The following is a 225,360-nucleotide window of genomic DNA, read 5'->3' as shown; positions in this document are numbered from 1 at the left end:
CTGTTCTCCTTTGCCCCTTGATGAACGCTCTTAAAGATTTGATGGTGAGGTCAAAAACTCAATCACCTGATCTCAACCCAATTGAGCATGCATTTTACTTGCTGAAGGCAAAACTAAAAAGGCAGAAAGACCCACAAACACTGCAGTTAGAGCCTGGCGAAGCATCAGAAAGGAGGAAACCCAGTCTTTGGTGATGTCCTTGGGTTCCAGACTTCAGAAGGTCATTGCCAGTAAAGGATTCTCAATAAAATATCAAAAATTAACATGTATGATTATATTAATTTGTTCAATTACATTTGAGCCCCTGAAAATGGGGGGGGGGGGGGGGGACTGTGTATAAAAATGGTTGCAGTTCCTAAAATTTGTACTTGATATTTATTTTCAACCCCTTGAATTAAAGCTGAAAGTCTGCACAAATAAATTTGGATTGTTTTGTTTTAATTTTATTCTGGTGGCATACAGAGCCAAAAGTATGAAAATTGGCCTGTGTCCAAATATATATGGATCCAACTGTATATGCACGACTTAAAGTTGCAGGTGCTTCAAAGTAGTTCATGTACTACTTTGGTCCGACTTTCATGCAACTTGAGGGCCATAGACTTCAATGCTAAAGCGGAGTTCCACCCGTTTAAAAGTCAGCAGCTACAAATAGTGTAGCTGCTGACTTTTAATAATCAGACACTCACCTGTCCCACGATCCAACGATGTGGGCGCACGAAGCCCCGCTCCTTTTCCTCCTCTCCACGGTGCCGGAATTGTTAATGTGGACGCTCGGCTGTGGCTTTACATCCGGGCATGCACAGGCACGCTGTGATTGGCCGGGACTTGCAACGTGTCCTAGAACATTGCAGGGAGGGAGGGGTGATCTTCCTTCTGGCGCCAGGGAGGAAGTGTGAGCTGGGCGCCTGTAAAAACAGAATACCACCCCCCCCCCCCCCAAAAAATCACATGCCAAATGTGGCATGTCAGAGGGTCAACTAAACTTAGAGGAAGTTCCATTTTTGGGTGGTTTAACCCTCAGAAGTTGCATGAAAGTTATACAATGCAACTTGTGTGCAACAGTTGTCCATTATCACTGGTCAAAGTCGTATCTAAGTTGCACCCATCCAATGTTGCGTCAAAGTTACATCAAAGTTGCACTCCAACGTCAGCTTAACTTTGGAGTTGTACAAGTGTGAATTGGAGCCTTAGCGTTGGAGGAGTAGGTGACTGCTTAACCACTTCAGCCCCGGACCATTTTGCTGCTAAAAGGACCAGGCCCCTTTTTGCGTCGCTTTGACAATTGTGCAGCTGTGCGACGTGGCTCCCAAACAAAATTGTTGTCCTTTTTTTCCCAGAAATAGAGCTTTCTTTTGGTGGTATTTGATCACCTCTGCGGTTTTTATTTTTTGCGCTATAAACAAAAATAGAGCGATTTAAAAAAAAAAATGCAACATTTTGTACTTTTTGCTATAATAAATATCCCCAAAAATATATATAAAAAAACGTTTTTTTTCGTCAGTTTGGGCTAATACATATTTTTGGTTAAAAAAATCGCAACAAGCGTTTATTGATTGGTTTGCGCAAAAGTTATAGCGTCTACAAAATAGGGGATAGTTTTACGGCATTTTTATGAATATATATTTTTTTAACTCCTAATCGCGATCAGCGATTTTTTTTTTTATCGTGACTGCGACATTATGGCGGACACATCGGTCACTCTTGACACATTTTTGGAACCATTGTCATTGATACAGCGATCAATGCTATAAAAATGCACCAATTACTGTGAAAATGATAATGGCAGTGAAGGGGTTAACCTGTAGTGGTTAGGTGTGCCCTAGTGTGTGATTCTTACTGCAGAGGGCGTGTGACATCACTGATCGTCGTTCTCTATGACAGGGAACAGACTATCACTGACAAGCCACTAGGAAGAACTGGCAAAGGTTTGTTTACACTCCCCTCTTCCCGTTCTTCAGCTCTGTGACCCAATCACGAGACACCGGCGGTGATCGGGTCCGCGGTCACGGAGCTTCGGACCGGGGCGCAAGTGCACCGCCAGCTCGCGACCCACGGCTGGCTTCTTAAACGGACGTACCTGTACGCCCTTGTGCCCAGCCGTGCCATTCTGACGACGTATATCGGCGTGCGGCGGTCCTCAAGTGGTTAAGTAGGCCTCTATGCCTAACGTTTGGTCCTGATCAGAGCTTCAAGACAAGTTCTGAAAATAAACCACAGAAGGCTTGTATTCTGCCAGTGCTAAACTAAGCTTGTGAAAATACAAGTTGCCTGGTTGTTATGCTGATATAACAATTTCCAGGAGGTTAAGAATGTTGGCCTCCATTGGCCAATATAGGTTTCCTGATGAAAAAAAAAAAAAAAGACTGCAGACATCACACATCCACCAATCAGATGTCATACTCTTGTAAATAAAAATTAAGCTGCGCTGCGCGAACAGTGGATCAAATATGGTAATCAATATGCCAACATAAGTTATATAACATACAATGCTGGTAGGTGCATGACATCCATACAAATAGTGATGATCAAAAGTTCATGTGAAAGAAAACATGAGTACAGTGACATGTGCATGCATGAACCTCAGTGCAAAAACACATTTAATGAATCCCAAAAAAAAGTTCATAAAATGTTCAATCTCCGTGCAAATTCAAATGCAAATCACAGGAAAGTGCTGAAAGTATCCCAGGAAACCGTGTCTGTTTAACAGAATAGAAGAAAGCCTCCACCTCCTATCTCTAATCTGCTTACCGACTTAAGTGGATCCCTAATAAAAGAGATCATGTACACATTTGGCTCATCAGCCCTGTTGTTTCTCAGTCAATCCAGCAAAAAGATCTCCACCTCAGTATTCACAATGTAACTCTCCAACCGGTCACCCCACGGATAATGATCCAGAAAGGGGAAAAAAAACAACATAGAGCAGTATTGCAGATAAAAGGGTGATTTATTAAAACGTCAGTTGCACTCACATTTTAGCAGAAAACAATGGGCGTTTGTTGTTAAAGTTTTTAGCCGGCCGGCTCTCTCGTACTGCTCGTCCTTCCGGATGGCAATGAAGGTACACAAATGGTGACGTCAGCACACCGCTCCTCCCTACGCCGTTTCGTCCAATAGCAGACTTCCTCCAGGGGCACGAGCGGCGTGCTGACTCGCCACTCTTTATTCTCTAGCTGCGCTCATGGTCCGCCCTGTTCTGACATCCAGGGACCAAGCGTGCGGATCCGCCATTTTTAAACAGGGATCAGTTGCCCTTAGTGTGTTATGATGCACACAAAAGAGTTAAGTGCTGTGCATAATACATTTTAAGTTAAAAAAATTGGGTAATGGATGATATGTATTAAATTTGAAGTGTCCGGTGCAGAAAGGCAGAGGTGGCATTAAATACGACCGGATCTACAAGACACCCTCCCTCAAAAAAAAAAAAAAAATTAAATTGGTAGACCTGGGTCTTAATTTGGCCAGTAATTGGGTATTGTGTACTTAAAAAATAATTCTTTTAATTTCCATGAAGGTTGTTTCGGTCTTTTAATTTTTTGATTGATATAACACCATGGATTACATCTAATCTTATGGTTGATTTTTGATGCATTAATTACACCTTGTGTGTTTGGACTGTCCTTGCAGTTTGAAGAACATAGGGTGTCTGTTTACATCCAATTATCAGCCATACACTATACTATTTGAATAATTTTTATTTAAATTTAAGTTATTTTTAATCTAGTAACTCCCTGTGTGTATACATATGCCAGTATTTTTGGGCTAGTATTTTTGGGAGAGTACACACATACTAATCTGAGAATGTGTTATCTAACAATTCTCTATTAGATTAGTTTTAAGATCACAGTTATACTGACATCTATAGGCAGAAAACAGTGTTTTTAACATCGCTGTATTTTAATATGGTTCAATAAAGTATAAAACCAATTTTTTACATATCTACATTTTTGTTTAAAAATTAAGTGCATTGTCATGTCAATGCACACACAAGAATCAGCTATGTGTGTATGTCGTGACAATATTAATAATTTAATTTACATTTTTTTTTTGAGGGAGGGTGTCTTGTAGATCCGGTCGTATGTAATGCCACCTCTGCCTTTCTGCACTGGACACTTCAAATTTAATACATAGCATCCATTACCCAATTTTTTTAACTTAAAATGTATTATGCACAGCACTTAACTCTTTTGTGTGCATCATAACACACTAAGGGCAACTGATCCCTGTTTAAAAATGGCGGATCCGCACGCTTGGTCCCTGGATGTCAGAACAGGGCAGACCATGAGCGCAGCTAGAGAATAAAGAGTGGCGAGTCAGCACGCCGCTCGTGCCCCTGGAGGAAGTCTGCTATTGGACGAAACGGCGTAGGGAGGAGCGGCGTGCTGACGTCACCATTTGTGTACCTTCACTGCCATCCGGAAGGACGAGGAGTACGAGAGAGCCGGCCGGCTAAAAACTTTAACAAACGCCCATAGTTTTTTGCTAAAATGTGAGCGCAACTGACGTTTTAATAAATCACCCTTTTATCTGCAATACTGCTCTATTTCTTTTTTTTTTTTCCCTTTCTGGATCATTATGCGTGGGGTGACCGGTTGGAGAGTTACATTGTGAATACTGAGGTGGAGACCTTTTTGCTGGATTGACTGAGAAACAACAGGGCTGATGAGCCAAATGTGTACATGATCTCTTTTATTAGGGATCCACTTAAGTCGGTAAGCAGATTAGAGATAGGAGGTGGAGGCTTTCTTCTATTCTGTTAAACAGACACGGTTTCCTGGGATACTTTCAGCACTTTCCTGTGATTTGCATTTGAATTTGCACGGAGATTGAACATTTTATGAACTTTTTTTTGGGATTCATTAAATGTGTTTTTGCACTGAGGTTCATGCATGCACATGTCACTGTACTCATGTTTTCTTTCACTATTTGTATGGATGTCAGGCACCTACCAGCATTGTATGTTATATAACTTATGTTGGTATATTGATTACCATATTTGATCCATTGTTCGCGCCGCGCAGCTTAATTTTTATTTATATTCTGTTGATGTTTTATCTGACATTTTTTTTTGCTGCAGCAGTACTCATTATATATTCTGATCTCAATAATTTGTGGCATTGATTCAACATTTACATCAATATCAATTCCACACCTTTATAGACTAGCGCAGTATCACCCCATTACACGTCATACTTTTGTGTCTTGGTGTTTTAGGATTTTTCTGTTCTCAAAGTATAATCGACAAAGTTTGTCTGGTTACAACCAGTTTTTTTTATACAGTATCTATAAAGCTGAATATAAACTTTTTTTTTTTAAAGTGTAAAAAATACATAAAAAAATAGTTTTTACAGATGTGCACAATTTTTAAATATTAACATGTTGGGTATGAATTTACTCAACATCATCTTTTATATTTCACCCCCCCCCCAAATGGGTATATTATTGTGTTTATGTGTACTAAATGCATTTAAGATTTTTTTTCCTGAAATTTTGCATTTAGTAAATAACTGCGCAAATATCGTGACATGCAACAACCTGCATTTTATTTTCTATGGTCTCGGCTTTCAAAAAAATATATATATCTTGTTTGGGCATTAAATAATTTTTTGGTGGCCTCATAGTTTATATTTAGATATTCAGGGGGTGAATTGCTGTTAAGGATGTCAAACACTTTAAGGTATACTTGTTTTAGCACAGAACGCAATGCGCTGAGAATGGACTCCCAGGGTGACAATGACAATATTGTCCATGTGTATATAGGAGCTATGAACGGGCCCCAATAAAATACATTTAAATGTCCACAAATTTGTGTAAATAAACACAGAGAATTAAAAAAAAAAATCTTTCTGCAGGAGAAAATGATCCACCATCTCCCAGTGTCACCACTTCCACCCTGGAGGGCTAGTATGCTGCGTTGCATACTAGCACATTACCGTATTTTCCAGCGTATAAGACGACCCCCTAATTTTCCAGGAAAAATTTTGATTTTGGGATATACTCACTGTATAAGACTACCCCCTTCCTACTAGTCTTTCTGGAAGCTGAGGGGTAGCCAGAACCGCTGACAGAAACAGGCTTTTTCAAATCTCACTGTGCCATTACATTCCTCACTGTGCCATTACATTACATGCCCAGACTGTGCCACTGTGCCATTACATGCCCCCCCATTGCCACTGTGCCATTACATGCCCCCACATTGCCATTGTGCCATTACATGCCCCCACATTGCCACTGTGCCATTACATGCCCCCACATTGCCACTGTGCCATTACATGCCCCCACATTGCCATTGTGCCATTACATGCCCCCACATTGCCATTGTGCCATTAAATGCCCCCACATTGCCATCACTTGCCCCTCACATTGCCATTGTGCCATTACATGCCCCCACATTGCCATCACTTGCCCCCACTGTGCCTGAACTTGTTGCCCCCCCCCCCCCCCCCAGTGCAATAACACTCACTTTTTTTCCCCAGCGCTGACAGTCTAACATGCTGCGATCGCGAGCGTGTATTGATTTCAAAGCCGCGCCTTCACTGCAGAGTGTTCTGTGATAGGAGGAACAAAAATCTTCCCAGCAGCGCCTCTGTTATGTTTTCCGCCTATCACGGACGTCTTCTCATCTCGTCCGAGGATGAGAAGGCATCTGTGATAGGAGGAACAAAGAACAGAGGCGCTGCTGGGAAGATTTTTGTTCCTCCTATCACAGAACACTCTGCAGTGAAGGCGCGGCTTTGAAATCAATACACGCTCGCGATCGCAGCATGTTAGACTGTCAGCGCTGGGGAAAAAAAGTGAGTACTGAGACTGTACCCGGCGTATAAGACGACCCCCGACTTTGGATGCATGTTTTTGCATCCAGAAAGTCGTCTTATACGCCGGAAAATACGGTATGTTAAACTTACCTGCAAACTAAGCCCTGGTCTTCCCCCACTGGAGGCCACATCCATCTTCGCCCCTCTTCCTTCCGGGTCCGCAGAATCCAGCTGTGTGACTGGCTGGAGTCACATGATGTTACTCCCGGGGTGGGGGGGGACACTGGTCACAGCACAGGTTTCGCACGGGTGGCCGTTCCTTCACAACGCATGTGCTGATTATGTAATCGGCTGCATATAGAGTAAATATTTCCTAAAATATCTCCATGTTTAGGAGACATTTATAGTACCTTTAGGTAAGCCTTATTATATTCTTACCTATAGGTACAATATATGCAGAGGACTTTACTTCCTCTTTAAGGCATTGCTAGAGAGATACCTTTATGTAGCAAAGCTGCTGTTATAAAGGAGAAGAACTACTCCACTACGGCTTTACTGTTAAAATCCATTGTTTTATTTTTTTGGTTTACAGATCAGCTTGAACAAAGTTTTTGCAGGTACAGTGGGGGAAATAATCATCTGATCCCCTGGAGATTTTGTAAGTTTGCCCACTTACAAATAAACAAAGGGTCTATAATTTATCATAGGTGTAGTTTAAATGATAGAATATCAACCAAAAATCCAGAAAAAAAAAACATATGATACAAATCATCTCTCTCCAGCGATGTCCACGAGTTCCTCGGCTGTCCAGGACCATCCTCCTGATTGGCTAAGACACAGCAGCGGTGCCATTGGCTAACTGAATTTGATAGCAGGGGGAGCCAATCAGAAGTGAGAAGGGGCGGTGCCAACCAGGGCTCCATGTCCAAATGGACACAGGGAGCCGTGACTTGGCTCGGGTGCCACCATAGGAAGCGGCTTGCTGTGGGGGCACTCAACAGGAGGGAGCGGTCAGGAGAGCCGAAGAGGGACCCGAGAAGAGGAAGATCTGGGCTGCTCTGTGCAAAACCACTGCACAGGAAAGGCAAGTATAACATTATTTTTAGAGGGGAAAAAAAAACACAATACTTTACAATCACTTTAGCTCAACTTGCAGTGTTTAAAAGGAAGAAAAATGCTGACTATGACGCTAAGAACACCATCCCTACAGTCAAGTACAGAGGTGGAAACAGAATTCTTTGGGGCTGTTTCTCTGCTAAAGGTACAGGCTGACTTTGCTGTATTGAGGGGCCAAGTATTGTAAAAACTTGGATAAGAACCTTCTTCCCTCAGCCAGAACAATGAAGATGGATGGGTCTTCCTGCATGACAATGACTCAAAACATACCGCCAAAAGAAACAAAGGAGAGGCTCAAGAAGAAGCACATTAAGATCATGGAGTGGCCTAGTCAGTCTCCAGAGATTAATCTGAAACTGAAACTTCGAGTTGCCAAGTGACAGCCAAGAAACCTTAAGGATTTAGAGAAGATCTGGAAAGAAGAGTGGACCAAAATCCCCCCTGAGATGTGTGCAAAACTACAAGAAACATCTTACCTCTGTGCTTGCCACCAAGGGTTTCTCCAGAAAGTACCAAGTCATGTTTTGCTTGGGGATAAAATACTTATTTTACCCAGTGAACTACAACTCAACTTATAACATCTGTCTCTGGATTTTCAGTTCATATTCTGTCTCTATCATTTAAAATACACTTATGATAAAAATGATAGACCCTTCATTTCTTTGTAAATGGGCAAACCTACAAAATCTGCAGGGGGTCAAGAACTATTTTCCCCACTGTATGTCATTGCAACTTCATTATTCAACATTTTACATAATTTTATGTAAAAGTGTACATACAGTCAAACATAAACCTTTTTTTTAAAGAGTAACGGAACAATTGAAAAACAAGCCTCCAATCATCATCAGGCAGCTTTGGCAGCCTTGCAAACATTATATAAATCTATAAATACAGAACCTTGGAACCAGGATTGTTGCCTTGCAAGCAATATTACATCATCACCCATATTGCTTACATTATGTATTTGTCTACGTGATCCAGAAAAGTGGGCAGAACCTGCATAGGTTAATTCATTGAGGCAAACTCCATCTATATAGCTTAAAAACTAGTGGGTATGTATAGAAGCAGCTCAGTAGGAGGATGTAAACGCTGCATACAAACCAAGCAGTGCAATGGACCTACTTAACCACTTAAGACCCGGACCAAAATGCAGCTAAAAGGACCTTGCCCCTTTTTGCGATTCGGCACTGCGTCGCTTTAACAGACAATTGCGCGGTCGTGCGACGTGGCTCCCAAACAAAATTGGCGTCCTTTTTTCCCCACAAATAGAGCTTTCTTTTGGTGGTATTTGATCACCTTTTATAATTTTTTTTGCGCTATAACCAAAAATAGAGCGACAATTTTGAAAAAAATTCAAGATTTTTAGCTTTTTGCTATAATAAATATCCCCCAAAAATATATATAAAAAAAAAAATTCCCTAGTTTAGACCAATACGTATTCTTCTACCTATTTTTGGTAAAAAAAAAAGAAATCGCAATAAGCGTTTATCTGTTGGTTTGTGCAACATTTATAGCGTTTACAAAATAGGGGATAGTTTTTTTTTGTTTTTTTTCACGTCAGACTCTGCTAACATATAGCCGAGAGGCTAGCTCACGGTTCGCCCGCCCTTAGCATCTCTCTTGCGGCTTCGCATCATTCGTGGGTTTTTTTTTTTTTTTTTTTTTTTTTTTTTTTACATTACGAATTTAACATTTTTAAGCTGTTATGTTAATATTTTCCCGCTTGACGAATCTGACTATATTCTTTGATAGCATATCATAATTAGCTTATATTAATTAATCCCTCTTTTTTTTTTTTTTTTTTTTTTTTTTCCCTCCCTTTTTTCTCCCCCCTTTTCCTTCCCCCCCCCCCGGATCTGTGTGCCATGCAATCCTCTCCGCGGTCTCTCAGCTCTCTGCTTCTAGCGTTCCCTGGACGAACTTCTCTGTGGATTTGAACACTTTCCACTTTTCCCAAACCATCCTGTTTTTGTCCTCTTCTCCTGACTCTCTGCATGCAAGATACTCCATCTCTTCTATATATTCCACCCTTTCTATCCATTCTTTAATTGATGGCCTCTTTGGGTGTAACCAGTTTTTGGGGATCAGAGCCTTAGCTGCGTTTAACAACACTGGGACCAGAGTTGTTCCATATTGTTTTTTTGTTTTTTCAGTTCCGTGAAACAAACAGGTCAGCGGGCTACATAGAATCGTCTCTCCTGTTATTTCTACGATATATTTCAAGATTTCTTTCCAAAATTCCTGTATTCTCGGGCAGTCCCACCATATATGTAGCGTTGTTCCTTTTTGTTTACAGTTTCTCCAACATAGCTCTGAATTTCTAGGGTGGATCTTATTCATTCTTGATGGGGTCATGTGCCATCGCACCATACATTTATAGTTTGCTTCTATGGTGGTGATGTCCGCAGCATGGTTATATACTGCACCTATCATTTGTGTTTTATCAATTTTTTTACCAATGTCGCTTTCCCATTTTCCCAAAAAGGGCAATGCTTCCTGGGTCTCGAGTTCTGTTAGTATCCCGTATACCTTTGATATGCCGTGTATCAGGGGCTTGTCCATGCTGCATATTTTTTCTATTGGATATAGTGTCTTATCTTCCCTAATTGGTTGTGGTAGTGTACTCACAAAGTGTTTTAACTGCATATACTCCCATTCACTCATGCTTTGTTCCCCTTCCCCTATTTTTATCTCTTGTCTAAGTTTAATTTTTCCCCGTGTAACAATGTCTTTTAATTTTTTCTCCCCTAAGTGTTTTCCAAAACGTGTTCCGTTACCTGGTGGAAAAAAATTTGTGCCTGCTAATGGGATTAATGGGGAGTTATACTCCCATTTTTCCCGTCTCAATATTATGTCCCATATCCTAAATACATTCCTTGTTATGTTGTGTGTGTTCGTGCTCATTTCCCTCATTTTCGGTGGTATCCATACGTGTCTATTTAATAGTGTCCCACTTAATGTTTCTTCCATATGTACCCATTTTTTTTGTGTATGTGCGTTTGTCCATTCTACCAGCCTGGCTAAGTTTACAGCAAAATAATATCTTTTTATATCGGGGAGCCCCAACCCCCCTCCTTTTTTTTTCATGCTCAACAATGAATAGCTTAATCTAGCCTTTTTACCTGCCCATATATATTTCAAAATTACTGTTTTAATTACTTTAAAGAAGCTTTGCGGTATTTTTATTGGGAGCATTTGAAGTTTGTATGTTATCTTTGGTAAAATCATCATTTTAAACGCATTAATCTTGCCTATCCAGGAGATATGTTTTTTTGCTAGGTTTTTCAGGTCTTGGTTAATGTCGTTAATTAAAGGGACAAAGTTGGCCGAGTAGAGTTTTTCAACTTTAGATGTAATTTTTATACCCAAGTACGTTATAGCTTCTTTTTCCCATGTAAATGGAAACTCTTTCTGTAGCTCTTCTGCTTCTTTTTTTTCTATCCCCAGATTCAAGATTACCGTTTTTATCGGGTTTATTTTAAAATTTGAAAGTTCTCCGTATCTTTTTATTTCCTTTATAACATTAGGGAGAGATACTCTAGGTTTGGTCAAATATAGGAGTATGTCATCCGCATACGCCGCCACCTTGTGTTCTTCATCTCCCACTCTCACCCCTCCTATCCCCGGGTTTTCCCGGATTTTTGCTAACAACGGTTCTAAGGCTATTACATATAGGAGAGGTGAGAGCGGGCACCCCTGTCTGGTTCCGTTTTCCATGTTAAACACAGATGACACACTCCCATTGACCTTCACCCTTGCCGTCGGGTGGCTGTACAGGTTCTTTACCCATTTCATGAACCTTGGGCCCAGGCCTATTTTTTGTAAAGTTTCCATCATAAACCCCCAGTCGACTCTGTCAAATGCTTTTTCGGCATCTAAGGACATGAGTACGACTGGGGGTTTCTTTTTTGGGTCTTGTTGTAACAGTAACAGGGTCCTTATACTATTGTCTCTTCCTTCTCTGCCTGCTACAAAGCCCGCCTGATCTGAGTTTATTAATTGCGGCATTAAACCTTTTATCCTGGTTGCTAATATTTTCGCGTATACTTTCAGGTCTGCGTTTAACAGTGCTATTGGACGATAGGAGGAACACAACGTTCCATCTTTTCCCGTTTTAGGGATAATAGAAATATTTGCCAAAAGAGATTCTTTTCTTATTTCTTCTTCCTCTCCTATTTTGTTAAAATAGTTACACATCTCTGGCACCAAGAGTTCGCTAAATGTTTTATAATATTTGATCGGCAAGCCATCTGGGCCTGGACTTTTCCCGCACGGGGTTTCCCTGAAGGCTCTATGTACCTCTTCTTGAGTTATTGGGGCCTCTAGGGATTCAATGTCGTTTTGAGAAATTTTAGGTAATTTCGCTTCTTCTAAGTATTCCCTGATTTTCTCATCTTTTCTTGCTCTTGTGTTTCCTTGGTTCTTATTGAGTATAATGAACTATAAAAAGTCCGAAAGGATTCCGCTATTTCAGACGTTTTATATTTCATAAGGCCGTCTTGATTCTTTATTTTTTCGATGTAATTTTTTTTTTTTTTTTCCCTGGATATTTTGGCTAAATGTTTTCCTGGTTTGTTCCCCCATTTATACCTCTCCTTTCTAACATTTTTAAATATGTCTCTTGTTTCAACCTTCATCAGATCTCTAAGCTGGGTCCTCTTTACAATAATTTCATGATATATTTCATTTTCTCCTCGTTCTTTATGCGTTTGCTCCAGTTCAAATAGCTCGGTTGTTAATTTTTTCATGTTTAATTTCCTTATCTTTTTTTTCCCTGCTCCTATTGAGATTAATTTCCCTCTGATGTATGCCTTATGGGCCTCCCAAACGGTAGCTACCCTTACTTCAGGTGTGTTGTTAAGGGTGAAATATTGATCCAAATCCATTCTCACTATGTTGTTTACCTCTATATCCTCTATGAGTTCTTCATTCAAGTTCCATGATCCTTTTCTTTGCTCTATTTCTTTGAATCTAATTTCCGCTATTACAGGAGCGTGATCTGAGACTGTAGATACCCCTATTGAAGTTTTAACTACCTCCTCCAATAACTCATGGTCTACCAATATATAGTCCAGTCTTGAGTATGTTCCGTGTACGGAGGAATAGTAAGTATAGTCTCTTTTATTTGGATATGTAATCCTCCAGGGATCTATTAAGCAGTAACTATGCATTTTTTTTCTTAATATTCTAAGCTGTTTAATATTTCGCCTCTGAGCCCCGGATGTACTATCCAATTGATAGTCCATTGAGAGATTGAAATCTCCTGCTAGTATTACATGTCCTAATTTAAAGTCCATTAAGGCATTCAAAATCCCCCTCAGATATTTATGTGGTTGGCTGTTTGGGCAGTAAATATTTGCTAACGTGTATTTTTTCCCTTGGAGTACTCCTTTTAGGAACAAATAACGACCTTCCGGGTCTACTTTCCTATCTTCTACTGTAAAGGAGATATTCTTTCCTATTCCTATGGCGACCCCTTTTGCTCTCTTCTTTGGGGAGTCCCCGTAGTACCAACTAGGAACTGCCCGAGAATACAATCTGACATTAGAGTCCAGCGTTATGTGTGTCTCTTGCAGGAAAACTATTTCAGCGGAATACCTTTCAATTTCTCTTAGTACCATATGCCTTTTTTCGGGGCAACTGAGACCTCTTACATTGTATGTTAAGAAATTTATGTTTGTCATATTTTTTTTTTCCCTCTGTCTTGGGTATATATGTTCTTTCCTGCTGCATGACACACAGATCTGAATCCCCTTCCCCCCCTCTCTAATCTTCCCCTCTCCCTTCCCACCCAATCTCCTCCCCCCCCTCCCTTCTCCCTCCCCCCCCTCCCTTCCATTTGTACCTTGCCCCCTTGTTCTTCTTTTGGGGCTTTCTCCTCCCTTCCCCCCCCCCCGTTCGATCCCTGACCATCTGGTCATTTTTAGAGCTTTTTCTATTTGGCGCTCCTGGCGCTCTTTTGCTCCTCAGGCTGAGGTGGAGTTCTATTTTAGCCCGGTCTCCTGTCCCCCTATACTAGGGAACTGGTGAAGAAGCACTCTCTGGGTCTCCCCTCTCCCTGGTCCCACTCCGATAGCTTACTATGATGACCCTCCCCATTTCCCCCCCACCCAGAGCCCCCCCCCTCAATTCCCCTCCTCCCCAGCCGATCAACACTAATAATTTTTTGGTATTGGGATGCCTAAACTATGACAAAATTCTGGTATTTCCTCCAAAAACCTCAGTCTTGCCGAAACACCATTTTTCCTGCCTATTAGGCACGCTGGAAATCCCCAGTTATACTGAATATCATGCTCCTGCAGAACACCTAGCAATGGTTTTAAACTTCTTCTTCGTGTTAACGTCTCTTGTGACAGATCTTGATAAAATTGAATATTTTGTTGATCGTATTCTAACGGCGACTTCCCTCTCAGTTTTCTCCATAGCTGGTTTTTCTCTTCCCAGCTTTCAAAACGCACGATAATGTCCCTTGGGTAATCCTGTGCTCTCCCCCTAGGACGTCTTATTCTGTGTGTTCGTTCTGTTCTGAGTGGGGAAGTTGTTTCTCTCTCTAATATTGGATTGCAGATCTTTCTTATTATTTCTGGAAGGTCCTCGGCTTGTGTCGTTTCTGGAACACCGCGTATTCTTATATTCTTTCTTCTATCTCTGTTCTCTTGATCTTCTAATTTATACGCCTGTTCTCGTTGGTTTATTTTTAATGCTTTTATTTCATCTTCTAGTTTTTTAAATGAGATTACATTGTGGTCAACTTTTTTCTCCACTTCTTCCACTCTTTCCAATATATGCCCCATGTTTTTCTCCATTTTTTCCATTTGCGTTTTGAGTGATCTTTCTAACGCAGCGAACATGCCTTCCATCTCCCTTTTTGTTGGCAAAAGTGTCATATCCTGCGTTTCTTCCTTATTCCTCTGTTCTAGATCTATTTCTTTGTCTGTTTCCCTATCTTGATCTGTTCTGCTCTCTAGGAGTGATTCTGAAATTGTTTCTGAGTCCGCCAGGATATTAGCTAGCCCTTTTTTCTTATCTTTTTTCTTCTCCTTTTCTGCTTGGCCTGCTCTGCCAATCGATGGTTTTTCTATGTGCTGGTTGTCGCCGTTTATCACTTGGGTCACAAATTTACACATCGGGCCTGGGCTTTGACTTAGACGGGGTACCTTTGGGGTTGCCCCGCCTTTCACTATTTTTCCCCTTGTGGTCATCCTTGCCCCTAAGTTGTGACTACGTCACTTTAGAGCGGTTCCGAGGGAAATCCGTTTGCACTTGTGATAGGTGTATACTCCCCTCTCCTCCCTGTCTCCAGCGCCCGTATATCTTGGGAATCTTCTCCTACGGGTTTTCCTGGCTCTGTAGTCAGATTACCCACAATGTGTATAATACTTTTACCGATACTTTTATCGTTATGTTATGGCCTTTGATGTTTCATTTATCGCAATTTAAGGTTATTTAGGGTTGTTGTATTATTTCTGTTCTTTATCTTTAACTTTATGTAGCGATATTCAGAGCCATTCAGAGCCACGTACATGTATACTGACCCCCCTTTTCTATCCGACTCCAGTGTCCAACTACCAAATATAGTACAAAAAATTCTGTGTAAAATTCCGTGTGTCTTGTTCACTTATTGATCCCCATAAGAAGAAAGAGAGTGTCAAGAGGGGGCCACAGGAGAAACTATGGGGTTACCGACCTCCTTATAGGAACGACCAAAAAAAAAAAGGGGAGAAAAGAGAAAAAAAAAGAAAAAGCAGTGCTGTACTCGTGGCTCTCATGTCACATTATTCCAAGCTATCGTCACAGTCTCAGACTTTTATCATTCTCCACAGAGAGCAGTGTACCATCAAGAGTATCAATAGGAAGCAACCGGGGGGACTATAAAGTTACCAACATCTTTACAGACATTTAAAATGACAATGTTGAGCTCCTGTCACTTATAACCCATTATTTCAATCTTTCATATCAGTCCCGTCCATTTATCAGTCTCCTCTGAAAGGGGTATCCCATTTGTATATATTTCTTTTTCTTAGATCATATTTTTTTAAAGGACATTTGTACTCACCACTTTGATGGGTGGATGGAGTATGCTCATAAGATGTACTCACCAGTCCAATAGTTGTATTACTAAGAATATCTTACAGGCTGCTGCAGTGGGTTCCAGATTACCTTCTGTACCTGTTTATTATGGTTTGGCTTTAGTGATGGGGCCAGTACTCCACTTCACCGAGCCGCAAACTGTAGAGCCACAGGGCTGCGTGACGCCCCCCCCCCCCCGGGCCCCCTCCCGGAGCCGCGCGGCACACCTCCGCCGCTCCTCCGCCTACCCGCCCGCTCCACTCCAGAGGACCAGGGGACCGGGCAGACCAGGCAGACCAGGGAGACCAGGGAGACGCAGCACCGCCTGCCCCAACGCAGCGCCGCCGCACCGCCAGCCAGCCAGGGGAATTAGGGGAATTAGGGAAGCCGTCCAACCCACGTGACAGCACGCTTGTCAGGTCAGTGATCTGGGGAGACCCGTGCACGTCCGCTTCGGCCGGCCGGCCGAGAGCTACAATCCGGTGGGGAGGAGGAGGGGGGGGGACTCCCCAGTCAGCGGAGGGAGCGGGGGATCCAGCTCACTTTCGTGTCAGCATCGGTTCGGACGGGGCTGGAGAGCAGGCATCCCGTCTAGCTGCTCCTCCACCCTGACCGCGCCATCTCTAGACTCCTCCCTCCTCCCTGATAGGGGATAGTTTTATTGCATTTTTTTTTTATTTTTTACTACCAATGGCGGCGATCAGGGATTTTTTACGTGACTGCGACATTATGGCGGACACTTCGGACAATTTTGACCCATTTTTGGGACCATTGTCATTTTCACAGCAAAAAATGCATTTAAAATGCATTGTTTACTGTGAAAATGACAATTGCAGTTTGGGAGTTAACCACAGGGGGCGCTGATGGGGTTATGTGTGACCTGAAGTGTGTTTACAACTGTAGGGGGGTGTGGCTGTAGGTGTGACATCATCGATTGTGTCCCCCTATAAAAAGGGATGACACGATCAATGCTGCCGCCACAGTGAAGAACGTGGAAGCCGTGTTTAAACACGGCTCTCCCCGTTCTTCAGCTCCGGGGAGCGATCGCGGGACTCCAGCGGCGATCGGGTCCGCGAGTCCCTGCGGTCACGGAGCTTCGGACCGGGTTGGGGGAGCGTGCCCACGACCCCAAGGCTGGGCTTAAAGGACAACGTACCTATACGTTTATGTGCCCAGCCGTGCTATTCTGCCGACGTATATCGGCGTGAAGGGGTCGTTAAGTGATTAAAGTGGAACAAAACCCATCAATTTAACAGTTTCACAAAACAGTTGCATTCAAGGCATGCTGTGAATGAAAAGAGTGACTGTTGCTTGTACCCTCTGAACTGAACTGTCAAGCCATCAAATGGTTGGTGTCAAAACTGGTCATATGTGCAGCACCATGGCAGCTTCCTTGGCTGTAAAGGATAGGAGGGATTACATGTGCATATTGTTTGCAAGATGTTCAAAGCTTGTCCAATATAAACTGAGAGATTCGTTTTTTCCTTTTTTAAACTGTAGTTACTCATTGATGCTTATGTAACAATTTTGCTACAATTGTTAATGTACAAATTAGGATAACAGTTTATAAATACTTTACATTATTTTTACATTTGTCCGTGTTCTACATTGTAAACAAACAAGCAATTTGCACACAGTACATTGCTACAAGTGGTACAGCAAACCATCCATACCGAGACAATGCACACTGCTCTCCACAGCTAAACTGTCTCTGAGTAAGGCCCCTTTCACACTTGTGCGACCTAAAAGATTTTGCCGCGATTTTGATGCGACCTGAAGCAATGCCTCTGAAATCTTGAGATCTATGGACCTCAAATCGCATAAAAGTCTGACCAAAGTAGGGCAGGGAGTACTTTGAAGTCGCTGCAACTTGAAGTCGCACAGATATGAATGGTACTCATTGGAAATAATGGGGCACGATTTGTCATGCGACTTTGTAGCTCCAAATTGCAGGACAAGTTACACAAGTGTGAATGGGGCCTTACAGCGTCTCCCTAGAAGGCTGCCATGTAAAAAAGGACAAGCTGGTGGGTAGTGGGAGCCAAGGCTGGCATGTTTTTGTCTCTCGGAGTTAGGATCCTGAGAGCAATCAGTACTGTGGCTCCAAATTGATTCTTGTCTGGGCAGTGAATGATGGCACTAAAACTTTATATTTTGTCATTACAAATAATACTTGTTACTAGTACCATGTGCATCATGTAACATTAACTGAACTTACACATAACAATCCTAGTTTTGGATATAGTAAGGATATGTTAGAACTATGATTAGATCTTTTATTGTTTTTTTTTATGGCCCCTATTGGGAAGTTTCTCCTTTACATTCTGTGCAGGTGAGACAATGTGAGGGGCAAGCCCAAAAGCTAATGGCAGTAATGGGAACTAGAGGGTAAGGCAAAATCTGTTAAAGGTTGGACTTTCCTTAAAGTGCTTGTAAACCCTTATATATACACCTAGTGAAGTGACTGGCCCTTTATCTTCAGTCTTCTCTTCTCTATATCCACTCAAAGTCCAGAATTCATAAAGCGTGTCCGAGTTGTCAGAAAAAAGGGGGTTGAGAGCTGAAGTGACACACTGCAGAGCCCAGTGAGGAGAGCTCTTGGAGCCAATTGGAGGGAAGGGACACACCCCCTTCACACATGAACAGAGCTGAGGTGATCCATCAACTAGAGGCCCCCTCCCATGTCACCTTTTTTCTCTTGGAGTCAGGAAAACTCGTCAGAAGTGACTCATGCTGATACAGAGGAACGAAACAGCAGACAAAAATGACACGTAGTGCTCTTAACGGAGACAAGTACACACTATAGAGGTATAGGCTTGGTTCATATTTTATGTCTGAGGTTTACAACCACTTTAACTATGGTGAGTTTTTCCTCACTTCCCTTCTGCAAGGCTGAAAGTGAGCCAAAAGCTCAACAATGGGGAAGAGGACAGCAAGAAAAACTTGATGTAACCCTTCCCAAATCTACCTATACAATAAACAAATTGACTTCCACTTTATAATAGTCATTTTCTTTAAAGAAAGTGTTTTGTTACTCCATAACACATAATTACAGTCATTGTCTATACAAGGTGCAAACACAGTTGTAGGTTTAGCTATGAAACTGGTGCAGTATATGAAAAATATCCAGTGACGTCCAGTCCACAGATTAAAGTGGTGGCTTTTGTGGACAACTTTCAATCAGATGTTAAAAAAAGGGTTATATTTCCAGATTTCTTGCAGGAGCTTCTCCGCTTGTTGTTTTTGTTGTTCAAGTTTTGCCCGAGCAGCTAGCAATTCTTGCTGGAGCTCCTGCACAATAGAAACACCATTAGAGCGATTGGCGTGTGTATAAGACTAGAAACAAAAAAAGACAATGAAATACGTGTTTATTGCTTTAAATGGGTTGTAAAGGTTTGTTTTTTATTTTCTAAATAGGTTCCTTTAAGCTAGTACATTGTTGGTTCACTTACCTTTTCCTTCAATTTCCCTTCTAAATGTTTTCTTTGTCTGAATTTCTCACTTCCTGTTCCTCCTCAGTAAACTGTTCTGGCTGACTAACCCCCATGGATGATGGGGGCAAGCTTACTGAGGAAAAACAGGAAGTGAGAAATTCAGACAATGAAAAAAAACATTTAGGCTTCATTTTCATGGATGTTTTTACAGCCACTTTGTTTAGCCTTTTTTACAGCTTAAAAACGCCTGTCCATGTTTTTTTTTATTTTATTTAAATTTTTTTGCGCCGGAGCTCAAAAACGCAGCGGTAGCGTTTTTTTGCGTTTTTGCGCGTTTGAGCGTTTTTTAACGTCTGGCGTTTTTACAGCTCTAAGGCTGGAGCTTCAGAACGCACTGGTCCTGGTTTTTTTTTTGCAGCTTAAAAACGTCATGGTGGGCATGAGGCCATAGACTAACATGGAGAGCCGTTTTTAAGCTGCAAAAAAAGCTCAGAAAAGTGGCTGTAAAAACGTCCAAAAACGTCCATGGAAATGAAGCCTTAGAAGGGAAATCGAAGGAAAAGGTTAGTGAACCAACAATGCACTAGCTTAAAGGAACCTATTTAGAAAATAAAAAACTAACCTTTACAACCCCTTTAACAAAGCACAGAAGAAATGGCAAGAATGCAATAAACTTATAGTAAGAAAGAGAAGTGAACAAGTAGAGGAGTCATTCGGCAAGTACACAATTCCTCAGTGCACAGCTCCACTATTCAGTGACTAAGGCCGCGTACACACGGTCGTTCCAAACCGATTATAATGGTCCGACGGGCCATTTCCATCGGTTCACTGCCTGATGGTCTGATGTGCGTACACACCATCGTTCCAAAAACCGATCGGGTCAGAACGCGGTAACGTCAAACACACGACGTGCTGAATAAAACGAAGTTCAATGCTTCTAAGCATGTGTCGACTTGATTCTGAGCATGCGCGGGTTTTGAACCAATGCTTTTCTGTACTAACCATCGGTTTGGACCGATCGGGCAGCGGTCCATCGGTTCGATTTGAAGCATGTTTTAAAATTTTGGACCGAAGGAAAACAGACAGATGGGCTATACACACGGTCGGTTTGGACCGATGAAACTGAACCTCGGTCCATTCTCATCGGTTTTGTCCGACCGTGTGTACGCGGCCTTAGGAGGCCATACACTTGTTTCTAATTAACAGTATGGACAAAAGTCTTTGGTGCATACATTTAAAAAAAAGGAATGCACATTACATGGTATAGCAAAGAGACTGTTCGGACTAGTTTACACTTGGGATCAGGAACTGTAAAGAATAGGCAGTTAAAGCGGAGGTTCACCCGCACAGGACACTTTTTCCCCTTAGATTAATGCTCGTTTTCTCTAGGGGAATCGGTTAGTTGTTTTAAAATATGATCCGTACTTACCGTTTACGAGATGCATCTTCTCCGCCGCTTCCGGGTATGGGCTGCGGGACTGGGCGTTCCTATTTTGATTGACAGTCTTCCGAGAGGCTTCCGACGGTCGCATCCATCGCGTCACGATTTTCCGAAAGAAGCCGAACGTCGGTGCGCAGGCGCAGTATAGAGCCGCAACGGCTTCTTTCGGCTACTAGTGACGCGATGGATGCGACCGCCGGAAGCCTCTCGGAAGACTGTCAATCAAGAAGGAACGCCCGCTCCCGAAGACCCATACATGGAAGCGGCGGAGAAGATGCATCTCGAAAACGGTAAGTACGGATCATATTTTAATACAAATAGCCGATTCCCCTAGACAAAACGAGCAGGAATCTAAGGGGAAAAGAGAAAAAAAAAAGTTAATTGGGTGAACTACCGCTTTAAGCCATGGTTTAGATTGTATTACATTTAGAATGTAAGATTGCCGCCATGTCCAGTAAAAAGAAAAAAATACAAAAGTCCATAAATCTATTTTGACTATTTTGTAGACACGACAACTTTTGTGCAAACCAATCAATATACGCCTATTGCGATTTCTTTTACCAAAAATATGTAGAAGAATACATTGCGGCTTCACTTGCTGGTTCCCTACTGTGCATGTGCGAGTCGCGCTGCGTGTCCTAACTGGTCCCCGCTGTCTTCTAGGACCTGTGTGTTTCCCAGAAGACAGTGGGGGAGGACAGTGTAGGTGCAGGAAGTGGCGTAGGTCACCGCAATGATCTATGCCAGGAAGTGGGAGCAAATACCTGTATTACACGGGTATCTGCTCCCCCTAAAAGGTGCCAAATGTGACACCGGAGGGGTGGAGAATTCCAAAAAGTGGAAGTTCCATTTTTGGGTGGAACTCCACTTTAAGTGTTCCGAAATTATAGTCATTCTGAAAAATTGTCCACCTCCATATCCTGCAGAAATGCAGCGCAAAATTTGAACCTTCTGTTATGGTTGCAGGATGCAATGCCTGCAGTAACTGCAAACTGTACGGCTTCATATGCAGATAGTTTTTAAGAACATGCCATACCGCTGTGTGGCACTGAATAGAGCTTCTAGGCTAGCTTTTAACTTTGAACCTTTCTCTATCGAGTGATGTGTGGAATGTGCTTCTGTCTCTTACAATTTGTTTGAAATAAAAATTTAAAGTCTGCTCCATCTTTTTGAATAACCCTGTATATCAGTATTAAATATATCAAAATGTACTTGCTAATACCTGTAAAGAAAAAAAGAGCCTTGGATGCAGATATTGTTTGTGTCAATCATCTTTGACTCCGCCCACACAATATTAATGCACAAAAACTGTAAAAAAAAAAGTGTTTGATATTTGTACTTTATTTTGAATTGCTCTTCTGAAAGTTTTACATTTTCTTTTTTTATTATTATTTTGTGACTGGCACAGCACAAATCAGGGCTGCAGTAATACAGGGTGGGCCATTTATATGGATACACCTTAATAAAATGGCAATGGTTGGTGATATTAACTTCCTGTTTGTGGCACATTAGTATATGTAAGGGGGGAAACTTTTCAAGATGGGTGGTGACCATGGCGGCCATTTTGAAGTCGGCCATTTTGAATCCAACTTTTGTTTTTGGTGTATCCATATAAATGGCCCACCCTGTAGATACCAAAGAAAAGAAAAGGGGAAGATCGTGTGACACACAACAGTGTTGCAGGAATAAGGTACTTTGAGGATTAAAAATAAAAAATACAGTGGCATAACATATGATTTATGTGAATTATGGCAATTAACATTTCTCTGTTTAGTATTACCAAGTTTTTTTTGGTTACAGTTCCACTTTAGAGAATTACAATATTTGTATAGGTCAATAAAGGATTCTTATTTTTATGGATTTGCCCTGTAAAACATTTACCTACTGAATGTACTGTATATATTTATGATGTGTTCCTGAACATATTAGCAAGTGCAGTGCTACTTTGCTCATCTCACCTCTATACTTTCAGGTAATGTTTCTGTGCTGTTGTTATGTACAAAAGAAGGATGTGTTGCTTGGGTAACAGGGTCTGAAGATTCTTCACCTAGAAAAAAAAGTTATAAAAAATTAAAATTGTATTTATAAAAATATAAAAAAAAATATCATTCAACTACAAACTTATTCTACGGGTTTTTATAACATATTCTGTTCTTAAATGTGGAAATGCAGTCAACGTAATTGACTTTTGGATATACTCCTAGGGCAGGGTTAAGATTATTCAATGGGTTGTGGAAACTTGCTAGGACACCAGCCTAGCCCATATCATGGCAAATACAGTTGACATTGGTGGAAGGACAGAGTCCCACAGAGCTTTGACAAGAAGAGTACACTTTGTTTTTTGAACACAAATGCAATGGCAAATTACAGATTGATGTATATGACAGTACAAGACCTATGAGCTTGCCCATTTACAGAGGAGGAATACTGACACAAAATAAATGACCCTAGAAGAAGCTTTATCCAATCTGGAAAAGCTTCATCTTCTCTGATCTGGAAAAATCTGAAGTTTCGTTATCTGTATACATATTCTGATCCAGATATTCAGAAAGTATAAAATCTACTGGGTTAGTAGAACAACCGGTTAACTAGGTTTTTCAGAAAAGTCAACAGTGAAAACCCCTGTAATTCTATTGACATGTTTCTTCAAAAGGAACTGGCATTCTGACATCCTTTTTCATACACTAGTTGACTGGCTGTCATACAGATCCACTTACTAATGCTCAGATATAACTCCAAAGCGTAAGGATACCATATCGGTCCTTATAGGTGCAGTCAGCAAATGCCCAGACTTGGACCTATCTGTATCAGTTACTGTACCAGCTTGGATACTCTTAAAAGTCCCACCCTCTGAAAACTTTTCTAGTACATCCACTTTTGCAACCTGTTTAAAATAGTGAATAGCCTATTGAAGAGGGGTTCTTGAAAAAAGTGGGCAATCCCTGCAGTGGGTCCTGGACATTACCTATCTTAACACGACTGACTGTCCCTGTAGAGCAGGGGTACTGAATTAAAAATCAGAGATCCAGTCCGTAAAATATTCTTCTGGAAAAAGTCCGAAATGCATGTTTGTGTGGTCATGCAGATCCTTTAAATCAAAGCCCGCCCTCTCTTAGGCTACAATCCCATCTCTGTGGCTGGAGAATATGCGCAAAATCAAACGTGTTTCTGACCTTAATTCTTAAGATTCCCCCACACATCGCCACCTATGGCACATTTTTGCATGCACCAAACCACAAAAGTCTGAAGCACCAAGCAGCTTGGTACAGTGAGATTATAAAAAAAAATAAAAAAATCAGAACTTCTTTCCCTGCCTTTCTCACAGTTAGAGTAGTCCTTTAAAATAAATGGGCTTCCCTACCTGCAACGTGCACAGATCTGAACTGAGCCTCATATTAAAGATCCCTCCCCTTCACATCAAAATCCTTTCTGCACATTACTATTCTCAGCCCTTCCCACATTACTGTCCTTAGCCGCCCCCCCCTCACATAACTGTCCTCAGCTCCCCTATTACGGTCTTAAGCCCCCCATTACTATCTTAAGCCCCCCCCATTACAGTGCTCAGCCACCCCTCCCTTTTTTTACTGTCTTATCTTACACAGATGGAATGGGGGGGGGGGGGTTTTAGAGCAGGGAGCACAGTGGGTCTGGACAAAGGGCGGTAGCTGCAATAGTGACCTTCCAGACCAATGGAAGGAAATCCTTCCTTCCATTGGTCTGGAAAGTTCTCATGACAGATGCCAGCCTGTGGGGCTGGCCTGGAGTCCTAGGTAGTCAGTGCAAGGGACTTGGTTGCTGGAAGTAGCTCATCTCCCAATCAATATTCTACAGCTCAGAGTGATTCAGCTGTTCCTTCAACACTGGACCATCTTGGATGCGAGGGTGGGGGGAAGGGGGTTAGGGGGGCTAAGGTTACCGGATGTGGACCTCCTGGCTTCCAAATTCAACAAAAAGTTAAGCAGGTTTTCTCCAGGTCCAAGGATCCTCTAGTCTTCACAGTGGATGCTCTGACTTTGTGAAATCAGTTCAACCTGATCGATGCCTTCTGCCTCTGAAACACTTTCCCGCTTGTTTTGAAAAAAAGGGCAAGGGCATTCCAGTGATTCTAATAGCACCAGACTGGCCCAGGCAAATGTTGTACTTGGACCTTGTCATACTCCTGGCAGATTCTTTGTTGGCCCTCCCAGATCATCTTTTGCAAGGATCGGTTTTACCAGCCTACTTTTTGGTCACTGGCTTTTATTGTTATGTCCAATACAGGTATCCCTAGGCTCTTAAATGCTAGGAAATAGACTTGTCTCAAAGTCTACCACTGCACCAAAAAAACATACAGTATTTCTCTAGGTGCTAGGCTGGAAAGTTCCATCCCAGTACTCTGCAGGACGGAACCCATCTTTCCTCCAGTCTGGTCTGGGTCCCAAGGCCTCTTATCTTTCCAAAGTGGCTTCTTCCTTTCACCTCAACCACGACATTGTTCTCTTTTCTATGTCCTGCTCCACATCATACTAAGGCGATTGTCTGGACGTAGTATACACCGTTCAAGTCTAATTCTCAGCTACTGTTCTTTTTACAGTGTCTGATATTTTGAGGTTTCGTTTCTGAAGGTCCCTGTATAGGGAACAGCTTGTTTGTCATTCCACTATCAACAGGTGGATTCAGCAGCTCATCTTTCAAGCCTATAGAGCACAGGACAAGGTGCCACCTTTCACTGTCCATGTGCACTCTACTAGATCTGTTAGTGCTTCCTGGCTCTTTCAGGCTCAGGCATTTGCTTCTAAGATTTGCAAGGCTGCCACCTGGTCTTTGGTTCACATGATCCTCAAAGTTATACCAGGTGAACATTCAGACCTCAGGTGATGTCTGCTTTGGTCTTAGGGTTGGCCCTCCCTGTTCACCTGTGCATTTTTGTAGGCCTGTTAGCTTTTTGTTTAATGTATGATTAAGAAAAACTGGATTTTATGTGCTCAGTGTAAAATCACTTTCTCTGAGTTCATTGACAGACTATGGGCCATATTCTTAAACAAGTTACGCCGGTGTATCTACTGATACACCGGTGTAATTCGAAGTTCCCGCCGGCGTATCATTGTTTGTATTCACAAAACAATACACGCCGGATTTAGGCTAGGATCCGACTAGTGTAAGACACTTACACTGTCGGATCCTAAATGTAATTCTCCGCCGGCCGCTAGGTGGCGTTTACGTTCAGGTCTCATTTGTTTATGCAAATGAGCCTGATACGCCGATTCACGAACAAAATCTAGTCGCGTAACCGTCGCTTACGTCGTTTGCGTAGGCGTAAGGTTACCCCTGCTATATGAGGGGTAACCTTACGTCAGTCCCACGTAGGCCATGTTAAGTATGGCGTCGGGTCCGCGTCGTGTTTTCCCATCGGGTACGTTGTTTTACTAAGTCGTTCTAGAATACGACTTTACGTCAATGACGCACACGTCGGCGTCATTGACGTTTTACGCCGAGAACTGGAGCATGCGCACTAGGTGGCGTTTACGTTCAGGTCTCATTTGTTTATGCAAATGAGCCTGATACGCCGATTCACGAACAAAATCTCGTCGCGTAACCGTCGCTTACGTCGTTTGCGTAGGCGTAAGGTTACCCCTGCTATATGAGGGGTAACCTTACGCCAGTCCCACGTAGGCCATGTTAAGTATGGCGTCGGGTCCGCGTCGTGTTTTCCCATCGGGTACGTTGTTTTACTAAGTCGTTCTAGAATACGACTTTACGTCAATGACGCACACGTCGGCGTCATTGACGTTTTACGCCGAGAACTGGAGCATGCGCACTTGGCTATTTTAAGCCCGGTGCATGCGCAGTTCGTTCGAATCGGGGGCGCGCTTAATTTAAATACAAGCCGCCCCCTTGGATTTACGCGGGGATACGCCGGGCCAATTACACTACGCCGCCCCAAACTACGGAGCAAGTGTTTGGGGAATACAGCACTTGCTCCTGTAGGTTGGGGCGGCGTAGTGTAAATGGCTTACGCGCCGCCCGCCTAAAATATACGAGAATATGGCCCTATGACATTCTTTAACCACTTAACCCCCGGACCATATTGCTGGTCAAAGACCAGAGCACTTTTTGCGATTCGGCACTGCGTCGCTTTAACCGACAATTGCACGGTCGTGCGACGTGGCTCCCAAACAAAATTGGTGTCCTTCTTTTCCCACAAATAGAGCTTTCTTTTGGTGGTATTTGATCACCTCTGCGGTTTTTAGTTTTTGCGCTATAAACAAAAATAGAGTGACAATTTTGAAAAAAAATTATATTTTTTACTTTTTACCATAATAAATATCCCCCAAAAATATATAAAAAAAATCATTTTTCCTCAGTTTAGGCCGATACGTATTCTTCTACATATTTTTTTTTTACCAGTAATGGCGGCGATCAGCGATTTTTTTTTTCAGGACTGCGACATTATGGCGGACACTTGACACATTTTTGGGACCATTGGCATTTTTATAGCGATCAGTGCTATAAAAATGCATTGATTACTATAAAAATGCCACTGGCAGGGAAGGGGTTAAGTATGTTCCCTGTATGTTCCCTGTTCCCTGGGTGTGTTCTAACTGTAGGGGGGGGGGGTGGACTCACTAGGGGAAATGACTGATCGCTGTTCATACATTGTTTCAGGCATTTCTCCCCTGACAGGACCGGGAGCTCCCGGTCCCTGCTCTATAACGAGCGATCGCCCGGCGGTGATCGCGACTGCCGGGCACGCGCGCGGGAGTCAGAAGCGATTGGGGGGGGGGGGGTCCGCGCGCCCCTAGTGGCCGCTTCGAGAGCCGTACTACGTGCTTTCGTGCAGGAGAGCCGACCTGCCGCCTGGTCGGCATGTAGTTAAAAACAGGATTTTATAGTGCCATCTACAGGGATAGGACACTAGGCAAAAAAGAATACAGCACTGCCTATGGGCAGCTCCTCTAACAACTTTGAACATCTCACTGAGCACCGTTCAAACCCTCAAAACGAAAAGAGTATGGCACAACTGCAAACCAAGACATGGCTGTCCACCTAAACTGACAGGCCAGACAAAGAGAGCATTAATAAGAGAAGCAGCCAAGAGGCCCATGGTAACTCTGAAGCAGCTGCAGAGATCCACAGCTCAGGTGGGAGAATCTGTCCACGGGACAATTTTTAGTCATGCATTCAACAAATCTGGCCTTTATGGAAGTGTGGCAAGAAGAAAGCCATTTTAGAAAGAAAGCCATAAGAAGCCCCATTTCCAGTTTGCGAGAAGCCATGTGGGGGACACAGTAAACATGTGGAAGAAGGTGCTCGGGGGTCCAATGAGACCAAAATGTAACCTTTTGGCCTAAAAGCAAAACGCTGTGTGATGGAAAACTAACACTGCACATCACCCTGAAGACACTATCCCCACTGTGAAACATAGTGGTGGCAGCATCATGTTGTGGGGATTCTTTAGCAGGGACAAGGAGGCTGGTCAGAGTTGATGGGAAGATGGATGGAGCCAAATACAAGGCAATCTTTAGGGTTGTCCCGATACCGATACTAGTATCGGTATCGGGACCGATTCCGAATATTTGCGGGAGTACTTGTACTCCCGCAAATACCCCCGATGCCTCATCCGATACCACCCCTCCGCCATTGCGCCGCATCCTCGCTGCCGCCGCCTGGTTAATACGGCGGGGAACATTACAGCTTTAATTTGAATAGCTGTAGTGATTCCCGCCTCGTATAGACACTCCCCCTTGCTCGGCTGAACTGTCCAATCCCGAGCAAGGGGGAGTGTCTATACGCAGCGCGGCGCGAATCACTACAGCTATTCAAATGAAAGCTGTAATGTTCCCCGCCCGTATTAACCAGGCGGCGGCGCGGCAGCATGCAGGTAAGGGGGACATGGCTGCATATGGGGGACATGGCTGCATATGGGGGGGGGACATGGCTGCATATGGGGGGGGACATGGCTGCATATGGGGGGGGACATGGCTGCATATGGGGGGGACATGGCTGCATATGGGGGGGGGACATGGCTGCATATGGGGGGGGACATGGCTGCATATGGGGGGGGACATGGCTGCATATGGGGGGGACATGGCTGCATATGGGGGGGACATGGGGGGGGACAAGGCTGCATATGGGGGGACATGGCTGCATATGGGGGGGACATGGCTGCATCTGTGGAGGGACATGGCTGCATTTGTGGGGGGACATGGCTGCATTTGGGGACACATTTAAAAAAAAGTATTGGTATTCGGTATCGGCGAGTACTTGAAAAAAAGTATCGGTACTTGTACGCAGTCCTAAAAAAGTGGTATCGGGACAACCCTAGCAATCTTAGAAGAAAACCTGTTCTGCAAAAGACTTGAGACTGGGGAGGTTCACCTCCCAGCAGGACAAACCCCAAACATACAGCCAGAGCTACAATGGAATGGTTAAGATCAATGCATATTCTTGTGTTACATTGGCTTCGTCATAAGTCCAGAACTAAATCAAATTGAGAATCTGTGCAAGACTTGAAAATTGCTGTTGGCAGACACTCTCCATCCAATCTGACAGAGCTTGAGCTATTTTGCAAAGAAGAATGAGCAAAAATCTCACACTCTAGATGTGCAAAGCTGGTAGAGACATTCCCAAAAAGACTTGCAGCTGTAATTGCAGCGAAAGGGGGTTCTACAAAGAATTGGGGCTGAATACAAATTCTCTCTGCACTTTTCACATTATTATCTTCAGTATACCCTTCCTATGACCCTTGATGGACAAAAAAAAAAAAAAGATTTAAAGCAATGAATCCCTGTCCTTTCTAGCTGTAAAGTAATTCATCTTCAAAGATCCACAAACGGAGACTCTAAAGTCAGGCTTTAACATTTCTGACAGATCAGAAACATCTGCTTTGTGTTTACATTGGCGGGCTGGTAATTTACCAGGATTCTGCTGCCCATTTAAAATACAGTTATGATTTTGGTGCCTTTGTTTGAAGAAAAATTCCTCAAAAAAAATCTATAGCTACACAGTTGAACAGGGGCATATTTTTAATTGATTTTAGGGCTTGTTCATAGGTGTGGCCAGCAGGCAGGAAACACAGGTGATTGAACTGCGGTTTACCTTCCAACAACCGCCCACCAATCAAAGACATGCAGCCGCTTAGTACAGAACAGATGCCGTGGGAAAAACTAGACCCCCTGTTGTATTTTTGATGGGAAGTACCAAATTCAATGCATGTGGCTGTTGCATGGTGGGTCTGCAGTTTTCAGGGTTAAAACAGGCAGTAAGGAGGAGATATAACACCTCCTGTCACACACATGAAAAGCAATCCACCAAGGGTTGCCGAACATCATAATGAGCTTTTCCTGCTTGTCCAGAATATGTAATTACTTTAGTGTGAATAGTCTGGGCATAGGTTCACTTTATCACTTTAACTGTATCTGTGGGGTAAGGGATTCCTATTTCTTCCTTGGATATTATTTTTTGAAATGCACTTGTAAAGCTGAGAAAAGTATCTGCTCACGAGCACACATTAAACATTTTACTAAACAGTGTTTAAATACCTGTTGCACCCATGTCTGTGTAATGCAAGCAGGTAGACCCCTCTTTTGCATGCATTAAGATAAAATCATACAGAGTTATAGTATTCAGTAGAGTCCTTACCTATGAGGCGGAAAATGCCATCATCTTTCCGCTGTACCTTGAGGTTCTTCAAAGAGAAGGCAACTGGCTCAGGAGAGATTGGAGAGGGGTAAATTCGTGGCCCATCATCCTGTTACACAATAAAAATGTTTTATCTCATTGCTTGAAAGTGCCATGCACTCTACCATACTATTGCTTACCATTTGTACAGATGTCACTTTTTAGCGCAAAGTCATTGTAAATACATCCGACTTAAAGGGGTTGTAAAGGTAAAACATTTTTTCCCTAAATAGTTTCCTTTACCTTAGTGCCGTCCTCCTTCACTTACCTCATCCTTCCATTTTGCTTTTAAATGTCCTTATTTTTTCTGAGAAATCCTCACTTCCTGTTCTTCTGTCTGTAACTGCACACAGTAATGGGAGGCTTTCTCCCCGGTGTGGAGAAAGCCTCTTGAGGGGGCGAGCAGAAGGGTCAGGACGCTCTCTACTTTGCAGATAGAGAAAGGAGCTGTGTGTTAGTGGGCGTCCTGACACTCCTGCTCGCCCCCTCCCCCCTCAAAAGGCTTTCTTCACATCAGGGAGAAAGCCTTGCATTACTGTGTGTAGTTACAGACAGAAGAACAGGAAGTGAGGATTTCTCAGAAGAAATAAGGACATTTAGCCCTGGTTCACACTGGGTACGATTTGGAACGATTTGAGATGCGATTTGACATGTCAAATCGCATCTCAAATCGGCGGCAATTGTCGGCAATGGCACTGTCCTAATCAGTGCGACGCCGCATCTTCGATTTCAAAAAGTAGTTCCTGTACTACTTTTTGCGATTTCGGGCCGCGATTTACATTAAATTGCGGCCGAAATCGCGGCAAAATCGCGGCCATGAAATCGTGGTAAAATCGTGCATTTTACCGCGATTTTGAATTCGCAGCAGTGTGAACCTAGGCTCAAAAGCAAAATCGAAGGATGAGGTAAGTGAAGGAGGACTGCGCTAAGGTAAAGGAAGCTATTTAGGGATTTTTTTTTTCCTTTAAATGAATGGTACACCAGCAAAATTAATGAGATAACTTAAAAGCAGAGTTCCACCCAGAAGTGGAATCTCCGCTTATCTGCTTCCTCCCCCCTTCAGTGCCACAATTGGCACCTTTCAGGGGGGCGGGGGTGAGTACCTGTTTTAGACAGGTACCTGTCCCCACTTCGGAAGTTTGGTTTCTACCCCCACCGCTGGGCCATTCAGAAAGCACAGTGTGCTTCGCGCATGCGCAGTAGGGAACCGGCTGTGAAGCCGCAAGGCTTCACTGCTGGTTTCCCTTACAAGCAACGACAGCGACAGCACCCAAGAGCCTATGGAAACGTCGGCTGGGGTGCTGACATTGCTAGATTCCAGGACAGGTATGTGTCCTAAATAAAAGTCAGCAGCTACAGTCCGCTTTAAGTATAGCAAGGCAATAATGATGTTCATAAAAAGCAGAAACCTAAAAGCAGCCAACCAGTTTTTGGATTGCTAAACTCAAATAATAACCAATTAATTTCTTCCTGCAATTGTACATGACAATAAGCTCAAAAAATCTAATAAAAAAAAATCAAATGACAACTACTATGTACTATCAATATGTGTCATAATACACAATGCTACATTATAATGCATACATACAGTGGGGAAAATAATCTTTTGACCCCCTGCAGATTTTGTAAGTTTGCCCACTTACAAAGAAATGAAGGGTCCATCATTTTTTATCATAGGTGTATTTTAAATGATAGAGACAGAATATCAAGCCCAAATTTTGATACAAATGTTATAAATTGAGTTGCAGTTCAGCGAGTTAAAATAAAGTATTTGATCCCCTACCGACCAACAATAATTTTGGCTCCCACAGACTGGCTACAGTATGTGCTCATGTAGTACACAGATTAGTCCTGTCAATTTAAGAAGGTGCTCCTAACAACAACTATATGCCTATATTTCCAGGACTCTCTGGAGAAGAAATGCCAAGTGCCCCCGTCATCATGTCCTTCAATCAGAGAATGCTTTACATTCATTCAAAACATGGAAAGCATTCTTTAAATGGTACCCATTATGCTGAGTGGCCCAACTCCTGTGTTCAATAAGCAGGGTTACAGTAGCTCAGCACGAGACTCAGAAGCAATCGAGAAATAGTGTTGTCTACTTCAATGATTTCCATTTTCCAGGGGCATCGAACAGATATTGTATATACAGTTACCTTGGTCCAAGCTGGACCAAGGTAACTGTATATTATAGCCATGCTTGGAATTATTCTTCAATTCTTCCACACATTCTTCACAGAGGAACTACATACAATTTTTTTGACTTCACAGAAAGGCTTACGGTTTTCCAGGAAATACATTAGGGTTAGGGAATATTACCAGCAAAGATGTAGCGGGCATAACGTATCTGATTTACGTTACGCCTCCGCAACGTAGACGGGCAAGTGCTTAGCAAAGTTTTTTGTGTGTGATTGCAATGCAAACAGTAAAAGTTGCACCGACATATTTTTTTGCTCATTGTACATACTCACATGAAGTGTGATCTTGCTGTTTTTGACCTGAATCATCATCGGAAGGATCTCAGGAATCTTCTCATCCTCTAGGAAAGGTCCTAGGTGGGTTATTGCAGAAACTGGTATCTCCGAGCAAAAATCCTGAATCCACATTTGTAGAAATCCGTTACGCTCAGCAAGTGGGGAGAAGGAGGCTGCAGCTGGGCCAATATCAAAGTGCAATGTGACACGGGGAGTGGATGGGGAAGGAGGAGTACCTGGAATACTTGTCATCGAGGCTGGTAGAGGTAAAAATAGAAGTTGTGATGATTTTATAATGGGTAGTACAGTATTACTATAACAAGATTAAACCTAAATATGCCAAAACAAGTTTTGTGATATTTTGCCATTGTATTAGCGTTTACATTCAAATGGAATTCTTAAAGCCCAATTCTGGGCTAGACCCCCCCCCCCCCCCCCCCCCCCCCCCCAATTCATGCAAAAAACAATGCTTGTTTTTCCAGGGAATGATTTAGCAAAAAGACCCATGGTCCTGCAGTCTTCCTCCTGCCCATTCTGGTAGTGATGACCGAACCACCAATGCAGCTCTTTTGACCAGTTGTGTTGCCTTGCCTCTCGTCCACATCATTATGCACAATACATTGTAATTGATGACGTCAAGGGCCAGACCACATTCCAGCACAGGAGAGAAGAGGAGGTTTGCAGAACGAACTGCTGCAAGAACATCGGTTAAGGCAAGTATTTCTCTTTTGGATCCACCCTAAGCAAATATTTTGCATATGCTGGGAGAGGGGTGGTGAGGTAAATTTTATTTTATAAAGCTTGTATTTCAACTTTAAACATCATTTCCATCATCTTTAAGACAGCCTTTTATAACATTTTGCAACATACTATTTGCTCTATACATGGTTTATGATTTGTACACCATGAACGTGGACATTTCTGGGTCAAAAAATACGGTGCATATGTGAGGGTAATGTATGGCAGGTTGTTGTATGCAGCATGTGTGCCTCCCAGGGCAACATGAATTATGCTAGGTATATAATATGTCTATAACAGCCCAATGTGCATGAACACTTAGTTGTGAAAGCTTTTTTTTTTTTCATTTTACAAGCGCCCCTCTCGATCCATATATTGATAACATCGCTAAGAATATTAGCCTATAAAATCATTAATTCTAGATGGTAAGCTCTAACAAGCAGGGCCCTCTAATCCCTCCTGCATTGAATTGTATTGCAACTGTTCTGTCTTCCATGATATTGTAAAGCGATACGCAAACTGTTGGCGCTATATAAATCCTGTATTATAATAATAATAATTAAAGCTGAACTCCCAACAGAAAAATGTTTACTACATTCCTCAATAGTTACTAACTATATAACACCATTTGTGTGTACTAAATCCTCTTGAAAACCCAGATATGACCATGATAAAGCAGTAGTGACCTCATCACAGTGTTGCACATAACCTGTGGAGATAATAGAGATGTGGGTACACCCTCAAATACAGGCCGCCTACAAAAACTTGCAGGAGGAGGATACAAGACCAGTCACTGAACAAAGAGAGAGAATCACAGCCTGGTCTTTACTACAAAAAACTTCTGCACAGAGGCAATGTTAGGCCCCGTACACACGAGAGCATTAACCGCTGGAAACGGTCCTCCGGACCGTTTCCACGGATAAATCCTCTGGCGGATTTTGATCTGATGGTTGTACTAACCATCAGATCAAAATCCACGCGGAATCCCTCCGCGGTGACGTGTCGCGCCGTCACCGCGATGATGACGCGGCGACGTTGTAATATAAGGACTTCCACGCATGCGTCGAATCATTACAACGCATGCGAGGGAGGGAATCGGACGGATTGATCCGGTGAGTCTGTACAGACCACCGGATCAATCCGCTGGACTGGATTCCAGCGGATAGATTTCTTAGCATGCTAAGAAATTTTTATCCGCTGGAAATCCATCGGCCCGAAAAATATCCGCGGATAAATATCGTACACACCAGCGGATCTATCCGCTGAAACTGATCCGCGGATAAATTCCAGCGGATAGATCCTCTCGTGTGTACGGGACCTTAAGGAGTTGTTTCATGAAAGATTGACACACAAATCAGGAAGATATATACAAGGGACTCCCAGATTAATAAACATGCTTCTTGCATTTTTATTAACTTTAAAGGGGTGGCAAGCCTTGCTTAAGATGCACCACATCCCTATAATTAGATAACAAAAAGAAAAAGAACCAAATCTTAGAATTTTCATGCTGTTCTCTCTATAAAGATAGTTTGGATCTTCACCACTAGATGGCAGAAACCTTAATGTGCAGACACTATTCCTTGTGCATCCGTGTAAGCTGCGCTAGCAGGATTTGGCAGAGATGCAATTTCTATGTACGACGTTATCAACGGCCCGCAAATGACATGCCCATCAGATGTGATGTCTCATTCTGCTGCCTCTGTGATCGGTAGTGTGTTTAATATGGGGGGGGGGGGGGGGGGGGGAGGCAGGGAGATCGTTCTCTGTATGCCTCTTGGGCATACCCATCCACCTGTGGGTTGTGGGTCTCTAGTGATAAAAGGACCCCTGCAGAATATTTTGCTGTGAGCTTTATGTTATTAGAACAATGTGCATTGCATGGCTGCCCTTCAGTTGAGCTGATTTTTGACAACAGCAGTTTTGTGTTAACAAGGTTGATTTTTTTTATACTGTATTGGCTGTTTTGGACTTAAATGCCCCAAGTTATACAAAATTGGCATAGTTATGATACAATTTATTGTAAGAACTGTTATATGGTTTTGCTGCTTGTTGTCCCGGATCATTATGCATGTTAAGGACCTTGCCCCTTTTTGCGATTCGGCACTGCGTCGCTTTAACTGACAACCGTGCAACGTGGCTCCCAAACAAAATTGACATCCTTTTTTTCCCACAAATAGAGCTTTCTCTTGGTGGCATTTATCACCTGTGCGGTTTTTATTTTTTGCGCTATAAACAAAAATAGAGCGACAATTTTGAAAAAAAAATTCAATATTTTTTACTTTTTGCTATAATAAATATCCCCCAAAAATATATAAAAAAAAAACTTTATTTTCCTCAGTTTAGGCCGATACGTATTCTTCTACCTATTTTTGGTAAAAAAAAAAAAAAGAAAAATCGCAATAAGCGTGTATCGATTGGTTTGCCCAAAATTTATAGCTCTTACAAAATAGGGGATAGTTTATTATTTTTTTTCGTGACTGCGACATTATAGCGGACACATCGGACAATTTTGACACATTTTTGGGACCATTTTTACAACAAAAAGTGCTATAAAAATGCACTGATTACTGTGAAAATGACAATTGTAGTTTAGGAGTTAACCGCTAGGGGGCACTGTAGGGGTTAAGTGTGACCTCATATGTGTTTCTAACTGTAGGGGGGCAGGGCTGGACGTGTGATGTCAGTGATTGTCTTTCCCTATATCAGGGAACAGACGATCACCGACACTGCCACAATGAAAAACGGGGAAGGTGTGTTTACACACACACCTCTCCACGTTCTTTAGCTCCGGTGACCGATCGCGGAACACCGGCGCGCTCACGACCCCACGGCTGGGCCTTAAAGAGACACATACAGGTACGTGATTGTACCCAGCCGTGCCATCCTGCCAACATATATCGTCGGTAGGGGGGTCCTTAATATTAAAACAAGTGTGTCTTACCTACAGTCAAGCATGGTGGCTGCATGGGTGCTGCTATCACTGGGGAGCTACAGTTCATTGCGGAAACCATGAATGCCAACATGTACTGTGACATACTGAAGCAGAGAATGATCCTCTCCCTTTAGGAGACTGGGCCGCAGGGCAGTTTCCAACATAACGACCCCAAACACACCTCCAAGACAACCACTAAAAAAGCTGAGGGTAAAGGTGATAGACTGGCACCTGAAAAGTCTGATACATATTTGGTTATTTTTTATTCTTTTTGGTATGCAGTTTGTATTTGGATAATAATTGTTTAGCCTGGAGTGAAGGTGAAACAAAATTCATAGACCTTCCCCAACTTCTGTTCTCAAATGTGAAATGGTGGTTATTGTACTTATCACCCAATTTAGAACTCCAAATGTAACATCCACTGAAAACTTCACTAAGGAGATATTACCATACTTACAGTGCATCCGGAAAGTATTAACAGCGCTTAATTTTTTCCACAATTCATTATTTTCCTTAATATTCTACAAACAATACCCCATAATGGCAACGTGAAAGAAGTATGTTTGAAATCTTTGCAAATGTATTAAAAATATAAAACATCATAAGCATAAGTATTCACAGCTTTTGCCATGACACTCAAAATTGAGACCAGGTGCACCCTGTTTCCACTGATCATCATTGAGAGATTTCTACAACTTAATTGGAGTCCACCTGTGGTAAATGAAGTTGATTGGACATGATTTGGAAAGGCACACACTATGTCTATATAAGGTCCCACAGTTAACAGTGCATGTCAGAGCACAAACCAAGCCATGAAGTCCAAGGAATTGTCTGTAGACTTCCGAGACAGGATTGTATAGAGGCATAGATATGGGAAGGGTACAGAAACATTTCTGCAGTATTGAAATTCCCATTGAGCACAGTGGCCTCAATGATCCGTGAATGGAAAAAGTTTGGAGCCATCAGGACTCTTCCTAGAGTGGGCCGCCCTGCCAAACTGAGCGATCAGGGAAGAAGGGCCTTAGTCAGGGAGTTGACCAAGAACTCAATGGTCACTCTGACAGAGCTCCAGCGTTTCACTGTGGAGAGAGGAGAACCTTTCAGAAGAACAGCCATCTCTGCAGCACTCCACCAATCAGGCCTGTATGGTAGAGTGACCAGACGGAAGCCACTCCTCGGTAATAGGCACATGACACCTGTCTGGATTTTGCCAAAAGGCACATGAAGGACTCTCAGACCATGAGAAGCCAAAATTCTCTGGTCTGATGAAACAAAGATTGAACTCTTTGGCCTGAATGGCAAGCGTTGTGTCTGGAGGAGACCAGGCACCACTCAATACCTGGTCAATACCATCCCTACAGCGACGCATGGTGGTGGCAGCATCATGCTGTGGTGATTTTTTTCAGTGGCAGGAACTGGGAGACTAATCAGGATCGAGGGAAAGATGAATGCAGCAATGTACAGAGACATCCTTGATGAACACCCTCTCCAGAGTGCTCTGGACCTCAGACTGGGGCAAAAGTTCATCTTCCAACAGGACAACGACTAAGCACACAGCCAAGATAACAAAGGAGTGGCTACTCTGAATGTCCTCGAGTGGCCCAACCAGAGCCCAGACTTGAACCCCATTGAACATCTCTGTAGAGATCTGAAAATGTGCACTGACGCTCCTCATCCAACCTAATGGAGCTTGGGAGGTCCTGCAAAAAAGAATGGGAGAAACTGCTTAACAATAGGTGTGTCAAGCTTGTAGCATCATACTCAAAAAGAATTGAGGCTTTAAATGGTGCCAAAGGTGCTTCAACAAAGCATTATGCAAAGTTTGTGAGTACTTATATACATGTGATTTTTTTTTGTTTTTTATTTTTAATGAATTCGCAAAGATTTCAACCAAACTTCTTTCACGTTGTCATTATGGTGTATTGTTTGTAGAATTTTGTGGAAAATAATGAATTGAATCCTTTTTGAAATTAAGGTCATAACACAAAAGTGAAGTGCTGTGAATACTTTCAGGATGCACTATATAATATCATATAAAAGTAGTGAATTTGTGTTTTTAAGGTCTGTTATCACCCTGGTATCCATCTATGCTGCGCAGAACACAATTAACTTTTCAGCAAATAGCTACAGCTGCCGTCGACCTATCATTATAGTGAACGGGGCCAGTGGCGGGGGAAACACTTCAGAATTCATGGTGCACAAGACCTATGTTATTAAACAAAGTGTGAAAACTACTATTCATGTTGCCTGTAAAAAACACATTCTGCTTTTAATTTGCACTGAAAGAAGGAAAGAAAAAAAAATATGATACATTAATAAATAGGAACCAACATTATTATTATTATGATTCATATAGAATTAGAAATGTGTAATTTTTCAGACTAAATTTTTATATGCCTCAAAATAAATGCAAGTAAGAAAAGGACCCTTATCCTTACCTTTCAAATCTTCAATCTTTTGTGCACAGCTGAGGTCCAAAGCTTGAACAATAACAGAAACCTCTTCCCCATGCACACGAGTCACAGAAGTGACATGGTTAAGGGCCAATGTCAAAATCTAAAAAATGGAATAATAATAATACAAAAATAAAAATAAAAAAAATCAGACCGGATTTGCTTGTTTTGTTATGAACATAGGCTTTCCTTTGCAATTTTTTTTTTTTTTTAATCAAAGCGTTTCTCTGTCACCAAGATTGTAAGTGCCTCACTTACCTGCTGTGGTTCAGGACCCTCTGTACTTTGAGAAGTGCTGTCTTGATCAGATGCTGTTTCTATATTAACTTCCAATTCTAAAACAAAAATTAATATATAAAAAGATTGCCAATTTAATTGTTTAGAACAACAGCATTACACATTTCTCTTTGGTTTAAATGGAACCATTATTCTTCTGTGGTTTTGCATATCTACATTTTTACAGTTGTCCCTGGAAAAGAAGTAAAGGGGAAACCTCCAAATCTGTTCTGGTGGCAACAGAGATTTGCTCTTAATTCCGGTTGTGTCTCTGGGACAGGAAGTGAGAGGAAATCTTTCTAGTGGGCACATGAACAGCAATAAAAAACAAAATTTCTAATTCTTTCCCTACTGTACCTAAAACTAAACACAAAGGGCCAGATTCAGAAAGAAATCGCCTATCTTTAGGCGGGCGTAGCGTATCTCAGATACACTACGCCGCCATAACTTAGAGCGGCAGGTCCCGTATTCAGAAAGAACTTGAGCTCTAAGTTACGGCAGCGTAGTACAAATGGGCCGGCGTAAGCCCTCCTAATTCAAACTAGGCTGGTAGTGGGCGTGTTGTATGTAAATGATTCGTGACCCCACGTAAATGACGCGCTTTACGAACGGTGCATGCGCGCGCACGCATGCTCAGTATCACGTCAAATTTTCTCCCTAAGATACGTCGGCTCAATGTTTAGTCGACGTGAACGTAACCTACGCCCATCCCCATTCACGGACGACTTACACAAACGACGTAAAATACGACGCTGTTCCGACGTTTCCAACATCCATACCTAACATGACTTACCCCTGCTTTATGAGGGGTAAAGTTACACCGGACCGACGCCTTACGTAAACGGCGTAGCTAAATCAGACGGGCGCAAATACGTTTCTGAATCGGCGTATCTACCTCATTTGCATATTCGACGCGGAAATATACGGAAGCGCCCTTGGCGGTCAGCGTAAATATGCACCCCAAGATACGATGGCATAGGAGACTTACGCCGCTCGTATCATGGCAACAGTGAGGCGTATATGATTCTTTGAATCAGGTGCCAAGATACGACGCCTCACACTCAGACTTACGACGGCGTATCTGGAGATACGCCGTCGTAAGTTGTTTCTGAATCCGGCCCAAAAGCTTTGGTGGAGTTTTACATTTAAAACCATGGCATATAATGGATGATATGGAATGAAGTGTAAAATAAACCCTTTATATGTATGTAGAGAGGCAATGGAAGTGCAGGTTCATTGGTTAAAATCAGTCCCATAGTCTCTTTTGACACTTTGTTTTAACAGCAGACCCATACTACTGTAGAGAACAAAATAAGGCAGCTGAAAAATGTGCAATATGGAGTGGAATTATACATATTTAAAGTGTAAATTGGTATCTCTACCCCTATTTGTTTCTAGCATAAAATAATGGATACAGGACATTCTGGATACCTTACATAAAATGTGCATCAACAAATCATATAAAAATATATATATATTTTTTCAGATTAAGCCTAAAAACTTGTTAACCAAAAAAAAAGAGATTTTTAATACAGCTTACCTGTAAAATCTTTTTCTTGGAGTACATCACGGGACACAGAGCGGCATTCATTACTATATGGGTTATATGGAGTACCTTCAGGTGTAGACACTGGCAATCTTCAAACAGGAAATGCCCCTCCCTATATAACCCCCTCCCATAGGAGGAGTACCTCAGTTTTGTAGCAAGCAGTATGCCTCCCAAAATGGTCCTCAAAAGAGGGGTGGGAGCTCTGTGTCCCGTGATGTACTCCAAGAAAAAGATTTTACAGGTAAGCTGTATTAAAAATCTCTTTTTCTTTATCGTTACATCACGGGACACAGAGCGGCATTCATTACTATATGGGATGTCCCAAAGCAATGCTTACAATGAGGGGAGGGAGAACATCTCCAAGACAAAAGGATTTAATTTAGAGATATACTCAAATCATAATAAATCCAACTTATTTGAGAAAAATAATCTTAAATTTTAAATTTAACTCAAAAAAAGAGGAGCCCCCGGAATCCGAGGGTCTCAAACTGCAGCCTGCAGCACTGCCTGCCCGAAGGCAGTATCAGTATTCCTTCTTACGTCCAACTTGTAGAATTTTGTAAACGTGTGGACAGAAGACCAGGTTGCCGCCTTGCAAACTTGAGCCATAGAGATCTGGTGGTGTGCTGCCCAGGAGGCGCCCATGGCTCTAGTAGAATGAGCCTTTAATGATACTGGAGGAGGCAACCCTTTCAAGCCGTAGGCCTGAGTGATTAATTGCTTAATCCACCTAGAAATGGTGGACTTTGCAGCTGCCTGCCCCTTCTTGGGCCCATCCGGTAGAATGAACAGCACATCTGTCTTCCGGATCTTCTTTGTAGCTTTAAGATAGGCCTTCATGGCCCTGACAATATCCAAGGTATGCAGCAACCCTTCCTTTCTGGAAGTAGGTTTAGGGAAGAAGGATGGTAATACCAAATCCTGGTTCAAATGAAAACTGGATATGACCTTCGGAAGGAAGGAAGGATGAGGGCGGAGAACGACCCTGTCCTTATGAAAAACAAGATATGGTTCCTTACAGGATAAGGCTGCCAGCTCCGAAACTCTTCTTGCGGAAACTATGGCAACCAAAAATACTAACTTCCTTGTCAGTAGAACCAAAGGAATATCAGCCAACGGCTCAAACGGTTGTTTCTGTAAACTTGACAGAACAAGATTTAAATCCCACGGACAAAGCGGGGATTTAACTGGAGGTCTAATACGTAAGACCCCTTGAAGGAAGGTTTTAACCAGCGAGTGGGTGGCCAGCGGCCGCTGAAACCACACTGACAGAGCAGAAATCTGTCCTTTGATTGTGCTTAATGCCAATCCTTTATCCACTCCTAGCTGGAGAAAACTTAATACTCTTATCGATGGTAAATTTGCGAGAAAGCCATCGCTTGGACTCACACCAGCCTACATAGGCCTTCCAGACCCTGTAATAAATCACCCTAGAGACCGGTTTCCTGGCTCTGATTAGGGTAGAGATTACTTTCTGAGACAGACCTCTACCCCTGAGAATCAGGGATTCAGCTTCCAGGCCGTCAAATTTAGATGCCGTAAGGCAGGGTGGAGGATCGGACCTTGCGATAGCAGGTCTGGCCGTAGAGGAAGAGTCCAAGGGTCTCCCACTACCATCCTTAAGATTAGTGAGTACCATGCCCTTCTGGGCCATGCTGGAGCTACCAGGATGACTGGTATGTGCTCCACCCGGATCCTGCGCAGCAGGCGGGGTAGTAACTGGAGCGGGGGAAACGCATAAAGAAGTTTGAACTGATGCCAAGGGCAAACCAACGCATCGGTTCCGCAGGCCATCGGATCCCTTGAGCGGGACATGAACCTGTCTAGTTTCTTGTTGAGTCTCGATGCCATGATATCCACGTCCGGCACTCCCCATCTTTGGCAGAGTGCTTGAAAGACTTGTGGATGCAGAGACCATTCCCCCGGCCATAGAGTCTGGCGGCTTAAGAAGTCCGCCTGAAAGTTGTCCACTCCGGGAATGAATATTGCCGATATGCAGGGCACATGAGCCTCTGCCCATAGGAGAATCAAGCTCACTTCTCTCTGAGTGGCCTGACTCCTGGTCCCCCCTTGGTGATTTATGTATGCCACTGCCGTGGCATTGTCTGATTGAATTCTCACCGGGAGCCCCTGCAATTTCGACGTCCAAGCCCTGAGGGCTAGTCGAACAGCTCTGAGCTCCAAGATGTTGATGGGTAAAAGCTTCTCTGGCTTTGTCCAAATACCTTGGCGAGTGGAACCATCCACAATCGCTCCCCAGCCCGTCAGGCTGGCGTCTGTGGTCACTATCTTCCAAGCCACTGGGCTGAAAGACCTCCCCTTCAGTAGATTCTGAGGGTCTAACCACCAACACAGACTTTGTCGGACTCTTGATGAGAGAGGCAACGGGATATCCAAGGCCTGTGGCCTTCTGCTCCATGCTGACAGGATGGCTGCCTGCAGGATGCGAGTGTGGCTCTGGGCGTATGGCACCGCCTCGAAAGTAGCCACCATCTTGCCTAGTAATCTCATACATAGGCGAATAGTCGGTTCTTTCTTGCTTAGAACCAGTAGGATTAATTCCTTGATGGCTTTGACCTTCCTCAGAGGTAGGAACACCCCTTGTTGTTCTGTGTCTAATCTCATGCCGAGATATTCCAACTGCCTTGTGGGCTGGAATGCTGACTTCTCTCGATTTAGGACCCAGCCGAACCTCTCGAGGTATTGGACCGTGAGGGCCACTGCTCGTTCCAAGCCGGGAGACGAGTGGTCTATGACTAGGAGGTCGTCCAGGTATGCTAGGATCGTGACCCCTTGGATCCTTAGCTTGGCTAGGATTGGAGCTAGAACCTTCGTGAACACCCGGGGGGCCGTAGCCAACCCAAAGGGAAGTGTCACGAATTGGAAATGACGCGAAGCCACCATAAAGCGTAGATATCTTTGATGTGGCTGATAAATTGGAACATGAAGGTAGGCATCCTTTATGTCTATGGACGCCATGAAGTCGTCCTTTTGGAGTGTGGCAGCTGCTGACCGCACGGATTCCATCCGAAATGAGCGGATTTTTAAGTATGCATTTACCATCTTTAGGTCCAAAATTGGCCTGACATCTCCATTGGGCTTTGGGATGATGAATAGGTTGGAGTAGAAACCCAGCCCCTGTTCCAGGACTGGTACCTCCACTATCACTTCCTGGGAAAGTAGATGATCTAGAGCCGACTTTAATGCGGCTCCTTTCTCCAGATCGTTTGGAATCCTCGACTCCTGGAAATGAGGAGGAGGAAACCTTAGGAATTCTAGCTTGTAGCCTGTGGCCACGGAAGACCGTACCCACTCGTCGGGAATGCTGGCTTCCCAAATCTCCGAAAAGAGTCGCAGCCTTCCCCCCACCTTCGTGGGTGGGGGCGCCCCTTCATGAGGTAGACTTGGGGGCTGGTTTTGCCGGCTTGCGAAACCACTGCCTCTTGCCCCTAACAGCCTGTCCTCTTGATCTGCTGTTGAAGCCGAAGTTTGTTCTTGCAGGAGGCCGTCGATACTGCTTGGCATTAGAGGGCCCCTGCCCAGGGGAGGACTGTCGTTTAAACGCAGGCCCCTGAACCCTCTTCTTAGTTGGCAAGAGAGTACTCTTGCCGTTTGAAATGGTCTGAATGTATTTATCTAAGTCCTCTCCGAAGAGCCGTCCTCCATGGAAGGGAAACCCTGCCAGGAGCTTCTTGCATGGGGGCTCAGCCTCCCAGCTTTTTAACCATAAGAGTCTTCTCATATGGATAAGGGATAATGATAAACGTGACGCTTGTTGGATAGAATCCTTGATTGCGTCTACCGTAAAACATATGGCTTTAGGGACATCCGAAAATTCTTCTGCCTGCTCGGCAGGAATAAGTTCAAGCATTTGTTTAAATTGATCCGATAAAGCTTGAGCGACTCCAATCGCAGCCACGGCTGGCTGTACTACTGCCCCTGCAGAAGTGAAGGAGTTCTTAAGTAGGGCTTCCAAGCGTCTATCAACTGGATCTTTGAAAACCTGTACGTTTTCTACAGGACATGTTAACGATTTGTTAACACATGAGATGGCTGCGTCTACTGCAGGAGAAGCCCATTTCTTGGAAAACTTTTCTTCCATAGGATATAAGACAGAAAATTTCTTAGGTGGAAAGAAAACCTTGTCTGGTTTGTTCCACTCTTGGAACAAGACTCCCTCTAAGAGAGGATGGATCGGAAACACAGCCCTGCTTTGAGGCGCCCTCAGTGAGCCCAAAGCTGAAACCGTCGATACCTGGAGATCTGGTACAGGCAGGTTGAATGCCTTATGGACCAAGTCCGTCAAGCCCTGAATCCACCAGCTCTCCCTCAGGGAGACTGCCCCAGACTCCTCTGTATCCGGATCTTCGATCCCTGAACCTACTTGGTCTCTGTCCAAGAGGTCGTCCAATTCCCCAGAGGAAAGGACCTCCTCTTCCGAGGGTCCGCGCACGGGTGACGGAGATCTATTCCGCTTACTACCCCGCATGGCTGCGGCTATCATTTCTCCCATGCTTCTCCGCATCTCATTTAAAGAGGCGAGTAACACCTCTTCCGTGACCACCTTAGGGTTGGGTTGACTCGCGTCAGCTCTAGCCCCAGACCCCGATGGCCCAACGGCTCCCTGTGGGGAAAGCAGCGGCATAGCTCTATCCGAGACCTCAGACTCTGCGGGGGAATCCCCACCTTTTGTACCCTCTGATCTTGATGCCATAGTACAATACCGAGGTACACCTGCTACTTATTGGTACCTGGGACTTATAATAGTTAAATGCCCAAACACCTGTTTGGGGAATAAAAAATGTTTCCTCTACCCTAGATGACACCTTTTTTTTTTTTTTTTTTTTTTCAAAGAAAAACTTTTTTTTTTTTTTTTTTTTTTTTTTTTTTTTTTTTTTTCAATCTAGGCAAGAAAAAACATTCTATCCCCCTGAGTAGTATTGCCAAAGAAAAGACTATGAGATGGAAAAGAAAACCAGCCTATTCCTAGGCTAAACCACAATCTTCTGAAGACTGTAGTATTCTTTCTGGCCACTGTGTGTCCTCAGCGCCCGTGCTTCCCTCCAGTCCTTCCTCCCTTAAGCCAGAGAAATGAATGAGCTGTGGCATCTAAGGAAGGGCCGCCCCTTCCTTTAAACCACTGACCCGCCCTTCCCCCCCAGCTAAAACGGCGCCAAATGCGTCTATAACACGTGCACGCGCACCGCGCGCGCGCCCGCGACGGGGGGTTGGGAGGAAGGGCCTCTCTGTTCCTGCAGCCGCAGGCCTGTGAACACACGAGGAGGTCAGCGTTTTGCCTGCCTTGCAGGCATGAGGGAGAGGACTGGATAGAGCATCGCCTGGAGGCTTGCAGGTAAGCATAGCTCTCTGACACACACATACACTTGTACATAAAAGGCCCCACTCACAGCTTTTACAACACTACCAGGGAGGTCACTTTTTATGGGGAACTATAACATATAGAGCCATCCTATCTTCATGATATGTGACTGGTTTGCCAGATGCAATGCATAACCTTTAGGCATGTCCCCTGTGACCTCCCAGAAAAAACTTGCTAAGAGCCAAGCCCCGCAGGTTTTTCCCCTTACTTACCTGCTCCATGCCGCAGGACTTTGCCAAGCAAGAGGTCCAATCTTCCCCCATCTCCGTGGGGATGTCTAGACCTTCAGGCCCTGGGAACCTTCTTCTTCCATGAAGGATCCACTGTCCTGGGCCCATACAGCACCCTGGCAAACAGAAAACATTAGGCGCCCCAAAGGTTTCTAAGTTCTGGGCCCAGGGTCCAGCTCTCTTAAAAAGAAAGCATTATGGGCTATACCCCAAGGGTTTGGGGTCCGGTTACTGACCACTTTAGCGCGCAGGCTTTTTTGGACAGAACCGGTAGCTCACCTAATCCCAAGGATGCGGAGGCAAGCTAAACCATGACTAACACCTAAGACACTGGCGTAAAAACTGAGGTACTCCTCCTATGGGAGGGGGTTATATAGGGAGGGGCATTTCCTGTTTGAAGATTGCCAGTGTCTACACCTGAAGGTACTCCATATAACCCATATAGTAATGAATGCCGCTCTGTGTCCCGTGATGTAACGATAAAGAAAGCTATAGTATAACAATTCCTACCAGGCAAGCACAAAAGTTTCTACAATTTGTCCCCTACTTAAGAACAAGTTCTGTTCCCGGGAGCACATTCGTAAGTCCAACAAAGATCAGCGCTCTTCTGGCGGGGGAAGTCTCCATCAGAAAACAAAGACACAGCGGGGGAGATCGCTGTACCAACATTGCTTGTGTTGGTATGGTGACCTGTGCGGATATTTTCGAGTGTGTATACCCAGTTTTACCTTATTGGAGATCCGAACACATGTTCGCATCTTTGAAAGTTCACAAGTTAAATGTTCATATGTAGGGGACATACTGTAGTTGATTCAACATAAATATTTATCAGTGTATTACATCACTGATGTAATAGTTGTAATATTCAAAGCCTTTGCATGTTTCAAGGAGCAGTTTCTGCTTCATCAAGAAGAGGCAACTTTCTAATGTGTTGGTATAAGCAATAGCATTCATGTAAATCCTGCCAATAGCCTTCTTACAAAGGCCATCCGCTCAAATACAAAATCCTTCTCAGAAATTAGCCAACTGTATTCCAACAGCAACCCCACAGAGAAACCATTTCTTGACTAAACACACTATCTTTGTTTATCGTAACACCCGTTGAAGATTAAAGATTTTGTGTTTAATTTACCAGCATCCATTTTAAGTAAGAAATTCTCAGTAGTTTCACTGTCCAGAGACAAAACATCCAGCCCCTCAATTGAAACTGTGTCAAGAGACTGTGTGCGAGAAAGAGGTGAGCTTGTCGGATTATGGGTAGCATCCACGTCCCTGAAATAAAAAAACAGCAAACATTATATTGTGCTAGAAAGACAAATACTTGGAAACGAAAGTAAATTTATAAACAAATGCAAAAGATGAAAAATAAAAAAAAAGGTGTGGAAATGCAGCAAAGATAATAACATGGAGATGGTACCAGGAAAAAGAGACCAATGGTCTAGGGCAGTGATGGCAAACTTGGCACCCCAGATGTTTTGGAACTACATTTCCCATGATGCTCATGCACCTTGGGGTGCCAAGGTTTGCCATCACTGGTCTAGAGTAAAAGCATAAAAAAATTGTGTACAATGTGGTAAGTTCAGGTGAAGTATCACACACTTATGTTTAGTGTCTCCCAGAAGACGCTGCATTCTTTCTTTCCCAAGGCTAAAATTCTCTTTCGTCAGACCCAGTGTGTTAAGCAAAGTGTCACGTGCAAAATCCTTTCCCAGAAACAGATCAACAGAAAGTTCCTTTGCCTGTGTAGTATCTTGAGCCACCACCTTATTTAGGCTGTCTTTTACTGGCACATCTACTTTTTCTGCCTTGACATGTTCACCAGGCTGAGCAGGTATTCCTGAGCGCACAACAGACTCCTCCTGAGGCTCCTGTGCTGGTTCCTGTCCAAGAAGCGAAACCTCATTTTTATTAACTGTGATTAACTTGTTCTTCTCCCTTTCACTTCCTGTGTCTCCATCTGTCAGTTCAAATCCAATAAGGCTGCTCCTCTCAGAGTCCTCTGGCTGCAATGGGGAGTGGGAAACAGGGAGCATAAGGGAAATAGTGACTACAGGAATCAGTAGACCAACACAGACTGCAGGAGGGCAGAAAGGAGGCATTTCTATGTGTAACGATGAATTTTTCACATTTTGCAACCCTTCCAACAAGGCCTGAACTTGCTCCTGTAAACGTAGTAAAGTGAGGTAATGGTAGTGGTTCAGCTGCAATCGTACCATTTGATCCACATTGAACATAACCTGTAGTTGTTGTTCAGATATTAAAAGGCAGGCCATGGCAGTAAATGGCATGGGGTGGAGAAGTATCTGGTGTTTGGGAACACCTCCCTCAAATCGCAATGACATACCAGGACTATGTAAACTCCATAAAGATGTTGAGGGGGGCTCAGAGGAAGGATACACATGAGACAGAAATGCAGGGTGCAAAGGTCCTGGAGGACAATGAAAAGCTTTGTGGGCAGCAAAGGAACGGAAGGTAGTCTGAAGGTGGTCAATGGTTGATCCAGGAGCTTGCCGTGTGTTCGTTAGGGTAACTGACGTAAGATGGGCACATATTGAAGAAGGGCGTTCAGGCGGGCTGTAAGAAGGAGGTGGCACAGGGAAACTTAGCTGTAAGGCAAGAAAACAAAGTCAAATGAGCGGAAAAAAAAGGACAAAAATAACAACCGACAGAGAAGTAGATGACTAACCTTAAGGTCAAATCCATCCAGACGCACATCTCTGTGCTCTCCGGCTTCATTATTCACAATAGAAGTCACAGCAGCAAACTGCTGAAGGTGATGCGATAGGTCCAACATAAAATAATTCAGCCACAGCACCGACTGGGCAGCAATGTATAACAGAAGACCATGTAGCTGTATGTACAGAGCAGGAGGAGGCACTGCAGAGAAAGAATAAATGAACAACAAGAACAGAGGGCATCCTTTATGCTAAACAAATAAAAAAGCAAAAAGTATAGTCATGAATAAATAATTACTAAAGCACCTGAAAGGCTATCTCCGGGAAAACGATAATACTCAGTATATTGAAGGTGCACAGCAGAGCAAGCACCAGGCATACGACCACATGAAATAAGTGGTGGTTTTTGTGGGCTCTGTCCCGAGGAAGATACCTTTAAAGGGTGAATGAAGAAAGCAGTTATAAACCAGTACAGGATAACAAACTAGTTCTTGTGGTTTTACAATTCCACCTTCCTACCTGATGAATGTCCATATCATCTACTCTGATCAGTACAGAACGGAAGTAAAGAGAGGAGGATGATCCTGTATTGCCTAGGGAAAAATAACCACAATTAATTATAGTGCTAAGGAAGACACAATGAATAGAAAAACGATGTGGGGAAATTAAAACACATGTAGCTTGCTCATATGTGGAAGATCTAAATTCCTTGACCATATATAGCAATAGATATCCAAGATAATTTAGGCAGAGACTAATGGAAATAGTGGCCATGCAAACAGGAATCCAGTAATGTGCAGAGATCTAGAATCATTATGCCAATCTTTGTTAATCCAATAGTTCTAAATAAAATACTATATGAAAGTGTAAGAAGACAAATAAGCTGACCTTGTGCACAGGTAATTAGTGAAAGATGGAAGTGGTAAGATTAGTAAACTACAGCAAGGTTTGAAGAGATAATTTTCAAATGTTAATGGTATTTCAACCCAAATAATGTCTCTTTTGGTCTGCTATACAATCAAAAGCATTTTTTTGTATTTACATGACAAGTGCAAAAAAATAAAAAAATCTTGTTAGTTATTATCTTTCTTTACTCTTTGCTTGTGGTGCTGACAGGATAGTTAGGTAAACATTAGGAGAAAAAAAAATGCCTAAAATAAAAAAAAATTACCGTATATACTCGAGTATTAGCCGACCCGAATATAAGCCGAGGCACATAATTTTACCACAAAAAAATGGGAAAACGTATTGACTCGAGTATAAGCCTAGGGTGTCCATCTGCATGCCTCACTCTGCCCATGCCTAGACTGACGTTTAACATGGGAGTCTATGGAAGGGGTGCCCGGTTTGAAAAATCGGGGGTTTCCCAGCCATAGGTCCCCCAGACAACAAAATTTGCACACTTAGTCCTCGTACACACGATCAGTCCATCAGTCCTTCGGACCGTTCTCATCGGTTAACCGATGAAGCTGACTGATGGCCCGTCACGCCTACACACCATCGGTTAATTAACCGATCGTGTCAGAACGCGGTGACGTAAAACACAACGACGTGCTAAAAAAAAAATGAAGTTCAATGCTTCCAAGCATGCGTCGACTTGATTCTGAGCATGCGCAGGTTTTTAACTGATGCTTTTGCATACTAACGATCGGTTTTGACCTATCGGTTAGGCGTCCCTCGATTCAATTTTTAAGCAAAGTCCTATTTTTTTGACCGAAGGTTAACTAACCGATGGCACCCACACACGATCGGTTTGAACCGATGAAAACGGTCCATCAGACCATTCTCATCGGATGGACCAATCGTGTGTACGCGGCCTTATAGGAGGAGAAATTAGGCTACGTGTGTGCCAAGTTCCGGGTCCAGCGGACCTATGACGGGCCGGTACCGGGTCCCCAAAGTCACTGGAGAAATGACCATTAAACATGGGAGTCTATGGAAAGGGTGCCCGGCTTTGAAAAATCGGTGCTCCCCGGCCATAGGTCCCCCGGACAACAAACTTTGCACACTTGTAGAGGAAGAGTGGGGCTACATGTGTGCCAAGGGGACCTACGGCCGGTCAGTAACGGGTCCCCAAAGTCTGGGAGATCAGGCGCAAAAAGGTGACTCGAGTATAAGCCGAGGGGGGCATTTTCAGCACACAAAAAAACTTGTTGAAAATCTCAGCTTATACCCCAGTATATACAGTAACTAAATGCAGACACCACATCTAAGGACTGGTAAGCTCCAATATATTATATTTTTGTCCATGAATTTGGATAAACTTTAAAAATTACCATGTTTTGGAGATGACATTTTTCCTAGCACACTGTCATTACAGTCCTCTTTTGCTTGCCTCTCTTGGGCAAGTTCCTGTCTCCACTGCTCACAGGTACCCATTGCTGTGGAAAATCGATTCCAATGTGCACAGCTATGACCTGCAAAAAGAAAAAAAAAATATTGGAAACTTTAATCTTAATATAATGAAAGAAAAAAAGGTTTGGCACTCAAGCTAAAAACTCAAACTTAAAACATCAAATCCAGTGTAAGACCACACTTCCACATAAAACATGTAAAAAATATATAGCATGTAGAAAAACTCCCACACAACCAGTGTTGAGCGAGGCTTGGCTTGTGTGAATGAAGAGGCAGCGAAGTACATCCACCATGATATTAAAATAGGTGATGGTCCTGTGTACTGTCTTATTAATGCAGGAACAGACCGATCAGCAAGAGATCAGGACAGGCTGATTTAACAAGATCAGTTGGAAAGCATAACACATGGACTTTTCGGAGATCCTGTGCTGTATTAACTACTACCCCACCGCGCCATAGCGAAAATACTGCTACAGCGCGGTGGAGTTATTCCGGGACGACGTCCCTGGGACGTCCTCCCAGAATCCTTCACTCGCGCGCCCCCTGGGGCACGCTCCCGGAATCATCCGTGAGTGCCGGATCTGGAAGACCCGGCGCATCACAGATCGCGGTAAATCGCCGGTTCCTCCCTCTCCTCTCTGTACCGATCGGTACAGTGTGAGAGGAGAGGGGGGAGAGTGGCAGCAGCAGCAGCTGCTGTGGGATGGATCTGTGACACATGCAGTCACAGATCCATCCCTCCCTCCCTGTGCAATACTCTGCAATTAACCCCTCATACTCTGCAATACCCCCATACCCCCCATACTCTGCAATTAACCCCTCATACTCTGCAATACCCCCATACCCCCCATACTCTGCAATTAACCCCTCATACTCTGCAATACCCCCATACCCCCCATACTCTGCAATTAACCCCCCCATACTCTGCAATTAACCCCCCCATACTCTGCAATTAACCCCCCCATACTCTGCAATTAACCCCCCAATACTCTGCAATTAACCCCCCAATACTCTGCAATTAACCCCCCAATACTCCGCAATTAACCCCCCAATACTCCGCAATTAACCCCCCAATACTCCGCAATACCACCCAATACTCCGCAATACCACCCAATATGACAGAAACGAGATTTTTTTTTTTTTTTTTACAGAATTTTCAGTGTTTTTTCTTTTATAGCGCAAAAAATAAAAATCGCAGAGGTGATCAAATACCACCAAAAGAAAGCTCTATTTGTGGGGAAAAAAGGACAAAAATTTCAGATGGGCACAATGTTGTATGACTGAGTAATTGTCATTCAAATTGTGAGAGCACCGAAAGCTGAAAATTGGTCTGGTGAGGAAGGGGGTTTAAGTGCCCAGTGGTCAAGAGGTTAAAACATTCCCTCTTTCACAACTGCTCCATTTTAAGGTGCTGATTAAATATTATCTGGGAGAGAATTGAGGAAAATCTACTGGAGGGAAGAACCAGTTATTTACTGTACAAGATTAGATGAAGGCTCACCCCAGGTCTACATTAAAGTGCTACATGACCTCCTTAACGAAGGGGTCACATTAATTGTGGTAATGTGCATTGGTGTGTCACACATTGTGAAGCACAGGAGTGGCTAATTAAGAAGTAAAAGGTAGAGGACTGTTACGACCCTGATTCTGAGAACACTCTGTCTCAAGTTTAGACTCCAGCTGTAGAGGCCTATCAGAATTAACCACCAGCTCACTCTCACTGAACTATAAGAGTATGGGGTCTATATCATCATATCCTCTGATTGGAGCAAAACATGTAATAATAGTTTAATACTTGTTAAACTATATAGTAACCTTTGTCTAGAGCAATGACAAGGATAAGTCTTTAGTAAGTGCTTTTTGAATATATAGGTACTGAACTTGGGTCATGTAGGAAATTAGCACTCCTGATATAATATATAGAAGCAAAACCTCAATATATTTAGAGCAAGTATCTCAATAGTTAATATGTATTTCTGAAAGAGAGAGAAGGAGGTAGTCCAGACTATGGGCAACAACACTAACTATATGGCAAAATAGTCTTTAAACACAAGCAGTTAAAGAGGTAGTGTGGACCAGGTCAGTTTGCATAGTAGTAGATGGTAATCCCAATGTGCAATAATATGCTCTATATAATTATGCAGTTTAAGAAGTAGTGTGAACCAGGTCTGTTTGCACAGGAGTAGATGGTAATCCCTTTATGCAGTAATATGCTATATATCCTTATGCAGTTTAAGAAGTAGTGTGAACCAGGTCTGTTTGCACAGGAGTAGATGGTAATCCCTTTATGCAGTAATATGCTATATATCCTTATGCAGTTTAAGAAGTAGTGTGGACCAGGTCTGTTTGCACAGGAGTAGATGGTAATCCCAATATGCAGTAATATACTCTATATACTTGCGGTTAGGAGGTAGTCCAGACTGGGAAAATAAGCACAGGTGTAACGCTGGTGGTCCTTCTATCTAGTATAGCAACTAAGATCTGGATCCAAGTATCCCAAAAGTGAAGTTCAAGGTTGGTGTGAGTTGGTGGAGGGTCTCCAGGTGGCGACAGGGTCCAACAGGAATATTCCAACAACCTGTCGCCAGTGCTGGAGGTTTAAATAGCCCGGTCTCCCATGCACGCCGAGCGCCGCACACTGGAACGCACTTCCGCGTTCCAGCGTGGAGCGCAGACGTCCGCGTACCGGAAGTGACGCGGATGTCTTTGTGAATGGAGCGCAGCTGTCATATTAGGTAAAGCTGCGCTCCTAGTACATAAATTAACGCTAATAGCGTTACATACTCCCCTCCTCAAGGGGGCCCATCCGGGGCGCCTAATAGGAGATGGTTTATCAGGATATTTGTGATGGAACTGCTTAATAAGTCTAGGGGCATGAATATCTGATGAGCATTCCCAGGAATCATCTGTGGGAGAATAGCCTTTCCAACGAATCAAGTATTGAATGGAAGAACCTCTCCTCCTAGAATCCAAAATTTTCTCTACTTGATATTCAGTCTCACCAAAAACTTGAACTGGTGGAGGAGGTTGTGGATCTCTGTTTGGAAAAGGGTTTGGTTTGAAAGGTTTAATTAATGAAACATGGAAGGATGGATGAATCTTCCAATCGGAGGGTAGAATTAATCTGACAGCATTATTGTTAATGATGTGGGAAATTGGAAAAGGTCCCGTGTACTGACGGCCAAGTTTCTTAGAAGGAATCTTGAGTCGTAAATTCCTAGTAGATAACCATACCAAATCTCCAATCTTATAAGATGGGGGTTTTGTTCTATGAGAATCGTAGTACTTCTTTTGTCTAATCTGCGCATCTTCAAGATTAGAACGGAGAGTATCTAGAGTATCCTTTATGGTTGATAAAAGATTCTGAACAGCAGGGACATTAGTTGAAGGAAAAGTAGACGGTAAATTATTAGGATGAAAACCATAATTTGCGTAAAAAGGTGAAAACTGGGAGGATGAACTGGAGGCGTTGTTGTAAGCAAATTCTGCATGTGGAAGTAAATGAAACCAGTCGTCTTGGAGGTGGGTGCAGTAACAGCGCAGATATTGTTCCAGTGTTTGATTTACCCGTTCTGTTTGCCCATTAGTTTGGGGGTGATAGGCGGTAGACATGCGATGATCTATTTGTAGCGTTTGACAGAGAGCTTTCCAGAATCTGGAAATGAATTGTGAGCCTCTATCTGAAATGATCTGAGATGGTAAGCCATGAAGTTTAAGAATATTGGATATGAAAGCCTTTGCCGTCTCTTGAGAGGTTGGTAACCTCTTCAAAGGTACAAAATGGGCCATCTTTGTTAAAACATCAACTGTGACCATGATGGTGTTTGTTCCATTTGACCTTGGGAGGTCAACTATGAAATCCATAGAAATAACGTCCCAAGGTCTATTTGGTACTGGGATAGAAGTTAATAGACCATAGGGAGGTTTTCTAGAATGTTTGTTGGTGGCACAGGTCTGACAAGAATTAACATAGTCCTGAACTGTCTTTGTGAGATTTGGCCACCAGTAATTTCTCTTGACTAGATGAAGGGTCTTAGTAATGCCAGGATGTCCTGCAAGTGGAGCATCATGAAGTTGTTTTAGTAACATAAGTTGCAATTTTGGTGGAACATATATCTTGTTGTTAAAAGTTAATAGTCCGTTAGACTCTTGTTGTAAACCCATAGGTAAATGAGATCTCTCTTTAGTGAGGGTTTGAATAAGCAACTTATTGAAGGTCATAGTAGTACCCAGAATCCTATTGGATGGAATAATTGAAAATGGTGGAAGCTCCAATGTTTGTTCTTCATGCATACGAGACAAAGAGTCTGCTTTAGTATTTTGAGTGCCAGGAAGGTAGGAAATAACAAAATTGAATCTATCGAAAAATAGACTCCATCTGACTTGACGGGCAGAGAGAGTTTTGCAAGATTTTAAGTGTTGTAAATTTCGATGATCAGTGAGGATGGTGATAGTATGTGTTGAACCCTCCAGCAAATGTCTCCAGTTAGAGAGAGCATCTCTTATTGCTAGTAATTCTTTCTCGCCAATAGGATAATTTTTTTCCGCTGAGGAGAGTGTCCTGGAAAAAAAGGCAACTGGATGTAGTGGTTCCGATAATGTAGGTTGTTGGGAGAGTACAGCGCCAAGAGCAAAATGCGAAGCATCTACTTCTAATGTAAAATGGTATGATGGATTTGGCAATTGAAGAATAGGAGCAGAAGTGTAACTATTCTTGAGTGTGTCAAAAGATTTCTGTGCTTCATCATTCCAAACAAAAGGTATCTTTGAACTGGTTAAGCTGGTTAATGGTCTCACAATAGCTGAAAAGTTCTTTATGAACTTTCTGTAGTAATTTGAAAAACCGAGAAATCTCTGAAGAGCTTTCCTAGTTTGTGGTGAAGGCCAGGACAGAATACAATCTACCTTAGATCGATCCATCTGAACTCCACTAGGAGTAATTTGGTAACCCAAGAAGGAAATAGTAGTTTGATTGAATACACACTTTTCAAGTTTTGCATACAAAGAGTGTGTCCTAAGCCTAGCCAGAACCCAGCGCACATGTTTGTGATGTTCATCCTGATTCTCAGAATAAATTAAGATGTCGTCCAAATAAATTACAACGCAAATATCAAGTAGATCATGAAAAATATCATTAATGAACCACTGAAAAGTTGCTGGAGCGTTACACAAACCAAAAGGCATTACACAATACTCAAAAAGGCCATATCGGGTTTTGAAGGCAGTTTTCCATTCGTCACCCGAACGGATTCTGATCAGATTATATGCACCTCTGAGGTCCAGTTTTGTATAGATCTTGGCGTTCTGTAGACGCTCAATGAGTTCCGGAATGAGTGGTAATGGGTATCTATTTTTTACAGTGATATTATTGAGGGAACGATAATCAATGATTGGTCGGAGTGAACCATCTTTATTTTTTACAAAAAAGAGAGCTGCACTTGCTGAAGAGGTGGAGTTCCTAATAAACCCCTTTTTTAGATTCTCATCGAGGTACTCTTTTAAATGTACAAGCTCTGGTTGAGAGAGGGGGTAGATTCGAGCAGTAGGAATAGGACTGTCGGGAATAAGGTCTATGGGACAGTCGTAAATTCTATGTGGAGGAAGTTTATCTGCATTAGTCTTACTGAATACATCAAGGAAATCATGTAAATATTCAGGTAGGTCATGTGGAATGGCGTCAGAGAAAGAGATGATGCATGGGGAATAACAGAACTGTTTACAATAATCAGACTGTAAAGAAATTGATTTGGTGGACCATAAGAAAATAGGCTGATGAAGAAGTAACCATGGGAGGCCTAGAACAATGGGAAAGACAGGTGAGGAAATAATATCAAATTTGAGGGTCTCAGAATGACCAGTGGCACATGTAACCTTTAGGGGAGATGTCTGAGATATAACAGGACCATGAGTTGAACTGGACCCATCAATAAAAGTGAGTGACACTGGATTTTGCTTAAACACACAGGGAATTTTATTTGATTCTACAATACTTGAATCTATAAAGTTGCCGCAGGCTCCGCTGTCGACCATTGCTTCAATGGAAATCTCTTCTTGATCCCACTGTAGAGTAAGAAGGATAAAGATATATCGATTGGACGTGGAAAGGGATGAGTCTAATTTATTAATGTGGGAAAATTTACCTTCAGAGTTTTTCTTAAGTAGAGGACAGGTAGACACAATGTGGTCTGGAGCTGAACAATAAAGACATAGATTATTGGCTCTACGGCGTTGCTTTTCTGCTGGAGTCAAAGGTCCTCTTATAGTTCCAAGTTCCATTGGAGACTCTTTTGAAGGCGATCTGAATCTCCTGAAGGAAGTGACTGGGTATGTATTTGCACGTTCTGCCTTTCTCTCACGCAGACGGCGATCGATAGTCACTGATAGGTGCATGAGGTCTTCTAGAGTATCAGGGAGCACGACGCGAGCAAGCTCATCCTTCATAGCCTCTGATAAACCCAAACGAAATTGATTTCTAAGAGCAATCTCTGACCATTGGGTCTCCCTGCTCCAGCATTTAAATTCTGAAATAAAGTCCTCCACAGGCCTCTTACCCTGTTTGAGGGTTCTGATTGAATTTTCAGCTGTTAGCTGTTTGTTAGGATCTTCATATAAGAGAGACATCTCATTAATGAAAGTATCAAAAGCTCCCAAAAGATCTCCATGTTCTTCTATGTATGTATCAGCCCACACTCTGGGTTCACCTCTGAGATAGGTAACTAAAGTGAGGATCTTTATTCTATCAGAGTAATAAGTGCGCGGACGTAATTCGTACATCAAACGACATGAACTAATAAATTGTTTATAATTCTTCCTTTCACCAGAAAAAAGTTCTGGTGGGCAGACCTTAGCTTCAGGTCTGTCTCTAGCTTGTGCATGATTGAGATTGCGTAAGGTATCATTCTGAACACGCAATTCATTCATGTTAGCAGTCAGGTTATCCACTCTTTGGGAGAGTGTAACTAAATGATTTGCAAGTTCAGCTGGATCCATCTTGAATGTTTCCCTTTTTTTTTTTTTTTTTTTTTTTTTTTTAAAGAGGTTGGAATATTATGTTACGACCCTGATTCTGAGAACACTCTGTCTCAAGTTTAGACTCCAGCTGTAGAGGCCTATCAGAATTAACCACCAGCTCACTCTCACTGAACTATAAGAGTATGGGGTCTATATCATCATATCCTCTGATTGGAGCAAAACATGTAATAATAGTTTAATACTTGTTAAACTATATAGTAACCTTTGTCTAGAGCAATGACAAGGATAAGTCTTTAGTAAGTGCTTTTTGAATATATAGGTACTGAACTTGGGTCATGTAGGAAATTAGCACTCCTGATATAATATATAGAAGCAAAACCTCAATATATTTAGAGCAAGTATCTCAATAGTTAATATGTATTTCTGAAAGAGAGAGAAGGAGGTAGTCCAGACTATGGGCAACAACACTAACTATATGGCAAAATAGTCTTTAAACACAAGCAGTTAAAGAGGTAGTGTGGACCAGGTCAGTTTGCATAGTAGTAGATGGTAATCCCAATGTGCAATAATATGCTCTATATAATTATGCAGTTTAAGAAGTAGTGTGAACCAGGTCTGTTTGCACAGGAGTAGATGGTAATCCCTTTATGCAGTAATATGCTATATATCCTTATGCAGTTTAAGAAGTAGTGTGAACCAGGTCTGTTTGCACAGGAGTAGATGGTAATCCCTTTATGCAGTAATATGCTATATATCCTTATGCAGTTTAAGAAGTAGTGTGGACCAGGTCTGTTTGCACAGGAGTAGATGGTAATCCCAATATGCAGTAATATACTCTATATACTTGCGGTTAGGAGGTAGTCCAGACTGGGAAAATAAGCACAGGTGTAACGCTGGTGGTCCTTCTATCTAGTATAGCAACTAAGATCTGGATCCAAGTATCCCAAAAGTGAAGTTCAAGGTTGGTGTGAGTTGGTGGAGGGTCTCCAGGTGGCGACAGGGTCCAACAGGAATATTCCAACAACCTGTCGCCAGTGCTGGAGGTTTAAATAGCCCGGTCTCCCATGCACGCCGAGCGCCGCACACTGGAACGCACTTCCGCGTTCCAGCGTGGAGCGCAGACGTCCGCGTACCGGAAGTGACGCGGATGTCTTTGTGAATGGAGCGCAGCTGTCATATTAGGTAAAGCTGCGCTCCTAGTACATAAATTAACGCTAATAGCGTTACAAGGACACAGAGCACCTTTTCACACTGGTGTTGTGGGACATTTTTTACATGCTATAGTTTTTTTTACTAAGTATGGTCTTACACTGGATTTGATGGCTTAAGTTTGAGATTTAATTGGGAGTGTCAAACTTTTTTTTTTATTCAAATTTACAGTTTAATAGCTAGATTCAGAAAGAACGCCTTAACTTTGCGGCGGCGTAGTGGGTCGTGTTTACACTACGCCGCCGTAAGTTAGCGAGGCAAGTACATGATTCACAAAGTACTTGCCTGCTAAATTACGGCGGCGTAGCCTAATTCGGGCCGGCGTAAGCGCGCCTAATGCAAATTCGGCTGAGGGGGCGTGTTTTATGTTAATGGAGGGTGACCTGACTTGATTGACGTATTTTATGAACGGCGCATGCGCCGTCCGTGTACATATCCCAGTGTGCATTGCAGCAAAGTACGCCGCACGGTCCTATTGGTTTCGACGTGGACGCAAATTATGTCCAGCCCTATTCACGGACGACTTATGCAAACGACGTAAAATTTTCAAATTTCAACGCGGGAACGACGGCCATACTTAACATTACTATTCCACCTATTTGATGGACTAACTTTAGGCCTTAAAAATGCGTTACGTAAACGGCGTATCTTTACTGCGTCGGGCAAGCGTACGTTCGTGAATCGGCGTAACTACTCATTTACATATTCTAGCCCGACCGCAATGGAAGCGCCACCTAGCGGTCAGCCTAAAAATTACACTTTAGGATACGACGGTGTAAGACACTTACGCCGCTCGTATCTGAGCCTAATTTAAGCGTATCTGCTTTCCAGAATACGCTTAAATTTGCGTTGGCGCAGATTCTGACTTAGGCCGGCGTAACTACTGATAGGCCGGCCTAAATCTTTCTGAATCTACCTATAAGTGAGGATACACTTAGGCCCCGTACACACGATAGAATCCATCCGCTGAAAAATCCCAGCAAATGGGTTTCAGCGGATAGATCCTATGGTGTGTACACTCCAGCGGATCTGTTTCCGCGGATATTTCTCCCCTGGGATGGATTCCAGCAGATCGAATATTTGCTGACATGCCAAACAAATCCATCTGCTGGAATCCATCCCAACGGATGGATCCGCTGGTCTGTATAGACTCACCGGATCCATCCGTCCGAAGGGATCCCCCGCATGCGTCGTAATGATTCGACGCATGCGTGGAATTCCTTATATGACAGCGTCGCGCACGTCGCCGCGTCATAATCGCGGCGACGGCACGACACGTCATCGCCAGAGGATTTCGGCGTGGATTTCAATGCGATGGTGAGTACACTCCATCGCATTAAAATCTGCTGAAATCCTCGAGAGGATTTATCCGCGGAAACGGTCCGCTGGACCGTATCCGCGGATAAATCCTCCCGTGTGTATGGGGCCTTAGGGGCAGCTACATTAAATGTTTATGCTACACTTTGCACATACTAAAAGGGTCATAGCACTTGGTGTATAAAAAGGCGCCTACTATTTTGATTTGAAATTTAATCTTATGGAAAAGCAATTAGGAAAAACTGCTGGATGCCTTCCAAAGTACCTCCAGGCTAGGACTACAGGTGCATCTCAAAAAATGTTAATGTCATCAAAAAGTTATTTAATTTCAGTAATTCAATTAAAAAAATTAAACTCATATAGATTCATTACACCCAGAGTAATATATTTCAAGCATTTATTTATATTCATTTTGGATGATTATGGCTTGCAGCTACCGAAAACCAAACATTCAGTATCTAAGAAAATTTGAATATTACATAAGACCAAAATAAAATAAATAAATGGATTTTTAATACAGAAATGTTGGCTTACTGAAAAGTATGTCCATGTACAGTATAGTATGCACACAATACTTGGTCAGGGCTCCTTTTGCATGAATTATTGCATCAATGCGCCGCCGCATGGAGGCGATCAGCCTGTGGCACTACTGAGGTGTTATGGAAGCCCAGGTTGTTTTGATAGCGGCCTTCAGCTCGTCTGCATTGTTGGGTCTGGTGTCTCATCTTTCTCTTGACAATACCCCACAGATTCTCTATGGGGTTTAGGTCAGGCGAGTTTGCTGACCAATCAAGCACAGTAATACCATGATCATAAAACCAGGTATTTGTACTTTTGGCAGTGTGGGCAGGTGCCAAGTCCTGCTGGAAAATGAAATCAGCATCTCCATAAAGCTGGTCAGCAGAGGGAAGCATGAAATGCTCTAGAATTTCCTGGTAGAGGACTACACTGACTTTGTATTATATAAAACACAGTGGACCGACACCAGCAGATGACATGGCTCCCCAAAGCATCACTGACTGTGGAAACTTCACAATGGAACTTGGATTCTGTGCCTCTCCACTCTTCCTCCAGACTCTGGGACCTTGATTTTCAAATGAAAAGCAACATTTACTTTCATCTGAAACAATGACTTTGGACCACTGAGCAACAGTCCAGTCCTTTTTCTCCTTAGCCCAGGTAAGTTGCTTCTGACGTTGTCGCTGGTTCAGGAGTGGCTTGACACAAGGAATGCAACAGTTGTAGACCATGGGGATTATTTACGAAAAGGCAAATCCACTTTGCACTACAAGTGCACTTGAAAGCACACTTGGAAGTGCAGTCGCTGGAAATCTGAGGGGTAGATGTGAAATGAGGGGAAGCTCTGCTGATTTTATCCTCCAATCATGTGCAAGCTAAAATGCTGTTTTTTATTTTACTTGCATGTCCCCCTTTGATCTACAGCGACTGCACTTCCAAGTGCGTTTGCAGTGCAAAGTGGATTTGCCTTTCGTAAATAACCCCCCATGTCTTGGATACATCTGTGTGTGGTGGCTCTTGAAGCACTGATAACATCCATAGACCACTCCTTGTGAATCTCCCCCAAATTATTGATTGGCCTTTGCTAAACAATCCCATCAAGGCTGCAGTTATCCCTGTTGCTTGTGCACCTTTTTTTACCAAACGTTTTCCTTCCACTCAACCTTCCATTAATATGGTTGGATACAGCACTCTGTGAACAGCCAGCTTCTTTAGCAATGACCTTTTGTGACTTACCCTCCTTATGAAGGGTGTCAATGACCGTCTTCTGGACAACTGTCAAGTCAGCAGTTTCCCCCGTGAGTCTTACCTACTGAACCAGAGACCATTTAAAGGCTCAGGTAACCTTTAAAAGGTGTTTTGAGTTAATTAGCTGGTTGGAGTGCGACATCATGAGTCTACAGTATTGAACTTTTTCACAATATTCAAATTTTCTGATACACTGAATTTTTAACTTGCTGTAAGCCATAATCATCACATTTAAAATAAACAAATGCCTGAAATATATCACTCTGTGTGTAATGAATCTACATATTATAGGAGTTTAACTTTTTTTAAATGAATTACTGAAATAAAATAAACTTTTTGATGATATTCCATTTTTTTTTAGATGCACCTACATTTACATATCAAGTTTACAGCTTAACTTCATATCACAGAGCATCATTGGGTAATTTTTTATATACCTCACAATATAGGATGCTAGCATTGCACCCCTTGGTGGGTACCATTATGTCCAAGTATTACAGATCTCTGAACATTTAATAAAAATGTGTGACCACATAGTTTAAGAAATGTAACATATTTTATGTATAACTACCATAACTATAAGTTATTGTAGGTTTATATGAATTAGTAGAAACCCCTGTGTCATAATTCTCCTAAGGGGTGCAATTAACACTGGCTGAGATACTTTACTGATCTAATCTATACAGAGATTGTACATAAAAAGACAGAACTAGAGGTAGACCGATATATCGGCCGATATTTTGCGTTTTTTAATTAATCGTCATCGGCTGATTGTGCTGGAAATAAAAGCCGATTTAAAACTTCAACGCAACTTGCAAATAGCTTCTCTAATAGAAGTCAATGCAAGTTGCCTGAGGTTTCCCGTAGGAGAGTTCTCAGTTTAACCATTTAAAGACTTGGGCCCGGATTCACAAAGCACTTGCGCCGACGTATCTCGAGATACGCGCGTAAGTGCAAATATGCGCCGTCGTATCTGTGCGCAGTGCCCACAAACTAAGATATGCCAGAAAATAGGCTTCATCCGACCGACGTAACTTGCCTACGCCGGCGTAGAGTGGGCGCATATTTACGCTGGGCGCATTTGCCGCTCCCTTTGATTTTCTAGGCACAAATGCAAATGAGGGAGATACACCGATTCACGAACGTACTTGCGCCCGGCGCATAATATACGCTGTTTGCGTAAGTCGTACGTCCGGCGTAAAGTTATTCCCCATATATGGGGCGCAACCCATGCAAAGGTATGGACCAGGGAACACAAGCCGTCGTATTTTACGTTGTTTACATTGGACGTGAATATGGCTGAGCGTAGGTTACGTTCACGCCGTAGGCAGTGATCCGTCGTATCTTAGGCAGTTGTTCCGACGTGATTCTGAGCATGCGCACTGGGATGGGTCCACGGGACGGCGCATGCGCCGTTCATTATACGTATCAGACCATCATTTGCATGGGGTCACGCCTCATTTGCATGGCTCACGCCCACTTCCGCTTACGCCTAGGAAACCTAGCGCAGATTTGGCAGCACTGGCTTTGTGAATCCAGTGCTTGCCTCTCTGCGCCGATGTATGTGAATCCGGGCCTTAATCTTTTTTGACACTTGTTGTTTACAAGTAAAAATCCTGTATTTTCTGCTAGAAAATCACGTAGAACCCCCAAACATTAAATTATTTTATTTATTTTTTTAGCAGAAACCCTAGGAAATAAAATAGCGATTGTTGCAATATTTTATGCCACACGGTATTTGCGCAGTGGTCTTTCAAACGAAAAATAAAAAATACACTTTAATGAATTAAAAAAATTAAGTAAGCAGTAAAGTTAGCCCATATTTTATTTTCGTCCAAAATTTTTGATCACCTGTTTTTGTGTATTTAATATATATATATATATATATATATATATATATATATATATATATAATCTAAATTATACATACAAGTGCTCTGATTGGAGACATTTTCTGTATCACTTAAAGCAGACTTCCACCCAAAAATGCAACTTCTGCTTTTCGGAATCCTCCCCCCCCCTCCGGTGTCACATTTGGAACCTTTCAGGGGGGAGGAGGGAGCAGATATCTTTGTAATCCAGGTATTTGCTCCCTACTCCGGGCATAGATCACAGCTGTGACTGTGGTGACCTACGCCAGAGGACTCACCACCCAGGAACCGTAATAGATGGTTTAGCTAGCAGAGCTGCTGCCTGCAGAGTGTGTGTCGATCTGTGCTCTCCAAAGCTGGGATCGAAGGCGGTTTGTGGGGCTGCGATTTTTGTCAGTCTTTCAGACTGCTCAGTCGCAGCGTGCATCTGTTCATCTGACGTTTTTAAAATGGTCTGATCCATGTTACAATGGCCGCTGATCTGACACTAGAGGCCAACAGGGCAGAAACCCATGGTGCAGCAGAGTAATGCAGCAGTCAGTACACCTCAGCAGAAATCGCCAGAAAAATGCAGCTTACAAGAAGATGGCCGCCAGTGAGAAAAGAAATACAGCATGGACACCAACCTGGGCGTCGACAGCATGGAGCAAGATACACAGGAAAGCAAAATCTCTTATGTGGCTTTATACATTGTGCAATAAATACAGCATGGACACACAGAAAAACAGAATCTCTTATGCAGCTTTCTACATTGTGTAAGTAGAAATACAGCATGGACACACCAAACATGGCCGCCGACAGCATGGAGCAAGACACACAGAAAAACAGAATCTCTTATGCAGCTTTCTACATTGTGCAAGTAGAAATACAGCATGGACACACCAAACATGGCCGCCAACAGCATGGAGCAAGACACACAGAAAAACAGAATCTCTTATGCAGCTTTCTACATTGTGCAAGTAGAAATACAGCATGGACACACCAAACATGGCCGCCGACAGCATGGAGCAAGACACACAGAAAAACAGAATCTCTTATGCAGCTTTCTACATTGTGCAAGTAGAAATACAGCATGGACACACCAAACATGGCCGCCGACAGCATGGAGCAAGACACACAGAAAAACAGAATCTCTTATGCAGCTTTCTACATTGTGCAAGTAGAAATACAGCATGGATACACCAAACATGGCCGCCGACAGCATGGAGCAGTGATTTAGTGACTTATGGTTCCCTAAGTGAAGCTCCCCAGAGGAACCCCTGCCCAGCAGCTAGCTCAGAGAGCCTAGGAGGAGGAGGAGGGGGGGGGGGGGGAGAAGGGGGGTAAGGCCCCTTGCTCACCTCTCCAAAGATGCCCAGCTCTGTCTTCTTGCTAAAGCAAGGTAGTAGCTACTTACCCTTTCTGTGGGTTTATGCTGGAAGCATCCTGGACAGTGCATCTTCCGCACGGTAACGGAGATGACTGTCGGCCAGGCTACTTCGCCTCGGCCCTGTAGACGGGTCCTTATGCAAGCCCTGGAGCATATAGCTCACCGGCCACCCGGGCATGTCGTGGACGACTCAGCGCGCAGCTATAGTCGGAACACACTCGATGGCCGAAACTGGGAAGAATACAAGGATCTGGGATCCAGCCTGTCGCCCAGTCGGCAGTTGATCGAAGCACATCTACCGCATGGTAACGGAGGTGGCTGTCGGCCAGGCTATTGCGACTCGGCCCTGTAGACTGGTCCGATGCAAGCCCTGGAGCGTATAGCTCACCGGCCACCCGTAGAGCGACGGGCATGTCATGGACGACCCAGCGCGCAACTATGGTTGGCACACGCTCGATGGCCGAAACTGGGAAGAATACAAAGATCTGGGATCCAGCCTGTCGCCCAGTCGGCAGTTGATTGAAAATCGCAGGAAAATTTTTAATAAAAATTCCAAAAAATTAATCCAAAACTTAAAAAGTCTCCAAGCCATGGGCCTGAAGAGAGCCATGTCTTCTCCTTAGACTAGGCAGAAAAAACTGAATTGCTTGGTGCAGGCTGAGGGGATATAGTCAGTGGAACCACACCCTGGGCGGGGCGGTTCTGCTTTGAAGTTAACACTTCTGCCTAGTCACTACTAAAGATAGATAGGCTATTCCCACTTTGTCAAGATAAGGCTGTGTCCATCCATGAACGAAAGAGAAATAAAACACTCCACAGGTTTTGAAAGCAATTTATCAAGCAGCCCTTTTCAGACTTCCTCTTCGTCTCCGGCTCTTCTTCCTCCTCCGCTGATGTCTTCTCCCCTCTCCAGCTCTTCTCCACTTCTTCTCCCTCTGTCTGCTGTCTTCTGCCCCTTTGCTCGCTCTTTTGCTCACTCTTGCCCGGTCTTCTCCCTCTGTTCTTCCGATGTTGACTCAATGCTCTCTTCCGCTCTAATGCCCGGTACGCCACAACTTATATTGGCATGGGGCGGGTCACCGGAGGCCCGTCCCTTAGGATGTCACTGCCCAGCATGCCCTGGGCGGTGACATAAGGGGCGAGGCCTCCGGATGACGTCACACATGACGCCGCCCCATACCAATATAAAAGTAGTGGCGCACCGGGCATTAGAGCTGAAGAGAGCGTTTTAAATTACTTTAAAAACCTGTGTGTTTTATTTTTGACACTTTTTTCAGGTGAATGAGTAGGGGTACAATGTACCCCATACTCATTCACATAGGGTGGGGGCCGGGATCTGGGGGCCCCCTTATTAAAGGGGGCTTCCAGATTCCGATAAGCCCCCCGCCCACAGACCCCGACAACCAAAGGCCAGGGATGCCGGTAAGAGACCCCTGTCCTCTTCAACATGGTGACAAGGTGCTTTGGGGTGGGCTGTACCAGGCCCCCCATGTTGAGGGCATGCGGCCTGGTACGGTTCAGGAGGGGGGCGCTTGCTATTCCCCAACCCCTTTCCTGACCTGCCGGGCAGTGTGCTCGGATAAGGGTCTGGTAAAAATTTTGGGGGAACCCCCACGCCGCTTTTTCGGTGTAGGGGTTCCACTTAAAATCCATACCAGACCGAAGGGCCTGGTATGCTCTTGGAGGGGGAACCCATGATGTTTTTCTTTTTAAAATGTAGTGTGGAGTTCCTCTTCGATCATCAGAGCACAAGTCGCATGCCAAAGTCGGATTAGGCAAGACGGCGATCCAACTTTGATCTGACTTTAGTGATATTCAATGGGCTGAAGTAGGAGCAAAGTCAGACCAAAGTAGTGCAGAGGGCATTTTCGACATTGTAGGACCAGTTAAGACGGCTCCCATAGGGAAACATTGTTTTTTTACACATCATGCAACATGAGCTCCCAATGTCGGAGCACTTGTCGTACCAGTGTGAACCCGGCCTTAAAGTGTGTGTTTAGATAAAAAAAATAAAAACATTTTTTAAAAAAAACTTTCTTTGTTGATATTTGAGGACAGTAGGGAATGATTAAAAACCCTGTTTTCTGCTGTCTCTGTCCCACTTGGGAGATTTACTTCAGGGGATGAAGCAGCAAATTTAGAGGAAATATCCCCAAAGTAAAAGAATTTACAATCTTAAAGCGGGGGTTCACCCTATCGGCGGGAAAAAATTTTTTTTTTTTCTTTTACCTTAAAATCAGGCATTGTAGCGCGAGCTACAGTATGCCTGTCCCGTTTTTTTTAGCCCCATACTCACCTTGTAGTCGTCCATCGAAGATACCGGGGAATGGGCGTGCCTATGGAGACGGAGGATGATTGACGGCCGGCTCTGGCGCGTCACGCTTCTCCGGAAATAGCCGAAATAGGCTTGGTCTTCACGACGCGTGCGCATAGCCTGTGCGCAGGCGCCGTGAAGAGCCGAGACCTACTCCGGCTGTCTTCGGAGAGAGTGACGTGCCAGGGCCGGCCGTCAATCATCCTCCCTCTCCATAGGCACGCCCATTCCCCGCGGGAGCCGAAATCTACGATGGACGACTACAAGGTGAGTACGGGGTTAAAAAAATCGGGACAGGCATACTGTAGCTCGCGCTACAATGCCTGTCTCGATGGTAAAATGTGTCGGGGGGGGGTGAACTACCGCTTTAAGCTCACCACACGTTACAATCTGACTGTACAATTCATGTCAGAGCTACCAACAAAATATGTAGGAGCATGCCTTGTTGTATACAAATTGATTGGATAGTTTAGGTTGGTGAGTGAGTGAGAAACTTATATAGCGCAAACAAATGCGAACTTAATCGCCTCAAGGCGCTGGCATCCAGAGTTGTACAGGTCTTTCAGAAGAGGTGGGTCTTCAGTTTTTTCCTAAAAACCTGATGGTTTTCTTCCAAGCGGATGGTCGTGGGTAGAGCATTCCAGAGCCATGGTCCTTGGACCGAGAATCTACGTTCTCCCTTAGATTTGTAGCGAGATTTGGGGATTTGGAGAAGTTTTTGGTTGGTTGATCGGAGCACGCGCTGGGTGACGTAGGTCCTCATATTAGATAGTTTTGGTAGATCTAAAGATGATTGTACAGAGATTGCATGGTCAGATTGCAATGTGTGTGGTGACTCTTTGTTGCCACCAGAACCATAGTCACTAGAGCAAGAGATAAGAATGATTCTTCTGATGGGGAAAACTCTACTTAATTTCCCCTAACTTTGTTTGGGTAACCAGGTCAAATAGAAGGGTGAATCCCCCCTAGCTATGTCATAGAAGGCAATAAAAACTTAACAGGGTTTAACCTTTTCACACTTTATCTAAAACTAAATAAAAAACAAAGTTTTGGTTAGAGATGCACCTTAAATTTTATGTTTAGTGGCTTAACATTCATCCTATTTTTAGAAGTTACTCATTAATACTGTATAACACTGTGACATGGTCACAGTGCCCAGTTTGACCTTGTGCAAGTTTACTTTCCTGTACACCACTGGTTTCTACTTATTTGTCTTTTCTCAGTCAATATTGTTGTTACTGGGTTGCATTGTATAGCACAACGTGAAATAATTTGAAACTGAGAATAAAGTTCATACAAATTATTCCTTTAAAAGTCCCTCTCCAGTATCAAATGTCCCCACCTATCCGCCTCTAACCAATTGCTATATTAAAAAACAAAAACAAAAAAACACAACCACCCTATCTAAAAGCCCTTTACAGTTGTGCTCATGAGGTGTGCGTTTCATCTGGCAACAAACTAATACAGCATTTCATAACAAGAACATCATTCCAAGAGTCAGACATGGTGTTGGTAGCGTGATGGCCTAGGGCTGCTTTGCAACTTTATTGATAGAACCATGAATTCTGAGCTCTACCAGAAAATCCTGAAAGAGAATGTCCGGCCTTCAGTTTGTGACCTCAAGCTCAAGTACACTTGGGTTATGCAGTAGGACAATGATCCGAAACACAACAGCAAGTCTCCCTCCAAATGGTTCAAACAAAGCAAAATTTAGGTTTTAGAGTGGCCTAGTCAAAGCCCAGACTTAAATCCAATTGAGATGCTGTATCAGGACCTTACACAGGCCGTTCATGCTGGAAAACCCTCCATTGTGGCAGAATTAAAACAATTTTGCAAAGAAGAGTGGGCCAAAATTGCTCTTTGCGCCATAAGAGAAAAAGACTGAAAATTCTGTAAAAAATAATAATTTTTCTTTGTTTCTGTTATAAAATTTGGCAAATTTAGTATTTTTTCTTCATTCTTTTGCATAAAATGTGAAAGATGAAGTTACGCCGAGTAAATAGATACCCAACATGTCACCCTTCAAAATTGCACACGCTTGTGGAATGGCGCCAAACTTTGCTACTTAAAAATCCCCATAGACGACGTTGCAGGGTATTGTGGGGTATTGTTGGGTATTGCGGAGTATTGTGGGGTATTGTGGGGTATTGCGGGGTATTGCGGAGTATTGCGGAGTATTGCGTGTATTGCGGGGTATTGCGGAGTATTGTGGGGTATTGCGGAGTATTGTGGGGTATTGCGGAGTATTGCGGGGCATTGCGGAGTATTGCGGAGTATTGCGGGGCATTGCAGAGTATTGCGGGGCATTGCAGAGTATTGCGGGGCATTGCAGAGTATTGCGGGGCATTGCAGAGTATTGCGGGGCATTGCAGAGTATTGCGGGGCATTGCAGAGTATTGCGGGGCATTGCAGAGTATTTTGGGGCATTGCAGAGTATGGGGGCATTGCAGAGTATGGGGGCATTGCAGAGTATGGGGGCATTGCAGAGTATGGGGGCATTGCAGAGTATGGGGGCATTGCAGAGTATGGGGGCATTGCAGAGTATGGGGGCATTGCAAAATATGGGGGTATTGCAGAGTATGGGGGCATTGCAGAGTATGGGGGCATTGCAGAGTATGGGGGCATTGCAGAGTATGGGGGCATTGCAGAGTATGGGGGCATTGCAGAGTATGGGGGCATTGCAGAGTATTGCACAGGGAGGGATGGATGGCTGGATCTGTGACTGCATGTGTCACAGATTTTCGGCATGAAAAAAATAGACATTTTTAAAAACGTAATTTAACCACTTCCATACCAGGCACTTACGCAGCTTCCCGCCCAAGCCAATTTTCAGCTTTCAGCACTGTCGCACTTTGAATGGCAATTGCGCGGTCATGCTACACTGTACCCAAACAAAATTGGCGTCCTTTTTTCCCCACAAATAGAGCTTTCTTTTGGTGGTATTTGATCACCTCTGCGTTTTTTTTTTTTTGCGCAACAACTAAAAAAAGGCTGAAAATTTGGAAAAAAAAAACGTTTTTATTTTTTTCTGTTAATTTTTTTGTAAATAAGTTTTCTCTTTCAATTACGGGCACTGATATGGCGGCACTAATGGGCACAGATGAGATGGCACTGATGGACATCGATGAGGTAGTACTGACGGGCACAGATGAGGTGGCACTGATTGGCGGCGCTGGTATGCGACACTGATGGGCACTCATAGGCGGCACTGATGGGCACACATAGGTGGCACTGATGGGCACACATAGGCGGCACTGATGGGCACACATAGGCGGCACTGATGGGCACACATAGGCGGCACTGATGGGCACACATAGGCGCACTGATGGGCACACATAGGCGGCACTGATGGGCACACATAGGCGGCACTGATGGGCACTCATGGGCGGCACTGATGGGCACACATAGGCGGCACTCATGGGCGGCACTGATGGATACTTATGGGTGGCACAGATGGGCACTGATAGGTGGGCACTGGGCATGGATGGGCACTGTGGGGTGGCACTGATGGACACTGTGGGGTGGCACTGATGGACACTGGGGTGGCACTGATGGACACTGTGGGGCAGCACTGATTTTGCCAGGTTGCCAGGTCGGCTTCTGAAAAACGACAAAAATTTTTTTCGAACATGCTGCATTTTTTAATGTCGTTTTTTTAAATGTCGTTTTTCGGGTTGTAAAAAATTATCGTTTTTGAGACGGGAGCGCTCGCTCCAGGTAAAACTACCATTCATAATGGAGTAAGCACATTCATCACGCTGTAACAGACAAAAAAGCACAAATCGTCTTTTACCAACACGGAATCAGCTAAAAGCAGCCCAAAGGCTAATAGAACTTCCCCTTCAGAGTGCCGTCGTACGTGTTGTACGTCACTGCTCTTTGTTCATCATTTTTCAAAAACTATGGTGGCTCTCAAAGGACATGTGGTACAGTTTACATATTGGAGGCTGCATGAAATACAGGTGATCAGGTATATTACGTAGTTTGTGCCACAGTTGATGTATTGCTGTATAAGTGAACTCTTCATCTGTAGCAACAAATGTTTTACCCAGATCACACAAATTACAGTACCTACAGGTTTTTATATTACAGGGGTAACTTCCAGGATAGGAGAGCCAGGTGGGTTGGCATTGTTTGGATGAGAATAGACTAGGTGATAGTGCACACTCAGATAAGCCCAAAACCAAGAGAGCATAAAAATATGAGTAAAATGCATCAACCTAGAAATAGGAAAAAACGGGTAAACCCATTACATTTGTAACCACATTTTCCCAAGAATATAATCAAATAGTCAGAATAATAAAAAAAGAATCTGACAATATTGCATACAGATAAAGATTTAAATGGGATTTTGCCCTTTTTCCTCTGACTTGGGCGCCCCCTCCTGCTGATCTGCCGGCTCCACTCCAGTGGGTCGACAGCTTCAAATATCTGGGCATCGTGGTTCGCAGAAACCTGTCTGAATATATCGAGACCAATGTGAACCCTGTTCTCCAGAAGTTTCTCCATAGGTGCGCGGCCTGGAGGACCCTGCCTCTCACACCTGTTGGTAGGGTTAACCTGGTTAAAATGTCCTTCCTCCCCAAGTTTCTATACGTTTTTAGACACACGCCGGTGGTTATCCCTAAGACATTCTTTGACAGATTAGATCAGGCGGTGGGTACGTTTGTTTGGCAGGCCTCGGTCCCGAGGGTGGGTAGGCCCATACTTCAGCTCCCCTTGTCGGAGGGCGGCTTAGCCCTTCCGAACTTTAGGAAATACTACTGGGCGGCTGTCTTGGTGTCTGTCAGATGGTGGTTTGCTCAGGATCATAACAACCCGTCAGTTACCCTTGAAGCAGCGATTATGGGGTCTTATGCTGGATTGAGTAATTTGGTCTACCGAGGAGTTAGGGCTAGCGCCCAGATTACTGCATCAATGAGGGCTACGGTGGTGGTGTGGAGGCAGGTCTCGAGGCTTCTGGCTGAGCCCGGATCTTTCTCCCCCCATGTCCCTCTGTGGGGCAACCCATCCTTGCCACATCTGGGGACTGTGCCGGATCCGCAGCTGTGGGCGCCATATAACATTAAAACCCTGAGAGACGTCATGCCGGAGGGTCGTTTGCTCTCTTTTGGCGTGTTAAAAACTAGGTTTGGACTTCCCCCCTGGATGTTCTTCAGATTTCTTCAGCTTCGGCATGCGATCCGAGCGCAGTTTCCGGACCCTATCAAGGTGGAGCCCCACTCGGTGGAGAGGCTCCTTACTTCACGTATGGTGGACAGGGTACTTTCTTCTATTTATCTTAGGTTGACCTGTGCTGGGGGGGCCGGGGCCTCACGGGCCTTTTCGGCCTGGCAGCGGGACTTGCCGGCCCTCACATCGGAGGACTGGTCGGAGGGATTGCAGCAGTACATTCCCCTCATGGTATCGGCGAAGGAGCGTTTCATTCAGTTGAAATTTATTCATAGGGTCTACTATACGCCTCAGAGGCTGGCGGCTATTTACCACACCTCTGAGGATAAATGCCCTAGGTGCAACCAGGACGTGGGGAATTTTATCCACATGGTCTGGCTCTGCCCAAAGGTCCAGGAGTTCTGGCGGCTGGTGGCGACGGAGATTGAGTCGATTGGTGGCGTGGCTGTTGGGTTGAACCCCTTGATCCTATTGCTGGGTATTACAGATAACCTCCCTACCTCCACACACAAGAAGCTTTTTATTTTCTACACAGCCTTTTATGCTCGTAAGGCGATCCTACTTCAATGGAAGGTGGCTGACCCGCCTGGTTTATCTGCCTGGCGGAAACTGGTGAATGACACCCTCCCCATGTATAAGCCAACGTACATGGGGCGTAACTGCCCCAAGAAGTTTGACAAGGTCTGGGGGGCCTGGGTGGCGGCCAGGCGACTGACGGTGTAATGTGCTTGGGAGTAGTTGCGTGCCCCATTCCCCCCCCCCTTTTTTTTTTTCCTTTTTTTTTCCCTCCGGGGTGGTCCTGGGATTCCCTTACCCCCCCCTGGGTATATGATTTGGGTTAGTGGGCCCTCACGCTTCGGTTTCTGGAACTGATGCCATGTCTGGGCGGCACCGTGGACGCACGCAGCAATCTGTGGTGTGGTCACTCCATTTGGCTCGCTGAGTGGGATGTGGCCCCCCCTCCCTCTCCCCCTCCCCCCTCTTTTCCTCTTCTCTTTTTTGTTTTCCTCTCTTATCTGGATAGGCTACCATGATTTTTTTTCTACTGTAGGTGGTTTTCATTGCACTATTTGTAACCAATGTTTGGAGCCTTGTGGCCCTGTCTGTATTATTTGACTGATATAAGCATGTAACCATCTGATTTTCTTGAATAAATATTCCTTCTGTTAAAAATGGGATTTTGCAAGCAGGTAGCCTTTTTTCTAGCCGACGTGCACCCACACTAGGGACTTCACCATCACCTAGTCTATTCTCATCCAAACAATGCCAACCCACCTGGCTCTCCTATCCTGAAAATTACCCTTTGTGCGATCTGGGTAAAACATTTGTTATCCAAACGCTTGAAATATTTTGAATGCAACACGTCACTTTAGGGAATGTCATCAGGTCAATCTCTTCTCTTTCCGTTTTAGAGGAATAGAACGGTTGTCTCACTCGCCCAGAGGTGGTGATATGGAGAGAAGACTATTGGGGAGAGAAGCATGGTGGATTTTTAGATTAAAAACTAGGTTAAACCTGAGGTGGGATCTGGACTTGCTCTTCCCATAGCCTCCCCTCTCTTTCTTTCCCCCTTCTGGTGTCTTTTTTTCACATACCTGGATTATCATTTTTATTTTTTTGTATTTAATGTTTTTTTGTATTTCATGGTGTGTCTTAATCATGTATATATGGATGCATGCACGAGTGTGTGCACACATGTACATATTATCACTACAAGGTGTGTGAAAATTAGTGGCATACACATGGATCACCCAATATGCATTGCAGCAGATTTACTTTTTTTTGGATAATTGCCTGCAGTCAATTTAGACAATTAATGGGTGGAGTCAGTGATCTTTAGAGGTACTATTTATTTCAAAGTTTCATGTCTGTAATGTGGTTATGACTAAGGCCTGTAACACGTCAGCCATTCCTATTTGCGTTTTTCCACTGTGGCTTGTTAATAAACACTACTAATTTTTAAGAGCAACGACCGGAGTGTGGATCATCTTTTCTTCCTTATTCGAGCATGCAGCCGACAGGTCAGGAAATTGTGGGGGACAAGCGAGCGCTCCCCCCCTTCCTCGACCATACCAGGCCACATGCCCTCAACATGGGGCACCCCACCACCCCAAAGCACCTTTTTTGGGTAAAACGTGTGGTTTTGGGCAACAGGTTTGGGGCTATTTTGGACAATTCTGGGCTAAAAGTGTGATTTTAGGCAATTTGGGGTAAAAAGTGTTATTCTAGCCAATTTTGGATAGTTTTGGTAAAAAAAGTGAGATTTTGGGACATTTTTGGCAAAAACTGTGATTCTGGCCAATTTTGGATAATTTTGGGCAAAAAGCGTGATTTTGGGCAATTTGGCCAAAAACTCACTTTTTAACCCAAATCGACTCATTTAAAGTCCCACCTTCCTTGTTGCATCTCTGCTGCCGTTCTGCTGCATTTTTGCTCCCGTCTCTACATCCAGCCATAATTAGTGACTGTCAAGTATTCTAGAGTTAACACCCATCCATGGATCTTTGGAAGTTATGTTGTCCATGTAAGTTGGGTTTTACAGTATGATTGTATATTATCTGATGGAACCTACTGATATTTTGGTATGTTACATTGATCATCATTTTGATATAATTCATGGAATGCAAGGCACTTGTTTAACATAACAAAACTCACAATAAAAAATCACCCGATTTAAAAAAATAAAAATGAAAAGCTGAATTCTATACACAGAGGCCTTTTTAACCAAATACATAGCAACTTGGTGGGGGCAATTCACAGGTAAATGAGTAAACCAAATCCAAGGAAAAAGCAATTTCAAAACATAAAATCATTAATGAAAGCAGCAGAAGAATACGTACCTGCCTTGTGTGTAGGATAATAATCCAGCATAATTTTGCGCAAAGTAACCTGTATGGCACCTCCTGTGACTAGAAGGAGAAAGGCAGGTGTTACAGAAAAAACATCAACATGAAAACATCAGGGAGAAATAATAAACCCTGCAATAATTAGAATCTGAGGCTAGATGGAAGTCTGAAGTATATGCAAATGTAATTTCAATAATACATTTTAATAATTTGAATAATTTAATAATGTCATAATAATTTTTTTTCCAGCTTTCACTGAAATTACACCTGGCGATTGGGTCACAAAAGGTACTTGTGCAGGCACTTTCTGTTCTCGGATAACTAGTTATAACTAATACTTACAATAAAATCATTATATCATATATTCCATTTTATTCTCCATTTAAAAAGAGTCTAATTTGACAATAAACATTATTTGACAAAAGTCAACATATAAAGATTATTATTAGTTGGCTTAGAATGGAACTTCTACTATTGCCTTTCCACCTCTAGACTACTCCTTGGGCAGTAATTTATCACTATACGGGAAGGTACGTGAACCTAAGGCCCCTTCCACACAAGGTGGACTCCGCCAGGAGTCTGCCTGCTCAGTGGGAAATCTGTCCGCTGATCCGCACTGAGCAGGTGGGATTGCTGGTCCGTGTCTGCTGCGCTTATGCAGAGCGGACACAGACAGAGTCCGCTCTCCTCTATGGACGGTCAGATGTAAAACGGACTGCCTGTCCATTTACACATGACTGCTATACAATCCGTTTAACTAGACGGATGGAGAACAGATCCCCAGCTGTCCGTTTTAGCAGATCGGATTAGATTGAATGTCTGTGGGTGTAACCGAACACATGCCGTTTCTATCCGCCACTCTATAGAGGATAACGGTCGGTCTTGCACGTGTGAAAGGGGCCAAAGCTGTAAACCTGAACCAAGAAGCAGAACTATCCTGCAGATTATTCTTGTACACTATGCACTGTAACTGCACTATTGTTTTCCCCTTTTATGCTGAAAAACATATTGTACATACGCTGTCACCGATAATCTCCCCTAAAAAGTTAAGCTTGCCTAGCTCTTTTCTGGATCCAATGGCATTACTACTTCAAGTCATTCAACCAATGCAAGTTAGGTTGTGTCTACATTTACTGCAGAACTCAGGTCCCTATGTACTGATGCCTACCTCCGAGGTCTCATTGACAGAGACACCATGGAATATCTAATTCCTAAATTCCCTCGCTTACCCACTTTCTACTCCCTCCCCAAAACGCACAAAAATATAAAAAATCCCCCCGGTCGACCCATTGTCTCCGGTATGGGCTCCCTCACAGACAACGCCAGTAAATTTGTGGATGCTTTTTTGATGCCCCATGTTACCAGTCTCCCGTCGTTTATTAGAGACACGTCTGACCTCCTCAAACATATTGAGGGGACACAAGTCCCTCCTGACGCCTTGCTCGTGGCTTTGGATGTCGAGGCTTTATACTCGAGCATCCCCCACGAGCAGGGCGTCAGAATGGCAGGTTCCTTCCTATATGAGCAGGAAATAACCTCATGGCCATTCGTTGAGTTTATCTTACAATTATTATCCTTTATCCTTACGAAAAATTGTTTTACCTTTAATGATGAATTATTTTTACAAAATCAAGGTGTAGCCATGGGAACCTCTTGCACTCCAGCCTACGCCAATTTATATCTAGGCGGCTGGGAGCGCTCCCTCCATGCTAACGACATTTTCCGTAAATTTTTGGAAAAAATCTTACTTTGGTATAGGTTTATAGACGACCTCTTTATAATCTGGACTGGCTCTGCTGAGTCTCTGCTAGAGTTTGTACGACTACTCAACATCAACTAACTTAATTTAAAATTCACTGTCCAATTTGATGACACCCAGGTCCCCTTTTTAGACCTGGTTGTCATCAAACAAATGGAAGGCACACTTTACACGGACCTCTACCGCAAGCCCACTGCGGGCAACATCCTGCTTTTTGCCACGAGTGCCCATCCTAAACCACTCATTAGAAGCATCCCCTTTGCCCAGTACCTAAGGCTACGCAGGAATTGCACATTACCTAGTGATTTTAAAACACAAGCAGATGCTCTACGGATACGTCTCCTTGATAGAGGCTACACCAGTACAAACCTCAAAAAGGCCTACAACAGGGCATGCCTTCGTTCAAGGCACTCACTTTTGTATGGCATTTCAAAACAGACCAACATGACAACTACTGAAAACAATCCTATGCGCTTTACAGGTATTACTACATTCTCAGCCCACCACAATGTCCTGCGCAATATACTGAACAGACACTGGCATATCCTTACGGACGATACTACCCTGTATAAACATATAAAACCACATCCAGAACTAGTCTACCGCCGTGCACATTCTTTAAGAGACCGACTAACCCAGAGCCACTATTTGGCTGAACGCCCCCCCCCCTCTACTCTCAAGGGGACCTTTCAATGTGGCAAGTGTCCACGTTGCCCCTGGGAATTGGAGGGTGAGCGTTTCATCTTACCTAACGTTGAACATTTCTCTCCTACTTTTTTCGCAGATTGCGGTACTAGGGGAGTCATATATCTAATGGTATGTAATTGTAAGGCTTTTTACGTTGGGAAAACTATCAGAGAATTCCGCCAACGAATGGGTGACCACCTGTATGATACAGGGGGTGGTAAACTTACCACAATTGGGCGCCACATTGGGTTCTATCATCGTTATGATTTATCAGTGGTACGTTTCCTTATATTAGAAGTCATCCCCCCACATCCACGGGGTGGTGACTGGGACAAGCTAATTTTACAAAAGTAATGTCTTTGGATAGAACACCTTAACGCCATGATATATCCTGGTCTAAACAAAATTAATTCCTATAAATCCGTTTTATAGGCTCTTCACTAGTAATCCTACTCCCCCCTTCAATAATTCCTCTGCTCAGTGTTCATCACTATTCCTTGATTATTTGTGTTTTTCAATTATATATGTGAACACTTATATTCAAATCACTGTATTTCTATTCCACCATTTGTCAATTTTCACCTTGTATGAATGCTTTCTCTCAGCATAAAACACTGTAATCCCTGTACATTATCCCTCTATGTCCGCTTCCTTCTATGAAGAATTACCTGGAATTTGTACTGCAATGCTATAAAAACTATAGGTGTATCCCCCTATATGTATCTTGATGTAAACCTGATTAATTTTATATGCTTTTTGTATGCTTTATCTTCCCTTGTAACTTTGTCAATGCATTCTGTTAGCTGAGCGCTTCTGGTCATGTGATCGTGCTGGCCACGGCTCCTCCCCCTCTTTCTATTGGCGCACGCTGGTCCGTCCGGATCCCGGGCTCCAATCGGTGCTCGGGATTTGCAACCCTTGACCTGGCGTCATGCCATTGGGTCCCAGAGTTGCACACCTGCGCACTATCTCAGTGCGCAGCTGTCTGGATGGTGAGCCACGTCTGCGTCGCGTCCACGTGACGTATGACGCGGCTTGGGATATCTAACTTAAACCGCTCCATGAGCTGTTATTGTGAGACGCACGGTGCTCTCCCTGGGGACGCTTCACGAGACGACAGGCTCCGGTAAGATTACTGACTAATGCAGACTTTGCATGTGTCGAATGGCTCCTTGTTTTACCTGTTTATGCATTGCTATGGATCGTGACCCTCATTGTTGGTCTGACATTTTCCTCAGCCTGGCTTACCTGCCTTTGTTCAAACATCTTGGACTTATTGCCTTATACCGGACCCTTCATAATAATTTGTCTGTTCTCGCCCCAGTATTCTAATCAATGCTTACAATCGTTTTTGGTAAGAGTTAATATCCTTATTCTCATTCTATCTCCGGTATTCACTGGTTCACTCATGGTCACCTCCCCATTCCTCTGCACTTTAAGTCACCACCTTGTTCCGGTCTCACATACCTTTTCCTTTTCATCAACGGTTTATTCACTCCCATGGCTCTCCATCCCTTCACCTCCCCTGCCCCCCTCCTGTCCCTCTTCCACTCTTCCTCATATATACATATACAAACTGTATAATGCCCCTCTGTTCTGTCTTTTCCAACCTTTTCCCCTCCCCATCCCTTAGATTGCCCCACTCTCCCTTTCTTTCCCCTCATTCCCCCCCCCCTCTTTCCCCCCTTTTTTTCATCTTTTCTCCCGTGTCCATTTCTATCCTCTACTACCTTCCATTTTCTCCCATTCCTTGTTCCTACCTTCTCCCCCTTCCTCTGTTTTTTCCCCTCCCCCTCCTTTCCTTCTCCTTATTGTTCTTGTCACTTCCTCTTTTCCTTTTTTCTCCTTTTTTCTTTTTCCTTTCTTTCCTTGTCCCCTTTCCCCCCCCCTCCCTTCCCTACCCTCCCATTTCCCACCCTTCCCTCCTCTTTCCTTTCCCCCCAACCCCTTCCCCCCCCCCCCCTTACATATATTTCTTTGCTAAATCAAATTTTCCCTTACTTCCCTCGTTACCCGCACCAATTCTTCTTATGCGCCTTCCTATTTCATCCCTGTGACCTACCCACCCCCAATCACTCCCCCACTAGTCCCTTTCCCCAGCACTTGATGTCCCTCGTTACCAATAACATTTAACTATTGCAATTGATTGAATAAACCTTACCCTATAGAGCCCGTCTTCATTATCCCCCACGTGCGCCACAGGGCGACTGCCTGACCCAGCATTTGATCGCCTTGGCCAGCAAAAGGTGAGCAAGTTTCCTTGACTTCCCTGCAGAATGTATTGTTGAATTTTTTCTTATGTTAAACTTTTTTGTATATATTGCTTGCTTTTTACTGTATATCTTATCTGTATTTTCTAGAACTCTCCTGACGAAGCGGTTTTATACCGCAAAACCGGTCGAGATCAATGGCTCCACCGATTAGAAAAAATGGTTTTGCTGCCCATCTGATTTGTGGGGTTTGTCCATAATGGGTTTTATTATTTTTGTAATTTTGTATATTGTTAAATAAATATTTGTATATTTTTTAACCTCGTTTCCTATCAGTGCCTCGAAAATACAAATCCCACATTCTCTCCTCTATGTTGACCTATGGTATTAGCTAACAATCGGCCCCAAGCAGCCTTTTGTTTCTACCTACTAGGTCCCACTATTTACAATGCAAGTTAGGATTGAGATTTTAATCTGGAATCACTTGCTTGTTCTGATTTAGAAACCCAAAAACTACCAAGTCAGAGAAGGCCAACTAACAATTTCTGAAGGGAAGTCAGTAATGACAGCATATATACTACATGACTTGTTGGACATCTCATTCCAAAACTATGGACATTCAAATGCAATTAACTACAAACACTAAAAAAGTCTGCGAATAATAATAAGTGTGTAAAGTCCCAAATTGCTTCACAGTAAATCAAGTCAAACGTGAGATCAGCCATCCAACCCCGCCATATCACATTAGTTGACTCAGGAAGTGCTCAGGAAACCAGCCACCAACTCCTTGTGAATTCACTCACCGAAACGTATGGCTGTCACTCCGGGGCGGGGTTTCTATTGCTGACGTCACACCGCTGCACAATCCTGGGTCGGCAGCAGCTTTCAAGGTGGGTAATTTACATTTTTATATGTATATTTGTGCCATTGAATGCTGGTTGATGCACCTATTCCAGAGAGATTTCTTATGTGCCACAGGCTGTTATTGTAATGACAGCCATAGTTCCGGTGAGTGTTAAATTCACAAGGAGTTGGTGCCCCATTTTTCGGAGCACTTTTGGAAGAGTCAACACATGACTCTGATATAGCGGTGGATGGCTGATCTCAAGTTTCACCCTTCTGTTTTACTGTGAAGCAAATTTATTTTTGGACTTTACACTTTTATTCACAGACCTTTTTAGTGTTTTCACTTTATTGATGCTGCACATTTTTTTTGTTTTGTCAATTTGGGTTTTGTGATACTACATTTAGGTGAAAGCAGCGTAGATTTTTTTTATATATTTTTTTATTCATATGCAAATTTTCCTCCCCTCCTTTGTCGCTTTGACAGCCTCTGCTATTCGTATGCCACATTGGATGGTTTTTCCAATGGAATTCCGCTCAAGTTTGCATACACACGGTCACACAAAAGTTCTCTGAACTTTCGTCCATCAAGAACGCGGTGACCTACAGCGATACTACGAGCCGAGAAAATTAAGTTTAATGTTTCCGAGCATGTGTCGAATTGTTTCTGAGCATGCGTCAGACTTTTGTGCGTAGGAATTGCTAAAGACAATCGAATTTTTAGAATTTTTTCGTCTGCAAAATTTGAGAACCAGCTCTCAATCTTTTGTTGGCGGAAATTCCAACAGCAAAAGTCCTATGGAGCATACACACGGTCGGAATTTCCGTTCAAAAGCTCACCTCGGACTTTTGCCGGCAGAATTTCAATTCGTGTGTACGGGGCATAAGAAAGCTTTTCACAAGATTTTGCAGCGAGTCTGTGGTAATTTGTGCCTATTCAGCCAAAAGAGCACTTGTGAGAACAGGCAAGACCTTTATCTCAACTGGCATTCTAATTCATCCCAAAGCCATTTAATAGGGTCATGATTATATGCACACCACTCCAGTTCCTCCACACCAAACTCATGAAGCCATGTCTTTGTGGACCTGGCTTTGTGCACAGAAAAACAGTCATAGAGCAGAAAAAGACCTTTCCCAAACTTTTGTCTTTACACAATTTTCTAAAACGTCATCATATGCTGCAGCATACCCCTCACTGGAAACCACAATCACAGTGCAGAAAGATTGGGAGCCCCTCCTATCATATATCATACATAAATCTTTTTTATATACATTTACCTGTACCCCTTGTCTGACTTTCATCACACACGTGTAATTCAAGCTTTGAGATGAGCAAATGATAAGAGGTTTCCTTCACATCAAACTTCTCAAAGTATTGACCTAGACTAGATGATGAGGAAGGGGGAGTAGGAAGAGACCATGGTGGAGGGGCAGTCGGTGAGGGTACCTGTGGAAAAAAAGAATTTTTCAGAGCAGAATGTAAAAACAGTACTAAAACAGTCCTCTTTCACAGGAGGCTGACTCCGTCGCTACGGAGTTCGCGAGCTCCCGCCGGCTCAGCAGGAGATCTTTAAGCTGAGCCGGCGTATGACAGGTCCCTCTCTGCTCACTGAGCGGGGAGGGGCTTGTGCAGCGTCGCTGTCTCCTATTATTATTATACAGGATTTATATAGCACCAACAGTTTGCGCATCGCTTTACAACATCGGGGAAGACAGTACAATTACAATACAATACAATACAGGAGGAATCAGAGGGCCTGCTCGTTAGAGCTTACAATTTAGAAGGGAGGGTCAAGTGGAACAAAGGGTTGTATCTGTGGGGGATGATCAGATGGACAAGATGGGGGAAAAAAAAAACAGTTGTTAGGTGTGGGTAGGATAGACTTCTCTGAAGAGAAGGGTTTTCAGGGATTGTCTAAGAACTAATAGAGTATTATTATTAAGGTACTTATATGGCGCTGTCAATTTACGCAGCGCCATATAAGTAGGAGTAGGAGATAAGCGGACAGAGATCTGATGAAAACGGTGACCATGTTCGTTTTCATCAGATGTCACCGGATGGGGACGTATCGCCATCCGTCTGATTTTGGCGGATCGGATGTCAGCGGACATGTCTCCGCTGACAACTGAAGCTCCATTGGATTGCATGGAGTGGCCGTTCAGGTCTGCCGACAAAACGAACAGGCGGACCTGAACGGTCTGACCGTGTGAAAGGGGCCTAATACTAATGAACAAGTTGAAGTGTAACCTCAGCTAAAATGTTTTCTTTAATTTTAGATAGAGAGGAAAAGGCTTCAAATCTCACATTTTTATATGTATGTGTGCCTTTTGGGGATCATTTCCAACACTTGTTGTCCAAGTGACAACGTGGTCACTAGCGCAGAAAATGAAGCTAAACAGTTCTGACCTTTTCCCACTTAGCCCAAAAACAATTTAAAAACAAGAAAATAAAACAAATGATTATAATGCGGTTTACTTCCCTATTGGAAGTTACACAATTAGTCAGGATGAAAAGAAGACACAAGTCCATCTAGTTTAAACAATACAATAAATAAAATAGAAAATATTCATACACACAATCCTTTATCCACAGTTGATCTAGAGAAAGCAAAAAAGACCAATAAGGAATGATATAAATTGTGTCAGCAGAGGAAAAAAAATGACTTCCTGATCTTCCAGGGAGACAATCGGATATTCCCTGGATCAACTACAGCTGATGTTATTACCTATAAGTCTTAGTATCCAGTTATATTTTGTGCATTAAGGAATGCATCAAGCTCTTTTTTTAAACAATTTACTGAGCTCTCTAAATACCGTCTTTTCACCAGTTTTCTATCCATTTACAGTTTCTTTTTTAAGCCTTTCATTTACAAATTTGCCAGTGTGTGGAAAGGTGTTAAACTCTTTGACAAAAGCCAAGTATACTATATCAACAGCCTCTCCTTTATCTAGGTTTTTGCTTACTTCTTCATTAAAATAAATCAGATCTGATTACTAGGTGGACTACTAAACAATCAAGTATCTTCCTGACTGTAGAAGTTAAACTAACCGGTCCGTAGTTCCTTGGTAAAGATTTGATCCCTTTTTAATCATAGACACATTGGCCTTACGTCAATCAAGTGGTACTACACCAGTCATTAACCACTTAAGCCCCGGACCAATATGCTGGCTAAAGACCCAAGGTGTTTTTACAGTTCGGGACTGCGTCGCTTTAACAGACAATTGCGCGGTCGTGCGACGTGGCTCCCAAACAAAATTGGCGTCCTTTTTTCCCCACAAATAGAGCTTTCTTTTGGTGGTATTTGATCACCTCGGCGGTTTTTATTTTTTGCGCTATAAACAAAAATAGAGCGACAATTTTGAAAAAAATGCAATATTTTTTACTTTTTGCTATAATAAATATCCCCCAAAAACATATATAATTTTTTTTTTCCCTCAGTTTAGGCCGATACGTATTCTTCTACCTATTTTTGGTAAAAAAAAAATCGCAATAATCGTTTATCGGTTGGTTTGCGCAAAATTTATAGCGTTTACAAAATAGGGGATAGTTTTATTGCATTTTTTTTTTTTTTTTTTTTACTACTAATGGCGGCGATCAGCGATTTTTTTCGTGACTGCGACATTATGACGGACACTTCGGACAATTTTGACACATTTTTGGGACCATTGTCATTTTCACAGCAAAAAATGCATTTAAATTGCATTCTTTATTGTGAAAATGACAGTTACAGTTTGGGAGTTAACCACAGGGGGCGCTGTAGGAGTTAGGGTTCACTGTGTGAGTGTTTACAACTGTAGGGGGGTGTGGCTGTAGGTGTGACGTCATCGATCGTGTCTCCCCTATAAAGGGAATGACGCGATCGATACGCCGCCACAGTGAAGCACGGGGAAGCCGTATTTACACACGGCTCTCCCTGTTCTTCAGCTCCGGGGACCGATCGCCGCACTCGAGCGGCGATCGGGTCGCGGGAGCGTGCCCGCGACCCACGGCTGGGTACAAGTACAGGACGTATATATACGTGCTTGTGCCCAGCCGTGCCATTCTGCCGACGTATATGTGCAGGAGGCGGTCCTTAAGTGGTTAAAAGAGTCTCTAAAAATTGGAAACCGTGGCTTTGAGCTGAACTCTGAGGACACATGGGTGTAAGCCAGGTCCAGGTGCTTTATGAACCTTTATTTTGTCTAAATGTTTCTGGACCATATTAATTTTGAGCCATTGTGGATACTTTGGGGCCAAGTCAAAACTATATACATTATGGACTTGAGTGCCCCATTTCCTTTGTATACACAGAGCTAAAGAAGAGATTTAATACATTTGCCTTCTCTTTGTTCCTAGTCACCAACTCAAAATGATCTTGTAAAGGGTCTACATGCTCAGACCTAACCTTTTGGGGTTTGTCCTAATCTCTTTTGCAACCTGTTAATTTTCAGACTTGATTTTCTTTTTCCATATTCGGTTATGTTCCTTGTAACTTTTAAATGATGATGGTGTTTTGTTCGTTTTTATATTTTTTTTAAATGCTCTTTTATTATTTATATATTTTTTAACTTTGGACGTGAGCTACATACACATTCCCATTTCTGTTCTGCGTTCTTTAAATGACAACATTCCCTCCTAGTCCAAAACTTGGAAAGCAGCCCTCAGTCCTGGAAATTTAGTTCTCTTAAAATTAAGTGTTTTTATATTTCCAGTATGTGCTTATTGTTTACAGCTATTAAATACAATCATGCTATGGTCACTGCTACCCAGATGCTCTTTTATATGAAAATTAGTAATAAGCTCTGCATGGTTTGAGATTTACAGATCCAGGAGAGTATAATTTCTAGTTGGGGCTTCTATAAAACTGTACCATAAAATTGTCTTGTAATAGGTTTATAAATGTATACCCTGTTCCAGCAGTGCGATTACTCCAGTTAATTTCAGGGTAGCTAAAATTCCCCATTATCATCACTGTGCCAACCCTTTCAGCCCTTCCTATATGTGCAAAGAACTGAATCTCCACCTCCTCATTGCCACAGGGTGGCCTGTAACAAACTCCAATAATTTACTTTGAAGTACACCAAACGTATGCAGCTCCACACTCTCCATCAACTCCTTCACCCTCACTTTGAGATTACTTCTCACATTTCCCCGTTTGGCTTGGCAGAGTTCCTGCATTGGTGAACACTTTAACTACTTCATCCTTGGAAGACCCCCTTCCTGACCAGAGAACTTTTTGCGATTCGGCACTGCGTCGCTTTAACTGACAATTGCGCTGTCGTGCGACGTGGTACCCAAACAAAATTAACGTTATTTTTGTCTCACAAATAGAGCTTTCTTTTGGTGGTATTTGATCACCTCTGCGGTTTTATTTTTTTTGCGCTATAAACAAAAAAGAGCGACAATTTGGAAGAAAAAAAAGCAGTGTTTTTTACTTTTTGCTATAATAAATATCCCCAAAAAATATATATGAAAAAAAAAAAATTCTCAGTTTAGGTCGATATGTATTCTTCGACATATTTTTGTCATTTATACAGCGATCAGTGCTAATGCATTGATTACTGTGTAAATGACACTGGCAGGGAAGGGGGTAACCACTAGGGGGCAAGGAAGGGGTTAAGTGTTTCCTAGGGAGTGATTCCAACTGTGTGGGGGCTGGGCTACGAGTGACACGACAGTGTTCACTGCTCCCGATGACAAAGAATAGTAGATCACTGTCCTGTCACTGGGCAGAACAGGGAAATGCCTTGTTTACATAGGTATCGCCCCGTTCTGCAGCTCTGTGACACGATCGCGGGTTCCGCGGGCGCGGGCATGGAGAACGTACAGATACGTTGCTTTGTGCAGCCGTGCCATTCTGCCGACGTATATGTACAGGCAGCAGTTGGCAAGCGGTTAATTGTCGTATTTTGCGTTTTCTTTTTTTTTCAAATATTTTTATTAGGTTTTTAAAATGTATAAATACAGATTATCATAACATATTATGGCATCGTATTCACAACAAAAAGATGACTTAATGTGTAAACAATGGAGAAGAACTTTGCATATACTATACGGGGGAAGTATAATAACATTATAATCTCACACTCTAAAAAAAAAAAAAAAAGAAGAGGGTAAAGCAGGGGATTTGGGGAAAAAAAAAAAAAAAAAAGGGTGGAAAAATGCGATGTTCATCCATGTCAAGAGGGATAATGATCAAAGAATATTCTATTGTCATATTCCTTCCAAAAAAAAAATAAAGCTAATATAAGGAGAGTCATTTAACAGAACAACAATATCAGTTGTCTAATAAATTTCTATATTCTCCGGAGTCTATAAATTGCAACCAACATGCCCATTTCTTGTAAAATTTTCCAGAGGAATCCGAAGATTGACTGATCAAATCTTCCATATTTGCTATATGTTGGGTTTTTCTCAACCAATCAGAGATAGACGGGGGAGAAGGTTGAAGCCATTTAGCTGGAATACAGAGTTTAGCTGCATTTATCAGGTGTAAGATTATTGAGTCTTTATAAACAGAATTGGGCGTATTTTGCGTTTTCTATATTTTTCTTTAGTGGTACAAACAGTACTTTAATTGCAAATGGTTGTTTGTAACATGGGAAACCTCTAGCAACTGTCTCCAGCCTTCCCATAAACCTCTCTGCCAGCACAGCAGACCCCAATTAGATGCAAACCATCTTTAGCATATAGGTTGTACCCCAATGAAATGTCAGCCCAGTGCTCAAGAAACCCAAATCCTTCCCTCTTACACCAGGTCTTTAGCCATGCATTCAGTTCTCTAAGCTCCTTCTTTCTTTCCTGTGTTGCGCAGCCTATTTAAATAGATTTCTAAGGATCCTCTATGTATTGGTCCCAACATGGACCAAGACAGCTGGGCCATGCTCAGCCCCTCCCAGTAATTTATTAATCCATTTCAACACATGCCGAACTCTGGAACCAGGAAGACAGCAAACCATTTACAGTAGATGATCCTGGCAAAAAATTATTAATTAGATCCTGCTGATTATAGAATCCCCAATTACCACCAGTTGCCTAGGCTTTCCTGCATTACCTTCAACACCCCTACTAGAAGGGCTGCTCTCCCAGATATTAGGGGTAGCAGTTGATTCTGCGGCTGCCACCTCCTCATCTTGACCCAACTTGGCATATTTGTTTGGGTGCTCAAACACTTGATTGCCCTTCCTTTTAGGCGAGTTCCTACCACTCCCTCTAACTATATTAACCCATCTTTCACCCTGATCATTCTGACATACCCCTCCATTATAAACCCATTAACCACCTGCTTAGTGAGCCGATGACTCCTTTCAGTCCCAGTTCACACTTCTTGCAGAGCGCATGTGATTCAGTGCGCTCTGCAAGAAGTGTGAACTGGGACGGAAAGGAGTCATCGGCTCACTAAGCAGGTGGTTAATGGGTTTAATATGGAGGGGTAAGTCAGAATGATCAGGGTGGAAGATGGGTTAATATAGTTTTTGCAGTGCGTACTGCACTGCAAATCACTTGCGATGTCCGTGCGATGCTATTTCAGCCATACATAAAGTATGGCTGATATTGCATCGCATTTGGACCAAACTCGCACAGGACCCTTTTTTTGGTCCGCACCAGAATCAGATCGCATGGGTGTGAACACCCATGCGATCCAATTCATGTCCGAATTGTCAGTTCACAGTGCAATATGCAAGCTGAAATTGGGGTGTTATTAACATTGTATTGACACTCCCAGCAGTTCGCCTATGGCAGTGTGAACTGCTATGTGAGTCTGGTGCGATGCGGGAACCCGAAGTGGATTCGCAGGGTTCCCGCATCGCACAAGTGTGAACCGAGCCTCAAGGTTGTCAGTTCCACTCAGTATTGCAATTTGCTCCATTATTGTATACACGCAGCACACTGTGCACTGAGAAAAAGACCTTCAACCTTGCTAGCAATCAATAACCCATTTACAATATTAACATTACAGGAAATATAAGAATGTTGCCAACAGGTTAGAAGATTTCTAAAAAACTCTCCACTTGGTCAAAGGTTCACTTGTTCAACAATTCCAATGTAAGCCAGCCATTTTAATTTGAGCTGTACAGAAAATGATATAACATCTGTGAACAATTAACAACTCCTTTAATTTGCAGACTGAAGGAATGAAAAAAAGTGCTGTATAAAAATTGTCAAAAAGTGGGAGAAGAAAGAAAAAAAAAAAAAAATAATAATATTTTTTTATCTAAAGCTGATGGCAAAGTTCCTAAAAGAACAAGATAAAACACTTGGAACCACAACCAGTCACACAGCAGTCATAAGTACAACCCCTGTTCAACAATTCCAACAATTTCAGTGTAATCTTTTTATCTTGTCTTGGGGAGGATGTTGAGACTAGAACAGTTAGTAAAAGGAGATAATCTCCCTAAGACATAGAAAGACAGCAAATTGATGGCAACAACTTTCCTCTTCTCCATCTTAAACACAATATAAATAGTTGGAGTTGCACTTTATTGACTCTTACCTGAGGCTCCCCTAGTTGCTTTTTCTGTCTCACAGATTTCTGCACAGCTTCACTTAAGGACTTGGTGTATGAAAGTAAAGCCCGAAGCTGAGAGTCTGTGAGGACCCACAACAGCTCATCTAGGAAGAAGGACAGCTTGGAGGACAGCACCATGCAGTCTTTGGTCTAAGCAGAAGTACAAAAAACATGACATTACATAAGTATGTTAATGAAGATCTAAGCCCTCCTACCATTTGCAACCAAGGAGGCTGCCATCTTGGCCTCTGTTTGATCTGCAGTTGCCACGGTGCTGCATGTGATCAGTTATTACACCAGGACTTAACAGTTTGGTTGACAGAACAAGCAACCGACCGTTCTCATTCATGGAATGCCTTGAATGTCAAACCATTAAATCAATGGGTTTAGTTCAGATTTAAAAATACAGCAGCTGAGGAGAACATAAAAAAGAAAAACCTTGGTTTTCCACGATTACATTTAAGCATTTGTCAAGCTAATTTACCAGTATGACAGCCAGGCAACTGACAATTTCAGAAAGAGAGGCCAGTGATGGAAATAACTAATTTCTCTTAGCATAGGTTTCTTTTAATGTAAAAGGCTAACATATTACATGTTCCACCCCCCTCTTGAAGTGATTTATAGAATGTTGAATGTGTCTTTGGGATTTGTAAATATTCTTTAGGAAGTCTTTTGGATAAATAATTTGTAAAAAAAAAAAGGAAGAACAAGAAAGAAAGATACACATTTTATAATATATGGTCCAAATGGCAGTTTTTCTCCCTTTCAGAAGATTAAAATCCTAACCAACTCTACCCCCTCTTATTCGAGGATGTTTGATAATTTGTATATTAAGATCAATCAATCATTCTTCCTGGTTAGTTCAGGAGTTCCAAAAATTTTTTCTTACCTAACTTTCTTATCCTGTTCATGAAAAACGTATTTTATTTCATTTTTTTTATAACCATTATATTACTTAATTGTTCCTTATATGCTCACAAGTCATGTCATGTTTATAATGATATCACATATCGTACTATTGTTTGCCACAAATACCTTTCTTGATTTGTATAATTCTCAAAAAAGAAATTACAGAAAAAAACAAAAAAACACTCAATGTGGTTGTAAACCCCAGTCATAGATTTTGAACCAAGCACATACATCTGCAGGGTTTACTTATCTCTCCAAAGCTCTAAGTGTAATTTCTCTCTGGTGCTTTGTTCCTCTGCTATCAGCATGAGTCACTTCTGAGAAGTTTTCCCAAAACTTGAGATAAATTTGTGTCAGGAGAGGGGGGGTGCTCAGAATGGAGCTTGTGTGTTCACAACACAGTTCTTCTGCTGTGTGGAGGGGGTGTGTTCCCCTTTCCTCCAATCAGCTCTCACCCAGTGTAACTGCAGTCCCTCTCCTGTGTGCTGCTGATAGATGAAGATAGATTTTTAACACAATCTGCACTTCTGAAAGGGTGTACAGTAGTGAAGGGACAACTGCCGATAAAACGAATATTTGTTTCATCTGTGTCCATCACCTGAGGCTATTCACTTCACTGGGTATATGTGAGAGTTTACAACCACTTTAATTCCCAATATAACCACCATCCTATTGCTCTATAATTAAAAAGCGGGGGGGGGGTTTAAAACCCACCAATGATTGGAGGGAGGTGAAAAATAGATCTCCTCAAGGTGTCTACTTTCCAAGAACATTTGGAGTAAATGTCCCTGGTCACCACCACATCAGTTATATGATGACGCTGTACTGCACTGGTGAAAGTATGTAAAAAAAAAAGTAAAACAATTATTTTCATTTTCCAAAAGAGGTGCCAAAAAAAGGCCACTTCAAAAAACCCATTATGCCGCAAACTAATAACCTCAGACTGTCTACTTTCCAAAAAGGGGTAATTTGAGGTATATTTGTACTGTCCTGGCCCCAAGAAACTAGATAGGCCGTATTACATCAGGAATGATAAATGTTCAGATATATACCATCATTTGTGGACTCTATAACTTTCATACAGACTAAATAATATGCACTGATTTTGGTTATTTTCAAAGAAATGTAGCAGAATATATTTTGGTTTAAATTTATCAAGAAAGATTTATTTGCAAAATTGTATAACAGAAACAAAGAAAAATGCTTTTTTTGTTTATATAAATAAAAATGCCAGTGGTAAATAAACACCACCAAAAGAAAGCTCTATTTGTGTGATTTTTTTTTAATAAAATTTCATTTAGGTACAGTGTTGCATGACCACGCAATTGTCATTCAAAGTGCAACAGCGCTGAAACCTGGAAATTGGCCCGGGCAGGAAGGGGGCAAAAGTGCCCGTATTGAAGTGATTAATCCCCCAAAATAAAAAAAATTAGGGTATACTCTTGCATGACCAAGTAATTGGCAGTAAAACTATCACAACACTGAAAAGTGGCCTGGTAATGAAGCGATATATACAGGCTAGTACTCAAGTGGTTTAAAGTAGACCTCCAGACAAGCAACAAAAATAATTGTGTTTACTTTGTACCTAAAAAAAAAATTGTAAGGCCCCTTTCACACATGCTGTCCGATCAGGTCCGCCTGTCCGTTTTTTTTCAGGTGGACCTGATGGGACGCTCCATTCACCTCTATGGAGCGACAGATGCCAGCTGTGATATGTCCACTGACATCTGCCGCTACCCGTTTGGATTTGGTGGACTGGATCGGATGGAAACCCTATTTTCCCATCTGTCTGGCGGATCGGATCGTACTGTATCGAGTGAAAATGGACAGGCGGATCAGACTTCATCTGATCTTCCATAGAGGACAGCAGGGCTCTGCACAGTAAGCGGAGACAGACCTCTCATCTGCCTGCTCAGCGGAGATCAACGGGTCGATCCACTCTGAGCAAGTGGAGTCTGTCAAAACAGACGTGCCCTGTGTGAAACGGGCATAATTGTTAGTTAGAAACTCTTTCAATATGCACACCTCTACTATTTAGGTAGATCCTTTTGATATTTACTAGTTTAGCATATTCTGCTTCTAGGGCCAGCTCCCCACTCACTAAACAGAGGTAATGATGATTTATTGTCTACCGAACAGGCTGGGGGCAGAAATCGGAAAATAAAGAGTGTAACCCTCCTGGTTGTGCAGATGTGTGCAAAAGAGGCTGACCAGAATTACAGATTCTCTGTCAAGTGAAACAGTAAACATGGGCATTTCAGCTATGTATTTACCTATTTGCCTTGAGTGCGAGTTTTAGGTTTTTATATGGTTAGAAAATGAGGTGTGATGACAAAGCAAGCTATAAATGTAGAGCCAATATTGTTTTTTACATTAAATCTCACCCTTCTTTTAAGTGCTATGTTCAGTCTCCCCCCATTTGTAAGCAGGCGTAGAGGAGTGGTTGGGGCATCTTCACAGCTGTCAGACGCATCAGCTTCAATGCGAAGGGTCTGCCAAGTCACTTGTTTAAATGTGAGGACCTGCAAGTGAAAAATAAAATAAAAATAATAATATTCCAAAAAAGTCCTGAAATTACAAAAAAAAATCAAAAAGTTACCTCTCCACTCTGGGAATTGGTGAGGCGAGTGAAGCGCAAATCACTTTGCTGCCAGTTTGGGCTAACACTATAACCTTGGAGTTGCCACAGCTGCACGGATGCACGAAATGTAGGAGACTGAATCTTAATACTGACGCATCCGATTTCAAGGAACATGCCTTCAACCACTTTCTCTGCAAAACCATATTCGCTAGAATGTAGCAAGAGAAATAAAAATAGGGACAAATAGAGCATATATTAACATTAGATGCTACAAAAAGTGAACATCTGCCTTAAAAGTGATCACACAGAACACTGATCTCACCTCTGACCTGAGGCAAGCGCAATAGGTGAAGGCCCATTTGGAGGTCGAGGATCCTCACATGTTTTCATTTCAATCTCTACTCTATCCAGCATCTTGTTGCAATATCAGCAAAGACAAAAAAAAATTATTTTAGTCAGTTTGTTTCTAGTGAAGGGCACTAATTAAATACACTAAAATGTTTATTGCTGAACCCTAGAATAAGCAAATGTCTTAAATACAAAAAGGCATTTGTATTCTTATTTGAATCCTGGTGTGCTTTTCTTCTGGATCTGTACAGTAAGCCAGCATTAATGTCCTTTCTGCGCAGGAGTGTCCTGTAATGAAGACTGGTCACTGCTTCTCTCACTACCTGTGCAGGATGACTGGTCTTGTATTCACCCCTTAAAAATGTTTTTCCCCTGAAGAAGAGGCACTTAAGAGTGGATATTATTGCAATATAGAAATCAAATGTTGACTCTGGCATTGGGAGAAAACTATTCAATCTAAGGTCTTTGAAGAAGACATGTGGCCACACAATGAAGTTGGACGAGAAGCGGTTCAATCTTAAACTGCGTAAGTGATTCCTTACTGTTAGGGCTTATTTACACTCGGCTTCAACACACATTAACGACACTTACTTCAAAACAAAGCTTCGGACAGGCTTTGTTAAAGCTCTCTGAACGCCAGTCAAAGCTCCAGTCACTAAATAAAATGGTTAGCTTTACAATCCTGTTTACACATGCTTTTGCTTTAAAAATTATACCCCATGTAGTGGTGCTTTTAAGCCTCCATAGAAGCCTATGGCAAAGCTCGCTAGAAGCCTCACCAAAGCTCCATGAAGCCCCACCGAAGCCTCATCAAAGCCCCACTGAAGGCTCACCAAAGCAAGGTGTAAACAGACTGTAAGCTAACCATTTTATTTAGTGACAGGAGGTTTGAATGACGTTCAAAGAGATTTTATAAAGCGTATCCGAAGCCATGTTTTGAAGCAAGTAAAAACTGCCCCTTAAAGAGTGGTAAGGATGTGGAACTTCCTTCCACAGTTGGTGGTGTCAGTAAGAAGTGTAGATGCAATAAAAAAATAAAAAAATAAACTTTAGATGTGTTTCAATGTGAACTGGATGTACTAGTGCCTTTATTTCTCCTTTCTAATTATGTACAGTATGTAACTAAGAGAAAGGCTTCAGTACACCATTAGGAAGCTGAAGTAGGTGGGCACTCCTAAGGCCACATGCACATAGGTGCATTTGCCCATGCAGCATTGAGACACTGTATGCTTCTGAGGTCTCGAATGCCCTAGAGCCACCTACAGTCACCCATAGACATGAATGCATTAAAGGGTCACTAAAAGGCAGAATTTTTTTAAATAACAAACATGTTATACTTGCCTCCACTGTGCAGCTCGTTTTGCACAGAGTGTCCCCTAACCTTGTCTTCTGGGTCTCTCGGCGGCTCTCTCGGCTCCTCCTTGCAAAAGATTTCTACCTTCATGCGAGCAAGCTCGCATGGTGGAAAGCTTTTGCGAGCGCGCTCCCGTGATACAGCATATCCGCCAACTGTATCACTCGGCCCCGCCCCCCGGCGCGCCGCGTCATCCGCTGTGATTGACAGCAGCGCCAGCCAATGGCTTCGCTGCTATCAATCCGTCCAGCCTAGCCAATCAACGGCCAGGCTGGGAACCGAACACCATCACATGGACGCGCGCGGGACATTCGAGGGGTCAGGTAAGTCATAGGATGCATTAGGGTGAAAAAACATTTACCTTTACAACCCCTTTAAGGCAGCTGTACGCCGATATGCACCGCTATTTGCCTAAAGTAGCACGTGTGCGCACAAATGTAATGCATCAAATACACTTTAGGTGCATTCAGCGCATTATGTCTGCAGGCGTGCATTACTTTACACAAGCAACTGCGTTCACCCATTCAGGTTTATAGGCAGCTGTACGTTGCACTAGGAAATCTGGGACATCAGAGATATGCATTGTCTTTACACTGCACGGGCAAATGCATTTACTTTGGCAATTATGAAGGGGTCCCACTCACCCTATTAGATTTCTTATATTTATTTTATACTCTGGCAAGCTATAGACCAGTGACTTTATAAGCAAGCCTGAAATATGGTTATTGGAGAGTGGACATAACAATGATTAAGCATAAGTAAATCTTATAATGGCACCTTTAACCACTTAAGGACCGCCTAACGATGATATACGTCGGCAGAATGGCACCGCTGGGCACAATCACGTATCTGTACGTGATTGCATAAAGCCCAGCGGTGGGTCACCGGTGCGCGCCCGTGGTGCGCTCCCGCGACCCGGTCCGAAGCTCCGTGACCTCGGCCGCGGGACTCGCGGACCTGATCGCCGCTACAGTCCCGCGATCGGTCCCCGGAGCTGAAGAACGGGGAGAGCCGTGTGTAAACACGGCTTCCCCGTTCTTCACTGTGGCGCTGTCATCGATTGTGTGTTCCCTAATATAGGGACGCACAATCAATGACGTCAGACCTACAGCCACACCCCCCTACAGTTGTAAACACACTTCAGGGAACACATAACCCTTTCAGCGCCCCCTTGTGGTTAACTCCCAAACTGCAACTGTCATTTTCACAACAAACAATGCATCTTAAATGCATTTTTTGCTGTGAAAATGACAATGGTCCCAAAAATGTGTCAAAATTGTCTGAAGCGTTCGCCATAATGTCGCAGTCACGAAAAAAATCGCTGATCGCCGCCATTAGTAGTAAAAAAAAAAAAAAAATAATAAAAATGCAATAAAACTATCCCGTTTTGTAAACGCTATAAATTTTGCGCAAACCAATCTATATACACTTATTGCGATTTTTTTTACCAAAAAGAGGTAGAAGAATGCGTATCGGCCTAAACTGAGGAAAAAAAAAATGTTATATATGTTTTTGGGGGATATTTATTATAGCAAAAAGTAAAAAATATTGCATTTTTTTCAAAATTGACGCTCTATTTTTGTTTATAGCGCAAAAAATAAAAACCGCAGAGGTGATCAAATACCAACAAAAGAAAGCTCTATTTGTGGGGAAAAAAGGACGCCAATTTTGTTTGGGAGCCACGTCGCACGACCGCGCAATTGTCAGTTAAAGCGATGCAGTGCCGAATCGCAAAAAGGGGCCTGGTCTTTTACCTGCATTTTGGTCCGGGTCTTAAGTGGTTAATGTTAGTATTATTATTATTGTATAGAATTTAGCCACAACAGGTTTGCACAGTACATTACAAAATAAGGGGGGGAGGCAGGACAGGTATAATACAATTCAACACAAGAGTGTTAGGAGGGTTAAGGTTTTTCCACATTTAGCAAGAAGCTTTCCAACAAAGTATATAAATGTCTACTTACCAGGCATATTGGATGAGTTTTTAGTTTAGTCCACTGTATCTGTGAGAGAAAATGCACTTGGTTAATGTTTACATGTCCCAAGCATTATACAGTGCCTTTCATTCAGATATACATAGTCTCAAAGAATATTACAAATATGACTTGGGTTAAATGGGCAGTGTTGTTCATACTGCCTCAACGCATTTGGTTTTCTTAGTGCCATGTGATCTGTCAGGGCTGGGCTTTCAGCAGCTCCCAGTGCTCAGGCTTCTCAGCTGTCAGATAATGGTCAGCACTCATTGTTTGCACAGTGGCTCACCTCCGTCCCGCCTACAGCCAGCCCCTTCTGGCCATTTAAACTTAATTCCTTTTGTGCCTTCGCCTTGGTCAAATATATCCTGTGAAAGACTTTGCCCGGCTGTTGTCCCTTCTGGTTCCTGATCCTGTTTTTCTGCCTTCGACTACGCTGATCTTTGGTTTCCCGATTACTGGCTTGTCCGACTATCTTTGGCTTCCTATCCCTGGCTTATGTTTTGACTAAGTTTACTGTTCTGTACCATTTTTACCATTATATTAAAAGTAGGGGTCGACCGATATTCACTTTTTTTGAAGCATCGGTACCAGCCACAAAAAACTTACCGATAATGCTTCAAGGAGTTGTACCGGGGTGATGCATGCAGCTGCATGCTGCGGTCAGCTTTCTTGTAACAACCACCGAAGTGGCTCAGCAGCCACTTGGCTGTTATTACATGCAGCGGGAGAGGATGTCCCCCACACCCCTCCGCCTGCTCATCCGTGCTCTCCTGTCCCACCGGGAGACCCGAGCCACCAGCTGACATGTCCCGCTGGCTGGCCGAAAACCCGATGCTTTGTTTTAGTAAACCGGAAGCAATGTCATGACATCACTTCCGGATTACTGGCATCTTAAAAGGCACCAGTTTAATACAAAGTATTCAAAAATGCCGATCTGGACGATTTGAATACTTTCAAGTGCAGGGATTTGGTGCCTTATAGATAAAAAGTGATAACAGAATATCGGCACCAGATATCGGCTATCGGCCTGAAAGGCAGCCAAAAAAAAAAAAAATCGGTATCGTCTCTGAAAAAAATATATTGGTCGATCCACTAATTAGGTGTGATTTTTACTGGATTTTTTTGTCTCAGTCTGATTCACGGTTCCTGACATGATTGCACCTTACCCGAATCGCAGCACGATTACAGTACACGCGTGTGATGGCCAGCCATGTGGGTAAATCCAGCATGTTCTGGAGAGCATCTTCATCAAGCTCCAAATCTGTAAGATGTCCTTCTCCCCGCAGTGTGCTCAGATTGATCTGTTCTGGAGACAAGTTCTTGGCAAACCTTGGGGAAAACACAAAAAAACTTGCTCACTTTTCAGCATTTAAAACTATACAGAAAACGTTTAATAAAAATAAATAATTTGGAGATATGGAGGGGTTACAGGCTTACAGCACACCTCCTAGATTTCTGGGCTATCCCTCTTTTTTCAAACACAAACACACACACACACACTGTGGGTAAGCAAGCATGTCCAAAGGAAAGATTTCTAATTTTCTGATGGATAATGTGTCTATTATTTTTTTTAACAATGTAAGATTTTTTTTGAAATAGCAATATTCGCCTGTCAGTATCACATAACAATACAGGGTAAAAAAATGGTACAAATATACATAGTACACATTGGTATCCCCTTGTGCAGACAAGTGTAAGCCTGTAAACTGCATTCAACAGGAAGACTACTAGGAAAATGGGGCTATCAGTCATTTACTAGGAAAACACTCTCACTTGAACCAGTGAGTCTTTAGATGAACAATGGGGGATCCCCGAGGGGAAACGCAGGGGGAGGCAGCGCGCAGAAGGAGGAGGGCGGGGAGGCAGGAGGGACAGGTGACAGCCAGGCTAGAGATTAACCAGCCAGGTATTATATATAAAACTAAGCGTCCACGTCCGGACTGGGTGGAGAAATCTCCAGCTGTAAAGAACCCCAGGAACCCATGATCATCATTTGAGATCCCAATGGTCTCTGACTAACCCAAGGCCAGGTTTGACAAAATCTGGTCTTCCTGGATAGGAAGACCAGATTTTGTCAAACCTGGCCTTGGGTTAGTCAGAAGCCATTGGGATCTCAAATGATGCCAGCATGAAAATGCAAAATGATGCCAACATTTTGTTAAAATGCTTATTTTTATTGGGTCATGTGTAAACGACCACCCAAACTTTTTTTTCTCAAAAGGAGAAAACTTTGTTGCTGTGACCAAAGAGAAGTCTGTGATAGCTCACACGTTGCCTGTCGTGGCGGCATTCGTTATCTTTTTTTTTTTTTTTTGTCCTTTATCTTCACATGGCAGTCATGTGAATAACATATTTCCTGTCCCTTCATAGCTACATTTTTTTTTTTACTGCATCTATAGGGGCAGCCATGGTTGTCACATGATCTGGACTTCAAACATCTCTGCCTTTGTTCATCTGTTACATAGTGGATTAATGGGGCCAGTAGTTTACACAATAAAAGAGAAGGTTCTTTGGGCTTTCTTTTCAGCTCACATGAAGTGACAAAAACACCACATTTATGGCAAGATCAACATGTATTTTCTGTACTTGCGGACAATGTTCTTAGCATTAAAAATTCATACAAACCACCCTTCTGGGCTGATGTTATGTTATTCCTCGAACAATTGTTTAATTCATCTTTTCCATTGAATGCTATCCACTACTTGCTGGGCCACTCTCTCTGGGACCCTAGGGTGGTCACAAACAATTTAATCCACATTCCAATTAAATGCCCCAAGCAGAGTCACTCCCTCAATTGATGAAACTTCATTGTTTGGTTAGAATGGTATATGTTTCTATGGGCCCTATTAGGTTTCAATGTTTATAAGTGCTACCGTATAGGCAAAGTAATTTTTAAATCAGGCCTCAACAAAATCCGGTCGCAATTGCGACAAGAAATTGTGACCTGGCGTCTGGGGAAGCTTAAGCCTGCAGAAGGCAGCCTCAATTACCGGCCGGCGCAGGCCAGCCGATAATTGAGGCCGCGGCTTTGCGGCCTTCTGCAGGCCTCAGCTTCCTTCTGTGATCTGGCGCCATCTTGTGGTGGCCGTTGTCATTCCAGATTACATTACATTACAAGTAGCAAAACAGCAGTTCTAATGTGTTTTTCAATGTTTTCACTGCCATCTTCTTCCCTCTAATTAGAACCCCCAAACATTATATATATTTTTTATCCTAAAACCCTAGAGAATAAGAAAAAGAAAGTTACCGCTCCAGGTGGATTGTGTTAGGATGATCAGTGTAGTCTCAGGAAATCATAGCTATGATTAGGCACTAATTTATAGTGCAAAACGCGTCAGTGTTTTACTCCCTTGTAGTGTGCTGTGACTTGTAGTGCATTTTTCCTTTTTTTTTTTTAAACAACCATCAAGGTTTTTTGGACTGCGGCTGTCCAGATTTTCTTTTTCCATTTGTTACCCTAGAGATTAAAGTAGCCGTCGTTGCAATACTTTCTATCGCACCGTATTTGCGCAGCGGTCTTACAAGTGCACTTTTTTGGGGGAAAAAAATACACGTTTTTTAATTAAAAAAATAAGACAGTAAAGTTAGCCCAATTTTTTTTTTATATTGTGAAAGATAATGTTACGCCGAGTAAATTGATACTCGACATGTCATGCTTCAAAATTGCGTCCGCTCGTGGAATGGTGACAAACTTTTACCCTTTAAAATCTCCATAGGCGATGTTTAAAAAAATTCTACAGGTTGCATGTTACAGAGAAGGTCTAGGGCTAGAATTATTGCTCTCGTTCTACCAATCGCGTCGATACCTCACATGTGTGGTTTTGAATACAATTTACACATGCGAGCGCTACTCACGTATGCGTTCGCTTCTGCGCGCGAGCTTGGACGGTGTGCGTTTTTTGGCTCCTAACTTTTTTAGCTGGCTCCTAGATTCCAAGCAAATTTCTCAAACCCTGTTTTAAATGGTCAACAATCAATCTCTTTGGCCCCTTTCACGCGTCAGTTTTGATGGCAGACCTAAACGGCCCCTCCATACATCTCTATGGAGCGTCGGATGTCAGCTGAGACATATAGACATATAATGAGCATGAGACATATAATCCGATCCGCTCCGCTAAAAACATCCGTCCCCATCCGTCCATGGCGGATCGGATCGGGTAAGATCTGATGAAAACAGACATGCTGTCCGTTTTTATCAAATCGCTCCATAGGAGACAGCAGCGCCCGACAAGCCCCTCCCCGCTCAGTGAGGAGAGAGGAGCTTGTCATCCGTCGGCTCAGCGGAGATCTGCGGACAGATCTCCCGCTGAGCTGGCAGACTCCGTAGCGACGGAGTCCGCCTAGTGTGAAAGGAGCCTTAAGGCCTGCTTGTATTTGGTTATTGATGTATGCTGATTGAATATATCCTTATTTACGAGACTGACATGACTTGTTGCATTTGAGAAACTTTGCTATAATAACAATAAAAAAGTTAAAAAAAAAAATGTCCCAAGCAACTAAACAGCAGCTCTATTGTCAGAAGCACTTGTCATCACACACAGATTTTCTACTTTGTTAATGGCATAGATGAAGCCAACAAAAAAACTTTCATTAGTCCAGGGCTTGACAAATTTGCTTGGAATCTAGGAGCCAGCTTAAAGTTAGGTGCCAGGAACGCGCCCCGCCCCGCCGAGCTCGCTCGCAGAAGCGAACGCATATGTGAGTAGCGCCCGCATATGAAAGCGGTGTTCAAGCCACACATGTGAGGTATCGTCGCGATTGGTAGAGCGTGAGCAATAATTCGAGCCCTAGACCTCTGTAACTCAAAACATGCAACCTGTAGAATTTTTTAGACGTCACCTATGGAGATTTTAAAGGGGAAAAAGTTTGTCTCCATTCCACGAGCGGACGCAATTTTGAAGCGTGACATGTTGGGTATCAATTTACTCGGCATAACATTATCTTTCACAATATAAAAAAAAAAATTGGGCTAACTTATTTTTTAATAAAAAAAAAAAAGTGTATTTTTTTCCCCCAAAAAAATTGCTTGCAAGACCGCTGCACAAATACGGTGTAACAGAAAGTATTGCAACGACCGCCATTTTATTCTCTAGGGTGTTAGAATAAAAAAAATATAGGATTTTTATAACAGCTCACCTGTAAAATCCTTTTCTTGGAGTACATCACGGGACACACAGCCTAGCAATTAATTACGAAGTGGGTTATATTCCACCTTCAGGTGCTGGACACTGGTGTAATCAATTAGACAGGAAGTTTCCTCCCTATATAACCCCTCCCATACTGGGAGCACCTCAATTTTTGTAGCAAAGCAATAAGTGTCCCAATATCCCCAAACAAGAGGGGCGGGAGCTCTGTGTCCCGTGATGTACTCCAAGAAAAGGATTTTACAGGAAAGCTGTTATAAAAATACTATTTTCTTTATCGTACACATCACGGGACACAGAGCCTAGTAATTATTAACCCTTTCATGCCTATGCCTATGTATGACATTTGGTGTTTACAAGTTAAAATCCATATTTTTGGCTAGAAAATTACTTAGAACCCCCAAACATTATATATATATTTTTAGCAGAGAATCTAGAGAATAAAATGGCGATTGTTGCAATATTTTATGTCATACGGTATTTGTGCGGCGGTGTTTTAAACACAACTTTTTGGGAAAAATTTACTTTCATGAATTTTAAAAAAATGAAAAAGTAAAATTAGCCCAATTTTTTTGCATAATGTGAAAGATGATGTTATGCCGAGTAAATAGATACCAAGCATGACACGCTTTATAATTGCACGCACTCGTGGAATGGCGACAAACTACGGTAACTAAAAATCTCCATAGGCGACGCTTTAAACTTTTTTTACGGTTACCAGGTTAGAGTTACAGAGTAGGCCTAGTGCTATAATTATTGCTCTCGCTCTTACGATCGCGGCGATACCTCACATGTGTTATTTGAACACCGTTTTCATATGCGGGCGCGACTTCCGTATGCGCTTTCTTTGCTGCGCAAGCTCGCGGGGAGGGGGGCGCTTTAAAAAATTTTTTTTTTTGTTTTCTTATTTATTTATTTATTTTTTCTAATATTACATTTTTTTTTTTTTTTTTTTTTACATTTTGATCACTTTTATTGCTGTCACAAGGAATGTAAACATCCCTTGTGACAGCAATAGGTCGTGACAGGTACTCTTTATGGAGGGATCGGGGTCTAAAAGACCTCCGAGCCCTCCTTTGCACTTCAAAGTATTCAGATCGCCGAAAACGGCGATTCTGAATACTGTGTACTTTTTTAAATCCGGCGCCATTGGCAGCCGAGAAACCCGGAAGTGATGTCATGACGCCGCTTCCGTGGTTTCAATGCGCACACTGAATCAAAGCCGTTTACGGCTTTGTTTCAGAGCGCGCCGAGACGCTGGAGGCGCCGGATCGTGGATCGGGTCTCCCGGTGGGACGGGAGGCCCGGTCAGAGCGGCGAGAGGCGGCGGGAGGGGGGGGGATGTCCCCTCCCGCTCCTCCGGCATAACAACCGAGCGGCTTTTAGCCGCATCGGTTGTTATGTTTGGAAAGCCGATCGCCCGCTCTAAACAACGGTACCGGGATGATGCCTGCGGCTGCAGGCATCATCCCGGTACAACCCCTGAAAGCCGAGGACGCATATATGCGTACGCTCGGCGTGAAAGGGTTAAGTGGGACGTCCCAAAGCAATGCTTACTGAGGGGAGGGCGACACAAATAACGCAGACCGCAATCAGACGTGAGGACCTATACTGCTGCCTGCAGCATACTGCGCAAAAAAAGTGGCATCCTCTTGCCGTCTTATATTCACCTGATAAAAATTAGTGAACGTAAGCGCCGACGACCAAGTTTCGGCCTTGCAAATCTAAATCATAAAGGCTTGGTAATGCACCACACATGAAGCGCTTAATATCCTGGTAGGGTGCACCCCAAAAGAAACAGGGGGAAACCCTCTCTTTAACCCACAAGCCTGAATAATAACCTGATGAATCAACATTGAAAACAGTTGATTTAAACGCTGCCTGCACTTTCCTGGGGCCTCCTGGTAGCACAACAACATCAGTATTCCGTATCTTAACAGCCGCTTCAGATAGGCCTTGACTTTTCTTACTCCAACGAGAGAGTGTAACCATTTTAATAGCCGATCTGAACACTGCCTGCCCATATCTATCTGCCCATATCTAGGGTCTTCTGGCAGCACAACTAAATATCAGTTTCCTATATCTGAAACCTTCATTTCAGATTTCTAACTGCTCTCATCTATATTGAGAGAAAAGCAATAACTTTTCCTTCCGCGGAACAAGGTTCTGGAAAAAGGAAGGCAAGAATATCTTGATTCAAATGAAAACTAGATCTTCTAGGAAATAAGGCTGGGTGAGGATTTAACATCACCCTACTTGTAAGAATAATTAAGTATGGCTCTATACAAAGAAAAGTGGCCAATACTGAAAAACTTTTGCGAAGGCTACCGCAACCAAGAACACCAATTCCCTTGTTAGAAGGATGAAGGGAAATATGGTGCATCAGCCCAAGGTGTATAAGTCCGTGAGGAAATAAAACATAACACTTGAGTAATAAGCATAAGATTCTTGTAGGTTAAAGGCCGTGGCTGGGCTATAGCCAAATGCTCGATTTGCTTGCCCTCTGGTAAGCGGCCTGTTATTCCGATGGAGGGTTCACCTATATTGTTTTACATGTCACTTGGTGGTGTGGTTCGTAGGACATTATCTGCAGTGATTTAACCTACAAGAATCTTATGCTTATCACTCAAGTGTTATGTTTTATTTCCTCACGGACTTATACTAACTGAGAGTGATTCATGTTGCAAGATACATATATATGGACTTTTTCTATATACCATATTCTCAGTTTCCTATCAAGAGTGTTTTAATATTTGTGACGCGGCTTTTTGTTTTTGCAAGACAGGATGCAATACCCCCTTACGAAGTAGGCCTGGACAAGATGTAAGGGACCCTGGGTCCCCTACTACCACCCTTACTATTCCTGCACAGTAAGGTCGTCTGGGTTATGCCGGAGCCATTAGGCCGGCTTCCGTTCTCCTCTGATGTTGCATAGAAGCCACTAAAGTCGCGGCACTAGGGGGAGAGAACGCATAAACCAGTGACAACTGGTCCCACAGGATCACTAACGCATCTGTCCCGCATGCGAGTTGATCCTTGGTCCTTGACACAAAGCTGTTCAACTTCTTGTTGAACCTGGACGCCAATACATTTTATGTACAGGGTACCCTTTCTCTGACATTTGGTCAGAAAAAAGTCGGGGTGTAGAGATCATTCTCCTGGAAACAATTGTTGACGGCTCCAGATAATCGCCTGCCAATTCTGCATTCCATGAAATGACTATTGTCAATAGGCAAGGCACAAGCTCCTCTGCCCAAGCCAGAACATGGCTTACTTCCCTCTGGCTGTGTGACTTCTAGTGCCTCCTTGGTAAACAAAGTAAATCACTAGTGTGGCAATGTCAGATTGTACTATGACAGAACAATCCTGCAACCTAAAACGTCCAGGCCCTTAAGCCAGATGCTCCATCAGTAGCTCTAGAATGCTGACGAATAGGGCTCACTTGGAGCTTGACCACTTCCCCTGGGCAGTGGTCTCTTCCAGGCCTGGCCTTCATCCCTAGAGGCCAGCCTTCGTAGCCGCCACCTTCCAGTGAAGCATCTTCTTTTCTGACAATCTTTTGGTTAAGAACCACCAACTGAAATTCCAGCATATCCCTGGGACCAGACTGGATAATGCTAAGTTAGTATCTACTCGTTCCAGGCCGACAGAAAAATGTTTATATCAGCCTTGCATTAAACCGAGCATAGGGAACTGCTTTGAATGAAGCCACCATTTTCCCTAGCACTTTAAGCAAAAGGCAAATGTAAGGAACTGTTCCTTGCCTTGACCACATAGACCAGCTTTCTCATAGCGATGATCTTGTCTGAGGCCAAAAAAAAAAAAAAAAAAAAACTCTTCCTTTTGGGCTGTGTCCCAAACATTCCAAGCTTCTTACCTAACAAAAGAATGTACCTTTAGACTGGGATCCTAACCCAGGAGTTCCAGATACTTGACCATGTTGGACACCCTTAGGTCCAGCCATGCTACTGACTGATCCATCAGCAGGAGTTTGCCTCGGTATTCCATTACTGCTATACCCTGGGCCTTTAGACCTGCTAGAGGCGGGCCCTAGCACCCTGTCAACCCGGGCACGGTGGCTAACCCAAGGGGCAAGACCACTAACTGGAGACAGTGCTGTTCCCCTGCGAAACGCAGACAACCTCTGCAGTCCCATGTAAATAAACACATATGCAAATGGCTCCCCATGTGTGTATGTGGCAAGTGTTAAAGCCATATGTCTCTATGGAAGTGTGTGCTCATGGAAGCATGAATTTATATAAATATGTTTTAGGCAAAACATAAAAAAGGGCGCGCTGTATATACGCATACATATAGCACGTGTGCTATGGAACGAGCATCTTGCAAGCAAGCATGCGTTATGAACGTGTTATGCAACATTGCGCAACATGTACCCATACAGACACATATTCCTATGTAAACACAGGGAATCCTGTATAATTAGGAAACTTCAATTATCATGCCTCATTAAGCAACCATGCAAAATCTAGGCAAACCTTATGTGATCCAGCATCTTTATGCAAGCAAGCATCGTAATGCGATTTTAGTCATTTCTGTGAAAACAAGCCTCTCTGTGTGACCTAATATCCTTGGGTAATCAAGGACTCGTGTGATCAGGTAACCTTGTGTGATCCAGCATCTTTATGCAATCAAGCATTTTTATGCGATTTTAGGCATTTATGTGCAAATAAACCTCTCCGTGCGACTTAAGCACTTTAATGAGACCAAGCATCCTCATGCGACTATGTAAAAAAACATGTAAACCCATACAGACAGAAACATGTATCTTTATGTGATCAACATTAAACATGTTCTGTTACTTGTTTTTACCCCACATGCATTTTGAACATTCCAAACTCATGTATTTTATGCACACTTGTGGACTGGTAAAGAGGAAGTTATCCTCTGCAGACGTGCGCTTCCGCAATCATGCGATATAGCTGTTGTGCGTTAGCAATGTGCACCAGCAACTGTGCATCCCACACAACTGTGGCAGAGCCTGAAGCGGAGGAAGTGAGCCGCTCAACAGACCGGCTAACACTGAGCTTTCGTTCCTGGAGAGCATGGTAAGCGAAACACCAGGTATGTCTCTTTACTGCCTCTAGTGGTGGAAAACAGATAAGACATGCAGCTACTCATGGAAGACAATCCTTAAGGTATTTACCTAGGATTGTCTTCACTTACCTTATCCCCGCTGCAGGATACTGCTGAGCACAGACAGACCCAATCTTCACCCATCACGGCGGGCCAAGTCAACAGACCTTCAGGTACCGGGGTCCATGGTCAGGATCACCACACCCCTGGACCTGTATCGCACCCTGCCAGAAAACTTTTGGTATTGGGTCTGAACAAAGCACTGGAACCCAGGTTCCAGCCCTCTGAAGAGAGGCATTACAGGCCCCAGGTACCATCCACTTTGGCCCAAGGCACTTTGGATGGATCTGTTTTTTATGAAGGCTATTTAAATCCAGCATGGATTCCTCCAGTGGAGCTCTTCAGAGCACATCTTCACTCGTCACCAACACCTTAGACACTGGCGAAAAAAACTGAGGTGCTCCCAGTATGGGAGGGGTTATATAGGGAGGAAACTTCCTGTCTAATTGATTACACCAGTGTCGAGCACCTGAAGGTAGAATATAACCCACTTAGTAATTACTAGGCTCGGTGTCCTGTGATGTACGATAAAGAAATATATATAATGTTTGGGGGTTCTAATTAGAGGGAAGGAGATGACAGTAAAAACAGACAGGGGAAGCTCCATTAGCGGATTAGCATTGCTGGTTGTCTTGTCATACCAACGGCCACCACAAGATGGCGCCAGATCACAGAAGGAAGCATAGGCCTGCAGAAGGCCGCAAAGCCGCGGCCTCAATTACCGGCTGGCGTTGCGCGGCGGGGGAGCACGGAGACACAGGATACCCCAGCTGTGCCGTCCCAGGTCGCTAATTCTAGTTGCAATTGCGACCTGGCCCCCAGGGTTTGTCGAACCCTGCATTAGTCCTATAGGGGGTTATTATTTGATTCCCTGCAGATTTTGTAAGTTTGCCCACTTACAAAGAAATGAAGGCGCTATAAATTGTTATTATAGATGTATTTTAAATTATAGAGTAAAATAAGCATTTGATCCCCTACCAACCAACAATAATTCTGGCTCCCACAGACAGGCTACAGTAGGTGCTCATGTAGTACACAGATTAGTCCCGCCAATTTAAGTAGCTGCTCCTAAAAACAACTTGTTATGTGTATATAAGACACCTGTCCACAGAATCTCAAACCTCACCATCATGGGCAAGACCAAAGAGCTGTCAAAGGACGTCAGGGACAAGATTTTAGACCTGCACAAGGCTGGAATAGGCTACAAGACCAACAGCAAGAAGTTTGGTGAGAAGGAGAAAACTGTTGGATCGATTATTCGCAAATGGAAGAAATACAGAGGCCCTGAAATCCAAGACTGTTCAAATGTCCCTTTTGGTTTGGGAACTGAACAGATTGGAGCATATGTTAAAAAAACAAAAAAACAAAGGCTAATGCTGCTCTTGAAAATAAAAATGAGAAATAAATAAAAAAAATAAATGAAGTGAAGAAAGAGCTGCCAGCACCAAAAAGTCTTCAATACAAAAACTCAAATTAATAAAAATAAAAAAGGAGGTGCAGCGCTGAATAAAATTCCTGATCGCTTAAAAAAGGAAAAAAAATGTTTGTGTCTTCAGATGTGGAAGTGAAAAAACTTCTGAAAATGGAAACTAAAGTGGAAAACACAAGTGTAAAAGTGTCTGTACCACTCTAAAAATGACTTCGCAATATCTGCTCTAAATTAATAGAAAAAAATATAAATCACAAATAATATGTGCTCTAGCAGGATATAAGGTGCGATTAATAATGACAATATATATTAGTGATAATAATATAGAATATTATATTTAATATAGAATTAAAAAAACACATTTTCAAAAATATTGGTGAAAAAAGTCTGAGAAAAGAAAAACTAAAGCAAAAGGTGAAAAACTGAAGCAAAAAGTCCCAATTATGATGACCATAAAATGAAGGGTTAACCAATAAACTTTTATGTGGATGCAAAGACAGGATGGTAAGGAAAGATCCTTCACCCGGAATGTTGACACCCAAAGGTGAGTATAAATATTCTCCTTACCAAAAGAAATCACCACACAAGCAGTCTCTCTGGGCACAGGGAATTCGGTCTCCCAAAAAAGTATAAAGACACACTAGACAGGTTTTTAAAAAGTGATTTATTAGGCAGCTCCGGGGGTCTTCTTCCGACTTCGGGGGTCTCTTCTGCCGCACTCCGGTGCCTTCTCTGCGCAAAGGGAAAGGTGTATAAGCATGCTTATGACCTATGCAGTCAGATGCAGCAATCAAAGTTGCTATTTGACACCTAAATTCTGCATGACTGTAGTGAAATTCTCCTGTGATAGAGCTGAGCGGTAAGGGCATGAGCTAAGGAAGACTGAAGCAGAGGTGGGGCAATCCTCGATTGCCGCATTTTGCCACTATTCCGGATCCAGTACTCTGGGCACGGTTTAAAATTATGACACTGGGGGACATAGTGTTCAATGGTGGACTTCTTCCCTTCGATGATCTCAAGCGGACCCATAACCTGCCTAATCATATGCCGTTTCGGTATCTACAACTAAGACACGCGTTTCGGGCCCAATTCCCACGGAGTGTTAGGTTGAAGGCGACCACGGTAGAGACCTTGCTGAGGGCCTCGGATACGAGGGGCACTCTTTCTGTCCTCTACTCCATCCTTGCGGGACTGGACACCTCGAAGGTTTCCCAGCTTTTCTCGGCATGGCAGGTGGATATCCCGGTGCTGACCGATGACGATTGGGAAGAGGGCATCCAGCAATACGTCCCGTTAATTATATCAGCTAGAGACCGTCTCATGCAGCTGAAATTTCTGCATCGGGTATACTACTCTCCTGAACGATTAGCTCGTATTTACCCTGTCGTCATGTCATAGATGTAGTGTTGAGGTTGGTACCTTTTTCCATGTGGTGTGGTCATGACCACAATTGAGGCCTTTTTAGATGGGGGTGGTGGAGACAAACTCCATAGGTGGATTGCGGGTCCACTGTGATCCGGTGCCCCTATTGTTGGGTATCTGTGATACGCTGGAGGCCCCGCAGTCTAAGAAGCTTTTTGTATTTTATGCTGCATTCTATGCCAGGAAAGCTATTCTGGCTACAATGGAACAGGCCCTTACCCCCTACGGTCCAACAATGGCAGTCCCTGATAGACTTGGCATTGCCGTTATACAAACTAACATATATGGGCGGCAACTGCCCAAAGAAATTTGACAAGCTATGGGCGGCGTGGGTTCCGTGAACGCAGGGTGCCTCTGGATTAGGACTCGGAACCAGGTGCTGCGGGAAAATTTGTATGAATAGTTGTTGTTCGTATGGCCTTTTGATGGGGACTTCTAACTGCAGTGGAAGCGAGACTCCTTCTTCCCCTCTTTTCTCCCTCTCTCCCCCCTCACCCTTTTCCCCCCAGGAGGACGGGGGGCTCTCTTCTTTGTGTTTCTGACATTTCGGCATGATCCGTTGTGCGCCTGGGTGGTAGCACCCCTCCCCCCCTGATTGCTCTACTGTAATTTGCTGTAATTCTCACTGACCTGTTTTTCACTGAACCTAGCTGAATTATGTAAGGATGATATGATTGTACTGCTGCTCTCTTTTTCTGTTTTGTCTAAATACTTGAATAATTTTTTTTTTTTCAACAAAAAAAAAGACTGAAGCAGAGGGCGAAATTCCAGGCCGTCGATGTCCAGCACCTCAGGAACCAGAACTGATAGTGAATAGCGAGATGTGTCTAGGATCTGACAAGTTGCACTGCAAGTTTGGAAACAAAGAAGCTCATTGTACAAGGCTAGGCCTCGAATATTCACAAACCTGGCTGCTGGTAACAGGAGAGAGTCAGGCAGTCCAAGGTGACCAGGTCACTGTAGGCAGACAGCAGCAACAAACCAAGGTGAGGTCTACATGCCACTTGCAGTCAGAAGCAACAGCACGAAGCTTCCACAATACTGAATGGTGGCAAAGAGAGGGCAAAGCATGTGCAACACTCCTAGAAGTAGATGAGCACCCAATGCTCAGTCCCTTAGTGTTAATCTCCGCTGTGGTAACCAAACAATAAGCAGGGTTTTAAATGGTGCCCAGTGGTCCTAGAAACGAGGCAGCTCCTGGGGCTCGGCCCATACGGCCCACTCACAGTGTTTCTTCAAAAACAGGGTAACACCTGGGGATGAGCCAGGGCTTTGGACCTAGAGAGTGCTTCAAGGCTTACATTGCCCAAAGGACGCGCTCTAGGCTAGTTTACACATCCAGTTCAGCAGTGGTCAGATACAGCACTCAAAAGTCAAGCTCAAGAAAGGCTGATCTGGATAGCTGTATAGAGAGACCAACTCAGCAGTGATGTAGCAAGAGTCTTGATTGAAAAAACAATAACAAAAGGATAGCTAGGAGGAAAAATAAAGGCTAGCATTTTCTACAGGATGAATATTCATGCTTCAATCTACACAGAATGGGTGACCATCCTCCTAGGACACCAGCAATAAACTGAAGTACAGTGTATGCTGGGAGGAGAAGGGAGTATACTGGGCTTGGTTTGCCAGTTTGCCAGTATGCAATCCTCCTATAGACATCCAGTTATCTTAAACTCAATGGTTCGAAAACAGAGCTTCTCCTGTTTCACGCAAACCGGAAAAGTCACTCCACCCCAACTTGGACCCCACCGCCCATTCTGGGTAAAAATATCACCCCTAGCACCAAAGTCAAAAGTCTCGGAGTCATCTTCGACTCCTACATGACAATGGATGCACAAATAGGGTCAGTAGTCAGCGGATCCCATCATCTGCTGCGCCTACTATGCCGACTTACCCCCTTTATCCCTAAAAAGGACATTGCAGTCATGGTGGGAACAATCATCAATTCCAGATTCAACTATGCTAATGCCCTCTAATTAGGACTTCCCAAATACCAAATCACTCGTCTGCAAGTCGTTCAAAATACGGCCGCTCGATTAGTGACTGGCAAAAAAACATGGGAGTCAATCTCCTTTTCGCTTAGATCACTTCACTGGCTACCAGTAAAAGACAGAATCACTTTTAAGGCACTGTGCCTAACACACAAGTGTATTCAAGGAAACGCTTATGTGGAAAAGTGTAGCGCTAACAATGAAACAAATTATGATAAACAATATAGTTTAAATCGATGATGTTCTTTTTGTAACGAAACATGTCGGGATGGACTGCTGTTGTTCCTGCTACCCTTTTTTTATGAGCTCAATTGACCATTGCAAAATGTGAGTTACTCTCTTTTAAAATAAATATTGTTTTTTTACGGAATTATGCTATGTGTGCCCTGCTTTCTCTCTTTCATGCTTATCGGTTGGATTACTGATTTGCCCTCTGTGTGATCTGTTGAATATCGCTGCCTGCTGGGAACCACTTTTTAATCATCTGCTTGAGGTTTTGCCTTCATTGATACCGAATCGCATGACGTGTATGGTGTACCCGCTTCCGCATATCATCTTTAACAAAGCTTGATTGGCCTAGTAGGTATACGCCTGTCTGGGTCCAATCGATCCGGTAAGCCCCTTGTCATAAGTGGTGGTGGACTTCTCACTTTTTCATACATTGGATTTTGTGTTTCTATTTATTCAGTGGAATTGATTCACGGATTTATCCAACATTATATGGACTTCCAATATACCATTTATTCACATGTGGTGTTGCACGATTTAATCTATATTGTTTATCATAATTTGTTTCATTGTTAGCGCTACACTTTTCCACATGTTTTACTGAGCAACTTTTTGATCTCTTTTGCTGTGTTAGCGGCTTTTTAGTTTATTAGATAGCGCAGTATTTTTTCTTTTTTTCGATTTTATTCAAGGAAACGCTCCCCAATATCTATGCGAAAAAATAAAAGCCCATAACCCAAATCGCATTCTGCGATCGACAAATCAAAACCTACTGGAAATACCCAAGGGAAGATACAAATCCAAAGGAGATCGGAGATTTGCTGTCCAAGGACCTCGACTGTGAAATGCACTACCAACCACCATCTGGAGTCAGACCACTTGGCCTTCAGGAGAATGATTAAAACTCATCTCTTCTGAGGTAAAGGGTTTCCTTACCGAAGGAATGGAAACAGCGCCCCGAGGCGATTCAGTTCGCAAGTGTTGCGCTTTATAAGTTTTTCACTCACTCACTCACTCACTCAAGGAGGTATAGCCCAAAAGTCTTGGAATGAATGCGTCTCTCAATGACAAGAAGGAAAAGAAGGCTTCTGGTACTGTTTGTGTGCAGACTCTGTAGCAGGTAGGGTTGTTGTCACAAGTACAGGCCAGGAGCGAGGCTTAAAAAAAAAAAAAAAAAAAGAAGAAGAAGAGGGTCTTGCCAAATGTACCCAAGTAATTTTTTTTTTACGGTTTATGGTTTTATTAAATGCAGTTTTTCAATTTTGTTAAGGGACATTGGTTAATTTGCCTGTTTAAAAGAGAGGTCCAGCCTGAGTTCGTTTGGCTGGGCTTCTCCTATAGGTCACAGGAGTTTGATTCATTTTGCTCTCCTGTGACCCGTTTTCAGCAGAGAGCGGGCTGAAGTCCACTCTCTGCTGACGTCACCAATATCAGTCCAAAAAACGCGACATCCCGGCTCTGGGAGTCTGGATCCGCCAAGTGCCTGGACTGACGCCCATCTCCGCCTCTCAGGGAGCAGCTGAGATGGCCGCTCCCCGGCCCTCCACAGATCAGCGTTCCAGTAAGCGTGGAGGAGAGGAGCAGGAGAGCTGCTGACTGACAGGTAGCAGTTCTCCGTTTGGGGATCTGTAAGAACCGGGCCAACGGTGATGTTCAATCGATTGGTTCTCAGTGCAGAGACACCGGAGGACAGATGCAGCATCCTCCTAGGTAAGTATGAAACTGCAATAACCCCAAACCCATACTTCTCTTTTAAGTACAATGGGGACCATTAGACCCTTTTCACACTGGGGCGTTTTTCAGGCACTTTAGCGTTAAAAAAAAACGCCTGTAAAGCACCTGAAAGAAGCTGCATCTGCAATCCCAATGTAAAAGCTTGAGTACCTTCACACTAAAGCAGGGTTTGACAATTACCGGGCGCCAGGTCGCAATTGTGACTAGAATTAGCGACCTGGCGCAAGCTGGAGTAACCTGCGTCTCCGTGCACCCCACCGCGCGATCACAGAGTGTCGCTCCGGCCGGTAATTGAGGCCACGTCTTTGTGGCCTACTGCAGGCCTAGGATTCCTTCTGTAGTCTGGGGCCATCTTGTGGTCGCCGCTGGTATGACAAGAGACAACCAGTAATACAAATGGGGATTTCTGCATGTATTTACTGCCCGCCCATCTCCTTCCCAAAGTGGGATTGTGGCCGTCATCTTTTTTATATATATATATATATATATATATATATATATATATATATATATATATATATATATATATATATATATATATATATATATATATATATATATATATATATATATATATATATATATATATATATATATATATATATATTCTTTTTTTTAATTTTAAGTAAAAACTGTTTCTTTTTTTTCTTAAAGTGGATGTAAACCCCAAATTTTTTTTTTTTTTATGTCACAATGTAGAGTATAAGATTTCCTATCATCTGTGCACAGTCTTGCCACACAGAGTTAATCCGGCGCTGAGCAATCCTCTTTTAATGTTCAGTGAAAATTAACAGAATTCCAGATAAAAACTTGCCAAAATTATAAAGTCCGTTTCTCTGTTCTTGCTTTGTGTTACAGGTTATTTACATATCTAGCTTGGACATGTTTATTATATGTTATGTTATGTTTATCATAATATGAGGTGATCCAAAGTTCATTGTATATTACCAGGATATGTAAATAACCTGTAACACAAAGCAAGAACAGAGAAACAGACTTTATAATTTGGCAAGTTTTTATCTGGAATTCTGTTAATTTTCACTGAACATTAAAAGAGGATTGCTCAGCGCCGGATTAACTCTGTGTGGCAAGACTGGGCACAGATGATAGGGAATCTTATACTCTACATTATGACATAAAAAAAAATAAAAAAAAATAAAAAATTTTGGGTTTACATCCACTTTAATTAAAATTATTTTATTAATTTGTCATCTTCCTGCTTGGCCTCTTTCACACTGGCTGTCTGATCAGGTTTGCCTGTCAGTTTTTCTGGCGGACCTGAACGGCGCTCAATGCTTCTCTATGCTACGCAATGCTATGAAGCGTCGGATGTCAGCGGTGACATAAAATCAGACAGATACGACGATACGTCTCCATCCGTCCATGGCGGATCGGATTAGGTGAGATCTGATGAAAAACAGGCATGCTGTCCATTTTCGTCCGATCTCTCCATAGGAGACAGCGGTGCTGGACAAGCCCCTCCCCGCTCAGTGAGCAGAGAGGGACCTGTCATCCGCCGGCTCAGCGGAGAGATCTCCCGCTGAGCTGGCGGACCGCTGCAAGTGGATCCGTCCCCGTAGGGAAGGGGCCTAAGCAGGGATATGGCGGTCTTGTGTCCCTGCAAGGCAGGAAATAAAAACCGTGTATATTATTATCACTGATCACTGTATTATGCTCCATGCACACTGAAGCTGATAAACTGCAGTTTATTGGCGTTTTGGGCTTTTTTTTAAAAGCCCATAAACGGAACTCTATGCACACATGGGTGTTTTTTTAGTGTTAATGAGCTTTGGTGGCTTTTTTCTGAACGCTTGAAATTTGCGTTCAAAGTGCCGTTACTCTGCGGGAAAAAACGCAAAACGCTGAAAAACTCTGGCGCCAGCGGTTTTTTATCCATTAAAAAAAAAAAAAAGCTAAAAACGCTACACTAAAAAACACTAATAAACGCTATTGCAAAAACGCTAAAAAACGTTGAAAGGCTCCCTGCAAAGCTACTGGCGTTTTTTTTTATAGCTTTTTTTTAGCTTCAGTGTGCATGGAGCCTTAGTGTCACTTGAGATGTCAGTAGCAGTTAGTTCCGACCCAGTGTCAGATTGTATGCCGCACTATCACAGTCCCGCTCTAAGTTGCTTATCACCACCATTACTAGTATTAAAAAAAAAAAAACGAACTAACTTTCACACAAACCTAATAATAATATACACTTATTGTGATTTTTTTTAACTAAAGACATGTAGCAGAATGCTATGTTTGGTTCTAGTCGCCTTTCTGTGTAAATTTAAGATTGATTGATTTTTATATTAAAAAAAAAAAAAAAGCTTGGTCGGTCGTAAAAATAAAAAAACTGGCTCCTAACTTTTTTAGCTGGCTTCTAGATTCCAAGCAAATTTGTCAAGCCCTGCACTAAAACGCCTGAAAAAAGCCCCAGTGTGAAAGGTGTCTTAGCGTTAAAAAAAAGCGCCTGTAAAGCGTCTGAAAGAAGCCTCATCTGCAATTCCAATGTGAAAGCCCTGCACTGGCCGGGCATCAAAAAAAGTCCCGCAAGCAGCTTCTTTGCAGCGCTTTAGGAACATTGAATACACTGCTCCTAACGCGCCCCTTCCCATTGGGGCACTTTTTTTACCGCCTAAGCGCCTGAAAAACGCCCCAGTGTGAAAGTGGAGCTTTACCAGCGTTTTTCGGGCACTGACAGCGTGAAAGGGCTCTGAAAGCACTCTGGCTTTCACATTGGGATTGCAGGTGAGGCTTCTTTCAGGCGCTTTACATGCGCTTTTTTTACGCCAAATTGCCTGAAAAATGCCCCAGTGCGAAAAGGGGTCTAACTGTGTGTTTTGCTGTTGGTAGTGAAGACAGCGTCGTTATATAATCTAAAGTGATGTAAAGTTAATTTTTACAACGTTACCAGGAAGGAAATGAGCAACGGTTTAAATGATAAAATGAAGGAAGATGAAGGGAGAATTTGTACTAACAGTTGTGAGCATTACCATATGATATCTACAGGTGACAAAAGGGAAAAAAAATTTACTTATTTTATTTAATAAGACAGTATAAAAGCATACTGTGCCAAGTCCTCTACATTTCGTTTTTTCTACAATTAAAAGCAGTAAAGTGAATGAAAGATCATTTATGACCAGTTGCTATAGAACAACACACGTTTCTCATTGGTATATAGTGCTGATGGTATTCAGGCAATGTAAATAAATCTTTGACAACGTATTTAATGCTATTTTCAGAGTGCCTACTTTTCCACAAACAACTCTCAACTTTTCTCATCTTAACACGACACAATAGATAGGAAAAACTACTTTTCACGTCATAAAGCCTCTGTGGGTCATTGCCCACTATTTACAGAGGCGTGTTTCTAAATACCAGTGTGCTAACAAAGGCATGTAGGAGTATAGAGAAACTGTCAGCTAAACTAGGGTGCAGCTTTTTAGCTCTACAGTACAATATATGGCAGAAAATAATTTAAATGCAGTCGCTATAGTTTTAAAGTCTGAAAGAAAAACACAGCCGTTTTTATATATATATATATATATATATATATATATATATATATATATATATATATATATATATATATATATATATATATATATAAAATTGTGTTATATTCGACTTTTTTATTAATATCATCAATTTAAAGTAATATGAATTTATTGTTGGCCCCTTTAGTGCAAGAAAGGTCAAGAAAAATGCAGTCTGCATTCTCCAACCATCTCTCGTATCATGCCCTCAGTCTCTGACCATCTCTCGTATCATGCCCCCAGTCTCTAACCATCTCTCGTATCATGCCCTCAGTCTCCAACCATCTCTCGTATCATGCCCTCAGTCTCCAACCATCTCTCGTATCATGCCCTCAGTCTCCAACCATCTCTCGTATCATGTCCTCAGTCTCCAACCATCTCTCGTATCATGTCCTCAGTCTCCAACCATCTCTCGTATCATGTCCTCAGTCTCCAACCATCTCTCGTATCATGTCCTCAGTCTCCAACCATCTCTCGTATCATGCCCTCAGTCTCCAACCATCTCTCGTATCATGCCCTCAGTCTCCAACCATCTCTCGTATCATGCCCTCAGTCTCTAACCATCTCTCGTATCATGTCCTCAGTCTCTAACCATCTCTCGTATCATGTCCTCAGTCTCTAACCATCTCTCGTATCATGCCCTCAGTCTCTAACCATCTCTCGTATCTTGCCCTCAGTCTCTAACCATCTCTCGTATCATGTCCTCAGTCTCTAACCATCTCTCTTTTTATGTCCTCAGTCTCTAACCATCTCTCGTATCATGTCCTCAGTCTCTAACCATCTCTCGTATCATGTCCTCAGTCTCTAACCATCTCTCGTATCATGCCCTCAGTCTCTAACCATCTCTCGTATCATGTCCTCAGTCTCTAACCATCTCTCGTATCATGTCCTCAGTCTCTAACCATCTCTCGTATCATGTCCTCAGTCTCTAACCATCTCTCGTATCATGCCCTCAGTCTCTAACCATCTCTCGTATCATGCCCTCAGTCTCTAACCATCTCTCGTATCTTGCCCTCAGTCTCTAACCATCTCTCGTATCATGTCCTCAGTCTCTAACCATCTCTCTTTTTATGTCCTCAGTCTCTAACCATCTCTCGTATCATGTCCTCAGTCTCTAACCATCTCTCGTATCATGCCCTCAGTCTCTAACCATCTCTCGTATCATGTCCTCAGTCTCTAACCATCTCTCTTTTTATGTCCTCAGTCTCTAACCATCTCTCGTATCATGTCCTCAGTCTCTAACCATCTCTCGTATCATGCCCTCAGTCTCTAACCATCTCTCGTATCATTCCCTCAGTCTCTAACCATCTCTCGTATCATGCCCTCATGCCGTGTACACACAATCATTTTTCGGCATGAAAAACACACACACACACGTTAATGGCAATCTGCTTTCCAGCACACAGACATTAAACTTAACGACATGCACAAGAAAATCAATAAAAATATGAAATATTTTTTTACATAACACTAGTGTTAAACAGGTCTTGAAATTCATCATCCAATGCTCAGCAGCCCTCATTTTGGGAGGGAAAATGGCAGTACTAGGTGCCTATCAATTTTTGGTGTATGCATACTGTATGTGATCACAGGGAACATGCTGACAGGAGGTGACAGTAGAATGAGCAGAGGTTATAAGAGGGTGTGTGTGTGTAAAATAAAAAGTACAAAATTAAAGTGGATGTAAACCCACTCTCATCCTTTTGTAACTACTGTCATAGTGCTGATCTATAAGGATATACAAGCCTCCTGCATGTATCCTTACCTGTCAAATATCTCCCCTCTGTCTGTTATGAGACCTTAAAAACTTCAGATTCTGTGGGTGGGTCTGTTGTCTTGAGCTCCTGGGTGGAGTTGTGATGTCAGTAGACTCCCCGCCCACCTGTACACTCCCCTTGTCAACATGCATTTTCTCCTGTGTATTCCTTACAATGAATTCTGCTATGATCACCAACATCCAGTCAAAATCCAAAAAAGTAACCACATGACTTCAGAAAAGGAGTGGGGGTGGGAATTAAAAAAAAATTGCCTGTCTCCAGGCTAGTGCATGAGATATGTAAATAACCTGTCACTCAAAGCAAGGGGAAAGAACGGACAAAAGTTTTCTCCTGTTTGTCCGTTTATCTCACTGAAAAAAAAAAAAAAAGAAGAGGATTGTTCAGAGCTGGATCAACTCTTTGTGGCAAGACTGGGCAAAGATGATAGGAAATCTTATACCCTACATTGTTTACATCCACTTTAAGGGTTTATTCACATGCGTTCTCATACAGTGTGAATAAGCAGTTTGTTTGTGCGGCTAGAGCTGCTTGTTAATCTATGGCAGTGATGGCCAACCTTGGCACCCCAGATCTTTTGAAACTACATTTCCCATGATGCTCAACTACACTGCAGAGTGCATGAGCATCATGGGAAATGTAGTTCCAAAACATCTGGGGTGCCAAGGTTGGCCATCACTGATCTATGGGGACGCAGCAGCTGTATGAACACAGCCACAGGTCCTAACTTGACAGGTGTGGGTAAGTGGCCCCGAATTCACACTGTCTGTATTGGGGGCTGTACACCTGCACCCACACACCTGTCATAATACTTGTGGCTGTGTTCATACAGATTTAAAAGAAAAGAACCTGGATAATGTCTGTTATACAGTGAGGAAAATAAGTATTTGAACACCCTGCTATTTTGCAAGTTCTCCCACTTGGAAATCGTGGAGGGGTCTGAAATTGTCATCGTAGGTGCATGTCCACTGTGAGAGACATAATCAAAAAAAAAAAAATCCAGAAATCACAATTTATGATTTTTTAACTATTTATTTGTATGATACAGCTGCAAATAAGTATTTGAACACCCTCAAAGACCTGTTAGTCTGCCTTTAAAATGTCCACCTCCACTCCATTTATTATCCTAAATTAGATGCACCTGTTTGAGGTCATTAGCTGCATAAAGACACCTGTCCACTCCATACAATCAGTAAGAATCCAACAACTAACATGGCCAAGACCAAAGAGCTGTCCAAAGACACAAGAGACAAAATTGTACACCTCCACAAGGCTGGAAAGGGCTACGGGGAAATTGCCAAGCAGCTTGGTGAAAAAAGGTCCACTGTTGGAGCAATCATTAGAAAATGGAAGAAGCTAAACATGACTGTCAATCTCCCTCGGACTGGGGCTCCATGCAAAATCTCACCTCGTGGGGTCTCAATGATCCTAAGAAAGGTGAGAAATCAGCCCAGGACTACACGGGAGGAGCTGGTCAATGACCTGAAAAGAGCTGGGACCACCGTTTCCAAGGTTACTGTTGGTAATACACTAAGACGTCATGGTTTGAAATCATGCATGGCACGGAAGGTTCCCCTGCTTAAACCAGCACATGTCAAGGCCCGTCTTAAGTTTGCCAATGACCATTTGGATGATCCAGAGGAGTCATGGGAGAAAGTCATGTGGTCAGATGAGACCAAAATAGAACTTTTTGGTCATAATTCCACTAACCGCGTTTGGAGGAAGAAGAATGATGAGTACCATCCCAAGAACACCATCCCTACTGTGAAGCATGGGGGTGGTAGCATCATGCTTTGGGGGTGTTTTTCTGCACATGGGACAGGGCGACTGCACTGTATTAAGGAGAGGATGACCGGGGCCATGTATTGCGAGATTTTGGGCAACAACCTCCTTCCCTCAGTTAGAGCTTTGAAGATGGGTCGAGGCTGGGTCTTCCAACATGACAATGACCCGAAGCACACAGCCAGGATAACCAAGGAGTGGCTCTGTAAGAAGCATATCAAGGTTCTGGCGTGACCTAGCCAGTCTCCAGACCTAAACCCAATAGAGAATCTTTGGAGGGAGCTCAAACTCCGTGTTTCTCAGCGACAGCCCAGAAACCTGACTGATCTAGAGAAGATCTGTGTGGAGGAGTGGGCCAAAATCCCTCCTCCAGTGTGTGCAAACCTGGTGAAAAACTACAAGAAACGTTTGACCTCTGTAATTGCAAACAAAGGCTACTGTACCAAATATTAACATTGATTTTCTCAGGTGTTCAAATACTTATTTGCAGCTGTATCACACAAATAAATAGTTTAAAAAAATCATACATTGTGATTTCTGGATTTTTTTTTTTGATTATGTCTCTCACAGTGGACATGCACCTACGATAACAATTTCAGACCCCTCCATGATTTCCAAGTGGGAGAACTTGCAAAATAGCAGGGTGTTCAAATATTTATTTTCATCACTGTATATTGAGGCGGGCCTATTGATGAAGAAAAGCAATCTCATTTAACCTGGCTTTGCTTCACTCTTTGTTAATGGCTTTTGTGGTAATTCAAACGCTGATCAAAGGATCTCAATCAGTTCAATATAAGGAAGGAAAACAATTACATTATTTTTAAATTCGATTATACCATTACTGATTATATCATTACCTTGTAAACATCATGTCTGGATTTACTTCCCATATGAGACTTGCTTTCCTAAATGACACGAGCTTTCAAGTGGGAATCGTTTCCAACAGACTGTTCTCTGTTCTTGGTCCGGAAAATCATATGAGGCCTGGAAAATTGGTCAAACCTCCCAATTTCATGGCTTTCGAAATATAGTCAAAAAAATTCTAAATGGTTTGTTTGTCTGGCTAACAATTTCAGTACTGATCATAGTTTTGAAATGGCACCGTGGAAGCATTTTACCACTTGACCTTCGGAAGATTTACCCCCTTCATGACCAGGCCATTTTTTGCGATACAGCATTGCATTATTTTAGATTACAATTGGGCGGTCATGCAAACACTGTCCATAAATGAAATTTAAGTAATTTTTTCCCCCCACAAATATAGGTTTCTTTTGGTCCTGCATCCAATTCCCCAAGCTCTCGGGCCCCCAACAGGAGGACCGGTGGTACCCCCTAACGGCTCCATTTAAAGGTGCAAGAAAAAGAATAATAAAACTCTGCTGCTTGCCCATAGCAGGGCTAAATGTAAAAGGAAAAAAAAACACTTGCCTGGCACCTGGGCATCTACATAAGGCAGCCTCTTTTCGTGTGTTACAATTTCTCTCACGCCATACCTGGTGTGAACAAGCCCTTAGGCCCCTTTCACACGGGTGGATCAGTAATGATCTGCCTCTGTATGTCTGTAAGCTCAGTGGGGATCGCTCCGTTGATCCCCGCTGAGCTGGCGGATGACAGGGCGGTCTCCACACACTGTGCAGGGACGGCCTTGTCTTTTCTTCACTCTCCCCTATGGGGGGATCGGATGAACACGGACCGTGTGTCCGTGTTCATCCAATCCACCTTGCAGACGGAAGAAAAAATAGGATTTTCTTCCGTCTGCAAAATCGGATCTTTGCGGAGGCGGACGATTACAGGTGTCAGCGAATGTTCATCCGCTGACACCCGCAATCACATAGGGACCAATGTATGTCCCTTTTTTATCCGCAAACGGATGGATGAAAAAGCGGACATACGGACCGCACATGTGAAAGGGGCCTAACTCTATCCAAAATTATAAAAAAAATAAAAAATAAGTTGTGCCTTTTGTTCTACCTAAATGTTTGAGTAAGGCCCCTTTCACACTGAGGCGTTTTTCAAGTGGTTTAGCGCTAAAAATAGCGCCTAAATACCGCCTGAAAAACTCCTGCACTGCATTCTCAATGTGAAACCCTGAGGGCGTTGCGCTGGCAGGAGAAAAAAAAATCTCCTGCAAGCAGCATCTTTGGAGCGGTGTGCTTACCGCTCCTTCCCATTGAAAACAATGGGAAACCGCGGTAATACTGTCTGCAGAGACGAATTGCGGGCGGTATTAACCCTTTTTCGGCCGTTAGCGGGGGTTAATACTGCACCGCTAGCAGCCGAATACCGCCGCCGCACGTCCTGCCCCAGTGTGAAAAGGGGCCTAACTATAAGACTTGCTTCACACATGTTCCCACAACCAAAACACACCGCTCTTTAAAAACGTGTGGGGCTGCCATTCATTCTTGTACGTTTAGTATACACAGCCCTGTCACCACCTCCCATCTATTTAGAAGTGATGAAACGCCAAACATCCTCCACTTAAAGCTATAAACCAGGGATATGCATTTAGCGGACCTCCAGCTGTTGCAGAACTACAAATCCCATGAGGCATAGCAAGACACTGATAGCCACAAACATGACACCCAGAGGCAAAGGCATGATGGGACTTGTAGTTTTGCAACATCTGGAGGTCCGCTAATTGCATATCCCTGCTGTAAACAATCCGTAAACGCATTAATTTGTGATCTTCTTCATGCAAAAAACTTGTGCTCTCTCGCACTCACTAGAACCCTTCAGCATATGGGTCAAACATGCCTGTGGATATTACCTTACCAGGTATTGCTAATGGTCATCCGCCGCTCACCATTCCAGCTGTCAACTCCTCCTTTCATAGCGGTGGGCTCGGTGGCACCGCCACGCATCTAAAAATGCAGCACTATGTGATTTCCCAGCCACTGCATTTTCAAAATGCTGCAGGGAACTTTTTTCCTGTGTGAAACACAGGCATAGCAGCGCATTCAAATGACTTGGGCTGCGGTGCCCGAGCAAACGCCGCCCACAAAGTGGCAATAGTGTGAACCAGGCCTTAAAGCAAAACCCATCAAATTAACAGTTTAAAAAAACAGTTACATTCCCGTCAAGTACCGGGAATGTAACTGTCACATTAATTTGTGCTGTCAACCAAACTGTCAAACCAGAAAATAGCTGGAATCATAACGGATTACATGTGCAGCACCATGACAACTGCAGATCAGAGGCCAAGATGGCAGCTTCCCTGAATGGATAGGAGAGTTTAGTTCCACTGCATAGCAGTATTAAACCCACAACTATTATAACATTTATTATATTGCAGCTTACCAATTCTCAGGCGTGATGGCTGCAATCATTTTCTTTTTTAGGCTGTCTATTTAATTTTTCATCTAGCAATTCAGCCAGCAAGTCTGCTGTTTTTTAAAATCTCACGTTCTCCAGCAGAATGTATCAGTTTACATGGATGACATAAACCATTTAACGATTGCAGGGGCAATTACAATGATCAGCTTTTATTTATTCATGTAAAACCTTTATACAAAAGGAAACAAATTGTGTAACAGATCACACTTTATAATCAGGAGTTTACCTTTAATTGGTTAGTGTATTTAAATCTGCTAATACAGCCAACGCTCCCCTCAACCCAGACTTACAATGTTGCTGTGCCTCGTGCTCATTCTGTTGTGTCTCACTAAAGCTTCTTGCATACGATACTCCTGTTTGAGCATCTACTTTTTTAGACTTATTTTTTTTCTATGTATTTTTGCACATATGCATTCACGCAAATTTCCGTGCACCCGCGGAAGCTTGTTCTCACGTGGACAATGTCAATGGACAAATCTGTGCACATGAGGCTAAAATTACTGACCTAAAATACAGATTTTTCTATATTTTTTTTTAGAATACGCGGCGCTTGTTTACATGCCTGTGTGCATAGGCACATTACAATTAAATGGCTGTATTTTAACTCAGTAAAAATAATAAGCTGTACCAAGCTTTTTTAAGCTGTAGTGCGTAAAAGGCCTAATCGGGGCTTGACAAATCCCGGGTGCCAGGTCGCCATGGCGACTAGAAATGGTGTCCTGGCGACTTGGCTTGGAAGGCTGGCGCCATCTGGTGGTGAGCCGTTGGTATTACAAGTTATTACCACCAGATGTGTGCGCTGGCACCATCTGGTGGTGGCCGTTGGTATTACAAGTTAAGCATTACAAGTTAAACAGCAATTCTAATGTCATTTTTCACTATTTTCACTGCCATCTTCTTCCCTCTAATTAGAACCCCCAAACATTATATATATTTTTTATCCCAAGACCCTAGAGTATAAAATGGCTATCGTTGCAATACTTTCTGTCACGCCGTATTTGCGCAGCGGTCTTACAAGCGCACTTTTTTGGGAAAAAAAATTACACTTTTTTTTAATTAAAAAATAAGACAACAGTAAAGTTATCCCCATTTTTTTTAATATTATGAAAGATAATGTTACGCCGATTAAATTCATACCCAACATGTCACGCTTCAAAATTGCGTCCGCTCGTGGAATGCCGACAAACTTTTACCCTTTAAAATCTTCATAGGCGACGTTTAAAAAAAATCTACAGGTTGCATGTTTTGAGTTACAGAGGAGTTCTAGGGCTAGAATTATTGCTCTCACTCTACCAATCGCGGCGATACCTCACATGTGTGGTTTGAACACCGTTTACATATGCGGGCGCTGTTCATGTATGTGTTCGCTTCTGCGCGCAAGCTCGTCGGGACAGGGTGCGTTTTCTGGCTCCTAACTTTTTTAGCTGGCTCCTAGATTTCAAGCAAATTTGTCAAACCCTGGGCCTAATACAGGAGGAGTGTTCATGGGCAGATCGCTAGGTGAAAACAGAGGGGGGGGGGGAAAGCCAAAGAAAATTGATGCAGCCACGATTAGCAAGCTGCAATCTATTACATTTTTGGTTTTAATACTGCTTTAACCACTTGGCGTCCGTGTCCCGTTACTAGAGAGGCCTGTGCGCCCCCTGCAGGGCGCGTGCGGCTCGCTCTGTGATCAGCGAGTCTATGAGCCCCCTTACCACGTGATCAGCTTTCAGCCAATGACAGCTGATCGTGACGTAAACAGAGCCAGTAATAGGCTTTTTTTTTTCTCCTCACGCTATCGGCGTGAGGAGAAAAAATAGCCAATCACCTGCAGGTGACAGAGAGACATCAGTCCCGATCAGGGAGAGCTGCCCAGCTCATCTGTGTCCAAGTGTGCCACCTGTCAGTGCCACCTACCAGTGCAAAACAATGCCACCCAAAGTCACTAATCAGTGCCTCATCAACGGTGCTGCCCATCATTGTCACCTACCAGTGCTCATCAGTGCCACCTACCAGTGCCATCTATCAGTGCCCATCAGTAACACCCATCAGTGCCACCTTATATGTGCCTATCAGTGCCACCTCATGAGTGCATATCAATGAAGGAGAAAAATTACCTGTTTGAAAAATGTTATAATAAAATATGAAACGTCTTTTTTTTTCTTTTTCCAAAACCTTTTTTTGTTTGTTTAGCAAAAAATAAAAACCCCAGAGGTGATCAAATACCACCAAAAGAAAGCTCTATCTGTGTAAAAAAAAAAAAGATAAAAATGTAATTTGGGTACAGTGTTGTATTTTTGTATACAGCGCAATTGTCATTCAAAATGCATCAGCTCTGAAAGCTAAAAAGTGGTCTGGGCAGGAGGGAGGTTTAAGTGCCCAGTGAGCAAGTGGTTAAGGAATGCAAAAGTGGAACTTGACTCTCACAATCAACACGTACTATTTTTAATCCTTAGACCTAGAGATGCACGGAAATTTCGGCCGCCAAAAATAATCAGACGAAAAGCATGTGACTCAAAATACACATCGAAAAAGTAACGGGTGCGTTATTGCTGCGTTTTCAATGCATTTTATTGGGGAGGTGTGTTTTTTTTAACTAACCAAAAATGCAGCAAGCAAGATTTTTAACACCGCAACGAAAGCGCAACAGACCAGTGTGAAGACATACATAGAATTTAAAGGGATGCATTTTTCTTGAGCATTTCTTGCACAAAAGGTGTGTATAATGGCCGACAATAAATTCATATTCATTTAAATTCATGATATTACTTAAAAAGTCGACTATTTTACAATTATATTTAAAAAATATATATATATTTATTTTTTTAAAACTGTCTTTTTCCGTTTCGGCCAAGTGCATTCTGAATTTTCGGTTTCGGCACCCCTCTACTTAGATCCCTTTCACACGGACAGTCCGGTTTTTAGGACCCGATCGCACCATTCATTGCTCTCTACGGACATGTGTCCACTGACACCTGCCGACATTTGACCCTATCTGCTAAAAACAGATGGATTTGAGATCTGTTCCCCATGATAAAACGGACAGGCGGTCTGTTTCCATCTGACAGTTAATAGAGAAGAATGGGCTGTGTCTGTGTCCACATCAGTGGAGCAGATACGGACCCGTCATCCACCTGCTCAGCAGGGATCAGTGGGGAGATCCCCTGCTGAGCAGGCGGGCTCCATCAGTGTGAAATGGGCCTTATGCTGCTAGCATTTGTAGATAAGAAGGTATATTAATTGTTTGTTTTATTTTTATTTTTTCACATTTCTTTAACTTCCTGCTTTACATGCCTAGGAAAATGTCATTAGACATCCCTGGAGTCTTCGGGAGGGATTTTTCTCAGCTAAGCAAACCCTCCTGCATGCCCGAGCTGGGGGCAGGTGGAGACCATAAAGTAAATGATAGCACAAGTCATCTGCCCTTACTCAAGATGGCCACAGACAGAAACTCTAGGGCAGCACCCTCTGATGTAGCTCACCTTGCCACCTCCTGCTCTTGGATGGTGGGTTGGCAAACCCAGATCGCCATTTCTGAGCATCAGTGTGAAGAGTGGAGCCGACGCTAGAGGAAGCAGAGTTGATGCTTCCTGTATAGCACCAGCTCCTGTCACAGGCAAAGTGATACCAAATGTACTCCGCCTGTGACCGTTCCCAGCACAATATAGGAAGCAACGGCTCTGCTCTCTACTGCAGCCGCATGCTTCCTCCAGCGCTGGCTCCTGTCACACTGATGCTCAGGGATGGGGGGGGGGGGGTCAGGAACCTTTGATCTTGGACAGCAGCCACCAGGGATACCCCTAGTAGTACCCACCGGCAGTACCAACCCTGGAGGACAGCCATCGGCAGCCACCAGGGATACCCCTTGTAGTACCAGCCCTGGAGGACAGCCATCGGCAGCCACCAGGGATACCCCTAGTAGTACCAGCCCTGGAGGACAGCCATCGGCAGCCACCAGGGATACCCCTTGTAGTACCAGCCCTGGAGGACAGCCATCGGCAGCCACCAGGGATACCCCTTGTAGTACCAGCCCTGGAAGACAGTAGGGGTGCAACGGATCAAAAAACTCACAGATCGGATCGATCCTTGGATCAGGAGTCACGGATCGGATCATTTTCGGATCAGCAAAAAAAAAAAAAAAAAAAAAAGACAAATCTTGCTACACCCACCGGAGTTTTAGATTTCACAGTTCTTCTCAACACAAAACTGAGCTTATGTTCTTAAATACAGTGTTTGGAAATCCAACGGACTGTTTATTGCTAATGTGACAGAACACCTCTGATTTTCACATTTAATTTAACATGTAAACAGTCCGTCGGATTTACAAATACTGTATTTAAAGCGGAGGTTCACCCTCAAAACTAACTTTCTATCTATGCTATCTGCAGCCTTAATAAAGGCTTGTAGCGTTGTCATTTTTTTTTTAATCTGGATACTTACCTGTCTTCAGCCTCACTTCCGGGTCTTCTTCGCCATCCTCAGTAAGTGAATCGCGGCGTCTTCACTGCCCGGTTCCCTACTGCGCATCCGCGAGTCTCGCTGTGCAGTTCCCACTGGTGCCGCTGTGTTCTGGGAGCCGAGTGTTTCCCAGAACACAACGGGGGGGGAGGGGTGACGCGGAAGGGCCGGACTCCCGCAGGAGTCTATACCCGGAAGTGGTGCAAATACCTTTTTTATACAGGTATCTGCACCCCCTGAAAGGTGTCAAATGTGACACCGGAGGGGGGGAGTGTTTTCCGAAAAGCGGAGGTTCACTCTTGGGTGAACCTCCGCTTTAAACAGAATAAAATACGCCTTCTGGAGTGGCCCAGTCAGAGTCCTGACCTCAACCCTATTGAGATGCTGTGGCATGACCTCAAGAAAGCGATTCACACCAGACATTAGGGTTGTCCCGATACCGATACCAGTATCGGTATCGGGACCGATACCGAGTATTTGTGGGAGTACTAGTACTCCCGCAAATACCCCCGATACCGAAATAGAATACTTGTTCCCCCCCCCCCGCCGCAAACCCACCGCCGTTAATCAGCGTGCAGGGAACATTACAGCTTTAGTTTGAATAGCTGTATCCCCGCCGCGTATAGACACTCCCCCTTGTGCGGGATTGGACGGATGATCTGTCCAATCCCGCGCAAGGGGGAGTGTCTATACGCGACGGGGATACAGCTATTCAAACGAAAGCTGTGATGTTCCCCGCACGCTGATTAACGGTGGCACGTGCGGCATCATCAAGGTATGTAGGACATGGCTGCATTATGTGGGGGACATGGCTGGAATATGTGGGGGACATGGCTGCATTATGTGGGGGACATGGCTGCATTATGTGGGGGGACATGGCTGCATTGTGTGGGGGGACATGGCTGCATTGTGTGGGGGGACATGGCTGCATTGTTTGTGTGGGGGGACATGGCTGCATTGTGTGGGGGGACATGGCTGCATTATGTGGGGGGACATGGCTGCATTATGTGGGGGGACATGGCTGCATTATGTGGGGGGACATGGCTGCATTATGTGGGGGGACATGGCTGCATTATGTGGGGGACATGGCTGCATTATGTGGGGGGACATGGCTAGAATATGTGGGGGACATGGCTGGAATATGTGGGGGACATGGCTGGAATATGTGGGGGACATGGCTGGAATATGTGGGGGACATGGCTGGAATATGTGGGGGACATGGCTGGAATATGTGGGGGACATGGCTGGAATATGTGGGGGACATGGCTGGAATATGTGGGGGACATGGCTGCATATGTGGGGGGACATGGCTGCATTTGGGGACACATTTTAAAAAAGTATCGGTATTGGCGAGTACATAAAAAAAAGTATCGGTACTTGTACTCAGTCCTAAAAAAGTGGTATCGGGACAACCCTACCAGACATCCCAAGAATATTGCTGAACTGAAACCGTTCTGTAAAGAGGAATGGTCAAGAATTACTCCTGACCGTTGTTCATCTGATCTGCAACTACAGGAAACGTTTGGTTGAAGTTATTGCTGCCAAAGGAGGTTCAACCAGTTATTAAATCCAAGGGTTCACATACTTCTTCCACCTGCACTGTGAATGTTTACATGGTGTGTTCAATAAAAACATGGTAACATTTAATTGTTTGTGTGTTATTAGTTTAAGCAGACTGCAATTGTCTATTGTTGTGACTATATGAAGATCACATTTTATGACCAATTTGTGCAGAAATCCATATCATTCCAAAAGGGTTCACATACTTTTTATTGCAACTGTATATATACACGTGATCCTGCCCATTCCACCTGCAGGGGCCCTATTTTGCTGTAATAATTCACAGCAGAAGCTGATCTGCAGGTCCCGGGGACTCATCCTCCAGCACCCACCGATCGTTGGTAAAAACACAGAGAACTGAGATATGCCTATGTAAACACGGCTGATCTCAGTTCCGACAAAGGGGAAGGGACGATCCTGTGTCTCTGCAAAGCAGGGACTAGAATATATCAATCCCCTAGTACAAGCAGCACACAAAAACACTGGTTAGGCACACAGTTAACCTTTTTATTGCCCAAGATGTTACCCCCTTCCCAGCCAGCGTCATTAGTACAGTAACGGTGCATATTTTAGCTCCGATCCCTGTATTAGTTCCCATTCCCTGGTCAAAAGTGTCAGAATGCCCGCTGCAATATCGCAGTGCGGCTATAAGTCGCCAGTCGCCACCATTACTAGTATAAAAAATAAATAAAAACCTCCATAAAAAATATCCCATAGTTTGTAGACACGATAACTTTTGTGCAAACCAATCAATATACGTTTATTGGGATTTTTTTACCCAAAAATACGTAGCAGAATACATATTTGGCCTGATTGATGAAGACATTTTTTTTTATTATTATTATTAGTTATTGTACATGCTTTATAGCAGAAAGTAAAAAAAAAAAAAATTTTCTTTCAAATTTTTCAAAAACATATTTGGGGGGCACACCCTAAAATGCGTTTAAATTCAAGGTGGTGCGGCTAGAAGACCAAAAGACAGTACAAAACAGATTATAGCGCACACATTCATGAATGACATTTATACTGCAAAGCTAAATGCAAGGAATTTGATTTCAAAATTGTCGCTCTTTTTTTTTTGTTTATAGCGTCATTTTTTTTTTTTTTTTTTTTTAGCAGGAAGTACAAAAAAAATATATATAATTTTTTGGGTTTTTTATTGTGCAATTTTTTAAGCAGAAGGGTAAAAAAAATCAAAATTGTTGCGGTTTTTTTGCGCCATTTTTTTTAAGCAGAAAGTTAAAAAAATAGTTTTTCTTTGAAAATTGTCGCTCTTTTTTTTGTTTATAGCGCCATTTTTTTTTTTTTTAGCAGGAAGTACAAAAAAAATACATATAATTTTTTGGGGTTTTTATTGCGCCATTTTTTAAGCAAAAGGGTAAAAAAAAAATCAAAATTGTTGCGCTTTTTTTGCGCCATTTTTTTAAAGCAGAAATTTAAAAAAATCGTTTTTCTTTCAAATTTTTTTTGTTTTTATTGCACCATTTTTTTTAAGCAGAAGGGTAAAAAAAATGTTTTTCTTTCAAAATTGTCGCTCTTTTTTTTTGTTTATAGCGCCATTTATTTTTTTAGCAGAGAGTAAAAAAAAAAAAGTTTTTCTTTCAAATTGTTTTTGTTTTTATTGCCCATTTTTTTTTTAAAGCAGGATAAAAAAATGTTTTTCTTTCCAAATTGTCGTGTTTTTTTTGGTTTTTAATGCACCATTTTTTTAAGCAGAAAGTAAAAAAAAAAAAAAAAAAACGTTTTCCATTTTTTTTTTTTTTTGCAGAGAGTAAAAAAAAATGTTTTTCTTTCAAATTTTTTTTTGTTTTTATTGCACCATTTTTTTAAGCAGAAAGTAAAAAAAAAAAAAAAAAAAAAAATTTTTCCTTTTCAAAATTGTCGCTCTTTTTTCTGTTTATAGCGCACAAACACGCAGAGGTTATCAACTACCACCAAAAGAAAGCTCTATTTGTGTGGGGGGGGGGGACATAAATTTGATTTGGGTACAGCATTGCACGACTGCGCAAATGTCAGTTAAAGTAATGCAACGCCGTATCGCAAAAAATGGCCTGGTCATGTAAAGTGGTTAAATAGCGTCGTGGGGGTTGACTGGATAAATAGCGTCGCGGCGGTTGACTGGATAAATAGCGTCGCGGCGGTTGACTGGATAAATAGCGTCGCGGCGGTTGACTGGATAAATAGCGTCGCGGCGGTTGACTGGATAAATAGCGTCGCGGGGGTCGACTGGATAAATAGCGTCGCGTAGCTGACTGGATAAATAGCGTCGCGGGGGTCGACTGGATAAATAGCGTCGCGTAGCTGACTGGATAAATAGCGTCGCGTAGCTGACTGGATAAATAGCGTCGCGGGGCTGACTGGATAAATAGCGTCGCGGGGCTGACTGGATAAATAGCGTCGCGGGGCTGACTGGATAAATAGCGTCGCGGGGCTGACTGGATAAATAGCGTCGCGGGGCTGACTGGATAAATAGCGTCGCGGGGCTGACTGGATAAATAGCGTCGCGGGGCTGACTGGATAAATAGCGTCGCGGGGCTGACTGGATAAATAGCGTCGCGGGGCTGACTGGATAAATAGCGTCGCGGGGGCTGACTGGATAAATAGCGTCGCGGGGCTGACTGGATAAATAGCGTCGCGGGGCTGACTGGATAAATAGCGTCGCGGGGCTGACTGGATAATATCTTAAAGTGGAACTATACTGCATCTGAATGCAGTGTAGTTCCACTTTAAGGTATTATCCTGTAATTTGATTGGCTGGCTTTGCAGCTTTTAGAAAATAGAAGGGGGAGGAGGGGCTTCTCAAGGTAGTAATGGGAGGTTTTTATGAGACATCTGGCAGCATATAAATGAAAGGACTGCATAGAGAATAGTGAAGGCTCTCTATGTGCAATGAGCACAGTGGAAGCTGAAAAATATCCCTCATATAATAACGAGCAGACAGAACACCAATACAAGTCAGGCCAGTGCTGAATTCTAGCAGTAGAGTAGAGCTCTCCATTCCATAGACGCCCATAGCATCTTCCACAGAACTCTCTCCTCCCACACAGCAGCCAATTCTCTCCCAATGACCTCATCGTGTGAATGAGCAGCAATTCCCGCTCCCCGCGCTCTCCACACAGCTCGTCCCCCACTTCCTACCTTGATAGGTGTTTCAAGATTTGCCTCTTGATGATTCCAGCCATCCCCGAGCCGCTTCTTACACCTCCAGCCTGCAGTCCTCCTCCTGCATCCCAGCGACCCCGTGTCAACCAGAGATACCATAGAGAAGAAACAGCAGCACTGACGGACCTCCTGTTCCTTAGAAACCGGAGACGCTACGCCGCCATCTTGGTACTCTCAGTGCTCCAGACCAGCATGCGGAACCAGCATTGACGAGGAGGCGAGCAATGGCATTTTAGAGGGTCTTCTCTGCTCAGTATTGTTCTCATATCTGCTCCCTCCTGCCTGGTCCTGACGGTTGCTGGATTCTGTAATCTATTCATTCATAAGAAGGTAACCACTTAAAGCGGGGGTTCACCCCAAAAAAATATTTTTTAACATTAGATTCAGGCGAGTTGTTAGAATCACAATCGGGTGTTTTTTTTTTTTTTAATTGTTGCCGTACATACTGTTTTATAGATATCTGTTCACCGCGGCTTCCGGGTATAATCTGCGGGTCTGGGCGTTCCTAATTGATTGACAGGCTTCCGACCGTCGCATACACCGCGTCACGAGTTGCCGAAAGAAGCCGAACGTCGGTGCGCAGGCGCCTTGTAGAGCCGACTCGCAGTCCGGCTTCTTTCGGCAACTCGTGACGCGCTGTATGCGACGGTCGGAAGCCTGTCAATCAATTAGGAACGCCCAGTCCCGCAGCTTATACCCGCAAGCCACGGTGAACATATATCTATAAAACGGTATGTACGGCAACGATTTAAAAAAAAAACCCGATTGTGCTTCTAACAACTCGCCTGAATCTAATGTTAAAAAATATTTTTTTGGGGTGAACCCCCGCTTTAACTACTTCAGCCCCGGACCATTTTGCTGGTCAATGACTGGGCCACTTTTTGCGATTTGGCACTGCGTTGATTTAACTGGCAATTGCGCAGTCGTGCGACGTGGCTCCCAAACAAAATTGGCGTCCTTTTTTCCCCACAAATAGAGCTTTCTTTTGGTGGTATTTGATCACCGGTTTTTATTTTTTGCGCTATAAACATAAATAGAGCGACAATTTTGAAAAAAATGCAATATTTTTAACTTTTTGCTATAATAAATATCCCCCCAAAAAAAATAAAAAATATATTTTTTTCCTCAGTTTAGGTCAATACGTATTCTTCTACATATTTTTCGTACAGAAAATCGCAATAGGCATTTATTGATTGGTTTGCGCTAAAGTTATAGTGTCTACAAAATAGGGGATAGTTTTATGGCATTTTTATTAATATTTTTTTTTTTTACTAGTAATGGCGGCGATCTGCGATTTTTATCGGTACTGCGACCTTATGGCGGACACTTCGGACACTTTTCCTCGTACACTGCTCCGACGGCCAACGTTGCTCCCGGAGTTACTTCCAGGAATCGCGGGCTGGAGCCGTGATGATGTCACTCCCGGTAATGGCACACTCACTGAAGCAACGTCACGTACATGCTATTGCTTGAGTTTGCATGTGCCGATGACATTGGCACATGCAAATACAGAGGATATCTCCTAAACCGTTCAGGGATATGGGGAAATCATTATCGACACTGACACACGTACACCTATACAGGGTGAACTGGATGACAGACATCCCAAGTCTCCCACGAGGTGCGGGAGTCTCCAGCATTTGGTAGCGGGCTCCCAGACTCCCACAAGTCCCCTTCAATCTCCTGGCTGCAGGGCTGATCCTGGGCAGCAGTTGGATATCATCCATCTGTCCCCCTCCATTCTCCTCCGGCTCGCTGTCTATCTCCAGCCCCCCCCCCCCCCCCCTCGTTCTCCTGTGGCTCACTGTCCTTCTCTCCCCCCCCCCCCCTGTTTTCCTGCAGCCTGCTGTTCTTCTCCACACTCCTCCGGCCCACTGTCCTCCGCCCCCCCTTACTTTCTCCTCCGGCTCGCTGTCCTTCTCCCCCCATTCTCCTGTGGCTCGCTGTCCTTCTCCCCCCATTCTCCTGTGGCTCGCTGTCCTTCTGTCCCCCCCACCCCCTGTTTTCCTTTGGCTGCTGTTCTTCTCCACACCCCTCCATTCTCCTCTGGCCCACTGTCCTCCGCCCCCCTCCTCTTCCTTTCTCCTCCGGCTTGCTGTCCTTCTCTACCCCCCGTTCTCCTGCAGCCTTCTGTCCTTCTCCACTCTCCTCCGGCCCACTGTCCTCCACCCCACTTCCGTTCTCTTCAGGCCTGCTGTCCTCCTCCGCCTCCTCTTGTCTCCCACAGCCGGTGCATTGCCATGAAATGTGATTTGCCATGAAATGTGATGGTCCGCCTCCATCACATCCCATTGGCTCACTCCTGTCACGTGACATATTTAAACGTCATCAGTCTCAGCTAGGCACGGAGCTGGTATATACTGTTAGGAAGGAGAAGCCAGTGTGATATGCACAGCTCTGTGAGGAGCAGCCTGTGTTGCAGTGAGTGCATTGCTGGTGTAACAATGTATAGAAACAATGATCTCACACACATCTATAGGCTGCCTCTCCCCTCCTCCTGCTCTCAGGCTGTGTGACCAGCAGCACACACACACCATGGGCAGCCTGTATAATGGAGCAGCCTCCCATCTGCCTGCCCCCCCTCTCCTCTCTCTTAGCCTTTTGAAGAGCTGCACGGGGGGTTGACCTCCCTGGGCTGACCTCCCTGGGTGTGCGAGTAAGCTACATTTACTACTACAGCTCCGTGCAGCTTCAGCTATCACAGGGAGAGGAGATCCTCTCCCTATGATAGCCTAGCTGAGACTGATGACGTGTCTATATGTCACATGACATGAGTGAGCCAATGGGATGTGATGGAGGCGGACCATCACATTTCATGGCAAATCGCATTTCATGGCAATGCACCGGCTTCCCTCCTATATTCTCCCACCGGCTGCGGGGTATGTGTCAGGATGGAGAGCGGAGGAAAGGACCGGTGACCAGTAAATCTGTCGTTTACTTGCTCCTTTCTGTTATGAATTGGACACAGTGAGCTATCACTCCTGTGTCCTGTAATAACTGAGAAGAGTAAAATGTTTACTGTGCTTCAGTTTATGAATCGACAGGAGACTGTGATTCCCGTCCACTCATCTTCAATGCTGAAAAAGGAACTGGGGATTCTGTGTCCTCTGTCCCTTTCTCTGTCTCAAAGGGGAGATGTCCGGTGTCTGACACCATCCTGCACATACTACCCACCGCTGTACACTCCTCACGTGCACATTATACCCACTTCCATACACTCCACACTCCTCTCTTGCACATACTGCCCACCTCCATACACTCCTCTCCTGTACCTACTTACCCACCGCCAGACACTCGGCACTTTACATTCCCCATTTAAGATTACTGGATTCTGCACTATGTAAGTCATCTGAGACTTTTAAGCCACGCCCAATATGTAGTGCAATTTAAGCCACGCCCACATTTCACCCCGGGGGTGGGGTGTAGACTCACTGGTTGTCTGTGTAAAATATCTGCAGCCCAGAGGTGGAGAATCTGGGTGAGAAGCTGGTGCGATGTGAGGAAGAAAATATATATACTGTGTATAAAAGACAAATTGGATTAAAAATGAATATAAATTTTATATATATAAAATATATTGTTAGGCCCTGTTTACATCTGAGTAAGAACTGTGTGATTTTGCCCTCGATTCCAGATCACTCTTAACCACTTTAGCCCCGGAAGGTTTTCCCCTCTTAATGACCAGGCCATTTTTTGCATTAAGGCACTGTGTCGCTTTAACAATTGCCAATGCAAATTTGACAAATGCACGGTTTTGCTAAGCTGTACCCAAACAAAATTTATGTCCTTTTTTTTCCCACAAATAGAGATTTCTTTTGGTGGTATTTGATCACCTCCGTGGTTTTTATTCTTTGCGCTATAAACAAAAAAAAGACAGACAATTAAAAAAAAAAAAATGTCTTCATCAGTTTAGGGTTTAGGCCAATAGGTATTCTTCTACATATTCTTGGTAAAAAAAAAATGCAATAAGCATATATTGATTGGTTTGCGTAAAAGTTATAGCATCTACAAAATATGGGATAGATTTATGGCATTTTTATTATACATTTTTACCAGTAATGGCAGTGATCAGCGATTTTTAGTGGGACGGCGACATTGCAGTAGATAGATATGACACTTTTTTGGGACCAGTGACATTCATACAGCGTTCAGTAGTATTAAAATGCACCGATTACTGTATAAATGACACTGGCAGGGAAGGGGGTTAACACCAGGAGCGATCAAAGGGTTAAGTGTGTCCTAGGGAGGTGCTTTATAACTGTGGGGGGAATAGGCTGACTGGCAGTACAGAGAGATCGCTGTTCCTAATCACTAGGAACAGAGGATCACACTGAACTTCCCTGACAGAACGGGGATCTGCTTTGTTTACATTGGCAGATACCCGTTCTGCCTCTCTGTGGAGCGATCGTTGGTGGTCGGCAGACATCGCGGCCGCTGGCCACACTCACCAACTACGGGCGCGCACGCAGCACCGGTTTATCTATTACACAAAGCACCCTACCACCTTTACCTGCAGAGATTAAGCATCTAAGCTTGCCTACCATCCAATCATAAAAGCTACTAACAGCACCGAATTAATAGTGGATGCAGAGCACAATGCAGCTGGTGGTCTACTAATATCTAGATTGTAAGCTCTAACGAGCAGGCCCTCTGATCCCTCCTGTATTGATTTGTATTGTGACTGTACTGTCTTCCCTGATGTAAAGAGCTGCGCAAACTGTTGGCGCTATATAAATCCTGTATAATAATAATAATATAAACTCAAATTCTGATCCAGCTTTCAGATTGCACCTTACACCATGTATTTTCAGTATTAAAAAAAAAAACTGTTATGAAAATATGGACACTGCCATTGCTAGCCTAATGCAAGAAATGCAAGTTTTCTGGTTGCCAGGGAGAGCCTTTGGCTTCAATGCACCTAAGGGTGCATGCTTTTGATACAGGAGTTGAGCTACTCACACCTTACAATAGATACAATTTACAGATTTCATCTAGTTTGCATTACAACAGAGCCCTCTACCTGCAAAATATTGTACAGCACAGTCCCTTACATTGATTTAATAGACTGATTAGTTTAATATTTGTCTTAAAGTAGATATTTCTTTCAATTCGTTTTTATTGAAAAGAGACAAGAAACAGAAATGGTACATAAAAAATATACAGTACCATATACCGCACAATAATAAAATTAGCAATACATAGGGGGTTATTTACAAAAGGCAAATCCACTTTGCACTAGAAGTGCAGTCGCTGTAGATCCGAGGGGGACATGCAATCAAAAACAAACAGCATTTTAGCTTGCACGATTGGGTGATAAAATCAGCAGAGCTTCCCCTTATTTCAGATCTACCGCGACTGCACTTCGCACTTGTAGTGCAAAGTGGATTTGCCTTTAGTAAATAACCCCCATAGTTTCCAAAAAATAAGGAAGGGTAAGTACTGAGGTACAGTATCTCAAAACTCTGGTCAAAATGCTACACTAAGTGCTTATTAGACAGACAACCCTGAGATAGTGATGACAAGACCTTACCATACAACTTGCCACTGTCAGTAGCGAAACAGTAAAATAAAGAAAAATTTGATGTGCATCACAAGAATCTCCGTCTGAAGACATTCACATGTGGATCTGATGGGTCAACTTTAGTTACCATTGCCCTGAGGAGGGTAATATCTCAGCTAATTTTCATGAGTGAAATTACAGGGACTGTCATACCTGATCTTCTCTGAAAATGGTGACAGCAGTTCTTCTGGCTTACTATTATTGACCCAAAACACAATTTTGATAAGAAAAGTCAGAAGTCCTACTGCATGCGGGTCATTATGTGTTTATGCCTCCTCACTACGCTGAAGTGTGCCTTTCCCATCTCCAAACCAGCACCGTCCCTTGTAATTAGACAGATCCTCAGCTCTACTCTGATGTGGTTCTACAGGATCTCCCTTTACCATCTTATGACTGCTTTTCCTCTGCTCCTAATCTACTGCAATCCAGTCATGTGCTGTCAATAAAAAAGAGTTACCTGTATATACTCGAGTATAAGCTGACCCAAGTATAAGCCGAGGACCTAATTTTACAACACAAAAACTGGGAAAACATATTGTCTCGAGTATAAGCCTAGGGTGAGAATGCAGCAGCTACTGTAAGTGGAAAAGAGGGTCAACAATGCCCATTGCAACCTCACTGTGCCCATTGCAGTCTTACTGTGCCATACCTCACTGTGCCCGAGTACATGCATTCTTGACAGTCGTCCATTTTTTTAAAGTCGCAGCTTCCTCCTGGCATTCCATGATAGGCATTTGACACCGTGTTCCACCTATCACGGAGGTCCTCTCATCCTTGGACAAGAGGGCGTCCGTGAGAGTTTCGCAGCAGACACTGTGTTTAGTGTTCCGCCAATCACGGACATTCTTTCATCCTCGGACAAGAGGGCGTCCGTGATTGGCGGGAACACTGAACACAGTGTCTGCTGGGAAACTTTACGAGGATGAGAGAACCTCTTTTCGAAGGGGATCATGCTCTGCTTCAGTATGTCACAGTACATGTTGGCATTCATGGTTCCCTCAATGAACTGTAGCTCCCCAGTGCCGGCAGCACTCATGCAGCCCCAGACCATGACACTCCCACCACCATGCTTGACTGCAGGCAAGACACACTTGTCTTTGTACTCCTCATCTGGTTGCTGCCACACACGCTTGACACCATCTGAACAAAATAAGTTTATCTTGGTCTCATTAGACTACAGGACATAGTTCCAGTAATCCATGTCCTTAGTCTACTTGTTATCAGCAAACTGTTTGCGGGCTTTCTTGTGCATCATCTTTAGAAAGAGGCTTCCTTCTGGGAAGACAGCCATGCAGACGAATTTGATGCAGTGTGCGGCGTATGGTCTGAGCGCTGGCAGGCTGACCCCCTCAACCTCTGCAGCAATGCTAGCAGCACTTGTATGTCTATTTCCCAAAGACAACCTCTGGATATGACACTGAGCACGTGCATTCAACTTCTTTGGTCAACCATGGCGAGGCCTGTTCTGAGTGAAACCTGTCTGTTAAACCGCTGTATGATCTTGGCCACCATGCTGCAGTTCAGTTTCAGGGTGGAGGAAGTACCTGGGCCTGTTGTGGCTGCCTACTGTGCTACAGCAGCTGTACAAGGAGTCAATATTGTTTTCTCTGACTTATTATTATTGACTATTTGGGAGCTGGTGAAGAGTGTATTCCAAACATGTATTGCTACCCCACCACTTTAGGGGTACCAGAAAACATCCAGCTGCAAGGGAAAGATATGATCCTTCTAAAAAAGAGAGATCCAGTAATCAGACATGTTAGAGAGTCTGTTTTCCGCAAAGATCCTAATTACATGAGAAAAAGCCTCCCTGAGCAGAGTACCTACCTACTATCTTAAATAATGGGATAAACTCAAAATAATTGATGGACTTTTACTGTATACAGGGTACATTTGTTCCATGATCATCCTGGAAGGAGACAGCTAGTGCTCCCTCAAGTGTACAGAAAATCTGTTTTGAGAAGTTTGCATGACCAACATGGACATCTAGGAGTTGAAAAAAAACCTACGGACTAATCCAAGACCGTTTCTTTTGGCCACAGATGAGGTAATCTGTTGTGGACTATTGCTGACGTTGTATGAGATGTCTGCATCTGGAACACTTTGCCTACTCGAGCTGCTCCTATGGAACACTTGAAAAGTTCTGGTCCAATGGATTTAGTGTGCATGGACTACTATACAGGTGACATCATCATACCTCAGTAGCACAAGAGAGAGAAAAATAGTGCTACATTTAAATGCTGAAAGTACAGTTTCAAAGCAAAATATTTGCATTTTAAGTTTGAGTGAAGCATTAGTTTTTCAACTAGTGTGAAATACCAGTGCTGGGGACTTTTTCAAGTCTTATAACTACTGTAGTTCATGTCATAGGAAACTCCCATTAAAGGTTACATGCATTTTAAGCTATTTCCTATTTTTCTCTGCACAAATGTCAGTTGCAAAGGATGCTTATTTTTCCCAATAATCAGGTGTTTCAGACACACTGCCTCCAGCCTGGCAGAAGTGTATTTGTTAACATTCTATAAAGCTGAACTCCAGGTACAGCATTATCTTCATTGCAGGGTTGAGGGATAAAAATATGAACTCAAATATGCACATGTCCGTCTCATTCTGTGTACTGAATTTTTTGCATTGGTTTCTAAACAATACATGGCATTCTCCGACTGGCCAAGGTGGAGGAGTGAGGCGGTGACGTCACAATCTCCACTTCGTCAAATCTGTGAATAGCAGCATTGCCAAGCAAGCAACGCCCTGTGGTCACTATGCAGAAGTGAAAGCCACTCGGTCAGTAGCACAGTGGATGGTGTCAGTAGAGCAGAGGACAGTGTCACTAGCAGAGTGGTTGGTGTCAGTAGGGCAGTGGATGGTGACAGTGGGTCAGAGGACATTGGACAGCACAGTGGATGAGGACAGTAGTACAGTGCATGGTATCTGTAGGACTGAGGTACCTGGCGATTCAGGGGTTAATTGTAAGCCAGCCAATTGGCTCATTGTCCAGCAAAGAGTTAAATCTGTGTGGTCACTCAGCTCCCATCTCCTCATACAGACAGCCCTTGAAATTCTGTCTATACCCTAGAGATTGCCTCTGGTATAAGTAATGGCACGTCTGGGTCTCTGCTCAGCTGTTACACTGTATGTGGTTCTCAATCCCGCCAAGGAACTTGTGTACCCCGTTCTTGCCCAGCATAGTTACTTTCTGCCTAGTTCTTCTGCTCGTCTCAGCACCTGGCGCATGCGCAGAGGGTAAAGAATTTCACAGGCAGAGGAGCAGTTTAGGCCGGGGGGTTGGCAAGGCAGGGATGCGGTCTACCTGTCAGCAATCAATAGATAGCCCGCGATGAACATCAGGGATGAGATCTGCACACTTACATTGACCCACGATGGACCAATGGAAGGCTGGGTACACACTAAGAAAATCAGGCAAACAATCGTCCAGTTTTCCTTCAATGTTTCACAGCAAGTCAGAACAGAGGATGGTACTTATTGTACAAAAATTCTGAGACCAAGGCTGCTCTTTTTTTTACTTGTTTATTGTGTCTGATCAAGCGCAGTCTTTCATATCAGATTTTTCTCATACAAAAGCAGTACACATCAAATGAAAATAGTCCTGAGCACATGCAAGATTTACATTTTTGTTTGGAAAGTCTAGTAGTTGTTGTAGGCAGTGTACACACACTATACAAAAATCAAACTCTCACCTCATGCAGAATTTTTCCAATTTACTCATAGTACGTACCTACCTTAACTTGCAAAAAAAAATTTATCTAGACATCTGCTTTAAAGCAGAATGGAACTCAGTAGGTAGATCAGACTTACCTGTAAAAACAAAGTCCTCCAAGCTGGTCCTTGGCACTTCCATCTGCTCTCAGTTTTCCTTCCGGGTTCACTCTGTTCTGCTTGAATAGCTGGGCCACCATGTCACTTCAGTACAGAGCTGTGCAGTGTTGTAAATGTACTCTGAGATGCGCATGTATGGCTCATTACTGCTGACCGGCAAGGGGAAGCACATATGAAACCACTACAGTCTCTTCCATCATGAAAACCCTGGCAGTGATTTTAAAAAGTTTGAGTTTAATTCCACTTTAAAGCGGGAGTTCACCCAATTCGTTTTTTTTTTTTCTATTTTCCCCTTAGCTTCATGCTCGTTTTGTCTAGGGAAATCGGCTATTTGTTTTAAAATATGATCCGTACTTACCCGTTTGAGATGCATCTTCTCCGTCGCTTCCGGGTATGGGTCTTCGGGAGCGGGCGTTCCTTCTTGATTGACAGTCTTCCGAGAGGCTTCCGACGGTCGCATACATCGCGTCACTCGTAGCCAAAAGAAGCCGAACGTCTGTGCGGCTCTATACTGCGCACCGACGTTCGGCTTCTTTTGGAAAATCGTGACGCGATGGATGCGACTGTCGGAAGCCTCTCGGAAGACTGTCAATCAAGAAGGAACGCCCAGTCCCGCAGCCCATACCCGGAAGCGGCGGAGAAGATTCATCCCGTAAACGGGTAAGTACGGATCATATTTTAAAACAAATAGCCGATTCCCCTAGACAAAACGAGCATGAAGCTAAGGGGAAAATGTGTTCGCTATGGGTGAACCTCCGCTTTAAGCAGTTTCTTCCAGCCACCACTAATGAGAACAGGAATAAAGACGGACTGTTACAATATAGAAGCGGCCTATCTCCATTATCATCATTCTCTCTGTAGCAAGTTTCCAGCCAGCACTTGACAAGGACTGAAGGAAAAATGGACTGCTCCCTTACCCCCTATAAAGTCTGTTACTATCCCATTAGGGGTAGCTGGGTAAAGCTGCAGCAAGAAGGAAATAACATAAACACACTGCCTGATGTGTCTGAAACAGTAGCCCATGATACTTGTATTGCATATTTTTACCTGCAAAATCATGTGCATTTATTTATTTTACATAAGGTGACCTTATCCTTCAGCCCCGGTTCATACTGCCGGGACTTTGAATCAGACATGCTGGCGTGACTTCATCCCGGCTTGCATATATGACTTAAACGGGTTGTAAAGTCTCCTGTTCTTTACCTTCATGCATTCTATGCATGAAGGTGAAAAACCTTCTGTGCTGCAGCTGCCCCTCCGTTCTAGCGATGTGCACGAGCCCAGTGACTCCAGCCCCCGTCTCAATCCTCATTGGATAGAGAGCTAGCAGGAGCCATTGGCTCCCATTACAGTCAATCAAATCCAGTGAAACAGGTGTGGGGCCGAGTCCAGCTGTCTATGTCAATGGACACAGCAGCGGGACTCGTAAGCGCGCCCGCACGGGAGCCCCAAATGGAAGGCGGCTCTCAGTGGGGGCACCCGATGAAGAGCAGATGCCAGAAGCGCCGCCGAGGCTGCTCTGTGCAAAACCCTCGCACAGAGCAGGCAAGTATAAAAAATAATTTTTAAATAACAAACACCTTTACAATCCCTTTAACAGAAGTCAATGCAAGTCATACCAAAAGTAGTGCAGGGACCTTTTTCCAAGTCGGATTGATTCAAGACGCTCCAATTAGAATGGTTCCATTGCCATTAATGGTGCACGACTTGTCATGTGACTTTGAATTCTCAAGTCGTGGCAGTGTGAAACAGGGCTAAGGCCCCTTTCACACTTATACGACTTGTCCCACGATTTGTGATGGCAAAGTAGCAGGACAAGTAGTTTCCTACGATTTCCAATGACAACCAACCATTCATATTAGTACAACTTCAAGTCGTTCCGACTTCAAAAGTAGTCTCTGCACTACTTTGGTCCGATTTTGATGCCACTTACACAGGCATTCCCTGAAATTACGGCCGCAAAATCGCGCCACTTTGAAGTCGCACAAGTGTAAAATGGGCCAGAGGCTAAGCTCACACTGCTGGGATACGATTTTGAAAAGACTTTCGGTGTAATTATATAGCGCTACTTGGATGCAACTTGAATAAGGTTTGTATATTCTATGGAGCCGAAATCACAAAGTAGTACAGGAACCTTTTCCAAAAATCGCTCTGTGCCAAGTCACATTGAGGTGAACAGACCATTAGAAGCAATGCAATTCCCCTTGTCATGCAATGCAGCTCAATTCCAATCTTAAATTGCACCAGTGTGAAACAGGCCTTACACCTATCAAAGGACCACATTTTCAGAACTTCCTACATTTTCATGGCATAGGATGCAAGGTGTTGGAAACATGCCTTTAGATTTTGGTCCATATTGACACGATAGCATCATGCAATTGCTGCAGATTTGTCAGCTGCACATCCATGATGCGAATCTCCCATTCCATCTCATCCCAAAAGGAGCTCTATTGGATTGAGATCTGGTGACTGTGAAGACCATTGGAGTACAGTGAACTCATTGTCACATTCTAAAGAAAAATGTTTGAGATGCTTTGTGGCATGGTGCATTACCCTGCTGGAGGTAGCCATCAGAAGATGTAGTCATAAAGGGATGGTCGGCAGCAATACTCAGGCTGTGGCATTTAAACTATGCTCAATTGGTACTAAAGACCAAAGTGTGCCAAGAAAAAAAAAATCCCTTACACCACCACCAGCCTGAACTAAATGATACAAGGCATGATGGATCCACACTTTCATGTTGGTTACGCCAAATTGTGACCCTACCATCTGAATGCCACAGCTGAAAATCGAAACTCAGACAATGTTTTTCCAATCTATTGTGCAATTTTGGTAAAACCTGTACCAACTGTAGCCTCAGTTTTCTGTTCTTGGCTGACAGGAGTGGCCGTCTGCTTCAAGGTTCGATGTGTTGTGGTTGTAATAAGTGGTTATTTGAGTTACTGTTGCCTTTCTATTATCGCAAACCATTCTGCCCATTCTCCTCTGACAACAAAGCAGTTTCATCCACACAACAGCAGCTCACTGGATATTTTCTCTTTTTCGGCTCATTCTCTGTAAACCATAGAGTGTTTGTGCGCAGAAATCCAAGTAGATCAGCTGTTTTTGAAATACTCAGACCAGCCTGTCTGGCACCAACAACCAAGCCACGTTCAAGGTCACTTAAATCCCCTTTCTTCCACATTATGATGCTGTTTGAACTTCTTCACAACTTCTAGATGCTTAAAGGCATCAAGTGGCTGCACTTTGTGTTCGCAAGAAATTAGTGTGTACCTAATAAAGTGGCTGGTGAGTATTTTTGCAGTTTATGAATATAGATGATCTAAAACCAGTGATCTCCAAACGGAGGCCCTTTGCTTGCCTTTATCCAGCTATCCCACTGACACCAACAAGGGGCACCATTCCTTCCACCGACACCAACAGTGGGGGCCCACTGTGACGCGCTCTAAGTGACCAAGCTCTGTAAGGTGGAGTGAAACAAGTTGGGGGTGTGTCAGGCGAGGTTGTCTCTCTCATCACCACTATAGGACTCTGTGGATGTGCAGCACCAGGAATTTCTTATTTTCCTTTCACCAACAGTGGGGAACCATTCATCTCACTGGCACCAACAATGAGGCCCTTTGCTTGCTTCCTCAGATCACAATTCCTCACAGACAACAATGGGGCATTTTTACTTCCACCGACACCAATAATGGGACACGATTTCTCCTTCAGCTGACTACAGGCACTTTGTAATTTGTTTACTCCCAGTGACACTGAGGTATTTTCTACTTGCACTGGCCACCCTAAAGTCTGAAGGACAGTAAACTGGCCCTTTGTTTAGAAAGTTTGGAGACCCCTGATCTAAACAATGGAACAAGTAAAAAGATAATGCAACAGGTCAAACACAATCTTTTAATTTAAAAAAAAAGAGCAGTTCTTACAAAACTGTTGCTTTCTAGGAAAGAATACAAAAACGTACATAAAACAAGTTTGTTTAAACACAAAGTCCAACTGTCTTGTGTGGAAAGCTGTGCAACTTCCATCCAGATTTACTTTGGAAAAAGTTTTCATACTACTGAGATTTTGTCAAAATAGTAAAAATGTTTGCCTGTCAGGGAAACGAGTCAAATGCCTTAAATAAGGAACTAAAACCTGTAAACCTTTGGAATATAAAAAAAGGTCAACATGTGCAGCCAACATGAATGCTGGCAGTGCTGTTATGTAAAGGGTCAATCCCCCTCTTAAACTAAAAAAAATAAAAACAAAATTCTGGAAAAAGGACTGTAATGAGTCCATAGGGTTGCATGTTTGCCATGGAAGCAGCAGGTTCCCTCCCCATCTTTACTTTTTAATTTGACACTGAATAAAAAAAAAAAAAGAGAAAAGGGAACACCCCACCCCCTGCTATAGGAGGAGGAATGGGACTCGAAGGTGAAAATGAAAAGAATCAGACCATGGCAGGGGAATCCTGGTGTTGTAGTTCTCAAGAGATACCTACCAAATTCCACCAATACCTAAAATATCACTTTTGTATGGTGTGACCCATAACAGTTCAGTTTCAGAAAAATGATCCACAATATTCTTGACAATGTTTTAAAATTTTGAGAGCAGTTACAAAACAAAAATAGCATCTGGTAAGTTGTATTTTGGCCAATAGGCTCCGTGACCCCTTATTAACATACACTATTTGAATAGCATTTACAGGAATGTAAAGATCTTTATCGGTCAGGGCGTGCCATGCCCGGTCGAGCTTGAAGCATCATGGGACGGGATGGTGGACGCATCATTGGTGGACCTTGCATCATTTGCATGTGTGCTCCCATTGGTGGTCTCATACCAGGACCTAAAAGGGACACAAAGAATGCATAAATACTCACACACCATCACATTTATAACCGACATATAATCGCACACGTTGGACTTGTCTTTTTTCAACCTCACCTACTATGTAACTAAAATGCTAGCCTGTTGCTTTTAAGACATTAACCATTTGGGACTTGTATAAGCTTACTCTGAGCATCAAACACATGTTTCAGCTGGAAGTAAGCAAAGGACATTTAGTGGTACAGCACATTCCCTGCAATTCATAGTGCGTGTCATCTATACTCTTTAGAAGTCGGTCTTGTAGAAGTGTGACAAATGGTCACACTTGTACAAGTTTCATGTACGCCTTTTTAGGATGTATATGAATCAGCTACAACTCTGGACAGGACTGTCCCAAGCAATTCTCCTTTGGCGTAGCAAGATGGAAATGTATCAAATATCGGTTCCAGAGGACAAATAACTCCAACAAGAGGTCTTTGACACTTTCCTAGTTATGAATTTGTTGCAGCAATAGCACAATATAGTAAATCTTCGGTCACACTGAATGCAACTTTGAAATCGTGCAACTTTACTTGAAGCGAGACTTCAGGCGCGACATCTGTGCGACTTTGCGCACAGCTGTCTATGCAAGTTGCACCTAAACTTGCAAAAACTAGTGCAGGTGCCAATTTAAAAATCAGTGCGACTTCAATGGAGTCAGAGTTGCATCGATTTGGCCACTTCCATTGCAGACAATACGGTGCGACTTGTCATGCGATTTGAAACATAACAAGTTGGACCGGGGACTAAGTGTCCCAAATAAGAACTTTAAAAAAAAAGGGGGGGGGGTGTAATAGCGCTTGCTAATAAAATAATGTTCATATAAGACAAATAAAAACAGATATAAATCTAACAATTCCTGCGAGTCAGATAAATGTGTTCCACTCCAAGTGTAATAACCGCCCAACATCAACGGGATAATGATGTTGGGCGGTTATTACAATTGGAGTGGAACACATTTATCTGACTCACAGGAATTGTTAGATTTATATCTGTTTTATTTGTCTTATATGAACATTATTTTATTAATATTAGCAAGCGCCATTACACCCCCTCTTTTTAATTTGTTATCAGTGTGTGAGCACCATTTAGTTGTGGCTGCTGCTTAGTTTTTATTAGTTTTTTAGTATTATTTTTAGTTCTCATTGCCCGGGTTAGTGTGGTTTTGCGCATTAGTTCCCCCTATCCAAAAAAGAACTACTTTAATTTTTTGCACACATTGGTACCAACACTGAAAACATCTGATGTTTTTAATTTTCAGAAAGTCTTCCGATTTTTAACACTGCCAAAAACGTGCTGTAAATAAGTTAATGAATCTCCCAACTGTGTTTGAAGGTCAGAAAAGGATTCATCGGTGCCCTGATTAGCTATTGGTCATTGAGCAATTCATTTTCTGTACAGCAAGTCACATTAAAATAGTTGAATTTTCATCAAATAGGGGAGACTAGTAAACCCCTTCAAATGCAAGTTTTTTTTTTTATCAATTTGTGGTATTTCCCAGGGTTGATTAGATTATATATAAATAAAAACCACACTGCAGTAATACCTGCATCATATATATCTCACTTGCTATGGCAAGAGCTAGTAGTCCTAAGTAGAGGTCAGTCACAGAGTGACCATTTTAGTCATCTACTGCAGAAGTGGTGGCTTAAAGTGTTACTAAACCCAGGGCCCCGCATTCACTATATCTGGTCTCCCACGGTACACAGAAATGCAATTACTTTAGTAAACGGAAAACTGCTAAATACCAGAGGTGCACGATTCTAGAAAAAAAAATTGAATCACAATTTTTTGCTATAAAGATCATGATTCTCTTAAGACTTGAGGCATTACATTATCTTTCACATCATACAAAAAATTGGGCCAAGTTTAAGTTTTTTTTTTTTTTTTACTTAATTATGTTTGAAAGACCGCTGCGTAAATACAGTGCAATAATATATTGCAACCACCGCCATTTTATTCTCTAGGGTCCAAGTAATTTTCTAGCAGAAAATACTGGTTTCAACTTGTAAGCAACAAGTGACAAAAAAAGGCCTGATATTTAAGTGGTTAAACTGACCTCATTTGCAGACCGAAGTTAATACCTTTGATCCAAAAGAACTAAAAATGTTACAATGTTTCATTTCATCTCCCAGCATTGAGCAATGTTAATAAACATTTGCCAGATTTTAAAAAAAATTGACAGCTGTGAGTGAGCAGAGAATGGCTCTGCACTTGTCACATGAATGAATCGTGGAAGTGCCAGATTAACATCGTGGAGGGGGGGGTTTGAAGCAAGATCGAAATTTTTTTTAACGATTAATCGTGCAGCTCTACTAAATACATTTACTCATCAGCAGTATATAGCAGACTTGTGACTTCCATCAGTTCCTGGTTAAGTTTTCATATTGCACCAGGATCCAGGACCCTTGACCCTCCACTAATCACATTCCCTTTCCCCAAGAAAAAAAGAAAGAAAAAAACGCTCTAGCAATACATACCAAACTGAGCCTGTGCAGCCTGATTCCAAAGGCTCTGCCTTATCCGGACATGTTCTGGAGTCAGTGGAAGAAGAGGAGGATCTGTGCATACAAGATTAAAACAGCCTTTTTACACAATGCAGAGGATTAAACCCTTGGGTTCCACAGTGAATATAACAAGCATGCTTTACTGCAAATACATACAGACAGATTTTACTGTTGTGGGTTTAGTAACACTTTAAATTTTTCACAGGGGATTGGCTTACTTCCACCTCACCAGCTTTACCCAGGTGTACATTGATACAAACACACAGGGGTAGATTTACTAAAACTGGAGAGTGCAAAATCTAGGGCAGCTCTGCATGGCAGCTTTTAACTTCAGCTTGTTCAATTAGGTTTTGATAAAAAACATGGAAGCCGATTTGTCCATAGAAACACTGAGGGGTGCTGTATGTGTCTATGGACACAAACATCTCGACTTGGGAGCTTGCCCACGTCTGCTCCCATAGCAAGCAGCTTGCTATGGGCGCAGACACAAGAGAAGGTTAGCGCCAGCAGGAGACCCCAGAAGAAACTGTGCAAAACTATTGCAGAGCAGGCAAATATACCATGTTATTGATTTAAATAAAAATTTCAAAAGTAACCTTTACAACTGCTTTGAATGCTAAAAATCCTATTTTCAAGGGCATAAAAATTAAAGCAAGAGTAACTCACCATGGCCTACTTGCATCATCCCAGGTGGAGGAGGTCCCATCATTTGCATCATTGGAGGCCCAGCCATTGGTGGTGCAGGCATCATACCCGGACGTGGGGGTCCACCTATTAAAAAAGGACGAAACAGGGATTAAGTGATAATAAAAAAAAATTAAAGGTAGAAAATAAAAAATGAAGTGTTTAAAAGTCACTTCTAAGAATTGAATAAAAAAAAAAAAAAAAACTTGCTTACCTAGACTAGGTGGAGGTGGAATCATGGCACTTCCAGCTGGTGGTGCAGCAAAAGGTGTGGGTGGTATCTTCCCTTGCTGAAATGCAGCAGCTAGAAGGAAAAAATAAACAAATTATATAGGCGTTTAAAAGAAAACTTGAACACACTGTGCAATAGGAGGCACCATTGGTAGCTAGCCAAGTACGACACTGCAATGCACCATCAAATTCTAATATCGCATGAGATAGGTGTCCTCAAACAAATACATTTAAAGACACTGCACAAGTAACTTTCACAATCAGATTGTGGTGTACTCATTGAAGAGAATAAAAGAATTTGCTGAAGATGCCGAGTGAGGGGCCCCCCCCCCCCCTAATCACTGTACGAGGCCGCCCTTGTTAACAGCACCTAGAAGATCAAAGCTTACATTGTATCTGGCAAAAAACGCGACAGTTTTCGCATATCCAGCAGCTGCTTAAACTTGCATCTAGGAGCCAGTTAAAAGAGGCAGTTTACATTATTTACCACTTTACCACTACTGGACACGTTCACCCCCCTTCCTTCCCAGGAAATACGTAATTTTTCTTCACCAATGTGCAGTTATGGAGGCGGCATGGATATGCACCGATGGGGCTGCCCTCCCAGAAATTGATGACCACTCTGTAGCAGTCTTTCGGCTATAGCAGTGTCAGCAAGTGGGAGGCAGATGCAGAAGGCTGACAAAAGCCAAGGCACCAGGATGTCATTTCTAGTTGCCATTGTGACCTGGCACCTGGGATTTGTTGAGCCCTGCCCATCACTGTAACCAAGCTGGTCCAGTCCTCTTCTCTCTTATGCTTCAGCAGTTAATGGCACCGATTGCATCAAGTACAATACATTACCAATAGCCCTGCATTGTACAAGACGACAAGAGACCATCCACAGACCAAAATGTAAGAGAAGATTTGAGCACCACCTGCTGAGAGTAGAAAACACATTTCACTGCTCTTCTGGGCATAAATCATTTAGCCCATGAAGTGCAGGGGTTGCCCCACTACAAGTGTAGCATTTGTTTTCCCCAGGCATCATTGTCATTCATGTTTATGGAGACTAAATTCGCAACGCCCTAAACTCGCACAATACCCTTTTTTCCCATTGCATTCGGAGAGGAATCGCAATGCATAGGTGTGAATGACCATCATTGAAAACAATTACATTTTGGATAACATGCAAATCTAGTTTTTGTTGAACGCATCGCATTCGGTATCAACTCGCACAAGTGTGAACCGGCACTTAATGCATTCCAGGATGACAAGTTGATGTGTGGGGTATCCAGGTAAAGAACCGCAGATGGCGCTCTTGCTAGGCATCATTTTTAAAGTGGTTGTAAACCCTTACAGACTACTTTAACCTACAGGTAAGCCTAGATTAAGGCTTACCTGTAGGTGCAAGAAATATCTTCTAAACCTACATGGTTTAGGAGACATTTGCAAAAGACATGCGTAGTAGACAACGGCGTGCAGGCGCACTGATCGTGCAGTTACTAGCGGCGATCATGCCGTTGGTGGCGCCACCCGAGCGGGAGCGACATCGCGGCTCCAGACAGTCACAGCGCCGGAGCCGCGATATGCGGAAGTGAATCGTGCAGAGATGGCGCCGGAGGAGGTGACTGAGCACCGATGCGGGGGGCTTCGATCTCAGGTAAGTACTTCATAATGAGCTAGTATGCCATGCATACTAGCTCATTATGCCTTTGCCGTGCAGGGCGTTTTTTTTTTTAAAGGGTTAACTTCCTCTTTAAAGGACATACAAGGATATAGACTCTATATGACCTGCTTTCACTGCAAAAAAAAAAAAAGTTGATCAAATGTGCTACCTGCTCAAATATAACAATTTCAACAAATACGGTACTCCATCACAATAACTAATGTTATTATAGAGCTCGATAAGATTCAAAATGTAGTCAGCAGTACAGATGAAGAGGCGTATTTTTAGATGAAATGTGATAGCAGAGAAACTGGTCTATTTTTAGGTTTGGTGGACACAATATCTTTATTTTAATACTTCTAGTAACTGGATACCTTCTTTTACTTAGATGGTCAGAATGCTGTGGGCATTGTGTAGATAAGCATTTAGGCACGACTCTTCACACATTTTCAATTTTTTTTTATCTGATGTCTAAATGTTTACAAGATTTTGGAGACTACCACTGCTGCAGTCTACCCCCTGAAAATGCATGTTGCCGTCATCGTGCTTAACCGATTATTTTAAAGCAGAACTCCAGGCAAAATTAAAGAGGGAAAAAAATCTGCAATATAAAAATAGGTTAAAAGGAGAAGTATGGCCAAAGCGCTTTTGCTGCGAGTCACAGGAGTGGACTTGGTTCTGCACTAAAATCTGTTGTCAGCTGATGTAACATAGCCGGTCCAGGCTCTGCAGTGATCCAGACAATGTCATCAGGATCCACTAAGATGCCTGACCAGCAGCTTGCTCCGCCTCTCAGCACGCCGCCGAAAGCCTGGGCCAACCTCTCCGCCCCCTTTAAAGTCCTGGGCAGAGCACAAAGCACCGACAGTCACTACTCGGTGCTCAGAGCAGACCCAAGAACTGAGCGATCACTCAGTGTAAAGCTGGCGGGGGACAGCTGTATCTCAGATTGATGCTGCAGCCATCTAGGCAAGTATGAGTGTTTATATTTGGATGCCACACTTCCCTTTTAGGACGCAAGATGTTTGTCGTTGTGCTTGGTTTTAATATTCACACTTATGTAGCTGCAGCTCTCCTACACAGAAACCATACTGTGGTTGGTCTACTCCTACTCTCCCCTTTTCCATTCACAGAACACTTTGCATCCTGTGAGCTATTCACAGAATACAAAGCGTTCTGTAAAATGGGCAAGCGCAGAGAGGCAGACAAAGCACTTTGACATTCCAATATGAAAACTGCAGCAGCAGGCTAGAATGTAAATCTTAAATAACAGCAATACTTAAGGAAGTAAACCCTGATGGGTTTTACTTCCTCCCCATTTTCCTGCAAAGGTAAAGCATAATGGGCTACTATGCATTGCAAAGTAGCCCATTATGTGTCACTTGCCTGAAACCGAAGCCTGCGATGTCACGCTGTCCCCACTAGCAGCGAGCGTCAATCTTCACGCCTCTTCCTTCTCGAGCCACGCAACGTCACTCCCGCACATGTGCGCAGGAGCCACCAGTCACGGCATGACCCCTTTAGAATCGGCATGATCTGCCCTTTCTAAAGTGCGCATGTGCCGTAGACATCGGCGCACGGATTTCTTGTAAATATCTCCTAAACCGTGGAGGTTTAGGAGATATTTCCAGCACCTACAGGAGGTACGCCATAGGCTTACCTGTAAGTAAAAGTGGTTGTACGGGGGTGTACAAACCACTTTAAAAGGGGCGAATGCCTATTTATGTTTATTTCTACTTTTAGTCAAATTTGAGCAATCCCCAAGACAGAAATGTGTTCCTATTCACACAATATATATATTTACATTCTATTATAAATTACTCAAGTTTTCTGAGAAAGTGTCATGACTGACAAGCATTCTCAGCATTATCTGTCCCAATAGCTAGGTTGGGGATGGGTTGAATCCAGTTCTCACTAACATACAATGAAGTCCTTCTCCTAAAATCTTTAAACTTTTGTTAATACACCAGTGTTAAAATCTAGTAAAACTGGCGAGATATCGGCCTCCAGACAAGGTAAATTATAGTAAAACACACCTTCCCAGACCCCTCATAACAAACAGTACCAGAAACAAGCATCTAGAAAAGAAAGCTGACATTTTTTAAAGGTTTTGCCATTTTAAGGAGGAACCTGTAACAAATAAAGTAGGTGTTATTCCCATTTTGGCTGCAAAAGTGGAAATACCCTTTAACTTTTATCTTTACTGAAATTAAATAAAAAAGCAATTGGCGTTCTTCTGTCATTTTGGTTACTGACCCGCATAAGTATGATATCAATATAGAACACTTTCAAGCTAGCCAAAAAAATGTACCTAATCAATCCGTTTCAACTACTCAGGTTAAAATCAGCGGTTTCAGTTGCATACAGTTGCAAGTACAGTACATGTGGAATCAACATTGCTGCATTAAGGCATCTCTGATAAATGTGGTCCCAACAAGCTCTAAACAGAGTTTACCACCTAAAATGAACATATGAGTTCTACAAACAGAGCAGGCTCATCTGCAGGCAGCCCTTTCCTACATGAAAGGTACAGCAACACCAGAAACACAAATATTGATTTTACAAGGTAGCTGAGGACTCCCAGTGTGAGTCTGCAGCAAATCCAAAAGGCAAAGATGGGAGCTGTTTAAACTAAACAGAGAAAAGATGCACACAGGCAATGCAATATTAAAAAAAAAAAAAAAAAAAAAAAAAAAAGCATAAAGAGGGTGTTCCCCAGCACACTTTGAATCTAGCCAGAAAAAAACATTCACAAAAACACACACCAGGTGTTCCAATACTTCCTCCACACTATCCTAATGGAACAATGTTTCAGCTTGTTTCCCTTATGCCTGAGTAGGCTCAACATGTGGACTCCCAACTAAATTTTCCCCATTCACCTTTGTACAGTCGCCCCATGCTTAAAGGGTCACTAAAGGAAAATTTTGCCTAAAATTAATGTCTGCAAGGTAGACAGACCGAATAGTGTAATGATTCTGTTAAAAAAACGAGTAAATACCTATTAAATTACTTCATCTATATCACCTCCGGCGTTCTAGTTTCTGTTCTCTCATTCACTTCCTGGTTTGTGGCGCTCGTTCATGTAAGAACTACATTTCCCAGTATGAATTGCGGCACACCCAGTAATTCACACCTCCTTAAAGTCTCTAACACGTAGAGAGCGTCCAGATGTAGTTCCCAGGAGGAGGTGAGCATGTTACTGACGACCGCAGTAAAGCCTCCCTTCACGGTGGTCAGTAAAATCAGACAAGCAGGAAGTGAACAGAACAGAGAAGAAATAGAGCAACTTCTGAGCAAAAACTAACAATGAGGAAGTCAAAAGAGGAATGTCTGCAGGTAAAGGATGCTTATTATGAAAAAAATAAAAAAATACATATAATTTCCTTTACAACCCTTTTAAAGTACATGGACTTTTTTAAAATAGTGTATTCAGGAGTTTTTACCTGCATAGGCTTGAAATGGTACATCTTTAAAGGTGCAACACATGCGTATTAGTGCCTGAAAAACTCCTCTCCTAGAGGGCAGTTTGCCTAGCCCAGGAAACAAATGCCCGAAGCTTTATACATGTGCAAGAACACTTGTACAACGCTTGTAAGACACCCTCAAACAAAAATCCTAAATTGCTAGCAATACATTCGGTGGGGTGAATACATATGCCAAGCTGAACTAGAGGCCATGATAAATTGCCTCTCCTACAACGTTCCTCGCTGGCATCTTCTACCTGGCTTCCTTCAGGTTCCAGGCTGTGGCCGTCTTCATTGGCCACCACGGGGTGACATCACTGCTGCACATGTGCAAGAGTTCAGTCCTCCCTAATACGCAGTAAATGATCTGTGCTGGAATATAAACTGAGCTGTGCATGGGCAGCTCAGTGTAAAAGACTGGAAACAGACAGATTTATTTTATTGCAAAAGAGACATGGCATTTCTCTTGTGCAATAATGAGGCTGCCTTCTTGCAGTCATTATAAACCGTGACTTTAGTTCCACCTTAAAGTGGTTTTAAAGTTAAAGGTTTTTTTACAGCAAGACAGTCCCCTGCATTTAGGTAAAAAAAAAATTCACCACTAGTGCCATGCGTGTTCATTGACACACAGCCTGCTACGGGTGCACACGCAGAAGAGGAGTAGAGAGGGCCAGCAGGGGACTCCAGAAGAGGTGGTAAGGGACCTCTGTGCAATGCCATTGCACAGAGCAGGCAAGTATAATGGCCCGGATTCACAAAGCACTTGCGCCGACGTATCTCGAGATACGCTGCGCAAGTGCAAATATGCGCCGTCGTATTTGTGCGCCTGACTCAGAAACTAAGATACGCCTGAAAATAGGCTTCATCCGACCGACGTAACTTGCCTACGCCGGCATAGAGTGGGCGCATATTTACGCTGGTCGTATTTGGCGCTCCAATTGCTTTTCTATTCACATATGCAAATGAGGGAGATACGCCAATTCACAAACGTACGTACGTCCGACGCAGTGCACGTAAAGTCATACGTCCGGTGCAAAGTAATGCCCCATAAAGGAGGTGTAACTCAGCAGCATCCATGCAAAGAGAACGTCAATATGACTAGGCGTAGGTTACGTTCACGCCGTAGGCAGTGATCCGGCATATCTTAGGTCGTAGTTCCGAGTGATTCTGAGCATGCGCACTGGGATGCGTCCACGGGACGGCGCATGCGCCGTTCGTTATACACGTCTGTCGCTCGGCCCATCATTTACATGGCTCACGCCCACTTCCACATACGCCAGCTTACGCCCAGGAAACCCAGCGCACTTTTGGCAGCACTGGCTTTGTGAATCCAGTGCTTGCCTCTCTGCGCTGCGTCGGCGTATCGTAAAGGAGATACGCTACGGCGGCATAAATATGCGCCAGTGTCTGTGAATCTGGGCCAATGTATTTACATAAATAAAAAAAATAAAAAATATGTTACCCAGAGGTAAATGCCTTGACACGCCTACATGGGCACTTCTCAATGCAGATAATTCACAGGTTCCTAGGGAAGTACAAAGTTGAAGAAAAAAAAAAAAAAAACCTCACTTACTGGTTTTATCAATGAGACTCTGCGCCTGCTCTTCCATCCACTTCTGATAGTAGTCCTTTACATTTTCCTTGTGTTTCCTTCCACTGCAATGAGTCTTCCGAACTGAAGGCTGGAGAATAAATACAACACAACACAAATTAGTCTGTTTACCAGCAGCACCACTGCTGTGACTGAATTCTAGGGGTGTAGATGCCTAGGAAATAATTGTGCAGAAAAGGCCAACAGGAGAGGACTTGACATCTAAATAGCTGGGCTCTACCCTCCATTCAAATATATGAACGGTTCCCAGTCACTGCCAAGCATATTCAACATTCAAGGAGTCACAAGATTAAACCTGTGTCAGCAAATATAACCACACACACGCAACAATCTCACCTATCATTCAACTAGTTCTCTATGAAAAAACAAATACACTAGTTGTTGGTAGCTCTAAGGCCTGGTTCACATGGGGTGTATGACTCCATGTGAGGGCCATGTTTACATGCACAGGTGTTACTTGTATCCCCATACAGGCAATCCCAGGATGTGTTCAGGGCCGTGCACCTGCATCAATGTCACATTGGGAGCAGTGGCTATATCTGTGCAGCCGCAGTGTCCCAATTAACAGCAATGAGAAAGCCTGCACGGGGGACACATGGAACACCTATAGATCCCCATGAAGGTAAACAAGGCCCTCACATGAGGTATGGATTCATACTCCATGAGAACGAATCATAAGTTCACACTATTGCAGGTATCGCACCTGTTCTCACATGCACAACCAAAATACGCTGCTCTTTAAAGATGTACAGGGCTGCCATTTATTCTTAATGGCACTTCCACACAACTCAAAATGCAGCACATTTGCAGGAACCATTGGCAAATTGAAAAAGTTCCATGAGATTTCCCCATCGCTCAGTTTTAAAAATGGTGCAGGAACCCATTTCCTGCCTGAAACGCAGGCACAGCAGCCCATTCAAATGGGCAGGCTGCCATGTCCGCACAAATGCAGCTCAAAAAGCTGTAGTAGTGTGAAACATGCCTAAAGGGGATTGAACGATCAGACTGCAAATGTGAGCCCAAAGCAGAAACTATCCCATTATAGCAACTTATGTTCCTCCCAACTCCCTCTTGCAAAGTTGAGAAAAGGGACATCTTTTTCTGCATGGTAAATTACCATTTTTGTGTGCTACAAGGCAGCATTACCTTCTTTCCAGCCTAGACAAAAACTACATAGGCCCCTCCATGTACCAGATTGTCATGTCACATCCCAGGACATGTGTGCAGGCAAAAGCTGGATACACATACAACTTTCTTTAGATTTCTCAAAACCATATGAGGTCAAACCTTAAGAGTTTTAATTTGTATGCAATCAGGCAGGCCCTTGCACTACATGTTTTTGGTAAATTTAAAGGAAATCAAACAAAAGTTGTATAGTGTGTATCCAGCTTTAAACCCTTGTGCCTTTAACTACATCATTTGTGAGGAAATGCAATTGGTTCGCCATCGGCTTTTATATTACAATTTATCTGACTTTTTCATCATTCATCAATCTTATGCACACGTTTTAGTGGATATGTGTTTCTTAAAGCGGAGTTCCACCCAAAAGTGGAACTTCCACTTTAAGCACTCCTTGCCCCCTTACATACCACATTTGGCATGCAATTTTTTTGGGGGGGAGGGAGGGGGGCTTCCTGTCCCACTTCCTTCCACACAGGGACCGCCAGAGCGACTTTTCACCTTAGGCGGCCCCTTCCTTTAGGCGATCTCCAGGGACATGCGACAGGTCCCAGGAGATCGCCTGTCCACTCAGAGCGCAGCGTGACTCACGTATGCGCAGCGAATGCCCTGCCGTGAAGCCGAAAGCTGTCACGGCCGGGTGCCCACACTATGAATGGAGGCGCCGGCCAGAGGGGGGGGGGGGCAAGAGGAGTGGAGCTCCGGGCGGCTGCATTGCTGGACCGTGGAGTAGGCAAGTGTCTGTTTATTAAAAGTCAGCAACTACACTTTTTGTAGCTGCTGACTTTTAACACTAAAAGGCTGGAATTCCGCTTTAATGTGACACATCAAGTATATTGATCACAGTTTAAACTTCTGAGATTGTGCATGAATTCATTTTAGGTTTTCACTTTTATGCCTAGTCCATGGTTAAAGCGGAGTTCCGCACGCCCCTTTTAAAATTAAAAGTCAGCAGCTACACATACTTTAGCTGCTGACTTAACATTAGGACACTGACCTGTCCTGGAGTCCAGCGTTGTCAGCACCCCAGCTGATGCCGCCGCCATTGTGGGGTAAGAGAACGTGGCAGTGTAGCCTTTTGGCTTCACGCCAGGTCCCTACTGCACATGCGCAAAGTGTGCTGCACTCTTATTGGCACGGCAGAAGGGGAGGGAGACACAGCTGCTCACGTAATTTGCTACGGCCCAGTCTCCCAAAAGTGGGGACAAAGTACCTGGGGGAAAAAAAAAAAACACACACACACACAATCCCCCCTAAAAAGGTGCCAAATGTGGCACCGGAGGGAAAGATGGTTGGGCAGGGGGGGGGGGGAGAGGAATCGGATAAGCAGAAGTTCCACTTTCGAGTGGAACTCTGCTTTAATGCACATTTAGCACTGCACATGTGTAATTCGAATTCTGTATCTGGGTATAGCGTCAGCTGCTTTACATTGTTTCACAATCATGTTTTTTTTCTTAAAACAGGTCAAACCTGCACATGGATGCCTAAAATCTTTATGCCCCATATCACAAAACAACCAAAACCCCAGGTGCACAAGGAGGCCTCTGCCAGGTATCAAATACCAGGCAGAGCATTATGCACTATATTTTTACAGCTGGTAGTAAAAGGAGAAAGGTAGCACGGGAGGGATACCATGTTGAATGAAGTTCCACTTTAAGGCTGCTTTCACATTGGGCGGTGGAGCCGCGGTGACGGTATAGCCGCGCTATTTGTAGCGCCACTATACCGTCGTATTTACCGCGATATTCGGGCGCTAACCCCCGCTAGCGGCCGAAAAAGGGTTAATACCGCCCGCATTGCGGGCGGTATTACCGTGGTTTCCCATTGATTTCAATGGGAAGGCGCGGTATAGGAGCGGTAAACACACCGCTTCTATACCGCTCCAAAGATGCGGCTAGCAGGACTTTTGGAGCGGTCCTGCTACCGCACTGCTTTAGTGTAAAAGCCTTCGGGCTTTCACATTGAAGCCTGCAGGGCATGATTTTTTCATGCGGTATAGCAGCGCTACTTTTAGCGCTGTACCGCATGAAAAACGCCTCAATGTGAAAGGGGCCTAAAGGGGGGGTCAGGATTAACTATCCCAAAGCAGACTGCACACTATACACACTGCTTTAGATCAGCTAGCAAATGTAGCCGAAGAGCCTTCCCTTGATACAAATTGAATGTTTAGATTAGAGCCCTTTTACACTAAGGCACTTGAAAACTGCCTATAACACCCCAAACGCTTTTGCGGTGTGTCTTTGAAGGTCTAGTAACAAAATGCTTCAAGAAGCATTTTAAGGCTTTTTTATGTGCTTCCTATTTATTTAAAATGGAGAGGGGTGGGTTTTTTTAGCGCTCTCTGCTGCTTGCAGGAGTTTTTTCACCTCCCCAGTGTGAAAGCATTCATGGATTTTAAATAAATTGGTTTTCTTGGGCTTTTCATGTGCTTTTTTAGCACAAAAGCGCCTCAGTGTGAAAGGGCTCTTACTCCCATTATATAAATTTGGAACTGCACAATCAGTGCATGACCATTGCTAGGTGGGGGTACATGGGGCGGAGGGAGGTAGGGTTGCCACATCATACATTTCAGGACACCTATTACACAGGTTCTGAGGCAAATTTAATGCCCATAAGGCACCAAGTTTAATTACCATGTTAATCAGCCACAGAGCCTGTGTAATAAATATAACGTGGGGGGTGATGAGGCAACCCTTCCCCCTCCAATTACATGTATCCCCGGCTAGCTGGTGCCAAATGTGGCACCGGAGGGGGGGGGTCTCCACTTTGATGCACATTATTTAGCAGCATCTTTGGGGATGATGTGGGGGGGTACATGGGATGGGGTGCTACATATAAAGTCCTCACATTTCAGCAGCAGGGATTAGCACTCATTTAGAAAATACACACTAAAAGCAACGTTTAAGAGACGAATTAGTAAAGCAAATGAATGAAAACATCTGCCATGCTTAAGTATGGTAAACTTACCGAGTCATGGGTGAGGTAGGTATCACAGTAGTCGCAATAAAACCTGCAGAAAAAGCATTTAACACGTTAACTTTAACACACGTAAATCGTACATATAACGTATACAAAGCCCGTTCGCCCGAAAACGTGAAGCAATCCGTCTACAAGCTCCGTTTCCCGGCTCATTCACTCACTTAGGCATGGTTCCACCAACTCGCCACCTTTGTCTCCACCGGAAGCAATGCGCGAAGCGGCCCGCCGAGGTTAAAGTTGACCGGAAATGACGTCGGCCGGCGCACTTTAACTGCGACTTCCCTCTCCCCCTAAGGGCAAATTAGTCCCGTCGCTACCAGGCAACAAATCAAGTCACACGGCCCTAAATTAATGTTGACAGCACTACGGTGACCTTCACAGCCGTTTCTGGTCACATTTGATAAAGATAAGCCGCTCTTTCAGGTGTTTTATATGGGAGGGGGGGGCGGGGCGTCGAACGAAATGCGTCTGAACCGTCTCTGCCGTTACGTCATGACGTGTCTAGTGCTCAGGAAGCGGGGAGGCCCCGAGTGGCCAGCTGCGGAACCGGAGACCGGGGCCCTTGAGTAAAGGTCCCGGGTACGGTGACAGGGGGCACGTGCGGAACGTGCAGTCGGAGTCTATCGGGTCAAAGGTCACCGGCTCCGGAGGGGGGTCAAAGGTCACTGCCGGTGTCGCTGAAGGAACTGCAGCCTCCCGGGAGGGTCAGGTGGGGGCAGCCCGGGGGAGGCTTGAGCGGAGTCCGCCCCATGTCAGTGGTACCTGAGGGCCAGAACGTGGGCTGGATACAGGACACCTAGACGTGTTTAGTCTCTGTGAGGAGGCTCCCTGCTCCGGCCTGGTGTCATGGAGGGCATGGATGTGGACCTGGATCAGGAACTCATGCAGAAGTTCAGCTGTCTGGGAACCACCGATAAAGATGTGCTCATCTCTGAATTCCAGAGGCTACTGGGCTTTCAACTCAATCCTGCGGGCTGTGCGTTCTTCCTGGACATGACCAACTGGTAAGTGCTCCTCTACACCTGACCATCAGGATCGTACATGCTGGCTTTCACCTTCCATAATGCCCCTTACACATGGGCTTCTAGGCTACAACATACTCATCTTAAACCTCCTCCCTTCTAACCCCCATTCTGACTATATTGTAGGAGGAAGATGTGTATACTTGCCTATTCTTGGGATGCTCTGGTCATGTGACCTCCCAGCTGAAGCTACAGGGGAGAGGAGAAAGTACAGACAACCAACAGTGATGTCCCCCATAAGCTTACTATGGGCATCAGTTGTCGGCTGTCCTATCTCTCCCCTGAAGCCACTGCTGGGAATCAATCACGTGCCCAGACTGGAGCACCCTGAGATAAGGTAAGTAGAAGCATCTTCCTTCTACAGCAGGGGTCTCAAATTGGCGGCCCTCCAGCTGTTGCAGAACTACAAGTCCCATGAGGAACTGCAAGGCTGCCAGTTAGAGCTCTTTCACACGGAGCGGATCCGTAATTGATCCGCTCCGTAAGCCCGTCTGGCTCTGCGGGGATTCCTCCGTAATCCCCGCTGAGCTGTCGGTGGACAGGGCGGTCCCCGCACACAGTGCAGAGACCGCCCTGCCTATCCTCCGCTCTCGCCTATGGGGAATTGGATGAATACGGACCGTATTCATCCGATCCGTTCCGCCGGACGGAAGAAAAATAGGGTTTTTCTTCGGTCCGCAAAAGCGTATCTTTGCGGATGCGGATAGTTGCGGACGTTAGCGGATGCATCATCCGCTAACGTCTGCAATCCCATAGGGAACCATTACAAGTCCGTAAACGAACTTGTAATAAACGGACCGTTTGTCCGTATGTGTGAAAGGGCCCTTACAAGCATGACTCCCACAGGCAAAGGCATAATGGGACTTATTTTTTTTGCAACAGCTGGAGGGCCATCAGTTTGAGACCCCTGACGCGGACAGTGCCCACTCTGCTCTATGGGCGGCCTGGTGTATACGGATTCCGTTGTTTGTTTACATCCAATTGTTCTCTGATCTGAGATGGAGGACAGGCTCCCTTCCTTCCTTCCTTTTTTTTTTTTTTTTACGGATCAGATTAGGGGTAGGCGGGTGTAAACAAGCCAAGAAACAATGCAGGCACCTCTGAGTGTGGGCTGTAACATATATAGTAAACCACAATAGTAAAAACTCACATGTTAATACTTGATGACAGGCACCTCTTCATGTGTATAGTCCAGTGATGCATCCATGGCACTGGTCTGCGGGGAGAGTCGCCCTGGCCACTCTGACGGCTGTCCTGGCCAGCAAGATGGTGGTGTATAGGAGGAAAGCTGTGGGAGAGGGGTTGAACCAGTGGGTGTAAACAAGCATAAGTCAGTTTACACCCGCTGGTCCATAGGGGTGAATGGATCATCCGATCAGGTCCGCCTGAAAATCTGACAGGTGGATCTGATTGGAAAGGTCGTGTGAAAAAGGGGCCTAAAGCTTAGTTAGTTCTAGCCCAGAATTCTAATTTAAAGTGGTAGTAAACCGTTGGGCGTTTTTTCTTCATTTTTTTTTTTTTCCTTTAGCCTAGGTTCACACTGCTGCGAATTCAAAATTGCGGTAAAATGCGCGATTTTGCCGCGATTTCGGCCGCAATTTAATGTAAATCGCGGCCCGAAATCGCAAAAAGTAGTACAGGAACTACTTTTTGAAATCGCAGATGCGGCGTCGCACTGATTAGGACAGTGCCATTGCCGACAATTGCCGCCGATTTGAGATGCGATTTGACATGTCAAATCGCATCTCAAATCGTTCCAAATCGTACCCAGTGTGAACCAGGGCTCAAACCTGAAAGGCAATGTCATAATGTGCTAGTATGCATTGCATGCTAGCACATTATGTGAAACGGAGAGCATGCACTGGTGACGTCACCTCCTGCATGTACAGTAAATAACACCTAAATGGTGCAAGTTTAGGAGATATTTGAAGTACCCATAGGTAAGCCTTTTTCTAGACTTGCCTATAGGTAAAATTCATGCATTTTTTTTCACTATCAGTTTAAAGTGGAGTTCCACCCAAAAATGAAACTTCCACTTTTTGGATTCCCCTCCCCCCTCCGGTGTCACATTTGGCACCTTTCAGGGGGGAGGAGGGAGCAGATACCTGTGTATTTACCTGCATTTGTCATTTTGTCACATCATTAAAGCAGAACTAAAGGGATACTCCTTGTTGTCCAATGGTCTGTGTCTCTCGCCAGCACCTACATTGTCTCCCGCCAGCACCTACATTGTCTCCTGTGTGTAGGCTTTCAGCCATCTTCATTGGCTGGTGCAGGATGAGGTCACTCCTGTGCTTGTGTAGGAGCTAGACGTCCCGGCACACAGGGATCAGTCCGACGCTATACTGTGCATATGCAGCTCAGTTTACATGCCAGGGAACGCTGATGGCAGAAAGGTACAGGCCTTTTATTGTAGGAGAGACATTGCTTGTCTCTTCTGCAATAAACAGCCTGCCTGCTCACAGAACTTTTAGCTGTCAGTGCCCACGCTTCTGGTCCAGCAGTCTGGGGATTTGAAATCCCGGCTCTTCTCTCTGCGGAACTTCTGGAGTGGATCACAGTGAGTCCCTGGGGTAGATTCAGGTAGCTTTTACGGCGGCGTAATTTCAAATCTGCGCCGGCGTATCGTTACGCCGATTCTCAAAGGCAGATACGCTAAAAAAAAATAGGCTTCCTCCTTGGACGTAACTTGAATGCGGCGGCGTAGATTTGTGTGCAATATTACGTTGGCCGCTAGGGGCGCTTCCGTTGTTTTCGGCGTAGAATATGTAAATTACCTAGATATGCCGATTCAGAAACGTACGTACGGCGCAATTTATTTACGCCGTTTACTTTAGGCTTTTTTGACGTAAGGTTGCTCCTGCTATTAGAAGGCGCAGCCAATGTTAAGTATGGACGTCGTTCCTGCTTCGAAATTTTAATTTTTGACGTCGTTTGCGTCAGTCGTTCGTGAATAGGGCTGGACGGAGTTTACGTTCACGTCGAAACCAATACGTCGTTGCGGCGTACTTGGGAGCAATGCACACTGGGATATGTACACGGACGGCGCATGCGCCGTTCGTAAAACACGTCAATCACGTCAGGTCATCACATATTAGCATAAAACACGCCCCCCCTTCCACATTTGAATTACGCGGGCTTACGCCGGCCCCATTTACGCTACCGCAACTTACGGAGCAAGTGCTTTGTGAATACAGCGTAAATACGATACGCTGCGCCGCCGTAAGAAGAAGCGCAGGTACATGAATCTAGCCCCCTGTGTATTCGCTGACCAATCATAATAGCTTTGGTCTGTCTCAGAAGCGCTGCACATAGAACAAGCAAAAGAGTGGGGATTTAAAATCCCTAGACCGCTGGCCACTGACAGCGCAGCATCCCTTCAAGTACAGCAGCGACTGGGGAGGCTGTTTTTTTTTATTTTTTTATTTCCTTTTTGTTTTTTCCCCGAACTAATGCAGCACCTGCACTGTTTAATGCTATTGCTTTCCTCTTCTCGCAGTCCCTGTTGGCAGTGTAGGCTTCTCCCCTCCCATGGGGACCTCCTGCTAAGTCAGGTACTAAGGGGAACCCATGTGTGCCAAGCTTTGTACATTCATAGAAATGCCCAGGGTTATTTAGGGTGGGTCATAATCATGTAAAGGAAAGAGGCAAAAAGTAGCACCATGTTGTTGTTCTGAACTTCATGACCATTTTTATTTGCGGTGTAGGTGTAAGGCAAAAACTAAGAAAAAATCCTGCTGTGACGACGGGTAAGGGGGGATCTTCTCCATGTGGTCACAACATTCATTCACAGCGATCTTTGAATGAACTACACCTGCCGTCTTCCACTGTGACAGATGACTTGTAATTCTCATTGAACTGTGAGGGTACTGGTAAGTGCTCTCATAATTCATTGACTTTCCTGCTCTCCAGTAACTGTCTGCCCGTATAGGAAGTCCAGCGGAACTGTGCAGGTGTTCTGCATTGTTCATTTTGGATGAGCCATGCTGCTTGCGTTCGTTTCACCATCTTTACAAAGAGAAGAAAGTGGCGCTTTGTGTGAAAGAGTTCGGAGTGCAAGCCTGGTTTACACTGAAGCCATTTCAGATGTGAATCGGATTTTGTACTGAATCGCATGACAAGGGAATTAAAGGAGATGTCCCGCCTTTGCTTATTTGGCTGGGCTTTTCCTAAGGGTTACAGGAGTGCAATTAATTTTGCACTCCTGTGACCCATTTTCAGCAGAGAGCGTCTGCTCTCTGCTGACGTCAAAGGAATCCGTCCAGGCACCGGGTTATCACGAGTCACGACAATAAAGTCTGGATCCGCAAGGTGCTTTGACTGATGCCCCGCTCAGCAAGCCTCTGAGATGAGATGGCTGCTCCCCACCACTTCAAAGCTCAGTGCTCCTGTGAGCATAGAGGAGCAGAGCGGAGAGCTGCTGATTGACAGTTAGCAGCTCTCTGCTCAGGGAGCTGTGAGAACTGAGCCATCGGCAGTGTTTGATCACTCGGTTCTCAGTACGGAGATGCCGGGAGACAGATGCAACAATGGACTGATGCTGCATCCACCTCTAGGTAAGTATGATTCTGGGAAAAACAAACAATACTTCTCTTTTAACATTGGTTCATATGGAGCCTGATCACATCAGTGCAGAGCAGCTGAGATCCATCTTTGGGAAAAGGTCTTGTACTTCTTTAGTGCGGTTCTGTGGCCCATACACTTCAATGGAAATGTTTTCAGATCGCTTCGGGCTCGTTTGCACTTGCTTCAAAACATGGGAAACACTTTTTTTTTAAAGCACTCTGAACGCCAATTAAAGTACCTATCACTAAATAAAATGGTTAGCTTTCAGTGCTGTTTACACATTGCTTTTGCTTTGCTTCAAAAATTATACCCCATGTTGTTTTAGTGATACTTCAAAGCCTCCATAGAAGTTTGACAAAGCTTGCTTTAAGCGCCTGCAGCTTTTGAGAGACTTTTATTCAGCTTTAGCTGCATTTTGGAGGTATGAGATATCAACGCACATACACAGGGCATCTGCCATGCTTCATTAAAACATAAAAAAAGTATCACTGAAGCACAGTCAAAGCCTCACAGAAGCATCAAAAACACAGCAAATAAGCATGTTGAAGTGGTAGACATTTTAATGTGTGTTGAAGTCTGAGCAAGTGTAAAAGAGCCCTACAGTATCTGTTCTATTGTCATATGATTCCAGCAGGTTTTCCTTCCCAGCACAGAAATCGCAGTAAATCGGTGTGAATTTACCCTAAAGCTTGAAAAGTTAAAATGAAACTATGATTGCAAAAGGTAAATGGTTCAAGTGTATGTCAGCAGGGGAACAAAACATGGTACATCTCTGCACTGCTTATACTTTTCTTTAGACTCTCTGCAAGTACAGAAAATGCTCCAATTCTCTTGTTCTGGTCTTACAACACAGTGCAGAAAACCCTAAGGCCGCGTACACACGGTCGAACATGTCCGCTGAAACTGGTCCGCGGACCAGTTTCCGCGGACATGTCTGACCGTGTGTACGGCCTAGCGGACAGGTTTCCAGCAGACAAAAGTTTCTTAGCAAGCTAAGAAACTTGTCCGCTGGAAACATGTCCGATGGTTAGTACACCTAATTGGACATGTCCGCTGGTTATGACGTGTAACCAGCGTCCCGAAATCCCGCGCATGCGTCGAATTGATTCGACGCATGTGTGGAAGCATTGCACTTTCGTGTTTGAGAACGTCGGTGTCTTCTACGTCACCGCGTTCTCTGTCCGCAGGGATTTTGGTCTGATGGTGTGTACACACATCAGACCAAAAGCTCCCAGGAGACATGTCCGATGAAGACGGTCCGCTGACCGCTTTCATCGGACATGTCTCCTCGTGTGTACGGGGCCTAACAGTTATTATCCCTGCCAGATTTTATACACACAGCTTGTAGGACTGACAACTATGTTTGTGATTTCATTGCAGCAGAGGCACTACAGAAAATGATCTCTGTCCTGTACTGGCAGGATTAACAGGTATTTACAGCGTTTGTCAAGAGACAAACCATGGGAAAGTGTGCATATATTGCAAATATGTATAGAATTTTTTTTCCCTTAGTTTTGCCTTATGCCGCGGGTTCTAAAAAATGCCGTTTTTTTTTTTTTAATGTCATTAAAAACGATCGTGTGTGGGTTTTAGAGCATTTTTCACGATCTAAAAAATGGGCATTAAAAATTTTGAACGTGCTCTATTTTTTCACAACGTTTTTAACGTTGTAAAAAATGGTCGTGTGTGGGCTTTAACGACGTGAAAAAAACGCGCCTGCTCAGAAGCAAGTTATGAGACGGGAGCGCTCGTTCTGGTAAAACTACCGTTTGTAATGGAGTAAGCACATTCATCACGCTGTAACAGACAGAAAAGTGCGAATCGTCTTTTACGAACACAAAATCGGCTAATGCAGCCCAAAGGGTGGCTTCATCCGCATGGAACTTCCCCTGTATAGTGCCGTTGTACGTCACCGTGCTTTGCTAGACCTTTTTTTCACGATCGTGTGTAGGCAAAAGCGTAATTTTTTTAGAACTCGAAAAACGATTGTGTGTGTGTACGCGGCATGGCACCTACACTGCAAAAAAAAATGGTCATGAAATTCAGAAAACCAACATGGTGCTACTTTTTGCTGTTTTCCTTCCCATGTTTATGACCCACCATTCATGATCTGTTTTATTGTAATGCTGGCCATGCACTCCACGAAAAATCATCCGAACAAACTTTCGAAAAACGAACGTTCGGTCGTGAGCGCAAACGATGGTGCCTTCATCTAATGACCGATAAATCGCTCAGTGGACATAATTAAAAAAAAAATTAGGTTTGTTCCTTTTTACATATACCTAGTGTAGAAAGTTTGGACGGGAAACACATTAACCTTCCGATTTATCGTTCGTTCGGCAGAAGATTTCCAAATGTGTCCTTCTTTTTTTCGGCTCAAAAGTCCCAACGATTATGGTTTTTGTGCCCATTAACTGTTCGAAAAACGAAAACTGTCTGAACGGCTGATTTTTCGTATACTGTATGGCCAGCATTAGTCAGGCTGCCTTTTTATTAATAGAGAGAGGGTGCAATCTAAAGCCGGGTACACACCAACAGTTGCACAAAAAAAAAACTGACCGCTCCGGTTGGAGCCGCTGTACTAACAATGCAAGGTTAATTCAACGATCTCTTTTTAATGAGCTGTCGTGTTTTGATGGGGATGGCTTACAGAAGCCAGTTGAACAGACCGACATACACACGGGCCAAATGCCGGGCGTTTTTTATTTTTATTCTTTATTTAAATTATCCGGCATACACAAAACGGCCGATCTATTTGATCAGATACTTTAATAGGGTGAACACCAAACAGACCTACACAAAATCAAATATACAACATCAATCATGATTAGTGTAAATGTACGGGCGTCCATATCGGAGCGCCCAATAATCATAGTCTTCAAAACTTAAACTATTAGTGTAGCAGTCCACACTCTAGGCTCAATTTATCACTGCTGTCCTGCGTGCACGGGTTTTTTTTTTTTTTTTTACACCATTAAAGTAAAAAAGATAAAAATGTCAATGTCGGAAAAAGTGCTATAAAAAAAAGGGGGGGGGGGTAAATGGGTGAAAGAAGGAACCAGTATAGCTGCCGGCCGGGGGGATGGGGGGCCCAGTAAGTATTCCAACACTATGTTTAATAACCTCCGGAACCTCCTTCCTCTGATAATTTTAAAATATTCCATTTGGCTTAAGTTTTAGAATGGATCTCAATAGCAAATCCTCCATCCTGTTTATCTCTTCAATTCTTGTCAGCCATAGCGAGATTGTAGGGGGTCTCGTGTCTCTCCACTGCCAGCCAATACATGCTCTGGCAGCATTAAAAAGATGGTGCAAAATTGATTTGTTATGTTTTCCCAGGTATGTTTGAATTTTGTGTAGCAAAAATAGAGCCGGGTCTTCCGGGAGGATATGCTCTGTAAATTTCTGAGCTATCCGATCTACCTCCTTCTAGAAGTGCTCCAGCTTTGAACAAGACCAGAAAATATGGAGTAAGGTCCCCCTTTCTTCCTGACACCTCCAACATTTGTCTGAGATCAAGGGGGAGTATTTGTGAAGTAGTGAGGGTGTACGATACCATCTCGTCAAAAGTTTAAAGTTAGTTTCTTGGGAGCGCGTACATATTGATGACTTTAAAGCAGAGTATATAATCTGCCTATGTTGTACCTGGGGAAAAAGTCCTATCTAATGTCATTTCCCACTTCCTTATAAAGGGGGGGAAATATACTCCTCATGGGGGGCAACCAGTAACGCGTACATTTGCGAAAGTGTGTGGGAGCAGGGGCCGTCTCCTCACATAATTGTTCAGGGGAGTCATTGGTTGTTGGAAACTATCCGGGGGGTGGAAGGGTATTAAAAAGTGTCGCAACTGTACTCCACTCCAGAAGTCAAGGGAGAAGCGATCATTTGGCGAGGTCAGCACAGACAATGAGGGCCAGGTCATAGATTGTGCAAAATGCGACGCCTGGTAGCACTGCAAATCCAGAAGTGTTCTGAAAGATCCCTTTTGCAACCCCAGGGGGAAGCGGGGATTACCCACAATAGGATAAAGGGGGGGGGGGAGTAGGCGGGCGATAGTGAGGTAGTAGAGCATATTCGGGAGCAAATACGCAAAGTGGGCCCCAAGGTTGGGTGCTTTTTAAGAGCAGGGTTAAGATCTCTAAAGCACCAAACCGCTCGACGCAATGGGACCATACATTGTGATTGCTCAATCTTTGGCCATAGTTTGCCTACACCGGTCTATTGGTCTCCCCAGATGAGCCTCCTGGTAATATGTCTGCATATCCGGTACCGCTACCCCACTGTGATGCTTAGGCATTGTCAACGTTGTAATCTAGGCCTTTTGTGGACCCAGATGAAATTGGTTATTAACGCATTGATCTGTTTAAAGAATTCTGAAGATATGTGGATGGGTAGTGTTTGAAAAAGATAACATTTGGGCAAGATTGACCTTTTACGTCATTGTCTGCTATCATTTTGCCGATGTGTACAGGGCTTTAGTAAAATATAAAACGTATTTATTTGAGTGAAAGACAATTGACAACTTATACAATGTTAGAAGCTTGCTCAACTGTTTGTGTAAGTTGCCAATTGGCTTTCACTCAAATAAATGTTTTTTTATTACACTTCTCCCTCCCCTCTTTATCTGTTTACCCAGAGCCACTTCAGTCTCTAATAGGTGCTGCATGAGACCAGCAAGAAGCTGCTCTAGGTGTTCCAATTGAAGATATGGACGTTTTGCTGAACTCATTTATATCGTCAGTAGAGTTGCACGATTAATCGTAAATTAATCGCAATCTCGATTAACCCCCCCCCCCCCTTGACGATCTCCAGGCCGAATGACCCGCGATTTTCAGGTGCGGCCATAGAAAAGTCCCTGTCTTCGGCCTAGCTCTGGAGCGGTGGCCATCTTGGTACACCCGGCGGCAGCTGTCTCGTCGGGAAGTGACGTTTCGTCGCCACCATCTTGCTCCGCCCCACACTCCTGTACAGTAATGTTAGTTAGAAGGGGGGCAAGCGGACATCTTGTTACACCCAACAGAGTAATAACTTTTACAGTTATTTTCAACACAAAACGGAGCTTATATGCTTAAATACAGTATATGTAAATCTGACAGACTGTTTACATCAGCCGTCACTAAATGGCGGCCCGCGTTCCGAGTCCGGACCGAGTGACGCTTCTTCCCGGACCGCCAGTATAATGTAAATGGCAGCGTTGGTTTGCTGGGATCGCGGGTTTCCTCAGCAACCACTGACGCTGCGTGCATGTGCCCGCCCCCTGCTCCTCACCGCAGGTCTCAGCGAAAACAAAAGTTGACTCACGGGGCGTGCGTAGGGGCGTGACGTCACGCGCGCCCCGCCCCCTGCTGCTCGCGGTTCCCGGCTCCCCCTGCGAGTAGAGGCGTGACGTCACGGGCGCACCCCGCCCCCCGCTGTTCGCGGTTCCCGGGTCCTGGCTCCCAATGTCTTGCAGCTTCCGCCCCTTCGATATTTAAGATGTGCCCTCCTGCATGCAAGGTATGTGTTAATCACTTAACTAGTGATCAAGTATTTTTATTGTGCACACTGCTGGGCATATATAAATTAAAGGTCAGGCTGATGGGCACCTTTTTTTATTTTAAGGGGCACTCTAATGGACAAATTTTATTTTAAGGGGCACGCTGATGGGTATATTTTGTTAAGGGGCACACTGATGGACATATTTTGTTGTGCCCATCAGAGTGCCCCTTAACATAAAATGTGGCCATCAGTTTGCACATTAAAAATATACCCATCAGCGTGCCCCTTAAAATAAAATTTGTCCATCAGCATGCCTCGTAAAATAAAATTTGTCCATCAGCGTGCACCTTAAATTACATTTTGTCCATCAGCGTGCCCCTTAAAATAAAATGTGCCCATCAGAGTGCCCCTTAAAATAAAATGTGCCCATCAGCGTGACCCTTATTTTATGTTAAGGGCACATTTACATTACCGGGCACGCTGTTGGACATATTTTATGTTAAGGGACACTCCGATGGGCACATTTTTGGTAATGAGCACTCTGGTGGGCATATTTTATGTTAAGGGGCATGTTTTGTTGTGCTCATCGGAGTGCCCCTTAATATAAAATGTGCCCATCGGGGTGTCCCTTAACATAAAATGTGCCCATCAGAGGGTCCCTTAACATATAATGTGCCCATCAGCGTGACCCTTATTTTATGTTAAGGGGCATGCTGATGGGCACATTTTATGTTAAGGGGGACTCTGATGGGACATCTGATGTAAGGAGGCACTCTGACGGGAATGCCTGATTTAAAGGGGCACTGTGATGGGGACACCTGATGTAAAGGGGCACTGTGATGGGGACACCTGATGCAAAGGGGCACTGTGATGGGGACACCTGATGCAAAGGGGCACTGTGATGGGGACACCTGATGTAAAGGGGCACTGTGATGGGGACACCTGATGTAAAGGGGCACTGTGATGGGGACACCTGATGTAAAGGGGCACTGTGATGGGGACACCTGATGTAAAGGGGCACTGTGATGGGGACACCTGATGTAAAGGGGCACTGTGATGGGGACACCTGATGTAAAGGGGCACTGTGATGGGGACACCTGATGTAAAGTGGCACTGTGATGGGGACACCTGATGTAAGAGGGCACTGTGATGGGGACCCCTGATGTAAAGGGGCACTGTGATGGGGACACCTGATGTAAAGGGGCACTGTGATGGGGACACCTGATGTAAAGGGGGACTGTGATGGGGACACCTGATATAAAGGGGCACTGTGATGGGGACACCTGATGTAAAGGGGCACTGTGATGGGGACACCTGATGTAAAGGGGCACTGTGATGGGGACACCTGATGTAAAGGGGCACTGTGATGGGGACACCTGATGTAAAGGGGCACTGTGATGGGGACACCTGACGTAAAGGGGCACTGTGATGGGGACACCTGACGTAAAGGGGCACTGTGATGGGGACACCTGATGTAAAGGGGCACTGTGATGGGGACACCTGATGTAAAGGGGCACTGTGATGGGGACACCTGATGTAAAGGGGCACTGTGATGGGGACACCTGATGTAAAGGGGCACTGTGATGGGGACACCTGATGTAAAGGGGCACTGTGAAATTGTACATTTCTCATGTTTTAATAGAAATACAATAACTACAATCTTTCTCAGAGTCATAACACAGACTTGAGATTCGGACCTCGGCCCAAAGAAAATTTTGGCGACCGGACCTCCTTGAATTTTAATTAAGTACCCCTGGTTTACATGTTACATTTTAAAAGCAGCAGCAAACCTTACATGCTTGCTAATGTGACAGAACACCTCTGATTTTCACATTTAGTTAAATGTGAAAACCAGAGGTGTTCTTTCACATTAGCAAGCATGTAAGGTCAGCAGGTTTGCTGCGGCTTTTAAAATTGACATGTAAACAGTCCGTCAGATTTACATATACTTTTTTTAAGCACATAAGCTCTGTTTTATGTTGATAATAACTTTAAAGTGGTAGTATACTCTGTACTACCACTTTTACCTACAACTAAGCCTATAATGAGGCTTACCTGTAGGTATAAAGAATATCTCCTAAACCTGAACGGTTTAGGAGATATTCCTCTCGCAATGCGCCGCAGGGATCCTCGCCTAAAGGCCCGGCAGCCGCCAGACCTTGCCGGCAAGAAGTCTCCCACGCGTGACGACATTGACGCTCCAGCCACTCACAGCGCTGGAGCGGCGATACCCGGAAGACACGCCGAGGTAAGATGACATCTCCCTCGGCGTGTACCAGGTAAGTTCCCTACGACTCGTTCCAAGGTAAGTATTTCATAATGAGCTAGTATGCGGTGCATACTAGCTCATTATGGCTGTTGCCTTTCAGGTAGGTTTAAAAAAAAAAAACAAGAACAGGGTTTACTACCACTTTAAATAATTTTTTTTCGAGAGAATCGTGATATTCATTTTATGCAAAAGAATCGCGATTCTCATTTTTCCAAGAATCGTGCAGCTCTAATCGTCAGTATGCACACAACACTCATTGTGCCATATACCCCCTTTTTCTGTCTATGCACTTTCCCAAAGTAGAACTCCAACTAAAGTTTTATTGTCCCTAAAATCCACTAGGCAATACAGTGCCTGTTATGATTAGTCTGCTCCTGCATGGTTTTGGTGTGCATGGCTAATTTATGATTTCATCTATGAAGTGCCGGGCGTGGTTGCCCTTTTATAACGGATTTAGTTAGTATTATGTGTGTTTTTCTTCATCTCCATAGCATGTATGGGAGTGGTGTTCAGTAGTTCACAGATGTTGTTCATAGGGCTGATGCAACGCGGGGTTTGACCTATCACTGCAGAGTGCACAGGAACCTGCGAGCTCCTCGGATTTCTGGCAGGATTTTTTTTTCCTAAACGGATATATCCTAACTCTTTCAATGGTACATTATCAGACCAAAAGGGAGCACAAAATAGAAGTTCAATGTTGGGGGTTTACATTTATTTAAAGGGCACTTAGGCCACAGTCACACAAGCATGCATGTCTATGCAGAATCCTGCACCTGAGAATCGCAGGTACTGCGTAAGGCCTTCAGTACTAATCCATGATAAGATGCGTCTGTATGCTGGTAATGACAGATCTGAGGGTATATATGCTTGCAGGTTGGGATGTACGCCCCTGGATGCAGACCGTTTATGTCCAGGGGCATACATCCGACCTTGTAAGCATGTATACTCTTGGATCTGCATTTGCCAGCATACATCCTCATCTTGTCATTAATTTGTACAGGCAGATGTACGCAACAGGGTTCTGCACAGACATGCATGCTGTGTGGCCCTCCACTCTTGTGTAAATAAGCCCTCTTGTTTAAAGTACAAATTCACCTTTTGTAACATATATTACACCCATATTCAGGGGGTAACGTAACATGTTACAAATGTACTTGCCCCCACCCACATTCCCCTGTTTTGGCAGTGTGGATCGTCTTCCCCCCCGCCTTAATCTAAAGAAGATATGGCCATGCTGGGCTCCATGTTCTGTGAATAAATGGACTACAGCTACCAACAGCCTTTATTTTTTGTTAAAAGGTGAACTTATCCTTTTTAAAGCGGAGTTTAACCCAAAAATTGAACTTCTGCTTTAAGTTACCGTGACCCCCAGATATGCCACATTTGGCATGTTTTTTTGGAGGGGAAGGGAGGATACCCTCTTTTTAGGGCCATCCAGCTCTTACTTCCTCCCGGGAAGTTCACCTTTCCCCCCTCCTTCTCTCATGCAATCTTCTGGCACAGGTCCCAGAAGATTGCCTGGCCAATCGCAGCTCGGCTCGCGCATACACAGTGCATGCCCAGCTGTGAAACCATAGCCGGGCGCCCACAGTCATGATGGCGGAGCAGAGGAGGGGGAGAGGAGCAAGACTTCGTACACCCGCATCGCTGGACTGTAGGACAGGCGAGTGTCCGATTTATTAAAAGTCAGCAGCTAGCTACACTTTTTGTAGCTGCTGACTTTTATAAGGGTGGAACTCTGCTTTAAGCTCAGGAATTTAGCATTTAGGCCTCTTTCACACGGACAAATCTGCTTGCTCAGCAGGGGATCTCCCCGCTGTTCCCCCTCTGAGCAGGCAGATTACAGGTCTGTGTCCACTCTGCATAGCGGAGATCAGCAGACACAGTCCCACTCTATGGGGCGATCAGATGGAAATGGACCCCTGTCTATTTCTATCCGTTGCTGTCCAATTTGCTAGACAAATGGAAAATAGGCCCATCATTTGGTGGACAGGATCGGATGGCCACAGGTGTATATCCACTGCTCCATAAAGAACAACGCAGGGTCTGATCGGACCCCCTGAAAAAACGGACAGGCGGACCTGATTGGACAGGCGGACCTGATTGGACAGGCGGACCTGATTGGACAGGCGGACCTGATTGGACAGGCGGACCTGATTGGACAGGCGGACCTGATTGGACAGGCGGACCTGATTGGACAGGCGGACCTGATTGGACAGGCGGACCTGATTGGACAGGCGGACCTGATTGGACAGGCGGACCTGATTGGACAGGCGGACCTGATTGGACAGGCGGACCTGATTGGACAGGCGGACCTGATTGGACAGGCGGACCTGATTGGACAGGCGGACCTGATTGGACAGGCGGACCTGATTGGACAGGCGGACCTGATTGGACAGGCGGACCTGATTGGACAGGCGGACCTGATTGGACAGGCGGACCTGATTGGACGAAAGGGCTAAAAGACCTACCGCCTACATGTCCAGAACTTTTTCTTAGATTTAGTAAAATAGATAATTTTCTCGAGTCGTCTTCCAGGACGGCACCTTGAGAGTAGACTGGCTTCACCTGACAGGAAACACAATCAAAAAGAGGTTTAAAAACCCCGCCCCTCCCCGTGCACCTCAGTTCATGATTGTGTTTCCCCCAGCGAAACGTTTTTTTGTTTTTCCAAAAAGACCTAAGGCCTGGGGCTGGTGGTCCCCCTCTTGGAAGGTGAGCCATGGGTCCTGGGAGGCCTTGAGCTCAGTGAGGCTATTGCCTGTCCAGAGGGTCTCCCTGTATTGAGGGGGGGGGGGAGCTGAAGGAAAAACCATGTTTGGAAACCCCCCCCCCCCCCCCCCCCCGGCTAGGTGTATCTGGGATAGTGGCTATCTCAGAACACCTAGGTGGCTGGAATCCCTCTCTCCCGAGCGTCTTCCTACCTGCTGGGCCGGGTAAAGATGCATCTCCGTGCTGTGGACTCGGCTGCTGTTCTCCCAGGCTCATTTCTCGGTGGAGCCAGCATTCGACGCTGCGTCGATGGCGGCGCAGGGTGATGACGTACTTCCGGTTCCGGTCTTCACCAAAATGGCGGCCGCCATCGGCGTTAGCTCACACACACACGGAGCGCAGCAGGGGAGAGAGTGGCGCCCGATTCGAAGGTGCCATGGAGCGTGAGGACCGCCCGGCACTAACCGCTGCTGCAGAGAAAGCCACCAGGGGTGAGTCTACATCTAAAAAACCTCATTGGGGCACTTGGACTGGGTCCTTATTCCCCACACACCCCCCTTCCCTTCCCCTACTCCCTTTTTGATTAAAGCCTCTGTCTTTTACTTTCAGGGGAAGAGGTTACTGCCCAGGGGGAGGCTTCTAGTATTTCTACTAAACATACATCTAAAGCTAAAAGATGTGGGAATTGTAGCATTAAGCTAACCACAGATTATTCCAAGCTTTTGTGTGCTAAGTGCATTCAAAAACTCACAGGGAAGGAAACTTCGCTAATAATGAAAGAATTCCTGACGGTTCAGTCAGAGATGCTTTCCACATTAAAAGAGTTTAAAGAGGTCTTAAAACCCAAAGGACCTGATCCCCTAGCAGCTGGACCCTCCTCACAGGAAAGCTTATCCACCTCGGCTCCAAAATTGTTGAGGGCTAGGGACGTTCTTCTGTCAGACTCTGAGGATTCAGAGGCTCAGGAAGAGGGTCTCATTGATAGCCAGACAGATGAGGAGGATGAAGATGCTAGATCAGGCAAATTCATTTTTTCAGCAGATGACATGGGTGGTTTACTGGCGGCTATCTATACCTCTGAGGGGATTCAGCAGCCGGCCGAACTAGTGTCAGCACAGGATAAGATGTACCAGGGTTTAGCTAAACCCCAGCCAAAGGTTATCCCAGTTCACCAATCTCTTCAGGACTTAGTTCTAAGAGAGTGGGCAGAACCTGAAAAGAAGTTACTTGGGTACAAAACCTGGAAAAGGCGCTGTCCCTTTAAGGAGGAACTAGAAAACAAATTTTTCAAAGTCCCTAAACTAGACGCTTCCCTAGCTCAACTGTCGAGACAGTCTGACCTTTCCTTTGAGGATGCTGGGAATTTAAAAGATTCACTAGACAGACGGGCAGAGACCTCCCTTCGCAGGGCCTGGGAGGCTAATGCGGCAGCCCTTGGGCCCGCCCTGGCCTCATCCTGCATTGCCAGAAATACGGACACCTGGCTATCCAGGATGTTGGAACATATCCCGCAGACTTCAAAGTTTAAAGATATCCGAGATTCCCTTAGAGTCATAGGTAGCGCTGTCGCCTATCTAGCAGACGCATCAATTGAGTCCGCTCGAGCCTCTGCTAAAACGGGCGCTCTTATTAACGCCTCAAGAAGGGCACTATGGCTCAAAACATGGGAAGGAGATTTGGCCTCCAAATCCCGTCTCTGTGCCCTACCCTTTGAGGGATCCCTCCTCTTTGGGACAGGTTTAGACCAGGCTCTAACTAGGGCCTCAGAAAAGGGTAAACGGTTCCCTCCCAAACCTAAACAAAATAGGAGGAGATTTTTTCGAGGCCCCCAGAATAAAAATCGACCTTCAGACCGAAGAGCGGCCTTTAATAGGAGGTGGATCACAGGAAAGGATAAACCAAAAGGGGGAATCCTTTTCCCTGATCCTAAACCCGCTGGAAAAGAATCCAAGTGACTCGAGAGTCGGGGGAAGGCTCTCCCGATTTTTTCCAGCCTGGGAAAGCATAACGCGAAGTCCTCACATTTTGCAGATAGTGAAGGAAGGTTACAGATTGGAATTCCGCCATCTTCCCCCACCAATTTTCCTCCTCACACATTTACCCCAAAATCCCCTCAAAGCGGCAAGCCTTCTAGGGAATGTGTCAGACCTAGCACAACAGGGGGTCATAGTCCCGGTTCCGGTAGACCAACAGAGTCGGGGTGTACTCTCACATCTTCGTAGTACCAAAACCCTCGGGGAAATTCCGTCTAATTATCAACTTAAAACCCCTGAATACTTATCTCCTCTACAAGAGGTTCCGCATGGAGAACATTTACAGTCTCAAAGGACTTCTTTTAAAAGGGGTATTTATGATAACCATAGACCTGAAGGACGCCTACCTCCATGTCCCCATTTACCAGGACCATCAAAGATTCCTGAGATTCGCCATTGTTTCCCCACAGGGGATCCAACACTGGCAATTCACCGCTCTCCCCTTTGGGCTTGCCTCCAGCCCAAGAGTTTTCACGAAGGGCTAGCAGAGGTGGTCGCCTCTCTACATCTGAAGGGCATCTCCCTTGTTCCCTACCTCGACGATCTGCTGCTGTTCAATCCCAGTCGAGCACTTCTTCTCACGGACCTGACCACCGTCCTGACTACACTGGAATCCTTAGGATGGATTATAAACAGAGAAAAATCTTCTCTCCTCCCAGAACAGAGGAAAATCTATCTGGGATTCTTATTAGATTCCTTAGAGAAAAAGCTTCTCCTACCAGTAGTCAAGGTCCAGAAACTCATCTCAGTGGTCAGGTCTGTCAGGGGAACAGCAGATATTTCTCTCAGGGAGATCATGAGGTTGTTGGGACTTATGACCTCATGCATCCCAGCAGTTCCGTGGGCCCAGCTCCACTACAGGCCACTACAGGCCTTCCTCCTCTCCTCCTGGGACGGGAAGGAAACATCCCTAGACTCCAGGGTCTCCATTCCAGAGTCGGTAAAGAACACTCTAGAGTGGTGGCTCATTCCTCGGAACTTGGAAAGAGGCCTTCAGTGGAACCAGTCAAACCCCCTCAGGATAACCACGGATGCCAGCTCCCGGGGATGGGGAGCCCACATGGCGGGCCTACAGGCCCAGGGTTCCTGGGATCGACACCAAAGGGAGTCGTCTTCCAACTTCCGAGAATTATCAGCGGTCGGAAGAGCCTTGGAAGCGTTCGAGGAGAGAATCCTGAACCAGGAAATACAAATTCTCTCCGACAACGCGACCACGGTGGCGTTTCTGAACCATCAGGGAGGCACCAGGTCCCGTTCGCTCCTAAGGTTGTCCCTAGAAATTCTAGGCTGGGCAGAACAGAGGGTCCGCTCCCTGTCAGCAGTTCACATCAGGGGAGTCCTAAACCTAGAAGCGGACTTTCTAAGCCGCCAACCCATTCTCCAGGGAGAGTGGGAACTAAGTCAGGAGGTCTTCGATTTGGTATGTCATCATTTCGGCACCCCAGAAATAGACCTCTTTGCTCACAGGAGGAACAAGAAGATAGAAAGATTCTTCTCCCTCTCCCGGGATCAAGGATCGGAGGGTGTGGACGCGTTGGCCCAGGCCTGGACATTTTACCTAGCCTATGCCTTCCCTCCCCTGAATCTGATCCCGAGGGTATTGCAAAAACTGAGTCGTTCACAAGGGAAGCTGATCCTGATCGCTCCCTGGTGGCCCAAAAGATCTTGGTTTCCAATGTTAGAACAGTGGTCAGTCCTTCCTCCCCTCCCTCTCCCGGTCCGGGTGGACCTTCTGCGGCAGGGGCCGATCTTTCATCCAGAGCCAGGCTTTTTCAGTCTGACGGCCTGGTACTTGAGAGGTGGAACCTGCAGCGGAAGGTTTGCTCAGAGAAGGTAATAGATACCCTCTTAGCGAGTCGTAAGGAAGTTACCAGGAAGATCTATGCCAGGACCTGGGGAGTGTTTTCACGCTGGTGCGCGGCAAGACAAGCTCCACTACCCGAAATATCAGTTATCTTGGAGTTCCTTCAGGAAGGGGTAGGTCTGGGTCTAGCTACGAGAACCCTAAGAGTACAGGTTGCCGCCTTGTCCTACTTTTTAGACAAGAGGCTGGCTCTGGATCCTCTTATTAAGAGGTTCCTAACGGCCAGGGATAGGTTGTCACCTATACAGATATCCAGAGTTCCCCCTTGGGACCTCTCCCTGGTGTTAGATCAGCTATCCAAACCTCCGTTTGAACCGATAGACAGCATTCCGGTTAGGCTGTTAGTATTTAAATTCTCCTTTCTTTTGGCCATCACCACGGCCAAAAGGATAGGAGACATGCAAGCGCTCTCAATCAAAGAGCCTTATTTTCGGTTATTTGAGGACAGGGTAGTCCTAAGTCAGGATCCCCTGTATCTACCTAAGGTGGCTACGAAGTTTCATAGGTCACAAGAAATTATACTTCCTTCTTTTTGCGCAAACCCACAGAATGAAAGAGAACGGACCTTTCATTGTTTGGATGTAAGACGCTGTTTGTTAATTTATTTAGAAAGGGTGAGCGAATTCAGACGCTCATCACACTTGCTAATCAACTTTTCAGGACAGAAAAAGGGTTGCCAAGCATCTAGAGCCTCCATATCTAGATGGATAAAACAGGCAATTTCAGTAGCATACAGTAAGGCTGGCAAAACAGTACCTAAAGTCAAGGCACATTCCACGAGATCTATAGCAACCTCCTGGGCAGAGAGAGCAGGAGTTTCAGTGGAACAAATCTGTAGATCAGCAACGTGTTCAAGCCAGAACACCTTTCTAAAACACTACCGAGTGGAACTCCTGTCACCCCAAGACTTGACGTTTGGCAGAAGAGTCCTGCAGGCAGTGGTCCCGCCCTAAGGTAGGCCTGAGGGTTACTTGCTTATCTCTCAAGGTGCCGTCCTGGAAGACGACTCGAGAAAATACCAGTTACTCACCGGTAGCTGTTTTTCTATGAGTCTTACAGGACGGCAGGCCTATTTCCCACCCTGATGACTTTGTATGGTTTGTATTTTCATATACTGGTTCCCGTGCTCTTATGGTGGTTACTTTATCACGAACTGAGGTGCACGGGGAGGGGCGGGGTTTTTAAACCTCTTTTTGATTGTGTTTCCTGTCAGGTGAAGCCAGTCTACTCTCAAGGTGCCGTCCTGTAAGACTCATAGAAAAACAGCTACCGGTGAGTAACTGGTATTTTTTAATCTTCATATCATATGGTTTGAAGGTAACTTGGTGTTCCAGGAACACCTAAACACTTGCCCAATTCAGCCTATTAAAATGTATCTGGGACTGTCCTGCTTTAGTACAGCAAATCCTGTATTACGTACTAAAGTCTTCTGAAAGTGTTTTGTTTATTGATAACTAATTCTGAAGGAAGAAAGTTGGACAACATATTTATTACTGTCAAGGGGTTTAGCGCTTATTCAAACCACACAATATTGTGTTCATAATGTGTGTGCTGTGACCACATACTGCCGTGCGCTGCATTGTGTTAAAGCATATTGCAGTGCTTTATTTTAAACTTTAAATAATTCAGTGCAATGCAAAGGCACAAATTGCATCAGGACTGGGCAGGGCTACGCAGCCAAATGCTGATGGTGTGAACAAGCATTTACTGTCCTTTTATAAGAATACAGTGAATGCCCCAATTCATGTTCATGTAGGAAACCACAAAACCCTAATTATAGGCTGTTCTTGCTGACCTCCTACCAAAAATGCTAGTTACCTGGCTATACAGCTAAGCCTTTCACTTTTAAACACACGTGTTCTTATGGGAATATGTGGGCTGCCATTGCTAAGTCGCTAGCATTTGTATTATAATAGGTTTTCTTGTTGAGCGATTTGGAATACTACTACGTAAAATATTAGATTTTGTTAAATGTATATACTTGTACTTATAAATATATTTTCCTCCAAATTTGCATGAAGACCAATCGATATAGGAAAAGTGACAGAGTTTGAGACAATATAGTAAGTAATGCTTACAACGGTGATCTTTTAGGCCTTGTTTACACCTGTGTGTTTTGGGTGCAGTGGGTTAAAAATCCTGCTTGCAACTTTTTTGATGCGTTTTTGTGAAAACGCATGTTATATAGGGTTCAATAGTGTAAAATGCATCACTTAGATGTAAACCCGGCCTTGCTTACACAGTGTTCTCTTTTAAAAGCAGCAGCAGCATGGCTATACTGTGAGTATACGAGTGCTTAGAAAAAAGAAAAAAAACAAAAAACGTTATAAAGATTCAGCACTGTGCTTTAAAAATGTGCATTCTGCTCCGCTGGCTTCAGATGAGATTTCAGGCCCTTTGTTTATTGTGCTAGCTCATCCTGAAGCCCCTCCTAACTCTGGTATTCTTTTTTTCATTTACTGATTGTGTTGATGATTAGCTAAATTTTATATTTGCATATTTGCATGGCTGACCTGTTTTTCTAGTATGTTACCTTGACTCTGTGAATCATTGCACTTTGAATCAAACAGGTTGGTGTACGTGCCAAGTCAGTTTTTCAAGTTTCATTTAATACACCAGTAAGGGTTGTAGGGCTCAATTCACTATGCAGCATTTATATAGCATAGTATCGGAGGAACTACAAAGCATTTAGGCTGCATTCACATTGTGTTTTTTGAGTGCTTTTTCTTATTTTTTTTTTTTTTTTTGGGGGGGGGCTTTCTATGTGCATTTTTTTTTTTTTTTTTTTTTTAGCATTTTGTATGCTTTGTTGTTTTTTATTTTTTATATATATATTGGCAAATAAAGAAAAACACAAAAACCAAAAAGTGTAACCTCGCAAAATGTACATTGATTAACGCATGTAAGCTGCAGCATAAAATGTAAAGGATAACATACATGAAAAATAACTGTGCAAGTAATATGCCTTGCTAACTTAAAGTGGTTGTAAACCCACTTTTTTTACTTTTGCCTACAGGTAAGCCTATAGGCGCTGCATTCTGGGGCTTGTAGGCAGAGCGCGCAGCACGTCAGGGGACGTTTTTTTCCAGAGTGGAGAATGACGGCAGCGGCGGCCGCCGATTGGTTGTTACCGGCCCGCTCTGCATTCTGGTGATTGTAGGCAGCACAACAGGGACGAATGGAGCTTTGTGGATGGAGTGCTAATATCGCCCTTCCTTCTATTTTAGCACTGCTCAGCGCTCAGGAGTAGGCAATACAGAAATTTGGCTACAAGAAATGAGACAATGATCAGCAGCTGCAAAAAAAAAATGTAAACATCAAAACAAAGTAGCAACTATTGAAAGTCCCAAAGTCCAATATAATACTGCAGCAGCGCTATTTCCAAACAAACGTTTGAAAAACGAAACAAACTTCTATATTGATTATATAGAAGTTTGTTTCGTTTTTCAAACGTTTGTTTGGAAATGGCGCTGCTGCAGTATTATATTGGACTTTGGGACTTTCAATAGTTGCTACTTTGTTTTACTGTCTGTTTTGACGAATGGAGCTTTCTTGTGCTAGGCTAGAAGATGCAACGGAGCCTGGAGCGCTCCGCTGGTGGGCATTGATGAGGTGGCAGTGAATGACATTGGGCTGTACTGGTGGGCACTGATGTGGTGATGCACTGGTGGGCACTGATGTGGTGATGCACTGGTGGGCACTGATGTGGTGATGCACTGGTGGGCACTGATGTGGTAATGCACTGATGTGGTGGGCACTGGTGATATGCGCTGGTGGGCAATGATGGGATGCACTGGTGCATTGGTGGGCATTGATGAGGTGGCACTGATGGGCTGTACTGGTGGGCACTATCGTGGAACTTCTGGACACTGATAGGCTCCACTGGTGGGTACTGATGAGGTTGCACTGGTGGGCACTAATGGATACTGATAGGCTGCACTGATGAACTGCACCAGTGGTCACTGACAGGCTGCACCCCACCTCTCCACCCTAAACAATTATCTCCTCCCCACCTCTCCACCCTAGGTTTTTTGAGATGAAGGGAAAAAAAAGAAAGAAAATCTGCCTAAAATATCGGCCACACATATCGGCCACCCCGATTTCCAAATATCGGCATCGGCCAGAGAAAAACACATATCGGTCGACCTCTAGTTGCAATCAACTATCGTGAATCCTTTTAAAGTTCATACAGATAGTGTCAAAAGTCCAACATCCTTGAAATGACTTAAAAATGTGTCTAATGGAATCTGTGTGTAACTTCCCTCATTTGAAGGAACGCACCACCCTTGGATCTCTTCAAACGGGTCCTTTCATGGTCTCGGGAATGAAGAAAACAGAGCACCAGGCTTGCAAAGCATAAAATCCTTTTAGTTTTATTTATTGCATATAAAAACGCTAAAAGTGTACATGTCGATTGGTACAAACCCCATAATGCAATGCTGGAACGTGGTAATGTCACAGCCATCGGTTCTACCCTACACACGTTTCGCCATAAATGACGCCCAAAGACGGAATAGAGAAAAATGCACCAATTTGAGCTACAAGCTCCAGAACTTTTTTTGAGCTTCAGACGTTTTGCTTCAGGCAAAATAATTGATTTTGTTTTTCTCCAGACGTTTTGGAACTTTGAGCTTTAGGCTACAAAACGCTGAGGTGTGAATGGTGGATAGGATACCCATCTTAAAAAGTTTCTAATGGGTGTAATAAACACGCAAAAGGATGTCAAGTTGAATAAGCTTCTGAGTTACATTACATTAAGGGAGCACACCTGAACTGCCTGTATAGCCCCTTCCCATTGATCACCATCAAAAAGATCCAATATCTGTAGCCCTATAATTCTCTACTCTAAGATAGTGGCTGTCAAATTTAAAAAGGTTGTAAAGCTCCCATTTTCAAGTTGTGCCACAGTAAATATCTCCTAAACGTGCGCTGTTTAGGAGATATTTACTTTGTACTGTGCCAATTATGTCATTGGCGCAAGCGCTGTGAAGAAACGGGCCTTTGTGCTGTTTCTTAACTAGCGAGTGCCGTGACCGGCGGCTCCTGCTTACGACTCTGGCCAGTCACAGAGCCAGAGTCCGCGACCCCGGAAGGAAGAGAGCCTCCAGTGGGGACATTGCGGGCTCCGTTTGCAGGTAAGTGCAATGCATACTAGCACATTATGCTTTTACTTTGCAGGGAACAAAGAAGGAAGTAAAACCCATCAGGGTTTACTTACTCTTTAACTAGTAGCACGGCATAACATTTAGAAATTAACCCCTTAGTAGTGGTAGAGTTCTGCATCGTCTTGAAAATTGGAGTTGGGGATTGACGCCTATACAGTAGCTGCTTTACCCTGAGCCTTGACTGCATATTGTAGCTGCAGATAGTAGAAAAAATATTGTGACAGACCAAATTTGTTTTGCAAATGAGAAAAGGCCTTTAGGGAGCCATCAGCAATAATGTGATATAAGTGCGTGATTGTGACCTCCTTCCACATGGTATAACACCAGATTGGAGTGTACACAGTGAAAACTGAAACTTTCTGAAATTAATGCACAAGTGGGGAAAAGCTTATTGGATTTACTGAGCGCCTGCGCCTCTCATTCCCATCGAGATATCTACTGCTGAATAATTAAAGCGGGGGTTCACCCTAAAAACGATGTTCTAACATTACATCCAGCTCACTCTCTACATTGACAGTATGCCGTTTGTTTTTGTTTTTTTGCTGTACATACCTCGTACAGCTATTTTCTTCCCCGGCTTCCGGGTAGGGACTCCCGCGGGAGTGGGCGTTCCTATCCAGCAGGTGATTGGCGTGATGACAAAAACAGCCTCACCCCGTCGCATAAATAGGGTCACGAGTTGCTAAAAGAAGCCGAACGGCGAGTCGGCGCTATACGACCCGGAAGCCGGGGAAGAAAAAAGCTGTACGAGGTATGTACAGCAAAAAAAAAAACGGCATACTGTCAATGTAGAGAGTGAGCTGGATGTAATGTTAGAAAATCATTTTTAGGGTGAACCCCCGCTTTAAAGCAGTGGAGTCTAACAGAATAGGTTCAGTGACTGCAAGTTGCTCGAAGCAGTCCACTTAGTGCTGTTGTTGTGCATTAATTGCTACATATTACTGACACATGAGAGGGGATATGATTTAAATTTACAAATACCATACTGGTGACTAGGGATGAGATCTGGCGTGTTCGCACAGTCCACATGCAGAGCCCGCCAGGAAGTCTGCACGGCGCTGCACTAATCACAGGCAGGGAGACATTGTCCCAATGCTCGGCTGCAGGGATCAGGAAATGTTTCTTTGCCTGTGGTTAGCGCAGCGCCGTGCTGACTTCCTGGTGGGCTCTGCACGTGGACTGTGCTGGAGCTTATCACTACTGGTGACCCCCAAATAGGGATAAAACTTTTCTGAGGAAGGGAGTTTAATAAGACACGTGGCCACTCACTAAAATTGGAAGAAAAGAGGGTTAACCTTAAACTATCTAGAGGTTTTTTTTACTGTAAGAGTGTCAAGGATATGGAATTCCCTTCCACAGGCGGTGGTCTCAGCAGGGAGCATCAATAGTTTCAATAAAACTATTAGATAAGCACCTGAGCGACCACAACATACAATGTAATCCTGACATATAATCACACAGATAAAGTTGGACATGTGTCTTTTTTTCAAACTCGCCTATAACTATTGCCTCGTTTCCACTGAGCGGATCGGTTCGGTACGGTACGCTTTTTTGGGTGTTTCCATTATGAAAGCGTGCCATAAAAGCGAACCGTACCGGACCATTCTGGGTCCTGCTTCAGATGTGGGGCCATAGAGAATGGAACGGTTCCATTAGGGCGGACCTACAAATACATCTCACTGATTGGTGGACGTGCTAGGCTTTTTTTCTAAACCTTGCATGGTCCCGGATGGTCCGATTTGCAGTGGAAATGCTCTGCAGAATAGACCGGTCCCATTCTAACCGCTCCATTCTTTCTGACCCGAACCGATCCGTGCAGTGGAAACAAGGCATATGAGACATGCATGCTTACGTTGGACTGATGTATCTGGATTAAAAATCATACCTGGAGCCTTTTTTTTTTTTTCCCACACCTTTGCCAAGCTTATTCCTTTAATAATCAAAATAAGAATTTTTGAGCCCATCCTAACGACATAAACTCATCAAGCTTACATTTACTTAAGACGAGTCTTTAGATTGGGACAAGCAGACCTGTTCTCTTATAAGACAAAAGCAGGCAGGTTGGGTTAACAATTTGTCAGTTTTTCAATGTAGCAGAGAAAACTGAAGAATCTTTGAGAAGAGTGTGTTAGAGTATTTGTCACTTTCGTGTACATAATTGTTTTTTTTTTTTTTTTTTTTTTTTTCGATTTGTGGTTTATTCGTTGCATTTTCCTTTTTTTTTAAATAATGATGTGTACTTTTTTGTATCTTTCAGGAACCTGCAGGCAGCAATCGGAGCATATTATGACTTTGAGAGTCCAAATGTCAACATCCCTTGCATGTCTTTTGTAGAAGATGTAACCATTGGTGAAGGCGAGTCTGTTCCCCCAGACACCCAGTTTACGAAAACTTGGAGGGTTCAAAACACAGGTTAGCGTATGATTATTTGCCAAAAGTCTTTTATTTTTTCAGGTGCGGGTGCCAGGGCATTTATTGGAGTCCAGCGATGTCGTCACCTGCAGCTGATGTTTCCATCAGCTGTCGGGTGCTGCCACCGCCATTGAGGGTAAAGGTACCCGGCTTTTTGCCGGGAACCTTACTGCGCAATGTGTGAGACCCGGCGGCCGGAAGAGGGAGCTCCATGCTGACATCACGGGCCGTGGCCTGGGGAAAAGACAGGTATCCTGTCACACCCCGCCCCCTCCCCCAACCGGAAAGTTCCAATTGTGGCACTGGAGGGGAGAGGAATCCAATAAAAGGAAGTTCCACTTTTGGGTGGGACTCCGCTTTAAAGTCATACTAATAGTATTTTTTTTTTTTTTTTAACATGTTATACTCGCCTGCTCTGTGCATTGGTTTTGCACAGAGCAGCCCCATTCTCCAGCCCTATGAGCACCTCCAGCAGCTGTGGTATGCCATCATCGGCGTGACGGGGACATTGCAGATAAGGACTTGACTGAATATTCACTTTGTGAGATGTTATAACGTTTTAATAAATTGCCTATTGCTACACTACATGGCACTTCACTTTCTTTACTGGATTCTCGCACACAGTAGCGGTGGGGGAAATCAAATGCAATTCAGATAAGAATCGCACTGCATTCCTGTTCATATAGCATGCGATTCTTTGCAGTGCGATTTGCGCCCATTCATTTTGTATGGGTGCAAATTGACCGAAAGTATTGGTACTCGCCAATTAAAAATCTGGTATCTGTGCATCCCTATTTGCCAGTCCTTGGATGTTTTGGCTGCATTAGTTTTCTTGAGTTTCCCCCCCCCCCCCCCCCCTTTATTCAATTGTTGATCATGCTACTAACACCCTTCTTGTCCTATGATGACCGTGTTCCCTTATCCTGGTGTATATATGGGGGAACAATGCTGTTATGCTGGGACAGGAAGTATGTTAGGATTATGGAAGAACTCCCCTTCCTCCCTTCATCTCCATTATATAAAGGTGTTTAGTCCACACAGAGAGTTGGCAGAGCTGATTACATTTCTAACTGATAAAAGTCCAGTATAGGCAAACAATCGAAGAAAGTGCTGAGTAACCCAAATCCTGTGAAAGAAAACACTTTGCTGGTGGGTCATCTTGAAAGATTTGGGCCTCTCTGTGTTCCCCAGAATTTCGAAAGATGGTAACGTCACCCCCTGCTATGGAAGTAAAACCCCAATTCCAAAAAAAGTTGGGACACTGTAAAATCTTCAAAAAACAGAATGCAATGATTTTATTCACAGCAGAAAATAGAAAACATATCAAATGTTTAAACTGAGAAAATGTACTAATTTTAGGGATAAAATAAGGTAATTTTGAAATTAATGGCAGCAACATGTCTCCACTAAAGTTGAGACAGGGTCCTGTTTACCACAATGTAGCCTCCCCTCTTCTTTTAACACACTGTCATTTTCTGGGAACTGTGGAGACCATTTGCTGGAGATTTGGGGGAGGAATGTTGTCCCTCTCTTGCCTAATCTAGGATTCCAACTTCTCAAAAGTCTTGGGTTGTCTTTGTTGTATTTTTTGTTTTCTAGATGTGCCAAATATATTCAGTTGGTGAAAGGTCTGGACTGCAGGTAGGCCAGTTAAGTACCTGAACTCTTCTAGTACGAAACCATGCGGTTGTCATAGATGCAGTATAGCATTGTCCTGCTGTAATATACAAGGCCTTCCATGAAAAAATGCCTGACCTGGATAGGAGCTCTAAAGCCTGGATAGATGGTGCCTTTGCAGATGTGCAGGCTGCCCATTCCATGCGCTATAATGCACCCCTATACCAACAGAGATGCAGACCTTTGAACTAAGCGCTGATAACACGCCGGAAGGTCCCTCTCCTATTTAATCCAGGGAATGCACAGCACCCATGCTTGCAAAAAAGAATGTCGGATTTTGATTCATCTGACCACAGAACAGTTTTCCACTTTGCAACAGACCATTTTAAATGAGCAGTAGACTGTGATGTTTTTGCATCATGTTTAGATATGGCTTCTTCTTTGGATGATAGAGCTTTAAGGCCCCGTACACACGACCAAACATGTCTGCTGAAACTGGTCCGCGGGCCAGTTTCAGCAGACATGTTCGGTCGTGTGTAGGCCCGAGCGTGCAGGATTCCAGCAAACATTTGCCCGCCGGGCCTTTTCCCAGCGGGCAAATATTCCTGGACTTGTTTTAAAACAGTCCGCTGGAATCCTGCCTGCTCGGACATGTTCGGTCGTCTGAACAGACCTACCGTACATGTCCGAGCGCCCGCCCGCGTACGATGAAACCGGCGGACCGGTTTCATCGTACATGTTTGCCCGTGTGTACACGGCCTTACTTGCATTTTTGGATGGCATGGTGAACTGTGTTCAGACAGTGATTTCTGGAAGTATTCCTGAGCTCATGTTGTGATGTCCATCACAAAATCATGCCTGTTTTTTAATGCAATGCCGACTGAGGGCTCGAAGATCATGGGCTTCCAATATTGTGTTTTGGCCTTGTCTCTTGAGCACAGAGATCTCTCCAGATTCTTGGAATCTTTTGAGAATATGTACTGTTGATATGTTTCTCAACCTTTTTTTCAGTCAAGGCACCCTTTAAAAGTATGGACAGTCTCTCGAGGCAACATTCTAAAATGTAAAAAACTGTTCTAATAGTTTTACATAATGTAGCAACATCAACACACATAAGACACCCAACATTACAGGTGATTTATTCTTCCAAAGTAAATACACTTTTGCACACTGGTACTGACTAGTGATCATATGTTTTTCCTTTCCCTCAAGTGCTACTCAACAGTCAGCTTATGTGACCACAGTGCTGAGGCAGAGGCAGGTCAAACAAGGATGCCTTGGAGGCAACAGACCTTCTCCTTATCAACTGATGACATCATCGGTTGTTAGGATGCCAGTGTCTAGACAGTCGTAATGGTGCATAATGAAAACCTGTGGTTTTGTGTAACTAAGGCAGGCTTGATCCACCTGCTGCCTTGTATACAGTTTTTGATCAATTTTAGGCAATTTGCCAAGGCAACCCTGAAGAAACCTCAAGGTGCACCCTGGTTGAAAAAGGCTGCTGTGGGTGATAACATATTTAAAGTCTCTGTAATTTTAGAGTTAGGAATATCGTTCCAAAATTGTTCGACAATTTTTAGATGCAGCTTTTCACAGATTGCGGAACCTCGACCCGCATTTACTTCTGAGACACTCTGAGTATAAAAAGAGCATCTTAGAGAGTCAAACATGTTACTGACCTGTTGCCAATAACCTAATTGCAAAATGTTCTTCCAGCTCTTCCTTGTTAATACCAGTTACTTTGCCAGGCTTTTTTGCCCTGTCCCAACATTTGTGAGACATGTTTCTGCCATCAATTTCAAAATTATCTTTTTTTTTTCCCCCCTACGTTTTCTCAGTGTAAACATTTGAGATGTTTTCTATTGTAGATAAAATATGGGTTTGACATTTGCAAATTCTTGCATTCTGTTTTTATGTCGGGTGTTTTTTGTTTTTTTTACACAGCGTCCCAACTTTTTTGGAATTGAGGTTGTGTAAGGTGCATGTATCGTTTAACTTTATATACCCACATACAGATTTTCACTAACGGCATACAATTGTCATACACATACATTATATTAATAAATCTCACCATTGGAACACTACAGTTATTTACCACATGACAATATGGAGAGAACTACAGTAATGACTTTATGAGTCGTTTGTGTTTTATTTTTACTTGAATGACTGTTTTTAGTCATATCAAGCTGATGGGATAGTACAGTTGTCTTTTAATGCAAGGACTTCATAAAAAATTTGGGACGGTGTGCCAAACTATCTCACATTTTCATTTATTTTTTATTTATTTTTTAGTACCTAAAAGCTTTTGAGTATTTAGTTTGGGATACAGTTTGAAACCTGGTGAGGGAGTCCTTTTGTTGACATGCATATACATTTATAAACTAGCTTTTGCTACAATATTCACCTTCAGTTTAGAGATTTCCCCAGTAGTAGGTTTTTTTTTCTTCTGCTACAGCCTGATGGCTAACGTTAGTCAACCCACTTCCTCTGAGCCCAAGCTATTCTGGACCCTCCCCAGACTGTAAATGGAGAACCAGCACAGTGAGAATCTCATCTCTCTCACTCTGCTTTCTCTTCTCCTATCAACATGCTTCTTGTCAGCACATAAATAGAATGTTTGTTTCACTGTACGGGGTATGCAAGTGACTGACATTGGGTCAAATTTAGGTACTTGCACTGCTTGTGTTTAAAAAATACAGTTAATGATGTATTCCTGATTAATTTAATATCTGCCTATCTGTTCAGCTTTAAGTTTTTCACTTTTTTTTTTCTTCTCCTAGGATCTGAAGCATGGCCCCCGGGTGTATGTCTGCGGTATGTGGGAGGCGATCAGTTTGGCCATGTGAATATGGTATTGGTGCGTTCTTTAGACACGCAGGAAATTACAGATGTCAGTGTGCCAATGTGCAGCCCTAATCAGCCTGGCATGTACCAGGGTCAGTGGAGAATGTGTACGGCTACTGGCTTGTATTTCGGAGGTGAGAAAAAGAAACGCGTTTCCTTCATGTTACTCATTTCAACACTCAAAGCAAAACGCTACCCGACACTAACCATGTAGTTGTATGATACAGATAATACAGACCTCCTCCCCCAGTGTTAAGTGCTACCTATGTTGCTGATATTAGTTATGTCAGGGTTTGACAAATTTGCTTGGAATCTAGGAACCAGCTAAAAAAGTTAGGAGCCAGAAAACGCGCCCCGTCCCGCCAAGCTTGCGCGCAGAAGCGAGCGCATACGTGAGTAGCGCCCGCATATGTAAACGGTATTTAAACCACACACGTGAGGTATCGCCGCGATTGGCAGAGCGAGAGCAATAATTCTAGCCTTAGACCTCCTCTATAAGGCCTTTTTCAGACGTCCGCTCCGCCTGTACGTTATTACAAGTCCGTTAACGGACTTGTAATACATCCCTATGGGATCGCGTCCGTTAGCGGATGGAGCATCCGCTAGCGTCCGCGCCCGTCGGGATCCGGTTTTCGGACGGAAGAAACCCCTATTTTTCTTCCGTCCGTCTGCATCCGGTTCCCCATAGGGCAGAGCGGAGCTGAGACAGGGCGGTCCCTGCACTGTGTGCGGGGACCGCCCTATCCGCCGACAGCTCAGCGGGGATCCCCGCTGAGCCGACGGAGACACACGGAGCGGACCCAGAAACGGTCCGCTCCGTGTGAAAGAGCCCTTACTCAAAACGTGCACCCTTTAGAATTTTTTAAACGTCGCCTATGGAGATTTTAAAGGGTAAAAGTTTGTCACCATTCTACGAGCGGATGCAATTTTATAACGTGACATGTTGGGTATCGATTTACTCGGCGTAACATTATCTTTCACAATATAAAAAAAATTGGGCTAACTTTACTGTTTTATTTTAAAAAAATGTATTTTTTCACCAACAAAGTGCGCTAGTAAGACCGCTGCACAAATATGGTGTGACTGAAAGTATTGCAATGACAGCCATTTTATTCTCAAATGTTAGAATAAAAAATATATATAATGTTTGGGGGTTCTAATTAGAGGGAAGGAGATGGCAGTGAAAAACACACTAGAACTGCTGTTTTACTTGTAATGCCAACAGCCACCACAAGATGGCGCCAGATCACAGAAGGAAGCTTAGGCCTACAGAAAGCCGTGGCCTCAATTACTGGTGGGCCCACCGCGATCGGGAGGTGGGGGCACACGGAGAAACAGGATCGGCCGGTAAATGAGGCCGCGCCCTTCTGCAGGCCTAAGCGCCCGGATTTTATCGAGCCCCGGGTTAAGTGTTTGATTTTCCAAGCTCATTGATGGCTCCCCTTTATATAAGACCTTAGCATTAGTTCCTCTCCTTCCTTCCCCACCTTTTCCCTCTTTTCATCTAAACTAACCCCCCCCCCCCATACACCCCTCCCCACCTCCCCCTTTTTTGTCCTCTTGCTCCCTACATTCCCTCTTCTCCATTCCCTCACCCCTGCCATCCCTCTTTGACAATATACTGTTTGCAATCTAATATTCTGTGGGTTATTCTTCACTGGTTTCAGTTGTCATTGCTCTGAACTTCTGATTTTGTAGGTTGAAAAATCCCATAAAGTAAGTGTAGGTGATATTTATTTGGAAACAGACATTGATTTAAATGATGGTTGCCTTGGAGCTTTACTGTGAAGACCCGTAACTGTGAAGTTCCCCTTGCAGTTTCTAAACTTTGCTACTTGTGCTGCATCATGTCCGTTCTGCTTGAACGTGGGGTCCTCTAATATAAAATAAGGAGTTTCCTAAAATAGATCATCATTAAGACTGCCACATTTATTTTACTACTACATTTTGAATGATTGATTTATTTTGGACTTCCTTAGAGTTTCCCATCTTTATATATTTTTTTCAGATGTCATCTGGGTTATTCTGAGCGTGGAAGCTGGTGGCCTCCTGGGTGTTACCCAGCAACTCTCTTCTTTCGACACGGAGTTCAACACTCAGCCTCATCGCAACGTAAGTGGTGACTACAACCCTTTTGCATCACCGCAGAAGAATCGTTCCCCAGAAGGGGAAAACATGGGCACCTGGCCTGAAACAGAGACTCCTGAAAAAGAACAGAATGGACTATCTCAGACCTCTGTAAATATATGTGCAACGGATCGTCCAGCAAGCCATTCTGTAGCAACGTATAGAGAGGTGAGGTGCTGTAGTGTGCCACTGGATCAAAGAGAATTTAAAGGATCTCCTGTATGAAAGTGAAAAGGTATATGGTATATAGGGTAAAAATATATTAAACTGGCATTGACCGTATGATTGCCAGAGTTCCACTGTAGACAAGAATACGGTGTTAAAGTACATTTTATACATTTGCAGCCAAATTTGAGACAGATTTAAAACATGATCTGGTTTTGTTCCTGGAAATTTCAGAAAAGAGCATGTAAAAAGATGAGCATCAATTGTTACTTAGTATTTTTATGTGTATATGTATATACAGTTGTGCTAAAGAATTTGCATACCCTTGGAGAAGATATACAGCTGTGCCCAAAAGTCTTGAGAATGACACAAATATTAATTTTCACAAAGTCTGCTTCCTCAGTTTTTATGATGGCAATTTGCATATACTCCAGAATGTTATGAAGGGTGATCGGATGAATTGCAATTCATTGAAAGTCCTTCTTTGCCATTTAAATTAAGTTAAAGTGGATGTAAACCTGATTCATGAAATTTGACCCAAGCATATATAGCCGTAGTGTTTTCTTATCTCTTTCAAAAGCCCTAAGTCCCATGTCTTTCTGCTGCTACATTCTTCTGTTATGAGCATAACTTCTGACAAGTTCTCTGACAACAGAGATGAAACTAGCCTGAAACTTGTGTTGGAGTGGGTGCTATAAATGGCTCTGCACATTCCTTCCTTCCTCTGCCTATGTGGAGGGGGTGTGTGCCTTTCCTCCAATCAACTGTCAAACATTGTTTGCCAAGACTTCACTTCCAGTGCTTAACCGGAAGAAAAAACTCTAACCGGATGTGCACTTTTTAAAGAATGTAGCAAGGTGAAGACAGCAGATATAAATGTAAGACTTATGTACAGAGATTTGTTTCATCTCTGTGTATCATCTGAGGCTGTTCACTTCACTGGGAATATGTGAGTGTCTACATCCACTTTAATCCCATAAAAAACATTTCCACTGCATTTGTGAAGAAGGCTTCAGGGCGCCCAAGAAAGTCCAGCAAGCGCCAGGACTGTCTCCTACAGTTGATACAGCTGCGGGATCGGAGCACCGCCAGTGCAGAGCTTGCTCAGGAATGGCAGCAGGCAGGTGTGAGTGCCTCTGCACCCACAGTGAGGTGAAAACTTTTGAAAGATTGCCTGGATTCAAGAATTGCGGCAAATAAGCCACTTCTCTCCAGGAAAAACATCAAGGACAGACTGATATTCTGCAAAAGGTACAAGGACTGGACTGCTAAAGACTGGGGTAAATTTTTTCATTTTTCTGATTGTTTGGGGCATCTGGAAAAAACCTTGTCCGGAGAAGAAAAGGTGAGTGTTACCATCAGTTCTGTGTCATGCCAACAGTAAAGCATCCTGAGACAATTCATTTGTGAGGTTGCTTCTCAGCCAAGGGAGTTGGCTCACTCACAATTTTGCCCAACAAAAACATCCACCGAGAAAAACTTGATGGAGCACCTTGCCACAATGCGAAGTGATTTTGGGTCCATGGCCCGGAAACATCCCATAACTTGTGGTCAATCCTCAAGAGGTGGGTAAACAAAAACAACCCCACAAATTCTGAAATACTCCAAGCAATTCTTCAAGAATGGACGGCCATCAGTCGGGATATGCAAATATTGACTCTTTGCATAAACGTAATGTAATTGTCATGGGCGTCCGCTGAACTTTTTTCAGGGGGGGGGGCATAATTTTAAGGTCATCCATGCTGGGTCCTTTTTTGACTCGGGACACTGTGCCAGTTAGGAGGAGAATATCATATATTGCAATTTGCTGCTTGTAAAGTTTGACAGCTGAGCTATTTCTGGAAAAATATATATATGTGTGCGTGTAACAGTGTATGTGGCACTGCTGCTGTTACCTGTGGTTCTTTAGCGATTGATCATAGGCCCAGGGCAGGCACTGGCAGCGTATTCACTCTTGTCTCGGCCACTGCACGCCACACCACGCACCTGTGGGAGGAGCTGGTGCAACGCCGGCTGGATCGGCATAGGCATAGCAAGTGCAACATACATTTACACAGGCAGGCAGGCTGAGGCAGCCAATCACGGAATAGAACAGCCGGGATGTTAATCGGAGGCCCGAGCGGCAGAGCCAATCCGATGCTCGGGTCGGGGGTGAGGAGGGAGGGACAAATGTGTCTGTATGTATCGCAGTGAATAAGTTGGAACAGACTGTGAGCAGCCCCCAGGCCAGCAGCAGACTTAGAAAAAAAAAGTCCACGGCTGGCGCGAAGGCGGCCGCAGCGGCCATTGCAACACAGGGGGCAAGTCAAGTGTCTTCTCTTACGATTCCGGCGGGGGGAGCGGGGGGGTAAATTGCCTCCCCTTGCCCTATGGAGCGGACGCCCATGGTAATTGTCAATAAAAGCCTTTGACATTTTATGAAATGCTTGTAATTATACTTCAGTATACCATAGTAACATTTGACAAAAGGATCTAAAATCACTGAGGCAGCAGGCTTTGTGAAAATGTAATATTTGTCATTCTCAATTTTTGCCCACGGCTGTACAGTATGTACCACTTTCAAAGAGAGCATGAGTAGGCAGGCAAAACACATTTCTTTTAGGCCTCATGCACACTGCTGCTGTTAAACTCATGTTTTTGTGAGTTTAGGTGTTCTTTTTTTTCTGCCCTTAAACGCCCCTCTGTTATCCTGTACATGCACACATGGATGTTTTTAGCAGTTTATCAGCAGGGGAGTTTATAGGCTGTTCTCTAAATGCCCTAAAATCGTGTTCAAGAGCGGAAATTCTGACCACAAAAAATAACTCTAAACTCTCAAACTCTTGCACCTTTAGCACTTCAGTGCTTATTTATTTCAATGACCAGAATAAATAAAAATTCTGGCCAGTGAAAAGAATAAACTCCCAAACTCTTTTGAGCCCTTCCTGACCAGCTGCCACAGTTATACTGCGGCAGGATGGCTCCCCCGGGCGAGCTGTCGTAGCTGTACCGTCGGCTCTTTAAGACGCTCTAGCAGGTGGGCGCCTGCAACGTGTCCCCGGAGCCGATGCGTGTGCCCGGAGGGTGCGATGACCGACCGGCACCCACGATCGCTCGTGACAGAGCGTCAACCGGGATCTGTGTGTGTAAACGCACAGATCCCGGTTCTGTCAGGGGAGAGGTGACAGATCGTGTGTTCATACTAAGTATGAACAACGATCTGCCTCCTTCTCTAGTCAGCCACAGGTAACCCCTTTAATGCCAATGACATTTATACAGTAATCAGTGGCTATTTTTAGCAGAATGCTAATGGTGTGCCAGTATTTTCTAAAAACATGCTGCTCATCTTGCCATCAATTTTTTCAAGATTCCCCGTGCCTTTTTAGATGAAGTTGCACTGATACTGATACCAAACATTTGAGCGAGTATCGGTACTCGCCCAAATGCTCCTGATACCAAAACTGATACTTTGCAGCGTGATCTGCGTCAATACAAAATGAATAGGCACAAATGGCACTGCAAAGAATCACATGCGATTTGAACAGGAATGCGGTGTGATTCCTGTCCGAATAATGTCACATAATCACAAAGGGATTAAAGTGCCATCTAGTGGGCATTTTTAATTTTTTTTTATTTATTTTTTTAGAACTCACCATACATATCTGGCCATATATGCAAAATCGACATAGGTGTCCGGGTCCTGCCGATGGTAGCAAATCACGGCCGCTGGAGGTGTTTACAGGGCTGGAAGAGATGTAGAGGCAGTCGGCCCCCAAGCTAAGATCACTTCCACCCTCTACTTGTGGGGTCTTGGAATTTCTACTCCAGTCCTGTGAGCACCTCCAGTGGCCCTGATCTGCTACAATCATTGGAATGTAGATTTACTTCTTCTTTTTTTTTTTTTGCATGTGGCCAGATATGTACTGTGAGCTTTAATTTGGTTAAACTAACCTCTAGATGGTGCTTTAACAACTTGCCCACTGCCTAATGTACATGAACTGCGACAGGTCGGCCCTGTTGCATGAAATCGCATACCTGTACTTCATTTCGTGCAATGCCCACTAAAGGGCATGCATGCGCCGCCAGAGGCATGGTCACATGCTGATTGGACAGGGGGGGAGCCAATCCGTAGGTCCGGTAGACCCGATGTCCGCCAGCCACCTGTGAAGCAGAACGGCACTGATCTGTCTTCCCCCAGTCAGAACAAATCCCCCCCCCCCCCACACACAGTTGGCAAGCACCCCATAGGGACACATTTTAACTCTTTGATAGCCCCTTATGTTAACCCCTTCCCTGCCAGTGTCAGCACAGTAACAGTGCTGCATATTTTTTAGCACTGATCACTGTAATAACATCACTGGTCCTCAAAAAAGTGTCAGGTGTCGGCTTTTGTCGGCTGCAATGTCGCAGTCCTCCTAAAAATCGCTGATCCCCACCATTACTAGTATGGTTTTTATATCAAAAAGTAAAAAATATATTTTTATTTGTTTATATTTTATAGTGCAAAAAATAAAAATCAGAGCTCAAATACCACCATTTGGGTACAGCATCGCCCCCTTCATCAGAGCTTTGAGATGAAGGGGGTATGTTGGACCCTCGAATCCCGTTGGCTGCTCTTTCAATTTTCCACCTGACCATTATTGGAATGATAGTGGTGTGGCATTAAAATTTCCATTTTTGTTGCATTACCCGACAAGCCAAGGAGATTGTGGAGATCCTCTGGTGTGTAGAATCTGCCTGCCCAAGAGTCAGGTTACCTACATAAACATCAATACCGAAGGCTAAGATGGCAATACCAGTAAGATGGCTTTATGGCTCCAGCACTAGATTTTATATACAGTTGCATGTAGACTGCCCTAGGTAATGCCCATGTGGGATGTTGACCCTCCATGATTAGAAGAACTGAAATCTTATAAATTAAAGGGGTGAGCCAGGGAAAGTCAGGCTGGGGAGGGAAGCGCAGCTTCTAATTTACACTGCGAGACGTTGACTAAGAAAATATGCACGGAAATACATACAAAACAAAAAAAGTCTGAAAAAGTAGACGCTCAAGCAGGAGTATCGTGTGCAAGAGGCCTTAAAGGGGTTGTAAAGGTAAAAAAATGTTTTCCCTAAATAGCTTCCTTTACCTTAGTGCAGTCCTCCTTCACTTACCTCATCCTTTGATTTTGCTTTTAAATGTCCTTATTTCTTCTGAGAAATCCTCACTTCCTGTTCTTCTGTCTGTAACTCCACACAGTAATGCGAGGCTTTCTCCCTGGTGTGGAGAAAGCCTCTTGAGGGGGGAGGGGTGGGCAGGCAAGTCAGGACACTCTTTACTTTGCAGATAGAGAAAGGAGCTGTGTGTTAGTGAGCGTCCTGACACTCCTGCTCGCCCCCTTAAGAGGCTTTCTCCACACCAGGGAGGAAGCCTCGCATTACTGTGTGTAGTTACAGACAGAAGCACAGGAAGTGAGGATTTCTCAGAAGAAATAAGGACATTTAAAAGCAAAATGGAAGGATGAGGTAAGTGAAGGAGGACTGCACTACGGTAAAGGAAGCTTTTTAGGGGGGAAAAAAATTACCTTTACAACCCCTTTAATCACTGGCAAACATATTTGGTGTCCTCTTAGTCATAGAATATTTAGTAGAAACTCTGTTGTCTTGATTTGCCTGGTATGCTTCCAGAAGCCCACACATACAGTAATTAACCCAACTTACATTATCTCAATCATATACATTATAGGACACTGCCACTGATTCTTAAGCCTGGTACATGCTAACCGTTTTTTCTTGTTGAATTCTGCGGGTAAACTAAATTAAAACTGACAGGTCTAGTCGGCGCCGCTGTACTAACAATCTGACCTTAGTACAACAATCTCCCCCGCTGAGCTGTTGTGTTCTGACAATCTGTGTTCTGGAAACCCCTAGCCAGAACACTCCAGTCAGCACACTCAGCCATTGGCTGAGAGAGCTGATCATGTGGCAGACGGCTGATGGTTTTCCACCATGCTTGTCCAACAGAAGCCAGCCAATCCGGCTTCTGTGGGACTAACTGACATACAAACAGACCGAATGTTGGTTCTTTTTTATTGAACCAGCTGATATCTCTCGAAATTCGGTCTGTGCGTGTTTTGGGCCATGGGTTATATGCCACTAGGTGATTGGACAATGTCAAAACCTTTTGCTGGGACTGTGACCAAGTATAACCCCACCCACTCATTTTTGCTTGTTTCTTGGGTGATGAAAAAAAATCTTCTCCAGGAGAAGTGGTTCATTTACCACCAGATTTCCTTTACTTCTTCAACTGACACTTCTACCAAGATCTGACTGCTTATTGCCTTTTTGGCTCACTAACAGTTTCCAATTTTGGATACCCTCAGTGTATACTCTGGGAACCGTACCTGCGCCCCATGAAAGCAGAACCAGCATGGCAATGTTTGCTTTTGGCCCTGAATCCTGCCTTAGACGCTCTTCTTGGCACGTGATGCAATGAGTGTAGTTAGCCACAGGGTGTTGTACAGGTCTGAGATCGTGGCCCCATCCTATGGCGCCCAGATTCATAGCTATTCCCTCATTTTGGAGCAAGGAACATGTGGCGTAAGGATTAAAAATAGTTCATGTTGATTGAGAGGGTTTAGTTGTCCAATCCTCCTGCAGGTGGCAGTATAAGCCACAGTTTATGAACATCAAATACTGTGGATTATACTGCCACCTGCAGGAGGATTGGACAACTAAACCCTCTCAATCAACATTAACTATTTGTAATCAATGCACTCCACAAAAGGGATTTTAAATGACAATTTATTTTTATTTTTGTTCTGTTCAGAAAAGCCGGTAGGAACAAACTGCAACATAATGCAGAGAAAGAGAATGCAAACGAAAGAAAACTTAATGCTAACATTTGTATCGCAAATAGTCTGCATTATGTTGCTTTCCTTCCTACTTTAATTTTCATATATTTTATATTTTGCAGGTTGATTGAACTCGGCTTTATTTTGAGCCAAACACTGATGGTCCAATGCATCAATGACCTTAAAGCAGTATTAAACGCAAAAATGTAATATATTGCAGCTTATCGATCATTGGATGTGGTGGCTGCATTCGTTTTCTCTTTTAGGCTTTTCCCCACCTCTGTTCTCAACTGGTGACCTGGCCAGTAACACACCTCCTGTATTAGAGTGTCCACACTCTAAACAAAGGAACAATAGACCCTTAAGGGGAGTGTTAAATGTACTAGCAGATTTTAGTACATTAACAAACCGAAGCCAAACTCCAGCTAAAACTTTATAAGCAGTTACAGCAATATTTGTTTATTTTTTTTCCCTTAAAGCTGACCATTGTAAGCACCCCTGTCCGTGTTGAAGTGGAACTAAAGTGTGAGCAGGCAGGACATTCAATATCTCTTCTGCAATAAAAATCCACCAACCAGCTTGCTCTCGGCATTCTTTGGCATGTAAACCGAGCTGTCTTGGCTCAATGCCTGTGTGCTGGGATGACTGGCTCCTGTGTGTATGTATGCACACACGATTGATGTCATCCCACGCCAAGCTAATAAAGGACAGCCGAAGACCAGCACACAGAAGTAAATGGCAAGGGACGGGGACCATTGTAGTGAAAGTAAGTAGAGCTCCTTTTTTAGTTCTGCTTTTGGTTTGTCTTGAACTCCAACTGCTACATTTGCAAGACAGCATGTTCTGTTGAAAAACAGACTTACTGGTCGGATCACCAGGTGAGAGGGGAAAAAAAAAGAAGCACCCAGCACCTCTAAGAACTGGTAAGCTGCAATATAATAAGATTGCTTCTGGGTTTTCATACCACTTTAAATTAACCCCTTTCTGCCCAGCCACAGCACTGCTTTAATAGGATCTGTATGCCCAGGGGTGGGAATGATCAGCTGATCATGTGACTACTGTGATTGCCAGTCATGGTGGTCACATGACTGGGAGCCGGTTCCACCCACTCTTGACCATTAGTATGGACCAGGAGCTGTTTTTGACAGCTCAGTCACTGTGCTGGGGGCACGCAGTAAGCGCACTGTCAGCATAGAAAGCTCTGTCGCACATGAACGGGTTTGTGCAACGTGGTTGCCCACCCTTTTTGCCATTGCATAAATGTGTTATGTCGGCAACAACAGGAAATCCAAAAATAAAATGCAGTGTCAAAAAACGTTATTGATTGATGTGAACGTGTAAAACTTTCTTGCTCATGAGGGAAAATAAATTGATGGGAGGAATATGTAACAAGCTGTCGCTGAACTATCCTTCTAAGAATTAATGTCACCTGGCTGTCATAATATTCCTTTGGATTCGTAACTTAAAGTAAAAGATAACTCTAAAATAAAATTTCCCTCCCCTCAATACCCCCCCCCCCTTTTTCCCCCCTTATTTTTTTTTTGGTTTTTTCATGGTTTTGTTGCATTTCCGTAGAACTTTGCTCTGGTCACTATTCTAGCCAGAAATCTGTCCATACTAAATTTTAACCACTTAACCCCCGGACCATATTGCTGGTCAAAGACCTGGTAACCTCTGATGTCTCCTTGTCACTTTGCTTTTACATAGGGGGCTTTAAAAAAAAAAAAAAAGAATAATTAATAAAATGTAAAATTCTCCCAAGACCTCTCCCCACACGTGTATATGTATGCAAATGCATGTGTCAGTTGCACCACTTATATTGACTATTGCAAAGCACTCCAGAGTAAAAGCACTAACTCTAAGGCCACCATTCCCTGTTGACGCTAAACTGTGGAGCTGGAAAGATATTTTGAAAACCAAGCTGTGGACAGTTTTGGGTACCATATATTTTTTGCTATTTTGAGGGCCCACACAACTTTGAGAGTTGATTATTTATGTGACTCATTATTTCTTTCTTCTTTCTTCACAGGATTTATATAGAGCCAAATATAATAATGTGTTTGTGTGCACTAAAATGTGTTAGATTGTGTTTTTGCATTTGTACGAAGATACAGATTTGACAAACAGGAGCAGTTGGCAACTGCCACCATTTTATTCTCCAGGGTGTCTGCATTTGCAAAATGTGTATTTTTGGTTTAAACGCATTTTCATGTAAAAAAAAAAATGTATATATCCATTTTAGTATGTACATGCAAAACATCTCTGACCTCTCAATCTAGGCAGATCACTTTTGTGAAACTTCACATCTGACGCATTTCTGAAAACACTCAAATATATTACAAGCTTCTTACAGTGTCCAGTGTTTTTTGTTTAGCCAGTAGAAGGCACAAGGTGGAGGAGATTAGGGGTTACAACACTCATCTGGCACATTTTCATGCATTAAAGCCTGTGGTGTCCAATCTGCCGAAAAGAAGCTTGTATACTTTCTTGAGCGACAGAATGCTCAGATGTGAACAGGGGCAATTGAAATGAATGGGAATTGCTGTGTTGGTCATTTTAGAGCTGCAAGCAGAAAATTGCTCAGGTCTGAATAGGGCCTTAGCCACTGCCTTTTTTTTTTTTTTTTTTTTTTTTTTTTTTAATGAATGGCAGTTTAGAAATAAAACTATACAATGGCTTGTAATTGTCACATCAAAAATATATTCATGCAGACTTACATAGTTACTGTAAAGTCCTCTTAATATATGTTCTTATAAATGTTTCTTTTTTTTTTCTCTCCAGAGTATGCATGGGCCTTATCCCTTTGGAGAATCCTAAAAGCAGCTTTATTCTTGTCCCATGCCTTGTGTGCTTTTCCCACTCCATGAAATAGGACATCTTCTGCAAGTTACCTACTGAAGATCACTTGGGGAATAATGGTGTTGGTGACCCTGATAATTATACTCCGGGTGCTGCCTTTTCTTGCTCCTTTTTAAGAGATGTTTCCATTTTTTCATTTTTTTTTTCCACAACCTTTACACGCCAGCTAAGAATAGACAGCAAGAACATGGATACAAATGTTAATATGTAGAATTTGTGTTTTTTCACTTAAAAGCCATGCTTTCCAATTTGATATGAAGCTGCAAATCGTTTCATGTTTAAAAACCTAAACCACAATCTTGTGCGATTTTTCAAATGCAGCCTAAAATCCAAATTTAGATAAAAAGTTGCTAAAATGTTATTTCTCTTTAATTGCTAGAGTGCTTGGTTTAGTTTTCTGATTACTCTTTAAATCAATGGCAGCCGTTTTTTGCAGAAGTAAATGTTATCAGAGTTTTTTTTCCTTTTTGTAGGGGGAGGTTGCAAAGATGTATTCTGCTTATGCTTTGTTAAAAAAAATACCCATAATGTTTAGTAGATTTCCAGCTTACAAATAGTGTTCCATGATACTATAGGTAAGGTTCTGGCCCAAGCTTTTCTTTTCTGGAGGAGTTGCCTGTGAAAAAATAGTTAGGTTTATACGTGTTCAATCAAGGCAAGGCATATCTGCTAACCTGCTTAAATAGGCTATACCATTTTAGGGAGAGTGTTTTTCTTGTCTTAATATTCAAAGCAACTAGAGTAGGTGTTATCATTCTAAAGCATTCGAGTGATACGAAAGAAAAAAAGTAAAAGGCAATAGCACAAGATAAAGAATCCTGGTATAAATGGCTGCATGTGCCTACATACAGATAATAAACATATACTGCTGAAAGTATATATGTTGTAGTTGATTAGAAAATATTTAAAACTGCTTATTAATTGGTAATTATGAATGAAAAAAAAAAACCACACGAATCCCACCATTCCTACTTTCTTCCGTGTACAGTGTAATTGTTCTATGTCATAGCTAATGGGGAAAGGGGGGGGAGGGAACAGTAATTACTCTAGGAAGATGGCAGTGCCATGGCTAATTTGGCTGCTGATTTGGAATTGATATTTTAAATGCTTACAATTATGGATTCTTGGAAGGAGGTTGAATAAGTTAACTTTCACGATTAGGTTTGTATACTTTCTGCTGCATGCGTTTATTACAGTTACCTATGTATACAGAGGTTTCTTTTGTCGCCCGATGGTGGCAGCTGCCTTTGACTATTAAGTGTAGAAAACTGGAAAGCCCACTTCTGCACTTTCTTCATCTTATTGGGGCTCAGGAAGAGCAACGTCCGATAATACAGGTAAAAATCAGGCAGTTAGGGGTGCCATTGCAGCTAGTGATTGCAGATCAGTATCTTGCGCCTGTTTTTTTGAGGAGGTTGCGGGAGAGACAACTCCTTCTATTAGTTAAAGTGTACGTCTAAATATTCCATAAAAATTGTTTGTTATAGCAGTTTGATAAGTGTAAAAAATACCTGTTCATTTTGCCAGACATCTTCTTAGCTGATCTTTCTGTGCTCGCTGCCTGCACATAAAGAGGGGTTATGGAGATGAAGAGGGGGGAGTAGATAAGAAGTCTGTGTTCTTTGTAATCCATCAAAAATTGAGTAATCACAGCCGACACCACATGTTTAAGAATTCAGTGCTGTGTTGTCATGTCAAAGAGGAAGGAAGGAGCATACTATATACAGATATTCTTCTATACGTAAAGCCTCGTACACACGATCGGATTTCAATCGGACAAATCTGTGGAATTTTGTGAGAAGGGCGTTGGCCGTGAACTTGGTATGCATGCAGACGGCAGAACTTTTTCAACCAACATGCACAAAACTACGTGGTTTTTCAGATCTTTAGCGCCACCCTTTGGGCAACTTCTGTTAATGCTGTGCTATGGTTTAGCATTGGTTCGTAGCATGCATGTTTGTACTTTGGATTTTTATGTACACACGATCGAAAAATCCGTCAACACATTTGTTGTCAGAAAATTTTAAAGCATGCTATAAAACATAGCATTGGAAATTCCGACAAAAATTGTCCTATGGAGCGTACAAACGGTCGGATTATCCGACAAAACCCTGCCATTACACATTTGTTGTCAGAAAATTTGATCGTGTGTACGAGGCTTAAGCCTCTCTAAAGGAATAAAACATGGTGAAATGTTTATCTATACCTGAGATGCACTAAATATGTGTTTTTATTTGCCTTGACACAGAAGGATCAGAAGCTGGTGGGCAGTCTTAAATTAAGTTGGTCTTGTTTAATGTATCTTATAGTTCTACACACAGATTATGAATGATGACTCTGTAATTAAAGTGAGATTTTAATTCAAGTACGATAAATCCCAAAATATAATACACTACGTATTTGTAGGTCATGTAGGTTCGGGCTGTTAGTTGTTCTTTGCTAACTAGGGGCAGTTTTATAAAAGTTGGAGGAACGTGTTTTCAGTATTGATCTTAGCAGCCAGCCAGATATCTGTTTGATTTTATTTGCTGCAGAATGACAGTAGCAATCTGTTTAACTTTCTTCCAGTTTTTATAGATCTGTCGCAGTTTTTTTTTTGTCAACACGCACTTTTCTAAATTGTTAATGGTTTAAACGATTACACAACCCACCAATTTTTTCCAAAGTTTTTCGACCTGTGTTTAGTCAAATTTTCATGATAAGAAACACTTGGCATGTTGCCATTGATGTATGCCTCTAAAATGCCATTTGTTTCTGGTAATACTAGCAAATTTCTGTAGCTGCTGTTAAAACCAAGACTGGGTTTTCTAAAACTAGTTAAAAAATTCCCACTGCATGTTTGTGTCTTCTCTTGTAAACAAGTAGGCTAGTTATCAATGTATGGATCAAGAACACATGCTTTTTGTACTGTTGAGGAGCTTGGCAACCAACGTTTTGGTAATCATACTGAAGGTATTATTGTAGAAACATGCTTTCCAGCCCTGCCTCCTAAAAGGAAAATATATAAATATATATAAAAATAGATATAATTTTGGGATAAAAAGCTCCTTGTTTCATGTATTTTTTTATGGTGTGAGCGTTCAGTAGGTAGGGTGTGTGCTCAGGGTCAGACATGCATGAGATGAGTGTGAAGAGTGTTTGGTTTTTTTTTTTTTTTTTTTGGTCGGGTGGGGGGGTTGGAGGGGACTGGGATGAAGTGCTTGGAAAACATGATAAAATGTTAAAAATGAGGATTTTTTTCCTTATTGTTTAAAGAATATTTCTATCAATAAATTAACATGGAATAAAGTTGTCTCATGTCTTGTATTTCCGCATTGCAGATATTTACACATGCTGTGCAAATGTTTCTGCTTGGGTAAACACAATTTGCATTCATAATACATGCTAAGCTGTTCTAAAAGGAATATTGTCAACATATGATTGGGGGTGGGACCTCTCTGATGGAGAACATTGTAAATGTGCAAGGAAAAGGAGTGGTGGGTGCAAAAGAATAGTTGCTGAAGCTAGACTTAGGACCATGCCCACCCAAATGTTAGTGGACTATCTCGGTACTTATGAGAAATAATAAAAACAGTTGCATTAAAAGAGATTTATTACAAATAAGAAATCACAAAACAATCATACAGATTAAAGATTGGACGAAGTCTCTACTAGTTTCGTGGGAATACTGCTTCTTCAGGAGAGCCAATCTATAAAATACATAATACAATGAAGTCATATAATACAATTCAGCAACAATAAAAAATTACATAAACAGTAAGGGTAGCTTACCCGATGAGTAATAAAAGAGTGTGCAAGGAAGCTTTTGTACTGAATTTATGAAAGAAGTGCAATTTTACACCTCATTCCCACTGACACTCCTGTATTTAAATTTTCTAAATGCAGGAGAAGTTATCTGGGAAGTATAAACATTTGCTTCCTAGATCACTTTCCTGCATTTAGACTTTCCTGCTTTAACCACTTGCCGACCGGCTAACGCCGATATACACTGGCAGGATGGCAGGGCTGCACAAAGTACTGTACCTGCACGCGCCCTGTGACCGTGCCCACGGGACCCGCAAACTCAATTTTCGCCGGCGGCCTGCGATTGTGTCACTGAGCTGCAGAACGGGGAGATGTAAACAAGGCGTTTACCTGTTCTGCCTAGTGACAGGACACTGATCGTGTCACTTGTAGCCCAGCCCCCCACACCCTAGGACACACTTGACACCTTTATCGCCCCTAGTGTTTAACCCCTTCCCTGCCAGTGTCATTTACACAGTAATCAGTAAATTTTTATAGCACTGATCGCTGTATAAATGACAATGGTCCCAAAATAGTGTCTGCCATAATGTCGCAGTCACAATAAAAATCGCTGATCGTCGCCATTACTAATAAAAAAAAATAATCATAAAAATGCCATAAAACTATACCCTATTTTGTAGACGCTATAACTTTTGCGTAAACCAATCAATATACGCTTATTGCGAGTGTAACTTCAGCTCCTCACATTCTTGCTTCTGAAAGCTCAGACAAGCTGTACTGTATAAATTCTGCAGGTTGAAAGGTTGTAGAGAAGAGAAGGCCGATTAAACAGGTACATAGGAGCATTTGTTTCATCTGTGTTTCCTCTGAAGCTAGTCTCTTCACCGGGTGTATACAATGCCTGAAAAAGTATTCGTAACCCTTTTTATCATGTTGCAACCAAAAATTTAAATGTATTTTATTGGGATTTTACGAGATAGACCAACACAATGTGGCTCATAATTGTGAAGTAGAAAGAAAATGATTAAAGCGGATCTCCACTCTAAAGTGGAGTCCCGCTGATCGGCACCCTCCCCCCCTCCGGTGTCACATTTGACACCTTTCAGGGGGGAGGGGGGTGCAGATACCTGTCTACAGACAGGTATCTGCACCCACTTCCGGCCCTACGATACGGGCAAAGGACGGGTTTTTTCGCCGCTTCCCGTCCGTCCCCCGTTGTATGCTGGGAACACTCTGCTCCCAGCACACAGCGGGAGCCAATCGGCGGGCGCAGCGCGACTCGCGCATGCGCCGTAGGGAACCGGGCAGTGAAGCCGGAGCGCTTCACTTCCTGGTTCCCTCACCGTGGATGGAGGGGGGAGCAGCAGGGTGACGAGCGATCGGCTCGTCATCTGCTGCGATCACCGCTGGACTCCAGGACAGGTAAGTGTCCTTATATTAAAAGTCAGCAGCTGCAGTATTTGTAGCTGCTGGCTTTTAATATATTTGTTTATTTCTTTCACCGCTCCAGGTGAGTCTCATAGGTCATCAAGGGTAGTTTGAACCACCAGGGTGCCGGCAATGCTGATTGTAGCAAAAAAACGAAAAGAACTCTGGACAGCCGCACAGTCATGCCTTTGTGTTCTGGATTTTGATCCCAGTATTGGAGAGCCTGTATTTTGTCTCCCGACAATTAACCTTCACACTATATGAGTACTGTGTCTTCAACCTATAACCAGACACATAGAGGCTTTGACAGTTGCAATCTCCATATGTATATATTTTCGGTTTGATACACAGGACCTGGAGCAATTTTCTCGAGTTTACCATATAAGATAAAATAGAATAGATGGATTACATCTTGACTTCCACTATATGTTTATTAACACTAAGTCACAGTTGATATATTACATATAAGAATAAAAATGAAATTTAAGATATTGGTATCAACACTAATACACAGAAGCCAATCTTTTTTAATTGTTATTTGGATCATGACAATCCTTTATATTTTATACTTTAATTTTCGTTTTTTGTCTTAGAATAACACATATAGTAAAACACCAGATAATTAATTCTAAAAAACTTTAAAAAATTTAAAAAACTTAATAACAAAAGATAAATATAAAATTAAAAAAATATGTAAGATGATACACATAAAAAATAAAAAATAAAATAAAATGTAAAAGATTTAGAAACACTTCAATCTTCACTCCCAGGACATAGTTCGATGGGTATATTCACAATTTTACACAGGAGTGTCCATATATACATCTTCACATTAGTTGTGTCTCTCACAAAGCACAATAAATGAAATTTTATTTTTATTTTTATTTTTATTCACTTTTTATTTTTTATTTATATATTTTCTTTCTTTTTTGTTTTTTTGTTTCTCATTTTATATACACACAAATATAACTTCAAGTGGAGTCACACATGAGTCACAATTGGTTATTTTGCCTATTTTGAGACCCTAAGATACATATAGGTGTGGTTTATCTATTTACATGTTCCATGCATATGTATGTTTTTATTTTGTTTTTGTCTCTTTTTTTCTTCACTTCAACATGTTAATTGCAAGATAGGTTACATCACCTGCTCCATATAAATTGGTTTTAATATGTATGCAATCAACTGTTTATTGTTTAATTGATTCAGCCTCACCATTGGCGAATGTTTTCTCACATGATGGTGGTATGGGTATATATGTTTTTTCAGTGTGAACCTATGTTAGCCATGACTAAGCGCTGAATTGCAGCGTGAAACGCGTCAAAAAAAAAAATCAAAAAGGCCATTCTGTACCCGTTGTTTGCAGTGCCTGTATGTACTTTTTACATTAAAAGACCAACTTTATTTTAAGTCATTTTGGAGTGCGGCTGTCCAGAGTTCTTTTCGTTTTTTTGCTAATATATTTGTTTAGTGGCACATCCGCTTTAATGGTTTTCAATTATTTATTTATTTTTGCAAATAAAAATCTTAAAGGGGGGCGTGCATTTGTATTGAGCCCTCTTTTTCTCCGATACCCACCTCTAACTAAAATCTAGTGGAACCATTTGCCTTCAGAAGTCATCTAATCAGCAAATAGAGTCCACCTGTGTGTAATTTAACCTCTTTTAAGACCAGGCCTTTTTTGGAACTTTTTGCTTACAAGTTTAAATTGGTATTTCTCTTTTCGTCCATGGACAGACACCGCTTCTTAAATCTTGACATGTGGGTTATGGTCCTGTTCATAGGAGAGGACTAGGCAGACATGTTGGTTATCTTAAAACATGTGAGTTGAACAGCCCCGCCCAGGGGGCGGTCCTTCCGGTCATGACTCCTCACCCTGCAGTAGGCAGCTCAGTTTTTCTTTCTGCCTAGTAGAGGAGATGGATCTTGGCTCCCCATTGGGCCCAGAGTCCTACAAAAAATGTTACTTTTTATTTTTTGATCCTGAGTTCTTCTATCAAGTGCCGGCTGGGCGACAAGCTGGATATTATAGATCCTGGTAGTCTCCCCAGTCCTGCCTTCGAGCGTGAGCAGACCTTAGCTGAGCGATGGGTCGGCCACGACATGCCCTGTTTGCTCCAGGGGGTGCCGGTGAGTTTTTTTACTCCGGGCCCACATATGACTGACCTACTCTGGGTTCAGTTAAAGTGGGCCATGGCCGACAGCCACTCTGTATGTCTGGCGGTGAGTCTGTCTGGAACACACCAGCAATGTCCACGCATGAATGGGTAAGTACAGTTCCTCCTGTTTTGTCGGTTTGGAATAGCTGGGCTTCCTGGAGGGTCATTAGGGGGTCCCCTGTCCCCCTTCCCTCTCTGTCCCCCCTCATTGCTCTTCACCATGGCGGGGCCTGCTGCGTTGGCAGGGTGTACCTATAAGGGTCTCCGTATCCCGGTTGGGGGCTGTGGAGGTGTCGGGGGTCCGCTCTCTGTGGGGGTCTTTTTGGGCCCCCCCGCTCAGCATCCCTGCAGCCTTCTCGTCCACCTCAGTGTGCTCAGGCACCATTCTTGGTAGCGCTGGCGCCATTTTCTAGTGGTTTTTTCCTGCATTGAAAATTTCCATTGGCGGCCATTTTGTTGTGGCCGTGCTGTGGCGCAGGTCTTCATTGCTGGCAGCCATTTTCCTGTAGCACGCGCCCTTTTTTCCTAAAGGGGACCGGTGCCCATTTTGGAGTGTTTTTTTTTTTTTTCACTGTGTGGCTTGGCCTCTAGCGCTGGAAGCTTCCTGAATGGCGTGAATAGCGCTAATTGCCTCACAGAACACCTCAGTCACACGCTGTGTGTGAGGCAGAGCGGACAACGGTGCTGGGCAGTCTCTGGCTGGGTGGTGAGTCCCTGGGTAACCCCCCGGTCAGCGCAGCTAGGAGAGTGGACATTTTTTCACAAGTGTCCTGATTTAGTCCCTAAGGAATGTCAGTGGGTGAGAATGAAGTCTGAAGCTGATATATTTTCTCTTTCGTTCATAGACGGACACAGCCTTCATTGACCTTAGGGTTATGCTTCTTCCTACCAGGAGATTTAGGCAGAATTCTACAGCACTTAAGGTGTTAAAAACCTTTCCTTCATGCCGCTCCTCCCAGGGGGCGTGGCTCCCCCAGGCATAACCCACACCCTGCTCTAGCAGCCTCAGTTTGTTTTCTGCCTAACGACAGGAGGTCAGGCTCTCTCTGGAGTTCCTGGACTCTGGAGTTTTTTTTCTTGCTTTTTTATTATTTTGTTCCTGCATTTTTGAATCCTGCGATTCTTCTATCAACAGCCGACTGGGTGACAGGCTGGGTCCTCGACCCTTGTTGTCCCCCCATGTTCGGCCTTCGAGCGTGTGCCGGCCCTCAGCTCAGCTTTGGGACGTCCACGACGGGCCCTGTTGCTCCAGGGGCGGCCGGGGAACTTCGGTTCTAGGGCACACATATGACTGGTCTCTATGGCTGTGTCACAGTGTGTCTGGCCGACAGCCATGCCGTTTACAGACGTTTGTTCTGTCTGGGATACCTCCAGCCGGGTAGTCGCAGGACGGGTAAGTAGTGGCCCCTTACTCAGGTAAGTGGTCTGGCTGGTGTTTTCCCTGGGGAGGTCGACTGAGGGTCTGCCCTGCTTTCCTCTCTCCCCTTCCTCTCCCTCCTTCCCCTGACTGGGTAGTGGCTGTGAAGGGGGGCCTCCTGGGTTTTCTTTATTACCACCGGGGCCCGTGTGTTGTTGGGGGACTGTGTTGTTACTCTGGGGTGTGCTGCTGTGTTCTATGAGTTTATTTTTACCTCAGATGGCGGCCATCTTGGAAATCTCCTTGGTAACGCTGTGATTCTTCCCTGAGGTGACAAAGCACAGCCAGTGCTGCTGTGTTCTATGAGTTGATTTTTACCTCAGATGGCGGCCATCTTGGAAATCTCCTTGGTAACGCTGTGATTCTTCCCTGAGGTGACAAAGCACAGCCAGTGCTGCTGTGTTCTATGAGGTCATTTTTACCTCAGACAGCGGCCATCTTGGAAATCTCCTTGGTAACGCTGACAGACACAGTACAGCCTCTCTGCAGCTGGGTGGGGTGGTGAATACCAGGGGCCCCCATGCTCTGCAATAGCAGCAAGGAGGTGACCAGTGTTTTTTTTTTGTCCTGCCTTGCAGGGTGGGTGACTCAGCGCTGACACTATGGAACCTGAGCCAGGTCTCCCTCAAGCTATGCCTGTTAACCCTTAACGCCCCTTCCCCTGCCACATCTGTTATGTTGGCTGTCCTGGGTTTCTTGCCAGGTTTGAAGCAGCTAGTGCCCGGATGGGGGGTTAAAAAAGCGCCCCCTCCCTGAGCCTGCTTCTAGGGATGACACAGAATCGCTGTTTTTTTCTGGTTCTATTATGTCAGAGGCTGCGGGTTTAACCCTTATGGATAGTGAGGATGACTCTGCTGCAGTCAGTTGCTGGCAAGAATTTGTTGGAGCTCTTGTTTCTGCGGTGCGCGAGACTCTAAAAATTGAGGATGTGGCGGAGACACTTCCGTGTCAGTACCAGCAGACTACCACGCACCGCTGAAGTGTTTCCTTGTGTTCCTTATTTGGACAATGTTATACAAGGAATGGGATGCACCGCAAAAAAAATTGTCAAACTTTGCAACCCGTTACCCCCTTGATGGGGGCCTTAAAAAAAAAAAAACGTAGGTCTCTCCTCCGCTAGTGGACCCCCCTGTGTCCAGACTTCGCAAGGCCACCACGTTGCCTGTGGAAGGGGCTCCTGCATTTCAGGATCCCACTGATAGGAGAGTGGAGGCCGTGGCCCGCTCCCTATTCACGGTGGTGGGTTCGGCGGTGAGGCCGGCTCTGGCCGGGGCCCTGGTCAGGCCCCGACTAAAAGGGCGAAGCTCCTGCTGCAGGAGCTGGAAGAAGGACCTCTAAGGTGGCCTTGGTGATGGCCGTTAAGGGTGAACGGTCCTTTTGGGACTTCCCTGAATGGCATCATTGAGGATGCCACGGGTGGTAAGCGCATGCTGTTCCCACAGTCTGGGAAGGGCTAGGGACCTCGCCCTGTGCAAGGACCCTCCTTGCCTACCTCCGAGCGTTTTTTCGCTCGCCCTGTGCGGTGGGGGTAGGTCTACATGGTGCTTGAATCCCCGCTGCGGGGTAGCAGCGCACCTGATACCGCATGCCTAACAAGTCTGCGGACATACCTGCTTCCGCCTGAAGGTCTGCTCCCGCCCGTGTCTCGGGTGGGAGACTGGCTTCGCATTGCAAAGTGTTTTCCTTGGGGTACAAGATTGAGTTTCTCTCTTGTCTGCTAAACAGGTTTTTTCCCTCCGGCTTCTGGCCTCCTCCGGTTCGCCGGTTGACTCTGTCAAGGGCTGTCCAGGATCTTCTGGTCAGGGGAGTGATTGTGCCAGTTCCCTCGTTGGAACGGTCTCAGGGTTTTTACTCCATTCTGTTTGTGTCCCCACGGAGGATGGGGCCCGGTAAATCCTGGGCCTCAAGTCCCTCGTTTGTTTTGTCAAGGTGCAAACTTTTAGGTGGTGTCGATTCGCTTGGTAATAGCGGCACTCCATCAGGGGGATTTTCTGGCATCCTTGGATGTCATTAACGTGTACCTGCATATCCTCAAACCACCAGAGATTCTGTGCTTTGCGGTTGGGGGGGACCATTTTCAATTGGTGTCCTTCCCATTCGGCGGGTTTTCGCCAAGGTGCTCGTCCTGATACTGGCCCGGCTGTGACAGCGGGGGTTTGTTATCATGGGATGTCTGGACGACATTCTCCTACGAGCTTCTTCGAGCTCTGCATTGGTGGAGCCGTGTCTATCACGTGTCAGGCTCTCCGAGTGTTCGGCTGGTTTCTTGATTGTCCTGTAATCGGGGTTGATTCCGTCTCAGGGACTGCAATACCTGGGACTAGTCCTGGATTCCTCCCGGGGCGGGAGTGTTTTTCTCCTAACGGAAAAGCTTCAGACTCTATCTGCTGTGCAGCAGTTGCCGACCCAGAAGCGGTCATCTCTGCGATTCTGCAGGAAGGTTCTGGGTCAGTTGGTAGCCTCTTTTGAGGAGGTTCCGTATGCCCAATTCTACGCCAGGGTACTACGGAGGGAACTGCTGTCACGATGGGACTAGCTTCCGTCATCTCTGGATTACCAGATTTAATTGAGTCATCTGATCATGTCTCCCCTGGTGTGGTGGCTGGCGTTTCCGGTGCTTTGGGCCGGAAAGTCATTTTTCTGCAGGCCACTGGACAGTGGTCACGATGGATGCCAGCCTCTCCGGTTGGGGAGGGGCGCTTGGGGCACCCAGTCAGCCCAGGGGAACTGGACTTAGGTGGAGTCCTGCCTACTGATCAACGTTCTGGAGCTCCGAGCAATCAAGCTTTGCCTTGCCAGGTGGTCCCTGGATCTGCAGGGCCGACCGGTCCGGATCCTGTCCGATAACACCACGTCCGTGGCGTAGGTTGATCATCAGGGAGGCACACAGAGTTCTGTTGCAGCGACGGGGGTCGCGCAAATCTTTTCGGTGAGCCGAAAGGGTCCGTTCCGGCTCTATCGGCCGGGTACATTCCGGGAATACGGAATTGGCTAGCCGACTACCTAAGTCGCACTGCACTGGGCCAAGGAGAGTGGTCTCTCCACCCGCAGGTGTTTTGGGGTCTGTGCCGAAAGTGGGGCACTCCGGACGTGGACCTTCTAGCGTCCCGTCTTTATCGGTAGGTGCCACGGTTCGTGGCTAGGTTTAAGGACCCGTGGGTGGACGCGTCAGGCGCGTTGGTGGCTCCTTGGGGTCACTGTCGCCTACTTTACACCTTCCCTCCTCGGAAGCTTCTTCCTCGCCTGCTGCGCAGAGTGGAAGCTGTAGGGATTCTATCGGTCCTGATTGCCCCAGATTGGCCGCGTCGCTTCTGGTACGTGGACCAGGTGCATCTGGTGGCAGACGCCCCCTAGCGTCTTCCCCTGGGAATTGATTTTCTGTTACAGGGTCCGATCTTCCACCCTGTTTCACAGCCGCCGGCCTTAGCGGCGTGGCTGTTGAGAGTCAGGGGCTTAAGGACCGAGGCCTATTGGGCTCAGTGGTCTCTACCGTGCTGCCTGCACGGTAGTCTACCTCACGTGGGTTTTTTCCTCATACGTGGAAGGCCTACTTCTCTGTGAGTGGGGAGATGAACTGGCACTCTCGTACATGCGTTGTGTACAGGATTCTGCTATCTTTGCAGCAGGGAGTGGTTCAGGCTCTCGCCTTACATACGGTTAGCAGCCAGATTTCTGCTCTGGCTGTTTTTACTTGCAGCGACCCTTGGCATCGCACTCCTGGGTGCGTACGTTGGGTCAGGGGGTCTGGCAGGTGACCCCTCCGGTGCGTCCTCCATTACCCCCATGGGACTTGAATTTAGTCCTTTCAGTGCTTCGGGATGCTCCCTTTGAGGACATTTGGGAGGTTTTTTGTTTATTGTCACAAAAGGTGATTTTATTTCTGGTAGCAATTACCTCAATCAGACGGGTGTCTGTCTGTTCTGGCGGCCTTGTCTTGCAAGGCTTCCTGCTTGTCATCTGTAAGGATTAGGTGGTGCTGCGGCCGCAGCCGTTTTTTCTCCCTATGGTCGTTTCGGCTTTTCACTTGGATGTGGACATTGTTCTTCCATCCTTATGTCCTCGGCCAAAATGCCAAGAGGTGGCCACTTTGCATCCTCTGGATGTGGTTCGGGCCCTACGAGTGTACTTATGTTACGGTTCCGTTCCGGAAGTCGGGCTCACTGTTTGTGTCGGTGGCTGGCCCTACAAGAGGGCCTGGCAGTCTAGGCGGCCACCGTTCGTAGGTGGTTCCGACGAATTGTGCTTCAGGCCTATGCCCTGAAGGGGCAGGCGCCCCCCTTTCGGGTCACGGCTCATTCGACCAGGGCGATCGGGGCCTCTTGGGCTTTCCGACACCAAGCCTCTGTGTTACAGGTGTGTAAGGCTGCAACCTGGTCGTCGGTCCACACTTTTTCAAAGTTTTATATCGTGGATATGAGTGCATCTTCTGATGCCTCCTTCGGCCGCAGGGTGTTACAGGCGGCAGTTTAAGGTTGGAGTTCCTCCGTTGAGTAACTCCGGTTTTTGTTTGGGGTGTAACCTGTTTTTGCTGTGTTATTTTTCCCACCCCTCGAATTTTTTGACACTGCTTGGGGACGTCCCTAAGGTCAATGAAGGCTGTGTCCGTCTATGAACGAAAGAAAAAAAATGATTTTTGTACTGTACTGTACCGTAAAATCAATTTCTATGAGTTCATAGACGGACACAGCACCCACCCCTCCTTTGTTTGTACTGCTTGTTACGAACTGAGGCTGCTAGAGCAGGGTGTGGGTTATGCCTGGGGGAGCCACGCCCCCTGGGAGGAGCGGCATGAAGGAAAGTTTTTAACACCTTAAGTGCTGTAGAATTCTGCCTAAATCTCCTGGTAGGAAGAAGCATAACCCTAAGGTCAATGAAGGCTGTGTCCGTCTATGAACTCAGAGAAATGGATTTTATGGTGAGTACAAAAATCCTTTTTTTTTCCCCAGACATTCCAGAGGCAGTAGCTGATGCCCCTGCACCTGCGGTTACCATGCCCAAATTCATATGGGCCAATAGGCGACCAAGGATAGGTTAAAGCCAAATGACCCTCCCCAAATGTTATGGGGGCTTAGCAGTTCCAGATACCATAAAGAAGTCCATTTGGGAGGGGTCATAGATTGGTGTAGACATACAGAATTTAAATTATGAATCGAACTAGAGCAAGAGATCAGTCCGGTTCCATTGCGTAGGGCATTATGGTGCTATGTAAAGTTACTGGACTCCGGTAACTTCTCCTTATAGGATCATCACTGTCTATAAGTGCTAAAATCTGCCAGAATCCTAAATACTCATCAAAGTACTCTCCATTATATTCAGTATTGGGCAATCCAAGTTTTGGGCCGTGGATGGAAGCGGGGGCCTTTCGGTGACTTTGAGAGAGGGGCTACATTAAGGTATCAAATTTTCTCTTTCGTTCATAGACGGACACAGCCTTCATTGACCTTAGGGTTATGCTTCTTTCTACCAGGAGATTTAGACAGAATTCTACAGCACTTAAGGTGTTAAAACCTTTCCTTCATGCCGCTCCTCCCAGGTGGCGTGGCTCCCCCAGGCATAACCCACACCCTGCTCTAGCAGCCTCAGTTTGTTTTCTGCCTAACGACAGGAGGTCAGGCTCTCTCTGGAGTTCCTGGACTCTGGAGTTTTTTTCTCGCTTTTTATTATTTTGTTCCTGCATTTTTGAATCCTGCGATTCTTCTATCAACAGCCGACTGGGTGACAGGCTGGGTCCTCGACCCTTGTAGTCCCCCCATGTTCGGCCTTCGAGCGTGTGCCAGCCCTCAGCTCAGCTTTGGGACGTCCACGACAGGCCCCGTTGCTCCAGGGGCGGCCGGGGAACTTCGGTTCTAGGGCACACATATGACCGGTCTTTTGTGGCCTTGTCACAGTGTGTCTGGCCGACAGCCATGCCATTCACGGATGTTGGTTCTGTCTGGGATACCTCCAGCCGGGTAGTCGCAGGACAGGTAAGTAGTGGCCCCTTACTCAGGTAAGTGGTCTGGCTGGAATGTTTAGTACCAGTGGCCCCCCCATGCTCTCCTTTAGCTGCAAGGTGGTGACCAGTGGGGATTTTTTTGTCCTGCCTTGCAGGGGGGGTGTCTCAGCGCTGGCACTGTGGAGCCTGAGCCAGGTCTCCCTCTCCACTAGGCCTGAGTTAACCCTTAGCGTCCCTTCCCCTGCCACATCTGTTTATGTGGCTATCCTGGGTTTTCTTGCCAGGTTTGCAGCAGCTAGTGCCCGGATGGGGGGTAATAAAGCGCCCCCTCCTGGAGCCTGCTTCTGGGGATGTCTCTGACCCGTACTTACGTGGTGTCCCGGATCCTGCTGTTCCTGCAGCGGGGAGTGGACCAAAGCACGATCAAGAGTCAGATTTCTGCTCTGGCTGTTTACTTTCAGCGTCCCTTGGCGGCGCACTCCTTGATTCGCACGTTTGTGCAGGGGGTCCGCCATGTGGCCCCTCCGGTGCGCCCTCCACTGCCTTCATGGGACTTGTATTTGGTCCTCTCGGCGCTTCAGCATGCTCCCTTTGAGAACATTCGGGAGATCCCTTTGCTGACTCTGTCGCGGAAGGTGGTCTTTCTGGTAGCTATTACCTCTATCAGACGAGTGTCTGAACTGGCGGCCTTGTCCTGCAAGGCCCCCTACTTGGTTATCCATCAGGATAAGGCGGTGCTGCGCCCGCAGCCCTCTTTTCTTCTGAAGGTCGTTTCGGCTTTTCTCATTAACGAGGACATTGTTCTTCCATCCTTATGTCCTCAGCCGAAGAAGGCCATTTTTACATTCTCTGGATGTGGTTCGGGCCCTTCGAGTTTACTTGTCGGCGACAGCTCCGTTCCGGAAGTCGGACTCGCTGTTCGTGTCTGTGTCCGGTCCCAGTAAGGGCCTGGCAGTCTCGTCGGCCACCATTTCCAGGTGGATCCGACAGGTTGTGCTTCAGGCCTATGGCCTGAAGGGGTGGGCGCCCCCCTTTCGGGTCATGGCGCATTCGACCAGGGCGATCGGGGCCTCTTGGGCTTTCCGACACCAAGCCTCTGTGTTACAGGTGTGTAAGGCTGCGACCTGGTCGTCGGTCCACACTTTTTCAAAGTTTTATAAGGTGGATGTGAGTGCATCTTCTGATGCCTCCTTCGGCCGCAGGTGTTACAGGCGGCAGTTTAAGGTTGGAGTAACTCCGGTTTTTGTTTGGGGTGTAACCTGTTTTTGCTGTGTTATTTTTCCCACCCCTCAAATTTTTTGACACTGCTTGGGGACGTCCCTAAGGTCAATGAAGGCTGTGTCCGTCTATGAACAAAAGAGAAAAAATGATTTTTGTACTCACCGTAAAATCCATTTCTCTGAGTTCATAGACGGACACAGCACCCACCCCTCCTTTGTTTGTACTGCTTGTTACGAACTGAGGCTGCTAGAGCAGGGTGTGGGTTATGCCTGGGGGAGCCATGCCCCCTGGGAGGAGCGGCATTAAGGAAAGGTTTTAACACCTTAAGTGCTGTAGAATTCTTCCTAAATCTCCTGGTAGGAAGAAGCATAACCCTAAGGTCAATGAAGGCTGTGTCCGTCTATGAACTCAGAGAAATGGATTTTACGGTGAGTACAAAAATCCTTTTTTTTGCCATTAGACACATGGCCCATAATTGCGGCTTTGACGCAGCCTGCAGGCCGATTTGGAATAAAATACTGGCAGGCACTACAACTTCGACATTTCCTGGAGTCATTGGGCCAAATAAGTAGCTTTAAATGGAAGCTGACTAAGTTTGAAACATACTGTGATGAGAAGGAGCCCCTTAATTGAATAATATCAAAGATATACTCTCTGCTAATTGTTCCACAAGAGAATGTGGTGAACATCAGAAGATAAAACACCTGGCGTTAAACTCATCAATATGCACCAGAACTCGAGAATCAAACTATAGATTATTGACCAGGTGGTATTATACGCCATCAAAATTAGGTAGGTTTTTTCCTGAAGTCTCGAACCAGTGTTGGCGATGTAACGGCGGACGGGGAACCTTGTTTCATATATACTGGACATGCCCCGGGATCAGACAGTACTGACTAGAGGTACGAAGGATATCTCAAAAAATGGTGGCATATCCAGTACCGGATGACCCGGGGTTTTTCCTGTTACATCTTTCGCAAATACCTACACAGACATACAAAAACTTGGTGTTATGCCACCTGGTCAATGAGGCTAAGTCGTGCATAGCGAAATGTTGGAAAAGCTCCAGGCCTCCAACAATCGCAGAATGGCTTAATAGGGTCAAAAATGTAGGGGCTATATAGGATTTGGTGTTCTAGGCCCAAGACAGAAGAGAGAAATATATCAATGTCTGGTCAACATGGAATATATTTAAACAGTCAGAAGAAGGGAAGAGATTTATGGGAAATGCAGTAGGGGAGTAAGTCCACTAGGGGTATGAGAAGTAATTGAGAGGCAAATATTCCTAAATTCTCCACGGGGAGAGTTTTTTTTTTTTTTGGGGGGGGGGGGGGGTTTGTTCTGTCTCAGGTTTGTATTGGGAGGAGAGTAGTTGGGGGAATATAAAATCGAAAGGGAGAAATTAGTAAGGTTGTGGGAAATAAAGGATAATGATACTTAACAGAAAGAGGGACATTTTACTGTGTCTTTTAATAAAGATATATATCTATCTATCTATATCTATCTATCTATATATATATATAGGAATACATGGACTGTAATCCAATGACAATGAAGAGTAGATGTGAGATATGTGTTTAATAAATGGACTAATTAAAGTAACGGGATGAGAAATATACCATGTTTAGAAATACAATGGAAAGTGTATAATGTATTATTGGATATATTCCCTTTGAAATATAAATAAATAATATTTTAAAAAATAAAGAAAGAGAAAACTGTAGTTAATTGCAACTGTTTTTGCAGATCAAGCAGAGGGAAACAAAAATATGGAATCGCTCCATTCTGAAGAAAATATTATGGAATTGTGAAAATACACTACAGTACATAACTAGTACTTTATTGCACTACCTCTGGCTTTTTTTTAACAGCTTGAATTCTCTAAGGCATGGATTTAACTATCAAAAAACTGTATTCTTCATCAATCTGGCTCCAACTTTCTCTTATTGCAGTTGTCAGATCAGATTTGCAGGTTGGAGCCTTGTCATGGACCATTTTCTTAAATTTCCACCATCGATTTTCAATTGGATTGAGGTCCAAAATATTTTCAGGCCATGCCATTGACAGTATATATTTTTCCTGAAGGGAAGTTTTCACGTCTTTTGCCCTATGGCAAGTTGCATTATCATCCTGAAAAATGATGTCATCATCGCCAAACATCCATTCAATTAGTGGAATTCAAAAAGTGTCTAAAATCTCAATATAAACTTGTGCATTTATTGAAGACTGTCATCTGCCCTGTAACTTTACCTGACATGCAACTCCATATTATCAATGATTGTGGAAATTTGCATGTTTTCTTCAGGCATTCATCTTCATACATTTCATTGGAAGGACACCAAACAAAAGTTTCAGCATTATCACCCTGCCCAATGCAGATTTGTGATTCATCACTGAATATCACACTCATCCAGTCATCCACAGTCCATGATTGCTTTTCTTTAGCCCACTGTGACCTTGTTTTTTCTGTTTAGGTGTTTAATGATGGTTTTTGTTTTCTGTATGTAAATCTTATTTCCTTTAAGCTGATGTCTTGCAGTTCGGTCACAGACATTGACTTAGGTTTTTGATCATTTGTTCCTCATTTCCTTTAAAGCGGAGTTCCACCCAAAAGTGGATCTTCCGCTTTAAGCATTCCTCACACCCTTACATGCCACATTTGGCATGTAATTTCTTTTGGGGGGGAGTGGGGGCTTCGGTAGGAGGGGGCCCCTCCCTTTGGGCCATCTCCAGGGACATGTGACAGGTCCCAGGAG

General features: G+C 43.9%; 3 protein-coding genes across 4 annotated transcripts; 1 reads left to right on the top strand and 2 right to left on the bottom strand.

Annotated features, from left to right (window-relative positions):
* Positions 1–17,477: 17,477 nt before the first annotated feature.
* On the bottom strand, positions 17,478–134,362 carry UHRF1BP1 (UHRF1 binding protein 1). The gene is made up of 21 exons (XM_040337780.1): positions 134,186–134,362; positions 98,695–98,857; positions 97,517–97,555; positions 94,173–94,264; positions 93,869–94,058; positions 93,654–93,791; positions 90,346–90,510; positions 83,150–83,318; positions 76,367–76,435; positions 51,457–51,597; positions 49,700–49,773; positions 49,487–49,613; positions 49,192–49,382; positions 48,105–49,111; positions 47,638–47,777; positions 39,329–39,405; positions 39,056–39,173; positions 32,945–33,204; positions 30,435–30,543; positions 22,772–22,860; positions 17,478–19,229 (listed from the first exon to the last, which is right to left on the bottom strand). Exons 1-21 carry the CDS (start codon positions 134,227–134,229, stop codon positions 19,119–19,121), a joined length of 3,513 nt encoding a protein of 1,170 aa, XP_040193714.1. The 5' UTR covers positions 134,230–134,362; the 3' UTR covers positions 17,478–19,118.
* A 13,119-nt stretch (positions 134,363–147,481) lies between these two features.
* Positions 147,482–163,061, bottom strand: SNRPC (small nuclear ribonucleoprotein polypeptide C). Its single transcript, XM_040337779.1, has 7 exons — positions 162,917–163,061; positions 162,744–162,786; positions 158,559–158,667; positions 151,857–151,946; positions 151,625–151,729; positions 150,932–151,012; positions 147,482–148,431 (listed from the first exon to the last, which is right to left on the bottom strand). Exons 1-7 carry the CDS (start codon positions 162,922–162,924, stop codon positions 148,307–148,309), a joined length of 561 nt encoding a protein of 186 aa, XP_040193713.1. The 5' UTR covers positions 162,925–163,061; the 3' UTR covers positions 147,482–148,306.
* Positions 163,062–163,224: 163 nt separating this feature from the next.
* ILRUN (inflammation and lipid regulator with UBA-like and NBR1-like domains) lies at positions 163,225–207,648 on the top strand. Of its 2 annotated transcripts, none has more exons than XM_040337777.1 (5): positions 163,225–163,759; positions 190,122–190,276; positions 194,674–194,871; positions 196,746–197,099; positions 206,623–207,648. In XM_040337777.1, exons 1-4 carry the CDS (start codon positions 163,602–163,604, stop codon positions 197,087–197,089), a joined length of 855 nt encoding a protein of 284 aa, XP_040193711.1. In that variant the 5' UTR covers positions 163,225–163,601; the 3' UTR covers positions 197,090–197,099; positions 206,623–207,648. The 2 variants fall into 2 exon arrangements, with proteins under 2 accessions (XP_040193711.1, XP_040193712.1); XM_040337778.1 differs by having other exon boundaries at positions 163,226–163,759; positions 196,746–197,032.
* Positions 207,649–225,360: the final 17,712 nt, after the last annotated feature.

Source organism: Rana temporaria, chromosome 2 (assembly GCF_905171775.1).
Source record: "Rana temporaria chromosome 2, aRanTem1.1, whole genome shotgun sequence".
Classification (NCBI taxonomy): domain Eukaryota; kingdom Metazoa; phylum Chordata; class Amphibia; order Anura; family Ranidae; genus Rana; species Rana temporaria.
This window is presented reverse-complemented; position numbering and strand designations above follow the sequence as displayed.

Excerpts from the sequence above, each read along its gene's own strand:
- UHRF1BP1 (XM_040337780.1), bottom strand. The coding sequence starts at position 134,229 with ATGGCTGGAATCATCAAGAGGCAAATCTTGAAACACCTATCAAG. Across the intron at positions 97,556-98,694 it reads GTAATCGTGCTGCGATTCGG|ATACAGTGGACTAAACTAAA; the intron begins GTAAGGTGCAAT and ends TTTCTCTCACAG. Across the intron at positions 39,174-39,328 it reads AGGGTCCTGAACCACAGCAG|ATTTTGACATTGGCCCTTAA; the intron begins GTAAGTGAGGCA and ends TCCATTTTTTAG.
- ILRUN (XM_040337777.1), top strand. The coding sequence starts at position 163,602 with ATGGAGGGCATGGATGTGGACCTGGATCAGGAACTCATGCAGAAGTTC. Across the intron at positions 163,760-190,121 it reads TTCCTGGACATGACCAACTG|GAACCTGCAGGCAGCAATCG; the intron begins GTAAGTGCTCCT and ends TGTATCTTTCAG. Across the intron at positions 190,277-194,673 it reads TTGGAGGGTTCAAAACACAG|GATCTGAAGCATGGCCCCCG; the intron begins GTTAGCGTATGA and ends TTCTTCTCCTAG.
- SNRPC (XM_040337779.1), bottom strand. Across the intron at positions 151,947-158,558 it reads GAGTCTCATTGATAAAACCA|CTGCTGCATTTCAGCAAGGG; the intron begins GTAAGTGAGGTT and ends TTTTCCTTCTAG. Across the intron at positions 151,013-151,624 it reads GATGATGCAAGTAGGCCATG|ATCCTCCTCTTCTTCCACTG; the intron begins GTGAGTTACTCT and ends TTGTATGCACAG.